Source organism: Zonotrichia leucophrys, unplaced genomic scaffold (assembly GCF_028769735.1).
Source record: "Zonotrichia leucophrys gambelii isolate GWCS_2022_RI unplaced genomic scaffold, RI_Zleu_2.0 Scaffold_36_1286893, whole genome shotgun sequence".
NCBI classification, from domain to species: Eukaryota; Metazoa; Chordata; class Aves; order Passeriformes; family Passerellidae; genus Zonotrichia; species Zonotrichia leucophrys.
Window position 1 is genome coordinate 764,390 of NW_026992241.1, and position 288,358 is coordinate 1,052,747.

At 44.0% G+C, this 288,358-nt stretch overlaps 1 protein-coding gene across 8 annotated transcripts; it reads left to right on the forward strand.

The window, feature by feature from the left end:
* The first annotated feature begins 108,135 nt into the window (after positions 1-108,135).
* On the forward strand, positions 108,136-222,262 carry LOC135460382 (secretory carrier-associated membrane protein 1-like). 8 transcript variants are annotated; one of them, XM_064737186.1, is made up of 9 exons: positions 108,217-108,306; positions 178,253-178,377; positions 179,792-179,890; positions 180,751-180,862; positions 187,921-188,049; positions 195,849-196,008; positions 201,101-201,202; positions 203,662-203,779; positions 210,162-213,099. In XM_064737186.1, exons 3-9 carry the CDS (start codon positions 179,813-179,815, stop codon positions 210,318-210,320), a joined length of 858 nt encoding a protein of 285 aa, XP_064593256.1. In that variant the 5' UTR covers positions 108,217-108,306; positions 178,253-178,377; positions 179,792-179,812; the 3' UTR covers positions 210,321-213,099. The 8 variants fall into 8 exon arrangements, with proteins under 8 accessions (XP_064593261.1, XP_064593254.1, XP_064593258.1 ...); XM_064737185.1 differs by having other exon boundaries at positions 178,253-178,374; XM_064737192.1 differs by lacking the exon at positions 108,217-108,306 and adding an exon at positions 174,966-175,006.
* The last annotated feature ends 66,096 nt before the right edge of the window (positions 222,263-288,358 follow it).

The window sequence follows — 288,358 nt, forward strand, 5'->3', positions numbered from 1 at the left end:
AAGCAAGACAGGGCAAGAAGAAAATAATGAGAACTAACCAGAGTAAAGAAGTTCCACGGGCCAGCCCCTTCGGGTGCATCTTGGCCCACTGGAAAGAAGTCACTAGCCGGGGGGGCTCTGAAAATAAAAAAGATCTAGTATTGCACACGCTGGTGACCCTTATACAAGTTAGAAGACAGAGCAAAGTGGCCACCCACTAGAACCCTAGACTATAATACTTTACTGCAGTTAATGTTGTTTTTAAGATGGGAAGGTAAATGGGATGAGGTCTCGTATGCTGATATGTTTTTTGTTTTAAGAAATCACCAAGAGTGGCAAAGGGACTGTGGGATTAAATCACCCTCAGACCCACTGGTCTTGGCCCTTGAAAAAGATAACAAGGCAAAGAGAGGGCAAATCAAACGCTGTTGTTCAGCATGCAGTATAGGACAACGGTGTATGAGATCAGATAAGGTCTATCGTTCTGAGGAGCAAGAACGGGACACATTTGAGTGGGTGAAATATCCTCCAGCTCCTCCCCGAGGGAGGGAGGTTAGGGAGGTTGAGGCTGAAGCTGAGGATGAGGAGGAAGGGAACTTCCCCAAAACGGAGGAGGACTCAGGTGGGGAAGGCACATCTACTAGAACCCACCCCACCCGTGGGAATCCAGTTGCATCTAGAACTAGGAGGCAAGTAGTGCTACAGGCCCCTCTGCGACAGGCAGTGGGACCAGAAGGGGCCAAATTAATGATTAAAGTGCCATTTACCACCCTTGATTTAGAAGCATGAGAAAAGATTGCGAAAAATTATCATGTTGACCCGATACTCACTGCCAAACGTCTACGATATGTTATCAAACAACACAATCCAGACTGAGCTGACATCCAGCTACTACTAGATGCTTTCACTGAAACAGAGAAACAGCTGATCTTAAAGACAGCAGGGAATTTGGCAGAGGATTACTGTAATGCCACACAGCTGGATGTAAAAGAACATTTCCCCCTCCAAGACCCAGAATGGGATACTAATGTGTCGGCAGAGGTAAAGAAATTAGCAGAGTATCCAGAGTGGATAGCAACAGGGGTAGAAAGAGCTATTCCAAAAACCATAAATTGGTCTGCCTTATATTCCCTTAAGCAGGGGCCTTCTGAGACTCCATCTGAATTTCTAGAGCGTTTAAGGGATACGATGCGTCGTCATACATCATTAGATCTGGAATCTGAGAAAGGGACAAATCAGCTAGTTAATTCATTTTTGAAGCAGTCTGCTGGAGATATCAGGTGTAAACTTCAGAAAATTCAGAGACCAGATGAGAAGAATCTTGAAACCTTGTTAGAGGAAGCCTGGAGAGTATTTAGTAACCGAGAAGAAAAATATAAACAAAGAATGAAAAAGTTGGTAGCAGTGGTACAGGGGGAAAGGCAGAGGAAATACAACCAAGGCCCGCCGAGACAAGGACCACCTCAGCTGAGCAGAGACCAGTGTGCAATCTGCAAAAGAACTGGTCACTAGAAAGGCCAATGCCCAGAATGAAGAAAGAGTGACCAACAGATAGCTGCACACATACAAAACAACTGAGGAGGACTGGGGGATTCTGCCCCAGCCGATCCACTGGTTATAACAATGAGGCTGGGGGAAGAAGGGAAAAGGGTGGAATTTTTGGTTGACACGGGAGCTACGTATTCAGTCTTAAATAAAGCTTTAGTGCCTGTGGAAAATGATTATGTTGTAGTGCAGGGGGCAACTGGCCAGTCTGAAAGGGCATATTTTTGTAAACCTTTGAGGTATAAATTGGGAAAACAATGGGGTATTCATAAATTCTTGTACATGCCTAATTCACCAAGGGCACTTGTAGGGAGAGATTTATGGGAACAATTACAAGCAACCATTACATTCAAAAATGGGGAAATTACTCTGGAGGTGAATGATCAAAAGTACATAGAGGTATTAAGTTTAACTCTGAAAGCTATTGGCATTAAGGAAGAAATTGATGAAGAAATACTAGGTCAGGTATTTACTAGGGTATGGGCCTCTGATGCGCCAGGGAGGGCGAAAAATGCCTCCCCCATAGTAATCAAACTCAAGGAGGGAGCGCAACCAGTGAGAATCAAGCAGTAACCCCTAAAGAAAGAGGAGAGGGAAGGAATCAGCCCAATAATAGAAAATTTTCTGCGGTTAGGATTACTGAAAGAATGCCAATCTGATTTCAATGCTCCCATTTTACCTGTTCGGAAATCTGATGGGTCATACCGGATAGTACAGGATTTGAGGGCTGTCAAAATAACAGAAGATCTGTATCAAGTGGTAGCCAATCCATACACTTTATTAACTTGCCTAACACCTGAGCTAACCTGGTTTACTGTTTTAGATTTAAAGGATGCCTTCTTTTGCCTCCCCATCCATGAAGCCAGCCAAAAAATCTTTCCATTCGAATGGGAAAGACCTAAAAGTGGGCACAAAATCCAGCTCACATGGACCAGACTACCCCAAGGCTGGAAAAATTCCCCCACTTTGTTTGGGGAGCAACTTGCAAAGGATCTGGAGTCCTGGGAAGCTCCACAGGAAGGAGGGAGGCTTGTGCAGTATGTGGATGACCTTCTAGTGGCCACTTAGACGAGGGAAGCATGTGTGGCCTGGACGGTAAGCCTTTTCAATTTCCTAGGACTCCAAGGATACAGAGTATCAAAGAAAAAGGCACAAGTAGTGAAACAGAAAGTTATCTACCTGGGGTACGAGGTGAGTGCTGGGCAACGGACTTTAGGGCAGGCTCGCAAGGAAGCCATATGCCAAACCCCAAAACCCCAGACAATAAAGGAACTCCGAACCTTCTTAGGCATGGCAGGATGGTGCCGGCCGTGGGTTTATAATTATGGACTGCTCGTCAGACCCCTCTATGCTCTTATTGCCAATGGAAGCAGAGATCTCCAGTGGACAAAAGAAGCCACACGGGCCTTTCACCAGCTAAAGGATGCTCTCATGTCAGCTCCAGCTTTGGGACTTCCAGATGTGAGTAAACCATTCTTCCTATTTTCCCATGAGAAACAGGGAATTGCCCTGGGAATACTGTCTCAGGACTTGGGTCCATACCGGAGGGCAGTTGCTTACCTCTCTAAGCAGCTAGATGCAACAGCCAAAGGATGGCCACGTTGCCTCAGAGCTGTAGCAGCAGTTGTGCTGAACATTCAAGAGGCACGCAAGTTTACCCTGGGACAAAAATTGACTGTGCTAGTGTCCCATACAGTGTCCGCAGCACTGGAAGTAAAGGGTGGCCACTGGCTTTCACCGCAGAGGTTTCTGAAATACCAGGCCATCATGGTAGAGCAAGATGATGTCGAGATAGTGGGGACTAATATTGTCAACCCAGCTTCCTTTCTCAGTGGAAATCAAGGAGAGGCAGTACACCACGCTTGCCTGGAGACCACTGAAGCTACCTACACCAGCCGCCCAGACTTAAAGGACACTCCTTTGGACGATGCAGAGACCTGGTTCACTGATGGGAGCAGCTATGTTGCCAATGGGAAGCGACATGCTGGATATGCAGTGACCACCTGCAGAGAGGTAATCGAGTCTGGACCCTTATCAACAGGTACCTCCGCGCAGAAAGCTGAGATAATTGCCCTGACCTGTGCCTTGGAAAGGGCAAAAGGGAGGAGAATAAACATCTACACAGACTCAAGGTATGCATTCGGAGTTGTACATGCTCATGGGGCCATCTGGAAGGAGAGGGGACTGCTGACCTCACAGAGAAAGAACATCAAACATGCACAAGAGATAATCCAGCTGCTGGAAGCAGTTCAGCTGCCTGAAAAGGTAGCAATTATGCACATTAAGGCACACCAAAAAGTGAGCTCAGAATTGGTAGAAGGAAATGAGCTGGCGGATAGAGAGGCAAAAGTAGCAGCAAAGGGTGAGGTAGCTACTGAAGGAGTCCTTATTCCAGATGGACAAATCTCCCTTGAAGGTAAGCCAGAATACAACAAGAGAGATAGGAAATTAATTGAAGATCAAAAAGGGACGTATAACGAAGAAGGGTGGGCTACCATTGAAAAGAAACAGGTAATCCCTTCCCATTTATTGTGGTCACTAGTAAGGGAAGAACACCAGAAAACGCACTGGGGAATAAATGCCCTATACACATACCTGATTCAAAGATCTGTTGCTAGGAATTTATATGCCACTATTACTCAGGTGACCCGACAGTGTGATCTTTGCCTCCAGACTAACCCCAAAAATATCCCCAGGCCGAAACTCAGTCAGACTGGGAGAGGCCATGGGCCTGGACAACAGTTGCAAATTGACTTTTCAGAACTCCCAAGGAAAGGGGGATATCGGTATTTGCTGGTATTGACAGATACATTTTCAGGGTGGCCAGAAGCGTTCCCCACCAGAACTGTCAAAGCTAGAGAAGTGACCAGAGTATTATTACAAGAAATAATACCGCGCTTCAGAGTTCCAGCCACAATATCCTCAAATAGAGGATCACATTCCATTTCCAAAATAGTGCAACAAATTAGTAGCCACCTGAGCATAGACTGAGAACTTCACACTCCATACCGCCCCCAATCAAGCTGCCAAGTAGAGAAAATGAATCATTTGATTAAACAGCAAATCATAAGACTGGGGCAAGAAGCTAATCTACCCTAGCCCCAAGCTCTCCCACTAGCACTATTGCGAATTCAAACGAAACCTCGAGCTAAAGAAAAGTTGAGCCCTTTTAAAATACTCTATAGAAGACCATATAGAATACAAAAGAGAATGTCCACCCACATTAGAGAAGTAACACTAGCCACCTACATAGTGGCCTTAAACAAACAGCTCAACAAAACTGAGAAACATGTAGCTGGAACTCGGAGCCGGGAGTTAGATGGGCCAGTACATAACATACAACCTGGAGATTATGTATATGTTAAGTCTCTTACAGAAAAGACCTTAGGACCACAGTCAGAGGGACCATGCCAAGTGCTTCTCACCACCTTCACTACAATCAAAATCAAAAAGCAGAACGCCTAGATTCATCACTCTCCAGTGAAGAAGGCCCAGAAACCCTTTGAGGAGTGACGCCAGGAGACAATGAACTGAGACTAAAACTTACTCAAGCAAAATGAGTATATTGCAGTCAAGAGTAGCTCATATTTTAGTTTGTAGAATCGTTTTGTGTGTAATCATAACTGAAGTTTTAAAACTTGAAAGTACCTTTATTCAGAGCAATGCTGAATGGCCTTGTTCCAAGCGTTTAATCAGTACACTAGATCCATGCAAAAACCTTCTGAGGTAAAGGATTTAAACCTATCCACTGTGGTAATTCATAGAGATCAGGTATATGAGAAGCAAGAATAGCAAGAACAGAAACTGTGGACACTTCAAGAGATTAGAAAAGAAGAAATCAAAGTAGAGTGCCAAATGATAAATAGGACAGCTTATGAGAGACCAAATGAAATTAGTGTCTCAACCTCTCCTAGTGTATATGAACACCAAAAAATCTGTGATAGCCTGAATGAATCAGACTGCTAGTGTAATTTCACCTTAATACAGCCTGTAGAAATAACTTGCCTTTGAGCACAAGAAGATATCGGGCTTTCATTTAAATTCAAAATAGACACTACACCTTTTACCACAGCAAGACCCTACACAGCCCACACCAAGACTCAAATAGTTCAGACTCAACCCAAACTTGAACCTGAGGTATATGGGATAGGCCCCTATGTAGTAAGGAATGTGGGTGAGCAACAACTATTATTCAATCCAGAATGGTCTCTCAAACGTGTGGAGTAGATAATGCAAATTAACATCTCAAAAATCCAACCAGCCTGCTCCTCCTTCCTAAAAACTTCCTTTGAGGGCTGGACAACATGGTTACAAAAACAGGCATACCTCAGGAGCAGAATGAGAAAGGATCTAACTGGCATATTAGGGACAGGATTAGGAGTTTTGAATGGAATTGATTCAGAAACACTGATGAATAGACTGGCCACTGCAGCAGGTAGCCTAACAAAATCGAGGCAACCCTTACAATTATCTCTATTGGCATTAGGAACTAGCCAGTGGCAGATTTCAAAAGTACTGTCAAAGTGGGAAACAGCCGGGGACCAAGATCACAAGCTAATGGTAGAAGCACTTAGTACAGTTCAGGATAATGTGTCTTTAGCTTTCAGTTGTATACAAGCACAGTTACGGGTGCAGGCAACAGCAGCTCTGATCATACAGGAAGGGAGTGAAGGTAATTTTCCAGCTGAAATTCGGAAGATTGTGTGGGATAATGTAATTGATTTTGAAAGGAAGTTTCAATCTTGGTGGACTATGGTGAATTTCACCTATGATCCTGTTTCTAATGTGGCCACTGCCTTTGTGCTTACCATACGTAATGCCACTGTTTATGTTATCCATCCCATCATTGCCCTAGGATGAAATAATGAAAAAACAATACTCTATCCTTCAGAACATAGAGTGTGGGCACAAAAGATGAATGGAAAGTGGCAGACAGTAAACTTAGTATCCTGCATTACTAGAGAACAGATGGGATTCATTTGTGAAAGCAATACTAATAATGCTCAGGATGTGTGTCTGGACACTGAACAGAGTATTTGTCACTTTGAAATTCATCCAGTCACTGACCAGAAAACTGTGCTCGTATATACTGGAAAAGGGTGTGTGTGTCTGAGGACTGCCTGTGCTGCTGTAAAAATTGATAGCAATGATGTTATTCTGTCTAGTAGAAATCATTCTAAATTCTGTATTTGTAATTTTGTTAAGATTATCGGGTGTGATTTTTCGTATTTGGCCCCAGTGACATCCCACCAGCTGATTAAAGCTAACTACACGATGTATCACAGACTACCACCTATCCCTATTGGGATGAACCTTACATTAGTGAAACAATTAATTAAGCACCAAGGCCTATTGGAAATCCTGAAGGAAATCCAAGAGAGTGGGAAGAAAACCTTAATTACTGTCCAACATGATACAAAGGAGATAACCAGGGTTCTACAAAGAATAAAATAAAATATGGATCATCACTGGTGGGATGTGATCTTTGGGTGGTCACCAACTTCAAATGGAATCTTTAATAAGTTGTGCCACCCCATTGTAGTTTTACTAATATTAGTTGGGATAAGCTAAGGATTATCTATTATATTGTTAATTTTGAACTGTAGAATGCTACAACGAATAGCTGTACTAACCTCTTTGTCAAACGTACATGGTGAAGCGTTAAAAGACATTGTCGTGGAGGTTTTCCATAAGTAAAAGAATTTACTTATTTCCTAGGAAAGGGGGGAATGAGACAGAGTAGGGATCCATCCTGAATTAGGTGAAGTGTCTGGAGAGGTGAGGGGTCTGTGGAGCCAAAGCTGAAGGAGAGGCCGCATTCCAGAGACAACAAGGAGACAGAGAAAGAAAAACAGAAAAGACCACGAGGTCAATTTGCCCCCGACCTAGAAATTCCTTTGATAAAGAAGAACTGGTGCTAAATGTCACGCGGAATGAATATGTATGAACTTATTGTGAAACTGTATGCATATGCATTTGGAAGGGGGATAAAAAGAAGACTCGAAGTCTTCGGAGGTACGCATGCCTTTTGGGGAGGCTTGCGTCCGGCGCGCGTCGTAATAAAAGCATACCAGGCTTTACAACTTTGACAAACTTGTGAGGTTTCTTCTTTTCTCCGCAAATCAATATTGGCTCAGGACTTGGGTCCATAGCGGAGGGCAGTTGCTTACTTCTCCAAGCAACTAGATGCAACAGCCAAAAGTTGGCCAGGTTGCCTCAGAGCTGTAGCAGCAGTCGTGCTGAATATTCAAGAGGCACACAAGTTTACCCTGGGACAAAAATGACTGTGCTAGTGTCCCACAGTTTCCGTAGTACTGGAAGTAAAGGGTGGCCACTGGCTTTCACCGCAGAGGTTTCTGAAATACCAGGCCATCATGGTAGAGCAAGATGATGTAGAGATAGTGGGGACTAATATTGTCAACCTGGCTTCTTTTCTCAGTGGAAATCAAGGAGAAGCAGTACACCACGATTGCCTGGAGAACATTTAAGCCACCTACTCCAGCTGCCAAGACTTAAAGGACACTCCTTTGGTCGATGCAGAGACCTGGTTCACTGACAGGAGTTGCTACGTTGCCAATGGAAAGCGACATGCTGGGTACACAGTGACTACATGCAGAGAGGTAATAGAATCTGTACCCTTACCAACAGGCACCTCTATGCAGAAGGCCCAGATAAATGCACTGACTCATGCCTTGAAAATGGCAAAAGGAAAGAGAATAAACATCTATACAGACTCAAGGTATGTCGCAGAATGAGGCCTTTGGAGGGGTCGAGCCATTTGTCGGTGAGGGGAGACTCAGACACTCAATATGAGTGATAAGCAAATTCCGTTTATTGAAGAGAGCATCAGACACTTATACAGCGAGCAATAAGCTTATGAATATTCTGTAAGCCAAGCAATCTATTGGTTAAACTATGCCATGAACTCTTCCTCATTCCTTAGGGGTTACATCTCTCTTTTCTCATGTCTCTTTCACTGTTTGTTATCCTACCACAGCTAGGCCCAAGGACACGCTATCTTGCAGGTGCAGGACTTGGAATTAGCCACGGTTTTGTACTTTTCCAGTCTTTAGCAGCTAAATTCCCAACATCTCCCCTGTTTTTATTTAAAAAAAAAAAAAGTTCTATGGGCTAACTGTGTTACACCCCTTGCAACACAAAAATAGGCAATTCTAACAATTATTACATTATAAGCAATATTCTCAGCTAGCAAGGTTTCTCTCTTACAAGGGATCTAAGCTAAGGAAACAAACCAAAAAAGCTATCACTAATTATAAGATATGCTATACAACAAATACAAAAAAGAATTCTACGTACTATAAGGCTTAACCAAAGCTCAGGTGTGTTAATATAATTCATAAAAATAAGCTAAAGAAAGTTTGCTTTCTATTCTCAAACAGCAGATATATTCCAAACAAAAACAGCCCCACTCACAAATGCTTCTAATTGTTTCTTTTAACTAGAATCTCTCTAATGTTCACAACAACACTTTGCACAGGTCATAAAATATATGCCTATCATAAAAGTATAAATCTATCTAACATCACTTAAACTAAATAGCACCTAGACCCAAAATACCCAAACTTTTAAATATTTTAACTTAACAGAACTCAAACTCAATCACCTATTAAAATACTTAAAACCTTTTAACTTAACAAAACTTAACTTACTTTAAATTCTATATAACTTAATATAATTTTAATCTTAACAAAAAACTTTTGGTCAACAAAAGTTTGTTTGCCGGCAATCATGATAGAAAGCAAGTGATATCCCAAAATGAACATCAGATGCTGTATGTTTTTGTTAATCACATGCTTTCAAAAACCATGCTTTTATTAACTAAAATTTGAAATTATTAATTATTTCAAATTTTTTATTTCATATTTTTATTATTATTTTATTTTATTATTATTATTCATTTTATTATTTATCATTATTTCATTTTATTATTTATCATTATTTTACCTCACAATTTATCATTATTTTATTTTATTTTATTATTTATTTCATATTTTATTATTATTTATTACTATTATTCATTTATTATTTATTTGCTATTTAATTATTTTTTTTATATCACTATTATGCCTTCTAAAGTGGCTTTGAAGTAGGAAGCACCACTTTTAAAAAACAAACATTTCATTTGGATTCAGAGAAAGGAAACAATTCTTATTTAAAAATAATTATATAGCAATTTTATAAAATGCCTCTTTGAGGAAATACATCAACAGATGTTTTCCTTGTGTAAAATAGACATTTCTCAGCTTAAATCTTTAAAACACATATACTACTTAAAGTTTGTGTTTATGCATTACCTTCTATATCAGTAATTCAATAAAACTTCTAATCTATACCAAAACTATTTTTCTTTATTCAAAATGTGTACCACTCCTAATTTAGCTTTCAGGGAACAGCAAAGCCACATTGCATACCACTGGAGTAAGACACTGTTTAAAATCTTTAAAAGCAGCATTTAGGATCAAATCAAAACTTGATAGAAAGATCTGTCTGCACTTTGAAATACAAAACCTCTTGAAACTATTATTATTGGAGAGTGGATACTTGAAGTGTTCTGAAACTCAAAAAAGGTACCTAAAAGTTAAGAAAAGGAAGCTAAAGCAGCCCAAGCCACTGCAGGCTTCTATTTAAGGCTCAGGATTACCTGCAGCCAAGCACAGACATGGCAAGAACAGAAACTGCACAGACAGGAGAGAGAGAGAGAGAGCCTAGGAGCTTTAGCCCAGTGCACTCCAGCCCTGGGCCCCTCACAACTAAGGCTCTGTTTGTAGCAGCAAGGAAAGGTAAAAGGTGTGCCCACTTTTCTTAGCTTCACCCTAAGCTGGTTACTAACCTGTATCACTGAATTACTAACACTGCTGAAAAGGGGCAGAAGAGAGTGAGTCCTGGTATTTCTTGGTAAACCACAAAACTGCAAATCTAAGTTTTCAAACAACAAGCTAAATCAACCACTTCAGAACAGCAGCAGTCTTCTCTCACCTGGCTTACTACTAGTCTGAGCAGGAGAGGAAAAAAGAAAACCCAAAGCTTATGAAAATTAGTATGAAATACATATAAACTAAGGTAGCAGATTTAAGTAGCTTTAAAAAGTACAGGAATATTCAAGAAAAACCAACAGATATTTGTCCGTTTTAGAGCAGCCACCAAGAGCTTATTTGCTCCCTCGGCGTGAATGTCGGGAGGGGAGCCGAGCCCCCCTGCGGTGGGCTCTTTCTTTACTTGCCGGCAGGTTGACTCTGCTGCAGCTACTGCTGGTCGGGTCGCTTCCCCTGCGCTGCTCGGCTCCCTGCAATGTCAGAGCGGGCGAAAAAACTTCTGGTCTCACGGCGCGGCGGCGGCTTGTTTCGGCTCCCGCCGGGGCCAGGCCCGGCATGCCCGCGGCGCTGCTGGTGCCGGTGCTGCTGGTGCCGGCGCTGCTGGTGCTGGCGCTGCTGGGTGTGGTGCGCGCTCTGTCCGCGCTGCAGCCGAGGCGGCTTCCTCTGCACGGGGCGCGGCGCGGCTGCTCCTGCCGCTCTCGGCTCCCGCGGCTCGGCTCGGTTCTCGGCGCACGGCGCGGCTTCTCCCTGCGGTGCTGGCTCTCCCCCCATAGCTTGCTCAGCGTCTTGACAGGTTTATCGCTCTCCCATAATAAATCAACCAATTCACGCCATCCCGTTAAGTCGTAAACCACATGGAGGATAAGAAAAATCCCTCCAGCATAGCCGTTAGTCCAAAGTCCTGTTAAATCCTTTTGCAAATTCATCCCCTTAATCGATGGTTTTTATAACTATGCTGCTTGCCTTTTTCCTACCCGATTTCCAGCGCTGGTTTGCAGCCTCTTCAAGGCTTCGTGCAGCACGTCTCAGTCGAGCTCGTCTTTACCATCACCCAAGGCACACAACGCGTATATTTTATCCCTCCATCGCGTTTTCTTGCTGCATAGGACCTGAACCTTTTCACTTCGCGTGGTGCATATCATGGTCGGGTGTCACCATTATGTCGAAGTGAGGGAGCGACCACCTTTGTTGATTTTTCGCATCTGACTCCGGTTTATTCATCAATCCAGCACTTTTTATAACCGTGCTAATTAAGTTCATGCATATTGCAAAATCTGAGCTCCTGACAGGCTGTAGAGAAAACTTCAGCTCCTCCTTTTGTTTACAATACCTGAAGTTAGTTTACTGAAACCAAGATCAGTGTTCCCACCATGATATGAGAGTTCTCAAAACCTTCATATCTATTCCCAGACTGGCTGTCTGTTCCCAGTAGCAGCCAAGGACAGAACGGTCTGAGAATCTTGTTATTTATATAAAAGGTGGCTGAGAACCTAATTATTTACAGGATCAAGCCTGGGAAAGGCTGCTTTTTCCCTTTAGCTGAATCCTTTCATGGCCTCTTTCTTTAAGCCATGCTTGAACCAGGCTCACCAGGCTCGCCACAAAGGTATGCATTCAGAGTCATGCATGCACATGAAGCCATCTGGAAAGAGAAGGGGACTGCTGACCTCACAGGGAAAGAACATCAAACATGCACAAGAGATAATCCAGCTGCTGGAAGCAGTTCAGCTGCCTGAAAAAGTAGCAATTATGCATATTAAGGCACGCCAAAGAGTGAGCTCAGAATTGGTAGAAGGAAATGAGCTGGCGGATAGAGAGGCAAAGGAAGCAGTGTAAGGTGAGGTAACTATTGAAGGAGCTCTAATTGCAGATGGACAAATTTCCCTTGAAGGTAAGCCAGAATATAGTAAGAGAGATAGAAAATTAATTGAAGATCAAAGAGGGACGTACAACCAGGAAGGGTGAGCTACCACTGAAAAGAAACAGGTAATCCCTTCTGATTTATTGTGGTCACTAGTAAGGGAAGAACACCAGAAAGCACACTGGGGAATAGATGCCCTATACATCTACTTGATTGAGAGAATCATTGCCAGGAACTTATATGCCACTATTACTCAAGTGACCCAACAGTTTGATCTTTGCCTCCAGACTAACCCCAAAAATATCCCCAGGCCGAAACTCGGTCAGACTGGGAGAGGCCATGGGCCTGGACAGCAGTGGAAAATTGACTTTTCAGAACTCCCAAGGAAAGGAGGGTATCGGTATTTATTAGTATTGACAGATACATTTTCAGGGTGGCCAGAAGCATTCCCCAACAGAACTCTCAAGGCTCAGGAGGTGACCAGGGTATTATTACAAGAAATAATACCATGCTTCAGAGTTCCAGCCACAATATCCTCAGATAGACAATCACATTTCCTTTCCAAAATAGTACAACAGATTAGTAGCCAATTGGGCATAGATTGGGAACTTCACACTCCATACCGCCCCCAATCAAGCGGCCAGGTGGAGAAAATGAAGCATTTGATTAAGCAGCAGATTGTAAGACTGGGGCAGGAAGTTAATCTACCCTGGTCCCAAGCTCTTCCACTGGCACTTTTGCGAATTCCAACTAAACCTCCGGCAAAAGAAAAGCTGAGTCCCTTTGAAATGCTTTATGGAAGACCATATGGAATACAAAAGAGAATGTTCACCCACATTGGAGAGGTAAGACTGGCCACCTATATGGTGGCTTTAAGCAAACAGCTCAGAAAAATTGAGAAACACATGGCTGGAACTCGGAGCAAGGAGCTAGATGGACCAGTACATAACATACAGCCTGAGGATTATGTATATGTTAAGCCTCTTGCAGAAAAGACTTTGGAACCACAGTGGGAAGAACCATTTCAGGTGCTTCTCACCACCTTCACCACAATCAAGATCAAGGAGCAGAATGCCTGGGTCATTATTCGTAATCGAAAGCATTCTTATTTTATTATGCATATTCGTAGCCATTCGTTGCTACCTGGATTCTTTGTTGAAGGCAACGCCTATGTGGATTCCCTTGTGGCTGCCTCAGCAGTAGAAACTGTGCCTAATGTGCTACAGCAAGCTGTTTTATCTCATCAATTTTTTCATCAGGCTGCTCAGGCACTATGGCAGCAATTTAAAGTATCACACAGTGAAGCAAAGTCATTTATTTCTTCTTGCCCTGATTGTCATATGTCTCATGTTTCACAATATTACGGTACTAATACTAGAGGCTTACTCCCTTTGCAAGAATGGCAAACAGATGCTACACAAATGCCTGAATTGGGCCGTCTAAAGTATGTTCACGTCACAATTGACACCTTTTCTCATGCCATGGTTACTTCAGCTATTGGCAGGTGAAACAGCTGGGGATGTTATTCGTCATTTTTGCCACGCCTTTTCCATCTTAGGTGTTCCATCGCATGTAAAGACAGATAATGGCCCGGCATATGTTTCAAAGAAATTGCAAGTGTTTTTTCGTGCCTGGGGTGTTGGTCATTCTACTGGTATCCCTCATGCTTCAGCAGGCCAAGCAATTATTGAACATGATCATGATGTGTTGAAGTGCCAGGTACAAAAACAAAAAGGGGGAATGCAGAGGGTGTCACCTCAAGTGAGATTAGACAAAGCCGTCTATGTCTTAAACTTTTTGTGTCCTTTACCTGACTTACAAGTGTCTGCTATATTCTATCATTGTTCATCTTTGAATTCAAAACAGCCAAACTTTAGGAAAGGAATTAAGATATGGGTAAAAGATTTAGTCATGGGAAAGTGGACTGGCCCATTGGAATTAGTAACATGGGGAAGAGGATATGCATGTGTTTTAACAGAAAATGGCCCTCGATGGGTCTCTGCCTGTTGCATAAACATTATTTGAAGCACATGAAAAAGGACAGTATGGGTGGTTCTACAGTGAGAGCAAAATGAGTAGGTAATTGCACTGGTTATTAGGTGGATGGAAGCATGGACTCTCAAGGAATGTGTGGTAAAGATGGTAATTCAAGACAGAGTAAAGGGAGTTATAAGCTTACGCTGAAAATCCAAAATTTAAGTTAGTGGATATTACTTTTGCTTCTTTTCCTTGAATTCTCTTATAGAGAGGTTGGTAGTACTGAGAAATGTGTCTTGTACCATTTCCTTTTGCAGGGCACCGATGGTCCCAAAACAGGGGAATTTGATGTACCTAAGGGAGAAGTGTTGCTTTTGCATAGGGGTTGAACTAGTAGCTGAAGTCCACACTTTGAGCAACTAGGTTGGTTGCCCATTATGATAGCAGCAACCAGTTGTAAAGTTAAGTGGATGCTACTTGGTTCTAAGTGGTGACTAGGCAGATGACTTGGTCTCTGACTCTGTGTGGGAGAAAGTTATTTGATTAGAAGTGAAGGTGTCATTCTGCTACAAATGTGTCATCTGGAAATTGCAAGGTATGTAACCATATTTGAAGATCTGTTTTTATGTGCTTTGTTTCTATATGAACCTTAAGTTTGTGAGGGTGTGTGGTGTGGAGTTGGTAGAAGTTGGTTATCTGTAAGTGAACGAAGAATGGATCCTCCATCTGCTTGGATTTTTGAAAGGGCCCTGCAGAAGTCCTTAGCAGTTGTATTTGCGGGTCAAATACAAAAAGGGGGAATTGTAGGAAAGACATTTTGTGCTGTTCTTGTGAGCCAGCAAAGGCTTCCTGATGATAAGGAAAGCCCCATATTCCTCCCAAGGAAGACACCAAGGTTGTCACCATGGAGACATGATGAAGGAGAGAAAGTTAAGAGATATGGACTCTAGCTGGCTCACAGAATGACGTGGCTCCCTGATCACCTACTGAGAACTTTGTTTCTTTCTTGTAACCACTGGGCAGTGAATGTGTGTTACAGGGCTTGCAAGGGTCTTTCAGGGTGAAGAGAGAGGCAAGAATCTTGACTCCATGATCAGAAGGCTGGATTTATTAATTTATGATATATTTGTTACATTATGACTATGCTAATAGGAATAGAGAGAAAAGTTCAGAAGCTTGCTATGCTAAGAATAGAAAAAGGAATGAATCAACAAAGGAGCTCTCTCTGATTCTGTCCCAGAGAGCTTGGCCCCTGATTGGCCCTTAATTGTAAACATGCAACATGGGTCAATCACAGGTGCACCTGCTGCATTCCACAGCAGCAGATAACCATTGTTTACATTCTCTTTCTGGGGCCTCAGCCTTCCAGAAGAGGGAAAAATCCTAAAGAAAGGATTTTTCACAAAAGATGTCTCTGACAAATGTGTATGTTAAGTGAATGTAAATATCTTGAAAGAGTATAAAAGCAACATGTTGCTGTAATAAATCTCTCTTGCACCCTTCTGATGGAGTCGTGGTACTTTGTACTGAGTCGTGCTCTCTAACGACAAGGACCAGTGAAAAGGCATCACTGTCATGTCTTTTTCTTCCAGTTGCTGACATTCCAGGGAAATACTTTTTTCTTCTTCATATAAAAATCAGACATCAACACATAAGAATCACTCCTATTCAAATTAAACTAAAATCTGCCTTTTTTCCTTTCAACACTGTATCTTTCATATTTAATGTTTAAATCATACAGTCCTTTTGTCAGCTTCACTTCACATCTGCTATTGCAGCTTTCTGAATATCTCCACCATACCATATTTTCCCAGTAGTGGGATAATCTGTCAGTATTTTCACTAACTGATCCTTAGGTTTTATCTTAGAATTATCTTTTTTTCTTTTTTTTTTTTTTCAATCAGAGATTAGCTTCAGGCTGCAGGTGAATGCCTTCTTAAATTTCCCTCATTATCATAAGTTGTAGTTCCATGTTTGCAGTTGTGCATTGCAAGATTACCTTGGAGTACAGATTTGTGTCAATTCAGAAACAGGCTCTTTTCCAACAGTATTGTTCACTTAACAAGAGGTAACAGTATAGGGGTTTGGATGGCAAGAAGCTTGATGCTCTGACTGCTGTGTTTGAAGCCTTTCATTTGTCCATCCTGTTTCCCTATGGGGCTCTCTGTGGATTGGTCTCTTTGGAAGACCTGGTCTGTTTATAATATGAGACTTTCCTTACATTGCTGTCCAGAAACAATTGCCATCAAAGCACTACTTCACTGCCAAGAAATCATTCAGCACTACAAACGCAATGCATCATTTTTGCTTCTATCTGAGCAGTGACTGCAGCAGAAGCAGTATGGATCCTTGACTGGTGACAGCTGTACATGTCCTGATGCAGCTTTCTTGAGACTCTCTGTGCCAGGAATGAGCCCTCTTGTTCACTAATGGTCACATACAGGAAGATTAGGAACATGTAGAGATGGAATAACAATAGGCCAGGCTGCCGGAAGCCTAAACTACCCACTGCTGATTGTCCAGACTGGCACCAAAGAGGCTGATGAGAGAAGTTCTAGGGCAATCAAAAAGGATTTCAGGGCCCTGGGGAAACTGGTTGAAGGGAGCCAAACACAGGTGGCATTTTTCCTCGACTCCTTTGGTAGCAGGGAAGAATGCCAAAAGAAACAGGAGAACCCATGTAATCAACATGTGGCTTAAAGACTGGTGCCATCGGTGGAGTTTTGGCTTTTTTGATCATGGGGTGGTTAACTCGGCACCAGGCCTGCTGGAGACAGATGGGGTTCGCCTCCCTAAAAGGGGGAAAAGTTTTCTAGTCTGTGAGTTGGCAGGGTTGATTGGGAGGGCTTTAAACTAGGTTTGAAGGGGGAAGGGGATAAGAGCAGGTTCCCTAGAGATGAGCCTGGGGGAAGCAGGACAGAGTTGGGAGTGTTACAATCCACTCTAATCACAGAGGAGCAAAGAGAACTCTGTGAATAAAGTTGTTATAGGTAGATAATGAGATGGTTGGCTCTCACAATTAAGGGATGACTATTGTGTGAATATTAAGAAAAGCTTTAGTGATGCATAGTTAAGTTATTGTAGTTTCGATATCCTCTGTTCTCCCCATAGTTCCCTTCTCACCTCCCCCCCCCAAGAAAGTGTTCACATGTGCCCCTTACTGGGGCAGTGAGGAATGGAAAAGCTTGTTGCTAGAGGGGTGCAGCATGACAACACCTGACCTCCAATCAAGTTACAAGAAAGTCTCCACCAATAAATAGCAAAGAAGATCTGACTAAAAGACTTTGGGAGGGGCCGGGGTTGGCTGACGTAACCCCCAGGGGTATAAAAGACTGATCATCCATCTTGAAGATGAACCAGCCATGTGGTATCCATGAGGGCAGTTCACAGTCCTGCGAATTTTTCCTTATGTAGTCCTTTTGTTGTATTTTTGTTAAGGTTTAATAAACCTTTTAAATTTTCAAAGTGAGCAGTCGTTTCTCACAAAGTGAAAAGAACTTTTGCTGCAAATAATCCCCAAAATGAGATTAAAATTGTGAGAAATGACTGCTCACTTTTAAAATTTCAAAGATTTATTAAACCTTAACAAAAAATGTGACAAAAGGATTAAATAAGGAATAATTACAGTTCTGTGAGCTCCCGTGACTATCAGCCACATGCTAATCTACAAAATGGATGCTCTGCCTTTTATATCCTTAGCCCCTCCCAAACTTTTGTCAGTCAACTCCTTCTCTGCCATCCCGTGGTGGAGATTACCTTCTTACATCTTGATTGGAGGTCAGATGTTGTTACGCTGCACCTCTTGGTAATAAGCCGGCCCTCTCCAATGCCCTGACTACTAAGGTTATTACAAGGGGGAGGGAAAAGAGGTCTATGGGGGGGACATATTACTATAACATTACTATATATCTACATAATATCTATTTCTTCATTGTGAGAGCCAACTATTACATTACTCATCTATAACAAAACCAAACAAGGTTAAATGTTGATACCAGAAAACTGATATATTTTATTTAACAGCAAATGAAAGAAAAGAAAAGAAAAGAAAAGAAAAGAAAAGAAAAGAAAAGAAAAGAAAAGAAAAGAAAAGAAAAGAAAAGAAAAGAAAAGAAAAGAAAAGAAAAGAAAAGAAAAGAAAAGAAAGAGAGAAAGAGAGAGAAAGAGAGAGAGGAAAGAAAGAAAGAAAGAGAGAGAGAGAGAGAGGAAGGAAGGAAGGAAGGAAGGAAGGAAGGAAGGAAGGAAGGAAGGAAGGAAGGAAGGAAGGAAGGAAGGAAGGAAGGAAGGAAGGAAGGAAGGAAGGAAGGAAGGAAGGGAGGGAGGGAGGGGAAGAAAGAAAGAAAGAAAGAAAGAAAAAGAAAGAAAGAAAGAAAGAAAGAAAGAAAGAAAGAAAGAAAGAAAGAAAGAAAGAAAGAAAGAAAGAAAGAAAGAAAGAAAGAAAGAAAGAAAGAAAGAAAGAAAGAAAGAAAGAAAGAAAGAAAGAAAGAAAGAAAGAAAGAAAGAGAAAGAAAGAAAAAGAAAGAAAGAAACATATCAACCCTCCATGGATATTAATGATGTCTTGTTGATCCTCTCTGTCTAGTCTTCTTGGTGGTGTGGGTCCCCCACCAAAAAACATAGAATTCAATGAATTAAAATGAATTAATAGATGATTGGGCCAGGTGGAAATGCTAAGGTGCCTCCCCTGGGGAGAACAAGTTTGACACTGTCTCTTGCAAGACTGGATAAGTTGCATCATTTTGCATCGCGTGCAGTGCTCTGGTGCAAGGGCTAAGGAATGGGTCTGTGGAGGACTCTGGGGGTCTGATGAATTGTGACACCCCCTCAGCTGTCCCTCGTGAATATCCTGTGGATGCAGCTTTCCCAGGGTGGGGAATGTAGTAGCATGGGGTTTAGATGGTGGATGCTGCTACCTATACTTATTCCCCAATAAGCATCTCCTGTGGAAAAGCCACTTGGGTAAGCATTCAAGCAAAACAGTCAAGTCCACACACCACATTCACCACGGCTAGCTCAGCGAAGAGAGGCAGAAGGGCCTTTTGTATGGTCAGTTCCAGCGAGGTTTATTTCAGCAGGCCAAAGGGAAACCAGGGACAAAAGGCAAGACCATGTGGTGTGCACAAGGTTAAGTATGGGATGGCACGGGGGCAGTACAAAGGGCAGGGCAAAGGGCATTAGCCTACAGGGAAGACGGGGCCAGCCATCAGGGATACCACAACCAATGAGGAAACAGGGAAAGGAGAAACCACTAGAATTTGGGACATATGGGGAAAGGAACAGGAGTGGTTGCAAGGCTCCATGGGGGTGTCCTTTCTGTCCACCTAGGTGGGGAAAACTCGATGGTAAATTCTTCCAAGGCAATGCCCTGGGGATTTCCCCTAGGGGGAAGGATTCAGAGGATTCCACAGGGAAGGGGGAGTTTCACAGCTGAGCCAGTTGTGTAATGGAGGGGGGATGTTCACTGCCTCTGACCAGAGGTTGTGCCACACACCCAAGACCCTCCTCCTCCCCCTCCTCCCTTGGTGGGAATGGGGATTCTGCAAACCTGGCAGCAGGAGATCAGCTTGAGGGCTATGACCTGCACCCTGAAGCTAGCAAGGGATGATTTTCAGGACAGTTTCTGGGCTTGGATCTTCCGTGAATGCTCTCCCAGCCTTATCCATTACTTCCCAGACCTCAGATGATTGAACAAAAATGTCATTTTATCTTATCCCAAGTTCTCTTAGGTGGCTTAACTCAGTTCCGTTTCAGTCAGGAGGCCCATTCAGGGTGTTCAGGGTGAGCTTTGGTGGTGGAGCTTTGTTGGTGCAGCTTTGCTATAATGGACAAAAGTCTTTTATGACAATGTTTAAGCCATCAACTATGACATTTCAGTTTCTGATGGGATGAAATCAGAAGCCCAGCTCAAGTGCATTTACACCAATGCAGCAGTGTGGGTAACAAACAGGAGGATCTGGAAGCCATTGTGCAGCAGGAAAGCTATAATGTAGTTGCCATCATAAAAATGTGGTGGGATGACTTGCCCAGCTGGAGTGCTGCAATGGATGGCTATAAGCTCTTCAGAAGGACCAGGTGAGGAAGGAGAGATGGTGGGGTAGCTCTGTTATTAGGGACTATTTTGTCTGTCTAGAGCTCAAGGATAGTGATGATAAGGTCAAGTGCCTATGGGTGAGAATCAGGGGGAAGGCCAACAAGGCAGATCTCCTGATGGGAGTCTGTCATAGACCACTGAACCAGGATGAAGAGGTAGATGAATTATAAGCAGTTAGCTGGTGTTTCACGGTCATCAGCCCTTGTTCTTGTGGGAGACTTTAACTTGCCAGATGTTTGCTGGAAACTCAACACAGCAGAGAGGAGGCAGGTTCTTGGAGCATGGTGAAGAGAACTTCCTGACACAGCTGATGAGTGAGCCTACCAGGGATGGTGCCCCAATAGACCTGCTTTTTACAAACAGAGAAGGGCTGGTGGGAGACGTGGTCAGAGGCTGTCTTGGGCACAGCTGTTGTCCTAAACGCAGACTGGCACAAATTCACACACCAAGGCGAGGTATTTGTGTATTTTATTCTAGTTTGTGCAAAGTAGGAAGCTGGGCTGGCTCCCCAGTCATCAAAACTTTACTCAATTCATATATTTTAGCAAAAGCATCAGCATTCATTGGTTACAAATTACATTACTCTTCTATTAACTAGTATGCAAACCTCTATTTGCTAGTTATCTCTCTCACTTCTCATGCTAGTCTGCAGGCTCAGTTATTACCTCCATTTGAGTCAGGGGTCTATTCTGAGTAGGTGGTCAATGGGTTGGTGGTCACAATCTCCCCTGCCAGAATTCCCTTTCCCCAGGTATTGCTCAGTCCTGCTGATTTCACTCCTGGTGGCTCTCATCCAGACAGCCCATTCATCTTGGGTTTGTCTTCTCTTTTCCTTAAAACAAAAGATTAGCCAAGCATACAATATTCACAATGCAACTGCTTAATCAAAAGGTTCACAATGCAATTGCTTCATCATAACTTTCCAGCTATAGCTACTGATTAGCAACTAAAAAAATGCAAAGTTTGGTTCCAATCTTGAGGAGCTTGATATTACAGCAATCACAAAATTATAGATTCTCAAATCTTGGTAAAATAAGGAAAGGGGTCAACAAAACCTGTACCTTGGACTTCTGAAGGGTGGACTTTGTCCTATTCAGGACACGGATTCAGAAAGTCCCCTGGGAAACAGTTCTTAACAACGAAGGGGTCCAGGAAGGCTGGAAATACTTTAAAAAGGAAACTTTAGAGGTGCAGTAGCAGGCCGTCCCTGTGTGCCAAAAGATGAGCTGGCAGGGAAGAAGACCAGCTTGGCCAAACAGGGAGCTTTCACTGGAACTCAGGGGGAAAAAGAGGGGTTTAAATCTTTGAAAGAAGGAGCAGGCAAATCAGGAAGAGTACAAGGATGTTGTCAGGTCATGTAAAGAGAAAATTAGAAAGGCAAAAGATTGGCTAGAACTCAACATGGCCACTGCTGTAAAAGATAGTAAAAAGAGTTTTTATGAACACATTAACAACAAAAGGAGGGCCAGGGAGAATCCCCATTTCTTATTGAATGTAGGGGGGGAGCATTGTCACCAAGGATGAGGAAAAGGCAAAGGTGCCTTCTTTGCCTCAGTCTTACAGTAAGACCAGTTATCCTCAGAACATCTGTCCCCCTGAGCTGATAGACAAGGATGAGGAGCAGAATAGCCCCCCTGTAATCCAGGAGGAGGTAGTTAGTGAGCTGCTGAGCCACTTAGACACTCACAAGTCTATGGGGTCAGATGGGATTCATCCAAGGGTACTGAGGGAGCTGGCAGAAGAGCTTGCTATGCTGCTCTTCATCATTTGTCACCAGTCCTGGCTAACTGGGGAGGTCCCAGACAACTGGAGGATCCAGGGAAGTACGGGCCTGTCAGCCTGACCTCAGTGCCCAGCAAGGTTATGGAACAGATCATCTTAAGTGCAATCATACAGCACGTACAGGACAACCAAAGGATCAGGCCCAGTCAGCATAGGTTTAGGAAAGGCAGGTCCTCTCTGACCAACTCGAACTCCTTTTATGATCTGGTGTAGTGGGTTGACCTTTGCTGGATGCCAGACACCCACTAAAGCCACTCTATCATTTCCCTCTGCAACTGGACAGGGGAGAGAAAATATCACAGAAGATCCATAAGTTTAGATAAGGACTGGGAGAGATCACTGACCAAATATCATCATGGGCAAACCAGACTCTAATTAGAGTTATTAACTGAATTTATTGCTAACAAAATGAGAGCAGGATAATGAGAAGTAAAATAAATCTTCAAAACACCTTGTCCTCACCCCTCCCTCCTTCCCAACTCTACCTCCTCACCCCAGCAGCACATGGAGATGCAGAATGAGGGTTACAGTCAGTTCATCACATGCTGTTTGTGCTGCTGCTCAGGGAGAAGAGTCTTTCCCCTACTCCAGCATGAGGTCCCTCCCACAGGAGACAGTCCTCCATTGACTTCTCCAAGGTGAGTCCATCCAACGGGCAAGTGTTCTCCACTAACTGCTTCAATGGGGGTTAGTTTTCAACAGAGGGCAGTCCTTCAGGCACAGCTTGCTCCAGCATGAGGCCCCCACAGGGTGACAAGTCCTATTGGGAAATTCTGTTCCTGTGTAGTCACGTCTCTCCATGGGTACACATGTCCCTGCCAGGAGTCTGCTCCAGCATGGGCCTCCCATGGGGTCACAGCCTTCTCTCAGGCATCCCTCTGCTCCAGCATGTGGCTCCTTCATGGGCAGCAAGCAGGTGGATCTCTCAGGATTTCTGCTGGTCTGAGTGACCCCGAGATGAATACAAGTCTCTTTTCCCAGCCCGGCAGTCAAAGAAGGAGCCAGGATTCTTCTGTTCTTGTTCTCAAGGTTGTTTATTATTTCTTATCTATAGCATTCTTTCTCCAACCCACCAAGGTCTGTCTGGCAGGTGGTGTTATCTTTTTATACAAAAAAGTAAGTGTACATTATTTACCATAACTTCCCAATACCTATCACCTATGCAAGACACTGAGTTTCTATCTTAAACAAATCCAAAAGGGCCAACATCACCCAGAGGATGGAGGCTAGGAAGAAGAAGGAAGATAGACAGGGTACCCCCAAATTCCTACATCTTGGGACCTCGAGCCCCCATTCTAAAAACCCCAAAAATCTATTTTTCACCCTGTAACAAACTAACTATTATTCTACTTAAATTCTCTTGACTTGTAATTCTTCATATAAAGGTGATAATTTGCTCCATGGGTCAAAATAAAAGTCACAGGTGTCTTGGGCTCTGTGCCAAGGTCTCTGAGCTCCCTGTCAGAGGCTCGAGCCATCCAGCACAGCCAGAGAGATGTTCTGAGTTCTGACAGATCTCTGCATCCCTGTGGTCCTTCATGGGCTGCAGGCGCACAGCTGCTTCACCATGGGCTGCACCACAGGCTGCAGGGGAATCTCAGCTCCTGTGCCTGGAGCACGTCCTCCCTCTCCTTCTCCACTGATCTTGGTGTCTGCAGAGTTATTCTTCTCATATGTTCTCACCCCACTATTCTCTGGATGCATTATATCTGTTGTTATGGATCGAATAGGAGCTTCAGACAAGCCCTGCCTTAGATTTTTGGCAGCAGCTTAAATTTAGGTGGCCTGCACCTAAAATGTCTCCAGCTCACAGGTTTTAAAAAACTGTCCTGGTTTAGAAGACAGGTGTCTGCCAAGGAAGGTGGGAGCCTTCCTGGAATGGAAAAGATGACCCACTTCCTCCTTAGTATAACAACTTTGAAATTAGGGGGCTTTCAGGCAAAGATATGGGAAAAAGAATAACAGCTCTTTACTGTAATAAATAGATAAAACAAGGCAGATAAACAACAGCAACAATAACAAAATGGGGGGGGGGGGAAACAATAACAGCCTTTAGCCGCCTGTCAAGCTATTTCCTTTTTGGTGTAGTTATGACCATAACTGGCAGGGGGCGCGGTTGTCTGATGTAGAGGCAGAGAGGCTGCAGTGACTCCCCTGGGGCTTCAGGGGGCGCTGTTGGCTCTGACAAGGTGACTGCTGAGGGGACTCTCTGAAAACCAGCAGATGGCGCTAGTGGGCCCTGGTGAGCCAGGTGTGGTGTTTCCCCCTCGGCTGCAGGGGACACTCCAATGTGAGTTTGCCAATCTCTCTGAATGGTAGTGGAGTCTTGGGTGAGGCGGGAAGAGGGGGAAAATTATTCCATCAGTAAACTCATGAGCAGCAATCAGTCTCCACAGCAGGAAGCAAACAGTGAAGGCAGTCAGATTCAATTGGCAGCAGTCAATCTCCATACCAAGCACCGGCAGCCGGCAGAAATGGTGAAAAGAAGGCAGACCTGGGCAGCAAGCTACAACATAGCACTGCCTTAGGAAAAAACAGGCACCTGCTCTCCATAACACACTACTGCTCTGCCCAGTCGCAGGGTTGAAGAACGGAAAAAAGGGCCAGCCCCCACCACCTCTCCAGGTATTACCTGACTTCCAAAACGCCCCCAATCCTCCAGGCATGACTCCCAAATTCTCATTTCCCTTGGTTGAGTCATTACCATGGTGTGTAAGACTGCTTGGCCACGTATTTTGTTTTTAATTACCCCTATTTGTTTCCTGGACAACCCCCTCCCCCCAAAGATGATATTTTTGAATGGGACAGAATTCCCTGAAAAAATTCAAACCCAAAACAGAACAGCAGATCAGGTCTATTATAAAATGAGTTATTGAATAGACAGGAGATAACAGAAAAAGGCCTCAGAGTTGCTTACTACAGAGTATTGAAAGGAATGAGAAGAAGGTGTCTTTAGAAACAAACTGTGGGCCTGATGGTAGATAAGGCCAGATACTGAGACATGAAAAAAGCAATGGGGGAAACCAAAAATTTCATAGGAATTCCACTAATTCACACAGACTGTTACTCACTCAAGACAGTGATAAATCTCTGGATTTAGAGAAAAAGAACAGAGACACGAGGAAGAAGAAAAGAGAGGGGGCACGCATTAGAAGGAAGTCTGTGCTAGGAAATTCGGGAAGTCTGTACCTCTCAAGTACCTCATCCAACTGGGAAATAGAGAAAGGAAATGCGGCCAGGAAATTAGGATAAAAAGGAGGCTGCATCCTCCAAAAATTTGAGAGAGCCCATGGGAAATGCCCATGGCCTCTCCTTTTATTCAAATAAAGTTACAGGACTCCTCTGTCTCCTTTTTGGACATAAACCTCTGATGTTTGTGGGTTAATTTTCCTGACAATTTGGGAGCTCTTGTCCAGGATATTTCTACTATCCAGGGCCTGCAGGCAGTGAGCAGAGTTGAAGACACACCTCACCCATTTTTGGTGATCAGCTCCCCTTGGAGGCGGCTGGCACTGGGTGATAGATTGGGTTCCCAAGACTGTCCAGGAGAGAGATGAGTGGCAGACCAGGGAGGTCCATGAAGAGTCCACAGGGAAGGACCACTGAAAATCTGTGAGTAAAATGGGATCTTAGGGGAGTAAACCTGGGAGGGCACCCATGGAGGGTTGCAAAGGTAAAACACGGCACCCATAGAGGGTTTAAAAGAGAAAGCCTGTGTGAGAAACGACTGCTCACTTTTTAAAATTTTAAAGGTTGTGAAAAATGAGCATTTTATGATTGGCTTTTCGCAAATAATAAAATGAATATTAGATGTGATATGTTAGAAAGTTATGCTGTATTAATTTTCTGAAGTAGTGTATTAAATATAGTTTTAGGTTAGAACATAATGCTAAAATAGTAACTATGTTATGTAAGATACTTTTTAACTAGTTCAAGAAAGGGATGAGATAATAAAGAAATTCTTTGCACTGAGATAACAGCAACAAGACACTAAAATCCCAAAGAGAAGAATTATTGCCCCTTATCGGAAAAGACAAAATTTCTTCCATCTCCTTTTCGTCTTTGAGGTGCCAACAGGATTAAGGAGGAGAAGTTGACAATAACCATAAAACTTCCTTTGTTTGAAAAGAATTTTTGAATCATGTATGAGATGTATGAATATGCAACAGGCTATTGCTTTTAAGAGTTAATCCTTTGTTAGCAAGCTATGCTTTCAAGAGGAGAGCATCCGAACGTTCATAATTCTTTGCTTTTGTTGTCCTTTATTGTCCTAACCCTGATTGTCCAAATTATTATTACTCTATTTTATTACTATTAAACTTTTAAAATTTTAAAAAAAGTGATTGGCATTCTTCACAAGGTTTATTAAACCTTAACAAAAAATACAACAAAAGGACTAAATAAGGAAAAATTACAGCACTGGGAGCCCCCATGACTATCAGCCACATGCTTGTCTTCAAAATGGATGCTCCGCTTTTTATACCTCTAGCCTCTCCTAAGTCTTGTCAGTCAACTCCTTCCTTTCTGTCTAGTGGTGGAGATCACTTTCTGACATTTTCATTGGAGGTCAGGTATTACTATTGTAACAAGCCAACCCTCCCCAAATGCCCAGACTACCAAGGTCATCCAGTGATAACAATGCAAGGGGGGGAGGACATATTACAGTAACATAACTATACATCTACAAAGCTTCTCTTAAACATAATGTTCACCCCTTAATTGTGAGTGCCAACCATCTCATTACTCCTCTATAACACCCAGAAGGGCCCCTGGCAAAAGGAATGATGACCCCAAAATATCTCAGAAGAATCCCTTGGAAGAATGTTGAGTTAGTTTGCACATTCTCCCAGAGGTAATTAGGGACAGAGATGCCCAAAGGGGGCAATAAGGGAAAGTCGAAAAGGGATCTCTTCAATCCACGCCCGGAGGGGGCAATAAGGAGAGTGGAGAAGGAGTCTTGACAACAGGAGAGGACAAATAGTGTTGATATTGTTATAAATGGGTAATGCGATGGTTAGCTCTCACAATTAAGAGATGAATATTATGTGTATGTTAAGAGAAGTTTTATAGATGCACAGTTATGTTATTTTCATATGTTCTCCCCATAGTCCTCTTTCTCTTCCCCCCTTGCATTGTTGTCACTAGTCAGGGCATTTAGGGGACGGCAAGCTTGTTACGAGGAGGTGTGGCATGGCAACACTTGACCTCCAATCAAGTTGTAAGAAAGTGATCTCCACCAATGGATGTCAGAGAAAGAGTTGACTGACGAGACTTTGGGAGGGGTCAAGGGTATAAAAAGCAGAGCATCCATTTTGTAAATGAGCATGTGGCTGCTGGTCACGGAGACTCCCAGTGCTATAATTTTTCCTTATTCAGTTCTTTATTGTGTTTATTTACGGTTTAATAAACCTTTAAAATTTTGAAAGTCAGCGTTGTTTCTCACAATATGTTAAGAAAAGATTAGCTGAAGGGAAATGTAGAGAGATATGGTTGAGGCAAGGAGTGGCAGGACTCGGTGCTAAGGTGCTGGACCGGGAGCATGGGCTGGGGGCCTGTGGAGGCTGTGGGTCAGCCAGGGCTCAGCATCAGGCAGTGCCTGACCCCACCACCCCTGGGGAAGGGGCACTAGTGGCCACTGGCCCCCATGAGGCTGTGGGACGTCCCAGCTGCCTGTGGTGCTGCAGGCCATGCATGCTGGGAGCACCGGGGGGGAGCCATGTTTGGAAATTGAAGCAGGACAAAGACCGGCTCTGGTGTATGCTGTGTGAAATAAACAGGGCCAGGAGACTTCTTCTCCTCTTTAATGCCTTTATTAAAAGTGATCAGCTCAGGATTGGGCGGCTCGGCAGGGCTGCAGTCCCTGTCGCGTCTCCCAGGGCGACTCAGAGGAGGAGGATATGCGCAGCTCTGTCCACTAGGGGCAGAGCCAGGGGATCCAGTCCTCGTGGGAGCCTTTAGGGCGTGATGTCCCCGTCAGATCTTGCTTTCTCAGCATGGTCCCCCTCAGTCTCGGTGCTGGGGACGACTCCCATGGTCAGGGCAAGAGGGACTCCGCATCTCTGCAGGCTCAGCAATCGGCTCCTCATGTCTGGACATCACTTTAGTCTCTCAATTCTTAGGTGGCTCGTTGTTTTTAGGGTTTTCTCGTTGCATTTTGGAGTCAAGGTCTCAAAGCATGCTGGTCTTTGGAGTCACTTTGCATAACCCCTCCCGCCCTCTCAGGTGTCTTCCCTATGTTGGAAGAGAGCACAGCCTCGGGGAAGGGCCATCACCCCACCCAGCCAGGGCTTTTACTAATACAAAAGAGGAGATAAGCTACAATGACCCATGATTACAATAACAAAGCACGAAGAACCCTGGCAGAAACAGAGATCTGGCTGCGTCCCCGTAACTCTTTCTCACAAAAAAAATATTAACCGAATTTTTGTTCATAACACTGTGTGATAGAGTGAGCACAAGGAGGAGGAGGAAGGCTTATCTGGGAAATGCAGATTGTATGTGGAAGGATTAGGATTTTCTTTTAAGGATTTTGTTAGGTTCACTGGAAAAATGAATGGTTTTGAGCTGTGAGAAAATGAGTACCCACAGGTGTAGGAATGTGCCCCCTGTTGACGGAGTGGCAAAGTTATCCTTTGTCTCCTTAAAAAGGAAAAAAGCCCAGAAGTTTCTCTCCTCAATTAGGTAAAAAGACACCTCATAGGACCTTGGGGACTTCCCCTCAAACTTAAGGATAGTCAATTGAACAGAAGCCAAAGAGTCCCACCTAAGCAATTTACTAGAAAAAGAAGACAACAAAGGAACTAATCGTTTTTGTGAGGTGTTTTATCAGGAGCAAGAGCCTCTTGCCCTGGCTCAGTTTTTCTCTGTAAAGAGCTTTGTTATTTTGTCGTTTTATTAAAACTTTTCTGTTTCCAACACTGCACAGAAGCCATCTTGCTGATTTATGCCATCTGAGGTGGCTGAGCTACCTCAGGTGTGATATAGACCTCCAAGAGCTTATAAGACCTGGCTCAAGGAGATCATTATATCACACAGGCAGTAGCAGGGGGAACTAGAGGAAGAACAGAATAAGTCCCTGGATGAACTGGTTAGAAAGATAAAGCAAGTATATGTAAGAAGGGATGAGGAAAAGGCAAAAGCAAAGGTGATAGCAAAGTTTTCACAACCCCAGTGTTGCAGACATCTTTTGTGAAAATCCTTTCTTAGGATTTTTTTCCCTTCTGAGAAACTGAGGCCTCAGAAACAAAAGGTAAACAATGGTTATCTGCTGCTGTGGAATGCATCAGGTGTGTCTGTGATTGGGCCATCTATGAATGTTTACAATTAATGGCCAACCACAGACCAGATAGCTTGGACTCTCTGTCCGAGCCACAGACCTTTGTTATTCATTCTATTCCATTCTTAGCTAGCCTTCTGAGAGAAAACCTTTCCTTCTATTTTTTTTTTTAGTTAGTTATAATGTAATATATATATGATAAAATAATAAATCAAGCCTTCTGAACATGGAGTCAACATTCTCGTCTCTCCCCTCACCTGAAGACCCCTGTGACCACTGCCACACCCCAGAGCTCAGTTTGAACTTAAAATGGTGACTTTTGTAAAGGATAATAAAAAATGGTTTTATCAATATATTAATGGTGAAAGGAAGAGTAAGACCAACCGTTGTTCTTTATTAGATGTGGAAAGGAACTTAGTAACAGCAGATGAGAAGGCAGAGGTGCTTAATGGCTTCTTTGCTTCAGTTTCTAGTGGGAAGAGGACTTGCCTTCTGGATTATTGTCCTCTTGGGCTGGTCAGTGGTATCAGGGACCAGAATGGTCCCCTCGTTATCCAAGAGGAGGCAGTCAGAAAACTGATGAGATGCTTGGATATTCATAAATCCATGGGACCAGATGGAATCCATCCCAGGGTGATGAGAGAGCTGGAAGATGAGCTTGCAAAGCTGCTCTCCATCAACTACCAGCAGTCCTGGCTCACTGGTGAGGTTCCAGATGACTGGAAGCTGGCCAAGGTGAGGCCCATTGTCATGGTTTGAGCCTGGCACAGAGCCAGTGCCCCCCATGAAAATGCCCTCACCCTGGTGTCTGCTGTGAGATGTGACCAGGAATAAGCAAAACAGGCTTTAGCTTGAACATAAAGAACACTTTATCACCTAAACTACAGGAAAATAGGGAAAGACCATAAGGAAAAGAAAAAAAAAAAAATTGAAAACCTTACAAAAACCACTTTCCCCCTCCCCACTACCTGACTTTCCCAATCCGATACATTCTCCCAAATCACCAACTGCCCAGCCTTGGCCGCACACTTTAGTATACTCAAACTGCAGTTCATGAAGAGGAAAGGAGTCCTTCTTGTTCCATAGGCTTCCCCTGGAAACACACTGAAACCTCGTGTGCTTCCCTGTCACTTCGGCACCGCCCGGAAAAAAAAAGTCCTTTTGCCGCTTGTGACATCTTCCTTCCATGCCCAGTGCTCTCACCACTGACGCATGGACCAGAGCTGCTTTTAGGGTTGTCTTTCAAGGATGCCTTGTCTCACTCCAAAAAGGCACAGTCTCTGCTTTGGGACATCTGTCCCCCCCATATTTTTCCAACCCCCTGGGGCCGGGGGGTCCTCACGAAGAACCCTCCTGGTTTTGAGCCACTGCTTCCCCCTAAGTGCAGTCTGTGTCACAGGAACAACTGAGTCCATGGCCACAAGAAAAGTCCAGCCAAAAGGCCACTCCAAATCATCTCTTCCCATTCAATCATCTCCACGTTCTTCGGGCCAGGTCCTTGTCTCATCTCATCTCTTATCTCCCTTCTTATTCAGCTTCGAGGAGGATTAGCATTTTTGCAAGGCCCCAATCATGAAAGAAAGGGGTTAAAACTTTCAGTCTCTGTCTGTCCCGGAACGATGATACTCCCACACGTGCTGCTGCTGCAGCCGGCCGGGCTGCACCCTTCTCCCCCCTTTCTCCTCCTGGGCCGGCTGCTATCACATTCCGTCTCGCCGACTCTCCCTCTCTCTCTCTCCTGGGGGGGGAATGGCTGCCCGAGGGCTGACTCCCTGGGATCTTCCACCCTTCCATCCTCGAAGCCCCCTCACCTCCCATCTCTGTCCAGGCCCAGGGCCTACCACGTGGCTGCCCCTCCCCCGCCCAGCAGCAGCGACTGGACAGGGGAGGGTGATCTGACCTCTTCGCCGCGACGTCCCAAGAGAGCCTCCCAAGGCCAAAGCCCTGCTTTTAACCCCTGTGTATTCTCGGAGGTGTGTCCAAACCCCACTGGCTACACCAGCTGCCAGTCTCAAACTCAAAACCTTCATTGGTTTGACCACAGCTTCCCAGAATTCCCACTTCTTCCTGGTCAAACCACCACACCCATTCACAAAAAGGGTGGGAAGGAGGATCCTGGCAATTATAGGCCAGTTAGCCTGACCTCAGTACCCGATAAGGTTATGGAACAGTTTATACTGAGTCTCATCATACAGAACTTACAGGATGGCCAGGGTATCAGACCCAGCCAGCATGGGTTTAGGAGGGATAAGTTGTGTTTGACCAACCTGATCTCCTTTTATGACCAAGTGACCCGCCTGGTGCATGCAGGAAAGGCTGTTGATGTTGTGTACCCGGACATCAGCAAGGCCTTTGACACTGTCTCCCACAGCACACTCCTGGAAAAGCTGGCAGCCCACGGCTTGGACAGGAGCACTCTTTGCTGGGTTAAGAACTGGCTGGATGGCCAGTCCCAGAGAGTGATGGTGAAGGGTGCTGCATTGTTGGGAATTTAGCTGACTAGAGACTGGAAAAGTACAAGGCCGTGGCTAATTCCAAGTCCTGCACCTGCAAGATAGCGTGTCCTTGGGCCTAGCTGGGTATGATAACAAGTGGACAGAGAGATGTGGGAAATAGAGAATGTAGGCCCAAAGGAATGAGGAAGAGTTGATGGTATAGTTTAACCAATAGATCGCTTGGCTTACAGAATATTCATAAGCTTATTACTTGCTGTATAAGTGTCTGATGCTCTCTTCAATAAACGGAACTTGCTGTTGACTCATATTGAGCCCCGAGTTTTCCCTGCACCCGACAAATGGCTCATCCCTGACAAAGGCCTCATTCTGCCACGCTGCATCCAGCTGGCGGCCAGACACCAGTGGTGTCCCTCAGGGGTCTGTGCTGGGGCCTGTTCTGTTTAATATCTTTATTGATGATATGGATGAGGGTATTGAGTCTTTCATTAGTAAATTTGCAGACAACACTAAGCTGGGAGCGTGTGTCGATGTGTTGGAAGGTAGGAGGGCTCTGCAGAGAGACTTGGAGTTATTGAATGGATGGGCAAAGTCCAATAGAATGAAGTTTAATTAATCCAAGTGCCGAGTCCTGCATTTTGGCCACAATAACCCCCTGCAACATTATAGGCTGGGGACGGTGTGGCTGGACAGTGCCTAGGCGGTAAAGGACCTGGAGGTACGGGTTGACAGGCAGCTGAACATGAGCCAGCAGTGTGCCCAGGTGGCTAAGAAGGCCAATGGCATCTTGGCCTGTATTAGGAATAGTGTGGCCAGCAGGACCAGGGACGTCATTCTTTCCCTATACTCGCCACTGGTGAGGCTGCACCTAGAGTACTGTGTCCAGTTCTGGGCCACTCAGTTTAGGAAGGACACTGAGATGCTTGAGCGCGTCCAGAGGAGGGCAACGAGGCTAGTGAGGGGCTTGGAACACAAGCCCTATGAAGAACGACTAAGGGAGCTGGGGTTGCTTAGCTTGGAGAAAAGGAGACTCAGGGGTGACCTTATCACTCTCTACAACTTCCTGAAAGGTGGTTGCAGTCAAGTGGGGGTTGGTCTCTTTCACCAGGCAACAACTGGCAGAACCAGAGGACGCAGTCTCAAGCTACATCAAGGGAAATATAGGTTGGATATTACCAAAAAGTTTTTCACTGAAAGAGTGATAAAGTTCTGGAATGGCCTGCCCAGGGAGATGGTGGAGTCACCATCCCTGGATGTGTTTAAAAAAAGACTGGATATGGCACTCAGTGCCATGGTTTAGTTGAGGTGTTAGGGCATGGGTTAGACTTGATCTTGAAGGTCTCTTCCAACCTAGTCATTCTGTGAATTCTGTGAATAAACTGCAGGGCCCAAGGTGTCCCCCAGGACAGAAAGGACGTAGTCAGCCACAAGGAAGTGGCAGAAACATTCCCTCCTCACCAGGGGAGAGCCAATCCAAACAGTGGTTGGGGAGGAATCAGTGTGCTATCTGCAGGGCAGAGGGACACCAGAAGCTGGAAGGTCCACAGAGACAGCTGGATCCTCAGGAGGAAGAAATCCAGAGGATAATGGAGATGGATTTTTAGGTGTCGCTATAGAGCGCGACACAGCACAAAGTACCAAGACTCCATCAGAAGGGTGCAAGAGAGGGATTTATTATAGCAACATGTTGCTTTTATAGATTTTCAAGATATTTACATTTACTTAACCGACACATTCACTGTCCATTGGTCATAAGAAAGTAACAAATTTCTCAATAGGTGATCAAGGAGCCACATCATTCTGTGAGCCAACTAGAGTCTGTATCTTTTAACTTTCTCTCCTTCATCTCGTCTCCATGGTGACAACCTTGGTGTCTTCCTTGGGAGAGATACAGGGCTTTCCTTATCATCAGGAGGCCTTTGCTGGCTCACAAGAACAGCACAAAATGCCTTCCCTACAGTTAGGGGTATCACGGGGTCCCATTGTACCAGGGACCCACCACACTGGAGTCATTGATAACTTTAAGGTGAGTCCGGATCAAGAAGAAGTGTGTTTCCTAATTAGACCCAGGGGCCTCTTGATCCACCTTGAATTTTATTGCTAAGTGGGGAAAATTGTCAAAAAGATCCTTGATTATTCAAGGGGTGAGCAGAAAGGATGGGTGAGTGCATTTTGTTCAACTGTTGTTAGTAGATGTGGGGGATAGGTTTGAAATGCATGAATTCCTGTTTGTTCCTAATTGTAATTGCAATTCACTGGGAAGGGATTTGATGGCTAAAGTAGGAATGCAAATTAGTGTTGTGAAAAATGATACAGAATCTAACACTGTGGTAGCTTTGTGCAAAATGTCTGAGCAGACTTATGCTGAAATAAACCCAGAAGTGTGGACAGCACCAGGAAAATACAGAAAAATTAGATATAGGGCCTCTCCAAATTTCTTTGAAGCAACTAGGACAACTGGTGTCTAAAAAGCAATACCGTATTTCAAGGGAGGGAAGGAAGGAAGGGGTCACAGTCTGTCACTGAGTCCCTGCTAAAGGCAGGTCTTTTAGGGCCATGTATGCCTCCCAATAACACTCCTATCCTGCTGGTTAAGAAACCCGATGGAACCTACAGAATGGTGCAGGATCTAAGAATAATAAATGAAGTTGTCAAACCAAGGCATCCCACAGTTCCAGATCCCTATACCATCCTGAATCAAATCCCTTCTTCGCATCAGTGTTATTCAGTACTGGATTTGAAAGATGCTTTCTGGAGGTGTCCAATTACCAATTACCAATTACAGTAAACAGTATTTTGCCTTTGAGTGGGAGCAGGTGGAAGGAGAGAAAATGGTAAAACAACAATTGACGTGGACAGTTCTTCCACAGGGATATACAGAGTCACCGGTTCTGTTTGGGCAAGCCTTGCAGAAAATATTAAGAGAGTTTATTTCACTTTCAGGAGTTAGGTTGTTGCAATATGTGGATGATTTGTTTTTATCAGAGGAACATGTAAATGTGGTTGAAGGGGCTAATGTGAAGATGCTTGATTTTCTTGCTAAAAAGAGATTTAGAGTGAAAAGAAGGTGCAGTTGGTAAAGAAAAAGATTCAATATTTGGGACACATTTTGACTGGAGGGTTACGGTGTATTAATTCAGAAAGAATACAAGGAATTTTACAAGTGCCTCTACCTCAGACAAAAAAGGATGTATGGCAGTTTTTAGGGTTGGTGGGGTACTGCAGAGCATGGATTGAGGATTTTTCTGTTTTAACCAGACCTTTATATGACTTTTTAACCCAAAACAGTCCTAATGTTATGGTATGGACACCAGAAGGAGAGCAAAGCTTTAGAAAAATTAAAGTATAAATTGATTAATGCCCCAGTCTTAGCTCTTCCAGACTCAGAAAATGAATTTGAGTTATATGTGGATGTTAAACAGGGCCATGTTAAAGGAGTTTTGGTACAAGAACACAGGGGAACATGGCTGCCTGTTGCATATTTTTCTAAGCTGTTAGATCCAGTGGCCAGAGGCTGGCCTTATTGTCTGCAGAATTATGCAGAATTTGTAACAGGGTTACAAAGAAAACTGCCAGGGGACAGAGGCCTTGGGGTGTACGTCCCTTCCAAAGATACCAGGTGAATTTTACTGGAATGCCTTGAGTGGCAAAGTTTAAATATCTTCTGGTAATAGTATGTCAGCTAACAGGGTGACCAGAAGCATTTCCAGCTGTTTCAGCAACTACAGGATCAGTTATTAAAGTATTTTTGGAACAAAGAATTCCAAGGTAGGGGATTGTGATCGCAATAGACTCAGATAGGAAAACTCATTTTACAGGAAAAATTATTCAAGGGATTATGACTGCTTAAGGAATAGAATGAAACCTCCATACTCCCTGGCACCCCCAGAGCATGGGCCAGGTTGAAAGAATGAATGGAGAAATAAACACCTTCTGGAGCTGGTGATAGAAACTAAGATGCCATGGGAACGGCTCTTGTCACTGTCTTTAGCAAGAATAAAAGCCAGACCCAGAGAAGATATTAAATTATCTCCCTTTGAATTGATGTTTGATTGTAATTCTCAACCTAGTGGGGGGGGGGGGGGGTGTGGAAATAAGTGATGTATATTTAAAACAATATGTGTCCAGGATACTGTCTCTTGTGAAATCTCGACAGGAAGCTCAGCTGGCACAAACCCTGCCTTTGGACTTTGCTGTTCATAATATCCAATCAGGAGATTGGGTCCTAGTTAAGGAGTGGAAAGAAGGCACCACTAGTGACAAAGTGGTGTGGACCTCTCCAAGCATTACTGGCCACAGAAACTTCCGTCAAGACAGCTGAACACAGGTGGACCCATCACACTTGGGTCAAGGTCTCTGAAGCCCCAGAGATTTGGACACCTCAGCTGGAGGAAAAGGATGGGAGGCCGCAACTGACACTGCAGGAGTCAACTGGAGCAGCAGCCAGGACGTTGGCATCGGGGGAAACCTCATGTGCCTACCCACAGACTGTCTGATGAAATAGTCTGTATGGGCATCCCTCCTTTAGAATCTCTAGTCATTGGGGGCTAATCCTCAACTCTCATTATTTTCTTTATGTTAAGGTGTTTCTGTGCCTTCACTCGTCACAGGTGGTGCAGAAGACAACATGAAAATTATATTAGGAAATTAGATTACACCATTAGAATGTTTTTCTTAATAATCTTACCTTTATATTGTCAGATAGGTTTTAGCCAGAGGTGGGAGAATCTTTTTTTTAGTCCTAGAAGAAGTAGCAAAAGCCTTTAACCTTAGCAATTGTTGGACCTGCAGAAGGCCAGGAAGATCTGACAACAGGCCATGGGTAGCTAACATGCCTATCCCAGGTTACCTCCAAACTGGTCAGGAATGTTATGTAGGTGAGACTGAAATATAGTTTATGACTTAAACATTCTCATTAAGGACTTTTAAAACTGCATTACAAGAGCTACAGAGATGACCACCACATCCTGAATGGGGCTCTGAGGAGCCCTACACCATTCGCTGATGAAGATAAGATAAAGCAACAGCTCAGGACTGGGGACATGTACAAAGCACAAGCTTTATACCTTCGGGAAGGAGACCACAGCCCCAGAGCTATCAACTGCCAGGCTCAAAAAGACCCTCACACCAAAGGGTGGGGGGAGAGAGGCTTTGACTGTGTGTTGGAAAGTCTCTGGTCAGAGGCAATGAATGCCCATACTCTGCTGTGCAGAGGAGCTCAGCTGAGGGGCCCATCACCAGGGGTAAAACTTATCCACAGTGGAGGGGTTGACATGGCCCATAAAAGGCCCCCCCAAAGGCGTCCCCAGACCCTGCACCAGAGCACTGCAGATCATGCAACAGACCCTCAGTGTTGCAAGGGACAGTGTCAAACTGGCCCCCTGCAAGGGAACCACGTGGGCATTCCCACCTGGCCCAAAGCATATATTAATCCACTGAATTCTATACTCTGTGGCATGGTGTCATGGTTTGACACTGGCACAATGCCAGTGCTCTCATGAAAATACTCTCTTTGGTGTCTGCTGTGAGATGTGACTAGGAATAAGCAAAGCAGGCTCTTACTTAGGAATAAAGAAAACTTTATTAACTAAACTACAAGAAAGAAAAACAAACACACAAGGAAAATGAAAACCTTACAAACCATTTCTTCTTCTTCTTACCAAATCTCTAATACAATACATTCTCCAAATCACTAACTCTCGGTTTGGCACTACCCTTTAGAATACTCAATCTTCAGTTCATCAAGAGTGAGGAATCCCTCTTGTGCTATAGGCTTCTTCTGGAAACACTATTGAGACCTCTTGTGTTTCCTGTCGCAGGTGGCACCGCCTGGAGATCTTTTGCTATCGTGACATCTTCCTTCCATGCCCAGTGCTCTCACCACTGCACATGGACTAGAGCTGCTTCTAGGGTTCTTTTAAGGATGCTTTGTTCAGTTCCAACAAAGAGCACAGTGTCTCACTTTTGGGACACCTGTCCCACCCAAATTTCACCCCCTGGGGCCGAGGAGTCTCAAAAACAGAGATCTTCTACTGAAGAGCAAGGGCACCAACCACGCTCTTCACCTGTTGTCTCTGTTCGTGCACTCTTACACATAACATTACTGCGCTCCCTTGGCTCAGAGCTCTTGCCTCCCCCTAAATGCAGTCTCTGTGTCACAGGGAAAAAAAATGGTTCCGTCCATGGCTATACAAGAAAAGTCCAGCTAAAAGGCCACTTTATCATCTCTTCCTACTTAAGAGTATTCTCCACTTCTCTCGTGGCTCTTTCCTCTTATCTCTCTTCTTATTCAGCTCTGGGAGGATCAGCATTTGTAAGGTTTCTAGCATGCAAGAAAAGGGTTAAAAATCTCAGTCTCTGCTTGTCTGGAGCTCCGGAGCTCCCACGCTGCTCTGGGGGCACCTTCTCGCTGAACCCCCCCTTCTCCTTCTCAGCCAGCTGCTACTAAATTCAGACACCAGGTGCTCTCTCTCTCTCTCTCTCTCCTGGGGAGGGGAGGGACTGTCTGATGCCTCTTGGTGTTCTTCCACTCTTCTATCTTCAAGGGGTTCTTCACCTCCCATCTCTGTCCAAGCCCCAGGCCTACCGCATGGCTGCCCCTCCCCCACCCAGCAGCAGCAGCTGGACGGAGGAGGGAGATCCGACCTCTTTCTCACTGAAGTCTCCAGAGAGCTTCCCAGGGGAGCAGCTCTGTTTTTAACCCCTGTGTGTTCTCAGAAGCGTATCCAAATCTCAGTAGTCAAACCAGGTGCTAATATTAAAATCTGAGCACCCGTTGGTGGTGTGACCACAGCGTCTCAGAATTCGTGTCAAACTACGTCACATGGCATGGAGGCAGTGACAGGGGACCCTCACCACCAGAAGACCAGATGGAGAGGAGCAATGAGATGTCGTTGGAACCCTCAGATGGGTGATATGCTTCCACCTAACCCCTGTCACTCTCTCTCCCTGTCCCCCCACCCCACACACACATCTTTCTCTCTCTTTCTTTCTTTCTTTCTTTCTTTCTTTCTTTCTTTCTTTCTTTCGTTACTGTTACTGTTACTGTTACTGTTACTGTTACTGTTACTGTTACTGTTACTGTTAACACTCAGGAACACATAATCACAGAATGATTATATGCAGGTGTTTTTATTGAAGAGCTCTGGGTGTCAGGGGTACAGACCCAAATCTGACTCCAACATGGGTTTGGGATGAACTACTGTGGCAATAAAATGGGGCCCCCTATCTGATGATATCCCTAGGGGTACCCCGAACCTGGGAATGATCTCTTGTAGTAACCACTTAACTGTTTCCTTGGCTTGGTTTGTGAGACAGGGAAGGGCTTCTGACCATCCAGAAAATGTGTCAACCCCCACTAACAGATATTTGTAAGCTGAAGTCCTTGGCAATTCTACAACATCCACCTGCCAATAGTCTCCTGGTTCTATTCCTACCCGAATCCTTCCTAGCTGTGCCTGTCGCCTGGCCACTGGGTTGTTCTTTAAGCAGATTCCACACTTTGACATTACTCATTTTGCCACTGTTAACATCTTCACCGAGATTAAACTTCACTTTAGCAATTTTACCAATGCCTCTGCACCCCAATGACGTTCATTATGTTTAATTTGTAGAACTTCTCTCATTATCAAGGGGGCTAGCACTATTTGTCCTTGTGTAGTTACATACCACCCTTCCGAATTCTTTTGTGCATTTAGCAAATGACCCGATCTCTCATCTTCTACTGAATATTTCGGTTTTGGAGGCAAATTGAATTGAGATACATTAAGCTTTAAAGGTATCAATGCCATTGTTTTTTGCACTTCCCAAGCAATCTGTCGGGCTGTCCAGTCCGCCTTTCGATTTCCCTCACAAATTTTGGAGCTTCCTGATTGGTGTGCTTTACAGTGTATAATTGCCACTTGTTCAGGTTTTTGTACTGCTTTTATCAATTGTAGGACTGCATCTTGATGTTTAATGTGTGTACCTTGAAAAGACATTAGTCCTCTTTCTTTCCACAGTGCTCTGTGTACATGCACCACTCCAAAAGCATATTTTGAGTCAGTCCATATGTTTACCCTTTTCCCTTCACTCAGTTCTAGTGCTCTGGTTAAGGCAACCAGTTCTGCCCTCTGGGCAGATGCATTTGGTAGTAATACTTTTGCCTCCACTACTGTACTGATCGTTGTTACCACATATCCAGTGTATCTGGTTCCGTTCTCCACGAAGCTGTTTCCATCTTTTAATAGCTCCCACTCTGGTTGCTCTAGCCGGATGTCTTTTAGGTCTTGTTTTGCTGAATAGGTGTGCTCTATTACTTCTACACAGTCATGCTCTATTGGGCCTTCTTCAGTTGTGGTACCTAGAAACAAGGCTGGATACAAAAGGTTAGTTGTCTTTAATATGACATCATCCTGCTCAGTCAGGATTACCTGGAATTTTATCATCCTGCTTGGAGATAGCCAATGGCCCCCCTTCTGCTCTAAAACAGTGGTCACCATGTCTGGTACATAGACATCTATGTGCCTTCCCATAGTAAGCTTCCTGGCTTCTTGTATCAGCATCACAGTGGCTGCGACTGCCCACATACATAAGGGCCATCCAGCACTTAGGTTGTCAAGTTGTTTGGAAAAATAGCCCACCAGCCTTTTCCAGCTTCCCAAACATTGGGTCAGGACTCCCAGTGCTAGGTGCAGTCTTTCATGTACAAACAGCTGAAAATCTTTAGACAGATCAGGTAATCCTAATGCTGGAGCAGTTGTCAGTGCTTCCTTTAATTTTAGGAAGGTTTCTTTCTGTGATTTGCCCCAGGTGAATGGCTGCGTCTTCTGGGCTTTGTACAGGGGTTTCACAATTAGTCCATAGTCCATGATCCACAGGCGACACCATCCTGCCATCCCAAGGAAGACTCGCAGCTCATGTATATTCGGGTGCTCTGGAATAGCACAAATAGCTGGAATACAGTTAGCACCTAGTTTTCACTGCCCTTGTGAAATTTCACATCCCAGGTAGATCACAGTCTGTCAGGCAATTTGTGCCTTTTCTCTGGACACTTTATATCCTTCCCATTCCCAGTGAATTTAAAATCTCGATCAGCACCTTCATGCAGGTTGCTTTTTCTTCTGTAGCTATCTGTATATCATCAACATACTGCAACAACAGGTATTGGTCTCTTGGTACTTGCCCATTCTCAGTCCTAATCTCCATCTCCTTCTCCATTTGGTTTCCAAACAGAGTCACTAAGTTCTTGTATCCTTGTGGAAGTCGTGTCCAGGTGAGCTGGGTCTTTCTTCCGTTCCCTGGATTTTCCCATTCAAAGGCAAACAGTTTCCTACTTTCTTTGCCTAGGGGGATGCAGAAAAAGGCATCTTTTAAATCAATTACAGTAAACCATTTATATATCTCTTTTACAGATGTCAACAACGTGTAGGGATTGGCAACCACTGGAAAAATGTCTTTAGTTATTTCATTTATTGCTCTCAAATCCTGCACTAGTCTATACTCACCATTTGGTTTCTTTACTGAAAATATTGGTGTATTATATTCTGATTCACATTCCTCTAGAATTTGATACTTTAAGAATTTATCAATAGTCTTTGCTATTCCTTGCCGTGCTTCTGGTTTTATGGGATACTGTTTGACCTGTACAGCCCTCACCCCTTCTTTTAATTCCACATGTACTGGTTGTGCAAATTTAGATTTTCCTGGTATATCTGTTTCCCATACAGAGGGAATCACTGCATCTTCTACTTACCTAGGGATGGTAGGAACCGGTTTTTCTTTTATCATTAGAATTTGTTCTGTCTTTGACTCGGGTATTTTCATTAAAAGTTCCCCATTCTCAAAGGTTATTACCGCATCAAGTTTTGCCAACAAATCCCTCCCTAACAGTGGAATTGGACACTCAGGCATATATAAGAATTCATGCGTTAAAACCTTGTTCCCAAAACACAAATCTAAGGGTTGCAAGAATGGCCCATTTTCCTCTTTCCCTGTGGCTCCAACTATTGTTGTTGTTTTATCCCCAATTTCCCCTTTCAAATAATTTAGCACCGAATACATGGCCCCCATATCCACCAGGAATTTTACTTCTTTTTCCCCTAATAATATGGTTACCACAGGTTCCTGTACTGATTTTGGGTCCGGTTCTAGTCAGCTGTGATCTTCCCCCAGCAACATCACCTTGTCAATGTCTTCCTGCTGGAACTGATTGCCCTGGTTAAACCAGTCTGGGCACTCTCTCTTCCAATGCCCCTCCTGCTTGCAATACGCACATTGATTTAAGCCTAACCCTTGCATGACTGGCCCTCCGTGACCCCTGCTAAACCCACCTCTACCCAGTCCACGACCACCTCTGCTGTGTCCTCTGAAAACTGTGTTATAAATGATCAATCGAAAGTCAAATTATAAGAAATGCAAAAACATTTCTCTTTTTCCGCAACCAAAATACAGTCCTCAAAACCACCACAGCCAAAGAGACAGCGTCAAGCCCGGTATCGGCGCTGGGTGAACCTGGATCCGACCTCAATCGCACCGAATCCCCTCTCATTCACGAGAGTCGCTTCTAGTGACGAGGTTTTATACAGTTTATTGTGCCCAAGGCGAAGGAGTCCCAGTTTCTTTTGTAACTCTTCGCATTCAGAGTTGGTTCTTTCACTGTGCAGAGCTGGACAAAGGCTGTCTCCTGGTTGATAGCCAGCATTGATCGAGTCCGGGGAAGTCGCGTATTCACATGTATCTTTCTGGCGACTTTGGCTGTCTTGATCGATGTTATCCGCAGGATGATGATCACTCTTAGGCAGTTTCGGATGACTCAAGATACCTGTGATCATTGCGTTGGGTGCATCTATTCTTACACTAAAGTGCTGATCTTTATCTAGCTGTCTCCGGGAATTTTGGAGTTTGAATAGACATCTGTGCCTCAGGCTGCTTGTGGTCAGAGACTCATTCGGATTTTACAATCTTTGTAAAATACATTATTTGATAGCATGAATTATTTCTAATATATATTACAATCCCTCTCCTTTAATATCACCACATTAATTCATGTTCCCTCTATATCCCAAAATCACTAATATCTATTTATTTCCTACTTCTACCCTCCACTTTTTAAGGGTCTCCTACAAAGAGAAAACTATTAGATTCTTATTCCATGTTCTTGTGGGATGCCCTGATAACTGAAATAAACAGGGCCAGGAGACTTCTTCTCCTTTATAATGCCTTTATTAAAAGTGATCAGCTCAGGATTGGGCGGCTCGTCAGGGCTGCAGTCCCCGTCGCGTCTCCCAGGGCGACTCAGAGGAGGAGGATATGCGCAGCTCTGTCCACTAGGGGCAGAGCCGGGGGATCCAGTCCTCGTGGGAGCCTTTAGGGCGTGATGTCCCCGTCAGATGTTGGTTTCCCTGGTTCTGTCCTGCCTGGTCCTGGCGTCGGGACGACTCTCTGCTCAGGGCAAGAGGGGCTCCGCATCTCTGCAGGCTCAGCATTTGGCTCCTCACGTCTGGACATCACTTTAGTCTCTCAACTCTTAGGTGGCTCGTTGTTTTTAGGGTTTTCTCGTTGCATTTTGGAGTCGAGGTTCCAAAGCATGCTGGTCTTGGAGTCACTTTGCATAACCCCCCCCACCCTCTCAGGTGTCTTCCCTATACTGGAAGAGAGCACAGCCTCCGGGAAGGGCTATCACCCCACCCCAGCCAGGGCTTTTACTAATACAAAAGGGGAGATAAGCTACAATGACCCGTGATTACAATAACAAAGCACGCAGAAACCTGGCAGGGACAGAGATCTGGCTGCCTTATTGCCACTTTTTCTCACAAAAAATATTAACCGAATTTTTGTTCATAACAATAACCAGTATAATTGTTCGTATTCTTTTTGACCCGTTTTTCAAATTTTGCCAGGATTTCGGCAGCAGTGCTTGCTCACTTTCTCTCTCCTAAGCTCATGATCTTGGATGTGTTGTTTCCCGAAGCCATCTCCGGGTCCACAGGTACTATAGCTATCTGCATACCCTGTATCACAGAATGAATCAGTCTAATAAAACAAGGAATTAGACATGCGAGAAATAGGATTCTTGCTACTGAACACAGCACAAAGAATATTATTTCATTCCACCAAGCCCCGTTAAATAATCTGTCCCACCAGGATGATTGTAAAATCGAATTCCATTTTTGAACTGGGACATGGGCCACCTTCTTAATTTCAGCAGCCAATCCTCTTATGGTTTCCCCATAATGATCAGTTTCGATACAACATTCTGATTAATTGAATTTTCCACACATTCCCCCTTCTTCGGCTAGAAAATAGTCTAAAGCTATTTGATTCTGGTACACAAATGCTCACACCTGGGTGTGCTGCTGACTTAGTAAATCCCGGGCCTCTCAAGTGTGATTTGACACAATTTCCACCACTGCCTGGAACCTGATCATCCGGTTCAGTAGATAAATTGGAGCCCTATATCCATAGCTTCCGTCCTGAGCCCATGTGGCTAGCCCAAAATAATCAATTATTCTTGCTGCTCGCCGCTCTTCTTCCCCCCAAGTTTGCCTGCCACTTATGACAGGTGTCGCTTTCTTCAGGCTTCTTCTCTCCCTCCTCAGGGTCTCATACAAAGGAGCCCCTAATAAGTTACTTTTTGTTCGGGGGAGAGTGAAGAAGACTGGCCGGATCATGCCCAAAGTGCATGATCCTTTCCACCTTGGAGGCAACTCACTGTATGCTTTCCACAAATTCAATAAATTCCATCTGGAGCTTTCCATCTAATGTCAGTTTTCCCTGAGTCTCCCCAATATTCTCTCAGACCTGCCAAGGATTGGTAAGGATTGGCTCCAGGACTTTTGACCCAGCAAAGTCCTATTTGTCTGTTCCATTCACAATTTGTTTCATTTTTCTTGCTCCAGCACCCTGTAGGACTCTCCAGGTGCCAGACTTTGCCCTTGTTGTTTGAATTTACCATCAGAGTAGTTAGACACGGAGTTTATGCTACCATTTTGGTATATTCTTTCCCCTCTCAAGTGATGCAAATCATTCCAATTACCCTTTGATCCAACATCCATCCCTCAGGTCTCTGTGACAATTTTGAGACCCTTGGGTTGTCCCATTTCAAAAGCTGTTCCGGAGCCAAACCTTCACCCTTCTAAGGCAATTTCTCTGCCAATTTCAGCCCCCCGCAAATCCAACAATTTGACAATCCCAATTCTGTGGCAATTTCCTGCATTAAATCAATGAACAAGTTACGCTCTGGGGAAGGTAGTTCCCCATCAGCGTATTGTTTCTTGAGCAATTTGTACTGCTCTCCCAGAGTTTTCAATCTTTCTTGCTCCAGTCTTTTCCTCCTAAGTTCTGACTCTGTCCTTTTCAGTTCCTGAGTAATTTCCTTCATCTTTCCCTCAGTATCAGTTCCATCTTTGTTTCTCGCAAAACAGACAATCCTATCATATTGCAGGCAGACTCTATCATCGTTTGCCGGTGCTAAGTCAAATATGATGGGCTCTCTGTTCAGGGTGAATTTGCTATCCAATTTCCTATTTCTTCCTACCCAGTACATCTTTCCGTTCATCACTGTGACAGTCTGTCAGAATTTTCCTTCATCTGCCTCACGATCGTCCTTGGGAGACCACTGAAGAGAAGACCCCCCCGTCTACATCTGGCTCTGAAGGAGAAAAGTCACACGCCACAGGCCCTGAGACCTGAAAGCTCAGTGTTAAGCTATTGTTTTCACAAGTGTGTTTGCTGTATGCTAAGAAGAGGGCACCATGCCCCGTTTGCAACAATAGCTTTGGAAGCTGTCCCACCTCTCGGCCTGGCTGGACTTCTCCTGAGTTCCAGGTGGTCTCCCACAGAGGACCCTCATCTGTTTTACAACCACCGTGACAGACAGACGGAGATGTGAGAAGCTTTTCCATCAAGGACTGAGACATGAAACTCCTAAAAGGCCCCTCTGCTCCTTCCAAGGACTGGGACTGAAACCCCCAGCCCGGGGGAGGTGTGTGGGGGAGGCAAGCGAGATGTTTGCCTGCAGGTTGTGACCGCTGAACCAAGAAAACAATGGCTCTCATTTACTGCTGAGAACATAGACTACCTGTTACATCTATCAAGCTCATTTACTGCTGAGAACATGGACTACCTGTTACATCTGTTCCCTATTGTATCTGTTTCCCCTTCCTCACAATTTTCAGTAATAAAAACCTCTGAGTTAGCTAGAGCCTTTGAGATCTCCCCAGTGTAGCAGGCGGACCCTTGACTGGACTGCACCAAAGGACTTCGTCTCTGTGTTGGTAGCTATATCCCCTCTCTCTCTCTCTCTCTCTTTCTCTCTCTTTTTCTCTCCTTTAATCCCTCTATCGCATTTTTGCTGTAGCTATTTCAATAAAACTGCATTTGTTTTGATTATCACTGCAAACCCCCTTGTACCGTGTTAGTGTTTTGCACTCTGAGATCACTCCTACGAACCATCAGGTCATCTGTCCACTAGGACGGACCCTGACAATCACACACATCTCCAGTTTCGAATTGTCATAACACAATGGATTCACCTGGTGATATGCTACAAAAATTGACTCTGTCTTTCCCCCAACCCACATTGTCCGATTACATTGATGGCAAATGGGGATTGACATTAGTTCTACATTCCTTTTCCATATCTGATATTGGTGCTTGTCTGACTGTTCCACTTCTCTGCCTCCGGATCTATATATAAGATCTCTTTGCCTGATTTGCATAATCTGACCCGAGTGCCATTTATCAAACAGTACCTGCCAGACTCCCTGATGCACTCCTCCAGGGCTTGGGATGCTGAGGTTCCCCTGTCCCTTTGTTCAATTGGAACTATCTTGTCACCCTGATTTTTTAAGATTTTCTAAGCCTTCTGATGTTGACATTCTTGTAGTGAACTTTCTCACACACTTTCTGTAAATAACTCATTGTTTTGCATTCCTTTATGGAGGAGGAGAAAGTTAATGGACTTTTGGTTTGACCAGTGTCATTGGAGAGGTGTCACTGTCACCTTCCAATCCGCTGTCACTTTTGTAAAACTATAAATATTGGAGTCAGAAAATAAACTTCCCTTTTTTCCTTCACCTTGAGAACGGTGGTGTGCTTGTGTTCTTTTGTGTCCTATAGCGACACTATCTGAGTGCACTTATTGCACTCGTCCATGGAGCTCTCATTTCTGTCATGGATCAGGGTCTCAATGTGCAGACTCTGCATCCCACACATGGCTAGGCTCTGGCCAATCAGGATTCTCACCAGGCATACTCCTCTTCCTTTGCCTCTGCCCCCTGGGGTCCCACCAGTGGCGAGGAAGACCATCTTCGCAGCAGCAGGAGTATTCTTCAGGGAATACATTCTCAGACCTTGCCGCATACCTCCTCTTAAAGCTTCCCCATCTTGAGATCTTGACAGCATCTGAGCTGCACGGTACTTTATTTCCAACACTCCACATCCAAAGTCTCTGCTTTAGATTTATGTTTTCCACGCACCCCCTTCTGAAAAATGTGGAACCACTCCTGTGAGTCTAATTCAGTCATTCCTAAATTTGTGGCTAGGGCTAGAATACGGTCAGTCAGTTCAAGCTCCTCTTCCAGACACTGAGTGCACAATCCCTTTGGCCTCTGCCCCCTTCTGCAATGTATAACAAAAGTTCCCTGACAGTATTCACACTTGAAGTGTACAAATGGATAGCATACACAGTCTGACAGTATACAACGTATCCGTTCACCATCGGTCATTTATGAGGACGTTGGAGTTTGATTTTCAGGTCACCTGGGGAAGAAGTGACCCTCCAATCGGGTGCTTCTTCCTGGTGTTTGACCTTCTTCACTCTGGACGTGTGTGTCCAACCTTTCTCCACGTCTGAATGTCCGTGTCTGTTGTCAGAAGGACAAGAAAGGGACCTTCCCAGTGAGGGGAGAGGGATACATCTTTCCACACTTTCACAAGCACTCTGTCACCTGGTTGAATTTTGTGGATAGCAAATCCCAGAGGGGCGCTCTGAGATACTATCCCTTGTTTTCTCAGTTCCTGTAAATTTCTGTTTATCGCTACAAAATATGGTTGAATCTATCTGTCCTCCAATCTGGGGTGTCCCATCGGCATCCCGTGCTTGTATGGCATCCCATATAGCATCTCGAAGGGTGAGAGCCCTGTCCCTGAATGAGGCATTGTCCTGATATTAAGCAAGGTCAGAGGGAGGCATTTCAGCCAGAACATCCGAGTTTCTAAAATTAATTTAGACAACTGCGCTTTCAAGGTCTGATTCATCCTTTCAACCTGTCCTGAGCTCTGGGGATGCCACGGAGTGTGGTATTCCCACCGAATGCCCAGTGCCTCTGCCATCTGCTTAATAATTTTAGAGGTAAAATGAGTCCCTTGATCCAAGTCAATGTAATTCACCACCCCATATCGGGGCACAATTTCTTCCAGCAATTTCCTGGACACTGTCTGAGCCATTGCCCTTGGACTGGGGAAAGCTTCCACCCAATGGGTCAATTTGTCTACGATTACAAGCACAAATTTGAACCTTCCCACCTTGGGCAATTCAGTAAAATTGACTTGAATTCTTTAAAAATGTCGGTACGCAATGGGACGACTCCCCAAGATTGCCTGTCTTGCCTTAGTTTTGTTCATTTTCTGGCAGATCAGGCAGCCTTGAACCTTTGTTTGGCCAATTCTTAAATTCCTCTGCACCCGAAAAATTTCAAAAATTGTTCAGCTAGGGCCTGGGCCCCCCAATGTGTTCGCTGGTGCAGTTTCCTCAAAAATCCTCCTAGTAAAACCTTTAAGACTAGTTCTCTCCCATCCAGTAGTTTCCACTTACCTTCCTCCAATTTTCCCCCAATCTTCTCATAACTTTCAATCTGCTTTGGGGAGGGTTGAGGAGGGTCATCGGGAACCTCGATCACTTCGATCTCTGGAGTACTTACTGTCATCAGTGCTGCAGTCTTGGCCTCCTGGTCTGCAAAGTTGTTTTCCCGGGTGCGGAACTGCATCCCTGCCTGGTGTCCCTTCACATGGACAACTGAAATTTCTTCCGGCTCCCTTATCGCTTCCAGAATTTGCCGGATCAATTCCCCGCTCATCAGTCCCCATCTCCATGTTGTGATCAACCCCCTTTCTTCCCAAATTTTCCCAAAGGTGTGAACCACTCCAAAGGCATACCAAAATCTGTAAAACTTGTTCCCTTCTTTCCCTTCAGTCCTTTCAAGGCTCTCAGAACTGCATGCAGTTCGCAATCCTGTGCCGACCAACCCGCGTTTAGGGGGCCAGCTTCTATAACTTTTCCTGTTCGCCTGTCCACGACTGCATATCCTGACTTTCTTTTTCCATCAATCACCCTGCTTGAACCATCTACAAACCATTTTTCCCCTTCATCTAATTCCTTTTTCCAAATCCTCCCTAATCTTTGCCTGCAATTCGACCGCTTCCACACAATCGTGAATGAGTTCCTCCGAAGCTTCCCCAAACAAGAATTGAGCTGGATTTTACACGGTTGTTGTCTGCAATTCCAAATCCTGTGAATGAATCAAAATGGCTTCATACCTCAGCAATTTAGCATCCATGAGCCGTTTATCTGCTTTCTCTTGTAGTATGCCCTGCACATAGTGTGGTGCAAATACTACCAAAGGTGCTCCAAAAGTTACTTTCTTAGCTTCCTCCAACAACAATGCTACAGCGACAATCTCTTGCAAGCACATGGGCCAGTCCCTGCTGACCGGGTCCAAAAGCCTAGACAAGTAACCCACTGGTTTCCTGACCCCTGCCCAGTCCTGTGTCAGCGTGCCATTTACTGTGTGATTGCTCACATCCACGAACAACTGGAATGGCCGTCTCACATTGGGGAGGCTCAGCACTGGTGCCACCGTGAGTGCTTCCTTGACTCCCCTGAATTCATCCTCATCCGCCTTTGTCCATTTGATCCTGTTCATGGTGAGTTTTTCATACAAAAACTTCACCTTCTCACTGTATCCCTCAATCCACTGCCAGCAATATCCCAACAGCCCCAGAAGTTGCCTAACTTCTCTTTTTGTCTGTGGGGGTGGTAAGGCAATAATCCCTGCCACCCTTTCAGGATCCAACTTCTTTTTCCCTCTGGTTAACCAATGTCCCAAGTACCTGACCTCAGGCTCTGTGATTTGCAACTTCGACTTCGACACCTTCAATCCTTTTTCCCCTAAAAAGTTCAAAAGTTCAAAGGTACTCATCCTCAAATCCTCCTCCCTTGGACCTGCAATCAACAAATCATCTACATATTGTAGCAATTTTGTTCCCTCCATTGGTACAAAGTCACTCAGCACCTGTTCGAGTGCTTGCCCAAAAAGGTTTGGGGAATCAACGAAGCCCTGAGGCAACAATGTCCATCTGAGCTGCTGCTTTCTGTTCATCTCTGGGTCTTCCCACTGAAATGCAAAGTAATCTCTGCTGTCCTCTGCTAAAGGACAGGTCCAAAAAGCATCCTTAAGATCAATCACACTGTACCACGTGTCCTTGGGACAGATGTTATTCAGCAGGGTGTAAGGATTCGAGACCGTGGGGAACAGTGTCTTAGTCCTTTGATTCACAGCCCTTAAATCTTGCACTAGCCTGTAGCTACTGTCTGTCTTTTTCACTCCCAAAATTGGAGTAGTGTGCAGGGACATGCACAGCTCCAACGTTCCTTTCTTTATTAATTCATCAATCACTGGTTTCAGTCCCTTCCTCCCTTCCATAGGGATGGGCTACTGTTTGACCCAAATGGGGTCTCCTGGCCTTTCAATTTCAATCTGGATTGTCTCGATGTCCAGCCTCCCGGCCTCCCCTCGGACATACCAAACCTTTGGATCAATTTTCTCCTCATCCTGGGTGGTGAGTTTATACAACCTCACCTTAAGCTGGGAATCTTGCACTGCTAAACCAATTTCCAATGCCACCATCAAGTCCCGTCCCAGCAAGTTTAAGTTTGCATCCTTTATTAATAACATATTTCTTATATACTTTTTAGTTTCTGTCTCTATTTTGACATCCTTTATAATCGGAACCTTAAAAGGTTGCCCCTTTGCTCCAATTACCATCATTGTATCATCGCTCAGAGAGCACCCTCGCGGTAACTGGTGCACTGTGGTCTGTTCTGCCCCGGAATCTACTAAAAACCAAATTTCCTGCCTGTGGGGTCCCATTCTCAATTTTATCAAGGGCTCCCTCGGTGTTCCGGACCCCAAACTGAAAAGCCCCTGACATCCCTAATCTTCCTGAAACATAGTTTGATCCTTGACCTTGTTTGGACAATTCTTCCGAATCTGTCCCTTTTGCTTGCAGTAGTAGCACTCAATGTCCTTTTTCTGGTTGCCTTCGCTTGAATCTTCTGCTTTTCTTCATCTCTCCTCATGTAGACCTTCTGGGCTTCCTGGAGCAACTCCTGCAGTTCCCTATCTTGCCATCCATCTATCTTTTCTAATTTATTCCTTATGTCTTCCCATGATTTCGCCATGAACTGAGTTTTCAGCAAAACCACCCCAATCGGAGAATTGGGGTCCGTCCTGGAATACATTTTCAGGCTCTTTTGGAGCCTTTCCAGCCATTCTGTGGAGGTTTCGTCTTTTCCCTGACATTCCCTGAGTACTTTACTCATATTTTGTCCCTTCGACACTGCCTCCCTGATACCTTGTATTATCATATTTCTCAAATTTATCATTTTCTGCCTCCCTTTTTCCATCTGGGCTCTCCAAGACGGCTTTTGGTTCTGCCACCTCTGGTCTCCCTGCTCCCCCTGTGGATTTCTGTTCTCCCAATCCCTGATCTCAGCTTGTCAGATCATTTCTCTCTCCTCATTATTGAACAGTGACCTCAGGATCACATTGAGATCCTCATAAGTGTAGGTGATGGTTCCTAGAAATTCATCTAGTCTTTCTGCCACCCCCAAAGAATCATCCATCAATTTCCCCATTTCTTTCTTGAAAGCCCTCATGTCCCCGGTGTTGATTGGCGCATGTACGAAGCTGATAGTTCCCGGAGCCGTCGACACTTCCCGTAAAGAGACCGGTCTTTTCCTCCTCGTCATCACTGTCTCCAGTGGTCACCCTCCTCGTTCTCCATCTCGTTCAATGGGCCAGAGGAGAGCTGGCTTTCTTGGGGAAAATTACCTGTTTTTCTTCGGTCTTGGGGAGGGTTGGTGGCTGGGACTGCTCGCATGGGAGCAAAGGCACCATTGCCTGCCCACGTGGGAGAGAAGGCACCGCCGCCAGCTCCGATGGGAGCGGCGGTGTCAAAGCCTGTCCCTGCAGGATCGATGCCTTGGGAGGCAATGCGGGCACCGGAGGTACCTGGGCTGGTGTGGGCTGGGGTGGATGGACAAGGTAGGGAGCTGGAAGATTGTCCAGCAGTTCTCATTCCTTGCCCCAGTTTGCTGAGTGTCTGAGAGCTCTGATCGGGTATAACCCTGAACAAGTGTATCTCTACATCTCAGCATATTCAATTTCCTCAAAGACCTGCGGGCAGCGATCAACTACATGGTTGTACAGGGATTTGCATGTCCACATCTTGAAAGTTCCGAACACCGGCCAAACCACATATTTTGCGATCTCCTCTCCCCCCCACTTTTCCATGCAAAACTGTATCATCTTTTCCTTGGACTTTCCCATTCTCCTGGGGCTGTCGTCCCAATGTTCTAACATCCACCCTAACGGGCTCTCCCTCGGGATTTCAGGCAGAACCTTCCTGGGATCTTGGGGAAGTTTTTCTTGGGGCTTTTTCTGGAACCTACTTTTTCCCAACCCCATTTTCCCAAAAAACCCGTTTGCGAATTTTCTCACCTTGTCTCATCCCAGCTGGGATGCTCAATGCGAGTCCTGAGTCTCTGTCCAATGTCGATTTCCTGAGTTTGCAAAACGCCACCAGTCTATTCAGCCACACGGAGAACCGTTCCCTGGGTCTTTCAACTGGTTTCGAGTTTTCTTACCTGTTTCTCCGGGTCAGAAGGCAGACTGTCTCCCAAAATATTTCGGGAATGTCTTTTCCCCTTCCCAATCAAACCGTGATAGATTCCCTGAGCTCCTTACGAGTCCCAGGTCCCACGTGTGTTAAGAAAAAGCGCTGGCTTTCCCCTTGACCAACCACGTCCCTCGCGGGAAAGTGGAACTGTGATCATGGGGTCCACATTCGCTTTGTGATAGAATCACATCTAACACATACACACTTGATCACACCCCACTCAACCACACGATACTCACGGTTCCTTTCCTGTATGGATTCTTCGTGCATGCCGAATTTCCTAGTGGAAAAGGAAAAGCACCTCGGCCTCGGAAATCCTTCTTCGGATCGTTCCGAGTTTCCGAGAGCTGAGCCCGTTTTTATCCCTCATTGGCTGTGGTTCTGGCTTCGGTTCAGTGTTTGATTGGTTTCGTGAACTCCCAATCCCATCAGACTGCTGAAATCAGCAGGGCGCCTCCTGACTGGAAAGGGGTCCCAGAACCCCAAATTCAAATCACTTCAGGGTCACTAGAATTGTTATAAATGATCAATTGAAAGCCAAATTATAAAAAATGTGAAAAGATTTCTCTTTTTCCGCAACCAAAATACGGTCCTCAAAACCACCACAGCCAAAGAGACAGCGTTGAGCCTGGGATCGGCGCTGGATGAACCTGGATCTGACCTCTATCGCACCGAATCCCCTCTCATTCACGAGAGTCGCTTCTAGTGACGAGGTTTTATACAGTTTATTGTGCCCGAGGTGAAGGTGTCCCAGTTTCTTTTGTAACTCTTCACATTAATAGTTGGTTCTTTCACTGTGCAGAGCTGGACAAAGGCTGTCTCCTGGTTGATAGCCAGCATTGATCGAGTCCGGGGAAGTCATGTATTCACATGTATCTTTCTGGCAACTCTGGCTATCTTGATTGATGTTATCCGCAGGACGATGACCGCTCTTAGGCGGTTTCTGATGACTCGAGATACCTGTGATCATTGCGTTGGGTGCATCTATTCTTACACTAAAGTGCTGATCTTTATCTAGCCGTCTCCGGGAATTTTGGAATTTGAATAGACATCTGTGCCTCAGGCTGCTTGTGGTCAGAGACTCATTTGGGTTTCACAATCTTTGTAAAATACATTTTTTGATAGCATGAAATATATCTAGCATATATTACACCTGTATTCCCTTTTTCTTGTACTACTGCCAAAAGACTTTGCTGCTGCCTTTCACCAGCTTCCTTTTCCCTAGTATTGTATACCTTCCAGGCTACCTCAAGTAGTTTATCCAAATTCCTCAATTCTCCCCCTCCTAACTCTTGCAATTTTCTCCTAATATCATCCTGTGACTGCCCCAGGAAAATGAGGGCAAGCTAAACCTTTGCTTGCTCTGTGTCTATTTGGAGATCTGTATATTTTCTCACTGCTTCATTAAGCCTTTCCAAAAACACAGTAGGGGATTCTTTCTTTTCCTGTCTGACCTCATACAATTTAGACCAATTCATAGTCTTAGGTATAGCGTTCTGAACCCCTATCTGGACCCACTCCTGATATTTCTTTAGCCTCTGCGTACCCCCAAGTGTATTAGGATCCCACCCTGGATCCTCGGTTGGAAAATTATCATCTAGAGTCCCTGTCACCAGTCTATTTCTATTATCTTCTCTTGCTCTTTCCTTGGCTGCCCTAAGCACCATCTCTTTCTCAGTAGAATCTGTTTAAGTATCTAGTATTACTTGTATATCATCCCAGTCTGGATTCTGAGTTTTCATGATCATTTTTACCACCCTTGCCACTTTCTCCAGATTTTCCCTTTAAGTCCCAGCTGATTGTTTCCAAATTACCAAGTCCGCAGGAGAGAAAGGTACTTTTACAAATACCGGCCCCTCCTCTCCTACTCCTTGTCTCAAGGGGGCAATCACAGTCTGCTTTTGTCTGCCCAAGTCTTCTCCTGCTTTAGACAGGATCAGGGCGAGCTTTGACTGAGTCTGATGAGATACCGGTGTCACTGATTCATCCCCACTATTGCTATCTTCCTCACTCACATTTCTCCCGCTTCCTTGTATCACAGTTAGATTTTGATCATCTCCCAGGGAAGAAGGATCAGATGAAGGCAGGAGAGGGGGTTAGAGAGGGAAGGGTGAAATAGTGTTAGGTGAAGTAGGGTTGGGTGGAGTAGGGGCAGGCGGAATAGAGCCAGGTGCTCTTAATCCTGCTGGAACCATTTGTGAATCAACATCCATATCGTTCCCCCCGACACAAACTTTCTTTCAATGCCAGGTGTTCTAAACAACACTTCCCTTTTACACAGACCTCACACTCATCACTCGCAAATGCCTTGACCACCATCAATCCACACTCAGTCTGCCATTCTGTCTTATCTCACAAATGGAAAAACAAATCAACATATGGAACCTCATCCCATTTTCCCTCTTGCTTACAAAACAACATCAACTGTAAAATGGTGTTATATTGCAAAACTCCGTTCCTCGGCAACTTTTTCCCATTCTCCAGGACATATTCTGGCCACCATGTATTACAATAACCTATCAACTGAGCCTTCCGCAACTCTTCCCCAAAGTTACGGTTCCCAATGCGCAAATAAGCACCCCAAAGGAGAAGTATGTGGTATGGGGGCATTGCCACCCAAAATCCCTTTAAGCTTCTCCATATTACAGCTACAATACACCACAGATGCCGATCCTGCAATGCTTTTGTGATTGCCTAATGGACGACGCCTAGGCAATACCAGGAATTCCTTAGCCCAGCCACGCATAGCTTTCGCTGTGACTTATTGGCAGGCAAACAGACCAGACTGAAAAGCACCTTACCTTTCCAGGGGATTTTGTGAGCGGCACAGGGGTCACGGTGCCGATGGGCTCCCCAAGAATCCCTCACTGCTGGCTGGAGTGTAATCGGGTAGCAGGGTCCTCAGCAACGCCCAGAAGATTACCATCTGGGTTGCCAAAAATGTTAGCATTCAGAAACACATATTCACAGAATGATTATATGCAGGTGCTTTTATTGAAAAGCTCTGGGTGTCAGGGGTACACAGACCCAAATCTGACCCGACATGGGTTCGGGACGAACATGTTTTTATACCCTTATCATTATATAACTACATATTAATTATTAAACTTCTATTGTTCTATTGTATACATTGATTTCATCCAAGCATGGATTTTTGTAATTTCCATAAAACCCCCCCAACGTAATTTCTCATGATTCTTGTTACAATTAAACAATAATTATATCCAATTACCAAACAATCATCCCACCTAACAATCATATCATTTATCATAGTCATTAAATGATTATACAGGTGCAGCCTAACATTTTCCCAGGGCCTACCTTAACATCTTTCCAGGGCCTACTAAGCCTATCCTTCCTTTCTAACTCCCCTGAATATTCCAAGATTTTAGAAACATTTTATCCCTGTACTATATCATTTCCATAAAATTAAATATATCAATTTTTTGGCACCAACATCTAACCTCATTTGGTTTTAATCTCATTTTTGAATATATTTTGAACTTTCTAAATTCTTTCTGGTTTATACAGAGAGACTTTCTTTGCTTTTTTGGGTTTAAACTGGATCGTAATAATAGGGTATATTAGACCATTGTTCTTTTTGCTGCCACAACTTCAGGAAAATCTGTTAGGAATCAAGGTATATGATGATCTAATTAGGGAAAAGTTGTCAATTGATGCATCCCTGGCTGAAGGGAGCACCCAAAAGTCGGGAAAAGATGAATGGCCACCTGAGCAAACCATACAACACTATGGACCAGCCACTTGGTGTTGCAGTAAGGTAGAAAAATCATAAAGGCTTTATGAAATCAAGCCTGCTCTCCTAAAATCAGTGGCTGGCCTTTGTCCGGTCAGCTGTCTGTCTCTGCTCAGACACGCGTAGGATGGCTTGGGGACAGCCCGCGCTTCAAAGGACGAGTCTGGACTATTCAGATTTTCAGTCTTCAGATTGTTTATTATTTCTTATCTACAGAATTTTCTTTCTGCCCAGAAGAGGTCTGACCAGCAAGGCAGCCAAGGGCACTCTGACCTCCCACGGGGCGGTCATGTTTTTTTATACTAAAAACTACGTACATCATATTTACCTTTATTTCCCAATACTTTTCACCCATATTAGCAAGTGCACCTTCACCATGGACCAATCCTAAAGTGCCAACATCACCACAGAAAATGGATGACAAGAAGAAGAAAGAAGAAGGACAAGACATGCCCTGATCCCTCCATCGTCTCCATAACCCCCCTGTACCAAAACTTTAAAATCTATATTTTACCCTGTAAATACCTCATTCCTGCACCATTCGCTCCCAAGTGACTCTCATGTCTTCAAACAGGTGGCACATCCCTAGAGAAATCGAAGTCAAGCCACCAGGTGCTCCTGGCAACATTTCAAGATTTCCGAGCCCCCCAAGGGTTCTCTCGGTAACTCTGGACATCTGGAGTGATGTGCTGAGTTCCCACATGCCTTGTCAAGCTAGCACTTTGCAAGTTCCCATGTGAAAGCAATCCTGGTGTTAAAAATAGGTTAGAAACTGTTGTAAAATAGTTGATAGATCTTTAAGCATGTACTGTTTGGTTATTGTAAAAGGGGTTAAAAGGGTAGTTATAGGAAATACGGTACTCAATGTACCATATTACACCTAAGTAAAGTGCACCACCCCCAAGCAAAATGAGCCAGCCTGGACAGAACTGTAATGGGCCAATCTAGTGCCTTAAACCTTCATGCAAATGAAGGATCCAAAAAGAAACCAATCCAAAGGGAAAAAAAACAGAATAAAAAGGGGCTTCTGACCTACTGAATCCATGCTGCTCCATTGGGGACATCGGTACATCACTGTTGAGAAGACCCAGTGCCGGCGTTGCAGCATCCTCGACGGGAACATGCCTGCTCGGCCTTTGGGCTCCCCTGCTTTAGGCCTTTCGTTTTCTTATAATAAATGTTGAAACCACTTTAGTACAGGGACCATGCTCTCCTTTTTAACACTGGTGTGAGCAGTTCATTAACATAACACTCTATTCCTGGTTTAAAAAACAACTAGTCACCTGTATAAATTGTTTTTACACCATTTGATAGAAAAATGAAAACTATCTCTCACAAACCACTTTTCCTGCACATACACACCAGGGGTTTGAGTGACCAATCAATACAGGGCAACAACTTGTTACTAACCAATAAAATAATTGGCAAGAAAGCTACTAACCAACTGGAGTCACACATGAGGTCTGTAAAACTGTATAAAAGGAGTTAAGTGAATAAAGAAGAGTCTTTTTCCACCATGAAAAAAGTGGAGTCCGTATGATTTATTCCCATAACTTGGAATCGTAATGAATTAATATGAGGTGTCAGAGAACCTATTTATAATTTGAATTGGATAATTAGGTCACAAGCTGTTACTGAAATATTAACCCACCAGACAGCTACACCTGTTGACCTTGCTGACCAATCCACTCAGATGAGGAATGCAATATTTCAACATCAGATAGTATTAGATTATCTATTACCAGAAGAAAGAAGAGTGTGTAGAAAATTAAGTGACTCTAACTGCTGTTTGCAAATAGATGACAGTGGAAAAGTAGTGAAACAAATAACAAAGAGAATAAGAAAGTTAGCTCATGTACTGGTCCAAATGTGGAAAGGATGGGAATGGCACATGTTTTCGTGGTTACCTGGTGGACTATAGGGAAAATTAATGCTTTTTTCCTCTTGTATGCTATAGCAACCCTGATCTTTTTACCATGCATGATCCCTTGCTTAGTGCAACTTATTCAACATGTGATCAAGGAGACGCAGGTAGTAGCCATGCCTACTGATCCAGAAATGGCTACAAAAAGACAAAAAATTATGTCACTGCAAATAATTGCAAAACCAAAAAGAACCCAGGAACAAAAAGGTAAGTCAATAATAACTAAGGTTTGTAAAGATAATTATTGAAAAAATAAGAAGAGGTGGGATTGAAAGGAATGACAAAGAGGCGTCTTTACAAACAAATTATGGGCCTGATGGTGGATAAGGTCAGACATGGAGAGGTGAAAAAAGCAATAGGGGAAATCATAAATTCCATAGGAATTCCACTAATTGACAGACTATTACTCACTCAAGACTGTGATAAATCTCTGCATTTAGAGAAAACAGAGACACAAGGAAAATGAAAAAGAAAAAGTAGGGTGTACATATTAGAAGGCGGTCTTCGGTATTAGGTGTTTTGGGACATCCGTACCTCTCAAGTACCTTAGCCAATTGGGAAAGAGAGAAGGAAAAGCTGCTGGGAAATTAGACTAAAAAGAAGGCTGCATCTTCTAAAAATTTGAGGGATCCCATGGAAAATGCCCATGACTTCTTCCTTTATTCAAATAAAGTTACAGGACTCCTCTGTCTCCTTTTTGGATGTAAACCTCTGGTGTTTGTGGATTAATTTTCCCAACAGTATAAACCAAAAAGAACTACTAGATTATATAAACGAGTGCACAATATCAAGATACCTATAGTAAAGCTAGCAAAATAAATAGTATTTATTAGGAGTCAAATGTGACTTACCACCAAAATGATGATAATGTACACAGAGTCCTTTCACTCAACCTCAAGAGAAGTAACCACAAAGCAGGTGTCCTAAACTCTGGGGGAGACAGCCTCACACTTTTCCGGGGAATGTGCAGAAGATTTCTGCTTTGCGAAAGTTTGGCGTAGCTTTTATAGTTTGTAAAGTGAAGTGTCTGTCAGTCAGAAATTCCAGATCTCACTTCCACAGCAAGATGTTTACTGTCAGCTGAAAGCATTACTTCCATGGTGCCGAAATAACTCCCTACAAGACAAGCTGTCCCAATTGAGTTATTTCACTGAAGCTCATGTGAAGCTCATGTGAGGGACAAGATGCCCTGAGTTATTTCACCAGTTAACAAGCAACAGATAATCTCTTGTGGGGGCGAGATGCCCTGTTACATCTGTGCAATAATATTTTTTTTCTTCTTAAATATATTATCACAGTCATTACCACCATTTCTGATTGGCCCAGACTTGGCATAGTTGGAGGCACCTGGTCCAGAAAAGACTGATAAGGAAATCAAGGAGTGAGAACCTAATTAACATCAGAAGCTAAGAAATCTGGGTCCGATAGGAAACCAAATACTAAGAACTATGCAACTTTGAAGCAATGAACATTGAACCAATGGATTTCTATGAGTTTTTGACTGTATAAAGTTTGGGAAAAATCTAGTAAAACCTATGTGTGTATGGAATATTTTCCAGGGCACATCCTGGCCAGAAATAAAGTAATGCCTGATTCTCTATCACTTCAAATATTGTGTTAGAGGGTTTTTGCTTTTCCTGCAGTTTTGGTGACACTAGCATCTTCTCACAGAAACCACCCCTGTAACTCCCCCCCCACAACCAAAACCTGGCCATGCAAACCCAATACATCAGGTGACGTCTATTGGATGAGGGAAAGGCTGTGAATGTTGGCATTCAGTCACTAGTGGGGTTCCCCAGGGCTCAGTTTTGGGTCCAGTCCTGTTTAATATCTTTATTGATGATCTGGACAAGGGGATCATGTGTACCCTTAGTAAATTCACAGATTACACCAAGTTGGGTGGGAGTGTTGATCTTCTGGAGGGTAGGAAGGTTCTTGAGAGGGATCTGGACAAGTTAGATTAATCAGCCTAGGCCAACAGTATGAAAATCAAAAATCAAAGTGCCAGGTCTTACATTTCAGCCACAACAACACCCTGTAGCACTACAGGCTGAGGGAAGAGTGGCTGAAAAGCAGCTAAGGAGAAAAGGACCTGCGGGTGTCACCAAAATTGTGGGAAAAACAAAATCTGTCCAACATGTCTAGCATTAGAGAATTGAAAGGAATGAGAATGATTTGTCTTTACAAAAAAACTGTGGGTCTGTGTGAAAAATGATTCTCACTTTTGAAATTTCAAAGGTTTATCGAACTTTTACAAAATACAACAAATGACTAAATAAGGAAAAATTACAATGCTGGGAGCATGGAACTAAACCGCCATGTGCTCAACTTCAAAATGTCTGCTCCACCTTTTTATACACCTGGTGTTGCATCCGGTAACCTTAACCCCTCCTAAAGTCTATCAGTCAACTCTTCTTTGCCATCTATTGGTGGAGATTACTTTCTTGCAATTTGATTGGAGGTCAGGTGTTGCCATGTCATGCCTCCTAGTAACAAGCCTGCCTTTCCCCCTAATGCCCCAACTACTAAGGCCAGTCTAGTGACAATACGAGGGGGAAGGGAAAGAGGACTATAGGGAGAACATATTGCAATAACATAACTATACAGTAATAAAACTTTTATTATCATACACATAATATTCATCCTTTAATTGTGAGAGCCAACCATCACATTATTCATCTAAAACAAACCCCTTTTCCTTTTCTGTAATTTATTTGCCTAGAACAATTAATTCTTATTTTTGATTTCAATGATCTACTTCTACTTCTTTTGAGCTAAAATTTAATTTTGGATGAGTCATACTAGCCTCTGTTGATGTGGGTGAGTATTGAAGTCGGAGGAAGAAGACCCATCTTTCCTTTGATCAGCATCTGACTTCGTTTATTCACTCAGTCACTTTTTATAACCGTGTTAATTAAGTTCATGCATATTGCAAACCCGAGCTCACAATAGGTCAGAGATAACACACCAACCCCTCCTTATGTTTCCAATACCAAGATTTGGGTTCTCAAAACTTATTTTTGCTTTCCCAAAACAGCCAAAGATAGAATACCTACTTGTTATGAGAAAGCTGCCTGAGAACTCTGGTATGCAAGGTTCTCAAGGCCTTCATGTTTGTCACTTTTACTTGTAATTAAAAACAACCTGAGAACTTCTGCTGTTTACAAAAACAGGCTGTGAGAATTTTACTCCTCACAGCTGCCTTCTAAGACATTTCTGAAAAAATCTCTAACAATTCCTGGTTTTTTCTTTTTTGCACAAGGAGGTTGGTATGCTGGGTTTTTCTATCATTCCACTGACCATATCTTGAATACCACCAAGAATACAAAGCAAAACAAACAAAGCATTCAAAAGTACACTCAGTATCTCTATAAGGTCCCCCAGCCATGGTCCGAGCAATGGCTTTTACCCCAAAGGGTTAAAAGGCTGTCAGCTGTCCTCCCTCATGTGCACCTGGGGAGGAGACGGACAGCGAGTCTGAAAAATGATCTTTTCTTTCCTTGAAGTTTTCACATCCACCTTTTTCTTGGGTTTCTCAGAAAAGTTCAAAATCAGTTTTACAGACTGTAATCCTTTAGTCATTTGGCTCAAATGGCCTCAGCTGGGTTATTTCTCAGTCCTTGGTTGATTTGGAGTAGTGAAAAATTAGCATGCATTTAAAACACTTAAAATATTTAAACTTAACAGACTTATTTTAAGATCAACAAAACTTATATGTAAAATCAATTAACTCTAATAAAACTTAAACAAGAATCAGAAAAGCTCTACTCATAAATGCTTCTGATTGTCTCTTTTAACTAGTCTCTGTAATGTTCACAACAACACTTTGCACACAGGTCATAAAATAAACGCCTATCATAAAAGCATAAATCTATCTAACATTACTTAAACTTAATAGCACCTAGACTTAATATTTTAAACTTAAAATATTAAACTTAACAGAAATTAAAACCCTAACAGCATTCAACATTTAACAGAATTTAACATTACTTAAACTTAAAAAATCAGCTGATTTTAAATTCTACATAACCTAAACTCAATATAACCTAAATACTTAATAGACAATTCAATTCAAGTCACTTAGTAACAAACAAAACTCACTATAGAAATAGAATATGGCATTTATTATAACTTACTTATAGGCCTGATTCTAAAATACTAAACTAAAACAACTTTCTTTACATTTTTGCTGCAGCATTTTTATCTTTGAATACTCATAAACCTAAGGACCCTACTCAAGATTAGTGGAAAAATCATTTTAAATTCAGTGCCTGCTTTTATATTTATCACATCTAAACAAAGCTTAAAAAATACAAAAAACTACACTCACTACATCTTACTTATACAATCTTTAAAACACATTTCCAACACTTCTAAATTTTTCAAAACACAATTTCAGTCTGATGCTCCACCGACTGGGCCATCTGGGCCTCTGATGTGCATAAACTGTATTTTGTTTCCACCATTATAACACTTTGCTGTTTCAAAGTTCTTAATCTTGAAAGAAATCAAATGCTAGGTGGAATATATAATTTTCAATCTCCTTATACTGAAGCAGTCTGAAAAAGAAAGTAATTTGTATTATAAGTATAGTCTGTATGTTGAAATATGTGCAGCATTCTTTTACATGTTTGAAATTTTTCTCTTATGTTTTATGTTCATTCCAAACACTGCTGGCTCTAGTCTTTGCTGAACACACCAGCAATCCCAATCCTGTTAAAATTTCTTTTTCCAAAGCAATTCCAACAAAGCAGCAGCCAAGGAACTTGAAGCAATCAGTTCATAATCTTCTGGTTACGTTATTATGAAGCAAATAATTTTTCAAGTCAAAGCATAGTGTTGTACCATCAACTTTTTGCTCAAACTAAGTGTCCTGATGCTATGAATCTTGCTATTAATTGCTTAGTGTGCTGGAAAGGCTGTCCCCTCCGCCGAGCACCAGCCGGCAGTCTGTTAAGGTACAGCCTATTAAAGGTTGCCGGGTCTAAACGAAAGCTTCGCCGGCTGCAGGAGGAGGGAAGAAGCATTCGCGCTGACAAAAAACGCTCCAGTCCCGCACCACCGTCCTCATCGCAGCGGGACGGCCCCCTCCATGCTGGGCTTTTTTTTTTTTGCGAGACGCTAGGCTGACTCACTGGGCGCTCTCTGTCCGTACTGCAGCCATGGCAACGCAGTTACTCCTCCCGCAGCGGCTCCGCTGTCCCCGCGGCGGCTCCCTGCGGTGTCGGGTTGGAGACAGGAGAGGGTACTGATGCTGCAGCGATGACTTCTGTTGCTGCTTGGTCACTGTAGTCCATACTCCCGGGGAAGCCTCCCGACTTCCGTCTGCAAGCGTTCGTGTTATGAGGGTCCGACCGGCATTTCCAGCACCACAGTCCTGCAGCCTGGCATTCCCGGCGCCTATGGTCTATGCTTCCGCACCGGTAACATTTAATGTGGCCTCTTCTATTTGCTGGTGCCGATGCAACTGGGACTTGAAGAGATGCAAAAGTGGCTAACCTTAATTGTGCTACGTATTCCTGTACAAGCTTTCGCCAATGAGCATTAGATAACAATTGCTGGGGCTGGGACAGGATCGATTTAGTTATCTCATGGCAATCTTTTTTCAGAAGAAGATTGGCCTCAAAGATAGAGTCTAACGTTTGTTCGGCTGACTCACCCCTCACTTCAAACTGACTAACAGTAGCTTTCGAATCAAAATCTGTAGCCTGCATGCTGCCTCCCCACTGCGCCGCGGATGTAACAGGACAAGCCAGCTGGGCAGCAGCGCCGATAAGCTCACCCTCCCAACCATTCACAGCCTGGCAAGCGCAGCACCTCGGGCCAGCCTCCGCCACAACAGCCCGCGCCAGGTCGCCCTCCAACCCAGGGACCGGCTGGTTAATTTTCGGGAGCTGATCGTGCGTTTCTGGCCATGGCTGCTGCGATACAGCAGGTACGGGAGGCTCAAAAGTGCCCTGTATAGGCTGCGGCAGAGCAGATAACAAAGTATTCTGCACAGCTGGGCTTGTTAAGGGGGGCGGCGAGGGCTGCAATAAAGCATTCTGCGCAGCTAGCAGTTCGCGGTTTACGACACGCCATAATTTACCCCACTTCTTGGCAGTTTTATCACCATCTAAAGTAGCCTCCCACAATAAGTCACCAAATTTACGCCACTCTGACAACTCGTAAACTGTGTGGGGGTTAAGGAAAATTCCCTTTTCCTAACCATAACCTAAAAGTCCCGGTAATTCCTTCTGTAACTCTATCCCCTTCACCTGTCTCTTTTGTAAAAAAGCAATAAAAAGATCATATGTGGCTTGCCTTTCCATTACCTCTAAATCGAAAGCGCGCTTTTGCAGCTCTCTCAAGGTCGCGGCCACACGTTTCGGCCAGGCTCATCTGTTACGGTCACCTGGAGCACGGCGTGTCTCGGCGTCTTTTCTTCCGCTTTTTTTTCTCTGCACGCTTCTGCTGTTCCGGCTGCTCTTGTCCCGGCTGCTGCTTCTGACGCGGAAACCTGACCCTTTACTCCAACTTCTCGTGGTGTTCCAATATCACGTCGAGGAGGTCACCATATATTGAAGTCGGAGGGAGAAGACCCATCTTTCCTTTGATCAGCATCTGACTCCGTTTATTCACTCAATCAGTCACTTTTTATAACCGTGTTAATTAAGTTCATGCATATTGCAAACCCGAGCTCACAATAGGTCAGAGATAACACACCAACCCCTCCTTATGTTTCCAATACCAAGATTTGGGTTCTCAAAACTTATTTTTGCTTTCCCAAAACAGCCAAAGATAGAATATCTACTTGCTATGAGAAAGCTGCCTGAGAACTCTGGTATGCAAGGTTCTCAAGGCCTTCATGTTTGTCACTTTTTCTTGTAATTAAAAACAACCTGAGAACTTCTGCTGTTTACAGAAAAAGGCTGTGAGAATTTTACTCCTCACAGCTGCCTTCTAAGCCATTTCTGAAAAAATCTCCAACAGGTGAGGACAGTGGGAAGAGAAAAAAACCTTCAGGTTTTAAAAACAATGATTGGTGAAATTGGTGACATAAATTGGTTGAGGCAGACAAAAGGGAATCACAGAGGTCTGGTATGGTTTTTTACTCCTATCTACTATGCCTATGGGGTTGCTATCCATAGCATGTGTATCTTGGTAGCAAGTACAGAGGTCAACTTGGTCCTGCCCTCTAGTCTGTTGTATTCTACTTTGTCAATTGTACCCGTATTAGATTTTGGAGGGAAAAGACAATTGAGGAATGATAGAGGTTTGGTATGGCTTTTTCTGGCCTAAATTACCATGCTTATGGGGTTGCTGCCCACAACAGGGTTATATAATCTTCTTGGTGGCAAACACTGGGGCCAACCTGGTCTTGCTCTCTAGTTTTTGTTTTGCTCTACTTGCTAATTGTTAAACAAACTACCTTAACACTTTTTATTGTTCTCTGTATACTTCTTTTCAACAGACACTCGCAATCTCTATTTATTAAAACAGGACAATTACATCAAAAACTGATATGGTTAAAATTTCTCACTTAGTGTGTTATTTAAAATAGTCCTTGAGCTGGCTGGTGGAAGCTTGACTTTACTTTTTGGACATCTTGATGATTTTCTGGTTACATCTCGGTCTTTGCTTGAGTCAATTTTGTCTCACTTGGTATGGATGTTATGGTTTATTTTTTTGGTTCTTTCACTGGGTTTCTTAATTTTGTCTTAGAGAGTATTCTGAAGAGGAGAAGCAGCAGAGGTCAGCAAATCTTCTTGTCAGCTTGGCTAGAACTGCAAGGCTGGCTTATGAACTATTGTTGGCAGGTGTCTCTTGGCCATTACACCTGGCAGAGACACTGCAGTTATCTTAGTTGAGCTTACATGGAAAAGAAAGCTATTAGCAGCTAATAAACAGGTGGATTTATCTAGGCTCTGATTTCTTGTAGCAGCAATGCTCACTAGCTTGCACCCCTTGTGGTAGTCTGTTATTTTAGAGCTTGTTCTTCTGTAGTAGGTTTTAAATATTCCTTGTTATAAGTCTGTAACGGTTCATTTCATGTACCCCATTTTGCTTCCCTGATGATTCAGTCCTGAGTTCTTTACCCCAAGATTTTCCCACCAAGTGTATGTCAATCCCCCTGTCTATCAAAGATAGCACACCCTTTTTGTTCTGGAATATTCCCTGTCCTTCATCCCTTCCTTAAAGCAAGATTGGATTGCAAGGTTTGCTCCTTCCCCTTGTTGGCTTCTATTGGATAGCCCTTACCCTGCACTCCTTCCTTAATGCCTTCCTATTGGTAAAAGGTTGTGTCCTCCCTGTAGTCCCTCCCCTCCTTAAAAAGTAGATTTTTGCCCTCAGTTATTGTCACTTGTCCCTGACTCCTCTGGGGAAATAAACCCTCCTTGGAACTCAAACAAGTGATCCGTCTTTATTCCTTCGCCTTGGTCCCTCATAATGGGTTGCTGCCATGTCACCCACACCACAGTCGTCTGCTGCAGGGAGCTGTGAGCCCCTGTAAGCCCAGTCACCTGGGAAGGTCTCCGTAGAGATCTGGGAGCAGACTCTCTCGTGACTGCCCATCGGTCTCAGGGATTGAGCTGGCCGGAGAACATATTCCCTGTGACCCCAGCCTGCAGTTACAACCCCCCCAAAATCTTTGGTTCTCAGGATCTTTAGGATACTCCAGGCTTGTCTGCACTGGCAAGACCTCCTGGATGTCTACCATTCTAGGCTGTGGAGATGTGTCAGTGGCATGGGAGTCTCTTGGGACAAGAGGAAATGCTGTGGTTTTGTGCTGGCAAGTGAAAGGCACAAGCAGCAGTTGTCACTGATTTGGTTTTTGCTGCCACCGATGTGGGACACTGCCACATTTACACTGTGGGCTTCACGTAGGATGGAAGAGGGTGACTTTGAGAGAAAAGTGACAAATGGGACTTGCAACTACCGAAAAAGGCAAAAAGAGGTCTCTCCCTTGGTTAAGATAGAGCTTACCCAACAGCACAAGGGCACTGACTAGAGGAAGGCAACATTACATTAGAATTTGATATCAGCATTCCTTAACACCTTCTGTGTGGATGGGACAGTGTGGTCGGAGACAGAAAGCCAGATAAACTTTCCCAGGAATTGTTCTGGGGAGTTTTGAGAAGGTTGAGAGAAAGAATTAAAGCAATCTTGCAGCTGGTGTTTTGAACAGTTGTTTTCTCATAAGATGTTTGCCAAAGAGTGTCTTCTTAATTAGCCAATGATGTAACGGTGTGTTGATTAAATGACCAATTGGGTCCACCTGTAATAGAATGATGTATAAAAAGAATGGGTTTCTAATAAAACTCGAATTAGCCTGCTGAAGAGAGTTAATGTGTCACCTCAGTCCCGTTCTTGACTCAATGGGGACACCTTCTGGGTTTAGCAAAAGCTTTTTGCCTACAGCTGCTTGGTCTTCTTGTATATAGTTGTGTCTTCAGCTGCACAAGGCTATCTAGCTCCTGGGATCTTGGAAAGGATAGTTTTCCCAGAGAAAAGGGACAAAGGGACTGGCCACGCCCATGGCACCTCCCCTTTTTCCTAGGGCAGGCAGCTTCTCTTTGCTTTAAAAGTTACAAAAGGGAAACAGAGGTAAATTTTTTCTTCTATGAGAACAGAGTGCACACAGAGAACCAGGGGCAACTTAGCTAGCAGAGCCTAGCAGTGATGCACACACACAGACACACACACAAACGCACACACATATGTCTGCCCTTCCTAGGTGGGACAGCAACTGGACGCAGTGCTGTGTATCTAGAACCATGCCCCTGGAGCCACGTCTCTGGGCGTGCCCAGCTCACATGTGCACCCAGGTACACCTGGAGAGCTAGTGGACACACAGGCACTTGCTCACTTGCACAGAGCCCTGGTGTACAGCGGTACTTGTTAGCAGCACACACTTGCACACACACATGGAATCGTGCACACTAATGCGTAGTGTTATATACATCAATACACATATCTTACACAGGGCTATGCTTATATGTGCAGAGTTTGTGCACACTCACAAGCACAAAGCTGTGTGCAAACTTACACTTGAGAGGTTATTTAACATACATGCACACAGCAGTGTACACATATCATGCACATATTATAAGAGGAATACTACAGAGGATCTGCAGCCAGCCCCCACAGAGAAAAAGAAACAATTTCCTTTGGCAGGAGCTAAGCTAGAGTCATCTATGTGCCTAGTGCTGTGCATACTAGCACTCTTGTAGCTGTACAAAGTGGGATGTGTACACTTATATCTGGGCATTCTAGAAAACACACATGTACGCAGCTTCACACACTGACACACGTGTACACCCCAGTGCTTGTGTGCGCACATGGAGCTGTGCACACTGGCACACACAGGCATAGCATGTGCAGACTCACGCACCTTAGCATGCATGTGCAGAGTCACACACACTGATACATACATGCACAGAACTTTTCAGAGCTTTTCTGGAAAAGAGAGTAGTTGGACATCCACTGCCTATTACCCTCTTTTAGGCAACATTTTACCCTCTGTGCATTTGAAATGAGAACAGACAGTGCTGTCTCAAAGGAAAGGTCAAAGAGAGACTGTGCTGGATTCTTGCCTCCTGCCTTTTACTCTACAATGACAGGAGGGCACAAAACAGAGCACTTTTTTTTGTCGTCTTCCCCAGGGGCTTGACTAGCACGAAGGAGAGGATTCACTCTTTGTGCATAGCACATGTGGCATTCCTCACTTCTCACATTAGGAGAGGAAGGGAAGAGGAAGTATAGGTGACCGTAGATAAACTGTTGTGTTTTTCCAAGGGGCACCTCTTGCCCCTTAACTGAAGGGGGGAGTACTTGTGGTTTCTATTTCTGTGGAGGGTAGCTCACAGTTTCTTGGAGATCAGGCACACACAGTAAGGAAATCTCTAGGCCTCTCCAGAGGTCACAGTGACTCACTGCATCAAATCTTAGAATGCAAAGAAAAATATTTAAGCTTTTGACACTCAAGCTTTTCCCTTAACTTGAAAGGGGAGTAGCAATTGTGAATGTTAACAACTGTTTTGTGTTACACTTGATTAAATTTAGTGTTCACAGAGAAGGAGAGACCGGTAGTAGGGGCAAATGGAAGGGGAAAAATAAAGCATACCTTGAGCTAGTGGGTTTTTTTCGAATCTAAGATTTTTTGTTTGGACAGTGTGGGGTGCAGAGTAGCTTTCTTTTATAAATCAGGATTGAGAGGCTAGAGCTAGAAGGGTTGTTCAGTAAGAAGCCTCTCTGATCTGCACTGGGGTTGTTCTTTAATTTTTATATGGATATTTAAAACTTGACACATCTATTCTTCTTCTGACTTACACTACTGCTAGTGCACCTGGTTGGACTCAATTTCCCTTTTAGTTTATGTTATTTCACAATACTGCATAACCTTATTTTTGCTTTTGTTGTTCAGGTTGCATCTCTACTGGATTTGTCTACTTCCCAGGGAGTTGTTTAGGGGTATACTTGCTGATATCACTTCTTTTTTTCCTTGGGGATTCTCTACTTGCTCCTAGTCCTATTTCGACAGCCAATCACAGGTCTCCCAACAAATAGATAGAAGGAAATATGTAAGTGTTGAAGGTCTGGGCAAGTGCAAGATGGAGCTTTGAGTGAGTAAAGTGAAAGGGGGGAATCCTGCAGCTCTGTGGTATAGGGCCTGGATTCAGTGGTCCAGTGTAGAGATGTGATGAGGGCATGATGGGCATTGCTTGTAAATTTTGGGGGAACATATGGAAATTTTGTGTGAATACATGCGTGATGTGTGGTAGTATGTTGATGATATGGGGATAAGGGGTGGAATGTCCTAGGGTGACGTTATGATGCTTGTATCCCCATTCATGTGTTCCGTTTATGTTGGATATTATGTTCTGTGCCTTTAAGACTGGCTCTGAACAGTGAAAGTTTTGTTTGGGTTTTTCTTATCAGCCTGGCGGGACACAGAGAGCTGCTTTTGCTTTTTTTTTGCTTTTGATTTTCGCTTTGCTCTTGCTTCTGCTTCGCTTCTGCTTGCTTTTTGCTTCTGCTCTTTAGCTAGTTTAGCTAAACAGTCCAAATTTCTTCCTGGACTGTTTCTCCTCTCCTTTTTCCGACCATCTTGAACCTGCTCTGGACTGGGACCTGGAAACACCGAGAGTTTGCACCTTGTGGCTGCAGCAGCTGCCCCAGCACCGGAGGGACTGAGAACAGAACGACCACCCCCAAGAGAGACTTTCTGAATTTGTCATCTTTTTCCAGAGTGGTGTCATCCGGTATTGTTCATTTTGTGGGCTGGGGGGTGCTGTGCCTGTTAAATAAACAGGTTCTTTCCACTTCTGTCTGAGGAATTCTTCCTGAACCGGTTGGGGGGAGGGGCCCTGTGGGTTTGCTTTCTGGAGGGGCCCTCCTTTGGAGATTCTCTACCAAATTTGCCCTAAACCAGGACAACCTGCCTTCCCAACTAGCCAACTATAGGGCCTCCTGAAAAGGCTCGCCTTCCTAACTAGCTAACTACAGGCCTTCTTGACAAAGCTCACTTTCCTAACCAGCTGTGGTGGGTTCAGTGCTGGCCAAATGCCTATGTATCCTCTAGAATTATTTACTCATTTCCTGCTGTGAGATAGGATTAGGAGGAAGGCAAGGCAGGCTCAAAACTTTTAAAGGGTATAAAGAAAACTTTATTAACAGAACTAAAAAATTAATAATAAGAATCAGAATTAAACCTTTAGAATGCTTCTTCTCCCCCACAACCTTTTTTTCTTTTCCATTGACAATGTAAAGAGACAAAACCTGGGATTTTCAGTCAGTTTATCACTTCTAGAATAGTCTTTCTTCAGTTCACTTAGGGAAAGGAGTTTCCTTTGCCATGCCATGGAGACTTCTCCACAAGAAACAGTTCTCTTGTGGCTTCAATTTTCATGAATAGCAGCCGCCAGGGAATCTGCATTCGTGAAATCCCTCCTATCTTTCACAGCCTTTCTACAGCTGTGTTTCTAGCCCATGTCAATTTATTGGGGTGCCATTTTTAAGGATGAGCTGTTCAAAAGCAAAGATTCTCTTCATCTATCACTGAAATCATCTTCATCTCTGAGAACAGAAGTTTTCTTCTTTCCTGGGAGCAAAGGGTCTTCATCACTTTTGTCTCTCTCTGTTCAAGCCTCTCATCAGGATCACAGCTACTTCAACATCTGTTCACTTCAGCACTGGTGCTTCTGTTCATGGCTGTAGTTAAAACACTACATCCTCCCAAAGGCATTTTAATGAGTTACAGGGAAAAAGAGTGATATATCAATTACATTCTTCTTCATAGTCTTAGAAGAGGACTTCAGCCCAAGACTAAGGCATTTCCTCATTCTCTTTCCATCTGGGACTTGACTCCTTTACTGGCCTTGGTGTATTCATGTTGTTACTCTATGTGAAATAAACAGGGCCAGGAGACTTCTTCTCCTTTTTAATGCCTTTATTAAAAGTGATCAGCTCAGGATTGGGCGGTTCGGCAGGGCTGCAGTCCCCGTCGCGTCTCCCAGGGCGACTCAGAGGAGGAGGATATGCGCAGCTCTGTCCGCTAGGGGCAGAGCCGGGGGATCCAGTCCTCGTGGGAGCCTCTAGGGCGTGATGTCCCCGTCAGGTGTTGCTTCTCAGCCTCGGTGGCCCTCCTGGTGCTGGCGTTGGGACGACTCTCTGCTCAGGGCGAGAGGGACTCCGCATCTCTGCAGGCTCAGCACTTGGCTCCTCATGTCCAGACATCACTTTAGTCTCTCAATTCTTATTTGGCTCGTTGTTTTTGGGGTTTTCTCGTTGCATTTCGAATCGTGGTCCCACAAAGCATTCTGGACTTTGGAGTCACTTTGCATAACCCCCCCCACCCTCTCAGGTGTCTTCCCTATGTTGGAAGAAAGCACAGCCTCGGGGAAGGGCCATCCATCCCACCCAGCCAGGCCTTTTACTAATACAAAAGAGGAGATAAGCCTCAACGACCCGGTATTACAATAACAAAGCACTAAGAATCCTGGCAGAGACAGATCTGGCTGCGTCCCTGTAACTCTTTCTCACAAAAAAAATATTAACTGAATTTTTGTTCATAACATATGTATCTTTACTCTGTCCTTTTCTCTCACTCGAGAGAGGATTGAAGGTCTGCAAGTCTTATCTGTGCACTGCAAGAGTTGATCTTACCCAGGCCTTGCATCAGGAACTGGCCTCTCACTGTTGGCCATATGATTTCTGCCGGGCAGTGGCCAGAGCAGTTACAGTGTAGTATTTCAGGCCACACTGAGGGGCCATGCCAGGATCGGGAAGGAGAGGGGGAAGGGGGAGGGGGAGGGGCACGAACCGGGCCAGAACAGCAGCACATCACTGGCTGATGGCTTCCCCTCCCCCTGCCTGGCAGCCACTGGGGCCTGGCCCAGATGGGGCCTGGCGGGCTCCCCAGAAAGGAGCCCAGCCCTGCGGAAGGGCCCACTCGGGCTGGCCAGGATGGGAGGCCAGGCTGGCTTTGTTACCTGTTCCCAGGCCAGAAGAAAGAGAGCTTTTCCTGAGCTTGTTCATCTTAAAATGTGAATCTCACAGAGGCATATTTAGCTCTTTAATTGGTTTAACAGGTTGTCAGTATTCAAACTAGCCACTGATTGGTTTTGTCAAGACACAGAGGAAGCTATTAGCAGCTTCTCTCAGACAATCACTTTTGTGGATGATTTTTTCCCTCTTCACCACAAATCAATTAATGCAAAAGTAGTGTGAAAAATGCCAATCACTTGTTTTAAAATTTTTAAAGTTTATAAAGAATAAAATGGTTATAAAAATAATAAATTAGAGCAATAAGAATTTGGACAATCAGAGTTAGGACAATAAAGGACAATAAATAGTAAAGAATTATGAACATTCGTATGCTTTCTTTAAAAAAGCATGGCTTGCTAACAAAGGATTAACTCTTAAAAGCAATGGCCTGTTGCATATTCATACATCTCATACATGATTCAAAAATTCTTTTGAAACAAAATATGTTTTCTGATTATTGTCAGTTCCCCCCCCTTCATCTTGTAAATCAATCGTCTTGGTCCCTCAAAGTCTGGTTTCTTCCAATAAGGAGGTAATAATTCTTCTTTTGAGAAATTTTTGTGTCTCGTTGCTCTTATCTCTGTGCGAAGAATTTCTTGAGCTAGTAAGAAAAAGTATCTTACCTCACATAGTTTCTGTAGACTAAAACTATTTTCACCACACTGATAGTGGAGCCCTGGAAAAAGTTAAAGATAGAATCTAAAATGTTAGGCTTTGTGCTTTCCCAGATCAACTGCACCTGCGTAGGCAATATGATAAATTATACAATTGTTGGATGTGATGATTGTTTAGTAATTAAATGTAATTATTATATAACCATAAGAAGAATAATGAGAAACTATGTTGGAAATTCAGAGAGGGGCTAAATTTATGTATACAATAGAACAATATAAGTTTAATAATTAACATGAAAGTTATATAACGATAGAGTATAAAAACATGATCATTTCGGATGTATGGTCAGAATCAGATTTGGGTAATACCCCGATTCCCAGATGTTATGAACAAAAATTCGGTTAATATTTTTTTTGTGAGAAAGAGTTACAGGGACGCAGCCAGATCTGTCTCTGCCAGGGTTCTTAGTGCTTTGTTATTGTAATACCGGGTCGTTGAGGCTTATCCCCTCTTTTGTATTAGTAAAAGGCCTGGCTGGGTGGGATGGATGGCCCTTCCCCGAGGCTGTGCTTTCTTCCAACATAGGGAAGACACCTGAGAGGGTGGGGGGGGTTATGCAAAGTGACTCCAAGACCAGCATGCTTTGAGACCTCGACTCCAATGAGAAAACCCCAAAAACAACGAGCCAAATAAGAATTGAGAGACTAAAGTGATGTCTGGACATGAGGAGCCGATTGCTGAGCCTGTGGAGATGCGGAGTCCCTCTCGCCCTGAGTAGAGAGTCGTCCCAACGCCGGGACCAGGAGGGCCACCGAGGCTGAGAGGACCAACATCTGACGGGGACATCACGCCCTAAAGGCTCCCACAAGGACTGGATCCCCCAGCTCTGCCCCTAGTGGACAGAGCTGCGCATATCCTCCTCCTCTGAGTCGCCCTGGGAGACGCGACGTGGACTGCAGCCCTGCCGAGCCGCCCAATCCTGAGCTGATCACTTTTAATAAAGGCATTAAAAAGGAGAAGAAGTCTCCTGGCCCTGTTTATTTCACCAGAGCTCTTTAATAAAAAGCACCACATATAATCCCTACGTGATTATGTGTTTTTGAACGCTAACAACACTACTTAAAAAGATTAGTACAGCATGAAAAGGAAAAAAGGATTAATACAACAAAACTTTCTAACAAAACACATATAGTATTCATTTTAATATTTGCAAAAAGCCAATCATATAATATGCATTTTTCACAGCCAGCACACCAGCCAGCCACAGGCTCTCCTGACAAGGCCTGCCTTCCCAAGTAGCTAGAAGGAAAAAGAAAGAAAAAGAAAAAGGGGAAAGAAAGGAAAGAAAGGAAAAAAACCCCATACCTTTTTCTCAGAAAACTAAAGGAAATGAACAACCCTCCTGTAATCTGGGGACTCCCATACTACCAGGGCAACTTCGCTACTCTTTCACTGCCCCATTCCGGTTCCCCTCCCGCCACCTTCTGTCACACTAGACTGGACAGCCGCCGAGAGCTGCTCATGTGGCCTCCCGGTGCCACAGCCCTACACCGGCAAATACCACATGGAAGCCGGCAGAGCCCAGTGCTCCAGTGCTCTCTGGAGCAGCATGGGGCAGCCACCAAAAGCCACGGATGCATGTACCTATTGAAGGCCTTCAATAAATACCCACTTTTATTTTCTTAATTTTGTCTATCCTCTGTTTTAGGTAGCCACTCCAAGGTATCACTATGAGGAGCGGCTAAGGAAGTAGGGGTGTTTGGTCTAGAGAAAAGGAGCGTCAGGGGAGACCATATTGAAATAAACAAGGCCAGGAGACTTCTTCTCCTTTTTAATGCCTTTATTAAAAGTGATCAGCTCAGGATTGGGCGGCTCGGCAGGGCTGCAGTCCCCGTCGCGTCTCCCAGGGCGACTCAGAGGAGGAGGATATGCGCAGCTCTGTCCACTAGGGGCAGAGCCGGGGATCCAGTCCTTGTGGGAGCCTTTAGGGCGTGATGTCCCCGTCAGATGTTGGTCCTCAGCCTCGGTGGCCACCTGGTCCCAGCGTTGGGACGACTCTCTACTCAGGGCGAGAAGGACTCTGCATCTCCGCAGGCTCAGCAATCGGCTCCTCATGTCCAGACACCACTTTAGTCTCTCAATTCTTATTTGGCTCGTTGTTTTTGGGGTTTTCTCGTTGGAGTCGAGGTCTCAAAGCATGCTGGTCTTGGAGTCACTTTGCATAACCCCCCCCACCCTCTCAGGTGTCTTCACTATGCTGGGAAGAGAACACCTTAGCCTCGGGAAGGGCCATTACCTCACCCTAGCCAGGGCTTTTACTAATACAAAAGGGGAGATAAGCTACAACGACCCGTGATTACAATAACAAAGCACGCAGAACCCTGGCAGGGACAGAGATCCAGCTGCCTCCCTGTAACTCTTTCTCACAAAAAAAATATTAACCGAATTTTTGTTCATAACAATATCACTCTTCAACTACCTGAAAGGAGGTTGTAGCAAGGTGAGGGTTGGTCTCTTCTCCCAGGCAACTAGTGACAGCGTGAGAGGTCCTAGCCTCAAGTTGAACCACATGAGGTTCAGGCCAGACATCAGGAGCAATTTCTTCACAGAAAGGGTTGTTAAACATTGGAATTAACTGCCCAGGGAGGTGGAGTCCACTTAGTGTCATGGTCTAGTTGACAAGATGGTGATCAAAGGTTGGAGTCTATCTTGGAGGTCTTTTTAAACCTAAATGATTCTGTAAAAATTCTCAATATATTTTTGATATTTGTGTTAAGATTAGTAACTTGCATCTGTTCATGAGACTCATAAGAGTCCAACTGAGGGATGCCCTCTGAGCTATTTTATGCAAAATTTCATATTTGTTCTGCAAGACTTTATAGTTGAATTTAAACCAAGAATCCATGATTTCTCACTCCTTTTGTTTTCCCTGTTTTTTCCTTCCCTTATTTGTTCCAGATCAGAATTCTTGACATTTGTAGACCACTATTTTGAATCACTGACTTCCTTAATGTATACAGATTTCTCCCTGAATTGTTTTCCAGATCCCAGAATTGCAATGCAATTGCTTTATTACTGAAATCTAATAGCTTAATAATTGCAAGTTAATAATTGCTCAATGAAAAAAATAGGAGTGCTTAAAAAGCAATGCAGAACAATGCAATCAAAATGCTGACAACTATTTATGTTCAACAATTTACATACAGTTTTAAAGTGAAAGGGATGAAAAATGCTGAGAAGTTACTAGCCAGAATCATTTGGTTGGAAGGGGTCATAGAACAAGTCCTGCTACTGTCTAGATAATGCCCACTCAAGTTCACCAGTGTACATCTTCTTGAGGGGTCAGGATACAACAACAGCTTGAGGAGGTATAAGAAAAAGGCTGCAGAAGCCATACATCTGTGGTATAATACAGCAAGAGTTAATACAACAGGAGAAAGACAGGTGAGACTGAGATCTGTTCACTCCCTGAAGTAGCACTTTTATCACTTACCTTAGCTTCTGCTGTTCTTCCCACTCTTGAGTTGGTACAGGAACATATGCATGCAGCATATATAGACTGCTAGTGCTGCTTGGATTTACACCACAGTTGTCTGGAACACTCTCCCCACTCCCAAGTAGTATGTGTTCATTTTGTCATATCTTCCCTCATGACTAGCTTCCTATTCATTGCTCCCATGGTAGATTAACCACGCTATTAAGAGCAGCATTTGTTGCAGTGTGTGGCTGCATCCATAGGTGCCACAACTCTTTAGACAAGAGTGTGCTCATACTTATCATTGTTCTCTGTAGGATGGGAAACAAGTGGACAGTTCATTTTGGGAGAAAACTGAAGACAGCTTGCTGGTGATAGCTATGTTGTACCTGCACATTTCTAAGATACAGGCATCCCCAGCTGTGGGAGAAGTAAGGGCTCTACTCCTTGGCTGAGAACCAGGAACTAGCCCACAGGGAAAAGCAGCAGAGGGAACAATGGTTTGCTGATTATCTGCTCTTTCTGGAGTCCCAGAAGAGATGGAGCGGAATAGGACTATAGGAAATATGAAAAGCAGCAGAAACTGATGACTAAGCCCTGGTCAGCTTTTACTTTTCATATCTAATCTTCATTTTGAGTGATATGACTTTGAACAATAGCATTCTTGGTCAGCAAAAATGAGTCTTTGCTCAAGCCAAGAATGGCTCAATTTTGTTAGCACACAGCATACCCTTAAAGCATCTGGACACTGGAAAAATCAGTTACTTAAGTAACAATATGAGATTTTGATTCTCTGTTGTGAACTAAAGTTCAGTTCTAATGCCCCTATGGCAATGCATAAGGAACAGTGGCTGGATGGACATGTCCTTGTCAGTGCAGGTCTGGGGTAAAGCATAGAGGCACATACAGTCAGAGTAACGGAGTGGGATAGAGCATGGAGATGCAGGGCACAGGATCACTGGCAGTACTAGACTCCCCTTTGACAAAATGATCACAACCCAGCTGTGCATCAGTTACCTGTTTCCTGCTTTGATTCAGCGATTATCATTGAATGCCTTAGTTGGAGGGGACCCACAAGGATCATCGAAATGAAACTCCTGGCCCTGCACAAGACAACTCCAAGAATCACACCATGTGCCCAAGAGGAGTCTCCAAACACTTTTTGAACTCTGGCAGGCTTGATGCTGTGACCAGTTCCCTAGGGAGACTGTTCCAGTGCCCAATCAGTGCTCAACATTAGAAAAAGACTTTTCACCCAACCTAAACCTCCCCTGACACAACTTCATAACATTCCCTTGGGTCCTGTCACTAGTCTTTAGAGAATTCAGAGCCTGCCTCTCCTCTTCCCCTTGAGAGGAAGTTGTGGACTGCAATGAGGTCTCCCCTCAGTCTCCTCCAGGCTGAACTAACCAAGTGACCTTGGTTGCTCCTCATAAGTTTTCCCCTCAAGGCCCTTCACCACCTTCATAGCCCTCCTTTGAATGCTCTCTAATAGCTTCATATCGTTCTTATATCACGGCACCCAAAACTGCACACAGTACTCAAAGTGAGGCTGCAGCAGTGCAGACCATAATGGGTGAGATGTTGCCACATATCACAGTACAAGCTGGTTAGTACTAGGCAAATTAACCAGCCCCTGGGTTGACTGACAGGGGCTTTGCCCTATCACATCTTTCCTAAGGCTGCAGGCATTTCACTGGTCCAGAACCTGAGGGGAGTGAAAGATCAAACCAATGAAAATATCCAGACTGGGTTTTTCAAATGCCCTTTATAAAGAAGGGCTTGAGAATAAATGCTCTCTGTTGCCACATGAACATTGGGGTGAGTGGTCTCTCTGTCTCCACCCACTCCCCCATGCACTCACAGGGACAATCCCCTCCCTTGCCTGGCTGGCAATGCTGGGCCTGATTCCTCCCAGGACATGGTTCGCCCTCCTTGCTGCCAAGGCACTGCTGTCTCATATTCAACCTGTCACTGACAAGAACCCCCAGGTCTCTTTCCACGGTACTGGTCTTCAGCCTCTCATTCCCCACTCTGTCCAAACATCCAGGGTTGCCCCATCCCAGGTGCAGAATTCAGCACTTGTCTTTGATAAATTTCATATGGGTAGTGATTGCCCAGCCCTCTAATTTGTTGAGGTCTCTCTGCAGGGCACTCTGCCTTTGAAGGAGTCAACAACTTCTCCAAATTTAGCATCCAAGTAATTTATGAAGATGTTGAAGAGCACAGGGCCTAAGATGGAGCCCTGTGGAACCCCACTAGTGACAGGTCACTGGTCTGATGTCACCCCATTCACTATAACCTTTTGCACCTGACTTTTGAGCCAGTTGCTCATCCATCACATGATGCTTTTATCAAGCTGTACACTGGGCAGTTTGTCCAGAACGATCCTGAGAGAGACAGTATCAGAAGCTTTATTGAAATTCAAAAAGACGACATCAAATGGTTTCCCTTGATCAAGTAGGTGGGTTACCTTGTCATAAAAGGAAATTTTTTTCAAGCAGGACTTCCCCCTCATGAAGCTGTGCTGGTTATGACCAATGACTGCATTGTCCTCCATGGGTTTTTCAGTAAGTCACAGAATAATCTTCTCTATAACCTTACCAGGCACTGAAATGAGACTGACAGGCCTGTAGTTCCCAGGATCCTCCTTCTTGCTCTTCTTGAAAATTGGGACATTTGCCAGCTTCCAGTCAATTTGGACCTGTCTGGATTCCCAAGACTGTCCCAGCCTCCTGCTGGGCTAATTTGCCCCCGAGCAGGCAACACGAGCTGGATAGCTCAATCCTCTTTCAGGGACAGAGTGTCCAAGCACCCAGGCCGCTCTTAGCCACAGGCAACCTTAGCAAGCTTAAGGGATATCAGCTCTTTAGTGATTTATCAGCTATCTTATGATTGCAGCTCTTTGCTTGCTCAGGTGCCAATGCAGGCCGACTGAAAAGCAGATGCGAGAGAGGAGAAGAGACCTGGAGTTCCACAGCAATGTCTTTATTGGGGGTCTGTGAAGGGTTCCAGTGATGGCTCTTCCAGCCAGAATGGGCTAAAACAGCCCTTTATAGAGGGTATGGGGGGATCCAAACTTTTTCAATAGCAGGGGTTAAGGGAAAGTGACCTATGGGGTTTCAGAGAGGTAAGCAGGGGTCTCAAAGGCGGAAGACAGGGGCTTCTTTGCTATTTGACCATGACTTAGCATTTCCTGTCTTTAAGCCTCTGCTCTCCATGGGGCCCTAGCGGACTCAGAGCCTGCTACACAAGACCATTCCACAAAATCATTGAGAGAGGTCTCACAATGGCATCAGCTAGATCTTTGAGGATTCTCGGATGAATCCCATCAGGCCCCATAGACTTACAGGGATCCAGCAGGAGCAGCAGATCCCACATAAGTTCAGGGCTGACTGGAAGTTTATCATTCTCACAGCCATGGTCCTCTGGCTCAGGGCACTGGGACCCCCAGAGCCCATCATCAGTGTTGAAGGGAGAAGCAAAGAATGCATTAAACCTCTCTGCTACGTCTCTGTCCTTGTTTGTGAGGTGACCATCCTCATCAAGTAATGGGCCATTGTAATTTCTGCACTGCCTTTTCCTACTGACATATTTTTAAAAAGCCCTCTTTTATTGTCCCCCACAGTTCTGCCCAGCATCAATTCCAATTGAGCTTTGGCCACACAAATTTTCTCCCTACAGTAGTGAGCAACATCTCTGTATTCTTCCCATGTAACCTGACCTTGCTTCTACTAGCCATACACCTTCCTTTTTTGCCTTATTTCCAAGACAAGATTCCTGTTAATCCAAGGCAGTCTTCTGCCTCATCTGCTTAATTTCCAACATTTGGGAATTGTCTGCTCCTGTGCTCTTAGGAGGTGATGCTTTAGAAGTGACCAGCACTGATGGACCCCAGCACCTTCAAAAGTTTTTTCCTAGGGGACCGTACTGTTATGAATGGAGATGAGCTTAGACAAGTCCTGCCTTTGACTCAGATTTCTGGCAGTAGCTCTGTTTGAGGCAGCCTGCACCCCCAAATGGTTCTCACTCACAAGTTCTTAATAATGGCCAATTAGGTCTATTACAAAATGGATTATTTATTGAATAGACACAAGATTAAAACACATAAGACTTTAAATAAACTATTTACTACACAGGATAACACTAAAAGAACTACTAGTAGAGAAAAAATATACTGCATGATAAAAGGTACCTATATTACAACTAGCAAATAAATGGCATAGATTTGAATTCAGTGTATCTTATCATCAAATTGATGATGGAGTACACATAGAGTCCTTTCCCTCAATTTCCAGAAAAGTAACTGTGAAATTTGAGTCCAAACTTAGGGGAAAAAACCCCACACATTTCCAGGGTGTGTGTAGGAGACTTCAGCCTCAGTGAAAGTGTGTTGATTTTATAGTTTGTAAAGTGAAGTGTCTGTCAGTCAGAAATTCCAGCTTGTCCCCACATCTTGTTCTCAAGGCAAGCTGTTCCTTGTCATCAGGTGTGAAGGCTAACAGCTGGCCTGAAGGCCTCATGGACATAAGTAACCTTGACCTTGACTTGATCAGCCTGTACCTGTGAGAAAAGGAAGTAAACATCTTTAAGGAAGAAAGCACTGAAAAGCTTAAGAACTTGACTGCAAGGAACAGATGCTGGCCAATCTTTGGCGAGCATGTACACAGGCAGCTATTGGCCCGTGAACTGGGTGGCAAGAAGTTACTAGCCAATTGGGATTGAACACACAGTTTTTGAAAACCATGTAAATATGAGCTGTGAACAATAAAGATAGCTATTGCCACTTGAACCTTGGAGTGTTGTGTCTGTCTCTACTGTGGCAAGCAGGGGCTTCGATAGTGGAGCCCTAGAAAAAGTTAAAGATAGAATCTAAAATGTTAGGCTTTGTGCTTTCCCAGATCAACTGCACCTGCGTAAGCAGTATGATAAATTATATAATTGTTAGATGTGATGATTGTTTAGTAATTAAATGTAATTATTTTATAACCATAAGAAGAATAGTGAGAAACTATGTTGGAAAATTCAGAGAGGGGCTAAATTTATGTATACAATAGAACAATGTAACTTTAATAATTAACATGAAAGTTATGTAATGATAGAGTATAAAACATGATCATTTCGGATGTATGGTCGGAGTCAGATTTGGGTTGAATATACCCCGATTCCCAGAGCTCTTAATAAAAAGCACCGCATATAATCCCCCGTGATTATGTGTTTTTGAACGCTAACAGCTTCACCCCTCTGGAGACAGAGATAACTCCTTTACCAGACACATACCCAGCCTGGGTTAACTCATCCATCCATTCATGTGAGGGTGAGAATGCCTGAAACTATCGCACCAGCTGATGGACAGATAAGCTCTTTGTGGTAGGGGGAATGTTCTGCCACATTTACTAATTCCCTGAGCAGCCTGAAATGAGCTCTCCTCATGTCCAGAGCTGAGGTTTTGCTGAACCTTTTCTTCCTGTCACCAGAGATTTTTAAACTCAATTGCTTCATGGTCACTGCAACCAAGATGGCCACCAATCACCACTTCACTCACAAGACCCTCTCCACTAACAAGAAACAAATCAAAGAGCAGCCTTTCCTAGTCAGCTCCTTTAGTGCCTGTACCACAAAGTTATCATCCAGGTGTTTTAGGAATCTTCTGGATCTGTTTGTGCCAGCTGTGTGGTGTTCCCACTTAACATCTGGTAAGTTTGAGTCCCCCATAAGCACAAAGGCAGTTGTTTTGTAGGTGCCCCTTTGTTCCTTGAAGTAATGCCTTGAGAAGGCTGACCTAGAACAGTAGCTAGACAGAGTTAAAGAATAAAATAGGTATTTATTAAAAGGTCTTAATGGGTACACTTTGGGCAGTACAAGAGCTTGGCCAGGGCTACACTCAAGATGAACCCAAAATGGGCACAAAATGGATGACTGGTCACAAGGTCTCTGTCAAGATCTGCTCGTGCAGGCGGGGGGTCCTGATGGTTTGTTAACTGATCTCAGAGTGCAAAAACAACACGGAGGGGATTTCAGTATTGATCAAAAACAAATACACCTTTTATTGAATGACCACAGCAAATGCGATAGAAGGATTAGAAAAGAGATAAAAGATAAAGAGAGAGAGAGAGAGAGAGAGAAAGGGGGTATAGCTACCAAATGTAGAGACGAAATCCTCATGATCCAGGTCAATGGAAATTCGCCTTGTGACATCGGGGAGAATCTCAAAATCCTGGTTAACTCAGGGGTCTATTAGAGTCCTTCGCCAAGGGGGGAACAGGTAAAAGACAATAAAGAATAAGTCTCTTGAAATTGCTGAGGTGGAACAGGTATTGAAAATGGGTACAGACAGTCCATGTTCTCAGCAGTGAACGAGAGTCATTGTTTTCTTGGTCCAACAACCACACCTGGGCAAACATATCAGGCAAGTTCCCCCCTCCCCACCCCGTTAGGATTATAGGGGTCTCAGTCTGAGTCCTTGGGAGGAGGCTTCAATCTCTGTCCGTCACAGTGGTTGTGAGGCAGATGAAGGATTTTCTGTGGGGGACCACCAAAGTTACCCCAGAAAGTTCATTTGGCCGAGAGGTTGGGAAATTCATGGGCCATTGTTGTGAAGCAGGTGCAAGCATATAGGGCAAGTCACTCCTTGGCAGACCCTGCTAGAAGCAGTAAACCATGGTGGCACTGTAAACACAGCTGCGAACAATTACTTGGCGAGCATCCACCTCAACCAGGCCAGAACTCCAATCAGGGTCCTCAGTGGTCCCGGTCTCTGTCCTTGCGACGGTCATGAGGCAAAAATGAGGGAAACTTTGGATGCTCTCTTACAGGTCTCACACTTTTATAAGTTTTGGTGCATTTGCATATTGGGGTTAATTGTCCAATTACAGCTTCAGATTATGAAGCCCCATCCGTCTTGTTTTCTCTCTTCAGTCCACTGCTGTTTATGCTCTTGAGCCTGAAACTTGCATCAGTTGTCCTTGGTCCCAAGCTAGAAAAGGAATTGTTTTGCCTACCTACTCAGTGAAAAGAGCTTACTAACAATAAATATGAAGCTGAGAACTACACACTAAAGCAGCACAGAATCTGAAAAATATAAAAGCTAAAACTTAAGGCATCAGAAGAATAATTCAATGGCATCATCATCCTGGCTAGGTGGCTGTCCTGGTTCAGGGCAAATTTGGGAGAGAACCCCCAAAGGGGTTCCGCTAGAAAAGCAGATTCAATTGGCCCCTCCCCCCAACTGGTTCGGGAGATAATACCTCCTTGGAGAAAAGTGGAAAAAACTGTTTATTAAACAATAAAACCTCTTGCTGCTCCAAAAGAGAGGACAAACTCAGAAAAGTTCCCTCCCCGAGTTGCAGCTTGGCTCACTCAGTCTCTTATCAGTCCCTCTGGTGCTGGAAATGTCACGGCCCAGGCCTGGCCCGGTGAGCCACAGGTGCGAGCTGCCAGTGCTCTTCTGGATGGTCAGTCCAGAGCAGATTTAATCAGGTCCAAAAATAAAAGGGAAAAAAAACCAAACCACAGTTCAGGGAACTTTTTTGCCTCAGCTAGCTAAAACTAACTAAAACAAAGGAAAGCTCTGTGTCGCTGCCTGTCCATCCGCAGACAACACAGTCCAGGAGCAGGAATGTGGAGGAGTGTGTCCAGTGTCTGAAAACAAACTGCACACTTCTTCTCTCCCCCCTTCACTCTCTGGAACAAGTCTTAAAGGCGCAAAACTAATTATTCAGCATAAACAGAACAAGACAATTGTGGATAAAAGCATCATATAGTCAACCCAGGACAGCGGTCTATAGTAGACTCCCACAATGACACCCGCATTGTTTGTTCCCTAATCCTTACCCAGAGGCCCTCAACTGTGGCATCGCCAACTGCAAGCTCCATACATTCTAGCCCCTCCATTGCATACAATTCCATCGTCCTTCCCTCTCTCTCTCCCTCTCTCCCTCCCTCCCTCCCTCCCTCCCACCTGTGGCAAGACCTTTCACCTCCTGCTACGGCAGAAACATATCTCCCTGCCATATATGGCTAAGTCAGACCAGAATGATTTGCCATGTGATAAATTGTCAAAGCTGAAAACCTCCTTAGCCAGCAATACACATCCTGTCTTGGTGTGAGAAAGGAAAACCTAAAAATAGTGACTGCAGAATACAAGCACTTCTGCAACTATAGAAGACCACTAGGATTTTCATTAAATCAGAAATCCCTTATACAGTGTCTGAGTGTGTAGAGAGTTCTCCTCGACATGAAGATGTTCATGTTGAGTTACTTCCCAAAGATTGAAAGGAATTAAGGAGATTCTCTGCACACCACTATCATTCATTGTTAAGTGACCTTGACTCCTAATCTATACTATTTCTTCGCTAGCTGTTACATAGCGTAAAGGTTTAGGGCAAATTTGTTAAAGAATCTGCAAAGGAGGGCCCCTCCAGAAAGCAAAACCCACACGGCCCCTCCCCCCAACCGGTTCGGGAAAAAATTCCTCAGAGAGAGGTGGAAAGAACCTGTTTATTTGACAGACACAGCACCCCCCCCAGCACACAAAATGAACAATACCAGATGACACCGCTTTGAGAAGGATGACAAAATCAGAAAGTCTCTTTCAGGGGTGGTTGCTCTGTTCTCAGTCCCTCCGGCGCTGGGGCAACTGCTGCAGCCAAACCTTCGGTGTTCCTGGGTCCCAGTCCGGAGCAGGTTCGAGAGGGTCACAGAAACAGGAGAGGAGAAACAGTCCAGGATGGAATGTGGACTGTTTGGCTAAACTAACTAATAAGCAGAGGCAAAGCAGAGCAGAAGCAGAAGCAAGAGCAGAAAAGCAAGCCAGCCAAGCAGCAAGCTAAGCAAGAAGAGAAAAAAACAGCCTGATGTACGCTCTCTCTGTGTCCCCGATAAGAGAAACCCAAACAAAACTTCCACTCTTCAGAGCCAGTCTTAAAGGCACAGAACAGAGGAATGGGGATACAAACATCATAATGTCACCCCAGGACACATAGGTACCTTTATCATGCACTGTATGTCATCCACTAGCAGTGTTTCTTTTGTTTTTCCTGTGTAGTAAGTCTGTTTAAGTCTTATGTTTGTTTCCTTGGCCTATTCGAATAAATAATTCATGTTGTAATAGGCCTGATTGGACATTTTTAAGAATTTGCCAGTGAGAATGGGTTTTGGGCTGCTGGCCACCTCAATAAAGCTGCTGTCTACTGCCAGAAACGCAGGGCAAAGGCAGGGACTTGTCTAAGCTCTCCCCTCTCCATTTGTAACACCACCTCACCTGCCTTGCCTATCCCTCCTGAAAAGCCTGTAAGCATCCAACAGAGCACTCCAGCCACAGGACTCATCCCACCAGGTTTCACTTATGTCAGTGATATATTTCTGGGACTGGACCAAGGCTTCAAGCTCCTTTTGTATGTCCCTCATGCTGCATGTGTTGGTATAGAAACATTTCAAGTGTGGTTTGTTGTAGCTGACACCCTGTGGAGCAGATTGAGGGATGTCACTAGCACTCAGTTCCTCAAGTTTTGGCCTGACATTCCATTGCTCATCACTGGCAAGCCTGGTTTTGTCTCTTTCTCCCTTCCAATCTAGTTTAAAATTCTCCCAATTAGCCCTGCTAACTCCTGAGCTAAGATCCGTGTTCTCCTTTGAGACAAGTGAACCCTGTTTGTTGCCAGCAGTCTCACTCTTGTCTAAATGGACCCATGGTCAAAAAGCCCCAAAATTTTGCTAGTAAAACCAATCTCTGCATGATCTTCTGATGCAAACACTGGAGTCCTTAGCTAGCTCTTTTACAATACCAGCACCCATGCCAAGGTGCATAGAACAACTCTAGGATAAATTCACCAATAGCAGAACTTCAGAGCTGCGGCTCTACAGTGGGATTAGCTTTACCAGCATCAGGGAGAAAAGTAAAAGAGTCGACAGATCCTCTCTGCCCAATATTCCAGGAAGTCTTTAATCCAGAGATTCAGAAGCGAAAGAGCTCAGCTCTGCAGTGGTTTATATACAGGCCAAAACTGGTGGGTGGGTACAAACAGCCAGCCAATGGGATAACTTAAGGGGAGGAATAAGGGGAGTGGTTTACAGACAATGAGAGCAAAGGGGAGGGGTTTACATCAGGGGTGGATACAACTTAGGGAGAAACCAACTTGGAACAACATAGGGAGGTGTGGAAGTCCATCCAAAAATCCTTGATTTTTTGCCTCACAATTGTCATGAGAAAAGGACCACCGAAGGGTTAAAAACTGTTGAGCCAGTTGGGAAAGAAAGTCTCATGCTTATTTAGTGTGTTCACAGGTGGTGTTTGCAGAACATACCATGCTGTACCCGAAGGGGGCATGCTGCCCTTTTCTGAATAATGGAACTGGACTTTCTTCCAAACTTCAGGCCTGGCTGGACTGAGCTCTGGGGTGGCTCCCCCCCCTCCAAGAGAAGACCCCTCTTGCCTGTCTTCAACCACTGTGACGGACCAACAGAGAGGCAAATCCCCTCATCAAAGAACCAAGAACCTCTCTGGCACCCTATTGGCACCCCCCTGGCAACCTCCTTCCAGAGACTGGGACTGTACTCCCTCCCAGCTCAGAGAAGGGGGAAAACCTGCCCAGAGTAAACGTACCTGTGAGCATTCGGCCATGAAAACAATGGAACAGCCTCTCCCCCTCCTCCTGTTCCTATTCTTCTCCACTCCATGGAAACCTAATTTTGGCCACCCTTCCCCCAGCCAAGAACAGTATATCTTGGGGTTTGGTTCGACTGCCTCTCTGAGATCTCCCCAAGGCGTGTACCAGCGAGTTTCAGCGGTGGGACCCCGAAGACATCACGTTTTGGTAGCTATACCCCATTCCCTAACCTTCTTTCCTCCCTTTTTCCCTTGTCCTACCCTTCTCTTCCCCGGATCCCCTAACCAAACGCATATTTAGCTGTGGTTATCATCAATAAAATTGCATCTTGTTGATTTGTTACTACAAAACCCCTGTGCCTATGTTGGTTATTTTTGCACCCAAAAATCATTCGTCACCTGTTCATTTTGGGCAGACCTTCACATAATTGGTGTCAGGACAGGATTCCAGTAGCCAGTGAGATTTTGCAGGTTTTTTGTAATCTGTAACCTCTCGCAGACTGCACACGCCAAAGCCAAATCTCACGCTCGATTGAGCACACAGGCTCCGGAATTGACACAAAAGATTTTTTCGGTGCAAAAGCAGGGGAAATTGTTACTGTCACTTCTGTTACGGATCTTACCGGCACGGACACCAACACTGATACTTCTCCCGATCCTGATATTGATGCTGTTACTGATATTGATATTGATATTGATACTGCTGTTGTTGTTGTATTTGAGTTGAATCTGAACCTGTTACTGTTGTATTTGAGCTAAATTTCAACCTGTTACTGTTTTTTACTGCTGAATTTTTTTGTGTACCTGGACTGTCTAAAAAGGGAAGGGGCAGACTTGAAGTAATTAAGCAGTGCCTTTTAGACATATATTGTCCCTTCACCTACACAGGGAGCGAGGGGCGGCCCAGCAAAAGCTGAGTGGCTTTTTCCCTGTTCTAGGTTTCTGGTCCTCTCACAAAGAAAACATTTGTGTGTGTGTTTGAGTGTGTGTATCTGGACTGTCTGGAAAGGAAGGGACAATCTGAAGCAATTAAAACAGTGCCTTCCAGACAGATTTGGTTTCTTCAGCTATCTAGGGAGACGGAGTGGAACAAAAAGTCTGTATGATTGTGTAACTTGAGTTTGCAAATCAGCTCCCTGGTATAGTCCTAGTCCCTTCACACAAAATGAGTGAAAATCTCAATCCTAAAGCAAAAGCTGATTTTTACACGTTGCTTGCTAAACACAATGCCAAACCGTCATCTGGCGGAGAAACTTGGGCAGAGAACAATTGGTTTAATTTGGAAAATATCATTGATAGAATATGTTCCCTGCAACATGAATCAAAATTCAAAATGGGTAAAAATAAAAACATTCTTTGCTCAGTCCTTGGAGCATGTCTCACTGCAGCCATAGAAAACCGCTGTAAACGGAGAACTGAAGAAATGGTAATTAAGGATTCCCTTCAAAATTTGGTTGAAATTTTGCAAAAACAGTTAAATGAGGACAGAAATTAAATTTACATGCTGTGAGCTGCCCTTAGGGAAGAACACACCAAAACCATACACAAAATCAACTCCTCTACAGAGGAGGAAGAAAAGGTAACACCTTGCATTAAAAAGATTTACCCTTACAAAGAAATTGAGGCAGCAAAACAAAACTATTCTTACAAAGAATGTGAAACAGTTAAAAATTGTGGGGAAAATTGTTGTCCTCATTTGAGACCTTTTATTAAAACGGAATATAATTATATTAATAATGAAGACCTGAATCCCCACATAACAACCAAACAAACACCATTCAGTGCTACTGAATTAGCTAAATTGAAAAAAGGAATTTGGTCACCTCCCCCATGAATCAGAAACGGAATATGTGTTCCGTGTGTCCCTCACTGGCGGAGACCAGATTAAGTTAACTGAACAAGAAGCCAGTGGATACTGGGGATGTGGTGTTTTCCTAACAACAGGAGATAAGCGTGACTCCTGGTCTCTAACACAACATGCAGCCTATTGGGCCAGGGGAATAAATCCCCTGGAAAGGGGTGAACCCCTAGCAATTGCCACTACCCCTGACCAAATCCTAGAAAGTGTACAAAAAGCTGCATGTTTGCAAATGATTCATGAGAAAAAATTAATTCCTGGTTTTGAATCCCCAATGCAATTGCCTGTGAAGTCTGAAATTTTGACCCCTTTAATTCGTGGGCTTCCAGAAACATTGAAATCAACAGCAATCACTATTCAAAAAACAGTTAAGGCTCTAAGCCCAATAGATAGACTAGAAAGACTTCTTAACAACTCCACTGATCAGTCTGAGTCCACTGACACTGCACCTTCACCCTATACACCAACACAGACCCCCACAACACCATCTGACACATCTAGCAGCAGCCGCAAGACTTAGACATGGGGTGAGGTAGCAGTTGATTTAATAAACTATTGAAGACAGTATGGGCCTCTAAAAACCCTGGAAGAAAAATCAGAAAAAACAAAAGGTGTCCGGTTTATGGGAACCACTAACACTGAAAACACAGAACCAGGAAAACAAAATTCCAACAGACAATTCTGGTGGATGCTGGGAATAAAGAAAGGGGTTCCCTGGGACATAATGGATGGTTTACCACTTGAAAAACTGCAGAAAATCATAACTAACTGGAATTTTAGAAGAACAAATACCCAGCCCAGTGCCCCGATCCCCCTCCCTCACCAGAAACTAACAAATACTCCTACCAATACACAGTTCAGTACACACAGTACATCACAGTCTTTCACAAAGAACACAGGCAATGAGCCAAAGTTAACCCTTCCCCAGTTTCTCCCCCGGAATCTGGGCAGTGAGGCTGCACCTCAGCTTCTCCCTCAGAACACAACCAGTGAGCCAAAATTAACTCTTTCTCAGCTTCTTTCACAGAACTTGGACAGTGAAACCCTGGCTGCGTGTCTCCTGAAAAGCACCAGCAGTAAGCCGGAAGTAACTCTTTCGCAACTTCTTTCACAGAGCCTAAGCAACATAACTGCCCACCCGCCCGTGCCCCAAAACACAAACAGTGAATCTTCACCAACAGAGCTTTCGGGAAACTAGTATCTCCACCGCTTACAGGTGAGCGAAGAGGTGGAGGTTGGGTTTACTTACGAATGCTCACAAAAAATAAATCAGGAGACATGTTAATTACAGCAATCATGGGCCCTAAAAAAGTTCTGGTAACCTACATTGTTGATACGGGAGCCCAGATTTCTGCACTAACACATAGAGATGCCCAGAAGTGTGGAGTTGTTCCAACAAAAAGGCAATGCTGTGTTCTTAATGCTTTAGGAACCATAGAACCCATGAATGTTGCTTTAGTCAAAGTAACACTCCCTGGAGAAGAAAATCAATTGGTTGTCAAAATGGTAATTGGGGACATACTGAATAATCTGCTAGGGATGGATGTCCTCTCAGGAAGACAGTGGGAAGACACCGAGGGTTTCCTGTGGTCTTTTGGCACTCCGCCACTTAACATTAGACTGCTTCAGACCGCACCCGCACTGCCTTACAGTAAAACAATCAATGTGAAACAGTATCCCTTGCCTTCTGGAGCTAGAGAAGGCATCAAACCAGTTATTCAGGAATTGCGTGATCAAGGAATAATTATTAACACACACTCCCCATACAATTCACCCGTGTGGCCAGTCCGAAAGCCTAACGGGAAGTGGAGGCTTACGGTTGATTACCGTAGGCTGAATGCCAACACTGACCCTCTGACTGCAGCAGTGCCAAATTTAGCTGAACTAATAACATCAATACAAGAAAAAGCTCACACAATCATGGCAACCATAGATGTCAAAGACATGTTCTTCATGATTCCTATACAGCCAGAAGACATGGATCGCTTTGCATTCACATGGGAGGGACAACAGTACACATTTACCAGACTCCCTCAGGGATACAAACACTCTCCAACACTAGCACACCATGCTTTAGCTAAGGAATTAGAAAAAATACCTAAACCTGACACTGTAGCTGTGTACCAATACATTGATGACATTTTGGTAGGAGGAGAGGAAATTGAAGAGGTGGGGGATCTCCAGCAGAATATAATCTCTCATCTGGAGAGCCTTGATTTAAAGATTCCCTCAGAGAAAATTCAAAAGCCTTCTCAGGAAGTAAAATTCCTGGGAATTTGGTGGCAATCTGGCAGCACATGCATCCCACCTGACACTTTAACTTCTCTAGAGCAGATGAAAATGCCTGAAAACAAAAAAGACCTCCAGCAAGCCTTAGGACTGTTAGTATTCTGGACGAAACACATCCCAGATTTCTCAGTCATTGCTAGGCCCCTTTACAATTTACTGAGAAAAGGAATCAAATAAGATTGGACTCCTTCTCAGGAGGAAGCACTCCAATTACTGATTTTTGAAGCCACTGCACATCAGGCATTGGGGCCCATTCACCCTAAAGACCCTTTCCAAGTGGAATGGGGATTTGCCTCCTCAGGACTATCAATACACATCTGGCAGCGAGGTCCTGAGGGTCCAACAAGGCCTGTCAGCTTCTTTTCCCGTGGTTTTAAAGATGCTGAGAAAAGATACACTACCTGGGAAAAATGATTGTTTGTTGTTAGCTTAGCTCTCATTGAAGTAGAGAAGATCACACGGCAGCAAGCTATCATCTTGAGAGGTCCCTTCAAAGTAATTAAAGCTGTCACGAACTGGACCCCTCCACCCGACGGCATAGCCCAAAAGTCATCAGTCAGGAAATGGTATGCTCAAATAGAGCATTACTGCAATAGCTTTTCTGTCACAGAAGATGCTGCAAAATTCTTGGCAATACAAGACACTGAGAGCCTGGATAGTAGCCAAGAAAAACCTGCTTCTGTAATAAAAATAGCACCACCATTCTCACCTGAAATAGCAGCAAACTGTTGGTTTACAGATGCTTCCTCAAAGCGGGAAGGAAAAATTTGGAAATATAAGGCGGCTGCCATACATATTTCATCTGGTGAAAAGATTATCACAGAAGGGGAGGGCAGCACTCAGGTAGGAGAACTCATAGCCCTCTGGAGTGTTTTCCAGCGGGAGGCACAAAACACTTCTCCTGTTTACATCTATACTGATTCATATGCGGTATACAAAGGCTGCACTGAGTGGCTCCCTTTCTGGCAACAGAATGGATGGGAAGTCGACAGAATCCCAGTGTGGCAGAAAGATAAATGGAAAGAAATCCTAGAAATCGCCAGTAAAGGAAACTTTCTGGTCGGTTGGGTAGCTTCTCATCAAACTGATGGGAATCAAGCAGGTGAATGGAACAACAGAGTTGATGAACTAGCAAGGCTTAGCCCCCTGAAAAAAGAAACTATTTCAGAGGATTGGAATCAACTGTTAGAATAGTTACATGTAAAAAGGCAGCACACAGGTGCCAAAGATCTGTATCAGGAAGCACACGCCCGTGGCTGGCCAGTCACCAGGGAAATGTGTAAAACATGCATATCGGCCTGCGAACAGTGTCGCAAGCGACTGGAAAGACATCCTTTAGAGGATGATCCTCTGCATTTGAGGAAAGGTAAAGGTTTGTGGGATGCGTGGCAGATAGATTATATTGGTCCTTTTAAGAAATCAGGAGGTAAACATTTTGTGTTGGTAGGAGTGGAAATTGTATCTGGGTTGGTACAAGCTTAAATGAGCCTTGCTTGGTCTTATCCTATGCAAGCTGTTACAGCTCCAGAGCTCAGTCCCCAAGGGGACTGGGTGCTAGAAGCCAGCTCGCTCTCAGACCAAGGCCGCGGGTTAGCCCCTAGCAAGCAGGGAGATATTCAGCTCTTAGTGATTAGGCAGCTCTTGTGATTTCAGCTTTGCTTGCTAGGTAACTTTTCCCTTGGCCTAAGGCTCCAGCAGACGGTAGAGAGAGGAGAAGCAGAAGACGCTGGCTGTTCCACGAGTATGGCTTTATTGAGGGGTCCGTGAAGGGTCTCAGCTCTTCTTCTTCCGAGTTAGTAGGGGTACAGCATGCTACTTTTATACCCTTGGCCTGGATCCAATTCTGACCAATGGCAAAGGTGTTAGAGTGACCATAAGTGACCAATAGTAGGGTTAACAAGATATTGCCTTACATGGCTATAGGGATAAGGTACAAGGCGGATGTCCCTGGAGACAGGAAACTTCTTTGCCGCTGTGTCAGCATTCTATTCTCCAAGGGGCCCTGGCTAAACCTGAGGGGTTTACTACAACTCCACATTCTGTTTTTACAAAAAATGCATTCGCGAGAGTTCTTTTGAAACAGTGAACAAGACACAAGAACATAGCTAACACCGTAAAAATTACAAGGAGAATCAACAACAATCCCTTAACTAAAGATGCAGCCCATCCTGTTAGTCCCCATTGCCCGAAAATTTCATTGACCCAATCTGGGATTCTTTCTACTTTCAAGTCCTTCACGAGATCTTTCAGTTTCTGGATGTTCGCATGGATGGATTCCGAACGCGAAGAGAGGTTGAAGCAGCACATTCCTTCGAAGTCCTCACATCCATGTCCGTGGGCAAGCAGCAGGAAGTTGATTGCTGCTCGGTTTTGGAGTGAAGCTTGTCTTGTGGTTTCTTCTTCTTTTAAGAGATCACTCAGGGCTGCTGATGTGGCGTTAGCTTGTTTACTGAGCCAGCACCCAAGGTGACTGATTTCACCGAGGGCTTTAGCTGCAGCTACCCAGGGTAAAAACAGAGAGACAGCAATCTTTTTTGGTCTGTTCCAATCGTATAATCTCGGATCACAATTTTCATCGAATTCAGTGTAGGACCTTTTTTCACATTTTGATTCTCTTTCTTTTTTCCAATTATGTAACAGGGTGATGTTTGGAGTAAGGGTAGAAAGTTTTCCCAGAGTACAGGGACCTCCCTGGAGTCGGGAGGGGATCCCTGCCCATACTCTGTCACCACAGATGAGAAACATTCCCTTGGGTAATACTTTGGGATGGAGAGAGGACACAGAAATTACACGTGCAGTGTAATTGCACCAATCATGAGGGTTATAGGCTTTGTTCACTGGTGATACATCTTTTCGATATGTGTTTTTGTGTTGGTCAATTTCTGGCCAATCGTTTTTTGGACGCCTAAAGTAAAATTTGACACAATATGTGGCCTTGGAGGATCCCAATAGATCCAATTCTTGGGGTTCCTCTCGAGCATCTGGCAGAATTTTTGTCCACTCATCCCAAGTATCAGCCCCATTGGGTCTCTTACCTGTGGTGCGGAGAACCTCTGAGTTCTGGACAGGCCAATCGTCTGCTATAAAGGGAATTCCTACTAAACATGAAAAAAGTGGATTATCTATGCTTACAGCATTCTAGCATTTGCTCTATAGTAGGGTCTGTATCCACAGGTAAAGACCTCAAAATGGCCTTACATTTCTCATTTGAGTTGCTGAAAGCAAGCTTACATAAGAGTTCCTTTCTTGCCTCAGTACTCTCTATTTGTTTCTCCAAAGCATCTCTAAGTCTGTCCACAAATTTTATAAAGCTTTCTTCAATGCCTTGTTTTATAGTAGAAAAATGCATTGTTGGCATTGACTCATCCTGCATAAGAAGCAAGGAGGTTTTTGCTGCAATTGCTACATCCTGCAGCGCTTCTTTATTCAGAGTTTCCATTTGTTCTGCTGGCTTTTGAAAGTCTCCTTCACTAGCCAATTGTTCTACTGTGAAGTTGGTCTTAGTAGCATCGGCAGTATATGAATCTGATAACGTTTTTAAGTGTTTCTTCCAATGCCTATCCCATAACAAATATTCTGCCGGTGACAGAAGGCATTGTGAAATATTTTTTACATCGTGAGGAAGCAAGACGTGCAGAGAACATGGCTTCTAGGAAATTTCTAAAGATATGTGAACTACGTCCATGTTCCTTGGCTATATTTCTCAATTGTACCAGTTCCTTATTAGAAATTGGTTTCCATGTCTTGATATTAGATTCCCCACCATTCCTTCCTTGCCTGTACTCGACCGGAAAGGCTGTGATTTTCTGTGCTAGGTCCCAGTTCCCAGACTTTGTAGCTTCTATCTTAATAAGAGCCCATGGGTCTATATTAATCGCATCAAAATCAGATTCATCAGAAGAGCTCTCATTGTCTGAGGAACACTGTGAGGGACATGCTACCCGTGAATTCCTTTTCTTTCGTTTAGAAGCATTCTTCGCCGTTTTCAATGACTGGCCCGAAGTTAGCGCTGTTGGGTGAGAACAGCAGGGACCGGATTGGGTTGGGGGGGGAACACCACAGGTGGTCTCTGATCCGTTCGGGTGGCAGGAGGGTTGGGTCAGGGGTTGGAGGGACGGGTGGGTATGGGGGCTGTGGATGCACGCCTGGGGGGTTAGGGGGTACGCAAGCAATGCCACTGGTTTGGAATACGACAGGTATAGGGTGAGCTGATGTTATTGCACATGTGTGCGGCTCTGCGCAGGAGGACAGGTTGTGGGCATGGCTCGGGAATGTGGCGGAAGGGGCCGGGAGGGCCGGGGCGGTCTCGGGGGGGGCGGGAGCGGGGGCGGTGACGGAGGGGAGGGCGGTCGCGGGGGTGGGGGATAGCAGCGCAGGGTTGGGGGGGGCGGCGGCGATAACGGGACCGGGGAACGCGGCGGGCGCGGCGGGGGGAGCGGGGGGCAGGGCGGGGACAGCAGCGGGAGCGGGAGGTACCGCGACGGAGCAAGCAGGGGCGGGGAACGGCGGCGCGGGGGTAGGCAACGGCAGCACGGGCGCGGGGGGAGGGAGGAGGGGGTAGAGCGGCGCAGGGGGAGGGGTGGTCGCAGCGGAGGGTACAGCGGCAGGGACAGGGAACGGGGCCCCCGAGGCCAGACGCGGGAAGGAAGCGGGGCCGGGGAGATGGGGGGCTGCAGGAAACGGGAAGTTGGGCAGCACGGGTCCCGCGAGGGGGGGGGGAATGTGGGGGGGGCCTGCTTGGCTTCTGCCTGCGAGGTGGTTTCTGCAGGAAGCACCGCAGAGCCCAGTGGCTCTCTGGCCTGGAAGGCACATTCCTCTGTTATCTTATCAGCGCAATTAGCATATGAAGAGGAAAGATCTGTTAGTTTGGAACTTTTTTCAGAGTTCGATTTTTCAATCGTTTTTGTTATTATATGAAATAAAGGTAAGAAGTTAGTAACAGAAAAGTCCTGTTTTGTTTGAGACATATAAATGGTGTTTCCAACTGTATCCCAAAAGGAATTTTCAGTAATTGTGATCTTATCAGTTTCAGGGAAATTCAGCACAATCCAAGATACAAATTTTTTAAGAGTCTTTTTTGACAGACTACCTTTAGAAAAAATGAAGTTGTTAACAGATAAGGTTTCTGAAATAAACAGGGCCAGGAGACGACTTCTCCTTTATAATGCCTTTATTAAAAGTGATCAGCTCAGGATTGGGCGGCTCGGCAGGGCTGCAGTCCCCATCGCGTCTCCCAGGGCAACTCAGAGGAGGAGGATATGCGCAGCTCCGTCCACTAGGGGCAGAGCCGGGGATCCAGTCCTTGTGGGAGCCTTTAGGGCGTGATGTCCCCGTGAGATGTTGTTCTCTCTGCCCCGGCGGCCGTCTGGTCCCGGCGTTGGGACGACTCCCATGGTCAGGGCGAGAGGGACTCCGCATCTCTGCAGGCTCAGCACTTGGCTCCTCATGTCCAGACATCATTTTAGTCTCTCAATTCTTATTTGGCTCGTTGTTTTTGGGATTTTCTCGTTGCATTTCGAGTCGTGGTCCCACAAAGCATTCTGGACTTTGGAGTCACTTTGCATAACCCCCCCTACCCTCTCAGGTGTCTTCCCTATGCTGTAAGAGAGCACTGCCTCGGGGAAGGGCCATCCACCCCACCCAGCCAGGGCTTTTACTAATACAAAAGAGGAGATAAGCCTCAACAACCCGGTATTAAAATAACAAAGCACTAAGAATCCCGGCAGAGACAGATCTGGCTGTGTCCCTGTAACTCTTTCTCACAAAAAAAATATTAACCGAATTTTTGTTCATAACAGTTTCTACAATGGTTAAATATAACTCTCTCTCACGTGTTGTTAGTCTTAGAGTGCTTAAACAAGTACCCATGATTTTCAAGCCCTTTCCACAGAAAAACAAGAAAAAAAGAAAAAAAAACGAAAAAGGTTTTCAGAGCACCCAAAGGTATGCGCGCAATCTTAATACTTACGTCGTTTGGGGTCAGGGATCTGTGGAAGGGAGTCTGCTCCTCAATTCTCCTCAGACTTTATCTCGTCCAGATGTATTGTTGAGGGTCAAATTGAGCCTTCCACAGAGAAGATTTTCTAAAACGAAAAGTCCTTTCGCAGAAGGAGAGGCTTCCCAAACCGGCAATAAGTGGAGGCCCTGAAAGGCTCTGATGCTCTGGTGACGCTTGTCTCCTGGGGGCCAGGGTCCGACAACACGTTTGGGCGCCACTTAAATGAGCCTTGCTTGGTCTTATCCTATGCAAGCTGTTACAGCTCCAGAGCTCAGTCCCCAAGGGGACTGGGTGCTAGAAGCCAGCTCGCTCTCAGACCAAGGCCGCGGGTTAGCCCCTAGCAAGCAGGGAGATATTCAGCTCTTAGTGATTAGGCAGCTCTTGTGATTTCAGCTTTGCTTGCTAGGTAGCTTTTCCCTTGGCCTAAGGCTCCGGCAGACGGTAGAGAGAGGAGAAGCAGAAGACGCTGGCTGTTCCACGAGTATGGCTTTATTGAGGGGTCCATGAAGGGTCTCAGCTCTTCTTCTTCCGAGTTAGTAGGGGTACAGCATGCTACTTTTATACCCTTGGCCTGGATCCAATCCTGACCAATGGCAAATGTGTTAGAGTGACCATAAGTGACCAATAGTAGGGTTAACAAGATATTGCCTTACATGGCTATAGGGATAAGGTACAAGGCGGATGTCCCTGGAGACAGGAAACTTCTTTGCCGCTGTGTCAGCATTCTATTCTCCAAGGGGCCCTGGCTAAACCTGAGGGGTTTGCTACACAAGCTGATGCTTTTAAAAGGGCCGCAGGTGACAATACAGCTAAAGCTTTGCAGGGGTGGTTTGGAACTTTTCCAAAGCCTCAAGAAATTCAGTCTGACAACGGGTCTCACTTTACTGCCAAGGTGGTTCCGGATTGGGCCAGAGCCGAAGGCATAAAGTGGACCTTTCATACTCCTTACTACCCTCAGGCTAACAGGATTGTGGAAAGGACAAATGGCCTTTTAAAGCGGTTCCTTAAGCCCCAGAAAGCAAGCTGGGACTGTCGGCTGTGGGAGGCTGTTAAAGGGGTAAATAGCAGGTGGGGAGTGAATGGCTGCCCCAAAGTCACTGCTTTTTACCCCACACCTCCAAGAATCATCCCTTCACTGGAAGGTCCCGACGATGCAACCAATCCATCACATTACCCTGGACAACCTGTCTTAGTGGACCTCCCCACGGTGGGCGAGGTACCACTTGTGCTGAAAACCCCTCTGAATAAATATGCATGGGTAGCCTCTGACGCTCTTGGAAAAGAGCACCGCATACACACACGCTGGATAATCCCCTCATTTTAAACTCCTTTCTGCCTCTCAGTGGCAGGATTTTTTGTTGTTCTTGCTTTTACAGGTGAACCCCCAGGGACATGGGAATCGTCTGAAAACATGATAACCTTGCTAATACTTTTCTGCATTTTACCACAATTTCATGGACAACCCCCTGGTGAGCAGCTGTGGCCTGAAGCCATCGTTCAGCACACCAGTGCCCTTGGAACCTATCCCAAGGGCCGTTACCCGAGCCTGGCAACCCTAGTGCAGCATGACTCCAAGGTGTACCGCCCGAATGAGTGGAGGTGGGATCAGAATGACTTGATGAGAACCCTGACGGGAACGGTTGGTGAGTCAATTGTGGTAACATGCAGAAAGGTGGAAGGAACCCTCCATGAAAAAGCCACCTCCATCATTATTGCTGGAAATTGTGTCCCACAAAGAAATGGGGGTGTTCCAAAATAGAAAGTCCCCTTACTCTGTGTTGCCACCAGGAACATGTTGGTAGTTATGTTTCTAGTACCAAAACCACCAATGTTGCAATTACAAAAGATTGTAATGATGAATCACTTGATTGCTGGTACAGTTTTGTTTTGATCAAACCCACTTATGTGACATGTCGTTGGGAGAATGACACAGCTAGTCCGTTAGGACTAAGAGGCTTGGTTTACACATTTAAGATAAACACTGTACCAAAACCCACACCGAGTGCTGTAATTACACTCTCTCAGACCCAAAGTGTGAACCTTTTTTGTAACGTCACACCCCAATTGGCAGAGGCAGCAGGGAACTCCCTCGAGTGGCCCTGGTCTCAAGCCTTCCTGCAATCCACCGGATCTATGGGAGATGTTACGGGTCTGAACTTGCTAACAGTAGTTACGCCTGAGGATAAGTTGTACACCAGACAAGAATGAGAAAGACGCAAAACCTGGCAGCTTCAAGGAATAGTGGGTGAACTAATTAGTGTTGGGTGTCGAATGGTTAATGGGTCTAATTACAGCAAAGCAATGTCAATCAGTGCTTCCACAGATTGGGAAAACAAACAGAAGCAAATCTGTATGCACCCAAGCGTACGGGACTGCTGGTAGGCTTCACATTAACTGACACTACAGAGGTAATTTGTCTCTGGGCCAAGGATACTCAAGGCCTTTCTTTTAAATTTGTAATTAATGCTGAAACCACTGTTACCACTTCACCCATACCACCGGCCATGCTCATCCCAATAATTTTCGAGATTGGACCTTATGTGATCAGGAAAACTGGCCAACAACAAATATTGTTCAATCCGGCATGGTCTCTCAAACAGGTAAAATTGCTAATGCAGAGCAATGTTTCAGATATTCAGCCAGCCTGTTCTCCGTTCCTGCAAACTTCTTTTGAAGGCTGGACCACTTGGCTTCGGAAACGAAGCTCTTTTAAAACTAGAACACCAAGGGATGTAACCGGTGTTGTGGGTACAGGATTGGGAATTCTGAATAGCATTGATTCTGAAGTACTAATGAACAAATTGGCTGCTACAACTATGATCACAAATTGGTAATTTGTTGGAGATTTTTTCAGAAATGGCTTAGAAGGCAGCTGTGAGGAGTAAAATTCTCACAGCCGGTTTCTGTAAACAGCAGAAGTTCTCAGGTTGTTTTTAATTACAAGTAAAAGCAACAAACATGAAGACCTTGAGAACCTTGCATACCAGAGTTCTCAGGCAGCTTTCTCATAACAAGTAGATATTCTATCTTTGGCTGTTTTGGGAAAGCAAAAATAATTTTGAGAACCCAAATCTTGGTATTGGAAACATAAGGAGGAGTTGGTATATTATCTCTGACCTATTGTGAGCTCAGGTTTGCAATATGCATGAACTTAATTAACACGGTTATAAAAAGTGATTGATGGAGTGACTAAACGGAGTCAGATGCTGAACAAGGAAGTTGAGTCTCTCCCTCCATCTTCAATAGTAATTGATGCACTTAGTGCTACACAGAACAATGTTTCCTTAGCCCTCAGCTGTATCCAGGCCCAATTGTGGATGAAATCAGTCTCTGCTGCAATTATAAGAGAGGGCGAGGAAGGCACCTTCCCCACAGAAATTCAGAAAATAATCTGGGACAGTGCCACTGAATTTGAAAGAGAATTCCAATCCTGGTGGAACCTGGTGAACTTTACCTATGACCCCATTTCAAACACAGCCACTGCTTTTGTCTTAACCATACGCAATGCCTCTGTACATTTGGTCTTCCCTGTTATTGCATTAGGATTAAACCATGAAGGAGCTGTTCTCTATCCTACTGAATATAGGGGATGGGCCCGTCAGGTCGATGACAAATGGCAAACTGTTAATCTGGAAACTTGTATTGTCCGAGAACAGCAAGGGTTCATCTGTGAAAGCAATGCAATTGTAGCTCAGGATATCTGTTTGGACACACAGCAAAACATCTGTCATTTTGAGATTCGTCCACATGAGGATACCCAGACAGTTCTTATATACATAGGCAATGGCTGTGCATGCTTTAGAACGACATGTGATTCTGTTTTTGTAGATGATGTTGTGGTAGATACAAAGAATCATTCAAACTTTTGTGCTTGTAACTTTACTAAGATTGTAGGATGTGATTTCTCTTACGAAGCTCCAGTTACTTCTCACTACCTATTGCGATCCAACTACACACTGATCCAGAAGCTGATGCCCACTCCTATCGGAATGGACCTCACCCTCGTGAGGCAGCTGTTGCTCCATCAGGACCTGGTTGACATCCTCGAGAAAATCAAGGAGAACGGACGGAAGACTCTGGTGACTGTTCATCACAACGTGAGATAAATACACCGGGTTATGGAGAGGGTAAAGCAGGATGCTGAGCATAGGTGGTGGGATACTCTCTTTGAGTAGTCACCCACTGCCACAGGTATCCTGAACAGTGTGTGCCATCCAATTGTTGTTCTTTTGATCCTAGTTACGCTTGGCTTTATTTTGTCAGCAGCCCTATTCATTCTGAATTGGAACATGATGAAAAAGCTTAAGAGACTGTCAACTGTAGTCAATGCACACCGCTTAGCTGATGTACTCTATACAATAGATGTCCCCAAAACACTTGATACGAAACAGTTAGGAATCAAGCATATGTGCTTTAGAACAACTTCTTAATTATCAAAAATGATTTACAGAAAGTTACTTTAATTTTTAGAAAATAATTTTAAAAGACAATGATTATACTATGATTTGCTTGTTGCTTTGATTATTTGTGATTTGTTTTAATCATTTTGAAATTGTTAAACAAATGATATTGCTTTAATTAATATTTTTGAAATTGTTGAAATTAATCATTTTTTGAAATTGTTATAAAAAATAACCACGTGCGAAATTGTTATGATGATCAATATTAATCATGTTTATGTTTATTGGTTCCCCTTACCCCTCTCTCTTTCTTTTCCTTCTCTTCCCCTTTTATCCCCTTTCACCTGTCATCCCTACTTTTCCGGGGTTATGCTACCGACGTGCAACGAGTTTCGAAGACACTCTAGAGCTCTGCTGATGAAGATTCGTCAAGACAATCGTGAGTCATGGGGTCGTGAGGAAGTCCATCCAAAAAATCCTTCATTTTTTGCCTCACAATTGTCATGAGAAAAGGACCACCGAAGGGTTAAAAACTGTTGAGCCAGTTGGGAAAGAAAGTCTCATGCTTATTTAGTGTGTTCACAGGTGGTGTTTGCAGAACATGCCATGCTGTACCCGAAGGGGGCATGCTGCCCTTTTCTGAATAATGGAACTGGACTTTCTTCCAAACTTCAGGCCTGGCTGGACTGAGCTCTGGGGTGGCTCCCCTCCTCTCCAAGAGAAGACCCCTCTTGCCTGTCTTCAACCACCGTGACGGACCAACAGAGAGGCAAATCCCCTCATCAAAGAACCAAGAACCTCTCTGGCACCCTATTGGCACCCCCCTGGCAACCTCCTTCCAGAGACTGGGACTGTACTCCCTCCCAACTCAGAAAAGGGGGAAAACCTGCCCAGAGTAAACGTACCTGTGAGCATTCGGCCATGAAAACAATGGAACAGCCTCTCCCCCTCCTCCTGTTCCTATTCTTCTCCACTCCATGGAAACCTAATTTTGGCCACCCTTCCCCCAGCCAAGAACAGTATATCTTGGGGTTTGGTTCGACTGCCTCTCTGAGATCTCCCCAAGGCGTGTACCAGCGAGTTTCAGCGGTGGGACCCCGAAGACATCACGTTTTGGTAGCTATACCCCATTCCCTAACCTTCTTTCCTCCCTTTTTCCCTTGTCCTACCCTTCTCTTCCCCGGATCCCCTAACCAAACGCATATTTAGCTGTGGTTATCATCAATAAAATTGCATCTTGTTGATTTGTTACTGCAAAACCCCTGTGCCTATGTTGGTTATTTTTGCACCCAAAAATCATTCGTCACCCGTTCATTTCGGGCGGACCTTCACAGGAGGGTTTTGGAAGCAACCATTATCAGAGAACCTGGATCACAAAACTGAAAACTGGGGTAACACAAACACTAACTGCAACAATCTTCCTGTTTCTTCTCCCATCATTCCCTGCAACTGGAAGGACACAAGAGAAAACTTGTGCTCCAGATCCTTTGACCAGTTGAACCAAGGCCCTGATTGTTTGCAGCCTTTTTGTTGGGACTTCATTGGTACTCACCTGGAAAATCAGTTGAGGGTAATAATCAGTGAGCCATACCAAGCTGAGAAGTTTCTTTGTGATGTCCCTTACCTGGGTCCTTGGGAGGCAACACACCTCCTTATGAGTTGGGTCTGGTCAGCATATTGGGCTCTCCATTCGTCTCAAAAGGGAGTCACAAATGACTACTAGACTTCTTTTATTCTTAACTGAGGAGGTCATGATGCAGGTGCTAGGCTGCTCTGCCCTGGGTGTGAAAAACACCAATCACTTGTTTTAAAATTTTCAAAGTTTTATAGTAATAAAATAGTTATAAAATCAGTAATAAAAATTAGAGCATTAAGAATTTGGACAATCAGAGTTAGGACAATAAAGGACAATAAAAACAAAGAACTACGGACGTCCGGATGCTTCTTGGGCACTAAGCCCCAAAAAGCATGGCTCGCTAACAAAGGATGAACCTTTAAAAGCAATAGCCTGTTGCATAATCATATATTTCGTACATAATTCAAAAATTCTTTTCAAATAAAGGGTGTTTTCTGCTTAACTTCAGCTTCCTCCCTCATCTTGTAAATCAGTCTTCTCTGGTTCCTCCAAGTCTGGGCCTTCCCGATAAGGAGGCAATAATTATTTTCTTGGAATCTTGTTGTATCTCCATCCAGAGAGGATAATGAGAAGAATTTCTTGGTCATCTTTTCCATTCCTTGGATCAGTTACAAAAAGTATCTTACATCAGATAGTTTCTATTTTAATATTATGCTATAGCCTAAAAACTATATTTACTGTACTACTTAAAAGAAATTAATACAACATAACTTTCCAACATAACACATATAGTATTGATTTTAATATTTGCAAAGAGCCAATCATATAATATGCATTTTTCACACTGGGTGACACTTATATCCCAGAAGAACCTTCATTCATGTTTCCCTGGTCCTCAGATTCCAGGGCTTCATACATATCATATAAGGGTACCTTGGGAAAGTGAGGTAGATTGCGAGTAGATTTGCCTGCCACCCCAAGCAGAAACCTGTTTCCATTCCCCTTCAGCTCTAAGGTCCCCTCCTTCCACCTGGTGGTGAGAGGGTAGGGGGATCCATTGCTTCCTGTGAAGTGGACAGCAGGTCCCTTTTTCTAAGGCATGGTAGAGTGCAGCTCCACCAGTCAATCTCCTTCTCAGAGTTCCTGATACTTTAGTCTTTCTACTTCATCTCTCATCTCTGCCACCAGGCTGACCAAATCGTCCACCTAAACACACCTCACACTGCTGTTCTCCTTGCTGTCCTCTGAGAGCAGCACCAGGCTCTGGCACTCCCTGAAGACTGAGACCTGGACCTCTGCATGCTTTCGTGGGTGGGTCACCATGTCCTTTCTGGTGCGCACAGAGGAAGCAACTTTTATCCAAGTGGACACCATATCTGAGCTTCCTCAGCAAGGGTGATGACTACCAGCTGAGCTAACTACTTGAGATGCAGCACCCTACCATGCCTTTGTTGGCCTGCTACATTCACATTCCAAGCCACTCATGATCCCTGGGGGAGGGTTTTGTACGGGTGGGGGTGAGCACTGTCCCTGCTGACACTGCCCACACTGAGTCACAGTCACTTCTGAGTCACGGCTCCACCGCTTTCCCCTCGGGACAGGGGCTGGGGGGCCTTTCTCTGCTCTGGTATCAAGGTATTGTAGAGTAGGAAAGCTCTCCTCGCTCCCTCAGCGTGATCCTTAGCTCTAAAGCACCTCTGTTCGTGCAGTTCATCTTGGAGTCTTCGCTGAAATGGCTCTGGGAATCTTTCTCCTACCTCTGAAAAGGTAAACTGTCCACAGGGAAGAATTCAAAATATCCCACTACAGTTCTGGAACAAAATAGGAAAATCTAAGTGTTCAGCTTCAGAAAGTGGTCAGGGTTCACATAAAAATGGCAAGACACTCACCAGCCTGTGAGCACTCACTGTTGCACCCATTAGGCAACCCCAGAGTTTTGGCTTGGTTACGCATCTCTGTTTGTGAGCTGGCTACGCTGGTTCACCCTTCGGAAAAGGGTGCAAGAGCAAAACAGCAGAACTGATAAAGCTGCCTTGCTCCTAGGATAATACTAAAGCTACCTCTTCAGACTACTTTAAACAAGTTTATATTGGCTCAACACTTTGTATGATTGTCCTGGTTTTGTCTGGGATAGAGGTAATTTTCTTCTCAGTAGCTGCTACGGTGCTGTGTTTTGGAATTCAGTATGAGAATAATGTTGATAACACACTGATGTTTTACTTGTTGCTAAGTAGTGCTCAACTTAAGTCAAGGACTTTTCAGTGACTCATGCTCTGCCAGTGAGGAGGTTTCCAAAAAGCTGGAAGGCAACATGGCCAGGACAGCCGACCCAAACTGGCCAAACAGATATTCCATACCATAGAACGTCGTGTTCAGTATATAAACTGGGGGGAGTTGATAGGGAGTTGCCAGTCACTGCTCAGGGATGGGCTGGGCATTGGTCTAGTGGGTAGTGAGCAACTGTATTGTGCATCACTTGCTTGTCTTGGGTTTTATTCCTCTCTCCTTTTCATTGCAATTATTATTGTTGTTATTATAATTGGCATTATTAGTATTATTATTGTAGATTACTTTGTTTCAAATATTAAACTGTTCTTATCTCAACCCACAAGTTTTAATTTTTTTCTGATTCTCCTCCCCACCGGGGTGGAGGGAAGGAGCATCTGCATTGTACTTAGTTGCCAGATGGAGTTAAAGCACAATAATGATGGAAACAAGAGATTGAGATTCAGCAATCAGCACACTGAAACTGGATTTATTATCTTGCAAAACCAGGACTTCATTGATTGTAAGAAAGAGAAAGAAAGATTAAATAGGAGCCTGCACATAGCAGATTTTGAGAGTTCTGAATGCTGCTGTTATTTCTGCCATTTCTCCTATCTTCTCCACGCTTTTTTTCTTTTAAATTAAAGCAAAAAAAAAAGATATTGGGGAATATTGTGGTTCACGACCTTTAAGTATTATATGGAAATGCCTGATTATCACACTTCTCTTTTTTCTCTCCTAAGTTAAAATATTTTCAACATTTTTCAAGTAAATCTGTCTGCTGTAGAACCTAGAAAAAAATGTTCTAACTATTTTAAATTCTTCCAAGACCTGTTGTCAAATAACTCTTCAGGTAGTTTTACCCAACAGACTAAGTGCCTTCTCCCTAAACTTTCAGCAAGACTTTAAATCCAGTATCTGCATATAATCTAATTTGAAGTTGTACCTTGCACTTACACTACCATGGAGATTTCGTGCATCTTTCTTCTACGTGACTTTCTAGCAACTGGTCAATCTTCCATGCCATTCATTTTGCGTCACTTCTGTAACAGAGCCTTAGATAAGTGCTCACATAGCAACATTGCACATTGACATTCTCCATCCCTCTTTATTCTAACAAGTATGCTTGCATTTGATACTGCATAGACTTCTCCATTTTAATGAAAGGAAACGTTTTTTCAGAAGTTATTTGTTACAGCTTGGTTTTATTTTTTGAAGGTACATCCTCTGTAAAACTGAGATTTACTTGATTGGGACAGAGATATGTTCAAGACATCACTTGGTTGCCTACTCAGCATTCAAGCATTTTGGATTGAGAAAAACCTGATGGATTTTCACAGAATCACTAGGTTGGAAGAGACCTTTAAGATCATTGAGTCCATTTCCTCTCAGTTGATGTGAACACTCCTTACCACCACCTGAGGTTGGCATAAACATTGTAAATTCCACAAGTGATAGAAAATTGAGAGAACCAGGATTTGGCTTAAGTTTCCTCACACAAGATTTTTTATACACAAGCATACAAATACAGTACTTGCACAAGCACTTGAAATCTACTGTTTGTTGAAGTTTAAACTCTTCTTTCTGAGAAAATGCCCAATTCAGATTAAGACAATTTTGTTTGCTAAGAAGGCAATTATTTCCGAATTATTGAAAATCACTGAATGAAGCCAATTCTGTGAGGCTGGGTATTTTTTATTTAAACTCACCCATTCAATAGTGGAACTTATTTTTCAATGAATTTATTAGCATATTAAAAATCAAATGGATGTATTTATGAGCTATATCTTGTACAAAAATTAGAAATTATTAATTGCAAGTAGGAAGTTCTTACCTAGCCCAAAAAAAGAAATTCTACTCTTTGGAAAGCAAGGTGTAGAAAGAACTTGTTGAGAGGAGACAGCCTGGGCTAATCATGCATCTTTTCTAATTGTGAAACTCCTCCTCAGGAGTTGGGCACCTGAATTGCTCCCACTGAAGTCACCGGATTACTTGAGTCACTAGAGCTACGTATATAAAAGAGCTAAAACTCTCCCAACCTCTACTCTATCTTGCTCGCCCTGGGAGTGGGATCTTTTTTCTCTTCCAGGGCGCTTCCGCTCCGCAATCTCTTTTCCGGTGCAGCCATTTTGTTCTTTGGCTTGTTGGGGTTGGACTTCGGTCGCAGCAGTTGGTGATAGCGGCTCCCCAGTTATTTTAGCGACCCGCTTGCGCCTGCCATGTCGGACTTCGACAACAATCCTTTTGCAGACCCGGACCTCAGTAATCCTTTCAAGGTGAAGCAGCGGGGGACAGGGATGCCGTGAGCCTTCCTCAGTGCTGCGGCGGGAGCAGAACAAGCTGCGTGAAGCTACGGGTGTCCTAGAGGGGAGTGTTTTCGGCTCTGCTGTGTGCTGGGAGGTCGCTCTCAGCCGCGGTGGGTCGGGAAGGCGCAGCGCTGTGGGGTAGTGCTGGCCTCGGGAGGGGGGAACAGTTTTATATAATGAGATTATTTCTTTTCTTTACCTTTGAAGCTGCTTCGTGTGCTTGTGTAAAATCACAGATGGTGTGCAAAAAATTCATGTCGCTAGAGGTTAGTGTCCACAATCTCCCAGCAGATTGACACAATACGTTTGTAAAGACAGATTCATCTTATTCCTGGCATTAGTATGGCAGGGAAAGGAGAGGGGAGCATCATGTGGAAGAGTTATTGCCAAGATCTAAAGATAGATGCAGTTTTTTTGTTTAATATTTTAGTTTTACTTATTTTTTGTGATCTACTTTGTGAGATTTCCCGTGTCTATTCTCATGCCTTTTAATAAAAAGATTACAGCAGATATTCTTACTTGATGTTGAATCAAAAAATATGTTCTCTGGGAAGATAAAGCTTAAGCAGAAACCTCTAGTTTGCTCAGTATTTTGGGTAGTTAATTCTTTTGGAAGCTTAAAAGGAAATTATTTTTCAGTTTTGGTATCTTCTGAAAGTAAAAAAAAATTAGTTGATAAAACAGAATTTCTTTTTTCAAGTATTTGCTGGCTTGGATTGATCATAAAATATTGTTGGTTTTGAGTCAGTGGCTATTTAATTTATCTCTTTTTTAACAATTATTATTATTCAGATGTGATACTTTTCACCACAGGCTGCAGGGGAATCTCAGCTCCGGCGCCTGGAACACCTCCTCCCCTTCCTTTTTCACTGACCTTGGTGTCTGCAGTCTCTCACATGTTCTCACTTATGGCTGCCCTTGCACAGCAGTTTGCCTCCCAGGCCCCCTTCTTAAATATGTTATCCCAGAGGCACTACCACCATTACTGATTGGGTTAGCCTTGGACAGCAGCGGGTCCGTCTGCACTAGCATAGGAGACATTTTTAATAGTTCTATATGTTTGAGATATATGTGCTGTGGTTTTCTCGTTTTCTTTTGTTTGGTTTTGGGGTTTTTTTCTGACTTTTCTTTTTTGATGTAAACACTGGGGTGCTGCTTGTACCCGACGCCTCATTATACCAAGTGTGATACTAATATTTGCTTTTGAGATTGACATTATGGGGAAGGGACTGCAAGGAGCAAATAAAATTAAAGATTAGATGGAAAATAATTAATTCGGTTGTGCTGATTTGTTAAAATTCCGGTCTCCTGAACTAATTCAGATCCTTAAAATGTCATCTGAAATGACTGTATGTGACTTCAGTGCACCAATAGCTGCAATATCTGGTTATGAAAAATGGCCTATACTTAAATTATGCTCTGATTGGTAGGACTAATAATTAAATTAAAAGACCAGAAACTCAAGGTGCTGAATTGGCAGAAGCTTAGGAGAGATAAGACTGGAGAAGGACTTGTGAACTGGAAGGAGTGAACAAGAAGTTGAGTGAGCAAGATGATAATTAGTGGGATCAACACTCTTAAGGAGCAGGGACTGGAAATGGCTAGGTGGCTGAAGACAACCAGGTTGTGGCAAGGAGTTAGTGCAAGGGCAGGTCCATTTCGGGTAGAAGTACTGGTCCACTAGGACATAGCATTCTCAGTCTGAGATTGGACAAGGCATTTTACAGTTGTTGCATTCAGCAGCTGACATCAGATATTTAAAATCTTTCTTAGAAATTCCCTATTTTCTGTATTTGCAGAGGGTAGCTGAATTTTTAATCACTTAAATCATGCAGCGGGTTGAGGTCTCTGGATATTTGGTGGTTCCAGCAATGCTGCAGCTTTGTGTTGGTGTCTGTATATTATCACCTATTGGAACTTGTATTTGTGGCATTTTTCTCTTTCTTTATATTCAAAAAAGCCCTAAAAAAAGAATGCATTTTAACTTTATTATCTAGGTGAAATATCAAATATGGAAAAATAAGTTATGCCAATGTAGACTTAATTATTCCAATAGAATATCATAGTTATCACTTTTTTAACCACTAGGATACATGCCATGACATACAAATTTGATAGCATTCATTTAAATGCCACTTTTTCTTTGAGCATGTGGTCCTGCACAGCATTTGTTCTACATGTTCATTACTCACATCCTGATTAACTTCTAAATTCAGCGTTTTATTATTCTGCAGCAATAAGTAGGAGTGCTTTGTAGTTATTCTTGCTGCATTTAGATGAGTTTGCATTGGCTCCGTTTTTAAAGTGAGATGCAATGAGTGTAAGGTGAATGGTTCACAGTAATTCTGTGTATTCCTTGGGATATCAGGTCTAATTTTTTAGAAATATTTTAAGTAGTTTTGAATTATGAAGTGCAGTTCCTGTTGGCATCAGTTGTTCGCTGATGTGTTCAGAACAATTCCAAGTCCAGCAGCCTACACCTGGACAGCCAGGTAGTCTATCCATTCTTATGTTCTGAAGATGCTAACACCTTAAATTAAGCCACAGAAACAATGTAGTGAAACCAGGCATCACGTGAAATAAGTACAATTTTTCTTCTTAGAAAGTTAGTGTGGTCTATGATAGTGGGTACTTTGGCTCTTCTGCAGAATCAAGCCAGCCTCTCTCTAGCACAGAAAAATATTTAATTCTTGAAGTTGTTTTCTCAAGCTAAACCTTAAGCATTTTTTTTTATTTTACTGTAGAGTTCATTGGAGGAAAAAATTACATCTTTTTGTTAATATTACCAGTTCAGGTAGAAGCTGAAGCAGAGGTGCTTTTGATATTATGGGACACTGTTTCCTCAGCTTCATTTTTCTGAAATCCTTTTCCTATTGCTGAAGGTGTTGGAGGTACTTCTGGGTAGGGAAACTAAGAGTTTACAGAATTTTTTTTTTTTTGCTGTGTTCTTTGGATGTACAATTGTGGAGTCCAATGGTCAACACAGAAAGACAGTTGTCTTCCCTTATTTGTTGAGAGCATTTTCCCCTTAAAAATCAAATGTATGACATGGTGTTTCTTTTAGACTGTGTTAATCTAGTTTTATAAGAATCATAGAGTCATTAAAATTGGAAAATCATTTTGTCCAACCTTTGACCAAATACCACCATACCCACTAAACCATAAAGTGAAGTGCCATGTCTATTCATTTTTTGAACACTTCCAGGGATGGTGTTGGGGATTAAAATAAGTTTACTTATAGAATATTAGAAATTAATTATGTAGGTTTAAGATGAATTGTGACTTGCTTACAGCTTAGCATGAGCATGCTCTACTCAAAAGTTAGCATAGGTGAACTCTAAATGAACTCTGTCAGCATGAGTGGCTAAGCAGGGGGGGAAACAGAGAAAGACTGGATACCTTCAAATAAGGGTTGGGACCCTGGAGGGCCTCAAGGCTGGCCCAAGCTGGAAGATAACAGCAGTTAATGGTCTGCCCACACGGACATGGAGGAAGAATCCAGTGAGGTGTTAGAAGACCGGAGACCTGAAATCGCTATCGGACCAAGAGATGCATGCAGAGCGTGTGAAGATAGGGTGCACGGACTTTAAGGGCATAAAAGCCCAGGGATTTCTTTGTTCTGTTGCCCAGAAATAGAACAAACCTTCCCAAACAATGTTAGAATGATAATATAAAAGCAAACCTTTGCTTAAAAGCCTTCACATAGACAATATGGCAAAACCCACATGAGATACAGTATTTCTACAACTTTTATAAGGTTAGTTGATTAGTAAACCTATCATATATTGTCCAATTAGAAGTTTAGTATGTTTGGTAATATTTCCCTGGGTACTACCCCAATGAAATTGCTTCAGGGGCTTCTTTACTCCACTTTGTTATGTCTTCCCAGATTCTGGTTGGAAAATAGAATGCCTTTGCACTTGGTTCTCTTCTTCAAAATAAGACAAAACAGTATTTTAGGAATGTGTTAGAAGGTTAGCTTATTGTTCCAAAATGTAAGGAAAAAGCGTAGGAAAAGTCCTAGGAGCTACAACCATGCATTAGCAATCTACAAAGCTACAAATATATAATAAATATTAAAAAACTAAAAATCTTTGGATATCAGTTTAGGGTCCCTCTCTGAAGGCACCCAGCTCGAGCTGTAATAAACTGACTCTGCCTCAGAACCTAGGGTTCCAACTATTCCTTAACAGGTGGTGACTCTACTACTTCCCTGGGGAGCCTGTTTCAATGCTTTAACATTCTTTTAGTGAAGAAATTATTCCTAATATCCAACCTGAACCTCCCCTGGCACAACTTTAGGTCATTTTCCCTTTTCCCATTGCTAGTTGCCTGGGAGAAGAGGCCGACCTCCACTGTGCCACAGCCTCGTTTCAGGTAGTTGTTGAGTGATTATGTTTCCACTGAGCCTCCTTTTCTCCAGGTTAAACAACCCCAGCTACTTCAGCTGCTCCTTCTAGTACTTACGTTCCAGACCCTTCATCAGCTTTGTTGCCCTTCTTTGGACATGCTCCAGCACCTCAATGCCCTCCCTGTAGAGTGAGGTGTTGCCTTCTGATACAAGGCAGGCGGCCTGGTTCTGAGGAGACGGCACGGCGACCCACTCTTTCCAGGGTTGCTCGGGCCAAAGAGCACGCAGACACCAATGTGGCGGATGGTCAAAGGCCTTTATTATCTCTTCTCGTGGGGTTTTATAGTCTAAGGGGTTTCTACGTCAGGCGGGGGTCTGTGTTTACCATCTATGGTTAGTAAGGGATGGAAACTTACTGGGTAAATGGAAAATTACTGGCATGTGGTTTAGGGGGCTGCATTCCTATGTTAATTTTCTTATCTAAGGGAACAGGGGCCCTGTCTTCCTGTAACATCGCGAGATCTTCCGAACGCCTGGCCCCATCTGCTACAGTGAGGGGCCCAGAACTGGACACAGTGTTCAAGGTGTGGCCTTACCTATATTGAGGACAGGGGAGCAATCACTTCCCTAGCCCTGCTGGTCACACTATTTCTGATACAAGCCAGGATGCCATTGGCCTTATTGGCTACCTGGGCACATGCTGGCTCACGTTCTGCTGGCCGTTGACCAGCACACCCAGGTCCTTCACTGGGCAGCTTTCCAGCCACTCTTCCCCAAGCCTGTAGCACTGCAGGGGGTTGTTGTGACCCAAGTGCAGAACCCAGCACTTGGCCTTGTTGAACTTCATACAATTGGTCTGGGCTCATTGATCCAACCTGTCTAGATCCTTCTGCCAGAGCCTTCCTACCCTCAAGCAGATCAGTATCCAACTTGGTGATGTCTGCAAACTTACTTAGGGTAAGCTCAATCCCCTCATTCAGATTATGGATAAAGGTATTTAAGAAGCTCAGGATGATGAAGTTTTGGAGACAGAGATGGATTTTTTTTTTTTTTGTGAAAATAAACTTTTTTTAGAGTTTTATACGATATGATGATATCTGTTGACTTGTTGCTTGTATACATATGCATACATTTACAGAACTGTTTTCCCTTCTAAGATCCTTCTGTTAACCAAGTGACAAGAAATGTTCCACCAGGACTAGATGAGTACAATCCTTTCTCTGATTCAAGTACAGTAAGCACATTTATTTATTAATAATACCATTTATCTTTTTAGGTAAGATTTGTAGGATATTGTTTTAAGTGTTTGGGACTGATGTAAAACATCAAAACTGGGGGAAGAGAGGCCCTGTGGAAAGAGATCTGTAAGTTTGGATTGATGGCAAGTTGATTATGAGTCAACCATGTGCCCTGGCAACCAAAAGGGACAAGCGTGTCCTGAGGTGTATCAAGCACTGCATTTCTGTCTGGTTGAGGGAGATGATTGTCCCCCTTTACACTGCACTGGTGCAACTTCACCTTGAGTACTGTGTGCATTTTGGGGCACTTCAATATTAAGAAGGACATCAAACTATTAGACTGCATCCAGAAAAGGGCACCAAGATGGTAAGAGGTCTTGAGGGCAAGACTTATGAGGAACAGCTGAGGTCACTTGGTTTGTTCAGCTTGGAGAACAGAAGGCAGATGACCTTGTTGCAGTCTACAACTTCCTCAAGGTCAGGTAGCAAGGAAGAGGTGATCTCCTCTCTGGTGACCAGTGATAGGATGCCTGGAAATGGAATGCATCTGTATGACAGGAAGTTCAGATTGGGCCTTAGGAAAAGGTTCTTCACCGAGGGGCTGGTTGATCCCTGGAACAGGCTCCCCAGGGAAGTGGTCACAGCACCAAGCCTGCCAGAGTTCAAGGAGCATCTCACAATGCCCTCAAGTCATATGGTTTGGTTTTAGGTAGTCCTGTGAGGAGCAGAGAGTTGGACTTAATGATCCTTATGGATCCCTTCCAATTTGAGATAGTCTATGTTAAGAGCTACCTAGAGGTAATGGAAAATGTGTAAGGATAGATAGTCCCATCAAGTATTTTGAGGATTCAGTGGATAGGTTGATTTAAATGATCTTTGACCCTTACAGGAAAGGTGACTTGCTGAAAGGGGCCCAAAACAGAATTGAGGTTGTCTTGTTGTGAATGGAATGATGCACTTCACTTATAAGAGAGAAGCAACAATAGTTTTATTTATTGATATAAAACACTGAGTTAACGAGATTTAATGGTAAATGTGACTGGTTTGACAAGATTTGATGGCAAGGTACACTTGATTATTTACTGCATAGAGGACACAGTCAGATAAAGTGGTTGAGAAGACCCTTCCATTGAGTCATGAGTTTCAGAAAGGACTCCTTTGCTTTCTGAACTCCTCAGAGAGGAGTCTAGCTTCAGTGGAATCCAATCCTAGTCTCAGACTTGATCAACAGTTTATGTCTAAAGGATTATATGTGCAGAATCAGTCTTTTGTATCACTTAGCTAAGATTTCAAAGTTTAGCATGCTATTAATCACCAAGCATCTATTGTGGTAAGCTGTGGAAATCACATATCCTCTAAACAGAGAGAGACATAGCTTTCTCCCAGGGTTTTCCTGGGAAGCTGTGAAAAGATCAGAGAAAAGAATGAGAAACAATTCTTATCTTCACTTGCTGCACCTGTTGTTGTGCACATGTGGAATGTGTTATTGAGATTTGTTTACCAAAGGGTGATTTCTTAATTGGACACTGGTGATGGTATTTGGATTTGATTGACCAATCTGGTAGAAGTCTGTATCGGACTGTCTGCAAGGGTGATGGTTTTTTTAATAGTATAGTAGAATAAAGCAATTTATCAGCTTTCTGTAATCATGGAGTCAATGCTCATTATTCCCAATTCAGGGGCTCGCTGCTACAATACTAAGGAATCTTTCAACCTCAAGGAGTAACCTTGAAAGGTGTCCCTACTTAAGGGGAGATCCAGGTGTGCAGCCTGTTGCCATGCAGGAGAGCTCAATGGGCCATGGGCTGTCCACTATTAAGTAAGATGATGGACTTATATGAAAGCACACTGTCACTGTGTGAGTTAATGCAGGCAGGCAGCTGGAACAACCACAAAACCACAGCTCATATGCAAAGAGTAATTTTATTTCATTACCTCGCTAGCTGGAGGAGACACACAAGCAGGAATGCAGGCAACTGTTAGACTCGTTCCATGCTAGTGGGTGGCGGGGCTGCTGTTTGCACCCATTTATCAGGGGCCCACGCACATGTAGTTTTACCACCATGCTGTGATCTGTGCTTTGATCTCTCTCCCAAGACAGAGCTCAGGCATGTCCATGAGAGAGCTTCCGAGTCTCTCCAAACACCTATGTTATCCCTACACAGAGATTCTACTTCTCATAGCAGATATAGGATAAACAGCAGTAGGCATAATATATGGCGTTTCCTAGCTATTATTCTCCAGGGTTTAGCATTCCCAGCTGCAAGGTCACTTGATTGAATCTACTGTCCTCTGCCATCCTTCTTGCCATTCTTCCACTTTTAACCCTTTCCTCCCAACAGTCATACTCCAACCCATGACTATAGTCAATTCATCTTGCCTTCACAGAATGGTCTTGCCTCTGTGCCATAAATTGTATATTGATGGTTGTGGCAGCAGCTCTCTGGCCACAGAGAGCAACACACAACTTTCCCAGGCAATGTCCTGGGAAAGGCTGTGAGAAGATCAGAGAAAAGAATGAGAAACAATTCTTATCTTAACTTGCTGCACCTGATATTGTGAACATGTAGAATGTGTTATGGAGATTTGTTTACCAAAGAGTGGTTTCTTAATTAGCCAATGGTGATGGGTTTTGATTGAAGGACCAATCAATTCCACCTGTGTTGTAACTGTCTATAAAAGCAATGGGTTTCTTGATCAAGATGGTTTGATCAGCCTTCTGTGAATTGTGGAGTCAATGCTAATTATTACCCGTTCGGGGAGGCCATGCAACGACAGATGGTTTGTGTGGTGATAGATCCATGGTAAGTAGATAGTGAAGCACTGTTATTTGTTATTCATTGATTTGTATGTTTTGGGTGGTTGAAGTTGTGTTATTTGTTTTATCATGTACTAAAGCTTTATATGCAATATAATTATAAGCAATATACATATCAGAGTTGGAGTCAGCAAAATCACAACTGAGTGAAGTATAAGATTAAACATTCCTGTTGCTGTTGGTGACCATCCAAGAAGAGTTTCCCAACAAGGTGTTTTTCATCCTTCTTCACTCTTTCTAAAACATGGTGTATCCCTTCCATATCATGATAAGCCATGATTAGAGTTTTGTGTCCATCGTTTTGGAAATGTTCTAGCAGTTGACACGGGTCATCATGCTGTAGTAGTTTCTTCACCAATGTAAGATTCATTCTGATGGGAGTAGGCAATAAATCTTCGCTCAACATATAATTAGATTGTAACAATTGATAAGAACTAACAGGAGATGAGTCACATCCAATAACTTAACTAAAGTTACAAACGTGAGTCATTTGAGTGATTGTTTACATCTACAGTAATGTTATCTACAAAAATGAAATCACAAAGGGTTTTCATACAAACACATCCTTATCCAACATATATGAGTACAGTTTCAAGGGTTTCATCAGGATGTATTTCAAAATGACAAACGTCTTGGGCTTTGGTGTTACTCTCACAAATAAATCCTTGTTGTCTGCATATAATGCATGCATTAACATCATTAGTTTGCCATTTATTTCTGTTTTGTTAGGCCCATGCTCTATGTTCTAATGGCTAGAACAGCTTCATGGTGATTTAATACTAGCACAATGATCAGGTATATGGTATATGCTAAAACATTGTGTATGGTTAAGACAAATGCTGTGGCCTTATTGTTGATGGGGTCATAAGTGAAATTTACTAAATACTACCAGAATTAGAATTCCCTTTCAGGTTCAGCTGCATTATCCCAGATTTTCTTTCAAATTTCAGTGAGTAAGGTGCTTGCTTTAGCTTTTCTTAAAATTGGTGGTACCATAGATTGCATCCACAGTTGAGCTTGGATTCAACTAAGAGCTAGCATTCACTTAGATGGTGATCCTTTTTGTCAATCCTCTCCTGTTGAGGTAATATATCTGATAAGAGCCATTGGGTAGTTCCTAATGCTAGTAAGGAAGATCGTAATAGATGTTCCAATTGGTACAAATCACTCGTTACTGAGTTTATTTTGTTTGCTAGGACTTCAGCATCCATGCTATTACTCCTAATCCTGTCCTCAGGATACTGGTCACATCTCTCCTGGATCGTTTTGCAGAGGTGAGGGTCCATCCATGCAGCCATGCTGACCACCCTGCATAGGATGTAGAGAGGAGTGGTGAGCAGGCAGGTTTAATTGCAGAGATATTGATCTGTATTGACATTTCTACTCATTTGAGGGACCATGAAGGATTAAATAGCACTTATTGCTGGCCTGTATATTTGATGGCATAGGGTCCCATTTTAGAAATCTGTGGGGATAAGGTTTCGGTAGTCTTATTGAGGGTCTCAGAGGTAGCAAAATGCATTGTGGAGGCTAAGTTAGTTTTTGTTGTGCCGATATACATTATCCCAACTACAGTTGTGGCTATATCGCCACATGTGTACTACTTCCTTTTCTATATTCTGTTTTAATATAACACTTACTGAACAGTTACTGGCCTTGCAACATCTGTTCCATTTTTTGAACGAGGTATTGAGAGGGACCAATCTGATTTTTGTTTATGCCTCAACATATGTTACACATGAAGTGGGAGATTCCTATAGGGACTGTGCATGTACTGGCAGTCCTGTACCCAGGGAGACTTTGCCTGGCAGCCAATCAGGGCAGAGAAAGCCTCCAGGATCGGACTGCGAGTGACCCCCTTACTTGCTGACAGGGAGAATGCCCGGATGCCCATGAAGAATGCATGCAAAAAGTGCCCACAAAAAATGCTCGAGAAGTTGGGCTATGGGAGGAGCCTTAGCACATAAAAGCAGCTAGCTGCAACACAACAGGAGCCATTTTTCTTTGGGTACCTTGGAGGGAGCAGGGGCTCACCTGTAGGGTCTGCAGGGTCTGCTTGCCCTCCCTTGCTTTTTCCTCCCTGTGGTCCTGCTTTCCTGCCTGTACCTGCTTTGCCCTGCTTCACTCTTCCTGCAAACCAGCTTGTCATCGCAACGACCTCATGCTCCTCTGTCTCCCCAACAGAGTGGGTGCCACTGCAGCCAGCCACCTCTGCTGCATTTCCCGTGCACAGCCGCTGCCACTGTGTTTCCTGCGCTGCCTGCCGCACCAACCTGCTGTAGCAGTAACCCGTAGCAACCAATTTGTCACTGCTGCTTGCACTCAGCTGTGCCTGCAGCCGCAGTGCCTCGACCCTGAGAACACACCGCTGCTCCAGGAGTGCACCCATGGCCACAGCAGCCTGTTCTCCCTGACGGAAGGAACACACAGCCTGCTGCTGTTTGGAAATAGCATCCAGCTTGCCATGGGAGCTATGCAGACATACCGCGGTTCACAGCACACACGTTCTGTCTGCCAAGCCAACACTGACAGAGGGCCAGGGTTCTTGTGGTAGTGCTGTCCCTGTCTTCTGTTTCTTTCTCCCTCTCTCTTTTTCCCCTTTCTGCTCCTTTTCCTATCCCCCTTTGTAGGAACACTTACTCTTTTTTATCAATAAACAGTTCTCAGATATAATATTGCCGCATTTGCGCTTTATTTTTGTCAGAGAAACCTATGAAAAGAAATCCTCCCTGATCCCCTTTTATAGCAGAATGAGACAGATATATTGAAAACTGAGCAAGTGTATTTTCCCATTGTTGGTTGGTGTCCAGGTTTAGAGCAAATTTGGGGAAGAATCCCCCAAAGGAGCTCCGGTGGGAAAAGCAGATCCAATCGTCCCCTCCCCAGAACTTGTCCGGGAGGAAAAAATACCTCCTTGGAGAAAGGTGGAAAAAACCTTTTTATTAAACAATAAAACCAAAACAATATCAAACAATGAGACCCCTTGCCACTCTAAAAGAGATGACAAACTGAGAAAAAACCCGGGTTGAAGCTCACCTCACTCAGTCTCTGATCAGTCCCTCCGGTGCTGGAATTGTCGCAGGCCAGGCCTGGCCCGGTGGGCCACAGGTGCAGCTGCCGGTGCTCTCCTGGTTGTTTAGTCCAGAGCAGTTTCAAGAGGTCCAAAGAAAAAGAAAAAAAAACATACAGGGAACTTCTTTGCCTCAGCTAGCTAAACTAACTAAAAGCAAAGGAGAGCTCTGTCCCGCTGTCTGTTCATCCACAGACAACACAGTCCAGGAGCAGGAATGTGGAGGAGTGAGTGCAGTGTCTGAAAACAAAACTGTGCGCTTCTTCTCTCCCCCCCTTCACTCTCTGGAACACTCTTAAAGGTACAAAACTTATTATTCAACATAAACAGAATGAGACAATTGGGGATAAAAGCATCATATAGTCAACCCAGGACAGTTGGAGATTGTGTTTAGCATAATATGTGTTGCAGACATCTTTTCATGATAAATCCTTTCCTTAGGATTTTTCCTCCTGAGAAGCTGTGAGGCCTCAGGAACAAAATGTAAGCAATGGTTATCTGCTGCTGTGGAATGCAACAGGTGGATCTTTGATCGGCCCATCTTGGATGCTTATGATTAATGGCCTATCACAGCCCAGCTGGCTCGGAGAGAGAGTCTGAGACAGCTGCCTTTGTTATCATTCTTTTCTATTCTTAACCTAGCCTTCTGATGAAACCCTTTCTTCTATTCTTTTAGCAGAGTTTTAATGTAATAAATATAATAAAATAATAAATCAAGCCTTCTGAAACATGGAGTGAGATCTACGTCTCTTCCCTCATCCTAAGACCCCTGTGAACACCGTCACAATTATGGTTGTATTTCCTTCTGCGAAATTAATGTCATTAGGTGGGGCTCCTAAGTTTGTGCAATTATAGCTTGTTTCATAAGCAAGTATCACTGAAATGCATTTGGGCTTAAGTGTGGTTATGACCATTACCATAGTGATTTCTTTGCAGATAAAAGAAGTGAGGGTCTCCCATCTGTTGGGTTGAGCTTTTTGATGTGTATGCCAAATTTGTTTCATGTTGGTGCTGATTACTCTTGCATAAAGGATAAGCAGTCCTTCAGTGGTTAACTTAATCTTCAGTGGATGCATGCTGGCATCATTCCGGGTATTGTTCCTGAAAGGTAAAACCATGCATGTCTTGGCCGGGTTTGTCTGGATTACCCCATTAAAAAGATGGGAAAATCCTCTGTGCACTAATTCTGTGCAGTGCACAACTGCTGTCAGTAGCTTCCCAAACAAGTGGTCCACTGTAAAAGCATGGTAATATGGATGATGTTTTACTGCTACCTTTCCCGAAAGTGTCTTCTGAGAAAGCTGCTCAGACAAGTACAGACAGTCACTCAATCCACACTCTCACCACAGCTAGGTCAGCGAAGAAAGATGGAAAGGGTCTCTCTATAGAGTTCCAGCAAGGTTTATTGTAGAATTACACTGAAGGAATCCAGGGACAAAAATGAGCAAACAGTGCAGGGCCCTGGGTAAAGTATGGGGACTGGAGCCAATTATTTAGGGGCACAGGGGTAGTACAAGGGCCAGGGCAAAGGGCAGTGACATATGAGGAAAGGGCAGATTAACATAATGCTGCAGGGCATCATGGGAGAAGCCCCTTTTGACTCTCCCTGAGGAGTGAGATATTGTCAAAGCCTCTGGTAAATTCTTCCAAGGCAACATCCTAGAAGTTTCCCTAATAGGCTCAAAGGCCTCCACAGTCCACAAGGTTTAGTTAGTCATAGGCACAGTTCCAATCTGGTAAACTCACCATAAGTGATTGTCCTTGTTGTAGTGGTATTGGGGGTTTTCTATTGTTGGCTGGTGGAACATGAAGTTCCACTTTTGCTAAGAACATGCATCTCACAAGACTCCCAATTGGCCCATCTGTTATTTAATTGATGAAGTATTTTGGAAAGTTGAGCAGCCCACTAGGCCTCATGTGGTTTAAGGCTTCCTTTCAATAAGGCATTCGCCCTTTTCACTATTTCATTTGATTTGGGCTAATATGGAGTGTGGAATATCCATGGAATTTCTTCCTTTTTAGCCCATTCTTTCACTTCCTTACAGGAGAAATATGCACCATTATCACTTTGGATGGTATTTGGGGTAGTCAAGCTTGAAAGCCGAGACAACGGCCTCCATACTGCATTTCATCCAAATGCCTTTTTTTTGGCCTTATGGCACTTAGTTGCCATATGTATGCTGGAGACCACTTTCACTCCTGTGAGGATGTATTGATATCCTGCAGATGGTTTGAATGGCCAGATAGAATCAATTTGCCAGGTAGACCACCTTTACTTTGTTCAGCAAAGTAAATTGCTTCTCTACCAAGTGTGACCTAATTTCTGATGCAGTCATTCTCCCAATTGATACCACTCAGAATTTAAGTGGTCCTCTTTTTATCTCACTGATATTAGTCAGTTCATCCACCTTTTGATTCCAATGTGTGACTGGTTTATCATTCTTGGCATAAACTTTCACCTATCCCATCTTGAATGGTGTTTTTCTGCCTATATATAGCACTAATTTCCAATCTTGAGTTCTTCAAACCAGAAATCTGTTTACTTCCCAGTTCAGTGATTCCCATTGACAGAGTCACTGTGTGGTGCCAGCCCAAACAGCATAGGAGTCTACATACATCAGTTTTTCTCCTTTCTCAGCTGCAAGAAGAACTATTTCTATTTCTCCTACTTGTGCATGTTGCAGAAAAGGATCTGTTTGTCGGGGATGAGCTATTTGTTGGTGAGGGGAGACTCGGACACTCAATATGAGTGATAAGCAAGTTCTTTTTATTGAAGAGAGCATTAGACACTTATACAGCAAACAATAAGCTTATGAATATTCTGTAAGCTAAGCGATTTATTGGTTAACTATACTATCAACTCTTCTTCATTCTTTTGGGCTTACATACTCTATTTCTCACGTCTCTCTGTCTACTCATTATTATACTCAGCTAGGCTTAAGGATACGCTATCTTGCAGGTGCAAAAACTCAAACTAGTTGTGTTCGGTACTTTCTCAGCTCCTGGTCGGCTAACAAGTGAATGTCTATGTGACTTCTGTCATGTAGCTATTTCTCTTCATGTGCACTACCTTCACCTTCTTCTGTTACTTGTTTGCCTGTGTTAATGTTTAATGCAGTAGCCTTGTATTGGCATTTACCATTTATCCTACTTGCTGAGGCACCAGCAGCAGATATCTCCTGCCAGTGTTTGTTAAAGGGAGGTGCATTTAAAATTGGTGAGGATTTGAAAGGTTGGTGTAATGCTAATGGGTCTGCATTTATAAGCATTTGAAACCTGGTTGTTTTAGCTTGTACTTCAGTTGACTCTATTCCCTCTGCAATCCCTGTCAAGTAGGCATACTATTTCCTGCATGTAGATTTTTGTGCAATTCCTTCTAGGGGAGGACTACCCTTTAGGATTACTTCCAGCAAGTTAAAGGGTCCTCTGGTTTGCACAGGTTGTTCCTGATGAATTTTTTTCAGCTTGTATTACTGCTCAGACTAAAGATAAAAGCCCCTTTTCCCGCTTGGAATATCTCTGTTCTGTTTCTTTAAAAGTAGTCAAACTGAACATTAAAGATCTCTTGGGTCTATCTGGGCCGCTTTAAAACACGTTACAGTAGGTACAATGCTCAACAAAATCCCAATCTTCTATAATGGGGTCCCAGAAATGTACTGGTCACAGCAACTGATAGATTCTTAATTCCTGTATTAGGGTTTTAACCACCTCCTCATGTTCTGTATTCCACATCTACGGTTTTCCCTTTTGTAAAGGTGAATGGGGGGGGTCACAATGATAAAAAATCCAGGTACATTCTTGTATTGGGTTTGCATGGCCTGGTTTTAGGTAGCAGGGGGACTACAGGGGTGGCTCTTGTGAGGAACTGCTAGAAGCTTCCTCAGTGTCCAGCAGAGACAACCCCTGGTGGCTCCAAAGATGGACAGGCTGCTGGCCAAGGCTGGGCCAATTAGAAGTGGTGGTAATGCCTCTGTGATAACGAATTTAAGAAGAAATCAAAACAAAAAGTTGGGGCGCAGTTTTAATTACGGCCAGAGAACAGCGGAGTGAGAACATGTGAGAAGAGCAACTCTGCAGACACCAAGGTCAGTGAAGAAGGAGGGGGAGGAGGTGCTCCAGGCACCAGAGTTGATTTCTTTGCAGGCTGTGGTGGGGACCATGGTGAAGCAGCTGTCTCCCTGCAACCCAAGGAGGGCCACAGGAATGCAGAGATCCACTGGGATGCAGCTTGTGGAGGAACCTCATGCCGAAGCAAGTGAATGCCTGGAGGAGGCTGTGAGCCCATGGGAGACCCATGGAGAGAGGGTTCCTACTCCCATTCTGGAGCAGCCTGTCCTTGAAGGACTGCACCCCGTGGAAGAGTGACCCATGCCACAGCAGTTTGGAGAGAACTGCTGCCTGTGGGATGGACTCACATTGCAGCAGGTTGCAGAGAGCTGCTGCTCTTGAGATGGAGCCTCATCCGAGAAGTGCGTGTAGAACTGTCTCCTGTGGGAGGGACCCCATGGTACAACAGGGGAACGACTCCTCTCCCTGAGCAGCAGGAGAAACCATGGTTGATGAACTGACCATAACCCCCATTCCCTGTTGTCACAGTTTGACATGGGAGGAATTCAGGGAAGTAAAGCAAAAACTTTTTGTGTAACTGACAATCTGTTAAACCACTAAGAAGCTGAACATGCTTCTGTGAAAGACACATGTTAAAGATGAAAAACCTGGGAACTTCTCTCTTTCTTTTCCAGTCAGCAAAGAGGTAACAGGCCCAGGCCCTAGCCCCACCCGTCTCAGCCAGGCCAGGCTGGGCAGCCCTGCCCTGGGCCGGGCCCCTTTCCCTGGGCTGCCCGCTGCCCCATCCCCCCCCCGTTGGCCCCCGTTCTGGCCGGGCCGGGCTCTCAGCAGCTTCCAGGCAGGAAGGGGTGGGAGGCTGCAGAGCCCTAGCCAGAACAGGGCTTAATGCGGCCTTCACTGGGTTTTGGGGAATTCTCATCTGGCCGTCGCTGCTCCGGATAGCGCAGCCTTGTTCAGCACAGCTTGCCTGGGCTCCCAGGCAGTTCCCAGCCGCAGGCTACCTTAGCAAGCTTAGGTGATATCAGTTCTTTTGTGATTATCAGCTCATTTAATGATTTCAGCCCTTTAGCTTGCTAAGTGCCTTTGGCAGATGCAGGGAGATAGAGGAGAACCGCTGCATGTGGTTCCACAAGAATGTCTTTATTGGCAGCCTCTGCGAAGGTCTCAGGGACAGTCTTCTGCTGAACTAGGCAAAAGTAGCTCTTTATATAGAGTATAGGAGTTTTAGAAATTGTCCAATAGTAAGGGTCAAAAGGAAAGTGACCTATAGTCTTACAGAGAGAGAAGCAAGGGTCTGAAGGCAGAAAAGGGGCTTCTTAGGTCCAGTCATCATGACAAGGCATTTCCTATCTTAGGCTGCTGATCACCAGGGGAGCCTTGCAGGCCCTGTGCCTGCTACAACTCCACTTTCTGTATTTAGAAAAAAGGCGTTCCCTGTAGTTCTTTTGAAACAATGAACAAGGCATGAGAACATAGCTAATACAATAACAACTACAAGGAGAATCCACAGCATTCCCTTAACCAAAGATTCAACCCATCCTGTTAATCCCCATTGACTGAAAAGGTCATTGATCCAGTCTGGGTTGTTTTCTACTTTTAAGTCCTTCACAAGTTCCTTCAATTTCTGGATGTTTGCGTGGATGGATTCCAAGTGTGAAGAGAGATCGAAGCAGCACATCCCTTCAAAGTCTTGGCAGCTGTGTCCATGGGCAAGCAGCAGGAAGTCAGTTGGTGCTTGATTTTGAACTGATGCGTGTCTTGTGGTTTCTTCTTCCTTTAAGAGATCGCTCAGGGCAACCGATGTAGCGTTAGCTTGCTTACTGAGCCAGCACCCGAGGTGATTTATTTCACCAAGGGCTTTAACTGCAGCTACCCATGGTTAGAACAGGGAGACAGCAATCTTTATTGGTTTGTTCCAATCGTATAATTTGGGATCACAATTTTCATCAAATTCAGTGTAGGATTGTTTGTGGCGTTTTAATTCACGTTCTTTTTTCCAGTTATGTAACAGGGTGATATTTGGAGTGAGGGTAGAAAGTTTTCCAAGGGTACAGGGACCTCCCTGGAGCTGTGGGGGAAACCTAGCCCATACTCTGTCACCACAGATGAGAAACGTTCCCTTGGGTAATACTTTGGGGTGGAGAGAGGACACAGAGATCACACGAGCCATGTAATTACATCAATCAGGATAGTTATAGGCTTTGTTAATGGGCGATATGTCTTTTTGGTATGTATTTTTTGTCTGGTCAATTTCTGGCCAATTATTTTTCGGACGTCTAAAGTAAAATTTGATGCAGTACGTAGCCTTGGAGGACCCCAACAGGTCCAATTCTTGGGGTTCCTCTAGAGCACTGGGCAACATTTTTGTCCACTTGTCCCAAGTATCTACCAGGTTGGGTCTCTTACCTGTGGTGTGAAGGAGCTCTGAGTTATAGACAGGCCAGTCATCTGATACGAAGGGAATTCCTACTAGACATGTGGAAAGTGGGTTATCAGTGCTTCCCATGGACACGCACATGTTATCCTGCTTTAATGTTTTTGCTAAGGTTACTCAAACATTATGGCTAGGCTGAGGGCTAATCCAGCTGAAGGCATGTGGTACGGTGAAGAACATCCAGGTAGCAGTGAGGACAGCACCAATGGAGATATTTTTCATCTTTGGACAGGAATGGGGCTTCTGATAGGGAATATAAGCAAAGCTTGTTATCTTTATGATGGAAGGGGAGGGTTAGGTTTTTCTGCCTTGCTGCCTTGTTCCTTTCCTCCGTTCCTTCCCCCCCCCCCCCCCCCCCGAATCTCTGCTGGTCTGAGTGACTCTGAGATACATACAAGACTATTTTTCCCAGCCCGGCAGTCGAAGGAGTCAGGATTTTTCTGTTCTCGTTCTCAAGTTTGTTTATTATTTCTTATCTATAACATTCTTTCTCCGACCCGCTGCAGGTCTGTCTGGCAGGTCGGGTTGAGGCACACTGGCTGCCCTCAGGGCGATGTTATCTTTTTATACTAAAAACTACGTGTACATTATTTACCATAACTTCCCAATACCTATCACCTATGTTAGACAGTGAGTTTCGACCTTCTTAAACCAATCCATAAGGGCCAGCATCACCCGGAACATGGAGGCTAGGAAGAAGAAAGAAGAAGGACAGGGCACGCCCAAATTCCTCCATCTTGGAACTCCGACCCCCGATTCTAAAAACCCCAAAAATCTATTTTTCACCCCGTGACAAACGAACCATTACTCTACTTAAATTCTCTTGACTTGTAATTCTTCATATAAAGGTGGTGATTTGCTCCATGGGTCAAAGTAAAAGTCACCAGTGTCTTGGACTCTGTGCCAAGGTCTCTGAGCCCCCTGGCAGGGTCTTGAGCCATCCAGGACAGCCAGAGGCATGTCCTGGGTTACGACACCCCTCCCTTTTTTATTTTCTAAGCTGAGGATGGGGGAGTGGGTATAAGGTTATGGGTTTTTGGTAAGAGTTGAGAAAGGGGAATAATACGTTTTTTTAGGGTAAAAAAGGGGTAATAAGATATAATTCAGAAAACAGTTTTGTGTTCCGGATGTGTCTGGCTTATGGCTTGATGCAGCAGTATGTTGTTCAGCTTTCTATTTTGTCTGCTGTTGTGTGATGGGATGGTCTTTTCTGCATGTGGACATTCAGCGACCTCTTTGTCTCCAGGCAGAACTGGTTTGGTTTTGAGGAGGTCTTGTGTTTGACTCAGGGGAATTTTTGTCAGTGTTTGTAGGAGTAGTGTTTGCAGTGCCTGGGTATGGTTTTATGTTTTCTTCTGGGTACCATCTTGGACCAGATGGTAGTAGAACACATGCATACCCTCTTCCCCAAGTAATCAATTGGAAAGGCCCAGAAATTTGGTGTGTTTCTGGGTCCTTTACTAGCCCAGGTGGTTTCTCAGTGAGCTTTGCTTGGGTGGTATTTGCGAAGCGGCGAAGTATTGGGGGGTCAAGCTCTGATGTTGTACAATTAAGGAAGTTGATGACATAGAGAGCCTTGCAAAGTCTTACAACTGGAGATATGGTTCTTGTTTCTCTGTGCTGCTGATTGGGGACTCTTTTGAGGGTTTGATGTGTCCTTTCTACGATGGATTGTCCTGTAGGATTTGCAGGTATGCCTGTCTTGTGTTCTATTCCCCACTCACTGAGGAACTCTTAACTTACGGGAGGTATAGGCAGGTCCATTATCTGTTTTGATCTCCTTTGGTACTCCTAGGGTAGTAAAGGCAAGGAGGAAGTGTTTAATGGTGTGCTGTGTAGTTTCTCTTGGATGTGATGATGCAAATACTGCTCCTGAAAATGTGTTGACTGATACGTGCACATATTTTGACCTCCCAAGAGGGTGGGAAGTGAGTCACATCTGTCTGCCACGGCTGGCAGCTGTTCAGATCTCAGGGATTGACTCCCATCCCCATAGATGGCATCTGGTAGATTTGACAGGTTGGACCTGTGGTGACAATAGCTTTTGCTTGATCTTTTGAGAGCTTGAACATTCTGATAAGGGCAGGCACATTTTGATGAAAAAATGTGTGTGACAACTTTGCCTGGGCAAAGATGTTAGGAACATTAGCAGTTTCTACTGCCATGGCTAATGCATCCGCTTTCCTGTTCCCTTCTGTGATGATACCTGGGAGGGTAGTGTGTGACCTCATATGCATTATATGGTAAGGTTGCTTTCTTTGGGAGATTAGGTGTATTAATTTAGAAATCAATTGGTATAACTTTGGATTGGAAACCTCTTTGAAAAGAGCATGTTCTGCTCTCATAGCTATACCAGCAACATAAGCTGAATCTGTGACCAGATTAAAGGGTTCGTCTTTGAATTTCCCAAAGGCTCTGACAACAGCTGCTAACTCTGCAATCTGTGGCGATCTCTCCACTATTTGGATGTCAGATTCCCATTTTTGGGTCTTAGGGTCTTTCCATGTCATTATAGACTTGTGGGAAGACCCTGAGCCATCTGTAAAGATGGTTAGAGCTTTGAGAGCTGTTTTACTTTGGACTACTTTTGGGGACAGATGAAAGGTTACATCAGGATTAAAAAGTTTGTGTTGTGGGATATGAATTGAAATTTGGCCTGTATAGCTATCTAGGGCAAACTGGAGATTTTCATTGGTCTGGAGCAAATGCTCCAGGTCCCTAGTGGTCAGTGGCAAGTATATGCATGTGAACTCACACCCTGCAAGAGAGCAGGGGCAAATTCTAGCCTTTTTTATTAGATGTGCCAGGATTTCCTGGAAGGTGGTAATTGTCTTTGAAGGTTGGTTGTTTGTAAAGATCCATTCCAGTATTAGTAAAGGGTCTCAAAGTTGAGCGTCCCATTGGAAAATCAGTCCATAGGATCGAGGTGCTTTTCCCAGAATGACGAACTGGAAAGGCAGGCTGGGCTCAAAGCGATGGGCTTTGCGTGAAGACAGGGCTTCTTGGACCTTGGTGATGGCATCTCGGGCTTCTGCTGTGAGAGTGCATGGAGAGTCCAGGTCTTCGTTGCCATGGAGAAGGTTGAACAGGGGAGCAAGGTCCTCTGTTGTAATTCCTAGCAGTGGACGTAGCCCGTTGATGGATCTGCACAGACTTTGTAAGTCTCTCAGCGTTTTTGGGTCATCTCAGATGGCGAGCTGCTGGGGTACAATGGTCCTTTCCCGGATCTGGACTCCAAGGTAAGTCCATGGGTTGGTGTACTGTATTTTGTCCTCACGGATCTTGAATCCTGCCTTTTCTATGGTTTCAATGGTTTTTTTAAGCGCTTTGTCTAAGTAAGCTTTTTCTGATGCACAAACAGAATATCATCCATATAGTGGTGGATGATTGCATCTGGGAATAGGTTCCGAACAGGAGACAGGATGTGAGCAACGTAACACTGGTCTATAGTGGGACTGTTCTTTAGTCCTTGGGGAAGAAAATGCCAATGATATCTTTTGAGTGGAGCCTCTCTGCTTAGAGTGGGAACAGAGAAAGCAAACTGTGGAGCGTCCTGGGGGTGCAGTGGAATGCTGAAGAAGCAGTCCTTAATATCTATGATAGCAAGTGTCCAGTCTCTAGGCAGCATCGATGGTGCAGGTAGGCCAGGCTGGAGGGGGCCTGTGTCCTCGATGACCTCGTTGATTTTGCGAAGGTCATGGAGGAGCCTTCACCTGTTCATTCCAGGTTTTTGCAGTACAAAGACTGGAGAGTTCCAAGGGCTGGTGGTCTTGACGATGTGGCCTTTGGCAAACTGTTCTTCCACAAGGGCTTGTAGTACCTGCAGTTTGACTTTAGAGAGAGGCCACTGTTCGATCCAGATCAGGTCATGGTATTTCCAGGTGAGCTGAGGGGTATCTGGCAGTGCGCGCTTCTCAGTGGCCCCGATTAGAAATCCCAACTGGGAATACGTAGGGAAGCTCCCCATTGGGATAGAATGTCCCTGCCCCAAAGGCTGATGGGGGCTCTTACCAGGAATGGGCGGATGGTTGCCAACTTGCCTTCAGGCCCTTCGACGAGGATGTTCTTGCTTTGCACGGATACTGTATCTCCACCAATCCCAGAAATCATGCCTGCTACAGGTTGTAGTTCCCAGTGTGCTGGCCATTCTGAGCGGGCGATGATGGGTCACGTCAGCACCCGTGTCCAGCATCCCTGGTAGGTGGATCTTCTCTCCTCTGCAGGTAAGACCACACTCGATGGTAGGCTTGCTTGGTCGCACATCTCATGCCCACATTGCTGTAGGGTTGAGAGGAATCTGTTCCCTGTGATTCTTTGGGAGTAGAAAGGCTGGTGCAATTGGAGTTCCCCTTGAAAGAAAAAATGGTAAGTCCGTGCAGTACATCTGGACAGAGATTTCTTGTCCCGAGTGCACTGTTTGTACTTCTGGAACAACGAAGATTTCCTTTGGGCTATGGAGAGTGTCACCTATAATTAAGATGTCAGAAGGACCACCTTTTGGCCCATATTTGCCTGTGGGAACACGAAAAACATTCTCATTATAAAGTCAATGGACAGAGCAGTTACCAGCTGGTACTGGGTTCCCATCTGTATCGCTCTGTGTCTTGGATCCTCTTCATGTGGTCCGGAATCTCCTGGGATGATGTATGGTTGGATCGGGACGGCTTTTGATTTTTTGTCTTTGCGCGGGGCCTCACCGTGCTCCACTGGAAGTTTCCTGAATGCTGCTGGTAGCGCTGCTGATTCTGGGGTCTTTGATAGGTGTTACAGGGGTTTTGGGTAGGTGACCTGTCTTGACAGTCCTTTATAAAATCTCCAAAGTGTCCACAGTGAAAGCAGTGGATCTGGTCTTTAAAAGCCACTACTGCATATGCACCAGAAACTCCTTCAGCAATACCCTTAGCAACTGCTTGGGCCACTGTATTTTCAGTGGACAAATGACATGTGCAGCTTTCCAGCATTTTCTCTATGGTAGGTTCTGTATCCTAGGGTAGGGCCCTCAGAATTATTTTACATTGTTCGTTCGAGTTACTCATGGCAAGTTTGCACAACAGTTCTTTTTTGCCTCTGTGCTCTCTACCTGTTTTTCCAGAGCATGCTTAGTTCTGTCCACAAATTTGATAAATCTTTCATCTACTCCTTGTTTAATATAAGAAATGTGTTGGGCAGGAATAGAGTCATCTGGGATAAGAAGTAAGGAGGTTTTTGCTGCAATAGCCAAGTCTTGTAGTGCTGCCTTAGGTAAGGTGTTCGCTTGGTCAGGGTGTTTCTGTAAATCCCCTTTCCCAGCCAGCTGTTCGACTGTAAAATCTGGCCTCTGTAGCATAGGTGTCTGATAATGTTTCTAATTGTCTTTTCCAATGCCTTTCCCATAACGTATATTCTGCTGGGGAAAGAAGGCTGTGGGCAATATTTTTAATATCGTGGGATACTAAAACATGTGCTGAGAACATAGTTTCTAGGAAATTTCTAAAAATATGTGAACTTCCACCGTGTTCTTTGGCTATATTTCATTGTTGTATAAGTTCTTTATTTGTGTTAGGTTCCCATGTCTTTCTAGTAGTGGCCCCACCTCTTTTTCCCTTTATATAAGTTACTGGGAAGGCTGAAATTTTCTGAGCCATTTCCCAATCCCCTGCCTGAGTTGCTTCCATTTTTATTAGAGCCCATGGATCAATGTCCTCTGTATCAGAATCAGAGTCACTGTCACTGCTGTCCTTTGAGGAGAACTGGGAGTGACCAGGCAGTGCTGTATGCTCTTTATGGCATGTTGGAGCGAGATTTTGCAGGGGTGTATGGGACTGGTGGGAATTTGAAGAAGCACATGGCGGGGCTTGGCTAGAGGGAGGCAGCAGTGGAGCTGGAATGGCAGCACCACAAGTGGCACAGCATGCACAGGACTGGAGCATGTGGGGAAGTGGGTGCCACCATGGGGACCCTTGGGGCTTCTGTTCGGGGGACACTGTGGGTGGATGGGTGGCTGCAGAGCCTGGGGATGGGGGCAAGAGAGAAGCGAGGGAGAGGAGGAGGTATTTTTAAGGGCTTATTTTAGTTCTCATTATCCTACTCTGATTTTGTTAGTAATAAATTCACTTCATATCTCTAATTAGAGCCTGTTTTGCACGTAATGCTATTCAATGAGCGATCTCTCCCAGTCCTTATCTCAACTAATGAACTCTTCATTAAATTTTCTCTCCTCCATCCAGCTGCAGAGGGGAGTGAGTGAGTAACTGTTTGGGTGCCTGGAATCCAGGTAGCATCAACCCACAACAGTGCTTTCTCCAGTATCCTAATGTTTCCACTAACTGTTGTAATTTCTTCCTATATCGGGGCATCTGTAGCTGTTCTAATTTTTGTGTCTGGAGGAATCACTGCACTTCCTGCTATCCACCCAAAGACTTTATACTACTTTACTTGGCCCTTGATATTTCTCAGGGGTAACTCAACTCCTATTTCTTGAAGTGCTTGCTGTACTGCTGTTGCACCTTTCCCTACTTTTTCAGGGGTGTCTCCTCCAAATAGAATGTCATCTATATTTTGATATTGATATAATTTTATGTCTGGAGGAAGTGAGACTGCCTGTAAAAGTTTTGCAAGTGCAAACATGAGCAATCATGGGTGAATGGACTCCTTCTGAGGGAGTCTGTTAAAGGTGTACTGTACACCTTTCCAAGTAAAAGCAAATTTCTTTCTATCCGTTTCCTGTAAAGGAATTATAAAGAACTCATCTTTTAGATCTAGTGTTGCCATCCATTAGTGTGCAGCTGCTTGTATTGTGGCTATTAGGTTTTCGTTATTGGGTACTGCAGCTGTTAGTCAGGTTGTGTTGGTATTTAAATGGTGGTGATCAACTGTTAATTGCCACCTCATGTCTGGTTTTTGGACTGGCCAAAACAATGAGTTATATGGTGTGGTGGTTTTAGTTTTAAACTGGGTGGAAATACTAATTTTGTGTAGTGATTTTGGTTTGTTAATTGGAGATTTTAAAACCTCTTGCACTTCTGAAGAGATGACAAACTCAGAAAGTTCATGTCGTGGGATGTAGCTTGGCTCGCTCAGTCTCTTATCAGTTCTTCTCGCGCTGGAAAATGCCGCGTTCCAGGCCCCAGTGGGCCACAGGTGTGAGCTACTGGTGTTTTTCTGAGTTTTCAGTCCAGAGCAGATTTGAACAGTTCCAAGAAGAAGAAAAGCCACCATCTAGAGAACTTCTCTGCCTCAGCTAGCTAAAAACTAACTAAAAAGCAAAGGAAAGCTCTCTCCCACTGTCCGTGCTGCAGACAACACAGTCTGTGTGAAGAGAAAAATGCAGGGGAACAAATGCAGTTTCTGAAAACAAATTCTGTGCTTTTCTGTGTCTTGGTTTGAAAAGACAGGTGTCTTTCAAGAAAGGCAGGAACCTTCCTAGAAATGGAAAATGTAAACCCCCTCCTATCATTTTTAAATTAAGGGGCTCTTAGGTAAAGATATGAGAATAGGAATAACAGTTCATTACTAGGAAAATTGAAAATACAAATGCAATAGTACAAAAAAAAAACAAAAAAAAGAAAACAAACCACTGGCAGAGTCAGAATATGACCTGCCACCCTGTTGGTCAGGGTGTTGGTAACAATCCAATTAAATGGTGGCTGCAGTCCTCCTGGAGTGACAGATGTGGTTCTGTTGAAGCAGTGATCTTGTAAAAGGGTGTAGTTTCCTTCTGAAGATCCAGTGGTGGTGTAGATGGGCTTGGTCTTCCTCTGGGAATCTAGTGGAGAAAACAGCTGCTCCTCTGGGAATCTAGTGGGGAAAGGCTGCCGTGGTGTTCTAAATATCAGATTATAGCCAGGTAGGGATGTTTGGCTCCTCCCCCTGGGTGGAGCATCTCACAATGGGATGATGTAATTTTATCAGTCATGCAGTGAGATTCCATGGCTTATTAACAGAAGATATCTCCCTGGAGGGAGGATTGGTTTGTGAAAGAGATAAAGAAAACTGTCTAATTAACAGAAGATAACTGCCCCACCTCCAACAGATAGGAATAGAATACACACCCCCATTTCCAACCTAAGACAATACCCCAATTCCCTAAGTCACCAATAGCACTTGGACAGCCAACCAACACCCCATGGACAGACAGGTATGACAAAATGAGTGCCAAGTAATAGGTTGCAAGGGATCTCTGCAGGTTGTCTTTTTCAGTCCTTCCCTATTCAGAGTTGGTCACTAAGTCACATTGCTCAGCATCTTGTCCTAGTGAATTTTGAATATACCCAGGGATGGACATCCTGTGACCTCACTGGGCTACCTGTTTGTGTTTGGCCATTCTTGCAGTGATTTTTTTTCCTCCTAATATCTAATTAGCTTGCTGTATTCCAACAAGAATCATGCTGTGTAAGAAAAACAGCAGCATCGTGTCCCACCAATCCCATATGAATACTGATCAATAAGGGACTCAAAATGTACCCGTTTTATTTCTTATGCAAGGTAAATTATGTATAATTAGGGTAGAATTCTACAGCATTACCCTGATATGTGGATAAGACAGACTGTGCTTCAGTAAGTATGAGGTTAGAAAATGAAAGAATTCTTACAGGGTGACTGTGACATTTTTCTTGGGTAAAAAACATTGATCTAGTCTTGTTTTAAAAATTTAATTATGCCTGATCATGGAATCATTAAGGTTGGAAAATGCCTCCAAGATCATCAAGTCCAACTTTCAACCTAATACCACCAATGCCCACTAAACCATATGGCGAAGTGCCACAGCCATATGTTTTTTTGAACACTTCCAGGGATGGTGACTCCACCACTTTCCTGGGGAGCCTGTTCCAATGTTTAACCACTCTTTAAGTGAAGAAATTATTCCTAATATCCAACCTGAATCTCCCCTGATGTAACTTGAGGCCATTTCCTCTTGTGCTATTGCTGATTGCCTGGGAGAAGAAGCCAACCCCCACCTTGCCACAGTGTCGTTTCAAGTTGTTGTAGAAGGCAATAAAGTCTTCCCTGAGCCTCTTTTTCTCCAGATTAAACAACCGCAGCTCCCTTAGCTGCTCCTCATATGGCTTACTCTCTAGACCCTTCACCAGCTTCCTTGCCCTTCTCTTGAATACTCTCCAGCAGCTCAATGTCTTTCTTGTCATGAGGGGCCCAAAACTGGACACAGGATTTGAAGTGCAGCCTCACCAGTGCTGAATATTGAGGGACCATTACTTCCCTGGTCCTGCTGGCCACACTATTCCTCATACAAGCCAGGATGCCATTGGCCTTCTTAGCCACCTGGGCACATGCTGGCTCATGTTCAGCCAGCTGTCAACCAGCATGCTGTTACGAATGGAGATGAGAGCTTAGACAAGTCCTGCCTTCGACTCAGATTTCTGACAGTAGCTCTGTTTGGGGCAGCCTGAACCCCAAATGTCTCTCATTTGCAAGTTCTTAATAATGGCCAATTAGGTCTATTACAAAATGGATTATTTATTGAATGGACACAAGGTAAAACAGACATAAGACTTTAACAGGCTTACCTTACTACAAAGGATAAACAAAAGAAACACTACTAGAAGGTTTATAAGATGGTGCACAATAATAAAGGTACCTATGTTACAGCTAGCAAAGAAATAGTATAGATTAGGAGCCAATGTCACTTACCAACAAATGATAGTGTTGTACAGAAGTCTCCTTTCACTCAACTTCCAGAAGAGTAACTCAATACCAACATCTCCACTGTTGCCACATTTCTCCTCACAGAGAAAAGCAAGGCACAATTCTTCCCAAGAATATTTCTGGGTTTCACATTCTCTGAACCTCAGAGAAAGGAAAAACAATTCTTATCATTTGCTGTGCCTGTGTTTGTGTCAAAGTAGAATGCAATATGGAGATTGTTTACCCAAGGTGATGGTGTTTTGTTTCCTTGGCCTATCAGGGCCAAGTGAGTGTGTGTCAGGACTGTCGGCTGACAGTCATGAAGTTCTGTGCAGTTGTGTGCAGAGTTGAGTGCTTGGCAGATTCAGTTTAGATGTAATCTAATATAGTGTAATGTAATATAGTATAGGATAATATAGTATAATAAAGTAATTAGCCTTCTGATAAGATGGAGTCCTCCTCATCATTCTCCCCCTCGTCAGGGGTCGTCCTGCAAATTCTATACTCCACTTCGAGGAGAACCCCCCACACACTCTGTGTGTAAGAGATTTCTGATTTTATGAAAATTATAGTGGTCTTTTATAGTTTGCAAAAGCGCTGTGTCTGTCAGTCACTGATTTTTGCTTATCCTTTCCCATGCATTCAGGACAGGATGTTTATTGCTGGCTAAGGATGTTTTTCAGCCATTGTTGGGAAAGCTGAAAGTTTGACAAGAAAGTTTCACAGATATATATGCTTGACAGAAAGATTTCTGAATGTAGAATGTGAGAACAGAATAGAGATGGAAGCAAGTTTTGATATAGAAGAACAATAGATATATAAATTGACAATTGCTGAGCCAGACATTACTGGACAACTAAGAAAGCAAAGGTTAAGTCGAGTTGGAAGGAGGCTTTATGACTAGAACAAAGAATATGTTGACCACAATCAAAAAGATGCTTTTACCAAGCAGAAATAGGTCTTAGGAAAAGCAGAAAGATACCATAGGCAAACAAGCATGCCACTGTGGAAGTAAAATATGTCTAAGAATTTTCCACTGCAAGAAAACTGAAAAACAACTTTAAGCTTAAACCGTAACATACTAACTCATGTGATTGGATAGTATTGACCATAATATGGTAATGATAGTAGTTATGATAGGCTATAGGTAATAGTAAAGGTGTTGATTGGTTGTTACGTATTAAGATGCTCAGCAAAGAAAATATATAATGCAATGTAACCAAAACTAAAGCATCCTCAGGCTAGTCTATAGCTGCAGCTGACTGCTGTAGGCGTGGCTCTGTCACCCACGACCCAAGACTGCTATAAAATCTACTCTACAATAAACAGCATTTTGAAGAGCTGCCTGGAGTCCCGCTCTTACTAGCCATGATAATTCACCACAAGGCAAACTATCCCAACTTGACTGAGCCATGGGGGTAAAACTAATAAGCTTTTGCTGTGTCAGGGGTGAAAGGTCTTGTCACACACACCCAGGTCCTTTTCTGCTGGGAGTTTTCCAGCCACTCTGTGTGGGGCCAAGTCTTCTGTGTTCCAGAAAAATGGATTGAATTGTTAAATTTGAGGGGAGAAAGAAGAGTGTTGACTTCTGCTGCCCTAAAGACACCTTAGAAGCTTATGTCTACCCATCTACTTCTGAGACTGAAGAAGGCGCAGTAGTTTTTGGGATGCTGTGGTATAAACTGCATAAGAAATTCATCAAGATAAAGGAGTTACCTGACAAATGTCAGTCACTGTTTTATTTCAGAACTGTGTCAGGATTTTTACTTTCTAGAAATCCTATGTGTTGCAGAATGAGGCCTTTGTCGGGGATGAGCCATTTGTCGGTGAGGGGAGACTCGGACACTCAATATGAGTGATAAGCAAGTTCCGTTTATTGAAGAGAGCATCAGACACTTATACAGCAAATAATAAGCTTATGAATATTCTGTAAGCCAAGCGATCTATTGGTTAAACTATACCATCAACTCTTCCTCATTCCTTTGGGCCTACATTCTCTATTTCCCACGTCTCTCTGTCCACTTGTTATCATACCCAGCTAAGCCCAAGGACACGGTATCTTGCAGGTGCAAAAACTCAAACTAGCTGTGTTCAGTACTTTCTCAGCTCCTGGTCGGCTAACAAGCGAATGTCTACATGACCTCTGTCATGTAGCCATTTCTCCACACCTATGTAAATAAACAACAGAGACACAAAAGTATACCAAACAATGTGAATTTCTGTTCAAAATATTTACTAGTTATGTATCTGTGTCTTTATGAAATGTCCATTACATCTCAAAACTAGTTCCTGTAGTTACCTAATTTGATACTTCCAGGATCTTAGAAGTTATTGACCAAGTGTCTCTATTTCACTTGCATCTTTTATGCTGGTAAAATATTTGACGTGACCTTAGAAAGTGGATGTTTACTTTTGTTTGTAAATAGCAAATAGGTCCTATAACTAGCAGTAATCTGACCACTTGGTAATAGTCTTTCCTCAATAACATTTATACTTACTATATAGAATTTTTGTCTGTTTTAAATTTATTTCCCTTGCCAACCTCTTTAAAACAAATCTAAGCTATTGCTTTCCATAATGGTTTTAAAATACCTCAAATTTTAGACTTCTTGCATCTTGTAGAACAGCACTTATGTAATTTCACACAATTTTTCAATACAGCAGCTTGCAAATACTTTTCCATTTCAGATTGTAAAGAACCTACTATATGCTAACTAACATGCCAGTAAGGATTTATTTTTGTGATTGTTTTGGAGTTTTTTATAAAATTATCTTAGTTCTTAATAATGGAGTTAGCTAAATTCCTAATTTACTTACTTGCTGGCTGGAATACCTTTGCAAATTCCGTCAGCTTTATCTGGATCCTGGCTCAGAAGCCTATACACAAGTGCACATAGTATGGCGAAGAAATGAGGATTTAGAGACATGCACATACCTGCATGAATATGATATTAATAGCATCACAGACATGGTGAGATAGCTCCTATGACTGGAGCCTTGGAATGGAAGGTTATAGGCTTTTTAGGAATTACACACTAGGGAGATGAGGAGGGAGTGTAGCCAGCTGGCACAGGCTTGGTGATGTCCTCCGGCTAGCCCTCACCTCCTGGCCCGTGCCAAGAGTAGCTGCTCCCTATCTGCCCCTCGGGCCAGTCTGGGTGTGAGTAGAGCAGGGCTGCCTAACTCCCAGAGGCAGCAAAGCTGCTCTGTGCAGCTGCTGATAGGAATCCCGGGTCAAGGAAGCCAGAACAAAGGAGACAAGAGAAACCACTTGTATAAGTTCCCAAGAAAGTTTAATCTCCTAGAGGGTCCAGGGACAAGTGACAGCTCCAACAGGGTAACAGCAACTTAGGAACAGGGGAGGGTACTAGGGGAGGATACAAATCTTAACCAATAGTAGAACAGCAGGGGAGGAACATAGGGAGGGAATCAGATTCTAGGTAACCAATAGGGGATAACGTGGGAGGGGATCAGGCCTGGCAGACCAATGGAACTTTGAGGGAAGGGTGATAGACAAGGAAGGTTCTAGAGAAAGGGGTGCGATGGGGTTACATTTGATGAATAAGGGAAGAGGGCAGTGAAATAAACAGGGCCAGGAGACTTCTTCTCCTTTTTAATGCCTTTATTAAAAGTGATCAGCTCAGGATTGGGCGGCTCGGCAGGGCTGCAGTCCCCGTCGCGTCTCCCAGGGCGACTCAGAGGAGGAGGATATGCGCAGCTCTGTCCACTAGGGGCAGAGCCGAGGGATCCAGTCCTCGTGGGAGCATTTAGGGGGTAGTGTCCCCGTCAGATCTTGCCCCTCCTCGCTTATTCAGCTTGGTCTCTCCGCCGGGGACGACTCTCATGGTCAGGGCGAGAGGGACTCCGGATCTCTGCAGGCTCAGCACTTGGCTCCTCACGTCCGGACATCACTTTAGTCTCTCAACTCTTAGGTGGCTCGTTGTTTTTAGGGTTTTCTCATTGCATTTTGGAGTCGGGGTCCCAAAAAGCATGCTGGTCCTGGAGTCACTTTGCATAACCCCCCCACCCTCTCAGGTGTCTTCACTATGGTAGGAAAAGAGAACACCTTAGCCTCGGGGAAGGGCCATCACCCCACCCCAGCCAGAGCCTTTACTAATACAAAAGGGGCGATAAGCTACAATGACCCGTGATTACAATAACAAAGCACGCAGAAACCTGGCATGGACAGAGATCTGGCTACCTTTTTGTAACTCTTTCTCACAAAAAAATATTAACTGAATTTTTGTTCATAACAGTTCCCCCTCATTTTCTTTGATCGAGCTTAAATTCTTAAGCTCGCATCAATTCACAATTTTTTTGTTTTGAATCTACTATAAATCTCTTGTGCACTTTGGTAATCATGGTTACTTAACCTTGTTACTTTTCTTGGTTTCTTCAGGTTGGTCTGTACAGCAAATACTGTTTTACTAAAACAGATAAATAAGCATAGTAAAAAGAGCAATCCTCCAAGTACACACACAGCGAGAAAAACTACCCTTTCCCATATATCTCTTCTGAAAATCTCCAAGTTCTCCCACCCACTGGGATCAAGTGTAGGAGTTTGATCTTGATCATTTACACATGCTAATCTTTTTATTTCGTTTGAAATGTCCCTAATAATTGAATTCTTTATTTTTAATACTGCCTGGAGCCGGATGACTTTGTTCAACGCAGATATTGGGATCTGAATTTGGCATTTACAATTTTGGATTTTCTCAATTTCTATTTCACTTTCCCAGTTTTGTTTAATTTCTCCCAAACCATTATATATAGGAACTCCCAAACTTGATCCAGTTTCTTTGGGTAATAAGAAAATTGGTTTTATCACTCTAGCAATGCAGTTGCCAGATGAGATCAAACTTAGGGGTTTAGAGCTCCCCTGAAATGTGTTCCAAAAGGGGTTTATCTCTTTTCCAGTACACTCATATAAATACTTGTAACAAACAATTTTTCTTACCATTTTCACCATTTCTTTGCTTTTTACTAGATCTGCTGAGCTTGTTTCAGCAGCATCGCATTCAAAGCACAGCAAGGCTTCCCCTATAGGGCACTCTCCTAGGAGTGGCTGCCTAAAAGTGGCAGTATTCTGGGCTATCCAATACACTCTCTTATTTTTCTGATAAAGGACCAATTGGGAGGGGTTAACACAATCAGGGTTAGAACTGATGTGGACTTTCGACAAGGAGCTCACTTTCTCCTCATAGTGGGGTTGGTAGCATTCACTGCACAGCTCAGCTGGGCTTCCCAGAGCACCACCAGCAATTAGAGCTATCAGTACTACCCTTCCCAAGAGTCCGGTATGGGTCATCTTGCACAGCCGGCCCACCCGGCCTTGCCTCTTGGGGAATTTTACTGAGGAGAAGCTTCCAAGCTCTTTTGAGTCCCTTCTACCCACTTCTCTGGTTAAACCTCTCTTGGTCTGTTCCCTACCAATTTTGGTTTTCCCCCCTAGGGGGGTGTTCTGTAGAGGATTAACCTGGAGTCTTTAGAATTAAATTGGGGGACTTCAACCAGAATTACTTATTTACAGCCTTAAACTTTTTACCAACATAGTTTACACAGAACAGTTTTGAAGCATTTTAAGCAATGTTAGAACTCTGATACCAATTTTTCCCATACAGTTCAGTCTTTTTGACTCTTCCTCCTGAGAGTCAACTTTAAATCCCAGTATACTCAGGTGAATTAACTTGTGATGTGGATGAATCCTTATCCAGTGCCCGGAGGTGAGTGGTGTGGACTCTGGCCCAATGCCAGAAGGAGAAAGGGGTGGAGTCCGGTCCAATGCCAGAGGGAGAATGGGGTGGAGTCCGGTCTAATGCCAGAGGGAGAATGGGGTGCAGTCCAGTCCAATGCCAGAGGGAGAATGGGGTGCAGTCCAGTCCAATGCCAGAATGCCAGAGGAAAAAAAACTGGTGTTGAATCTTAGTCCAATGCCAGAGGGTGAGAGTGATGTGAGTACAACTGTCTTAGTAATGAAGAATACCTGAAACGGGCTTTCAAACACAGGCATTAATGGTCTGCTATTTAATGGTTTTATCAAAACTCATTTTCTATGTTTAATGTTATTGCTAATTTCTCTTTTTCCATAGCTTTTATGTTTCTCTCGTCAACTTCTACATACTCTGTATTTTGAGAGGAGTTGTATTTCTCAGCTAACTTAACTCCCAAAGTACTCCTATTCTCTTATTTTTCTGCGTATTTAATTCACTGGTTTTCTGTTCTGTTTTTCAAGATCTTATTTATTTATCTCTTGCTTCTGTTTCTTACTTTCACTTAGAGCTTATATACTTCTTTCAACAACTTACACTTAATTTTTTTATTTTTTTTTTCCTTACACCATTCTTCTACACAATACACTTCTCTAAGGAGATGTGGTAAAACTTTTAATGTACAGTCTACATTACTTCTATTCTAACTCATCTTTATTCACTCTCATTTCTCATTCACTTTCACACATTCCTCCACACCTTTAAGACACAAATTTATTGCTAGAAAATCATGGGTCCCTAAAGCCTCCCCTCACCTTGGGGTTGGCCCACAGGTCTCAGTATCTCTGGGCCTCTTGGAAGGGCCCTGACTCTGGTTGCCTCTGGTGCACATTCACCTGTGAGGCTGCCTGCGTATCACTCACGCTCTTAGAGCTACGGCTCCCTCACACATCTGGGGAGCACTAGTCTGGTTTGCAGGTCACACACACACACCCACGTTGGTCACAGCCCCCACCCGCCCGGGGGACACAAGCCTGGTTTGCAGGTCACACACACACTTCCACTGCCCCCTTCCCACCTGCCCAGGAAGTTGAGGCTGACTTATCTTGTGACTCACTCTCACACACACACCAAGACAACAATAAGGTACCTTTTACTTTCACACCCCTTATTACAAGTTAAGTATTACTGGCCAGTTTTGGTTCTATTGGTTATCTTTTCTGCCTAGCTGGTATTGTCTAACTTCAGATGTTACTTTGTTGAGACAGGACTTATCTGCTCCTGTATCAACTATAAATTCAAATTCTTCATTTAGGGGTCTCACCTCAAAGTTTACCAAGGGCTCTTCCAGATGTTGCATCAGGTCCCCTAAACTGTAAAGCCCCTTACCCTCTACTCGTCACCTCTAAGGATCTTTCCTAAATTGTCTTGTTCCTTGGCTATTGCCGCATTGAGACTGAGCTTTCTACAAAACTTCCTACGTGTCCTGGCTCTCCACAGTAATAGCAATGTCGTTCTCTCAAAGGGACTTGAGGTGTCTCTATCCCTCTTGCACCTGACAGTACAAGAGGCCTATCCTTGCCTCCTCCTGGTGGTGGACCCGCCCACCCTGCACTTTCTCTAGCTACAGCAACCATGATCTTAGCCTTGGCCTTTGCTTTATCTTCCTCCCTCCTTAAATACACCTTCAATGCCTCTCTTAATAACTCATTAATGTCCTTCTCTTGCCAATCTTCCATCTTTTCCAGTTTTCTCCTTATATCAGGCCAAGATTTGGTAACAAATTGGACTTTTAGTAGCATTTGACCTTCTAGCGTGTCTGGGTCTATTCTAGAGTACAACTGGAAGTTCCGCTTTAGGCGATTAAGCCAGGCAGCAGGAGCTTCCTCTTTCTCCTGTGTTCCCTCAAATGCCAATTGGGTGTTAGTTCCTTTGGGAACTGACTCTTTGATCCCCCGTATTATCAAAGATCTATATTCCATCATGGCCTTCCTCCCCTCCTCCTGGTTAGGGTTCCAGCTGGGATCCGTTAGTGGCAATTTCTATTCACCTGATGGCACCTGGAGTCCTGGACGGTTGTCTTTCTCCCAAATTCTTATGCCAGCCACCCTAATCATCTGGACCTCTTCTGGGGAAAATAATATACTCAGGATGGAATCCATGTCTCCCCAAGTGTAGATATTTGGACTTAGGAATTGAACCACTTGGTTGGCTATGCACACTGGGTCCTCAGATAAACTTCCCAACTCTTTCTTGAATCCTCTCACCTCAGAAGCAGTTAGGGGAGCATTCACAAAGCCAACATCTCCCGCTACTCCTCCCATAGGAACTTCTCTGAGGGGAAAGAGTCTCTCTGCCTTGGAGGTCTTGGATCTGGTGGTACAGTACGGCCCATCTTCAGTTGCCAAACTGCTTTGAGGGATATCTGGGTTACCCTGAACTTTTTGCCCATCAGCTGGTATATTTGCTGATGGCTGTTTCCTAGGTGAGGAGGCATTTGTGTCCCAGCCAGGAGGAGGTAAAGGGACAGAAATAGGAGGGGGAGAAGAGCCTGAGTGGATATTAAGTGCAGCTGGAGAAGGGGTGGAGAATGCAGCAGGTGGAGTAGGCACTTGTGGTGGTGCAGAAGGAACTGGAGGGGCTGAAGGGGGTTGTGAGGGAGTGGTTACTGGAGGGGATACTGGGTTTATCATAGCCGAAGCTGAAGAGGTAGAAGGAGGAGTCTGAGCAGGTGGTAATGAGATGGCAGCTGGGGGAAGAACCGGACCTGCCCTTTGAGGTGCTTGAAGAAGAGGATTATAAGGTGGAGGGGCAGAAGGAGGCAAATAATCCAGGGGATCCCATCTTTTACTAGTCCTATCATCCCCTCCTTCATTCCCCTCTTTCTTCCTCTGTACCTTACAAATTCGCACCCCTTCATCCCCAACAGCGCTCTTTAACCAGCAAGCTACATACAATAATTGCTCAGGATCAGTATCCCCTCGAGCTGTCAGATAATTATTTAATTGTTGGCACATCCACTTATCCTTTGTCCCACACCAAGGCCATCCTCCTTGTAACTCTAATTCTGGCCACACTTCCATACAATAATGGATCATTTTCACTTTATCTAATCCCTCCGTGGCCTCTATAGAATCCCATTTTACTAACAGTTCTCCTAAGGGACTATTGGGATGTATATCCCTCAGTCTCTTGCTGGTCTTTCTACTATTACACCCTCCCATTTTACACGTCTTAACAGTAAAAAATCCCAAAGGTGCCTTTACTGACCGGTAATTTCAAAAAGAACCTTTTTTGAGAAGCTTCAGCCTCCTCCACTGAACTTCAAATTTCTGCCTGATGCTCAGGACTTTATACTGAAACAACTGCCCGATCTCTTAATTGCCCAACTTTCCCCATGTCAGGTCTTACATCTATCGGCACTTGAACACACGAAGCCTCGACCTTAAGAATCCGGGTCGTGCCTGACTCCCTCAGTCAGGAAAAACAACTGCCTGATTTTAGTTTGCCTAACCCGCCAATTTTTAGGCTTCACCACATCAGGACTTAAAAGCAAACCACAGCCTCCTTCGCTGGGGTTTGTGCCTGACTCCTGTGTCAGGACTTACTTTTGCCTGCAGGGCTTGTGAGCTACCCGAATCCTTCTCGGGACTGACAAAATCTTACGCGAATCCTTCTCTAGACTTACAAATGCTACCCGAATCCTTCTCGGGACTGACAAATCTGCCTGACTTCCCTCTGTCAGGACCTATTTTGGGTGCGTGCCACTCATACAAATATTCCCTCCGCACGCCCGGAGGGGGGGGCCCTTTATTCCCCCCTGAGAGACGGCTCAGTCACGCTAATAACACTCGCTTTCCCCTGTTTCCGGCCGACTTTCTCGGGAAAGCTCGGAAACGTGGTACTGAGGGTTCCACTCTCACTTCGAAGGTCCGGCTGCCGGCCTTCGTCTCATTCACACACACACACGCGCATGTCCCGCTCCCACCACTGGCTTTCTCACCAATCCGGTGCTCCGGTGCTCCTCTGTGTCGCTGGTCCTGAGCCGATCTCTCTGGTCCTGGTAGCCAGCTGTCCTGAAGTTCCAAGATGGCCAGTCTTGAGTCTTCTTGCGGCGTGGCTATCACGGACGAGCGCCCCCAGCTGAAATAAACAGGGCCAGGAGACTTCTTCTCCTTTATAATGCCTTTATTAAAAGTGATCAGCTCAGGATTGGGCGGCTCGGCAGGGCTGCAGTCCCCGTCGCGTCTCCCAGGGTGACTCAGAGGAGGAGGATATGCACAGCTCTGTCCACTAGGGGCAGAGCTGGGGGATCCAGTCCTGGAGTCACTTTGCATAACCCCCCCCACCCTCGCAGGTGTCTTCACTATGGTAGGAAAAGAGAACACCTTAGCCTCGGGGAAGGGCCATCACCCCACCCCAGCCAGGGCCTTTACTAATACAAAAGGGGCAATAAGCTACAATGACCCGTGATTACAATAACAAAGCACGCAGAACCCTGGCAGGGACAGAGATCTGGCTACCTTTTTCTAACTTTTTCTCACAAAAAAAAATTAACTGAATTTTTGTTCATAACAGGCAGTACTTCCAGGATTGGCAGGGAAGGGTCTCGAAATCAGGGAAGTGCAAGGGAGATTGACATGGGGACTGACATAAAATTAGGTGGGAAAATAGCAGTAAACAGCTTCAGGGCAAAACCATTGGGGAAAGTGAACAGGGTATATGGAACAAACCACTATAAACTCATAATAAGGAACACCTTAAGATTACAACAGAAAAACAGTCTAACACAGCCCTCTATGTCAATGACCATTTGGAATATATAGGAACGCTGCCTGGGGATGGATGAGGAGCTGACTGGTAGCTTGTGGGTCAAAATTAAAGGGAGGACAGGGACAGGGGATGTTATAGTGGAGGTCTGCTACAGGCCACACAATTAGGAGGTTAGAGTGGATGAAGCCCTATATAGACAGATTGGAGCAGCCTCGTGCTTGCAAGCCCTAGTCCTCATGGGGCATTCCAACTACCCCGATGTCTGTTGGAGGGACAACACGGTAGGGCACAAGCAATCCAGAAAGTTCCTCAAATGTGTTGATGACAACTTCTTCCTCCAAGTGATAGAAGAGCCAACAAGAAGAAGTGCCATGCTGGACCTTGTGCTCACCAACAGGGAGGAACTGGTGGGTGTGTCAGTTTTGCACAGCCTGGTTCTTGGTAGCAGGGGGCCACAGAGGTGGCTTCTGTGAGAAGCTGCTGGAAGCTTCCATCATGTCCAGCAGAGCCAATCCCTGATGGGTCTCAGAATGGACATGCCACCGGTCAAGACTGGAGCAATTAGAGATGGTGGTAATTATTGGAATAAATCACATGAGACTCCATTTTCTTCATGGTGGAAAAAGCCCATTCTTTATTCACGTAACTTGTTTTTATACAGTTTTACAGACCTCGTGTGTGACTTCAATTGATAAGTAGCTTTCTTGACAAATACTTTATTGGTTAGTAAAAGGTATGTGACTTGTCTATCAAATCTCTCTACTCTTCAATTGTTTACATATTTTCTTCACTGGTTCTCTAGGATAGATTTAATGTTTATTCAGGTGCTAGTTGTTTTTCACCCAGGAATAGATTGTTATGTTAATGAACTGCTCACAACAGGATTGCTTTCACATGGGAACTTACAAAGTGCTAGCTTGACAAGGCCAGCCATCTATCTAACAGAGCAGGCCTGATTTTATGAGTCCTTTCTTTTATAATTTTTCTACCTTACTGCAACAGGTAATGCCTCTGTGATAACATATTGTCATGGGTTAGCACTGGCACAGTGCCAGTGCACCCACGAAAATATGTTTTTCTCAAATGGCTGCTGTGAGATGAGACCAGAAACAGAGCAGAGCAGGCTCAAGCTTAGAAATAAATAAAAAAAATGTATTAACCTACACTATAAATAACAGGAACACACAAAATTTGGAATGAAAGCCTTCCAAAACATTCCTCCTCCCCCCACCCAATTTCCACCAAAGCACAGTGAGATAAAACCTTGGCTTCTCAGTGAAGTTACCACCTCTCAGATAATAAATTCTCAGTTCATCCAGGGAGAGAGGAGTCTCTCTTGTGCCATAGTCTTCCACAGGAAACACAATTGAAACCTCTTATGTTTCCATGTCACACATGGCACCACTCAGAGAAAATCTGCCATCGTGACATCCTCCTTCCATGTACAGTGCTCTCACCACCATCCATGGACCAAAACTGCTCATAGGGCTCCTTTTAAGGATGCTTTGCCAAGTACCAAAAACAACAGTTGCTCATTTTGGGACAACAGTCCCTCTCATTTTCACCTCCCCTGGGGCCAAGGGTCTTGAGAACAGAGATCTTCCCTGAAGACAGAGGGCACCAGCACACCCTCCTCATCTTTCTCTGTTCACTCCTGCACATGGCGTCACTGCGGCATGTCACTCTCTCTCCTGCATGGGCAATCACTACAGCAGTAGTCTCTTGGCTCAAACCACTGCATCCCCCTAAATGCAGTCTCTGTATTACAGGAAAATTGGTTCAGTCTATGGCTATTCAAGAAAAAGTCCAGCCAAAGGCCACTCCATCCTCTCTTCCCACCTAGTATTCTTTCCCATCTTTTTCTGACATCTCAGGTCCCAGGCTGTCTCTCTTCTCTTTCAGATCAAGGAGGATTAGTGTTTTGCAAAGTTTTCTTTGTCTAAGAAAGGGTTAAAATCTCATGCTCTGCTGCCTGGGACTCCCACGGCTGGGCACCTTCCCTCCCCTTCTCTTTCTCCTCTGCCTGTGTGCTGCCAGCACACGATTTCAAATTTTAAGGTGGCACAGGCTCTCTCTCCCTAGGAGGGGGGGGGGGGGGGGGGCGGGCTGCCTGGGACATCCCAGTGTTTCTCCACCCCTCCATCCTGCAGGGGCCAGCCCAGTTCCATTCCCTTCACCCCCCTTTTCTGTCCGGGGCTTCTGGCCTACCTCAGCCTAGGCCACATGGCTTCCCCTCCCCCACCCAGCCTGTGGCTGGGCAGGTTAGGTCTGAACTCTTCACTGGAACAAAAAGAGAAAGTTCCTCTGGGAGTTCTCTGCTTTTAACCCCCTGTGTTCTCAGAGGCATATCCATGTCTTCAGTGGTTACACCAGGTGTCAATATTCAAATCTGACCACTGACTGGTTTGGCTATAACTTCCCGAGAAAACTCACTTCCTTGTCAACCTACGACACATATTTAAGAAGAAATCAAAACAAAGTTTGGGGAGCAGTTTTAATTCCAGATAGAACAGCTAGAAAAGAGGAGGAGGTGAGAACATGTGAGGGAAACAACATGGAGACACCAAGGTCTGTGGAGAAGGAAGGGGAGGAGGTGCTCCAGGCGTTGGAGCCGAGATTCCTCTGCAGGCCATGGTGATGACCATGGTGAAGCAGGTTGACCCCCTGCAGCCCATGGGATCCACAGGGGATGCAGAGATCCACTCAGCTCATGGGGGAGGTACCCACGCTGGAGTGGGTGGATGCCTGGAGGAGGCTGTGGACCAGTGGGAGACCTGTGGAGAGAGGGCGCCCTGCTCCCAGGCTGGGGCAGCCTGTCCTTAGAGGACTGCACCCTGTGGAAGAGTGACCCACACCACAGTAGTTTTGGGAGGACAGCTGCCCGTGTGAGATTGGTGCCATGTCAGAAAGGTTAGTGGAGAACTGTCGCCCATGGGAGGGACCCCCTCCCACAGTGCAGCAGGGGAACGACTCCTCTCCCTGAGCAGTAGAAGGAAACCTTAGATGACGAACTGACCAAAGCCCTGTCTCCCGTTGCTGTGGGTGGGAAGGAGGGAGGGGTTGGGGGAAAAAGAGGTATTTTTAAGGCCTTATTTTACTTCTCATTATCCTCCTCTGATTTTGTTAGTAATAAATTCACTTAATATCTCTAAGAGCCTGTTTTGCCCTTGATGGTAATTGATGAGTGTTTTCTCCCAGTCCTTAACTCATGAACCCTTCATTAAATTTTCTTTTTTCTGTGCAGTTGCAGAGGAGGGTGAGTGAGCAGCTTTCATAGGTGCCTGGTGTCCACCCAGTGCCAAATCACAACATGCTATATAGTGATCCAAGGCAGGCTTGTCTGAAGTGGTCATGAGATGGTGGAATTTGAGATCCTCAGGGCAGTGAGGAGGGCACTGTCCTGGTTTAGGGCAAACTTGGGAGAAAACCTCCGAAAGGGGGCCTCTCCAAAAAGCAAACCCACACGGCCCCTCCCCCCAACCGGTTCGGGAAAGATTCCTCAGAGAGAAGTGGAAAAAACCTGTTTATTTAACAGGCAAAACACCCCCCAGCACACAAAATGAACAATACCAGATGACAGCACTCTTGCGCTGCTCTGAAAAAGATGACAAGTTCAGAAAGTCTCTATTGGGAGTGGTTGCTCTGTTATCAGTCCCTCCGGCACTGGGGGTAGCTGCTGCAGCCACAAGGTGCAAACTCTTGGTGTTTCCCAGGTCCCAGTCCAGAGCAGGTTCGAGGAGATCCAAAAAAGGGAAAGAAAAACAGTCCAGGGAAAAATTTGGACTGCTTAGCTAAACTAACTAATGAGCAGAAGCAAAAAGAAAGAGCAAAGCAGGAGCAGAGCAGAAGCAAGCACAAGAGCAAAGCAAAAAGCCAAGCAAAAAGCAAAAGCCGCACTATGTACTGCCCCGTCTCTGTGTCCCGCCAGCCGTGGGGGAGCAGGCTGATAACAAAACCAAAACAAAACTTTCGCTCTTCAGAGCCAGTCGTGAAGGCACAGAACATAATATCCAGCATAAACAGAACACACAAGTGGGGATACAAGCATCATAACGTCACCCTAGGAGAGGCACGCAGCAAACTCACTGCCTTGGACTTCAGGAAAGCAGACTTTGACTTCTTCGAGGACCTACTCAGTAGAGTCCCATGGGATAGAGCCCTGGAGGGCAGAGGGGCTGAAGAATTCTGGCTGATATTTGAGGATCACTTCCTCCAGGCTCAGGAGTGACATATTCTAACAAGGAGCAAATCAGGCAAAAAGGCCAGGAGTCCTCCATGGATGAATAAGGAACTACTGTGAGTAAACTCAGAGCAAAAAAAGATTTCAGAAGGTAGAAATGAGGACAGGTAGCCTGGGAGGAATACAGGGAAATTGTATGGGAAGCTAGGGATAAAGTCAGGGAAACAAGGCCCAGTTAGAGTTTAATCTGGCCAGGGATCTCAAGGATAACAGGAAGAGGTTTTAGAGGTATGATGCAAACAAAAAAAAAAATTGGGGTAATGTGGGCCCTCTCCAGAAGGAAATGGGAGGCCTGGCTGCCTTGGATAAAGAGAAGGCTGAGGTTCTCAATGACTTCTGTGCCTGTCTTCAGTGGCAAATGCTCCAGTCATGCTGCCCAAGTCATGAAAGGCAAATGCAGGGACTGGGAGAAGGAAGACCATAAGCCAACTGGAGAATCAGGTTCAAGACCATCTAGGGAACCTGAATGTGCACAAGTCCATGGAACCTGATGAGATTCATCCACAGGTCCTGAGGGAACTGGCAGATGAAGTTGATAAACCACTATTCATCATACTTGAGAAGTCATGACTGTCAGGTGAAGTTCCCAATGACTGGAAAATGGGAAATATAACCCCCATTTTTAAAAAAGGGGAAATGGAAGACCTGGGGAACTACAGACCAGTCAGTGTCACCTCTGTGCCAGGTAAGATCATGGAGCACAATCTCCTGGAGACTGTGCTAAAGCACATGGAAAACAAAGAGGTAATTGGTGGTAACCAACATGGCTTCACTAACAAATGCCTAACAAATTTGGTGGCCGCCTATGATGGGGCTACAGCATTGGTGGATAAGTCAAGCAACTGACATCATCTACCTGGACTTGTGCAAAGCATTTGATGCTGTCCTGCATGACATCCTTGTCTCTAAATTGGAGAGACATGGATTTGATGGATGGACCACTCAGTGGATAAAGAACTGTCTGGATGGCCACATGCTAAGAGTTCTGGTCAATGGCTCATTGTCCACATGGACACCAGTGATGAGTGGTGTCCCTCAGGGGTCAATGCTGGGGCTGATACTGTTCAACATCTTTGTCAGGGCCATGGACAGTGGGATCGAGTGCACTCTCAAATAGTTCACTAATTACACCAGGCTGTGTGGTGCAATCAACACACTGCAGGGAAGGAATGCCATCCGGAGGGACCTGGACAAGCTTGAGAGGTGGGTCTGTGGAAACCTCATGAAGTACAACAAAGCAAAGTTCAAGTTCCTACACCTGGGTCATGGCAATCCCAAGCACAGAATCACAGAATGGGTCAGGTTGGAAGGGACCAGTGGGCCATCTGGTCTGACCTCCCTCCTCAAGCATGGTCATCCTAGAGTACGTGGCACAGGATTGCGTCCAGATGGCTCTTGAATATCTCCGGTGAGGGAGACTAGAACCTCTCTGGGCAATCTATCCCTGTGCTCGGTCACCTGCACAGTAAAGAAGTTTTTCTTATGTTCAGGTGGATCTTCCTGTGTTCCAGTTTCTGTTCATTGCCTCTTGTCCTATTTGTTGGCACCTCCAAGAAGAGCCTGGCTCCATCCTCTTGACATCCTCCCTTCAGATACTTATAGACATTGATGAGGTCCCCTCTCAGTCCTTCCTTCTTGAGGCTAAACAGGTCCAGCTCCCTCAGTCTTTTGTCATAAGAGAGGACCTCCATGTCTCTTTTGTACTGAGGAGACTAGAAATGGACACAGCACTCCAGATTAGGCCTCACCAGGGCTGAGTAGAGGGGCAAGATCACCTCCCTTGACCTGTTGGCAATGCTCTTCCTAATGCACCCCAGGATTCTGTTGGCCTTCTTGGCCACACTGTCATGGGTCATGGACAGTTTGCTGTCCACTAGGACCCCCAGGTCCTTCTCCACAGAACTGCTTTCCAGCAGGTTGGCCCCCACCCTGTACTGGTACCCAGGCTTGTTCCTCCCCATGTGCAGGACCCTGCACTTGCCTTTGTTGAATTTCAGACAGTTCATTTCTGCCCATGTCTCCAAACTGTCAAAGTCCTTCTGAAGGGCTGCACAGCACACTGGGGTATTGACCACTCCTCCTAGTTTTGTATCATCAGTGAACTTGCTGTCTGAAACAAAACATCGAAATACAAAAATAGGCTGTATACTTGGCATAACACATGCTAAGGGTGCATGTTAAAAGTAACAGCAGGAAACAAAAAAAATATTTTTTTCATCTACTGTATCAATAACATTCTTGTGAATTTTTTCTACATTAAATTTTTAGAAACATCTTAATTTCACTGACATGGTTGCAAGAATCTATTAAGCTAAGTTATGACTGAACCCCCTTTCCTCCAAATTATTATCACTTTGAAATTACAGGGCTTTCAGGCAAATATATGGGAAAAGAAATAACAGTTCTTTACATATATATGTATAATAAGGCAAATAAACAATAACAACAGTAGCAACAACAAACAGAAAAGAAACCCAGAGACCCAATAACAGCTGTCTCTCAGCTGCCAAGCACTTTCCCCTCTGGTATAGTTATGGCCACAGCTGTCAGGGGCTCTGGTGGCTTCCAGCTGGGAAGGGCAGGTGCGATGATTCCCTCATGGCTGCAGAGGACGCTGTGGCACAAACTCAGCCACCTCTCTGCACGTGGGTAATGGAGGCTCAGTCAGCCGAAGAGACAGAAAAGGGGCTTCCCTTACAAACTCTCAGGGGCAATCAATCCCAGTGCCCCTCCGGATGGCAGAATGGGCTGTAGTAGGAACCTCGGAGCAGCAGGCACCTCAGACCAGCAGGCTGGAACAGCAGAGGCAGGCACAACTGGGGTGGCAGACAAAATGTAGCAGAAACTCTGCAGCCGCAGCAGGAGCTGCGGGGGTCGGGCAGGCAGGGAGTGTTGGGTTAAAGTGTAGTGAGGAACCAAAAGCAGCGGCAGAAAAACAGAGGGGCTGGGCAGTGGAAGCCGGGCTCCTGGAGCCAGGCTCCTGCAAACAGCTGGGAGATGTGCACTCAGAGTGGGGAGGGGGTTGGGGACCCAGGTTTTCCCCTGAGTAGATGTTGAGTGTTATAGATGGGTAATGCGGTGGTTGGCTCTCACAATTAAGGGATGAATATTATGTTATGAACAAAAATTCGGTTAATAATTTTTTTGTGAGAAAGAGTTACAGAGACGCAGCCCGATCTGTCTCTGCCAGTGTTCTTAGTGCTTTGTTATTGTAATCACAGGTCATTGAAGCTTATCTCCTCTGTTGTATGAGTAAAAGGCCTGGCTGGGTGGGGTGATGGCCCTTCCCCAAGGCAATGCGCTCTTCCAACATAGGGAAGACACCTGAGAGGGTGGGGGGGGTTATGCAAAGTGACTCCAGGACCAGCAGGCTTTGAGACCTCGACTCCAAAATGCAACGAGAAAACCCCAAAAACAACGAGCCAAATAAGAATTGAGAGACTAAAGTGGTGTTGGGACATGAGGAGCCGATTGCTGAGCCTGCAGAGATGCGGAGTCCCTCTCGCCCTGAGCAGAGAGTCGTCCCAACGCCAGGACCAGGCGGCCGACGAGGCGGAGAGGACGAAGATCTGACGGGGACATCACGCCCTAAAGGCTCCCACGAGGACTGGATCCCCCGGCTCTGCCCCTAGTGGACAGAGCTGCGCATATCCTCCTCCTCTGAGTCGCCCTGGGAGACGCGACGGGGACTGAAGCCCTGCCGAGCCGCCCAATCCTGAGCTGATCACTTTTAATAAAAGCATTAAAAAGGAGAAGAAGTCTCCTGGCCCTGTTTATTTCAGCTGGGGGCACTCGTCCAGAATAGCCACGCCGAGAGAGGACTCAGGACTGGCCAACTTGGAACTCCAGGACAGCTGGCTACCAGGACCAGAGAGATCGGCTCAGAACCAGCGACACAGAGGGGCACCGGAGCACCGGATTGGTGAGAAAGCCGGTGGCGGGAGCGGGAGATGTGCGCATGTGTGTGTGAATGAGACGGAGGCCGGTAGCCGGACCTTCGAAGTGATAGTGGGCCCCTCAATACCGCGGTTCCGTGCTTTCGCGAGAAAGCCGGCCGGAAACAGGGGGCGGTGCTTGGAATTAGCGTGAGTGAGTCTCCAGAGGGGGAATAAAGGCCCCCCCCCCTCCGGGGGAGGGAATATTTGTATGAGTGGCACGCACCCAAAATAGACCCTGACAGTAGGAAGTCAGGCAGATTTGTCAGTTCCGAGAAGGATTCGGGTAGCTCACAAGCCCTGCAGGCAAAAGGAAGTCCTGACACAGGAGTCAGGCACAAACCCCAGCGAAGGAGGCTGTGATTTGCTTTTAAGTCCTGATACGGTGAAGCCTAAAAATTGGCGGGTTAGGTAACCTAAAAAAAAGGGAGTTGTTTTTCCTGACTGAGGGAGTCAGGCACGACCCGGATTCTTAGGCCGAGGCTTTGCGTTGCCAGGTCCCGATAGATGTAAGACCTGACATGGGGAACATTAGGCAATCTAGAGATCGGGCAGTTGTTTCAGTATAAAGTCCTGAGCATCAGGCAGAAATTTGAAGTTTCAGAGGAGGAGGCTGAAGCTCCTCAAAGAAGGTTCTTTTTGAAATTACCGGTCAGTAAAGGCACCTTTGGGGCTTTTTTACTGTTAAGACGTGTAAAATGGGAGGGTGTAATAGTAGAAAGACCAGCAAGAGACTGAGGGATATACATCCCAATAGTCCCTTAGGAGAACTGTTAGTAAAATGGGATTCTATAGAGGCCACGGAGGGATTAGATAAAGTGAAAATGATCCATTATTGTATGGAAGTGTGGCCAGAATTAGAGTTACAAGGAGGATGGCCTTGGTGTGGGACAAAGGATAAGTGGATGTGCCAACAATTAAATAATTATCTGACAGCTCGAGGGGATACTGATCCTGAGCAATTATTGTATGTAGCTTGCTGGTTAAAGAGCGCTGTTGGGGATGAAGGGGTGCGAATTTGTAGGGTACAGAGGAAGAAAGAGGGGAATGAAGGAGGGGATGATAGGACTAGTAAAAGATGGGATCCCCTGGATTATTTGCCTCCTTCTGCCCCTCCACCTTATAATCCTCTTCTTCAAGCACCTCAAAGGGCAGGTCCGGTTCTTCCCCCAGCTGCCATCTCATTACCACCTGCTCAGACTCCTCCTTCTACCTCTTCAGCTTCGGCTATGATAAACCCAGTATCCCCTCCAGTTCCTTCTGCACCACCACAAGTGCCTACTCCACCTGCTGCATTCTCCACCCCTTCTCCAGCTGCACTTAATATCCACTCAGGCTCTTCTCCCCCTCCTATTTCTGTCCCTTTACCTCCTCCTGGCTGGGACACAAATGCCTCCTCACCTAGGAAACAGCCATCAGCAAATATACCAGCTGATGGGCAAAAAGTTCAGGGTAACCCAGATATCCCTCAAAGCAGTTTGGCAACTGAAGATGGGCCGTACCATAGCACCAGATCCAAGACCTCCAAGGCAGAGAGACTCTTTCCCCTCAGAGAGGTTCCTATGGGAGGAGTAGCGGGAGGTGTTGGCTTTGTGAATGCTCCCCTAACTGCTTCTGAGGTGAGAGGATTCAAGAAAGAGTTGGGAAGTTTATCTGAGGACCCAGTGTGCATAGCCAACCAAGTGGATCAATTCCTAAGTCCAAATATCTACACTTGGGGAGACATGGATTCCATCCTGAGTATATTATTTTCCCCAGAAGAGGTCCAGATGATTAGGGTGGCTGGCATAAGAATTTGGGAGAAAGACAACCGTCCAGGACTCCAGGTGCCATCAGGTGAATAGAAATTGCCACTAACGGATCCCAGCTGGAACCCTAACCAGGAGGAGGGGAGGAAGGCCATGATGGAATATAGATCTTTGATAATACGGGGGATCAAAGAGTCAGTTCCCAAAGGAACTAACACCCAATTGGCATTTGAGGGAACACAGGAGAAAGAGGAAGCTCCTGCTGCCTGGCTTAATCGCCTAAAGCGGAACTTCCAGTTGTACTCTAGAATAGACCCAGACACGCTAGAAGGTCAAATGCTACTAAAAGTCCAATTTGTTACCAAATCTTGGCCTGATATAAGGAGAAAACTGGAAAAGATGGAAGATTGGCAAGAGAAGGACATAAATAAGTTATTAAGAGAGGCATTGAAGGTGTATTTAAGGAGGGAGGAAGATAAAGCAAAGGCCAAGGCTAAGATCATGGTTGCTGTAGCTAGAGAAAGTGCAGGGTGGGCAGGTCCACCACCAGGAGGAGGCAAGGATAGGCCTCTTGTACTGTCAGATGCAAGAGGGATAGAGACACCTCAAGTTCCTTTGAGAGGATGATATTGCTATTACTGAGGAGAGGCAGGACACACCGGGATGTTTTGTAAAAAGCTCAGTCTCGATGTGGCAATAGCCAAGGAACAAGACAATTTAGGAAAGATCCTTAGAGGTGACGATTAGAGGGTCAGGGGCTTTACACTATAGGGGACCCGATGCAACATCTAGACGAGCCCTTGGTAAAATTTGAGGTGGGACCCCTAAATGAAGAATTTTAATTTATAGTTGATACAGGAGCAGATAAGTCCTGTCTCAACAAAGTAACATCTGAAGTTAGACAATACCAGCTAGGCAGAAAAGATAACCAATAGAACCAAAACTGGCCAGTAATACTTAACTTGTAATAAGGGGTGTGAAAGTAAAAGGTACCTTATTGTTGTCTTGGTGTGTGTGTGAGAGTGAGTCACAAGATAAGTCAGCCTCAACTTCCTGGGCAGGTGGGAAGGGGGCAGTGGAAGTGTGTGTGTGACCTGCAAACCAGACTAGTGCTCCCCAGATGTGTGAGGGAGCCGTAGCTGTAAGAGCGTGAGTGACATGTAGACAGACTCACAGGTGAATGTGCACCAGAGGCAACCAGAGTCAGGGCACTTCCAAGAGGCCCAGAGATACTGAGACCTGTGGGCCAACCCCAAGGACTAAGAGGGTTGGACTCACATCACTCTCACCCCCTGGCATTGGACCAGGATTCAACACCAGTCTTTTCCCTCTCGCATTCTGGCATTGGACCGGACTGCACCCCATTCACCCCCTGGCATTGGACCAGGATTCAACACTAGGTTTTTCCCTCTGGCATTTTGGCATTGAACTGGACTGCACCCCATTCTCCTCCTGGCATTGGACCAGGATTCAACATCAAGTTTCTCCCTCTGGCACTGGACCGGACTCCACCCCTTTCTCCTTCTGGCATTGGGCCAGTCTCCCAGTTTTTCCCTCTGGCATTGGGCCAGGGTCCACACCACTCACCTCCGGGCACTGGATATGGATTCATCCACATCACAAGTTAATTCACCTGAGTATACTGGGATTTAAAGTTGACTCTCAGGAGGAAGAGTCAAAAAGACTGAACTGTATAGAAAAAATTGGTATCAGAGTTCGAATATTGCTTAAAATGTTTCAAAACTGTTCTGTGTAAATTATGTTGGTAAAAAGTTTAAGGCTGTAAATAAGTAATTCTGGTTAAGTGCCCCAATATACTTCTAAAGATTCCAGGTTAATCCTCTAAAGAACACTCCCCTGGGGGGGGAAACTAAAATTTGTAGGGAACAGACCAAGAGAGGCTTAACCAGAGAAGCGGGCAGAAGGGACTCTAAAGAGCTTGGAAGCTTCTCCTCAGTAAAATTCCCCAAGAGGCAAGGCCGGGTGGGCAGGCTGTGCAAGATGACCCATACCGGACTCTTGGGAAGGGTAGTACTGATAGCTCTAATTGCTGGTGGTGCTCTGGGAAGCCCAGCTGAGCTGTGCAGTGAATACTACCAACCCCGCTATGAGGAGGAAGTGAGCTCCTTCTCGAAAGTCCACATCAGTTCTAACCCTGATTGTGTTAACCCCTCCCAACTGGTCCTTTATCAGAAAAATAAGAGAGTGTATTGGATAGCATACAATACTGCCACTTTTAGGCAGCCACTCCTGGGAGAGTGCCCTATAGAGGTAGCCTGGTTGTGCTTTGAATGTGATGCTGCTGAAACAAGCTCAGCAGATCTAGTAAAAAGCAAAGAAATGGTGAAAATAGTAAGGAAAATTGTTTGCTACAAGTATTTATATGAGTGTACTAGAAAAGAGATAAACCCCTTTTGGAACACATTTCAGGGGAGCTCTAAACCCCTAGGTTTGATCTCATCTGGCAACTGCATTGCTAGGGTGATAAAACCAATTTTCTTATTACCCAAAGAAACTGGATCAAGTTTGAGAGTTCCTATATATAATGATTTGGGAGAAATTAAACAAAACCGGGAAAGTGAAATAGAAATTGAGAAAATCTAAAATTGTAAAAGCCAAATTCGGATCCCAAAATCTGTGTTGAACAAAGTCATCCGGCTCCAGGCAGTATTAAAAATAAAGAATTCAATTATTAGGGACATTTCAAATGAAATAAAAAGATTAGCATGTGCAAATGATCAAACTCCTACACTTGATCCCAGTGGGTGGGAGAACTTGGAGATTTTCAGAAGAGATATATGGGAAAGGGTAGTTTTTCTCGCTGTGTGTGTACTTGGAGGATTGCTCTTTTTACTGTGCTTATTTATCTGTTTTAGTAAAATAGTATTAGCTGTACAGACCAACATGAAGAAACCAAGAAAAGTAACAAGGTTAAGTAACCATGATTACCAAAGTGCACAAGAGATTTATAGTAGATTCAAAACAAAAAAATTGTGAGTTGATGCGAGCTTAAGAATTTAAGCGCGATCAAAGAAAAAGAGGGGGGACTGTTATGAACAAAAATTCAGTTAATATTTTTTTGTGAGAAAGGGTTACAAAAAGGTAGCCAGATCTCTGTCCATGCCAGGTTTCTGCGTGCTTTGTTATTGTAATCACGGGTCATTGTAGCTTATCGCCCCTTTTGTATTAGTAAAGGCCCTGGCTGGGGTGGGGTGATGGCCCTTCCCCAAGGCAGTGCGCTCTTCCAACATAGGGAAGACACCTGAGAGGGTGGGGGGGGTTATGCAAAGTGACTCCAGGACCAGCAGGCTTTGAGACCTCGACTCCAAAATGCAACGAGAAAACCCCAAAAACAATGAGCCAAATAAGAATTGAGAGACTAAAGTGGTGTTGGGACATGAGGAGCCGATTGCTGTGCCTGCAGAGATGCGGAGTCCCTCTCGCCCTGAGCAGAGAGTCGTCCCAACGCCGGGACCAGGCGGCCGACGAGGCGGAGAGGACGAAGATCTGACGGGGACACCACGCCCTAAAGGCTCCCACGAGGACTGGATCCCCCGGCTCTGCCCCTAGTGGACAGAGCTGCGCATATCCTCCTCCTCTGAGTCGCCCTGGGAGACGTGACGGGGACTGCAGCCCTGCCGAGCTGCCCAATCCTGAGCTGATCACTTTTAATAAAAGCATTAAAAAGGAGAAGATGTCTCCTGGCCCTGTTTATTTCATATTACATGTATGTTAAGAGGTTTTTTTGATGTATACTGATGTTATTGTGATTTGTTGTTTGGAAGTCCTCTGTTCTCCCCATAGTCCCCTTTCTCCCCCCTGTATGGTTGCCAAGGAAAAGACTTGGTAGTCGGGACACGTGGTGGGAGGGCGTGTATCTGTGCCACTTGCATGGGGCATTTGGGAGGAGGGAAGGCTTGTTACTAGAAGTTGTGGCATGATGACATCTGACCTCCAAGTTGCAACAAAGTAGTGTCCACGAATGGATGGCAAGGAAGAGTTGACTGGCAGACATTATGAGGGGCCAGGGTTACCTAATACAACCCCAGGGGTATAAAAGGTGGAACAGCCATTTTGTGCATGAGCACATGGGGTTTAGTTTCACGCTACCAGCGCTGCTCCTCTATTTCCTTATTAAGTCCTCTGTTGTATTTTGTTAAGGTTTAATAAACCTTTGAAATTTTTTAAGTGAGCAGTCATTTCTCATAGTGAGGGTCCTTCCCGGTGAGATCGGGTGTTGATAAGGTCCCAGTGCAATGGCCGCTCTTACAAGCAAAGCCTCACTCATGGTAGGAGAAGCAGTAAAAGACAGAACTCCATGGTGGCAGCGAATTCTTCCCACAGTAACCGCAACCGACCGTCTCCCCTCCTACCTGAGAGAGAGAGCTAGCCTGCATGTGCGCAAAGAGATGAGCCTAGCCCCTCACCCCCCAGCCAAAATTTCTCAGTATCTCTGCACTTTGCTAGAGAAAGCCTCAGAGCTAAGACTGCAGCCAGCTGTGCTCTTCTCCCTCTTTCTCCTCTCAGCCACATCTTTTGTCTCTCTTAAGTATCATCATTATCATCTCTTAGGCAACAAATGTGAGAAAACTCCCTGAGGTAAAGAAAAAAAAGGAAAAAATCATAACCTCCAACACTGGTACAGCTATGGTTTGGATTTAGTATGAGAATAATGTTAATATCACACTGACGTTTTGATTGTTGATAAGTAGTGCTTACCCTAAATTTTTCAGTGTCTCATGCTCTGCCAGTGGGCAGGTGCACAAGAAACTTTGAGGGAACATGGCCAGGACAGCTGACCTGAACTGGACAAATGGATATTCTCTTCTATAGAATGTCATACTCAGTATATAAACTGGGTGGAACTGGCCAGTGTAATGGGTTAAAACTTTAAGTTTGTTCATCAAAGCTGACAAAGTTATTCCAGTAAGACTGTTGCACCACCTCTAGTTTGTTTAAGTAAATTTCCAGACTTAAAAGGATAAGGAAGGTGAAACCAAAAGACAATAGGTTTCACAAACATTTCTTTATCTGTTTAGTAAACTGTTAATATGGGTGGGGGGTTTGCTATGATTGATAACACAGTATCAGCTTATCTGCTCAGTAAACCTAGGATTCCAGGAACTCAGCAGATTGAGCCGAAAAATTCCAGGAATCAGACTAAAGGAAAATTACCAACCTTCATCTTCAGACCCCGGGAGGTGGACTATGACCACCTAAACACAAAAGAAGAATACGCAGAGTACTACACATCAGCCCAGAAGCAGGACTGTATAAGAACTCCACGGAAAATCAGAAGAGTGCGGCAGTGTTAGAGCGGAGACTCTCCTGTCGCCCAGCGCGCCCAGGGCGCTGACTTTGCCTATTATCTCTTGCTCTATCAATTAATAAATTTCATTTTATTTGGACTTATTAGTCGGTGATTCATTCCCCACTGCAACTAACCTATAACAGCCAGAAGCCACGAATCTTTACTCAGAGACAGGATGGGCATTGATCAGTAGGTGGTGAGCAACTGTTTTGCATCACTTGTTTTCCTTGGGTTTTATTTCTCTTTTCCTTGCCGTTACTCGTATTATCATTATTATAATTATTATAATATTTTATTTAAATTATTAAACTGCTCTTATCTCTGCCCATGAGGTTTAGGTTTTTGTCTGATTCTCCTCTCCACCCAGAGGAGTGTTGGGGGAGGTTAGATTGAGTGAGTAGGGGTGTGATACTTAGTTGCCAGATGGGCTTTAACCATGACAACAGGCTCTTACCTAGGCATGTGTATCATGGACAGCAATTCTATCAGCGTATAGGTTGCCAGCTAGCATATAGTGGAATTTCAGCAGAATTGTGAATCCCGATAATCTTGTACATAATGCGTTAGTTATATTAATCTCATCTATCATATATGCTGTTGGCTAGCATGTTTCATTATGTATCTCTAATGAGATTTCTGATGGGTTCCTTTATTCTTAAGCATACATGCATGTTCCACTCATTAGCAGCACTGTAGGCTATTTGGACAAAGTGTCTTTCAAGGATAGGTATATCTTAATACATTGTTCAAATATTTTCTAGCCTGCCAATCCACCTTTAAATACTATTACAGGTGTCTGTGAAGGGCTACTGGAGTCCTTACTGGAGACCGTGGGTGTGAAAAATGTGTATTATATGATTGGCTTTTTGCAAATATTAAAATGGATATTATATGTGTTTTGTTAGAAAGTTATGCTGTATTAATTTTCTTAAGTAGTATGTTAAATATAGTTTTAGGTTATAACATAATGTTAAACTAGAAACTATGCTATTCAAGATAGTTTTTTTAAAGAGAGGACTCCCACCGAGATAGCAGCCACAGGACACCTAAATCTTTCAGAGAAAAAGAATTTATTGCTCTCCTATCAGAAGAAACTAACTTCTTCCCACCTTGCTCAGCCCTGAAGATGCTGTCAGGATTAAGAGGAAAAAGTTGACACTGACCAGACAGAATCCTGTGTTTGAATGGAATTTATGCACCATGTATGAGGTGTATGAATATGCAACAGACTATTGTTTTTAAGGGTTAATCCTCTGTTAACGTGTGTCATTTTTCGGGCTTATTTTGTCCAGAAAAAGGTACCCAGACTGTCCGTAACTCTTTCTTTTTATTGTCTCGTATTGTCCTAAATCCTAATTGTCCAAATTTTTGTTACTCTAATTATATTACTATTTTTATAACCATTTCATTACTATAAACTTTTAAAATTTTAAAACAAGTGATTGGCATTTTTCACAGTGGGCAATATTGTTTATTAGTCTAGCAGGCAGCTGTAAGACCCCAAAACTCACTCAATAAAAAGGTTGTCGCAGTCGAGGCGGTCACGACACAAAGCAGAGACCACAAGCAGTCTCAGTTGGCAACACTTTATTAATGAACATGGCTGTTCTTTTATACACTTTCCGGTTGTTTACCCTTCTTCTACCTTAACTATTGGCCACAATAAGTCAATACCATGCTATTGGTGAAAAGTTATAGTGACTCCACCTAACTTTCTAAAAATGCTTCGTCCAGCTGCAAAGTGCTCTTATCTTTCTTCTCTCGATCTCCTTGGTTACAGCCTTGGAGAAAGCTCCTTATCAGCTTCTTCTTGCTTCTTCTCGCTCCTTTAGCTAACAGGCCTGCTGTTAGCCCCTTCCACAAAGGTTTATGGTTTTTGATGTACCCTGAGTTAGACACGCAGAAGAAATACCAACAAGATAGTCTCAAGAGATGAAGACAAAAAAACCCGTTAGTGGCAACTTCAGAAAATCAGAGAACTTTGGCAAAAGTTTAGAGCAGCATTCATTCAACGCAAAACATTTCACAAAGCATTAACTAAGCCCATTCAACTTAGCAAACTCCAAGCCTATCCAATTTTATGTTACTCAGAACTCCACAAAGAGGGAATTAGAAGAAGGTGAAAGAGAGAAACGATGTCAAAAAGAACAAATATACCTACCACTCCTAGTTTCCAGTGGTGTCTCAGCTGATATAAAATCCAAGGAAAGGTAGGATCAAGACATTCTTGCCTCGTGTTCTTGATTAAGTACCCTTTGACTTTCCTGGCCCTTCCCCCAGGTGAGAATTCTGGTCATCTGGTCACTCAGAAGGTGGGTTAGGGGCTCCAGAGGCAGGGTATAGAGCATTGCCTCCTGTGTGCCAGTGATTGGCAGCCACTGGGGGGGTGGTGTATGCAAGGCAGGGCATTGCCTTCCCAGGGCAAGGCCCTACCTGCACATTCCCCCACACACATGCCCAAAATGTTTTGAGCCAGCAATCCTTCCAGTCTCTCACAGCAGCTTCTTAGCAATTATGCATTCAAAGTTACTTTTACCTTAGCCATAGAGCTACAGGGGGGCTTTTGCAGCATTGTTCTAGCCTACAATGCATAATGCATTTTTATTCAGTAGCTATTACTTTGGTACAGGGTTTGTATTTCATGTTTAAATCAGATGATAAGACTCTTGATGGTTGTCTAGTTTTTATAGGAGTTGTCATACAAGAGACCTTTGTCCTCATCACAGAACGCTCCAACATAACGAATAGCAATACTGACAGTCTTTAACCGACTTTGTGTGTCTTTGTCTGGGTTTGAAAGACAGGTCTCTGCTAAGGAAAGCAGGACTCTCCCTAGGAATGGAAAATATGACCCCTTTCCCTCTGAATTATTATAACTTTGAAATTATGGGGTTTTCAGGCAAAGATATGGGAAAAGGAATAACAGTTCTTTACTAGTGTGTGTATGTATAACAAGGCAAATAAACAACAATGGCAACAACAACAAACAGAACCAGAAACCCAGTAACAGCCTTCTCTCAGCTGTCAAGCACTTTCTGCTTTGGTGTAGGGATGGTCACAGCTGGCAGGGGTGCTGGTGGCTCCCAGCTGGGCAGGGTAGGTGCAATGATTCCCTCGCGGCTGTATGGGGCGCTGTGGCATGAATTCAGTTATCTCACGTGGTAATGGCGGACGTGCCAGTGAAACGGATGGAAAAGGGGCTTCCTTTACAAACTTCCAGGGGCAATCAATCCCGGTGCCCCCTCTGGGTAGTGAAAGGAGCTGTAGCAGGAACCTCAGAAACAGCAAGCTGGAATGGCAGGGACGAGCAAAACCTCAGAGAAGTAGGCGAGATGTATCAGAAACTGGGCAGCTGTAGCTGGAACCATAGGGTGTCCTGGCAGGCAGGGGGTGTGGGGCCTACAGTGTAGCAAAAAAAAAAACCCCAAACCCAGAGCAGTGGCAGAGGAACAGCAGGGGCAGTGCAGCAGCAGCCCAGCTGCCAAACACAACAGAGAGAGGCTCCCTGGGAGGGGGAAAGGGTTCAGGATCCTGGGGTTTCCCCTGAGTAACCTGAGCAGATGGTGAAAGTCCCTTTTTTACTGAGGTAGGGTGTTAATAAGGTCCAAGTTCAGTGGCTGCTCTCACAAGCAAAGGCTCACCCACAGCAGAAGAAGCAGGACAGGGCTGAAATAAACAGGGCCAGGAGACTACTTCTCCTTTTTAATGCCTTTATTAAAAGTGATCACCTCAGGATTGGGCAGCTCGGAAGGGCTGCAGTCCCCGTCGCGTCTCCCAGGGCGACTCAGAGGAGGAGGATATGCGCAGCTCTGTCCACTAGGGGCAGAGCTCGGGGATCTGGTCCTCGGTGGGAGCCTTTAGGGCGTGGTGTCCCTGTCAGATGTTGTCCCTCCTGGCCCAGTCGGCTCGGTCTCACCGCCGGGGATAACTCCTATGGTCAGGGCGAGAGGGACTCCGGATCTCTGCAGGCTCAGCACTCGGCTCCTCACGTCCAGACATCACTCCAGTCTCTCAACTCTTAATTGGCTCGTTGTTTTAGGGGTTTTCTCTGTGCGTTTGGAGTCGGGGTCCCAAAAAGCATGCTGGTCCTGGAGTCACTTTGCATAAGCGCCCCCCACCCTCTCAGGTGTCTTCACTATTCTGGGAAAAGTACATCTTAGACTCGGGGAAGGGCCATTACCTCACCCTAGCCAGGGCTTTTACTAATACAAAAACAACCATTAACTACAACGACCCGTAATTACAATAACAAAACACGTAGAACCTTGGCAGGGACAGTGATCTGGCTGCCTTTTTGTAACTTTTTCTCACAAAAAAATATTAACTGAATTTTTGTTCATAACAAGGGCTACGCTCTGGCAGCAGCGGCGAATTCCCCTCCCAATTAGCAGCAACTCCGCTATCTCCCCTGAAACCTAGAGAGCAGGAGAAAGCTTGGAGATGCACCCAACCCCTTCCCCCAGGCCAAATCTTGCAATATCTCTGCTCTTCCCAGAGAAACCCCCAGGTAAAGAGAGACCAGCCAGCTGCACCCGTCCCCTGAGCTGTGGCAACTTCTTTTGTCTCTCTTAAATACCTAGTTGTTATTGTTCCTTAGCAACAAAATGGGAGAAAATTCCCTGAGAGAAAGAATCAAAAGGAAAAATTCCTAAAACCCAAGAGTCTTCATCCTAGAATAATGAGTAATCCTTTTTTATGATGAAAAGCTTAAATCACGAAATATTTTTGAGGAATGAGACTTCTCTGATATTTCAGTATTCTGTTAGGAGTTGATATGAAAGATGGAAAGATGATTTTGAAATGTTGCACTATTATACACAGATGTGATAGATGAATAATGTGATGGTTGACTCTCACAATTAAAAGGCAAATATCATGTACATATGTTAAGAGAAGTTTTATAGACTTATGTTTTGCCCCCCCCCCCCGCATTGTTATCAGGGGGTGGACTGGGTTTGGGACATGTGGGAGGGCCAGCTTGTTACTTGTAATATATGTTAGAAATAATTCATGCTATAAAATAATGTATTTTATAAAGATTGTGAAATCCAAACGAGTCTCTGACCACAAGCAGCCTGAGAGGCGGATGTCTATTCAGACTCCAAAATTCCTGGAGTTGGGGCTAGATAATGATCAGCATTTAGCCCAAGAATAGACGTACCCAGCGCGATGATCACCGCGATGATCACCGTTATCCTGAGTCATCCAAAGATGCCTAAGAGCAATCATTGCCCTGTGGATAACATCTATCAAGATAGCCGATGCCAGGAAGATACATGTGAATACGCAACTTCCCGGGATTCGATCAACGCTGGCTATCAACCAGGAGACAGTCTTTGTCCAGCTCTGCACACTGAAAGAACCAACTATGAATGTGAAGAGTTACAAAAGAAACTGGGACTCCTTCATCTCGGGCACAATAAACTGTATAAAACCTCGTCACTAGAAGCGACTCTCATGAATGAGAGGGGATTCAATGCAATAGAGGTCAGATCCAGGTTCACCCAGCGCTGATCTCAGGCTCGACGCTGTCTCTTTGGCTGTGGGGGTTTTGAGGACCATATTTTGGTCACAGAAAAAGATAAATATTTTCACATTTTTGATAATTTGGCTTTTGATTGATCATTTATAACATTACTGAAGCGAAACGTGGAATTAATAGACTCCACAACCTGGTGTAGTTAGGAAGTAGTGATTTGCGGAGAAAAGAAGAAACCTCACAACTTTGTAAAAGTTGTAAAGCCCGGTATGCTTTTATTACGACGCGCCGGACGCAAGCCTCCCCAAAAGGCATGCGTACCTCCGAAGACTTCGAGTCCTCTTTTTATCCCCCTTCCAAATGCATATGCATACAGTTTCACAATAAGTTCATACATATTCATTCCGCGTGACATTTAGCACCAGTTCTTCTTTATCAAAGGAATTTCTAGGTCGGGGGCAAATTGACCTCGTGGTCTTTTCTGTTTTTCTTTCTCTGTCTCCTTGTTGTCTCTGGAATGCGGCCTCTCCTTCAGCTTTGGCTCCACAGACCCTTCACCTCTTCCAGGCACTTCACCTAGTTCAGGATGGATCCCTACTCTGTCTCATTCCCCCCTTTCCTAGGAAATAAGTAAATTCTTTTACTTATGGAAAACCTCCATGACAATAAGTGTCTTTTAACGCTTCACCATGTACGTTTGACAAAGAGGTTAGTACAGCTATTCGTTGTAGCATTCTACAGTTCCAAATTAACAATATAATAGGTAATCCTAAGCCCATCTCAACTAATATTAGTAAAACTACAATGGGGTGGCACAACTTATTAAAGATTCCATTTGAAGTTGGTGACCACCCAAAGATCGCATCCCACCAGTGATGATACATATTTTGTTTTATTCTTTGTAGAACTCTGGTTATCTCCTTTGTATCATGTTGGACAGTAATTAAGGTTTTCTTTCCACTTTCTTGGATTTCTTTCAGGATTTCCAATAGGCCTTGGTGCTTAATTAATTGTTTCACTAATGTAAGGTTCATCCCAATAGGGGTAGGTAGTAGTCTGTGATAAATCGTGTAATTAGCTTGAATCAGCTGGTGGGATGTCACCCCGATAATCTTAACAAAATTACAAATACAGAAGTTAGAATGATTTCTACTAGACAGAACAACATCATTGCTATCAATTTTTACTGCAGCACAGGCAGTCTTCAGACACACACACACACCTTTTTCTAGTATATACGAGCACAGTTTTCTGGTCAGTGACTGGATGAATTTCAAAGTGATAAATACTCTGTTCAGTGTCTAGACACACATTTTGAGCATTAATAGTATTGCTTTCACAAATGAATTCCATCTGTTCTCTAGTAATGCAGGATTCTATGTTTACTGTCTGCCACTTTCCATTCATCTTTCGTGCCCACACTCTATGTTCTGAAGGATAGAGTATTGTTTTTTCATGGTTTAACCCTAGGGCAATGATGGGATGGATAACATAAACAGTGGCATTATGTATGGTAAGCACAAAGGCAGTTACTACATTAGAAACAGGATCATAGGTGAAATTCACCATAGTCCACCAGGATTGAAACTTCTTTTCAAATTCAATTGCATTATCTTACACAATCTTCTGAATTTCAGCTGGAAAATTACCTTCACTCCCTTCCCGTATGATTAGAGCTGTTGTTGCTTGCACCCATAACTGTGCTTGTATACAACTGAAAGTTAAAGACACATTATTTTGAACTGTACTAAGTGCTTCTACTATTAGCTTGTGGTCTTGGTCCCCGGCTGTTTCCCACTTTGGCAGTACTTTTGAAATCTGCCACTGGCTAGTTCCTAATGCCAATAGAGATGACTGTAAAGGCTGCGTCAATTTTGTTAGGCTACCTGCTGCAGTGGCCAGTTTATTCATCAGTATCTCTGAATCAATTCCATTCAAAACTCCTAATCCTGTCCCTAATATGCCAGTTAGATCCTTTCTCATTCTGCTCCTGAGCTATGCCTGTTTTTGTAACCATGTTGTCCAGCCCTCAAAGGAAGTTTTTAGGAAGGAGGAGCAGGCTGGTTGGATTTTTGAGATGTTAATTTGCATTATCAACTCCACACGTTTGAGAGACCATTCTGGATTGAATAATAGTTGTTGCTCACCCCACATTCTTTACTACATAGGGGCCTATTCCGTACACCTCAGGTTCAAGTTTGGGTTGAGTCTGAACTATTTGAGTCTTGGTGTGGGCTGTGTAGGGTCTTGCTGTGGTAAAAGGTGTAGTGTCTATTTTGAATTTAAATGAAAGCCCGATATCTTCTTGTGCTCAAAGGCAAGTTATTTCTACAGGCTGTATTAAGGTGAAATTACACTAGCAGTCTGATTCATTCAGGCTATCACAGATTTTTTGGTGTTCATATACACTAGGAGAGGTTGAGACACTAATTTCATTTGGTCTCTCATAAGCTGTCCTATTTATCATTTGGCACTCTACTTTGATTTCTTCTTTTCTAATCTCTTGAAGTGTCCACAGTTTCTGTTCTTGCTATTCTTGCTTCTCATATACCTGATCTCTATGAATTACCACAGTGGATAGGTTTAAATCCTTTACCTCAGAAGGTTTTTGCATGGATCTAGTGTACTGATTAAACGCTTGGAACAAGGCCATTCAGCATTGCTCTGAAAAAAGGTACTCTCAAGTTCTAAAACTTCAGTTATGATTACACACAAAACGATTCTACAAACTAAAATATGAGCTACTCCCGACCACAATATACTCATTTTGCCCGACTAAGTTTTAGTCTCAGTTCATTGTCTCCTGGAGTCACTCCTCAAAGGATTTCTGGGCCTTCTTCACCCGAGAGTGATGAATCCAGGCGTTCTGCTCCTTGATTTTGATTGCAGTGAAGGTGGTGAGAAGCACTTGGAACAGTCCCTCCCACTGTGGTTCCAAGGTCTTTTCTGTAAGAGACTTAACATATACATAATCTCCAGGTTGTATGTTATGTACTGGCCCATCTAACTCCCGGCTCCGAGTTCCTGCCACATGTTTCTCAATTTCTCTGAGCTGTTTGTTTACGGCCACCATGTAGGTGGCTAATGTTACCTCTCCAATGTGGGTGGACATTCCCTTTTGTATTCCATATGGTCTTCCATAGAGTATTTCAAAAGGGCTCAACTTTAGTTCGAGGTTTCGTTCGAATTCGCAATAGTGCTAGTGGAAGAGCTTGGGGCCAGGGTAGATTAGCTTCCTGCCCCAGTCTTATGATTTGCTGTTTAATCAAATGATTCATTTTCTCCACCTGGCCGCTTGATTGGGGGCGGTATGGGGTGTGAAGTTCCCAGTCTATGCCCAGGTGGCTACTAATCTGTTGCACTATTTGGAAATGAAATGTGATCCTCTATCTGAGGATATTGTGGCTGGAACTCCAAAGCGCGGTATTATTTCTTGTAATAATACTCTGGTCACTTCTCTAGCTTTGACAGTTCTGGTGGGGAACGCTTCTGGCCACCCTGAAAATGTATCTGTCAATACCAGCAAATATCGATACCCCCCTTTCCTTGGGAGTTCTGAAAAGTCAATTTGCCACTGTTGTCCAGGCCCATGGCCTCTCCCAATCTGACCGAGTTTTGGCCTGGGGATATTTTGGGGGTTAGTCTGGAGGCAAAGATGACACTGTCGGGTCACCTGAGTAATAGTGGCATATAAATTCCTAGCAACAATTCTTTCAATCAGGTATGTGTATAGGGCATTTATTCCCCAGTGCGTTTTCTGGTGTTCTTCCCTTACTAGTGACCACAATAAATCAGAAGGGATTACCAGTTTCTTTTCAATGGTAGCCCACCCTTCTTGGTTATACGTCCCTTTTTGATCTTCAATTAATTTCCTATTTCTCTTGTTGTATTCTGGCTTACCTTCAAGGGAGATTTGTCCATCTGGAATAAGGACTCCTTCAGTAGCTACCTCACCCTTTGCTGCTTCTTTTGCCTCTCTATCCGCCAGCTCATTTCCTTCTTCCAATTCTGAGCTCACTTTTTGGTGTGCCTTAATGTGCATAATTGCTACCTTTTCAGGCAGCTGAACTGCTTCCAGCAGCTGGATTATCTCTTGTGCATGTTTGATGTTCTTTCCCTGTGAGGTCAGCAGTCACCTCTCCTTCCAGATGGCCCCATGTGCATGTACAACTCCGAATGCATACCTTGAGTCTGTGTAGATGTTTATTCTCCTCCCTTTTGCCCTTTCCAAGGCACAGGTCTGGGCAATTATCTCAGCCTTCTGCGCGGAGGTACCTGTTGATAAGGGTCCAGACTTGATTACCTCTCTGCAGGTGGTCACTGCATACCCAGCATGTCGCTTCCCATTGGCAACATAGCTGCTCCCATCAGTGAACCAGGTCTCTGCATTGTCCAAAGGAGTGTCCTTTAAGTCTGGGCGGCTGGAGTAGGTAGCTTCAATGGTCTCCAGGCAATCGTGGTGTACTGCCTCTCCTTGATTTCCACTGAGAAAGGAAGCTGGGTTGACAATATTAGTCACCACGATCTCTACATCATCTTGCTCTACCATGATGGCCTGGTATTTCAGAAACCTCTGCGGTGAAAGCCAGTGGCCACCCTTTACTTCCAGTGCTGCGGACACTGTATGGGACACTAGCACAGTCAATTTTTGTCCCAGGGTAAACTTGCGTGCCTCTTGAATGTTCAGCACAACTGCTGCTACAGCTCTGAGGCAACCTGGCCATCCTTTGGCTGTTGCATCTAGCTGCTTAGAGAGGTAAGCAACTGCCCTTCGGTATGGACCCAAGTCCTGAGACAGTATTCCCAGGGCAATTCCCTGTTTCTCATGGGAAAATAGGAAGAATGGTTTACTCACATCTGGAAGTCCCAAAGCTGGAGCTGACATGAGAGCATCCTTTAGCTGGTGAGAGGCCCGTGTTGCTTCTTTGGTCCACTGGAGATCTCTGCTTCCATTGGCAATAAGAGCATAGAGGGGTCTGACGAGCAGTCCATAATTATAAACCCACAGCCGGCACCATCCTGCCATGCCTAAGAAGGTTCGGAGTTCCTTTATTGTCTGGGGTTTTGGGGTTTGGCATATGGCTTCCTTGCGAGCCTGCCCTCAAGTCCATTGCCCAGCACTCACCTCATACCCCAGGTAGATAACTTTCTGTTTCACTACTTGTGCCTTTTTCTTTGATACTCTGTATCCTTGGAGTTCTAGGAAATTCAAAAGGCTTACCGTCCAGGCCACACATGCTTCCCTCGTCTGAGTGGCCACTAGAAGGTCATCCACATACTGCAAAAGCCTCCCTCCTTCCTGTGGAGCTTCCCAGGACTCCAGATCCTTTGCAAGTTGCTCCCCAAATAGAGTGGGGGAATTTTTCCAGCCTTGGGGTAGTCTGGTCCATGTGAGCTGGATTTTGCGCCCACTTTTAGGGCTTTCCCATTCAAATGCAAAGATTTTTTGGCTGGCTTCATGGATGGGGAGGCAAAAGAAGGCATCCTTTAAATCTAGAACAGTAAACCAGGTTAGCTCAGGTGTTAGGCAAGTTAATAAAGTGTATGGATTGGCTACCACCGGATACAGATCTTCTGTTATTTTATTGACAGCCCTCAAATCCTTTACTATCCGGTATGACCTATCAGATTTCCGAACAGGCAAGATGGGAGTATTGAAATCAGATTGGCATTCTTTCAGTAATCCTAACTGCAGAAAATTTTCGATTATTGGGCTGATTGCTTCCCTATCCTCTTTCTTTAGGGGGTACTGCTTGATTCTTACTGGATGCACTCCCTCCTTGAGTTTGATTACTATGGGGGAGGCGTTTTTTGCCCTTCCTGGCACATCAGAGGCCCACACCCCAGGAAATACCTGACCTAGTATTTCCTCATCAATTTCTTCCTTAATGCCAATAGCAGTCAGAGTTAAACTTAATACCTCTATGTACTTTTGATCATTCACCTCCAGAGTAATTTCCCCATTTTTGAATGTAATGGTTGCTTGTAATTGTTCCCATAAATCTCTCCCTAAAAGTGCCCTTGGTGAATTAGGCATGTACAAGAATTTATGAATACCCCATTGTTTTCCCAATTTATACCTCAAAGGTTTACAAAAATATGCCCTTTCAGACTGGCCAGTTGCCCCCTGCACTACAACATAATCATTTTCCACAGGCACTAAAGCTTTATTTAAGACTGAATATGTAGCTCCCGTGTCCTTCTTTTCACAGGACTTCACAGTAGCTTCCCAGTCCTCCTCCCACACACTCCAAGTGGCAGGTATCAGATGCGATTTCCCACACACAAGTTTTAAGATCTTAGACTCTGAATCAGCTTGATCAGAAACCTCTAATCTACACTTGGGGCACGTGCTCCGTCGCCTGTTAGAACACCAATACCAACGTTTCCCACAAACTACGCACTGTAATAATACCCACGCAGCGTGCCAGCCTCTTGATGCGCCAAAGGCTACTCGAAATTTCCCGCAAAAGCAAGCTATTCCATTAATTACAGGGAGCTCTAAATCTTCTACGGCAAGCTGTTCCCAGTCCAGACTTACAAGAGTGCCAGCTGAAGTCCGGTAGAGACCCTCTAAATGAACTCGTTCATCTCTCCTATCTATCCAATAATTCACGGGATTCACAAATTCCCAAGGGTCGAGTCCAAACCACTGAGGCAGAGGAACCCCTCGGGTTCGTCTAGCCACGGTGAAAGCATGCACAACCTACACCACAATTTACCACCTTTACTCAATAAACGCCCTCACCCATGCGTTTCCACAGTTTACTCTGTTTTCTCTGTCGGGCGCTCCCCGCCCCCACAGCCTGCCTCGGCTGGCGTTTACTCAGCCTCCCAAGCGGCGGGCAGAACCTTCACCCCCCCGTGCAGCCTGCTTCGGCCGGCGTTTACTCAGCCTCCCAAGCGGCGGGCAGAACTTTCGCCCCCCCGCGCAGTAGAGCACTATGGATCTACTCTCTTCTATACACCATACACTTTATACGCTTGCACAATTACAAATACAGCGTGCTGATCACACAATGCAACATACAGCAACACAGTGTCCGGACACCACTCACACACACACAAACAAAGAAAACATATGCAGGTTCAGCTCTGCCCTATCAGAACATGAACCCCAATACACTCATACACGGGTTCACCAGCTCACCCCAGAGCCGCTGGCGGTCCTGCTCTATCAGGACGACGAAACGACGAACCCCATCTCTAATACAGCTGCTCTATCAGCTGATCCCAGATGCCTCTGGGTGGTTAATTCCCTTGCTCTCCTTCCTCCCCCCCCCCCGGGGCCCCTCAGTACATACCGTATCTTCCTCCGCAGGCCAGCAGGTCCTTGTCTGTCCCAGCAGGAGGCAAGTCGAGACGAGCGGAGCTTCCTCCAGGAAAATCCTGGGGCACGCCTAGGAGTCCATAGGTCCCCCCCCCGCCCCTGCGGGGACAGAGATGGAGACGGAAAATATCTCTTTCTCCTGCCTGGCTCGCCAAGAATGATTTGCGGAGAAAAGAAGAAACCTCACAACTTTGTAAAAGTTTTAAAGCCCGGTATGCTTTTATTATGACGCGCCGGATGCAGGCCTCCCCAAAAGGCATGCGTACCTCTGAAGACTTTGAGTCTTCTTTTTATCCCCCTTCCAAATGCATATAGTTTCACAATAAGTTCATACATATTCATTCCGCGTGACATTTAGCACCAGTTCTTCTTTATCAAAGGAATTTCTAGGTCGGGGGGAAATTGACCTCGTGGTCTTTTCTGTTTTTCTTTCTCTGTCTCCTTGTTGTCTCTGGAATGCGGCCTCTCCTTCAGCTTTGGCTCCACAGACCCTTCACCTCTTCCAGGCACTTCACCTAGTTCAGGATGGATCCCTACTCTGTCTCAGTAATTATGTCAGCACTTGGCACAAGCGAGATAGCTCTCATGAAAATTTGGTCCCCGAGCCCTGGTCTGACCCTCATCTTTATTCACAAAGATGTTCCATATGCATTACTTTGCACAACTTTCAATGCATGTTCAGCCCCTGGCCCCGCCTGTCCTAGCCTTGCATGGTAATTAGATCCACTCCCTTCTGAGCATGCATTGTTTGCTGTGGTGTTCACACAGGGGGGTCTTTGGTGGTCTCTGAGGCCAAAGGCTGTGGTCTTCATGGTTGAACTTTTGAACTTTTCTCCTTTGTGCACGCGCTTTGGTCCCTTGGTGCTTATCTGAGTACGTCTGTCGGTCTTGATGAGCTTGGAGACAGAGGAGCCTTTTTCTCTATATTTCTTGCATTCCTTGGTCTTCTCCCGGTTTTGTTCTTTATCGCAAGAAGCTTCAGAAATGTTTCATTTTTCTATGCCCTTTGTACCATGGCAGAGATTTCTTAAGTAAAAGGCTAAAATTCAACACACAAGTCTACAAGCTATAATTTAAATGCGTAAATCATATTGCTAACTTGAGTGAACCACCAAAACCTCCATTTCATTACTATGACAACATCTGACCTCCAATCAAGATTTAAGGACATACACCCCACCACTGGACAGCAAAGAAGGAGTCGATGGACAGAACTTTGGGAGGGGCTAAAGGGTTAAAAGGCCAAATCGCCATTGTGTGGATGAGCACATGGTGGGAAAAAATCCTTTGCTCCCAGCCCAGTAATATTTTCTCTATTTAGTCATATATTATATTTTTGCTAAGGTTTTAATAAACCTTTTAAATTTTTGAAAGTGAGTATCATTTCTCGCACAGATGTGGAGTTTGTTCAGGCATGATGCTTTCTCCTCTGTGCATTCCAAAAGATGGTTGGTGTATTGGCTTTCCACTACAAGGTTTTGGTATCTGGGGAGTACCAGGGTGGCTTCTGTGAAAAGCTGCCAGATGTCAGAGCCAATACCAGACGACTTCCAGACAGACCCACCACTGGCCAAGGCCAGGCCAATCAGCAATGGTGGTGTGACTTCCCACTCTTAAGGGGAAGGGACCACCCAAGATTCATAGATGCTCGCGGTTGAAAGGAATGATGAAAGCCAGAGGGTCTGCAAAAGCTTGCATCATTTTATTAGTTAATTACATACTTAGCATGGAATAGGTATGTTAGTCCCTGACCTACTATGTAAACACATGGCAGTGGGTTTTGGATAAAGTGGTAGAAAATACAGAAGGAGAGGAAGGAGAGGAAGGAGAGGAAGGAAGTTAGTTGTCTTATATAGCATGAGTTCTATTACCAATATAGTGCATGGATTTCATAGCCTCAGATTTTCATACCTCCTCAATGTTTCTCATAGGCAGCTCCTCTGAGCACTGCCTATTCCTGACCCTTGCAGCAGCTACCTAACTCCTTCAACTCCCCTTCCCATCAGTCCACTCTTTTATACCACTAGTTCTTATTTGCTGCAGGTGTTGCCTGTTATCATCTGGCCTGCTCCTAATGTTTAGTAATAGGGTCCAGCTGCAACTTGTTGGGAGATAAGATTACATTCTACATTACCCATATGGTGTCCCACAGGGAGGGAACATCACATCACCAGTCCTGGCTATTAATGTTTGAGACACGCACAGTAGCCCCCTTATCTTCCAAGCTTCTACAGATGGTAGTGCCTCTGGGATAGCATCTTTGGGGGGGGATTGCTGCACAAGAGCAGCTGTGAGAGGAGTGCGAATATGTGAGAGAAACAACTGCTGACACCAAGGTCCGTGGAGAAGGGAGGGGAGGAGGTGCTCCAGGCACTAGAGCAGATTCCCCTGCAGCCTGTGATGAAGACCATTGTGGGGCAAGTTTTCTCCATGTACCCCATGGAAATTAATGGTGGAGCAGCCTGTGGAGGACCCCGTACTAGAGCAAGTGGATGTGCCCAGAAGAGGTTGTGACCCTGTGGGAAGCCCATGCTGGAGCAGGCTCCTAACAGGACCTGTGCCCCTGTGGTGGACAGTAGTGTTTTGACCTTGGCTGGGTGCCAGGTGCCCTGTAAGCCAGGGCATCCACCTGCTCTGGCATGGAGCTCCTCCACAGGCTGTAGGTGGATCTCTGCATCCCTGTGGATCTCCATGGGCTGCCAGGGCACATCTTCTTCACCATGAGCTGCAGAGGAATCTCAGCTCTGGGGCCTGGAGCACCTCCCCCTCCTCTTTTTTCACTGATCTTGGTATCTGCAGAGCTGTTCTTCTCAGATGTTCTCACTCTGGTCTTCTCTGGCTGCAATTACAACTGCACAACAACTTTTCTTTCTTCTTAATGATGTTATCACAGATGCTTTCCTACCATTGCTAATTGGCCCAGCCTTGACCAGCTGCACATCCATCTTTGGAGCCACCTGGGATTGGCTCTGCCAGACATGAAGGAAGCTTCTAGTAGCTTCTCACAGAAGCCACCCCTGTAGCCCCCCTGCTACCAAAAATCAGGTCCTGCAAACCCAATACAGCCACAAGGGCTTATTGCTGACTCATGGACGGTTTGTTGTACACCAGTACCCCCAGGTCCTTTTCTGCAGTGCTACTTTCCAGCAGGTCACCCCTCGCTTGTACTGGTGCCTGGGGTTATTCCTACCCAGGTGCAAGACCCTGCATTTTCCTTTGTAGACTTTCAGAAGCTTTTTCTGTCCATCTCTCCAACCTGTTGAGATCTTTCTAAATGTCAGCACAGCACTCTGGGGTATTGGCCACTCCTCCCAGCTTTGTATCATCAGTGGACTTGCTGAGGAGGCATCTACCCCTTCATCCAAGTCTTTGATGAACAAGTTAAACAATACTGAGCCCAGCATTGAATCTTGGGGCGCAGCACTAGTGACAGGCCTCCAACTAGACTGCAACTGATCACAACACTCTTGACCTAGGGTGGCATTATGATGCTTGCATTCCCATTCATGTGTTCTGTTAATGTTAGATATTATGTTCTGTACCTTTAAGACTGGCTCGGAACAGTGAAAGTTTTGTTTTGGGTTTCTTATCAGCCTGGCGGGACACAGAGACTGCAGCTTTTGCTTTTTCTGCTTTTGCTTTTCGCTTTGCTCTCTCTCTCACTTTTGCTTGCTTTGCTTCTGCTTGCTTTTGCTTTTGCTCATTAGCTAGTTTAGCTAAACACTCTAAATTTCTTCCTGAACTGTTTCTCCTTTCTTTTTTTTTGACCATTTCGAACCTGCTCTGGACTAGGACCTGGGAAAACCAAGAGTTTGCACCTTGTAGCCTGCAGCAGCTGCCCCAGCGCTGGAGGGACTGAGAACAGAGCGACCACCCCCAAGAGAGACTTTCTGAATTTGTCATCTTTTTTCAGAGTGGTGTCATCCAGTATTGTTCATTTTGTGTACTGGGGGGTGCTGTGCCTGTTAAATAAACAGGTTCTTTCCACTTCTCTCTGAGGAATTCTTCCTAAACCAGTTGGGTGAGGGGCCCTGTGGGTTTGCTTTCTGGAGGGGCCCTCCTTTGGAGATTCTCTACCAAATTTGCCCTAAACCAGGACAAAATCTTGGCACCCAACGTGGGGTGAGAGAGAGAGTGGAAAAACCCTGTTTTGAGCACATTTTGGTTGCCATTACTCTCTGTTTGTTTAAAGCAGTTAATAGCCATGCTTTCTGAATTCATAATGTCTGTTGGGGTGAAGGCTTGCATGTATTTCTGGTCCCTAGGGTTTTTTGAGATCTTAATACCTCTGTGGTCCGTAGGTTTATTTTCTTACCCAGAAATAGTTCTAGTATTGTCCTTAATACATATTTTTTTATAGCAGAGGGGCAGTGACCAGAATAGCTATCCTGCTGGGCTTGGTGGCAATGATTTGTAAGAAGTTTATAAACATGCTGGGGTCTGCTTCGTGTATGAATGGTTCCTGGCTATGGTTATGCATTCAATTTGTTAGAGGAGGAGCAGCAGGGAATGCTGCCTTTCAGATAGTTTTCAATCTACCTCTCTGTCCACTCATCCAACCCACACTTCCTGAGTTTGCCTATGAGGATGCTGTGAGAAAATGCCAAAAGCCTTGCTGAAGTCCAGGTAGACAGTATACACTGCTGTCCCCTCATCTGTCCAGGTAGTTGTCTTGTCATAGAAGGCAATAAGCTTGGTTAAGGATAATTTCTCTTCAGTGAATCCATGCTGACTATTGATCACCTTCTTGTCATCCATGGGGATAGACATGGCCTCCAGAGTGAGGTGCTCCATCACTTTTCCAGGGATTCAGGTGTTGCTGAGTGGTCTGTAGTTCCCTGGGTCCCCTTTCTTGCCCTTTTTGAATACGGGCACATTGCTTCTCTGGTTAACCTTTGTGAAGTAGATAGCTCTGGAAGACATTATTAATAAATTGTATCATGTTTGAGAATAGGAGCAGATCACTGTTAAATGCTGCTATTCTTTTAAATAATAACTGTCCTTATTGGTATTCATGTCTGAACAAAATTTAAATTCTTTTTACTTTCTGTTAATCTATAAAATTCCATGTTGTGTTTATGGAAAATAGTGCAGTGTAAAAACAAACAAGTGAAACACTGCATCACAGAGTATATGTTATAACCTAAAAATTATAAGTATTGCACAGAGCATATCAGATTTTCAGTTCCTGGAAAGGAGTTAAGGGGGAATGCACCATCACAATCAGTAAAAGTTCCTTTAAAACAACTGGATTCATTCTTTCAGATTTAATGAAAAGATGCTTATTAGAATAGGAGATTGTTCCCCTATAACTGTATCTTGTTTTCTTAGCCTCCTCCAGGAAATGTGAGAATGACTCATGTACCCAGTACCCAGCCAGCAATAATGAAACCAACAGAAGAATCACCTGCTTACACACAAATTTCAAAGGTTTGTTTATAACTTTCAGGCACTATTGGAATATGGATCCCAATATTACCAGTTAGATGGTGCCTGGGCCAGTCTGACCTCGCTGCTGAGCCAAAGGCGGCTTCTGTGGTGCTTTACCCCAGAGATACCTCGGCTGCTGGAGATTGCAGCAGGACACTGAACGAGTCCAGGCTTGTCAGGAACTCCGTTTACCTCAGGAGAGAGAGCTTCTGGCGATGGTGAAGAGAGAAAAGGAGAGGATTCTGCTGGAGGGTTATATCCAGATGTTTATTCCATGGTTACAGAGGTCTGAACCGGGGCAACTGCTCCAACCAGAATGGAGGCCGCATGGTCTGATTAACCTTTTAAGCTCGGGGACAGGGGAAGGGGAGGGGACAGGTGAGCTACCAACCAGGTGAAAGGGGCAGGGTCTCAAGGGACTAGGGACACCTATACGGGCCAATGTCCCCCAGGCCTGAGGAGCATCCTTTGAAATCGACCAACCACACGACGCCTTGCTGGTATGTTAGCCTGATTGACAGGGCACACTCAGCAAGGGGAGAGGGGGAAGGGAGAAGGGAATATTGGCACACCTGAGAAAGGGACCCGGAAGCTAAAAACACACCACAACAAGGCACTAGGTTCCCTTCAATTATAGTAATATAAATACACTTCTGAAGTTGTATATGTTATAAATAAACATTGTTTTCCTAATAATTTATGAAAATGAATACTGCCTTTAAGTAATCAGTTACTGCATGAATTTGTGTAATATTAGGTTGATCTTCATAACTGAAGATGTTAAATTTTGGAAAATAGACTTGGAATATTAATTTTGTGTTTGTATGTTTTTAATTGCTAATAATGCTTATTTTGTTCAGGAACATGCCTTGGCCCAGGCAGAACTGCTAAAGCGTCAAGAAGAAGTGGAAAGAAAAGCAGCTGAATTAGATCGCAAAGAAAGGGAAATGCAGAGTGTAAATCAGCAGGGGGGTATGCATAAAAATGTTTTTTTTTTAATTACAGAAATTTCACTTTTTCTTAGAAACTGTTTTAGTTTTACAGTGTTACTGTAGTGAAACAGATCAAAGGGGATTTTATAACCTCCTCAGGAAAAGAAAATTTATTTCCTTTGGAACAATGCAGTGAATAAAAACTGGCCTGTGCAGATTCTCACAGCAAAAATTTTAAATGAGGCCTATGTTACATGTTACTCTCTGCTATCAGCTATTTTTATTCTAGGTTAATATCCAAGTAATACTGTTGAATAGAAATGGAGCAGTTTGAGAAGTAACTTCATAAGTAAGATCTCTTTGATTTCTCTTCTGTCAGTATTTATAGTTGTAGGAGAATTTTGCTCTTTTGAAACATTTTTTTATCTTTTGGCTATGTTTCAGACATTATTATATGCTAATTGCAGAAAGATTTATTTTATTACTAATATTCTATTAATTTTTCATATGTTGCTTTGTAACCCATAGTTAAGATCTGTATCTCATTTTGCCACAACATTTAAGTAACCTTCAGTTTTTATACTGCAATTTCACATATGGAATTTACATCCTCTTAACTGAAGATACTTTGCTAGAATTAGATCTACTGGAAAAATTTTAGACTGAAATTAAAAAACCTCAAACAAACCAAAACACCATGCAAGGTTGATGTTGCATGTTCTTTTCACTTGTATCTAGAAATCTGACTGTTGTATTTCCACATGTGCTGAGATGTTTTTGCTGCTGTGGCTATTGGAATATACAGCAGCACAATTCCAGATTGCAAGACCACTTAGTAATTCAAATTCTTAGAAACTTTATGTCACTCATCTGCTAGGATCTGGGAATAAGGAATAGCTATTCTTCTAAGGAAAAGAATCATGATGATATTGTCCCTACATTAAACAATTTTTATTTTCTCAGTATTTATTCTTTTCAATGTCTATATTAAATCTCTGTACCTCTTCTCCCAGATAATTTTTTGCTTGCTTGCTTGCTTTTTATTATTCTTCTCCATATATTGCTCTTCATCTAATTTCACTGACTTATATTGATGATCTATATTGATCACTTGTCTCTTTCAGGCTTCAGGGACAGTCTTGTTCATCTATATCATAGGAAACAACTCTGATACTGCATGCATGTTTCATGATATTTCTAAAATGGATATTTAGTGTTTTATTATGTTGCAGTTGTCTCCTAGTTTTGGCCAGAACAGAGTTAATTTTTCTTTTCTGCAGTAATGTGGCTGTGGGAGTGTCTAGGAGGTTATTCCATACTACCTTATGTCATTTGCCAGGGGTGGGGGAAAAGGACTTTCTCTCTTGCTTCTGAGAAGAAGGGTGCTCCTTCCACGGGGAAAAAGCATGGCCGGTAAAATGGTTGATATTGCCACAGACTTTCTGTGTAAATAGTTTCTTTGTCTTATACCTTTTTTTATTACTATTGTTGCTGTTACTGTTCATTTTCTTATCTCATTGCTGTTTCCAGTAAATTGTTTTTCTCAACCTGTCATCTTTGCCTTTTGTGCTTACTAGAGGGGGAAGGGAAGTGAGTGCTGTCATGGTTACAGTGGGAGCACTGAACTGGGGAATATCATTTCTAAACCATGACAAGTTGTTCACATCCAAGTGCTTGGAGAGTCCATGAAGAATCTAAAGGATTCTTTGGGAAGGTTTAATAGGGAAGAGAGAGCTCTGAAAGCTTGAAAGAGAATATTGGAGTTTTGCCAAATGACTGCATAAAAGGTACTGCACATGAGAAATTGTATGTTATGAATGAGGAGAACAATATTCCTTTCCTTCTGATTTTTTTCTTGTCACACTCATGCAAACTCCTTTGGAAACATTTTAGAGATACTTTGATTGGACAACAAAGTCTTTTGCAATAGTACTCCAGCTATTTGCATTCAAGATGCTGGCTGCACATTTAGGACACTTGTCATATGCAACTGACAAAAATTAAAAGATCTTCAAGCTGGTAGGTCTGCTCAGCAATAGGTCTAGGGAGGTGATTCTCCCCCTCTACTCTGCTCTTGTAAGACCCCACTTGGAGTACTGCACCCAGCCCTGGGGCCCCCAACATAAGAAGGATGGGGACCTGGTGCTGTTGGAGCAAGTCTAGAGGAGGCCACGAAGATGCTCAGAGGGCTGAAGCACCTCTGCTATGGAGACAGGCTGAGAGTTGGGGCTGTTTAGCCTGGAGAAGAGAAGGGTCCATGAAGATCTTTTAGCAGCTTTCCAGTACCTAAAGGGGGCCAACAAGAGAACTGGAGAGGGACCCTTCACAAGGGTATGTTGTAAGTGGACAAGGGGAAATGGCTTTAAACTGAAGGAGGGTAGGTTTAGATTAGATAGTAAAAAGAATTTTTTTACCAAAAGGGGGGTCAGGCACTGGGACAGTTGCCCAGAGAAGTTGTAGATGAGTGTAGTGAGTTGACCTTGGCCAGGTGCCCGGTGCCCACTAACCCACTGTATCACTCCCTTTCCCAGTGGAACAGGGGAGACAATAAGATGGAGAACAAACAGTGGGTGAGATAAGGGAGTTTTATTACCATGAAAGAAAGAAAGAAGTGAGTCTGTGTGCACATAAGTGAAGGGAAAAGTCCATCTCTACTTCCCATCAGCAGCGATGATCGGACACTTCCTGGGAAGCAGGGCTTCAGCACTTGTGATTGTTCCTCCAGGAAGGCAAACATTGAAAACTCACAAATACCCCTCCTTCCTCCTCCCTCCCTTAGCTTTATATATCTGAGCTGACGTTATATGGTTGTGTCCCCTCCCAGGATTTTGCCCACTCATCCCTTTGATGGGGGAAGGAATGTCAGAGGGACAGCCTTACCCAGCAGTAGCCAAAACACTGGTCTGTTAACACCTGTCAGCTACTAATGCAAAGCACAGCACTGTGAGGGCTGTGAACTTTATCTCAATCAGACCCAATACAACACCCCATCCCTGGAGACATTCAAGGCCAGGTTGGAAGGGGCTTTGAGCAACCTGGTCTAGTGGAAGGCATCACTGCTCATTTCAGGGGGCTGGAGCTAAATGATCTTGAAGGTCTCTTCCAACCCAAACAATTCTATGATGTCCTCAGTTTTCTCTTTTCAGTTTCTACGCAGTATTGCACTTGAGTTTATGTAAGGACCTGATAAGAAAAATGCCTCCAAAATTGCTTAGTCATTGTGTCTACTTATCATAATCTCTTTTAACACCTGAAGACTATGTGTGGGATGGACTGTGAGCTGCCTTGAGGTCCAGAAAAAGAAGGGCAAAAACTGTGCTAAATCAGGAGGCGAGAGAGAGAGGTGTCGCCACCATATTTTCTGAAAAATCCCTTCCTGGGAAGCTGAGAAACCCCAGAGAAAAATGAAAACAATAATTATCTGATCTTCTTCTGTGTTTTGCTGCACCCCCAGTCCTACTTTCTTTCCCACCGACAGCACAGGGAGACAAAAACATGGTCTTTTTAGTCCTTTTGTCACTTCTAAAAATCTTTCTTCAATTCACTTGAAGAGAAGAGTCTCTTCTGCTATGCCATGGGGTACTTCCCATGGGAGACAGTTCTCTGTGAACTTTTCTATTGTGGTTCTAATTTGCACAAGTAGCAGTCCCGCCCAAATCTGCTGCAATATGAAATCCTTCCCACGGGCAAAGCAGTCTTCCCACAACTGCTTTTTTTCATGGGCCATTTAGTTAATGGGGTTTTGTTTTTAAGGATGAGCTATTCTAGTATAAAAGCAAGGGTCTTCATCTTCTGTCTCTGGAAGCAAGGGTTCTCTCTCTGTACAAGCCTCTCTCCAGATCACAGCTTCTCAGCATCCACACGCTCCAGCATGAAAACCTTTTTCTCGTGGGCTGCAGGTGAATTCTGCATCCCTCCATGCACTTCATGAATTACAGGGAAACTGTTGTATTATAGTCCTCACTATGGCTTGCAGAAAAATCTCAGCTCTGATGCTTGGAGCACCTCCTTCTCCCCCTCCCTCTATTGCACCGACCTTAGTGTCACCATGTTGTTTTTCTCATATGTCTTCATTTTTTTCTTTTCTCTGATTTGGGAGAGAATTGGTCTTTGTCTGGTCTCAAGTTCTATCAATTGAAAAGTTTTTATAGAGTTCTGCAGCACTGAAAAGCTGATTCTGTCCAGGCTCTGCATTGGGGAATTGCTTGTCATGTCTCTCATTGCTCATCACGTGGTCCTCACCGGCATTGTACTAGCTGTGCAGGCTGCTGGCTCCACTCCACACTTTTCCTCATGTGGGGCACTGAATAAATAAAAGCAAACAAATTCATTGCGAGCCATGCCGAGGTAGCCGCGGCTGCGTGGTGCTGCCCTGGCTGCCCCGATCTTGGCAACGAATTCCCGGCCACGTAGCCCCAGCCATGTGGTCGCTCCTGGCGCTAGTTTTGGCCGCATGGCTGTTCACAGTGCCAGTATGGTCCCTGGCGGCATGGCCTAGCGGCGCCGCCAAGAAAGGGACCAGCTGGCTCTGCAGGGAAGGGGCCCGGCTGGCCCCCTCACCACTCCTTGGAGGCGAGGGGAAAAGAGAGCTTCCTGTGGTTTTGTCTTTCTTAAATATGTTATCATAGAGGTGTTACCAGCTTCTCTACTTGGGTTAGCAGCATGCCTATTCTCATGAAGCAATATGCAGAATAAATAGACTCCACAACCTGATGTAGTTATGAAGTAGGTATGTATGTCAGTGCCCGGCACAGGCGAGATAGCTCTCATGAAAGCTTGTGCCCCGAGTCCTGGTCTGACCCACATCTTTATTCACGAAGATGTTCCATATGCATTACATTACACAACCTTTTCATACATATTCAACCCCTGGCCCCGCCTGTCCTTTCCTCGCATGGTAATAAGATCCACACCATTGTGGGCATGCTTGCTTGCTGTGGTGGTCACATGGGGGTCTTTGGCAGTCTCTGAGGCCGAAGATTGTGGTCTTCCTCATGATTGAACTTTTGAACTTTTCTCCCATTGTGCGTGCGTGTGTGCGTTGTGGTCCCTTGGTGCTTATCTGAGTACGTCTGTCGCTCTTGATGAGCTTGGAGACAGAGGAGCCTCTTTATCTGGGTTTCTTGCATTCCTTGGTCTTCTCCTGGTTTTGTTCTTTATGCAAGAAGCTTCAGAAATGTTTCATTTTCCTATGCCCTTTGTACTATGGCAGAGATTTCTTAAGTAAAAGGCTAAAATTCAACACATAATTCTACAACCTAAAATTTAAATGCTTAATTCATATTGCTAACTCAAGTGAACTCCAAGAACCTCCATTTCACTCAGAGCCAGACAGCGACGAGTTCTGTCAGACATGGAGGAAGTCCCCAGCAGCTTCTCACAGAAAATCACTTCCATGGCTGGCTTCCTCCCTCCTCACCAAAAAACAAGCCATATAGAACCACCACAAATGGTCAGTGGAAGTGGCAGAAAATTTAACAGATAATTAGTGCCTTGTACCTGTTTGGACAGAACTACCAGCTTCATCTTTTCTGAATGGCAAAAGAAATAATGCAAGTGTGTAATTTTTGCAAGTTTTCTGTTCTTATGTGGTGGGTTGACCTTGGCTGGCTGCCAGGTGCCCACCAAGCTGCTCTACCACTCCCCTTCCCAACTGGATAGAGGAGAGAAAATAAGATGGAAAACAACTTGTACATTGAAATAAGTATTTTTACTAAAGCAAAAGCACAAGTTTGCATGTGCACAAGCAAAGTGAAAAAAAAAAAAGAGGTTAATTCTCTACTTCCCATCAGTGAACAATGTTCAGCCACTTCCCAGGAAGCAGGACTTCAGCATGCATAGCAGTTGCTCCAGAAGGCAAACACTACAAACAACAAATACCCCATCTTCCTCTTCCTTTCCTTAGGTTTTATATCTGAGCTGATATCATATGGTATGGAATATCCCTTTGGTTATTTTGGATCAGCTGGCCTGGATGTTTCCCCGCCCAGGATCTTGCCCATCCCCCAGCCTACTGACTGGGGGGAAGAATATTGGAGAGACAGCGCTGATGCTGTGCCAGTAGTAGCCAAAACACAAGTGTGTTCTCAACACATTTCCAGTTCCCAATGCAAAGCACAGCACTGGGAGGACTGCTATGGGAAAATGAACTCCAGCTCTGCCCCACCCAATACAGATAAACTGTTAGTAAAGGCATGGTTGAAGATAGCAATTGCAAGCAAAACCTTGTCAGAATTTCAAATAAAGTTTTCTTTAGGTTAGTCACTATTTCAGCTCCACTTTTCTAATATGGTAATTAATGTATCTCTTGCATACAGAATTTGAAATGCTATGGTAAAGGTTTTTTGTAGTTATCTCAGTTGAATCTCTGAGTCTATGCTTGCATTTACTTGTGTTCTGCAGAATGTATACTCTTATCTGTGAGCAGATTAGCATACAGGAAATCCAAGTGTCTGATACTGTGCTGACCTTTGTGGTATCCTCACTTTGTCACACAACTATATCAAAATATATTGATACTGTAGGGAATCTTCTTGTAACAAAAAGAAGTAGTTTACACCATTTAAATAGCTGCTTTTCTTCAGGCTTACGGGCTTTTAGGTAAAGCTTTGACTGTAAAGTGTATTAGAAACTGGTTCAAAGTGTTAGAGATATCCAGGTATTACAAATATCAGCATTCTGAGAATGAAGAATGTTTTTCAGTCCCCAGTCTTTGTGTTCTACAAAGTATGAGAGTATGGTGGGGCTTAGAGAAATGCACATTTAAAACTCAAGGAACCTGAGAAATTGTTTTGTGAAGAATTCTCTTTTCTCATGACTTTATAGGAACTGTCAGATGCCTGATTAGTCTTTTACATAGATAAAATATTGTACTTTCCTTGATCTGTCTTGTACTTCGTTGTATTTTATTTCTGAAGTTTATTTTTATTATTGTGTGAGGATTGCTAATAAAACTTTGGGGTTTTGGTAGCCCAAGTTATCTATACACTTGTGAAATTTATGTATAAAACAATTTGAACAAGTCCAAATGCATCTCTTTCTGGCATACAGAGATTAAACTGTATTATAAATCACCTTTTTTTTCTTTCTGATTTGCAGGTAGAAAAAATAACTGGCCACCTCTTCCTGATAATTTTCCAGTAGGTCCGTGTTTCTACCAGGACTTTTCTGTAGACATTCCTGTAGAATTCCAGAAGACAGTAAAGGTTATGTACTATTTGTGGATGTGTAAGTATTTTCATTTAAAGAAAAGGCAAAGCGCATATTTGAACTTGATGATACATACTTGCTACTCTTGCTTTTGCAATATCTGTAATGAGATTTTTTTTTAAATTCAGAAGTCAAATGTTGAAATGAAATCTTTTTGTTAGCTTCAGTTTTAAATGTATTGGATTATTTAATAGAAATTTCCACAGGAAAAAAGGAAGAGGATTACCCAATGCAGATTAGTTGTGGTATAGTGCAGTTTTTTGTTTTTATTATCCCTGTTTTTGTAAAATGAGCTTTGACCATTTATTAATCTAGAAATAATTTTATTGTTTTTAAAATCAGCTTATATATTAAAAAGTATAATTTGCAATCGGTGTTAATAGACTGAGTTTAAGAAGTGTAATATCCATTTGCTTTATAATAACAGTTTTATATGGTTTAAAATATTTTTAGTTTATAGTGGAGACAATATAATTTTAGTCTGTTTTAAAAAAATAGTGTAAATTAAATTAGCTGAAAAATCAGTCCATATTACAACTGTCCTTTGTACACCAAAAATTCTCTACAGTCTTTGTAGGGTTCATTATGCTCTCATTCAGGTGCTATGTTTTGACTGGAGAAATGCTGAATAAACCAAATGTACAAATGCCATGACATTTGTCTCTTCTGCCTTGTCCAGTGTGATGAGCACCTAATAAATACCCTGAGACTGATGAAATTCCAAAGATTTAGGTGCTTTGATGACATTAACATATTTTTATGATAATTAAGGGGATGTAAATTTTAGAACTCTTCTGTATTTTTTTTCAAATCTGCATACTTTTGCCTGGTAATCTGGTAATCTTATTACTGCGACTGAACCATGTCACTGAAAAACATAAAATGAGCAGTCAGCATTGAAACAAGTGAATTCCACTTCATAGTAATCCACAGCTTTTTATAGTCATTGTTGGATTATTAATCTTTAAACAACTGGATTCACTGTAGAAGGTGGGACTAATCACTCATAAATCTCACAGATATTTAAGTTTTATATGAAATCTAAGATCAAGTACTCCAAAATTCTAGGATAGTTACTAATTCTGGCCATTTGCCTGACTGAATTCTAAAAAGTGCCATATGTTTCAAACATGAGGTGAAGTTGGGCAGCGAGAATTGGAATATTAATACTGTTTTTCTTTTTGCTACTTATGTCAATCAATAAAGGAAGCAGTGATATTATAGTATTTCAAAATGTATATGAGGTGTGCTCTTATACTAAGATGACAGATTTTCTTCCAGGTAGACTGAGATTTTTAACTGAGTCCTCTTGTTCTTTTCCTTCTTTACCTTTTGTGCTCTCTGACTTAGGGATTTCTCAGGAAGGAAAGATGGAAAAGGGCATAATAAAGAAAAAGAAAGACAAAATCCATTTCAGGATTAAAAAAATAAAAAGACTGAGTATAGAACTTTGTGCCTTAGGGCTGGATGTTGACTCAATCTTTGTGATTTTTATTTCTATGGGATTTGGATCATATATCATTAGAGTGGCTTTGCTTCCTCAGTGGAGGCACTCATTACCATAGCAAACCAACCTGCTTCTCCTTGTTGCTCTACCCTACATTTTATTTCCTCTTCCAAAACTTCCTAGATTTTGTAAGGTCTAGGGGTCAGTGAACATAATCACGTTTGGATAAATCTGCCTGATCAACACTTTGTAAAGTAGGTTAGTTTTCCTCTTCCTTTTTTAGCAGCCCTAAGAACACACCTTTTTATTGAATTTTCATTTTTTGGGTGTTGCTTTTGTTGGTAGTAATTGTTATATCTTTAGTCTTGGTCTGTATGCATCTGAGGAAACTTGCCTGCTTCAGATCTAAATGCTCTTTATCTCTGCTTCTATCCCTATTCTGTGAATTCATCCATCTTTTCTCTATTTGTATCTGAAATCAGAGTTTTCAGATTCCTTGATGTGATTTTGTCTTTACACAATTTTTTTTTCCCTGGGGAGAGCTTTTCTTTTTTTAACTGGCTGACTGCTCCCATGTTTTTATGAACTACAGCAAACAATTAACAATGGCTTCTGTCAGCTGCCAGTGGAGCTTTTCTATACTATCTTGTTTTTGCAGCTATTGCTGTTCTAGTTGCTTGCAGATAGAACAGCAGTTTGCCTGGCTCTGTACATCAAGCACTACTTTTTTGATCTTTTTTTGCTGTTACTACAGAAATGTCTCTTGACTGCTATCTGGCACCAAATATTTTTTTGTCTGAAAAGCCTGTTTTCCAGCTATTTTCTGTCTAAGGATACAATCAGTAGTACATATAACAGTCTGTTGATGTTTGTTTTGCCTGTTCCTGAGAACCTCCAAAAGGATGGACACTTCATAAACTCCCCCCAAGCCTGTTCTAGTATGTTGTCATCTTTATCCTTAGAAAGTGTTTCCATTATATAATTTAATTTTTCCCTTCCTATGGTTTATATTCCCTGTTCTGTCCACTGTTGTTATAGAGATAGATTTATGCCCATTTGCCACCATCATTTGTCAAAGTTAGCATAGTTCTCTCAGCCTTTCTTTGTACATCATGTTTGCTAGAGATCTGTTTTTTGTTGCTGTCTTACAGATTTGACACTTGGTCTACTCCATATTATTATGGGATTTTTAATGTGTATCATCAAGAACTGGAGAATGTGGGCTATGTCAAATATTTTAGCTGAAGTCCTAATGTACCATGTAGAGTTAAAAAAAATACTTCCACATTTTTGGTAGTATGTTCTTGTGTTCTGTGCTGATCTAAGCTTGTTTCAGAATATATTTTTTTCTGATGAGAAATACTTGTGTCACTTGTAAGGTGTGTTTGCAAATGTCTTTCCCTCTCCACAAAGATCAGGACAGACAAGGAATAAAAGGTTAAACTACATTTGAAACCACTCTGATGTGCTTCAAGGTTGTGTACAATCAGATTTCGCTAGCTTTATCCTCACTTGCCAGTTTCCATGTGTCTTCAAAGCCCTCCATTTTGCAGGTATCCCATTCCCCTTGAGGCATTCCATTACAGGGTGATAGTCCAGCTGGTTCCTGGAAAGAAGCATTCTTTTGTTGTGTACCCAGTGAGGACTTTGGTTTCCCAGGAATACCATCAATAAAATATTACTGAAATGAAACTTATTACAAAAATCTATTTTCATACAGTCCCAAATGAGACTACAAAATAATCATCTTAATAATGTAGATGCCTAATAGCATAAGTGCAACTTGTGATCTTTATCTACAATTAACTTTCAACTGTTAATGGATTATAAAGTGCAATTAATTAAGACAGGAAATGTATATGTAAGTAGAGTTCTTCTATACAAGGAAGCTTACACTAAGAAAAATGTTCATAGAATCATGGAATCCTAGAATGGTTTGAATTGAATGGGAGCTTAAAGATAATCTAGTTCTAACTCCCCTGCCATGGGCAGGGACACCTATTAGACCAGGTTGTCCAGATCTCCATCCACCTCTAGGGATGGGAAAGTCTACAATCTCTCTGGGCAAACTGTTCCAGTGTCTCACCACCCTCACAGCAAACAATTTCTTTCTAATATCTAATTTAAACCTACCCTCCTTCAGTTTAAAGCCATTCACCCTTGTCCTGTCATTACATGCCTTTGTGAAAAGTCCCTCTCCAGCCTCCTTCTAAGTCCCCTGTAGGTACTGGAAGGCTGCTCTAAGGTCTCCTTAAAGCCTTCTCTTTTCCAGGCTGAACAATCCCAATTCTCTCAGCCTTTCTTCATAGAAGTGCTCCATCCCTCTCATTATCTTGGTGGCCCTCCTCTGGACTTGCTCCCCCAGGCCAATGTCCTTCCTGTTTTGGTGGGTGTGGGAGACCCCTCTGGGGCCCCCTGCATGAGAGACCCCTTAATAAATGTTCTATGCCAGGACTGAGAGATGAACTGGACTTTTTTCGGTCTTCAGGTTGCTGTTTATTTTTCTCTTATCAGAAGTTCTGCACGCCGTCTGCACCATACTTAACACACACAGAGGAGACAGCCAAAAAGGTCACAAGATGCATAGTTTCAAGGTCTTTTAAAGCTGTTTCATCCAATTAACTCCTAAAATGTACTTTATTTCTACTTTTCTACCAATATCTAATTATTTGTCTGCTACATAGCACCTGCATTGTAGCTCTTTCTAACCAATCACTCTGTGCTACCAACACTTCTTCATGAAGGAGCCTATTTCACACTCTCTTAGATTCTGATTCATCCCAAAGTCTTGGAAGCCCTCTCCATGGACGAAGGTTAAAAGCAGTGTTTTCCTGGGAATCAGGACCTGTCAGGACAATCAGGGAAATATTCCCCATGCCCTGAGTTCCAACAGAGGGGCTCAGAGCTGGACACAGTACTCCAGGTGGGGCCTCACAAGAGTGGAGTAGACAGGCAGAATCACCTCTCTGATCCCACTGCTCTGGATGCAGCCCAGGATACGATTGGCTTTCTGAGTTGCAAGTGCACATTGAGAGCTCATGTCCAGCCTCTCATCTACCGGCACTCACCTCCAAGTCCTTCTCAGCAGGGCTGCTCTCAACCTGTTCGTTTCTCAGCCTGTATTGATACTGGGGGTTGCCCTGACCCGGGTGCAGCACCTTGTACTTGATCTTGTTGAACCTCATGAGATCCCCATGGGCCACTTCTTGAGCTTGTCCAGGTCCCTCTAGAGCAACTCATGAGTGACTTTTTTTATTGACCTCACCTGCTTCCACAGCTGAATTAGAATCAGGCTTTCTTAGATCATTTCAGTGAGTGCTGTATTGGTATAGCTGTGAAATTATTGTCATGTAGACATTGCATGATGCAAACTTCTGCTAAAGCCTTAGGCCATTTCAGCTCTCAGGTGGTCATTATCTCTAATAACATGTATCACTGTTAAATTTGAAGAGAGAAGTAGTTGGAAGGTATTTAAACCATTACCCTGAACATGAAAACACCTGTGTATTCATACAACCACAAAGCTTATCTAGGTGACTTGATGGCATTGGCTTGCAGCAGGTATAGAGAAGAGTGAATAGATTGAAGGGAGACTTGTCAGTGAATTCCTGTCTTAGTCTGTAGCTTGCTAATACTCAATTTTTATGACTGAGATTCTGTGACAGTAGTGAAGTAGACCCCTGTGTTGCCAGGGTTATGTGCTAGTATCAGTAGTGGGTGAGACGTTTCTTCAACCCTCTTCTGCAGTGATGGTATTCTTTTAAAACTTGTCCTGTTTTTGTAACTGCAGTTACAAAAAAAAAGTAATAATTTTGGAAAGGTCAAACTCCTTCAGAATGGGGACTTTTCTATTAATCTTGGGCATCTCCCTATTTTCCAGTATTGACTAGAAAAAGTGAGAATACCCCTTTGTAAATTTTTTTCATATTCATCAAAAGAAGGTAGGAATTTGGATTTATATCCATTCTTGGGCTTTATGCAGCAGGCACATACAAATTCTAAAATGAGTTGCTTTCCTAACCTCTTGGAGCAGTACCAAGTTGTAGATACATTAAATGTTCTTTGTTTAAAAATATGCAGTTTTCTGTTTCTGGTGACTTGTTGGTTATGGAGAGAGATGGGGAAGACTGATTCAGTGATCAGAATCCGATTTTATTGTGGGATAAAAATGCTTATATACTATTTCAGGGAGACTAGTAATGTGTACTACAATGATTAGGTTAAAATCACATACACAAACTTATGCCTATTACAACATCTCTTGCTTGCAGAGTTTAATGAGATTTTCTTTTTCCAGTAAACCTGCTGGATTTAATCTTCTTGCAATCTAGATCTAATTTTCAAAGTTCCTTTTGCTTTTGCCAAGGCATCCTGTTATCGCATCTCTTATGTTAACCAGGTCCAAAGTCCATCATCTGTCTTGTGTCTCCCAGCATTCCAACAGAAAATAGGTGGAGGGACAGAAAGAGAGTGACAGAGACAGAATAAGGAAAATATCACCTCCTGTGAATCCTAACAATGTTCCATTGATCCTCTCCAGCTGGTCTTCTTAGTGGTGAAGGGACCCCCAAAAAGCATAGAATCCCATGGGTTAATATATGCTCAGACTAGGTAGGAAAACCCAGGCACCTCGGGGGGGGGGGGGGGGGGGTGGGTGGGAATTTGCCATTGTCTCTTACTATGGATTCTGGGTTTGTTGCATCATGTGCAGTACTGTGGTGCAAGGCTTCAGGAATTACTCTAGGGGGAACTTCGGGGGGGGGGTCTTTAATGGATCTGTGGGGTTGGGGGTTCCACAGCTCAGCCAGTTTGTGTAAGGGAGGACAGGTGCTCACTGCCTCTGACCAGAGGTTGCACCCGAAACCTCCTCCCCGCCACCTCATTTCAGGGTGGAGTCTGTGTAAACCTGGCTTCTGGGGGCTGTGGTCTCTCCCACCCCAAACTCAGCCAGGGAAGAATTTCTGCTATGTTTGGCTTTCATGTGGATGCATTCTTCTCCCTCAGGCTTTTTTGCTTTTCCCTAGACCTGAGGTGATTAAACAATAGTGTGTGCTCTTTATCTTATCTAGGCAGCTTAATTCACAGTCCAGAGTTCCTTCCTCGGGGAGGCTTCTGTGGTTGTAGCCTCTTTATACAGTTTTTGCTATAGTGAGCTGTTGCAGAAAGAGGCCTTTGTCGGGGATGAGCCATTTATCGGTGAGGGGAGACTCGGACACTCAATATGAGTGATAAGCAAGTTCCGTTTATTGAAGAGAGCATCAGACACTTATACAGCGAGTAATAAGCTCATGAATATTCTGTAAGTTACACTGTCCATTGGCCACACCACAACATCAGCTCTTCCCCATTCCTTAGGGGTTACATCTCTCTTTTCTCATGTCTCTTTCACTATTTGTTATCATACTACAGCTATGCCCAAGGACACACTATCTTGCAGGTGCAGGACTTGGAATTAGCCACAGCTTTGTAATTTTCCATTCTCTAGCAGCTAAATTCCCAACAGTGAGCAACACTTCATAACAATGTTTAAGGCATGAACCATTTCAGTTCCTGACAGTGCCAGATAGCATGAAAGCAGTATCTGTAATGTTGCTTACTACTGTTGTATCTTTTTTGTTCCAAGAGGTAAATATATTTGAAATAACCTGTGAGGTTTTAATATCAATGCATTTTCTTTAGTAGAAATTCAGTAGTTAACCTGTAACTAGATCTGCCAATGCAAAAATGTCGGTATTAAGAGCTGAGAACCAAAAAAAGCAGATGTTTAGGACCAATATTATAAGAAATATTTGAGTATTCAACATGTATTAAAGGATCTAGAATAGGTTCTTGCAGATCTTTTACTGAGAAGCATTTTTCCTTAGCTGACTTTTTTTTTCTATTACATGTAAAACAAAGAGCTTCTCATTAAAAGGGGGGGAGGGTTGGAAAATTTTCCTTTTGTATTTAATATTAAGGCTGACAGTCCTGCACTCATTTAGTTGCCTGATTGTAAGAGAAAAAAAATAACTAGCATGTTAAAAAAGTACAAATATCTAGTAATTACTGTAGAAGTAGCAGTTATTGCAACTGTAGAAGCCTCTTTTTTCATAATTTTAGGTTTGAAAATATTTGATGACTGATTTTTTTCCTTGCTACATGCCTGATATTACTTGAATTTTATTGTTCACTACTTTCAGCTGTGAATATTTAGCCTTAAGCTTAAAAAACTATAAAAATCAGCATAATGCTGAGAGAGGATATTGGTTTATTGTCAGCCTGCTTATGTTTTGTTTAAAAATGCACAGTTTAAGTATTACTTTAACAATTGTAATAATTTATTTTATTAACATAATTTAACTAAGATTTTTCTTTGCTTATGCTTCTACAGTCCATACAGTGACACTGTTTCTTAATATCTTTGGATGTTTGGCCTGGTTTTACATTGATGCTACACGAGGGGTTGATTTTGTATTGAGCATCCTCTGGTTCTTGCTTTTTACCCCTTGTTCTTTTGTCTGCTGGTACAGACCACTTTATGGAGCTTTCAGGTAAGAACTTCAGCTTGAATTAAGATCTTTAAAAAAAATACTTCACTTGTTGAAATGCATTAACATTCCAGAATTTGTTTATCATTAAGATAATCCTTCAATGTAATTTCATTAGAAACAAGTAGAACAATTACCATTAATTCAGTTGCTGTATCTGAAATGCTGATGGCAATAGTTAGGAATATTATAGAATATATTTTAAAATATTTAAAAACCATTCGCTCCTGAGAGCACTGAAGGTCCAGGAATGCATCTGAAATGTTTGTACATCAATTCACATAGTTTGAGAAACAAGCAAGGTTAACTGGAAGCATCAGCTCCCAGAGCTATGATATCACTGGTATTAGTGGGAATTGGTGGAATGAGTCTGAAGACTGGATTGCCGAAATTGAGAGCTACAGGCTGTTCAGGAGGAATAAGCAGAGCAGGCCAGGTGAAGGAGTTGCATTGTATGTAAGGAAGAGGTTTGATTGTACAGACCTTAGTGTTAGGGATGATGTGGTTGAGAGCCTCTGGGTGAGAATGAGGAGGATGAAAAACAGATGTATTGGGTGTCTATTACTGATCACCCAGCCAGGATGTAAGCCGTGATGACTTATTCTATAGGCAATTAGGAGAAATCTCTGGATTGGTAGCCCTTGTCCTTATGAGGAGATTTCAACTTCCCAGATATCAGCTGGGAATACCATATTGCTGTGACAAGCAACCATGGGAAATTCCTGAAGTTCGTGAAAGAGCTTTTTAACACAAGGCCTCAGGGAGCCCTCTAGGAAAGATGCCCTCCTAGACTTGTTTGTGAATACAGAAGGACTTATGGGAGATGTGATGATTGGTGATTGTCTTGGCAACATTGACCATGAAATGGTTGAGTTTAAAATTTTCAATGTAGCAAGAAACCATATCAGCAGAGTTCTAAGCTATTCAGGGAGCTACCTAGCAGAGTACCCTGATTTTGAAGGCTTATGAGTCCACGAGTGTTGGTCAGTTTTTGAGAACCACCTTTTAAAAGTGCAGGAGCAGGCAATTCCACTGCATCAAAAGCCAAGCAAGTGAGGCAAAAGAACATGAGCTCCTTGTGGAACTCAAGAGGAAAAAGAAATTGTATGATTTCTGGAAGAAAGGTCAGGCTTAGCAGCAAAATTACCCAGCCATGGTTCCCATATGCAGCAAGAGGACATGAAATGCCAAAGCTGAGCTAGAATTTAAACTGGGAAGTGTTTTATCAGACAAGAAGGGCTTTTCAAAGTATGCCAATAGCAAGAGGAGGGCTAAAGAAAATATTGGACTGCTACTTGATGATGATGGTCACTTGAATAATAGGGATAAAGTAAAAGGAGAGGCATAAAATGTTTTTATTGTCTTATTCTTTAATAAGACTGAGTCAGAGGACTGTGAGTGTGGTAACAGTCACTTTCCATTTGTGGACACTGAAATTGTGAGGGACCAGCTGTATCAGTTGAATGTTCACAAGTCTGTGGGGCCTTAGAGGGTCTGTGGGGCTCTGATACAGGGTATTGAAGGAGCTAGCAGATGTTATGGCAGGATCCCTCTCAATAATCTACCAAAGATCTTTGGAGTCTGGGGGGTCCCTGCTGACTGGAAGCTAGGCAATGCTATTCCAATTTACAGAAAAGGCATGAGAGAAGACCCAGGGAACTATAGATGTGTTGTTAGTCTAGCCTCAGTACCTGGAAAAATTATGGAGATTACACTGGGTGCTATTGAAAAGCATTTAGAAAACAATGCAATCATCAGGCACAATGTGGGTTCACAAAGAAAAAATCCTGTTTAACTAATTTGATATCTTTCTATGATAAATGTCACTTGCTGTCACTCTTGCGCCGAGAATGACACAGGAACAGGTGAGAGGCAGTATTGTAGAAAGAGCAAAAGAAGGTTTTATTCAAGAGAACTGCACGGTTTATATAGAGTGATACAATACATTCTATTTGATTGGCTAGTTAACAAAACACCATTCTCATACACCATCCTTGAGAAGAACAGAAAGACGAAGTAGAAAAACACCACCTGCAGATTGTTTATACTAACAAGTTATCACATTCTTACAACTCCCTGAAAATTCTCACAAGCCGCTGTGAGAAACACTTGCCGTTTCTCTCTCTCTGTCCCATGGCATCCACAACTTGCCTAGTGGATGAAAAGAAGGCAGTGGATGTAGTTTTTTCTCAATTTTAGGAAGGCCATTGATACTGTCCCTCACAGTATCCTTCTGGACAAGTTGTCCAACTGTGGGATGAGCAGGTTCATGGTGTGCTGGGTGAAGAACTGATGTAAGGGCAGCGCTCAAAGGTTTGTAGTGAATGGAGCTACATCTGCCTGGTGACTATTCACTAGTGGTATCCCTCAGGGTTCAATTTTAAAGCCAGTCAGTCCTGTTCAATATTTTTATCAATTATCTGGATGCAGGAGTTGAATGCACCATTATCAAGTTTGCTGATGATACCAAACTGAGAGGGGCTGTTGGCTCTCCTGAGGGACAATAGGCCTTGCAGAGGGATCTAAATAGGTTGGAGCATTGGGCAACCATCAGTGGCATGAAATTTAACAAGTCCAAGTGCCAGATCCTGTACCTGGGATAGAGTAATGCTGGGCACAAGTATAGATTGGGAGAGGAATGTGTGAAAAGCAGCCCTGCAGGAAGGGATCTGGGGGCTCTGGTCAGCAGCAGGCTCAGTATAAGTCAGCAGTGAACCCTGGCAGCCAAGAGAGCAAACTCCATCCTGGGGGGCATCAAACACAGTAGAACCAGTTGGTCAAAAGAGGCGATGATCCTGCTGTATTCACTGCTGATGTGGCCTCACCCTGAGTACTGTGTGCAGTTGTGGGCCCCACAACTTAAGAAGGATGTGAAAGTCCTTGAATGTATTCAGAGAAGGGCAACCAAGCTGGTGAAAGGGCTGGAAGAAATGTGCTGTGTGGAGCAGCTGAGGACATTGGGTTTGTCTAGTTTGGAGAAAAAGAAGCTGAGGGGTGACCTCATGGCTCTCTACAGCTTCCTGGGGAGGGGAAGTGGAGAGGGAGGTGCTGAGCTCTTCTCCCTAAGATCCAGTGACAGGACACATGGGAGTGGTTCAAAGCTGAGGCAGGGGAGGTTCAGAGCTGACAGTAGGAAGCATTTCTTTACTGAGAGGGTGGTCAGACACTGGAACAGGCTTCCTAGAGAGGTGGTCGATGCCCCAAGCCTGTCAGTGTTCAAGAGGCATTTGGACAATGCCCTTAATAACATGCTTTAACTTTTGGTCAGCCCTGAAGTGGTCAAGCAGTTGGACTGAATGATCATTGTAGGTCGCTTCCAACTGAAAATATTCTGTTTGATTCTATTTATAGCTTTTACCATTGACATAGTATTTGTAGGAAATATTTAATTTTGTATTGAGCTGATAACAGTTTTAAGGAAAATTTTCATTAAATCTGTATCCCTTCATGGGCAGGTTAATAGTTAACGATGTCTTTAATATTTGGCTTCCTGAATGAACTTCATAAAACCATAGACTTAAAAAATCTTATGTTGCTAAGTGACCTGTAGTGTCTGTAATTGAAGGAGGCTGATAGTCTTAAAAATGAGTAGATCAGGTACGTATTGATTAAATTCTAATATTTTCCTAGTTTTTAGCAGTCTGAATTTTGAAAACCTTGACAAGCTTGACAGGTGGTATCTTAGTCTTGAAAAATTGAATGGTTGGTTTGACTGCAAAATTGAACTCTTTTTTTGGTGAAAATCAGCATGTAGAGATTCTAAATTCCCATACTCTCAGAGTATTTTTTTTAATTTCCTTTTCAGATTGAAAAGAATCTGGATGTTCTAAGTTTAAATGCACTAATTTTTTTTAGAGATAGACTGATAGCCATAAATTGCAGTTGAGCATTGAGCATAACTTTTAGACTGAGATGTTTATTTTTGCTAGCCAAGAAGATATTGCTGTACCTACACATCTTTGAGGAATCGTATAGTCTAACTTGCATTTATTTGTACACTAAATTCTTACATTCTTAAGGCTAAAAATGAGAAGAGTATTTTTAATTTTGGTCTAACTTTTGTTGATGACTGGTTACAATGTGGGTAGAAATTGAGATAAATTAAAAATACAGAGAGTTGCCAGTATTTTAAAATTATACTATTTCATTTTCATCATAAATATTGCATGTTCTCTCTTAGTAGTGTTCTTTTATATGAAATTATTATTCCTGATGTGGTGGAATTCAGTGTCATGTTATTTTTCAGGGTTTTAGATTTAGTATATCCTTAGCATTTCTTAGTGACTATTTATTGTTTGGAAAAGGAAAACTACTACTTGCATATTTAATTTTCAATCATCTGTTCAGCTGAAATAGGGTGAACTTGTTGAATAAATAGAAAATAACAAATTCCCTTCTGCAGAATGACCTATTACTGGCAAATTCTTGTTCAGTGACTTTAGTGATCTTTAGTTCCTTTAGAAATTTGGTAGAAAGCATATAATGCAGGTATTAGTTTTCATAGTAATACATTGAGGTCTTTGAGATTCTGCCTGCATGTTTATATTTGGGGATTTTTTACAAGCTATTTGTCAGGCTAACATTTTAGTAATTTAAACAGAAAACATATCTTGTATATTTTGTTTTTAAACAACAACTGCTTCAGTATTCTGATCCACATTGTGTTTCAGCGATTCCATATTAGTTTTTATTGCTTCTTACAAGTAAAATATTTTCTTCCCATCATGCCAGCACTGTGAACTTCAGTTTAAAAGTGGACTTCTGTTCTTTATGCATTGTAGCAGAAGTTGTATGTTTAGTCTGAGGCCCTGCTGTGTGCTGAACAAAACACTAAAGAATAGTATCTTGCTGTTATTCTCACCTCTGTGAGAAGTGCAAATGGCAAAAGTACTATATTAAAGAAGTAGCAATAGCTCGTATATAAACACTCTACAAAACCACAGAATTACTGGAACTTCAAGTCACTATCAATAAAATATAAAAGCACTTTTTCTTTAGTTAATGCAGAAAAAAAATGTAGATTGGTACTACAATATTTGTAAAAAGTAATACATTTCCTGGCTGCTTTAATTTCCCCCCCCCCCCTCTCTTTCAGGAGTGACAGTTCATTCAGGTTCTTTGTGTTCTTCTTTGTATATATCTGTCAGTTTGCTGTACATGTACTTCAAGCTGCAGGATTTCAAAGATGGGGAAACTGGTGAGCATTCTGTTTTCTGTAGCATTGTATTGTCTGTAAGACAAACTAATATTTGATATAGCAGCTGCAAACCAGTCCATGGTTTCAAAAGAAAAAATAATCTTGTGTTCACTGGAATTCTTACATTTAGCAGTCAAAAAAGCATTTTTGGAGTGCTCTTAGCTAGAAAAAGTATGTGAAACATATCCCAAGAGTATGAGATACTTCTGTTATTAGACTGGTCAAAATTCTATCTTTCAGTGTAAGCCACAGTCATGGTTTAACCCCAACCAGCCCTCAAGGCCCCCACAGCTGCTTGCTCACTCCCCCACCAGTGGGATCAGGAAGAGAATCAGAAAGGTAAAAGCTATAAAACTCCTGGGTTTAGATAAAGACAGTTTAACAGGCAAAACAAAAGCCACACACACAAGCAAAGCAAACCAAGGAATTAATGTACTGCCTCTCATACACCGGCAGGTATCCAGCCATCTCCAGGAGAGCAGGGCCCCATCACACATAATGGTTACTTGGGAAGACAAATGCCATCACTGAAAACTTCCTCCCACTTCATATACTGAGCATGATATCACAGGGTCTGGACTATCCCTTTGGTCAGTTGGAGTCATCTGCCCCAGCTGTGTCTCCTCCCACGCACCCCCAGCCTCCTTGACAGCTTGGCAGTATGAAAAGCAGCAAAGTCCTTGCCTCTGTGCAAGCCTTGCTCAGCAATAAGAAAAACATCCTTATATTATCAACACTGTGTTCAGCACAAATCCAAAACACAGTCCCATACCAGCCACTGGGAAGAAAATTAATTCTACCCCAGCCAAAACCAGCTCAGCCACTTTATACTGCTCTTTTATTTATTACCTCTCCTCTTTTAGTGGTGTGTGGAGAACTTATTTGCTCTATATTTAGGATAAAGAAATAAGCAAAACTTAAAAAAATGTAAATAATTTAGGCTATAATAATTTACTGTTTGAATATTATTTTGTATAATTTGTTATTTCTAATGATGTTAATATACTTACTAATAAAATTTATTGCTAAAATTGGAAGAATTAATCAACAATGTATTTCAGTGAATATAGTGCTATATCTTTGATATTATTTGAAAAGCTGATTTGTCCAAGTCAGCTTTTTATTCAGTAATAGTTGATTTTCATTTTGATGCTTATAAATATATAAGCTTTTACTTGAACTTTTTATGTAGATATAGCTTTGTTTATATAGATATAGCTTTATTTGAAGCTACAAGGTCTAATATTAGGATTTTACAAGGAAAAGCTATTGGGAATCACTCACCCTTCTTGGGGAAAAAAAAAAAAAAACAAAACAAAAGGACAAACTTGAATTAACAAAAAGCATGGTTGTAGTAGCCAGCTATAACTGGCAATAATGTAGCTGGGTAATGACATTTCTGTGTATCAGCAGTTTTCTGTTAACCTCCAAATGTACATAAGGCAAAAATAAACATCACTGCTTTAGAACTGGAGTAAAAGGAAAAATCCTGGTTTATTATTTTCACTCTCAAAGCCACTATTTGGCTTTTTCCTAGATAACTTGATTGACATGAACAAAGTGAAAAAGTGATTTTAGAAAACCAACTCTCCAAGTATGGCATGTGTACTTTTAAGGATACCTGGGGAAGTGGCATGAAAAATAGCCAGATCATCATCAAACGCTAATTGCAATTTTGATTTTGGAGTTCTGTGCTAGAGTCTAATTGAACATAGGGGACATCATAGCAATTTAAAACAAGTAGAAGAAAGTTTTAAGGTTGTTTCAGTTTACATAAATGTTTTGCTCTTTTTGGTGAAAGAATCTTCTCTATCTTAATGTGTTATTTTTATTAGGGCAACCTGCTCTTTTGTGACTTCAAGTTTATGTTGATGTTTCAAATTTGAAGAAAGGGGAAATATTTGAAGTAATATTGATGTAGCAATCTGCTCTCTTAATTAATCTGACACTACCTACTTAAAAAAAATATATTAATCACAGTTGAGAAGGCATCACTGTGTGGTTACAGTAAAATTAATTTTCCCACATAAAAGCTCTGTGTGCGCCATATTTTTGGTTTTCTTTTGTAAAAAGTTAGAAGCTATCTTTTTAGGGATGTTTTTTCTACCACAAAATCATGTAGTCTTAAATTATTCTCAAATTACAGTATGACAAAAAAAAAAACCCAAAAAGTGATGAGCAACTCTAATGTCTCAATTTCCTCACAGCTCTCCTGAAGGATAATCATATTTGCTAAAATTTTTCTTATAGTTTCACTGCATGAATTGGGAAAAATGGCAACTAAGCTGTAAAAGCTTATAGAACAGAAATATGCTCATATATAATTTTCATGAGGTTTTCTTCAAAAATATTCAGTTGATCAGAACCAGGGTGTTATAAAGCTTCCCTTGATGTGGATAACTGTGGTTGAACGGTTCATGTGCTGTGCTAGTCAAGTTTGTATTTTCTTTTTCCTTCAGTGGGTGGATTTCGTCTCTTACTAGTCTTAATAAGAGTATCCCTGTTGGCATTATGATGACAATCATAGCTGCACTTTTCACAGCATCTGCTGTTATTTCATTAATTATGTTTAAAAAGGTAAGTTACTTATTATTCCCCTCTACTGTTTTCTATGTTCTGGAGTTTGCTTTCCTGCTTGAGAGGCAATCTCTCTCAAAGTAATGGGGATTAAATTATATTCTTGTGCATGTGCTTGTGCCTTACCTTTTAACAACTGTGCTTCAGTAGTATTTTTTTGCTTATACTGTCATGGAGTTATGAAATGCTGTTTTTACAGTGCACTTATTTCTGCAAATTAAATGGGGAAGGATAGCTTTGAATAAGAGAAGCTGGGAGGTGAGCCCACAATTAAAGGGTAGGTGAATGCACTGGACACTAAGGTAGGACTTGTAGATGCAAGGTTGCAATTTCCAAATCTGTGGTGATTCATCAGGCTGAGTGAAGCATGATTCAAATGATTACTAAGTTTCAGCTCTTATAAAAATTATTCCTCATTAAAATCAATAGAAGTGTGAGATGCATAGCACCTTGGAAAATTATTTTTATTTCTCTGCTTGGATTATTTTAACATTTTGCTGTCAATTAATGATTGCATAGCATAAAACCTCAAAGATGCTGTTCTCCCTTGGTTTCTTTTTGTGAATTTCCATCCGGAAAGCCTAAGTTTAGATAATAACGTGCTAGTAAGCCTTTTATGTTGTTTCAATTAAATGTAACTGATAATTCTGCTGCTGATATGCTGGTAATTCTAATAATTCAACTGCAGTTACAGTTCCACTTAAAGGTCTTCATGTACCCAAACTCTACTGGCCTATTTATAGTAAGGTAGAAACTTCCTTTCTCCTTATTTGTTTTTTGCATAAATACTCAGGTATAGGAGAAAGAAACAAATGAAAAATATGTATGGTGAGCATTTTTTACACTCTTTCTACCACATGAATCTGAATTCTTTTCAAAAAACATGTATACTCATATATGATCTGGTGACATTTATAACAAAAAAAAGTTACATGAATTCTCCTGCTATGCTTATAGAATCATAGAATTGTTAAAGTTGGAAAAAACCTCTAAGATCATCAAGTCCAACCATCAACCCAGCACCACCACCATGTTCACCACTAAACCATGTCTTCAAGTATCCACATGGTTTTTGAACACTTTCAGGGATAGTGACTTTACCACTTGCCTGGGCAGGCATTTCCATTAAGAAATTTTTCCTAATATCTAATCTAAACCTCTCCTGGCACAACTTGATGTCATTTCCTCTTGTCCTATCCCTTGTTACTTGAGAGAAGAGATCAACTCCCACCTTGCTACAGCCTCCTTTCAGGTAGCTGTAGAAAGCAATAAGATCTCCCCATAGCCTCCTTTTCTCCAGGCCAAACACCCCCAGCCCCCTCATCTGCTCCTCATAAGACTTGTGATCCAGCCCCTTCTCCAGCTACATTACCCTTCTGTGGACACACTCCAGCACCTCAACATCTTTTTTGTAGTGAGGGGCCCAAACCTGAACACAGGATTCAAGGTATGGCCTCACCAGTGCCGAGTACAGGGGGACGATTGCTTCCCTGGTCCTGCTTCCCGCACTATTTCTGACACAAGCCAGGATGCCATTGGCCTTCTTGGCCACCTGGGCACACGCTGGCTCACATTCAGCTGGCTACCAACCAGCAGCCCCAGGGCCTTTTCTGCTGGGCAGCTTTCCAGCCACTCTTCCCCAAGCCTGTAGTGCTGCGAGGGGTTGTTGTGGACCCAAGTACAGGTTCTAATGCCTGGCCTTGTTGAATCTCATATATTTGGCCTCAGCCCGTCAATCCAGCCTATCCAGATCCCTCTGTAGACCCTTCCTATCCTCCAGCAGATCAACACTCCCACCCAACTTGGTGTTTTCTGCAAACTTGCTTCAGGTGCACTCAATCACCTCATCCAGATCATCAATAAAGATATTAAACAGGACTGGTCCCAATACTGAGCCCCAGGGAACACCACTCATGACTGGCCACCAGCTGAATGTAACTCCATTTACCACTGTTGTAGTCTTGTTGTTGTATTTCTAAAGTCCCATATTGTCATAATTGTATTTCTAAAGTCTCGTACCTTCTTGGGGGCAGTTCTTCACAGCTCTGACTTCTTCTCCTGCTTGTTATCAGCTCAGCTCAACTAGCCAAGCCCAGCCCCTTTTATCCTAGTTATCTTCACTAGCTACAGCTGCAGCCCAATTAAGGACATTGCAGCTGCAGCCCATCAAAACAACCAGGGCTTATCAGGGCAAGGCCTATATACAGATATTCAATATACAATACAGATATTTTACTAAGACTCCTACTATATACCACCACTCTGGGCCTGGCCATCCAGCCAGTTTTTTACTCAGTGAAGAGTGCATCCCATCCGCACTTTGGGAAATCAGTTTCTGCAGGAGAATGCTGTGAGAAACAGTGTCAAAGGCTTTACTGAAGTCTAGGTAGATGACATCCGCAGGCTTTCCGTCATTCACTAAGTGGGTCACCTTGTCCTAAAAGGAGGTCAGGTTCTTCAAGCAGGACCCGCCTTTCCTAAACCCATGCTGGCTGGGCCTGATCCCCTGGCTGTCTTGCACTTGTTGCATGATGACACTCAGGATGATCTGCTCCATGACCTTCCCTGGCATCAAGGTCAGGCTGACAGGCCTAGTAACTTGCTGGGTCCTCCTTCTGACCCTTCTTTTAGATGGGCATCACATTTGCTCACTTCCAGTCATCTGTGATCTCCCCGGTTGATCAGGACTGCTGGTAAATTATTGAAAAGGACTTAGTGAGTTCTTCCACCAGCTTTCTCAGTACCTTTGGGTGGATCCCATCAGGTCCTATTGGCTTGTGCAGGTCTAAGTGGCATAGCATGTTGCTGACCATTCCCTCCTGGTTAACGGGGGTTTCATTTTGCACCCTGTCTGTTTTTCAGCTCAGGGGGCTAGATACCCTGAGGACAACTGGTCTTGTTATTGGAGACTGAGGCAAAGAAGACATTACATACCTCAAACCTTTCCTCATCCTTTTTTGCTGTTTCTCATCATATCCAACAAAGGATGGAGATTCTCCTTAGCCCTTCTTTTGTTGCTGGTGTACTTGTAGAAACACTTTTTGTTGTCTATAGTAGTATAGTAGGAGTCCCTGTAAAATCTATGTACTTTATAAGTGGCCTTGCCCCAGTCCTAGGTATTCTAAATATGCTACAGCTGTGATACCCTTAATTGAGTGGCAGCTGTGGCCAATGAAGGCAACTAGGATAAAAGGAGGGGGGTTGATTGGTTGATTGATTGAGGGCCCTGGGGGAGCCCTGGAGAAGCCACAAGGAGTGGGGCTGCTAAGAAGAGCTGCATGGTAGAAAACCAGCTAGGATTTTAGAAATAATATAACAACAGTATGGTTACAACAATTGTCTTTTACAGCAGCAACCACATTAAGTTCTAGCTGGGCTTTAGGCCTTCTAATTTTCACAACATCCTTATAGTCTTCTCAAGCTACCTGCCCCTTTTTCCAGAGATGGTAAACTCTCTTTTTGTCCTGATTTCCAGCCAAAGCTCTCTGTTCAGACTGGCCAGTCTCCTTCCCTGACAGCTTATCTTTTGGCACATGGGGACAACCTGTTCCTGCACCTTTAATTTTTCCTCCTTAAAGCTCATCCAATCTTCCTGGACTCCTTTGCCTTTCAGGACTGCCTCCCAAGGGACTCTCTCAACCAGTCTCCCAAACAGGCCAAAGTCTGCCCTCTGGAAGTCCAAGGTGGCAGTTTTCCTGCCCCCCCCCCCATCCTTACTTCCTTGAGAACTGAAAATTCTGTCATTTTGTGATTGCTGTGCCCAAGATGGTCTCCAACCATCACATCACATCACCAACACATCTTTCTCTGTTCAAAAACAGCACATCCAGCAGGGCTTCTTCCCTTTTTGGCTCCCTTACCAGCTGTGTCAGGAGGTTCTCTTCCACACACTTCAGGAACCTCCTGGACTGTTTCCTCTTTACTGCATTGTATTTCCAGCAGACATGTGGTAAGTTTAAGTCCCCCATGAGAACAAGGGCTAATGATTGTGAAACTTCTCCCAGCTGCTTGCAGAATATTTCATCTGCATCTTCATTCTGGTTGGGTGGTCTATAACAAACTCCCACCAGGATATCTGCCTTGTTGTCCTTCCCCCTAATTCTTGTCCATAAACACTCAACCCTATCATCACTACCATTAAATTCTAGACAATCAAAACACTCCTTAATATACAGGGCTACCACACCTTCCTTGCCTGTTACTTCTGAAGTGTCTATAGCCATTCATTGCAACACTCCAGCTGAGAGTCATCCCATTGTGTCCGTGATGGCAACTATATTATAGGTTTTCTGCTGCACAATGGCTTCCAGTTCCTCCTGTTTGTTGCCTGTTCTGTATGCATTGGTGTAGATGCACTTCAGTTGTGCTAATCACCCTGATGCCTTTTTTGCATGGAGATGCCCTAATTCCTGCATGACTATTCACAGGTGCTTCTGGGATTTTTAACATCAATAATCCCTGCATACTTGCTGCCATATGGATCTTCATCCCCTGCCTCCACTGATATGGCAGACCGAAGGACCTTGCTAGCTCACTGTCCCCTCAAGCAGTGGTGTGTCACCCCCAGGCTTATCTCTCTCCAGTCTGGCTTTATCCCTGTCCTTCTTCCAATCTAGTTTAAAGCTCTCAAGTAGCCCTGCTCACTGCTGAGCCAAGATTCTTTTTCCCCTTTGACACAGGTAGGCCCCATCTGTTCTCAGCAGGCTCAGGGTAATGTAAACCAACCCATGATCAAAACCCACAAAATTCTGCTGGTAACACCAGTCTCAAAGCCAGATATTCATCTGCATGATCTTCCTGTTTCTTGCCCCATCATTCCCCGCAACTGGCAGGACAGAAGAGAACACAACTTGTGCTCCAGATCTCTCAACCAGTCATCTCAAGGCCCTCAGGTCCCCCTTGATTGTCCACAGACTTCTTGTTGGACTTCATTGCTGACCACCTGGAAAGCCAATAGTGGGCCATACCAAGTTGGGAAATTTCTTAATCATGTCCCTTACCTATGGGTTGGGTCCAGTTGGCATATCCATCCCTCTGTTCTTCTCAGAAGGGATTCACCAATGACAACTACCCTTTATTTCTTAACTGAGGTGGTTGTGATGCAGGGGGTAGGCTGCTCTGCCTTAGGTGAACCCTTCAACCTGGAAGAACCTTCATTCACATTTTCATTTCCCTGGTCCTCAAGTTGCAGCGGGACCAAACATGCGACTAGCACGTCTTGACCCTACCTCCTCTTGGAATTTCTATCTGAACACTGCTGGAACCCAGGTGTTGGTAGCTATGTTTGTTCTTTTTTATATCTTTTCTGTCTCTCTTCTTCTTCTAATTCCTTCTTCTCAGAATTTTTGAGTAACTTAAAATCAAATGGGCTTGGAGTTTGCTAAGTTGAATGGGCAAAGGTAATGCTTTGGGAAGTGTTTCATATTGATTGAATGCTGCTCTAAACCTTTTGCCAAAGTTCTTTGATTTTCTACAGTTGCCAGTAGGTTGTACTTTTGGGGTTTTTTTTTGACCTCTTGAGAACATCTTGTTAGTATTTCTCCCATGCCTCTAACTCAGAGTACATGAACCACCGCAAGCCCTTTTAAAAGTCTCGTTGAGCAAGGTTTTTTGGGCCTTATATCCCCACAATTTATATACTGGGCGTATGTTCCATGGTATGGAATATCCCTTTGACCAGTTCAGGTCACCTGTCCTGGCTATGCTCCCTCCGAGCTTCTTGTGCATCTCCTCCCTGGCAGAGCATGAGACATTGAAGACATTGAAAAGTGCTTGACTCAGAGCAAGCACTGCTCAGTGACAACCAAAACACTAGTGTATTATCTGCATTATTCTCATAATGAATCCTAAACACAACACTGTAGCAGCTACTGAGAAGAAAACTAACTCTCCCAGCAGAAACCAGGACAAATGTTCAGTCATAACTTAATAGGCACTTGCAACCATGTCAATCAGTAAAATTAAGATTGTATTATGTAAAAAAGTTCACTGAAATGTTATTGACACAGTAGATTCAAAAATATTTTTTTCTTTTTGTTTCTTGCTGTTACTTTTAACAAGCACCCTTAGCATATGTTATGCTAAGGATACAGCCTATTTGTGTATTTGGATGTGTTGTTTCAGACAGTAGATAGCACACACGTAAACTTGGAAAAAGGTACAGGCATCCTACGGTCAAACTGCACGCACAGCAGGGCAATCAGAAGTTGTAGAATTTGTGGGGGGAAAAATTTCTGTTTATTCATTTTCAGATTATCCCAAACATATGAACAAACCAGATTTTTCTACCACACGGCTCTACTTCATGTTTGAGACGTTGCTATTACTCTACCAAGAAATTGAAGCTTCAGCATGCTTTTTTACTGCTTTTCCACCTCCCTAGGTGCATGGTCTCTACCACATTACTGGCGCTAGTTTTGAGAAAGCACAGCAGGAGTTTGCAACAGGAGTGATGTCCAACAAAACTGTACAAACTGCTGCAGCCAATGCTGCATCAACAGCAGCAACCAGTGCAGCTCAGAATGTGTTCAAGGGTAACTGAATGTAGAGAAATATAAAAAATCATGACAGTTGTCTTCCATTGTACTTTATTTTCCAGTCACTTATTATATTCCCTAAAAACATATATCAGGATACACACAGCATATTTGTTTCTTCTGCAGCAGTGCATAGGTAAAATGGGAAATGTTTGTTTATTTTATAATTTGTTTATTTTTAAAAGATAACCATTCTCTGTGCTTATTTGAGATGTTGCATTTTGGAATAATAAACTTTCCTTATTTAGGGAGGATAAGTGATTTCAACAACTGAATGAGAATGAATTGTTGTATACAATGATCAAATATATTAAGAATTTGGAGAGTTTTTTAGTGGTTCATCTTGGTGGGTTTTTTTAACTTCAGGAAAGAACTTTGGCTAAATTGTTTTTCTTTGTAAAAACTGTTTTCCCTATTTCTGCTATAAATGGGGTAGACTGAGAGATGTAAAAAGTTAGGTTTGGCTATGCTTTTGCAATTTCAGCAGCTGCTGGAGGACAAATACAATTAGAATAGATATAAATTATTTTCTTGGGTTGTTTTTAGGATAAGTCTTTTGATAGAAACCTGTAATTTTGCATGAATACTGTCATCTGTACTTGTTTAAATAGTGTTTTGGTCCAGAATTTGCCTGCAGAAAGTTATATCATTTGTTTCTATCTATTTTCATGGAGTGTTCTCTACCTGTGAGAAATTACTATGATGCAGAAACATTCTCTGTAATAGAATGTACAATGCACTATATAGTTTAAGGAAGTTAACTGATGGTTTCAATCACAGATCTAAATTATTATATATTTTCTATTTTTAATTTCAGTATTCATGTCTTGGGGCAGTCATTTTGTTGGAAAAGAAACAAATATTGACTTCTAGAACACTAGTTTCATGCCACACTTCCCTCTTACATGCAGTGGTATTTTTGTTGTGTTTGGGATGTGTAGATTTGTATTTAACAGTGGTAGTAAATCTCCCGCCTTATCAGTCACAATGTTTACTGCTTGTCCAAAAATCTAAATATACAGTATTTAATTTCCTAAAATCATGCTTTTTAAGCAATGGCATTTAACAGATACATGCTTTCATTTTAATTTAACTCAGCTATTTCTGTGATTTCATTTAAGATGGAAGGAAAAACAGCTTTTAAACTTTTGAATTAGAAAAGTGAGAAATTTTCATCTTTCACAAAGCTAATTTTAGCTCATTGAACTGGAGGCCTAAGAGGTTAAATTGGTGCTGTGGAACTGAACAGTCCATAATGGTGCATACTACCAAAATATTCTAGAATTGAATCAGATCTTTCTATTAAGTGCCGTTTCTCTCCTTTGATGGCTATTTGATATTCTTGGATTGCCTCATTAGTCTTATGCACAATACTTGGGCTTTTTTTAAAACTCTGTTTTAGAAAATTAAAAGAGGAAGGGACCCCATCCCATAACCTGTATAAGTACACACTGTAGATGAAATTAATTCAGCTCTTAAAGGTGTATTACCTTTAGTAAAAGGTAAAATTTCTGAGGCCCCTCCATGTTCTGAATGTGAACAGACTTTGATAGATTTTTTTTTTCACTGCAGTGTATTTATAATAGCATAATAGTATTACAAAAAAAAATCTGTTGCTTAATCCCCTGATCAGGACTGTACTGTTAGCATGAAGTCCCTACTAGTATCCTTTCTTTTACCAGTTTCATTAAATCCATCTTGAATTTGGACTAATGCAGTAGTTTCACCTATGCTGAAGTTTATATTACTGAATATACTTATTTCTAAATATTCTCTGCATCATTAAGGTAAAATTAATTTAAATATTCTGTGTAATAGGGGCTCTACAATTCTATGCTAACACTAAACCTAAATTGGGGTGGAATGTTATTAAACACTTTCCAGACAGAAGTCACAATTTTCTGTTGAGATCAGGCATCACACCTCTAGCAGCTGTATCTCAAAATCGTTCTTTTCATAATCTTTTTTATTTAACTTGAGGGTTGTATCTAGGAACTCTACTATGGTTACTTTTGAGTTGAATTTAAGAAGTTCTCTTGGATATCTTTTGGATATGAATCCCAGGGACATCATCCTTGCAATTTAATTTAAGTTCTAAGATTGCATAATAGCATACATTACCAAAATATATTATGAAAGAAACATTAGGAATAAAACCTGAATTTGACAGTTAGATTCCTCCCTCCCCCTCAAAGTTTAACTGTTCATTGAGAAAACATATTTAATGTTTGTTTTTTTTAATATATATATATATGGATTGTTGATTTGCAATGTCATGGGTTGAATGTACAGATTTTAACCTCCTAAGTGAAATTCAAGGTTCAATTACATGTGAATTATTCAAACCAGAAATCTCTGATGTTTTGCAGCCCTAAAGGGAGGGAGGTGGTGTTTGAGTTTACCTTTGACAACAGAAGGTTGATATTTGTTAGAATATTTTGTACCTAACTAAAACTAGATTTTACACTTATTAGTTAATCAGAGTATGGTGCCCACTTAAGTTGTCATTTTGTAGTATTGTAGCAAATTGAGTTCACAGCATGAAGTTTAAACACTGGAGTGTCTGTAGTCATTGATTTGTAATTTAGGAGTTGATTTTATTTATCTGGGGGATGTTTGTATATTTTGTAAATTACTAATAATGCTCTGCCATCCTGATGAATGTCACAGTTCTCTACAAATGCACTTCTGTCCTTCTGTTGCATGTCTGAGTAGTTCAGAAGCTTTGTATACTTATTGTATTAACCCAGTGTCATAGAATAAAAAAAGATTTCTTTTTCTGAATGTTTGATCTGTATAGTTTTGAACAATATAGGGATTTTTCTTTTGAAAGTCAGGATAACATGCAGGGCAGATTATCTACTTACAAGTGCTCTCAGGCACATGGTGTGATTCCGGGGTGTTTTGTGCAAGGCCGGAAGCTGGACTCGATGATCCTCATGGGTCCCTTCCAACTCAAGATATTCTCTGAATTGTAAAAACCAAGTGAATAGAACATGCAGTAAGAACAGAACAGGACCTGTAAATTTATTTTATATGTATACCCACAAAACAATAGTTATAATTTCTGGAACACTACTGATCATGTAAAACAGAGTTAAAAGGCTCAACAGTTTATAGTTAATACAGGGATAATTTATTCCCTATATATTGTATAGAGACATGATAACACTGCAGTTTCTGTGGGAGATGTTTGAAAAAGTTTTTCTGAAGTCTTGGTTTATCATGCCTCATTGTCTACGTGCAATCTGTGTCATTAGGGAAATGTGACTATGACATGAGAATAAAATTACTGCCTCTGGCTACAACAAACTCAGCATTCTATGTCAGAGAAGCTCAAACAGTAGTTTGAATTGCTAGAGTCAACCTGCATACATGCAAGCACATCTGCTTTCAGTGAAGGTACAGTGTTGTGTCCCTTGCTTTTCTCTACTAGTACAGTATTTAATTCCTAATTGCAGCTTTGGGTAACCACACTGACTAAACACAGCAGTCACAAAGAACTATCCAGGAACATTGATTCTAGCAGAGCTACAGGTCAAAAAGTCTCTGGAATTTGCCTGAAGTATCAGGATCAAATTTCAGGTTGACCACCTTTACACATTCATAGTGCAGGAAGTATTCTTCTTTCTGCAGCATTAAAATAGGCCACTGACCCAAACTAAAAGGACCATCTCTTTATGCTTCTGGTGTCCTGTAGTTTGTTCTTCTGTTCTCCCCCATGAAAAATCATTAATGAACACTAGTCAGGAAATGAGAAGATGAAAAAAGAATATACAAATATTTTACAAATGCTTTATGATATTTCCATAACAAACTATTTATTCCAATGGTTAGTGCACTTTAAATACCATTTTTGCATTCCTAGATGAATCCTTGGAATTTATGTGAATAAGGATGGTGACATAGGTAGGCAAATGAAATATAATCTAAGACACATGAATAAAGACATTGATACACCAAACTGTCAGATATGTGAACAGCAGACTCTTGAATGGGTCTAAATTTGGAGGAAAAGAACAGCAGTATAAATAAAGTATCAGCCCGAATCTTATTAAAACCCAGGCAAATAGTTTTTATCACTAGAATACACTGTTAGTATTATCAAGCTCACAGCAGTTTGCATGACACAGTCAAAAAACCTAAACCACTCTTTTTTCCTTAGAATCATTGTTATAGCTAGGTAATGTGATGGATTGGCTCTCACAAATAAAGAATGAAAATTGTATATATGTTAAAAGAAGTTTTATTGATATGTAGATATGTTATCATAGTCTTGTTGTTTAGACATCCTCTGTTCTCCCCATAGTCCCCTTTCCCCCTCGGTATCATTGCCACCAGACAGCCTTGGTTGTGAAAAACTTGTGAAGGGAGGGCGTGTACATGTGCCTCTTGCATGAGATGGTGTCCTGGTTTAGAGCAAATTTGGGAGAGAATCCCCAAAGGGGGTCCGGTAGGAAAGCAAATTCAATCGGCCTCTCCCCTCAATCAGTCTGTGAGAAAATACCTCCTTGGAGAAAAGTGGAAAAAAACTGTTTATTAAACAATATTAAACAATAAAACCCCTTGCTGCTCCAAAAGACAACAAACTGAGAAAACCCTGTCCCCGGGTTGCAGCTCAGCTCACTCAGTCTCTTATCAGTCACTCCAGTGCTGGAAATGTTGCAGGCCAGGCCAGGCCAGGCCCGGCCCGGTGGGCCACAGGTGCAGCTGCCAGTGCTCCCCTGGGTGTTCAGTCCAGAGCAGGTTTCAAGAGGTCCAAAGAAAAAAGGAAAAAACCACAGTCCAGGAACTTCTTTGCCTCAGCTAGCTAAACTAACTAAAACCAAAAAAGAGCTCTGTCCCGCTGTCTGTCCATCCACAGACAACACAGTCCAGGAGCAGGAATGTGTAGGAGTGAGAGCAGTGTCTGAAAAAAAGCAATGTGCTTCTTCTCTCCCCCTTCTTTCTCTGCAACAAGTCTTAAAGGTGAAGCAAAGTGAAAATTTTCCAGGATAGAAATCCATTTTAATTTAGGTGAAATGTACATTTTTGAGTTGAGTCTGGGGTTAGAAATTGTAGTTATTTAGCCAGACTGCAAGGCCTAAGCTCAGTGAAGTTACTTCAGCGAAGGACAGAGAGAAAGGGGAGGAGACAGAAGATGATAGAGAGAGACAGGGACTGCTGTAAGGGCAAGTCAGCCTGACCTCGGAATTCTTTCTGATAAGAAAGGAACTAGTGGTAAAAGTCACACGAAACCCATAAAAATGAATATGTATGAACTTATTGTGAAACTGTATGGATATGTATTTGAGAGGGGGATAAAAGGAGATCTGAAGTTCTCAGAGGTACGCATGCCTTTTAAGGAGAGCATTCTCCGCATGTGTCCGGCGCCGTAATAAACATACCGAGCTTTACAACTTTTATAAAGTTGTGAGGTTTCTTCTTTTCTCTGCAAAACAAAGGTGCAAAACTTATTATTCAGCATAAACAAAACGAGATGATTTGAAATAAAAGCATCATATAGTCAACCCAGGACAGATGGGAAAAGCTTGTTGCTGGGGGCGTGGCATGGCAACACCTCACCTCCAATCAAGTTGCACTAAAGTAGTCTCCACCAATGGACGGCAAGGAAGAGTTGACAGACTTTGGGAGGGGCCAGGGTTGGCTGACGCAACCCCAGGGATATAAAAGGCATTTTGTAGACGAGCACATGGCAGTTTGGTTCCATGCTCCCAGCACTGCAATTTGTTCTTATTCAGTCTTTTGTTTTACTTTTGTCAAGGTTTAATAAACCTTTGGAATTTTAAAAGTGATTGTCATTTCTCACAACTGGGGACTCATCCAGGATAAACACCTTATCTCTGTGGCCCTAGGAGATTTCAAAAGAAAAGTGCACCCAGCTGAAAGTTTGGCGGCTCAATTGACTTCTCCTGGGACCATTGGTGGTTGCAGGTCAACACCCCAGAAAGCAGGAGGACAGCAAAATGGTGGGATGCAAGTAAAAGGGGCAGAGAAACTGTGGGTAGGACACGAAGAAAAAGGGAGGTGGGAGACCCATGGCTGGCGGGACACGAAAGAAAGAGGGGTAGCAAAAGCTGCAGGCGGGGTTGCTGGGATGCTGACTGGAAGGTAGCCATCTTGGCTACCAAAAGCCCAAAACAACAGGCTGTGCTGGTCAGCTGAAAAACCGGCTCTTCTGCCAAGAGGCAAACTTCTTCCGAGGAAGAGAGTTAGGGTTCATCTGAGTTTGAGGATGAGCCTGAAGACCCCTGGCAGAAGATACAGAAGGCAGCAGTCAAGGAGGGGGATTTGGAGCTGGTATCAAAAATCCAAGTGGCACCAGTGCGGTATCGCAGGTGAGCTAACCTGCGATGGGAATCCATCTCCCACGGAGAAATGAAGGACCTTTGTAAGGCTGCAAAAGACCATAGGAGGAACTCATCCTATTTTAACAACCTACTAAATGCTGTGTTTGCGGCCCATGTTATGGTGCCCCATGACTTAAGACACTTTATGCACATCCTACTCTCCCCCACTGAATTCATCCTGTCGGGGGCAGTATGGAAGAAACAACTACAGCAACTATTAAAAGACTATGCTCAAGAAGATGGGTGGGCACATTTAACATTATACCATTTAGCCGGGGAGGGAGATTTCACAAAGCCAGGAGATCAGTCAATAGACCTCCCTCGAGCCGTGTTAGAAGACATAAAAGGTGCCGCAAAAACAGCATTCTTACAAACACTGGACAGGACAACCGCAGACATTGACTTTACTGACATTCGTCAGGGACTGGATGAGACTTTCATATAATTTGTTGACCATCTTACACAGGCAATAAACAAACAAATAGAGCGTCCAAAAGCTCGGCAAGAGCTACTTCTACACCTAGCTGAAGCCAATGTAAACACCAAGTGCAGAGATATTCTACGTTCTCTTCCCCTCAACCCCAAGCCAACCATCTCTCAGATGGTCAAGGCTTGCACCATCAGAGCGAAGGCAGACCAAGATGTCACCTTAGTCAAAGCTGCCTGTGAGGGAACCATAGAAGCACTCATGCTGCACAAATAATCCCCCACAGACCCAATAACAACAGGAAAAAGGGACCATGCTTTAACTGTGGGGAAATGGGACACTATGAAGGTAACTGTTATAATAAAGGTAATAATCAATCCTGATCCTAGGGGTGCCCTAAGTGTCAGTGTCCTCAATGTTGCGAATGTCAAAGTGCTTACCACCACCCACAAAATCACCAGCCCTCAGGAAACTCCTTGCAGAGCACAGGGCAGCCTCATGCGATGACACCAAATGCACGGCTGCTTCATTCCACTCTCCCAACCATCGTGGAGAATCAGGTGTGCTGAGCTTCTCCAGTCCATCACAACAGCTCCATCACCGCAGAGGAGCTCAACATGCGACAAAAACCCAGAGGCCACTGGTAAGTGCTCTTTCCATTCAAACTGAAGACACTTTTGTACACCACCTTCCAACAGGCAAATATAGGCCTGAAGATTGACCTAGGGATGTTTTAGTAATTTGTGACACCAGAGAGGGGATGGAAGGACTCATTGTCCTACCTGAAGTTTTAACAGTAACATGCCTACAAGAAATCCTGGTCCAAGTACTGTGCTTAAACCCCCCTCTTTTCATCCCTAAAGGGACAGTTATTGCCCAAGCTTATTTATTACCAAACTTTACCACAACACCTGATGACCCATTAGTAATGTGGGCCCAAATTCTAGGCTGCAACAGACCTGTGATAGAGTGTGTGCTGTCCCAGAAAGGAAAAAAGATCCACCTTTCAGGACTGTTCGACACTGGAGCGGATGTCACCATCATTTCCCGCTCTGAGTGGCCAAGAGATTGGCCCCTTGTCTCAGCAGCTGGGGTCATCTCAGGCATCGGGGGAGCCACAACCAGTTTCAGAAGCCAAAATTACATATGCTTTGAGGGATGTGAAGGCAGAATTGCCATGGCAAGACCTTTTATAACTCAGGCACAAGTGACACTCTGGGGCAGGGAGCTTTTGTCTCAATGGGGACGAGACTAGAAATCCTAACACCACAGGATTTCTAGTCAGAGCCACTGAGCAGCGTGCCACCCTCCAGCTGACTTGGAAGACTGATAACCCCATATGGGTGGATCAGTCATCCCTTCCAGAGAAGAAATTAAAGGCGCTGCAGTCCCCCGTGCAAGACCAGCTATCCAAGGGTCATATAGTACTATCCACTAGCCCTTGGAACACACCTGTCTTTGTCATTCAAAAACAAGGCAAAGAGAGGTGGCAGGTCTTGCAAGACCTCAGAAAGATCAATGAGGTCATTGAAGACATGGGTCCCCTCCAGCCTGGCTTACCCTTAGCTTCAATGTTGCCTCGAGACTGGCAGATGGTGATTGTCGACCTTAAAGACTGCTTTTTTAATATTCCACTACATCCGGAAGATGCTCCCTGTTTCTTTCTCAGTGCCATCCCTAAACCAACAGGCACCTCTATAGAGATGCCATTGGACAGTTATACCTCAGGTCATGAAGAACTCATCCACCATCTGCCAATGATTCACGGCCCAAATTCTCTCACCAATCTGACAGAGACACCAAAATGCCATCATTTTTCACTACATGGATGACATTCTTATTTGTGCGGAAACCCAAATTGGTTTAGACGGTGCAGTTTGAGATGTTATTGATGCTGTACAAAGCCAAGGATTCGAAATCGCAGAGGAGAAGATCCATCAGACTGCTCCTTGGAAGTACCTTGGCCTCAAAATCGTGGAAAGGACCATCACAACCCAGCCTCTGCAGTTTAAGGATAACCCCAGGATCCTGCGGGAATTACAACTCTTTGGAAGCATCAACTGGATTTGTTCACTGCTGGGGATTACCACCGAGGACTTCGTGACATTGTTCCACCTTCTGGAGGACAACAAGGAACTCGACACTCTGTGATCATTAACACCGGAGGCCAGGTTGGCAATATAAAAGGTAGCTCAAGCAATACAAGAAAAATAGGCACACAGGTACCACCCTAGCATACCTTCTTCTTTAACCATCCTGGGTACAAGTCCAAGGTATCATGCATTGCTTTTCCAGTGGGATCAAAAATCTTCAGATCCCTTGATAATCATTCAATGGGTTTTTAGAACCCACCAGCCCAACAAGACAATCACTACACCACAGGAAGTATTGGTTCACCTAATCATGAAGGCTAGAGTGTGTCTGTATTCCCTCACAGGAATAAACCTTGCCAATATATATTTGCCCCTTACTACCGAACAACTTTAATTGGCTGTTACAAACATCTGAGGCACTGCAGTACGCCTTAGACAGTTACCCCGGACAAATTTCTATTTACCAAAGCATAAATTATTCAATTTGGCCCCCAAACCCTTAAAAATCCAATTCCATTGAAAGCTCTGAACGTCTTTACAGACGGATCTGGGAGTTCCCATAAATCAGTTGTTACTTGGAAAAACCCAACTACCCAGCAATGGGAGTCAGGCATTGACATCGTCCATGGGTCCCCGCAGATTGCCGAATTGGCTGAAGTAGTCAGAGCTTTTTCTAAATTCAAGGAACCAATTAATTTAATTGCAGATTCAGCCTATGTCTATGGCATAGTGCAGTGAGTTGAAAATTCAATACTAAAAGATATCCCTAACCTCCAGTTATTTGATTTACTCTCTCGTTTGATTTGTATTCTATCCCACAGAGAACATCCCTACTAAATTATGCACACAAGGTCCCATACCACCCTTCTTGATTTTATCACAGAGGGAAATAGGAGAGCAGATGCTCTAGCCATGGTAGTCCAAAACACCCTTCCCAGTATTTTCAAACAGGCTAAGATTAGCCATCAGTTTTTCCATCAAAATGTCCCTGCTTTGGTTGGGATGTTTAAAATCACTACGGACCAAGCAAGATCTATTATAGTAACATGCCCTGATTGTCAATCTTATGCCCTTCCCTCTGTTGGAGCAGGAGTCAATCCAAGAGAATTGCAGAGTCTCCAGCTCTGGCAGACAGAAGTGACACATTGCGCCCCCTTTGGGTGGTTGGAATATATCCACGTGTCCATTGACACTTTCTCTGGTGCCGTCTTTGCTTCTGCACACACTGGGGAAAAGACAAAAGATGTCATCAAACATTATTTACTAGCATTTTCCACCTTGGGCATTCCACAGAAGATAAAAACAGATAACGACCCTGCTTACACCTCACTCCAGTTCCATCAGTTTTTAAATCAGTGGGGTGTACGACATTACACAGGCATACCACACAACCCTACAGGGCAGTCCATTGTTGAAAGGGCCCACCGTTCCATCAAGAGGGTCCTTGACCAACAGAGAGGGGGACTCCAGACCTTTTCTCCTATTGAAAGGCTGGCAAAGGCTCTTTATGTTTTCCCTTTTTTGAACAATTCATTTAGGGAGCCTACTCCCCCGATCATCAGGCATTTCACCAATTCGACCAACCCACAACTAAAAGAAAAACCACCTGTGTTCATCAAAGGCCCAGAGACCAAACAAATTAGGGGCCCCTTTTCATTAATAACCTGGGGGAGAGGGTATGCTTGTGTTTCCACAGTGGCCGGCCCAAAGTGGATCCCAGCAAAGAACATAAAGCCATTCTTAGAAGCAGCAAAACCAACATTGGAACGACCAGAAAAAGATCAGAACAGACCAACAGAAAGAATGGCAGAAGCTTGGAAAAATGGAAAAAGAAGCCTGAAGGAGACCACCCAGACAATCTTGACAATACCAGTCAGGACCCGATTTTGGACTTATGAGTATCGTGCCAGCATCACCACCCTCATAAAATATATTTAATGTTTTGAGACTGTTAAACAAGTTTTATTCCTTCATTTATTATTTATTCATTTTCATAATTTATTATTTATTTACTTTCAGGCCACCTAAGCCCCACAACGGCCAAAGCCAACCATGGTCAAAGGACTGTCAATTGTCATCACATTTGGATGCTCCTTGCTATGCCACATGCCTTGTGATGGGTGATCCCTCAACCTGCCCACAACATTTGGGTCACTCTAGCCAGAACCTTGAAGCAAGACAACATGTGCCTGTCTGTGGGAAGCCCCAATGACCCACTCTCTACATATTTAGTGGGGATGCCCATCAATGAGTGGCTGATAACTGTGGATGCCATGAATGGAAAGCAAGGTAGCTCCCCCTGAACATCTCTAAGGAATACAACTCGGCAGACAACTGGGACCACTGGACTTTAAGGCTGGAATATGCATTTGAAGAGCCCCAAGAATTAGATCTATTGGGGACTTCAGAAATGAATTATTGCATGAGATTCTATTTTAAGCCTAAGGTGGGAGAGTGGGGAATTTTAAGTCCAGGAAAAGAAAAAGCTATCCCTAGGAAGGATGTTACCCCCCACTGTGCCATCTATAAAAATCCAGAAAATTGGTTCAAATACACCTTGCTCATTGTATCAGTGTCTGGCACACATCCCAAGAAGTTGTTGAAGGGTATATCCCTTATATGTGGGGATCGAGCATGGAATGGGATCCCAACATTCCTAAAAGGGGGTCCCTGTAGCATTGAACGGCTTGCTATTCTCAGTCCCAATATTACCATAATTCATTACTGGAAAGATAAATCAGGCCACCAAAAGAAATCACTCAATAAATTCAGCTAAAATTGTGATGACCAAATTAAGAATTTGAGTTATGGAAAGAGAGTCGCAGCCTCCATTTTTCTACTCTGGGTGGCTACAGAAAAGGCTCTCAGAGAATTAACCCATTTAGAGTGCTGGATTAGCAAGCAGTCCAATGCTATATCCATCACTTTAACCAATTTGCTTGAGGACAAAGAAACAATTTGACGTGCTACCTTGCAAAACAGAGCAGCCATTGATTACCTGCTGCTTGCACACAGACATGGCTGTCAGGAGTTTGAAGGCATGTGTTGCTTCAACCCGTGAGATCACAGCGAGTCGATACACCAAAGCATCTAATTCTTAAAAGACCAAGTAAACAAAATTCAGAAGGCAACAATGACTGGCTCTCCAAGTTATTCAAAGACTGGCGGCTCAAGGGATGGCTTTCATCTTTAGTTAAAACTATTTTATGGACCTTGTTTGTCATTGTTGTTGTGTTGATTGTGATGTTGCATTTTGTTAAGTGCTTGCAGAGGTCTATAGCGGAGGCCTTTTTAGTAAACAAAACAAGGGGAGTTGTGGAGGCTCCAAGGCCTAACACTCAGGCTATAGCACTTCAACTCTGGAGGGGCAGAAACAAGCTAGGAGAAACATCCCTCTAAGGTTAGGGTGAGAAAAGTCTCCCTCCCATGGGCCTCTGCAGGCACATGTTTATGTTTCAAGTTTCATTGGTTCTCCCAGATGTTCCACCCCTGTTCAGCCCCCGATTACCATATATGTATATCCCCTAGAATGTTCTCCCCTTTCTCAATCCCTATTGGCCCCAGTTTGCTGCAGTGTTCCACCCCTGTTATCCCATTGGTTCCCCTAGCTTGCTGCCTCTCCCCTGCACCACTTTTCCCTGTTCCCATTGGTCCTTGACCCTCAGATCCACTCCTTTTGTCCCATATTTAACCCTGTGCCCTCCACCCTGCTGGGTCTTTGTTCCTGGACCCTCTTTGAAGCAATGAACAGCCTTCAGATCTCCAAACAAAGACCTGTCCTTTACCTTTCATTGTTAGCTCCTTTTTGCAAACGTGCTCCAGGCCCTGAAAGTGCAGGTCACTTTCAGGGACTTGTTGAAGCGCACTGCTTCAAAAAGATTCACAATAAAGTTACCTTATTAAAGCTATGGGATATAAAGGCTAGCAAACAGGCAAAGCTAGCACAATTCTGTCTGATTTTACACTGGAGTTTTGTGCTCTAATTATATCTAATTCTCGAATAGCTGCTGCAGATAAGGCTCAGGGTTTGCCTTCAAGTGAGCAAAGGAATGCCTAATTTATGACCCAGCTAATTGCTCCCAGTAACTGCTATGAATCATGCATTGTGCTGACACCAGGCTTGAAAGTTAATCGCTGTTCCCTTAATATCCACCCAAAAGATGCCTGAGCCATGCAGGACTCATGGTAATCTAAAAACCAAATCATATATTGTGTCATAGTTAAGACTGTAATAAGTAACAATATATTTGTTCATTAATAGCTAGATGATGATTTAAATTATAAAACAATAGCTAAATAGCTTTTGTTTAAGTAGGGTATCTATAGGGCTGTATGGGAAACTTTTAAGAAGTTGCTTGGGTTACAAACCCCCCCCTCTGGTAACCAGATACAGCTACATCTGGTAATAATTACTAACCTTGTAGAATTGCTTGCTCTGCAAAAATTCTACCCCATAGATATAGGAGACTTTCTGAAACACATATGGTAACAATTATTAACCTTGCAAGAATGCTGAGCTTGGAAAAAATTAGACTTATAGATATGCCTTATAAGGAAAGCGGCCAAAGAGGAAGACTTGGGGCCTTCATCCCACGACCACCAGAAGGCAGAAAAAAGACCCCTAGCAACAGGAGGAGCACGCGCAGAAAACAGACCACGTCATCCAAGAATCCAGAGAAAAAGGACAATAAAAAGCGAACTTGAAAGGGGGGAGGTGCGCGCCTAAGAGAGCAAGTCTCCTGGCCGCCCAGTGCTGAATCTTGCTTATTCTTGCTTGCATAATAATAAAGATTATTGTACAGTTCTCAAATTTGGTTGATTCGTTTATCACAGGTGGCTGTCAGCTTTTCTCCGGCTCCATGAGGACTGACAGTGGGCGTGGGGACCCCCCGCGGAACCTATCTCTTTCCTAGAGATTATGTTCTGCTGAAATATCATCATCCCTATGACTCTGTGAGGCCAACGTATCCTCCTCCGGCAAAACTGGCACTGTCGAGTACAATAGCCACGTCCTGGACACACCCGGGGGACAGTCTCTCCTTGTTTGTGCCACTTTCGGCCTCTCTAGCACGACTGGCAGTGCCAGAACTGTAGCCACCACGCCCAGCGGATCGGCTTTTCCCCTGCCTCTCAAAGAATGGCTGGCGTGCTGCTGCGACAACTGGCCCCACTACAGCTGCCGATGATGCCCGTCTCTGCTCCCAGGGAAGCAGTGGACATGTCTGTGTTTCGGCCAGCCTTGCCCCGCACAGCGGGACAGCCTTGCGCTGCCCCGCAAACTACTTGGCCTAGCCTGCCAGCCCCGCCTTCCTCCCCCCCTGCAAGCTGGGGACTGACTCTTTCATGGCCGGCAGGAGCTGCTACTCCCGACTCAGATCCCCCCCCCCGCCGCACTGTGGGTGAGGGCGGAACCACCTCCGTCATCAACAGTCGCCACAGCCGTACCGGTCACTCTGTCAAGTCCCTTGTCATCAGCTATGGAGCCTGCACAGCTGTACTGGCCACACCCATCATCGGCGCCTTCCAGTGAGCATTTGATCCAGCCAACATCACACCCCCCCTCAACTTCACCCCCCTTCTCCATGGGGCCTGCGCAGACGACAGCAACAGTGACTGCCGCACCAGCAGCATCTCTCCAATCGCCATGTGTCCCCAGGACTGGGCAGTGGACTCATGGGAATGGTGGCTTTGAATAAATGGAACTGCCACAAGTCTTCTGGTCTGCAGATATTTCTGCTCAGCAACCCCAGATGGCTTGTACCTTGACCCTACCGGGTGCCTGCCTGCCAGAGACCTGGCTTCAAGGTTTGATTGACACAGGGGCGGATGTGACAGTCATGTCCTTCTCTGCATGGCCTGCTACATGGCCTTTGGCTTCCATAGGGTCGGCGATCCAAGGATTGGGGGGGTGCAGCGCAGACCTTTGTAAGCCAACGGTCTGTGCTGGTCAAAAACATGGATGGGCAGACAGCTGCAGTTCGGCCCTATGTCACTACAGCTCTGATCAGTCTTTGGGGGCCAGATGTGTTGGCAGCCTGGGGGGTACGAATTGGGACATATTTTTAATTGGGCCCACTGCACTAAAGGGTGAAAAATATCGTATGCTGCCTTTATGGTGGCTGGTGGACAAACCCATTTGGGTACACCAGTTGCCCCTGACAAAAGAAAAATTGGTCACCCTTTGTGAATTGATTCAGGAACTGTCGCTGTCGAGGCGGTCACGACACAAAGCAGAGACCACAAGCAGTCTCAGATGGCAACTCTTTATTATTGAACATGGCTGACCTTTTATACACTTTTCAATTGTTTATGCTTCTTCTACCCTAACTATTGGCCACAATAAGTCAACATAACACTATTGGAGAAAAGTTACAGTGACTTCAACTAACTTTCTAAAAATGCTTCATCCAGCTGCAAAGTTCTCTTATCTTTCTTCTCTCGGTCTCCTTGGTTGCAGCCTTGGAGAGAGCTCCTTATCAGCTTCTTCTTGCTTCTCAGCTTCTTCTTACTCCTTTAGCTAACAGGCCCGCTGTTAGCCCCTTCCACAAGGAACAACTTCAACAGGGACACATTGATCCTTTTACTAGTCCTTGGAATACTCTTGTCTTTGTGATAAAGAAAAAATCTGAGAAATGGAGGCTCTTACAGGACCTCCAAAAATTAATGCAGTGATGGAAAGCATGGGGGCACTGCAGCATTGTCTGCCCTCACCCACCATGCTCCTCGTGGGATGGGAAATCTTGATTATTGATTTGAAGGATTGTTTTTTCACAATTCCTTTGCATCCTGATGACCAACCAAAGTTTGTCTTCACAGTGCCTTCAATCAGCAATGCCAAACTTGTGCAGAGGTATCAATGGAAAGTTTTGCCACTGGGCTGTCACAATAGCCCAACTATCTGTCAGTAGTATGTGGCTCAGGCCTTGTTCGGAGTCCACAAGCAGTTTCCTGATGCATGTTGTTATCATTACATGGACGACATCCTGGTGGCAGCACCCACCCAGGATGAGTTGCTAAGCATACAGCCGCAGCTGTTTGCTGATCTGTATTTTTATGGGCTGCAGGGGGCTCTGGAGAAGATTCAACAGCACCCTCCTTGGAAATATCTGGGAGTCAAAATTCTTGACTGAACCATTCAGCATCAGGAGGTGCAATTCTTGGATGCTATTAAGACCTTGAACAATGCCCAGAAATTGATGGGTGTCATCAATTGGTTGAGTCCTTACTTGGGACTCACCAAGAAACAACTGTCCCCGCTGTATGATACTCTAAAGGGGGACCCTGACCTGAGATCACCTCGAAAATTGACTCCTGAGGTGCGACAAGCACTGGAGGAGGTCCAAAAGGCTGTTTCTGCTTGTCAGGTTCATCGAGTAGACCTTTCCATTGATATCACTGCCTTCATTACCAATCCAGATTTTTATCCTATGGGTATCATTGGCCAATGGAGTGACAAATGGTTTGATCCTTTGCACATTTTGGAATGAGTCTTCTTGCCCCATCAACCAAAAAAGCACCCACGTTGTTTGAATTAATTGTTCATTTGATAATCAAATGCCATCAACAGTGTTTGCAACTAATGGCAACTGATCCCTCAAAAATTATTCTTCTAATAGAGCGGGAAGTCTTTGAATGGAGCTTTGCTAACAGTGCTCCTTTGCAAAGTGCACTGCAAAACTTTTCAGGGCAGATTGCCTATCATATGCCCAGTCACAAGTTATTGCAGTTGGCAAAAACAACCAATCTGTCGTTGCGGCCAAAAAGCAGCTGAGTGTCAGTGCAAGGACCCACTGTCTTCAGTGATGGTTCCGGAAAAACAGGGAAAGCCATTGTTACTTGGAAGGATGAATCTGGATGGCAAATGTTGGAGGGCCATGAGTCAGGCTTGGCCCAACTGGTTGAGTTAAAGGCTGTTGCCATGGCATTCCATAAATTTTCTCAGGTGCCTCTTAACTTGGTCACTGATTCTGCCTATGTTGCAGACATAACCAAACGTTTGGATTGTTCGCTTCTGAAGGAAGTCAATAACACAATTTTGTTTCAGTTATTGAGAACCTTGTGGAGTGCAATTCAGGCCCGAGTTCATTTGTATTATATCTTGAACATTCAGAGTCACACCAATTTGCCAGGTTTCATAGCAGAAGGTAATGCCAGGGCAGACAGGTTAGCTAACCCTGCATGGGCAGCGCCTTAGCCTGACAAGATTGCACAAGCCAAAGCGTCACAAGATTTTTTCCATCAAAGTGTACATACCCTGCAGAAACAATTTCACTTAACGCCAACTGAGGCTTGTGACACTGTCAGTTCTTGCACTGTCATGGACTTGCTGCACCTTTACCAGCGGGGGTCAACCCTAGAGGCCTAAAGGCCTTGCAGCTTTGGCAAACAGATGTCACTCACATAGCTAAATTTGGCCGACTTAAGTATGTGCCAGTGTCTATTGACACCTTCTCCTCTGCCATGTGTGCCTCTGCTCACACTGGAGAAAAGGGTTGTGATGTGATTGCCCATTGGAGGATGGCTTTTGCAATCTTGGGAATACCTTCTTGTGTGAAAACTGACAATGGCCCCACCTATGTCTCGCAGAAGACACGGCAGTTTTTACACTTATGGGGAGTGTCACACAAACTTGGTATCCTTCACTCTCCAACAGGCCAGGCCATTGTTGAATGTGCTCATGGTACCTTAAAGTTTCTTCTGGACATATAAAAAAGGGGAATGCCTGGAGAAACCCCATACAGTCAATTGTAAAAAGCTCTACATTCAATCAATCATCCTACAGTGCCACAGAATTCAGTGAATCCTGTCAGTCTAAATCATTTTCTCTTGTTGCACCCTTCAGGTGAGATGCACCTGTCTTGAGTGAAAGTCTGGATACGGAACCTAGCCACTAATAAGTGGGAGGGCCTGTACAACCTTATCACTTGGGGCCATGGGTATGCATGTGTTTCCACAGGTACTGGAGTATGATGGGTAGCTGTGAGGTGTGTCTGCCCTGATTTGCAACACCAAAAACAGGTTGTGGCCGAGAGGCAACCTCTGAACAATGATCAAGATGCTGTCCATCAATCAGATGACCCCTCCATGAGTAGGGAATGAACATTCTACCCTTTCCTTGTTTCTAGAAAAGGACTATTGACAAGACTGCCAGTTCTTTGAACAAACCAGCGATAAGTTGTTACTATATTAGAATTAGTATTGATATTGTATTAGAATAGGTAACTGATTTTAAGATTAATAGTGTATTTCTTGTAAGAGGGAATCACAAGATTTGATCTTTCGGATCATTTCAAAATGGCATCTGATTGAGGTTCTAATTGATAACTAGCAACTGCTAGAGGAACCAATGGAGCTTTGTTTGTTCTCCTTTCTGCAAGGGGTCCCACGGAGGATTACAAACACTGCCTCCTCCTTTAAAGCAAAAGGGGGACCTGTGGATGTGACAGCCTGGTCAGAGAGCAAGAAAACTAGATAAGTTTTCCCAGAATCAGCTTGTGAGACTTTAGGGAGCTGAAGATAAACAATGAGAGCTTATTATTATAAACAACTTACAGGTGGTGTTTTCCTACTCTCTGTTTTCTTGTTTTTCTCAAAGATTGTTTATAAGAACGGTGTCTTGTTAATTAGCCAATCAGGTAAAATGTATTAACTAAATGACCAATCAAATCTACCTGGCCTGGAACAGCTTACAAAAGGAGCATTTCCAAGTATACGGCACATTATTGTGGGAACTCAGCACATCACTCCTGATGTGCAGAGTCACCGAGACAACTCTTGGGGGGCTCGGAAGTCCTGGAATGTTGCCAGAAGTGTTTGGTGGCTAGACTTTGATCCTGCACAGGACACAACACCTGTATGAGGATGGGAGGATCACACGGGGATAAGTGGTGAAGGGATAGATTAATTATAGTGTGAAAACACAGGTTTTGGAATCTCGGTACAGGGGGGTTCTAGGAGACAAGATGGAGGAATTAGGGCGTGTCCTGTCCTTCTTCTTCTTCTTGTCATCCATCTTCGATGGTGATGGTGGCACTTTGAGATTGGTTCTTACTGAATGTGCACTTGTCAATAAGGGTGAAAGGTATTGGGGAGAAAAGGTAAATATCTTACATGTAGTTTTTGGTATGAAAATAAGTGACCGCCCTGAGGGCAGTCAGTGTGCTCATGGCTGGCTTGCTGTGCGGACCTCTGTCAGGCTGGGAGAAAATATTGTAGATAAGAATTAATAAACAACACTGAAGACCGAAAAACCTGAAGACTCCTTTTGTCCTTTGGAGCACGGGCTGCCCCAAGGCCATCCCGAGCCTTTCTAGGCCATTCGAACAGCCAAGGAACGGGACAACTGGCGTCTGCTGCGTGGGCTACTCCCACCAAAGGGGGGGTATCAGCCCTGAAGAGCCGAGAGGGCAGCTCCTGACTTGGACGAATTCCCAGGAGAGCACTGATAACTCCTTGGGAGAGAAGCCAAAAAACCAAAAAAACGGCCGAGACAGTCTGAAGAAAACAGCAGTCACTGAGAATTACACCTCTCAGCTTCTGTCGAAGAAGGATCGTAGCACAACAGCCCGGATCGGAACCAGAAAGGCGCCTCTGGATCCATCTCCTGTGACCTGCTGGACGGAGATCGGGAGCCTTCGGACTGCTCTGACGACAGAGATTCAGTGAGAAGGTGAAAAATTAAGAACATGGAGGGCACACTCTCCCAAGAACAGCTGGGAATTTTGTCCGCCTTACAAGGCATGGCAGAAACATACACAGCCGGGATTACAAAGAAAGAGCTCAAAGAACTTCTGTTTTGAGTGAGACTTAATTACCCGTTTTCAGAGATGCGTCTGTTGTTTGAAGTGGGGTTTTGGCAAGAAATTAATAGGCACCTCGATCTTTTAGCCACGAAAAAAGACGAGACAGCCTTAAAATTGCTGTCTCCGGCAAGAATTATGTTAGAAGGTATCTCAGTGCAGTCAAAACAACTGGAAAGGCAACAAGCTGTTGCAGGTCCCTCAGAGGCAGTGGGAGAAGAGCAAGGCTCGAGACAGAGATTGCCTCTGGCCCCAGCTAGCCAGGGGGAAAAAGCTCTCGAGGAACGGGAGCAGGGAGCAATGTCATTGCTTCCAATCCCACCACCCACAAATCCCAAGAGATCCCTAAAACGCCCTGAAACCCCAGAGAGTACGGGGACTTCAGGCTCCGACTCGGGCTCAGAAGATATCATCTTACTCCCAGAAGAGTTGAGGTTTTCTTCTCATGAGCCAGAGGGAGTAGGGACGGGAAAAGCGGTGGAGTCGGAAGGGGGGGTCCGAGGGGGAGAGAAGGGGGGGGGTGGAAGTGTTAGCGTTCAAAAACACATAATCACGGGGGATTATATGCGGTGCTTTTTATTAAGAGCTCTGGGAATCGGGGTATATTCAACCCAAATCTGACTCCGACCATACATCCGAAATGATCATGTTTTATACTCTATCGTTACATAACTTTCATGTTAATTATTAAACTTATATTGTTCTTTTGTATACATAAATTTAGCCCCTCTCTGAATTTCTAACATAGTTTCTCACTATTCTTCTTATGGTTATATAATAATTACATTTAATTACTAAACAATCATCACATCTAACAATTATATAATTTATCATACTGCTTACGCAGGTGCAGTTGATCTGGGAAAGCACAAAGTCTAACATTTTAGATTCTATCTTTAACTTTTTCCAGGGTTCCACTATCATTCTCCCCCCTTTGAAAGCATTTTCACTTCACTATAGGTGTAAATGTTTTAACTTGATACAGTCCTTTATTCCTCAGATCATACTTGGTTCTTCAAATCCTGGGTTGATGTAAACGTTGTCGTGGATGCTGTTACGAACTGGAGAACCAGAAGATGGTGGGCGTGGATCTCGTGTTAGTGCCTTTATTATCCTCTGGTTCCAGGATGTTTTCTTCTGTATCTCTCCCTTTAAGGTGCTGTAAACTAACCAAATTGCTAAGAATACAATTAGTAAGATTATCACACTCTCAATGACAGATTTAATCCATGAAGTCACATTCCACCCTAATCCTTTAAAGATTTTTCCTAACCAGCTTGTAGCCAAATCCTTTTACGCTTCTTGTGCTTCATGATCTATTTGTTTCAACTGATTGATGTCATATTCTACATCTGCAGTTACATTTGGGATATGAAAGCAGCAATGATCAACTTGTCCCTTTAAAAATCCACATAATCTATGCTCTTTCAGGACTAACATATCTAGGGCAAATCAATTTTGTAAAGTCATTTTTGTGGTGGCTTGTAATTGTATATTTAATTCTTTAAATCCTTCCCGGGTGACTCTTGCCAGTCTACCTACCTGACCTGTGTCATGGTTTGAGCTTGGCACAGAGCCAGTGCTCTTATGAAAATGCTCTCACTTTGGTGTCTGCTGTGAGATGTGACCAGGAATAAGCAAAACAGGCTCTAGCTTAACCATAAAGAACACTTTATTACTTAAACTACAGGAAAATAGGAAAAAACTATAAGGAAAAAGAAAAAAAAATTGAAAATTTTACAAAAAACACTTTCCTCCTCCCCAACACCAGAATTTTCTAATCACATACATTCTCTCAAATCACTAACTGCCTAGCCTGGCACTACTCTTTAGTATACTCAAACTTCAGTTCATGGAAGAGGAGAGGAGTCTTTCTTGTTCCATAGGCTTCCCCTGGAAACACGCTGAAACTTCGTGTGCTTCTAATGTCACTCGGCACCGCCCGGAAAAAGTCCTTTTGCCGCTTGTGAGATCTTCCTTCCATGCTCAGTGCTCTCACCACTGTGCATGGACCAGAGCTGCTTTTAGGGCTGTCTTTTAAGGATGCCTTGTCTCACTCCAAAAAGGCACAGTCTCTGCTTTGGGACATCTGTCCCCCCCATATTTTTTTAACTCTCTGGGGCCGAGGGGTCTCTACGATGAACTCTCTTGGTTCTGAGGCACTGCCTCTCTCTAAGTGCAGTCTTTGTGTCACAGGAACAAACTGAGTCTATGGCTACAAGAAAAGTCTAGCCAAAAGGCCGCTCTAATCATCTATCCACTCAGTCGTCTCTACAATCTTTCGGGCCAGGTCTTTGTCTCATCTCATCTCTTATCTCTCTTCTCATTCAACTCCGAGGAGGATCAGTATTTTTGCAAGGCTCCAATCATGTAAGAAAGGGTTAAAAATTTCAGTCTCTGTCTGTCTCGGAATGCCGGTACTCTCACAGGTGCTGCTGCTCCGGCCGGCCAGGCTGCACTCTTCCCCCCCCTTTCTCTTCTTGGGTTGGCTGCTATCACATTCAGACGCTGGCTCTCCTCTCTCTCTCCCTCCTGGGGGGGGGAATGGCTGCCCGAGGGCTGTCTCTTGGGGCTGCTCTTCTACTCTTCTATCCTTGAAGGCCTTCTCACCTTCATCTCTGTCCAGGCCCCGGCCTACCGAATGGCTGCCCCTCCCCCGCCCAGCAGCAGCGGCTGGACAGGGGAGGGAGATCTGACCTCTTCGCCTTGATGTCTCAAGAGGCTTTTCAGGGCCGAAGCTCTGCTTTTTAACTCTTGTGTATTCTCGGAGGTGTGTCCAAACTGCACTGGTCACACCAGGTGCTAATATCAAACTCCGAGCATCCATTGGTTTGACCACAGCCTCTCAGAATTCCCACTTCTTCCTGGTCAAACCACCACAACCTGTAAGTTTGTACAGCATCTCACTGCTCTTATAGTTTGCTATAGGACCAAGCAATGACTCTAGGGCCCATCCAAATTTCACTCCACTAGAGGGTTCTTGCCAAGTGTCATCTGGATTTTCATTGTCTAGAACTTCTCGTCTTGCTCTTATCTGCAGAAGTTCATGTTTTCCATTAAATGGGGACTTTTTCCAAATTGGACATAAGGTTGGGAGGCTTAAAGTAATCTCTTTTACTTTCTCGTCTACAGGCAGATGTGTTGTCCAGGTACCATCACTTGCTGCCCATACAAATTGTCCTGGACCTCGGATTGTAATCCTGGTACACCCAATAATTACTTTAAAATTCACTCTGCCTTGTTTATGTTTGATCCCTCTGCAAGCACAACCAATTTGTAGGGCTATTGCCAGGGGTGGCATCTGTTTTATCTCTTCATCATCTGAAGTGCAGTCGTAAGTTTTATTACATGCCCACCAACTTACTTTGTCTGCCCTCGTTCTGCTACTAGTGTCAGTGTTCATTATTGCTGGATCTGTTTCATTCTCGGGGCCCTCCCACTTAATACACCAAGGGGTGTTTGCCATATATTGGAATCTTTGAAGAATACTCACAGACGACGCACTGTCCCAAGGTTCTATCTGATCTTTCTTATCCTTGGCCTCACATTCCCATACCAGAGTTGTTTCTGTAACTTGCCTTGATTCGAGTACCAGTTTACATGTAATTGTTTTTTTCTTTTGTATTTCAGGTAGTTTTGACGTTATGAGTCCCCAATTTACTGGGTCTCCTGCTGCCTTTGGTATTGGCAGACAGGCAGTTATTCAGCTGGTGTTTTGCATTTTGGCAAAATCTTTGACTAATCCAATCATTACATTCTCAGCCCGAACTGCATTAGAAACCTTTATCACCTGTGTTTCTGTTTGTACCTCTCTCTTCATTCCAGAATGAAGAGTGGTTAGTTGATCATTTTGCATTCCACATCCCAAAGATATTAATAACCATAACGTTAGCACAATTACTGATAGCATTCTGAAAGCAATTAAACACGTCTTATCTGCAGCCTTTGTTCATTCCAGAGTTTATACAGTCTGTGATGCAGGATGAACTTTCTTCACTCGGGTATAGTGAATCCAGGGGTCCACGCTGGCTACTTTGACTGCTGTAAAGGTGGTCAGTAGTACTTGATGGGGTCCACTCTACTTTTCTTTCAGCGGTTGCTCGTTCCAGTTCTTGATGTACACCTCGTCTCCTGGATGTATGTTATGGACTGGGTTCTTGAGAGTCAGTGGTCTATTCCACACAAGGATACTCCGGAGCCGAGCTAAAGTTTTCCCAAGAGACAGAACATAATTATATACTTCCTGCTTTCCTGTGACGTGTACATTAGGGTTAGGCTCAGGAGATTCATATAGTTTCCCATACAATATCTCATAAGGACTGACTGACATCCCACTCCTAGGCTTTATCCGAATCCTCAACAGTGCTATTGGCAAAGCCTGGGGCCACTGCAATTTGGCTTCTTGGCATATTTTACTGATTTGCCTTTTTAGTGTCTGATTCATCCTCTCTACCTGTCCACTTGACTGGGGTCTCCACGGTGTGTGGAGGTCCCAAGTTATCCCCAGCAATCTACTTACCTCTCTTACTACTGTAGCTATGAAATGGGGTCCCCTATCTGATGATACCCCTAGGGGTACCCCAAAGCTGGGAATAATCTCCTGTAGTAACCATTTAACTGTTTCCTTTTCTTGGTTCATGAGACAGGGAAGGGCTTCTGGCCACCCAGAGAATGTGTCAACCCCCACTAACAGGTATTTGTATCCTCGAGTTCTTGGTAGCTCTACAAAATCTACCTGCCAATAGTCTCCTGGCTCTATTCCTATCCAAATTCTTCCTAACTGTGCCTGTCGCCTGGCCACTGGGTTGTTTTTCAAGCAGATATTACATTTTGACATTACTGATTTTGCCATTGTTAACATCCGTACTGAAATTAAACTCTGCTTTAATAATTTTACCAATGCCTCTGCTCCCCAGTGACATTCGTTATGTTTAATTTGTAGAACTTCTGTCATTATTAAGGGGGGTACCACTATTTGTCCTTGTGCAGTTACATACCATCCCTCTGAATTCCTTTGTGCATTTAGCAAACGTGCCAGTCTCCCATCTTCTACTGAATATTTTGGTTTTGGAGGCAAATTGAATTGGGATACATTAAGCTTCAAAGGTATCAATGCCATTGTTGTTTGTACCTCTCGAGCAACCTGTCGGGCTGCCCAGTCTGCCTTTCGATTTCCCTCACAGATTTTGGAGTTTCCTGATTGGTGTGCTTTGCAGTGTATGATTGCCACTTGTTCAGGTTTTTGTACTGCCTTTATCAATTGCAGGACTGCATCTTGATGTTTAATGTGCGTACCCCAAGAAGATAACAGTCCTCTTTCTTTCCACAGTGCTCCGTGTACATGCACCACTCCAAAAGCATATTTTGAGTCAGTCCAGATATTTACCTTTTTCCCTTCACTTAATTCTAGTGCCCTGGTTAAAGCAACCAGTTCTGCCTTCTGGGCAGATGTATTTGGTGGTAATGCCTTTGCCTCCACTACTGTATTGACTGTTGTTACCGCATATCCAGCGTATCTGGTTCCGTTTTCCACGAAGCTGCTCCCATCTGTAAACAGCTCCCACTCCGGCTGCTCTAGTGGGACGTCTTTCAGGTCTTCTCTTGCTGAATAGGTGTACTCTATTACTTCTACACAGTTGTGTTCTAATGGGCCTTCTTCAGTTGTGGTACCTAGGAACAAAGCTGGATTCAAAAGGTTGGTTGTTTTTAATGTGACATCATCCTGTTCAGTCAGGACTACCTGGAATTTCATCATCCTGCTTGGAGATAGCCAATGGCCCCCCTTTTGTTCTAAGACAGTGGTTACCATGTGTGGTACATAGACATCTATGTGCCTTCCCATAGTAAGTTTCCTGGCTTCTTGTATCAGGATTACAGTAGCTGAGACTGCCCGCAGAAATGGGGGCCACCCAGCACTTATGTTGCCCAGTTGTTTGGAAAAGTAGCCCACCGGCCTTTTCCAGCTTCCCAGACGTTGTGTCAGGACTCCTAGTGCTAGGCGTAGCCTTTCATGTACAAACAGCTGAAAATCTTTAGACAGATCAGGTAACCCTAGTGCTGGAGCAGTTGTCAGTGCTTCCTTTAATTTTAGGAAGGCTTCTTTCTGTGGTTTGCCCCAGGTGAATGGCTGCATCTTCTGAGCTTCATACAGGGGTTTCGCAATCAGTCCATAGTCCATGATCCACAAGCGACACCATCCTGCCATCCCGAGGAAGACTCGCAGCTCATGTAAATTCTGGAGCTCTGGAATAGCACAAATAGCTTGGATACGGTTAGTACCTAGTTTTCGTTGCCCTTGTGAAATTTCACATCCCAGGTAAATCACAGTCTGTTGTGCGATTTGTGCCTTTCCTCTGGACACTTTATAGCCTCCCATTCCCAGTGAATTTAAAATCTCAATGGTTACCTTTATACAGGTTGCTCTTTTGCTCTTTCTTCTGTAGCTATTAGAATATCATCAACATACTGCAACAATAAGTATTGGTCTCTTGGTACTTGCCCATTTTCATTCCAAATCTCCAGTTCCTTTGCCAGTTGGTTTCCGAATAGGGTCGGCGAGTTCTTGTAGCCTTGTGGGAGTTGTGTCCAGGTGAGCTGGGTCTTTCTTCCGTTCCCTGGGTTTTCCCACTCAAAGGCAAACAGTTTCCTACTTTCTTTGTCAAGGGGGATGCAGAAAAAGGCATCTTTAAAATTAATTACGGTAAACCATTTATATATCTCCTTTACGGATGTTAGTAATGTATAAGGATTTGTTACCACTGGATAAATGTCCTTTGTTATTTTATTTATTGCTCTCAAATCCTGCACTAATCTATATTCACCATTTGGCTTCTTTACTGGAAATATTGGTGTATTAAATACTGATTCACATTCTTCTAAAATTCAGTATTTCAAAAATTTCTCAATAATCTTTACTATTCCTTGCCGTGCTTCTGGTTTTATGGGATATTGTTTGACTTGTAGAGCCCTTGCCCCTTCTTTTAACTCTACATGCACTGGTTGTGCCAATTTAGATTTCCCTGGTATATCTGTCTCCCATACAGAGGGAATCACTGCATCTTCTGCCTCCCTAGGGATAGAGGGGACAGGTTTTTCTTTGATCATTAATATCTGTCCCGTCTTTGATTCAGGTATTTTCATTATAAGCTCTCCATTTTCAAAGGTTATTACCGCATCAAGTTTTGCTAGCAAATCTCTCCCTAAAAGCGGAATTGGACACTCAGGTACATATAAAAATTCGTGTGCTATAACCTTGTTTCCAAAACACAAATCTAGGGGTTGCAGGAATGGCCGTTTTTCCTCTTTCCCTGTAGTGCCGACTATTGTCGTTTTGAAGCCCTAAAGCAGATAGCCTTCCAGAAGTAATGGGTTAAAACATGGAATGAGAAGCATGTAAAGAAGGGCCTAGCACTAGAACACACGGAGAAGGCACAGCACTAGGAAAACAGAGCAATAAATTAGATAAAAGGTAGAGCATCATGACAGGGGAAGAGGTAGGTATAGGAGAAACTAATAAGCTAAGCAGGTTTAGAGCCAGCAATGTCAAAACGACCCTAAGGGTTTTGCCAAGCCACGGGATCTAAGCCAAGTACACCGGGAATTGACCAAATTAGGAAAAGAGTTCAAAAGTTTAAAGAGGAAGACTCATCGGAAAGACCCCGTCTATGATGAAGGCAACAGGAACGACCACCTGAAAATTCCCCAAAAGAGATGTCTCCACCTACGCTCCGCCCACGCTCCGCCTACACCACACCCCATATGAATATGCATGATTATGTATCTGATCTGATGTAATCCTATACCCAAAATTGTATATAAGGCTTGCTTTTGCTATGTGAACTCAGAAATCCATTTTGTGATTTCTCCGACGCGTCGCTAATAAAAATACCTCCTGCTTAATTGACTTAAGCTGAGTCTGATTAGGCAGTCACTCTGCCTGTTTGGGGCAAAATTTGGCATCATTTTCTGGCGACCCAGATGGGACAACCAGACGGGAGAGCAGACCCTTGAGCGTCCTCCGGAGCTGGGTCCGGGGCCGGGACCCTCGGCGCCCCTGACAGATTTTTGTCAGAAGAGACTCCCCCCCGGACCAGCGCTCTTCGGTGGACGAGGGGTTTCCTGCATCTCCTGCTCCAATTAAGAGGTATTTTAATTGTTTATTGCATATTGAATTTGGAACAAAGCGCTTTAATTGGGGAAACGGGGACTAGACGTAGTCGCCCGACGGGAGCCATAGGGACGCCTTGGCATAATCCCATTTGGTATTGGGGTTTGAGTCCCCATTTGGTATTGGATTTGGTATTGGGGTTTGAGTCCCCATTTGGTATTGGGGTTTGAGTCCCCATTTGGTATTGGGGTTTGAATCCCCATTTGGTATTGGGGTTTGAGTCCCCATTTGGTATTGGATTTGGTATTGGGGTTTGAGTCCCCATTTGGTATTGGGGTTCGAGTCCCCGCTTGGTATCGGAGTTTAAATCCCCATTTGGAATCAGAGTATTTGTTAAAAGAGTGAAAAGAAAAAAAAAAAAAAAAAAAAAAAAAAAAAAAAGAGGAAGAGGAAAAAAAAAAAAAAAAAGGAAAGGAAAAGAGTATTTGTTAAAAGGGTATATGTTTTTCTTTAATGTTGTTGTCTTGTCTGAATTTTTAAAAGCATTGTTGCTTTGTTTGAATTTCTAAACTACGCCTGGGAACGTATCCAGCCAGGTCCGGGACCTTGTCCAATTTTTCCCTTTCCCTGATAAGGTTTTGAGGAGATACATTTGTGCTACACCTTTGTTTAACTGTTATGTTGTTTGCAAGAATCTCGTAAAGGATTCGGTATTTTGTGTTAACTGTAACCTTTTGTGTGTAAGAATTTATTGTGATATCATCTGCAAACTGTACCTTGGTTTACAGCTGTTTTACGGGTGTGTAATAGCCCGAAGTTGACCAGTATCGGTACTATACGGTTTGCCAGCGACATCTCGAGGTAAAGCGGTGTACTCTGATAAACCGGAAAGGTAGGACGTTTTGAATAAATGAGTGTGGGTATGAGTGAGAGTGAATGAGACGCAGCATCGCTGCGAAGCGAGAGGGGAGTCCCGCTCCGCATTTCCTGTTCTTCGCGAGAAGCCAGGTCGGAAAAGGACAAAGCGATTGGAAATTGTGTGTATGAAGTGTTAAAATAAACTGATATATAGTGCCTGCGAGAAAGAGACTAAGCCGAAAATACAGACGCAGGGAATAGCCATGGGAGGCCAACAGAGTAAGGACGTAAACATGAAAACCCCCTTAGGATGTATCCTAAAGCATTGGAAGGACTTGGGAGGAATTCCGGGGGGAAACATAAGTAAAAAGGCACTCCTTAAATATTGTACACAGTGGTGGCCATTATACAAGTTAGATGATAATGAGAAATGGCCGCCGGAGGGAACCACTAATTATAACACTATTTTACAACTGATGCTTTTCCTCCGCCGACTCAATAAATGGGATGAGGTAATATACGCAGACATGTTTTTCACCCTAAGGAATAAACCTGAGTGGCAAAAGGAATGTGGAATTAATGTAGCTCCTCAGGACCCCTAGTATTGGCTTTGGAAAGAGATAAGAAAGGTCCGAAGTCAAAGGACCGTTGCTGTGATGCATGCAGTATTGGACAGCAGTGTCTCAAGTTAACAAGGAGGGATAGTGGAAAGGAGAGCGAAATAAGCTTGTGGGAATACCATCCATTCGCTCCAGGGCGGGAAGGACCCCTTCCCAGACCAAAAGAAGAACAAGGGGATCCTAGCCCATTAAAGGAATTGGAGCAGTGGTGGAAATCTAAGTTTGGATGCAGTCCTCAGAAACTAGACAACGGCTGGGAGGAGGGTAGCCCATCAAAATCGGGGATCAGTGAGGGAAAGGGCAGCCCTCAGGAACTAGGTAGCCCACAGGGGTCGGGGAGCTATGTTGACAGCCCACCCAGACTGGAACTCGAAAGGGAAGAAGGCAGTCCGTCGGGAGTAGAGAGCCGGGGGGAGACACGCAGCCCGCCCGAGCTTAGTCCATACGGGGATAGTAACACATCCAGAAATGGGGGTGACTGTAGAATGGAAACTAGCACACCAAGGACTGGTGTTTGCAGAATGGAAACCAGCACACCAAAGGCTGGGGACAAGAGCGACTCATTGGGGGGCAACGTCCCTGAATCAAAATATAGTAAGGGGAGTGGTAATGTGACATGTGAAAAGGAGACAGAGAACAACTCGCAGAGATTGAGTATAATAATACAGATAGAGGATAAAAGAGATGGGAAAGCAGCAGAGGATGAGAGGGGTAGTAGCCCGGGGCAGGATAAGGGTCGACAGATATTAGGGAGACGACAGACCCAGGACGGGAGTCGGACGGACTGTGTAATAGAGATGGGAGGTGAAAATGAGGAACTGGACATAGAGGCACAGGAAGAGGACCCCGGGGCAAGGACCAGTCACTCGTATTATACCAGATCTGTGGCACGGAGGGAAACAAAGCAAAGAGAGGAGGGGAATCATACGATAGCTCCTCTCCGACAAATTATGCCAATGGTAGGGGAAAAGACTAGAGTAAAGGTGCCGTTCTCGACAAGTGATTTGAACAATTGGAGGGATGAAGCAAAAAATTTTAGGAGAAATCCAGAGGGAGTAGCAAAGAGATTTGAACTAATGGCGAAGAATTTAGATATTGATTGGGAGGATATAGAAGTGATGCTGTCGGAGCTGACAGATACAGAAAGGGAGCTTGTGTTGGAGACAGGGAGACAACATGCTCAAGTGTTACCGGGGAGAATAGAAGATAATTTTCCCAGCAGTAAACCAGAATGGGACCCAGGTAACGCAGATCATTATCAACGGTTAGTGCAGTATAGGAAACTGATAGCGATGGGCTTGCGTAATGCAATCCCTAAGGCTATCAACTGGTCAGTGCTATATAACATCAGGCAGGGAAAGGATGAGACCCCATCGGAGTTCTTGGACAGACTCAGGGCGGCAATGAGACAATACACACCCCTAGACCCGGCAACGGAAGAAGGGAAACAGCACTTGCTAGGGTTAATGATGGGACAGAGTAACCCAGACATCAGGAAGAAGTTACAAAAGCTTGAGCACCCAGCAAACAAAAATCTAGAGATACTGCTGAATGAGGCATGGAAGGTATACAATAATAGAGAAGTTGAGGAGAAGAAAAAGGAGGACAGGAGGATAGCTCGAGTAGTGGCTGTAGCAGTGGCAGCTCAGAGGACAGGTCACTCGGAACCTGGAACTAGGGGAAGAGGTAGAGGCAACCCAATAGGAGGCAGGGGGAGGTTCCAACCCCACCCAACTAGAGTAGGGCCAAATCAGTGTGCTTACTGCCTACAGATGGGACACTGGAAGCAAGAATGCCCCCGACTAAGGGAAAGGGTGATGGCCACCACTACTACCACACATCAGGATAGTGAATGAGGGGGACCGGTGGGCCGTACCCTAGCAGACCCACTGGTTAAAATGGAGCTAGGGGAAGGTAAAAGGGAATTGAACTTTTTGATTGACACGGGAGCAACCTTTTCGGTTTTAAATCAGGAATTGGTACCTAAAAGTGATGAATTTGTACAAGTTGTGGGAGCAACGGGCCAACCAGAAAAGGCTTACTTTTTGAAACCTATTAAATATAAAATTGGGAAACAAATGGGAATTCACCAGTTCCTGTATTTACCAAATTCGCCAAAGCCCTTATTGGGAAGAGACCTATTGGAAAACCTGGGAGCCATAATAAAGTTCAACAAGGACAAATTGGAATTTCAAGTAAACGATGAACAACTGATTACAGCCCTAAGCCTAACAATCAGTTGTGTAGAACCCAAACCTGAGAACCACAATTTCGAGCGAATCCTGAGCAAGACTTATCCATTGGTATGGGCTACGGATATACCTGGAAAATCAAAACGAGCGACACCGATTGTTGTCGAACTTAAGGTCGGGGCAAGACCGGTGGTGAGAAAACAATACCCTCTGAGGATAGAAGACAGAAAGGGAATTGAGCCCATAATCAAAAGGTTTTTAGAACTGGGGTTATTGGTAGAATGTGAATCGGATTTTAATACACCGATCTTGCCAGTAAAGAAACCTAATGGAACGTATAGGCTCGTTCAGGATCTGAGGGCAGTAAACGAAATAACCAAGACATTGCACCCGGTGGTTGCTAATCCATATACGCTTTTAACTAGGCTAAAGGATAGCCTGGCCTGGTTCACCGTATTAGATTTGAAAGACGCATTCTTCTGCCTTCCCTTAGCCCCCGAGAGTCAAAGGATTTTTGCCTTTGAGTGGGAATCAGTAGATAGGGGGAGAAAGACCCAACTTACCTGGACACGGTTGCCTCAAGGCTGGTCTAACTCGCCCACGATCTTTGGGAATCAGTTAGCCAAAGAATTAGAACAATGGGAAGGGCCGCCGGGAGATGGCGCTCTCCTGCAGTACGTAGATGACCTCCTAATAGCGACAGAAACGGAGGAAGAATGCATTGAATGGACTATTTCCTTGTTGAATTTCCTGGGTTTAAGTGGATATCGAGTCTCTCAACGGAAAGCACAACTGGTGCAAAAGGAAGTGGTGTACCTGGGATACGAAATCTCCAGAGGACAGCGATCCCTAGGAGCAGCCAGGAAAGAGGCCATCTGCCAGATGCCCAAACCAGAGACGGTGAGAGACCTGCGCGCCTTTCTGGGGATGACAGGTTGGTGCCGGCTATGGATCTACCAGTATGGGATACTCGCTAAACCATTGTATGATTTGCTAAAAGAAACCAAGAATGTCCTAGTTTGGACTCCCGAGGCAGAAGGGGCCTTTAAGAGGCTGAAGCGGGAGCTGATGAGAGCACCAGCCTTAGGTCTCCCAGATGTGTCAAAACCATTCTGGCTATTTTCCCATGAGCGGCAAGGGATGGCCCTAGGAGTACTAGCACAGCAGTTGGGACCATACAAGAGAGCTGTGGCCTACTTCTCCAAGCGATTGGATGAAGTAAGTCAAGGATGGCCAAGCTGTCTGAGGGCAGTGGCCGCAGTGATAATTAACATTGAAGAGGCCAGGAAGTTTACGCTGGGCCAAAAGGTGACTGTGTTAGTATCCCACACTGTGTCAGCTGTGCTGGAACAGAAAGGCAACCATTGGTTGTCGCCTTCCAGATTTTTAAAGTACCAGGCCATCCTGGCTGAATCAGATGATGTAACCATTCAGTAACTAATATTGTGAACCCAGCTTCATTCTTAGAAGGAAGAGTTCCAGCAGAACCCATCGAACATGACTGCCTGGAAACAATTGAAGCCGTCTACTCCAGTCGCCCAGATCTCAAGGAAGAGCCGTTCGGAGACGCGGACAACTGGTTTTCAGATGGCAGCAGCTTCGTGAGGCAAGGAGTAAGAATGGCTGGCTATGCAGTCACCACTACAGAGAGGGTAATTGAGTCAAACCCCCTGCCTGCAGGGACTTCATCTCAAAAAGCAGAGCTGATAGCCCTGACCCGAGCCCTGGAATTAGCAGAGAACATGCAAATTAATATATGGACAGACTCTAAATATGCCTTTTCTGTCGTACATGCTCATGGAGCCATCTGGAAAGAAAGAGGACTGTTGACTACACAAGGAAAAACAGTCAAACATGCAGAAGAGGTTCTGCGACTGCTGGAGGCGGTCCAACTCCCAACACAGGTGGCCATAATGCATTGCAAGGGGCACTTGAAAGGCAATACTATTCCAGAAATAGGGAACAGGAAGGCAGATACAGAAGCTAAATTGGCGGCCATAAGAAATAGGGAAGCGGAAATAGCGGCCCTAATACCAGGGGAGCTGGATATCAATATCCAGCCAGATTACCAGGAATCAGATCATAGGTGGATTCAAAGAAATAAGGGCAAAATACTAGAAAATGGTTGGGGTCGATTAGAAACAGGACAGTTAGTGATACCAGGAAACGTGATGTGGCAGTTTGTGAAGGCAGAACATGAAAAGGCCCATTGGGGCCTAGATTCGCTTTACCAATATTTGCAGACCAGAATAGCAGGACCAAAATTATTTACTACTATAAAACACGTTACGTCCCAGTGTGAACGGTGTCTGAGGAACAACCCAAACACAGGAACCAAAGTACACCTAGGAGCTATAAACCGAGGTAAATTCCCAGGTGAGATATGGCAAATTGATTTTTCTGAACTCCCAAGAAAAGGGGGGTTTCGGTACCTGTTGGTATTAACTGACACATTTTCTGGGTGGCCTGAAGCATTCCCCTGTAGGACAAATAAGGAAAGAGAGGTAACTAGAGTACTGTTGAATGAAATTATTCCACGGTTTGGGGTACCGAAGAGCATTTCTTCGGATAGAGGTACACATTTCTGTGCAAAAGTAGTGAAAGCAATAAGCAAAGCATTACAAATCAATTGGCAATTGCACACGCCCTACCGTCCACAGGCCAGTGGGCAAGTGGAAAAGATGAATCATCTTATCAAACAGCAAATTGCTAAAATATGCCAAGAGACTAATTTGCAGTGGTATCAAGCTTTGCCTATTGCTCTGCTGAGATTAAGAGTCAAGCCAAGATCGAAGGAAAAGTTAAGTCCTTTTGAAATTCTATATGGTAGACCTTATGCTATGCAAGCTGTAAATGGAGATGTCATAGACCAGATTGGCAATCAATACATTTACGATTATGTAATTGCGGTGGGGAAACAGTTTGATAAGAATGCTGCTGTGATGATAGAGCACCAACCTAAGCAACCGGATTGCAAATTGCATCCGTTTAACCCCGGTGATTGGGTGTATGTTAAGAATCTTTTAGGAAAACCCCTACAAGAAAAGTGGGAGGGACCTTTCCAAGTGCTGCTGACTACCTTCACCGCGGTTCGGATCAAGGAACGACCTACGTGGATCCACTATTCACGGGTCAAGAGAGCTCCGGAAAACAAACAAGAGGAGATTAAACCTGCCCTAGATGTACAGACTTCTGAGACTTCTGAGTCAGCTGTCTCCGCAGGATCACGTGAGAATCCAACATAAACTAACATTGACTTTGCCAAAACCTTTATCTCTCATAGCAGAATTTAATGCCGAAGCTAGAGCTGCATTGCGTAGCACACCAATACAGTGGACAGGGTGGGTTGAAACATATAGTCAACAAGGACCTGACCCACAGGACCCTATTCACGATCAGCCGTGTTTTGGGTGTGGGGAAAGAAATTGTGAGGGACTAATTGGATTTCTTTGTGGAGGTTGCGATAGAAAATTTTGGAACGTACAAAGTCGTTTACTGGACCTCCAATGTTATGAGTGTAGCTGCAAAGAAGCAAGGGAAAATGACGCCTATTTGGCCTTAGAGAAATTCGCCAATAGGCCCATTTTAGAGGCTAGGGAATTGTTTGAAGCTCCCGAACAAATTGTATTAGGGTGGTGCCATTGGAGAGTACACCGCTGGTTACAATATTGTTTGAAACTTAGTGGTTCTAAGGTTTTATCGACCCGTTGCTATTCTTCTGTCCCACGACATCCACTAACAAGTGACCAAATAGGACCCTTTAAAAAACAAAGAGATTTAGACACTGAACTAGAAAAAGTTATTTTACGAGTAAAACAAATTCACATCAAGCAACGAGAACGCCAAAAGAAACAAAATTGACAGCCAGACATTATGACCCCGACTCCACCCCAAACCTTTACAACTCTGATCATTGGACTCTCGATAAGTATAGCTCTTCCCCAAGACTCTTCCCCAATAGACCCATGGTCTCATGCACATCAGTGTATCCACCCGGAATTAGGAATGAGCGGACCCTATTTCGAGGTTTATGCCTTACGTAACAATCAGCCATATGCAAGGGAAGTATGGGATCAGCCCTCCATGATAGCATACAAGGGAGACCAAATCCAAATTGGGTGTCGAGAACTTGACCCAGCAGGAGAAAGAGAAGGAAAAACAAGGCGGCTGGTATTAACAATTCAACCCTTGATGCCAGCCTCTAAACAAAATCTAATTACCTTTAGTCTAGTGAAAATGGGCAAGCCTATTGCCTGGACTCAACAAAAGGGCCCAATTTCATGTCAGTGGAGCGACTTCAGGGAAGATCCACCTGGGTCACAACCCCGAAACTCGGTGATTTATAGAGAAGATTCACTTGGGGAGCTACACCCTCAAAACATAACCTATGACCCTCACCCCCTTCTCCATTCTCCGGGAGAAATTGTAGCATCTAGTGGTCCTGAGGGAGGAAAAGCACTGTGTGAGATGGCATTTAGATTGGATCAGTCAATGACGTTCACATGTGAAAGGGAGTTGAAAACACTGGGACAGGGTTTTAGCTCCCTCGGGCGTGCTCTCGGGCGTGCTGTCGAATATAAGATACAATTACCAGGAGACGTGATCCCATTGTATCCAGATCTAGACTTGCCTCAAGAAACCACCCTACCAGTAGAGTGTAAAGCAGTACACAACCTAACCTTTATAGGGCCTCAGGTGATAAGAAAATCTAACGAACTAAAATTATTGTTAGACCCCACTTATTCCCTGAAAAAGGTGCAAATGAACATTCACACCGATATTACTTATTTGCAAAAGGATTGCCGACCATTTATACAGCAAAGCCTTAAGGGATGGAATGCATGGCTAGCGACAAGGTCTCATCACAGAAAAACAAAAAGAGATTTAAGTGGGTGGATTGGCACCGGATTTGGCATAGTAAACACAATAGATCAAGAGGTATTAGTAAACAAATTAAGTACCGTCACATCGAGCTTAGGAAAGCTTAAGGTGCCTCTCAGTACATCCATGCTTACATTAGCTGAAACACAATCGCTAGTGGTGAAATTACTAACCATGGTAGCAAACCATACTGCAGAGGATTTTGTAAAGCTCACTGACTACACAGGGGAACTCAGCAGAGACGTTGCACTCGCTATCCAATGCTCTCAGACGCAACAATGGGTACAATCAGTAGCGGCAGGAATAATGAGAGAAGGAACGTCAGGTATATTACCTCAAGAAATAAGGGAAACAATATTAAAGGACAATCACACTACACAATTTGAGAGGGACCACCAGGCTTGGTGGCAACTAGTGAACTTCACCTATGAGCCTCAACAAGAACACATTGAAGCTTATGTCCTCACCATTAGTGCGGCAGAAGAAAGAGCTATTTTTCCCATCCTCACTCTAGGGACAACACACCAAGAAGTCGTTGTTAGGCCAATAAACCATAACGTCTGGGCCAGTTATGATTACACCAAAAATAGGTGGCAATCGGTTAGCACAGAAGCGTGCATCCCTAGAGGACAATTAGGCTATGTTTGCGAAAATGCTGTGGTAGAAGCCGAAGATTTATGCTTAGATGCTGAAAATAGTGTATGTACCTTAGAAATGCTTCCACATGATAGAACCCAATCACAAGTTTACTATATAGGAAATGGGTGTGCTTGCGTAAGGACAGCTTGTGACAACGTCACTATAGATAATTGCCTAGAAGAGACTAACAATACTAACTTTTGTGTATGCAACTTTACCAAGATCATAGGTTGTGATTTTCATTACACTGTCCCAATAACTACCCAACAGCTAATTAACGCAAATTTCAACCTATATCAAGAGATACCGAAATTACAAATAGGGATGGACGTCAAAATTCTCAAAGCAATGCTTGCACACCCTGAAGTAAAGAAATTGGTGCAAAAGGTGAATCAAACAACTAGACGAACGGTATGGCAAGTAGAACACAATTCAGAAAAGATAAAGAATGTCCTGACCGAAGTAGAACAAGTAGGCCAGCATCACTGGTGGGACATCTTTACAGGATACTCCCCAACAGCTACACAGGTCTTCCATTACCTGGTGCACCCAATGCTAGTAGTAATTGTAGCTTTGTTATTACTAACTCTTACAAACATTTGTTTGTGGTGGAGATTAAGGGGCATAATGAAGAGGACCCAAATGATTTGGGCAATGGTACGAACCTATCAGCGTCCTGTAGGACCAGAACTTGACGAAAGAATTCGTAAGTTACAAGAAAAAGGGGGGAAATGAAGCCCTAAAGCAGATAGCCTTCCAGAAGTAATGGGTTAAAACATGGAATGAGAAGCATGTAAAGAAGGGCCTAGCACTAGAACACACGGAGAAGGCACAGCACTAGGAAAACAGAGCAATAAATTAGATAAAAGGTAGAGCATCATGACAGGGGAAGAGGTAGGTATAGGAGAAACTAATAAGCTAAGCAGGTTTAGAGCCAGCAATGTCAAAACGACCCTAAGGGTTTTGCCAAGCCACGGGATCTAAGCCAAGTACACCGGGAATTGACCAAATTAGGAAAAGAGTTCAAAAGTTTAAAGAGGAAGACTCATCGGAAAGACCCCGTCTATGATGAAGGCAACAGGAACGACCACCTGAAAATTCCCCAAAAGAGATGTCTCCACCTACGCTCCGCCCACGCTCCGCCTACACCACACCCCATATGAATATGCATGATTATGTATCTGATCTGATGTAATCCTATACCCAAAATTGTATATAAGGCTTGCTTTTGCTATGTGAACTCAGAAATCCATTTTGTGATTTCTCCGACGCGTCGCTAATAAAAATACCTCCTGCTTAATTGACTTAAGCTGAGTCTGATTAGGCAGTCACTCTGCCTGTTTGGGGCAAAATTTGGCATCAGTTTCCTTGTTCCCAATTTGTCCTTACAAATCATTCAAAACAGAAAAAGTAGCTCCCGTATCTTTTAGAAATCTGACCTCTTTATGCCCTAACTGTATATTTACAACAGGTTCCTTAACTTGTTCTCCCGGTTCTACGTCTAGTCAACTGGTATACTCCCCCAGGACCATCTCCTTGGTAGCCTGCTGGAACTGATTGCCCTGGTCAAACTGGTTATTCAAACTTGGGCAATTTCGCTTCCAATGCCCCTCCTGCTTACAATATGCACACTGATTCAGGCTTAACCCTTGGGTAACTGGTCTACCCCGACCATTCTTGTTATGCCCCCTGAAATTTGGGTTCCCTCTCCCCTGTATTACTGCCAAAAGATTCTGCTGCTGCCTTTTACTAGCTTCTTTTTCCCGATTGTTATATACCTTCCAAGAAACCTCGAGTAACTTATCCAAATTCCTTAATTCTTCCCGTTCTAATTTTTGCAATTTTCTACGAATGTCATCCTGTGATTGACCCAAGAATATGAGAGTGAGCTGAACCTTTGCTTGCTCTGTATCCATTTGGAGGTCTGTATATTTCCTCGCTACCTCCTTAAGCCTCTCCAAAAACGCAGTGGGAGATTCCTTCTTTCCCTGTCGAACCTCATATAGTTTGGACCAATTTATAGTTTTGGGCACAGCATTCTGAACTCTTATTTGGATCCACTCTTGATATTTCCGTAATCTCCTCATATCGCACAATAAATTAGGGTCCCAATTCGGATCCTCAATTGGGAAATTCACATCTAAATTCCCTGTTACCAGCCCATTTCTAATATCTTCTCTTGCCCTCTCTTTGGCTGCCTTAAGTACTATTTCTTTTTCAGTAGAATCCATCAGAGTATCTAATATTACTTGTATGTCATCCCAGTCAGGATTTTGAGTTTTCATAACCATTTTTACTACGCGTGCCACTTTATCAGGATTTTCTCTATAAGTTCCGGCTGACTGTTTCCAAATGACTAAGTCTGCCAGGGAAAAAGGCACTTTTACAAATACTGGCCCTTCCACTCCGACACCTTGTCGCAAGGGGGCAATCACAGTCCGTTTTTGTTTGCTTATGCCATCTCTATGCACAACTGGAGCAAGCTTTGCCCGACTCCGGGTTCTATGGGCTATTGGGGTCACTGATTCATTACCATTGCTATCTTTTTCACTCGCATACCTCTTTCTCCTTTCTATCACAGTTAGGTTTTGTTCATCTTCCAAGGAAGAGGGATCGGGTGATGATGGGAGAGGAGGATAAAGAGGGAAAGGTGTACTAAACGAGACGCGCTCAGGAGTAGGTGGGTGAGGAGCAGGTAGTGGGATAGGGACAGATGAAACAGGTGGGATAGGGTTAGGTTCTCTTGTTCCTATTGGAGCTACTTGTAAATCAATATCTGTATAATTTTCCCTACTCAAGCTTTCTCTTAAAGCCAAGTGTTCTAAACAACGTTCCTCACAAACCCCACACTTTGCAGATGTTTTAACCATTAATAATCCACATTCATTCTGCCATTCTGGCTTTCCCCGTAAGTAGAAAAACAGATCAACATATGGGACTTCATCCCATTTTCCTTCTTGTTTACAAAACGACATTAACTGCGAAATAGTGTTATATTGCAGAGTACCGTATTTTGGCCATTTTTCACCATTCTCCAAGGCATATTCTGGCCACCATGAATTACAATAATCAATCAACTTAGTTTTACGTAATTCTTCCCCAAAGTTACCTTGTTTCCAATGTGCTAATAAGCACCCCAAAGGAGAATTTTGCGGGATAGGGGTGTTACTGCCCAAAATCCCTTTAAGTTTCTCTATTTCAAAAATACCACAAATGCTGAACCCGCAACGCTTTCGCGATTGTCTTACGGAACGGCGCCTAGGCTTACACCAACAGGAATTCCTTTAGCCCAACCAAGCATAGCTTTTGCTGCGTCTTATTGGCAGGCATCCAAACCAAAGTAAAAAGCACCTTACCTTTCTCCCGGTGACGTTTGTGAGCAGTGGAAGCGGTCGCGGCCGATGGGCTCCCCGAGAATCCCTTGGTGCCGGCTGGAGCGTGATCGAGTTGCGAACTCACTCAGCAGCACTCACAAGGGTCCCATCTGCAGGTCGCCAAAATGTTAGCGTTCAAAAACACATAATCACGGGGGATTATATGCGGTGCTTTTTATTAAGAGCTCTGGGAATCGGGGTATATTCAACCCAAATCTGACTCCGACCATACATCCGAAATGATCATGTTTTATACTCTATCGTTACATAACATTCATGTTAATTATTAAACTTATATTGTTCTTTTGTATACATAAATTTAGCCCCTCTCTGAATTTCTAACATAGTTTCTCACTATTCTTCTCATGGTTATATAATAATTACATTTAATTACTAAACAATCATCACATCTAACAATTATATAATTTATCATACTGCTTACGCAGGTGCAGTTGATCTGGGAAAGCACAAAGCCTAACATTTTAGATTGTATCTTTAACTTTTTCCAGGGTTGCACTATCAGAAGCACTTTCCCGCGGCGAGCACGGCGGCGGGGCAGCGGCGGTGCAGGCTGGTGGGGGGGCGCGCGTGAGGAGGTGATGGGAGACACGGGTTCTGGTGCGGCTTTTGCGAGCGCAGCGCCGAGAGCGGCGGCTGTCTCAGCCGGCACGGTGGTAAACACGCGCGCGAAGGGCAAGGCTCGCGGAACCTCTGGGGAAGGGTCTCAGACCGGCGCGACAGCGTCAGACACGGGCAACGAATTGGGAGAGGCTGCACAGCCCAAATCGGCCACCGTAGGGAGACGCAGAAGGCGCGCGGTTTTGACATTTGACCCGGAAGTTGGGACGCGCAATTCGGCTCGTATCGCTGAGCGTGCCCGGGTGCCGGCGGGGGGCGGGCTACGTGCACCGGTGGGAGGAGTGGATACAGCGTCAGAGGAGGAGGAGAGAGAGTCAGGGACAGATCAAAGGGAAGGGATTTCAGAGGCGGAACGGGAGGGAGAGAGTGACGTCAGCTCGGGAGAGACGGGGGGCGGCTCCGAAAGCACACATGCGCAGAAAGCAGAGCGCGGGCGGAGGCGGGCCTGGTCCCCTGTGACGTCTCGGGCGAGGAGAGGCCATGCTCGGGGTTCCACATCCCGGGGCTCCACCCTCTCTCCAGTCCCGCTGCCTTCAGTCCAAACCCTTGGGGTCCAAGCCTCTTCCCTCCAAGGGGGACGTTCACGTATTCAAGCTCCATTGTCAGCTGAATTAAAAGCCATGCAGACTCGGTCTCAAACAAAATCGCAGACATGGCAGTCGGCCGAATGAGGGGCAGTCGAGTTCATGCCATCCTCAAGGCTGTCCAGTCCGGTGACAGCACCACCTGGTGGGGGGATGACCGAAGTGCCCGACATGCCGGATCTGTTCGGTGGAGCCACAGCACCATCTCGTGGCGAGACTGCAACAATGCAGCGATTTTTTCCAACAACATATAAAAAGAAAAGTACATCTAAGAAAACAATGACAACGCAACAAATGGATTATCCTTCGACTTCGGGATTTCGCGAAGACAAAGAAAATTTAGATGAAGCACAGCAACAAGGAGAGGACATCAAACGAATTACAGCATCAGAAGGTGTTCCGGTGTGGATGCTGTCAGCAGCGGAAGCAGCAAAAAGCTTCTTCCATTCTTTTGATACAGCCAAAAAGAGATATCAACAGGATCCTCAAGTTTCCTTTTCGGATTTAGGAGTGAGGCCAAAAACCTCAAAGCAAAGAATGAGGTACAACGAATCACTGATGACCTCCACAACTCCACTGTTCATGCAGATACCGATGGAGTTTCCAGAGGAGGAATTTCAACAGCCGGTGAAGACGATGGACTAGAAGCGCATCAGAAAACTGTTGGCAAAAGACAAGCATTTATTTCTGGGTTCAGGAGATTTGACAATGCTGGTGACATATGATGCCCAGGGACATAACCCGAGATGGGAAAGGATGGGTCACGAAACACTCAGAGACTTAGGGAAGGCGGCTCAAACTTTTGGGCTGGATTCACAATATTTCAAACAATTATTAAGTGGGACATTTACTATGTACGACCTTACGCCATATGATATTCGAAGCATTGTGGCAATGATTCTCACTGACACACAGAGTCTCGTCTGGAAAAAAAGATGGAGAAAGTATCTTTCAGAGTTGCGAAATAGATATCAAGATGGGCCAAACGCGAATCTCACAGAAGCACAGTTGGCAGGAGATCCTCCGGATGACAACCCAGGGGAACAAGCAGTGCGGCTTCCATGAAGAGTGTTAAATGATATCAAAGAGGCAGCGCAAATGGCAATCATGCAGATTACGCCAGCAGGAACTCAGGATGTTCCGTTCTCTTGCATCAGGCAAGGTCCCACAGAACCATTCATGTCGTTCATCAATCGACTCACGCAAGCCGTGAATCAACAGGTGATGATTGAAGAAGCGAAGAGGCCTCTCTTGGAGAGCTTAGCTTTCGGCAATGCCAACCCAGATTGTCAACGGGTCATTAGTGCCATGCCAGGACGGCGATCCTTGGCAGAGATGGTGGAGGCATGCAGCAAGGTGGGGACACCTCAGCATGTCGCATCGATTGTGAAGAACGAATTAAGAGAGGAATGGGAAGAACAGATAAAGGGACACTCAGAGAGGCAATCGGAAGACAATGCATTGGAAAATATGCTGGAAAAAATACTTCATCAACAGAACGAGAACACAAAGTTCTTGCAACAATGCAGAAGAAGAGCAATCCCCCAGGAGGACAGTGTTACAGATGTGGGACATTTGGACACATGAGAAAGAATTGTCCACAGACACACACACCGGAGCCAGCGCAAAAAGCGGAAAGGCCAATTTGTGTGCGGTGCGGAAGAGGAAGACACTCTGTGAAAAAATGCTACTCTCAGACGGACATGGAAGGAAATCCTTTACCGTATCCGGGAAACGGAGGAAGGAGCGCGCTCAGACACAAGTGATGGCGGTGACACAAGAGCAGACAGAACAAACATCAGTGAGCGACAAGCAGACGCCCTCAGCAAAACCCTCAGTCGATTCCATAGCAACCCAGACCTGCTCCCACCAGGGGCACAGTGTGCATTGGCAGCTTCTAAATTAGTATGCTTCCTAGATGAAAATCATGCAGAGATACCAACGGGTATCCGCGGAGATTCATACAAAAAGCAAGATTTCTTGATAGTTGGACAAGACAAATGCAGCATCCTTGGACTCATTGTTTATCCTACAGTTGTTTCTGCAGACAAGAATACAGAGTTGACGGTTCTGTCAAGAGCGCTTCGTCCGCCATTGACTGTGCCGGAAAACACTGTGGTTGCGAGAGCTTTCGCCTTGCCGCCACACGCCATTGGAGAAGTCATGTCAATCTTCGACGAGGAAGGGTTTCCTATGAATGAGCATGTTGAGGTACATACTACATGGGTAAAGCACATAGGTTTGAGATCGACCCACACTCACGTGCCAATTGACATGTGGAGACAGGACGATAGTAATCAGGGGCATGCTCAACAAAGGGGCGGATGTCACAGTAATATCGTACATCTTTTGGCCACGCAATTGGAGCCTGGTCTCACCCTTGGGTTCTCTCTCAGGCATAGGGGGAGTTTCTCTGTGCCTGCAGAGCGAGAATTCCATCGTTGTCACGGGACCAGGAGACAAGACTGCAATCATTCGTCCTTTTGTCGTCCAGAAGCCGATCACAGTCTGGGGTCGAGACCTTTTGGCACAATGGGGCGCGAAGATCGAAGTGGATTTTTCGTAGGGGTCACTGCGGCACTCGCCACATTGAAGATGACATGGAAAAGAGACGATCCAGTTTGGGTGGATCAGTGGCCCCTTGAGTGGAAAAAGTTGAGTGCTTTGAAAAACCTGGTCCAAGAAGAATTGCAGAAGGGACACATCAAGCCAATAGACAGTCCTTGGAAGTCTCCAGTGTTTGTCATCAAGAAAAAGCTATCAGGCAAATGAAGGCTGTTACATGATCTCAGGAAGATCAATGAAGTCATAGAAGACATGGGACCGCTTCAGCTGGGACTTCCATCTGTCTCGATGATTCCCAGAGATTGGCCGCTTGTGGTCATTGACCTCAAGGATTGTTTCCTCAGTATTCCGCTCCATCCAGATGACGCTCTGAGATTTGCCTTTTCAGTTCCGAGTATCAACAAGGAAATGCCTCTGCAGCGGTACCATTCGGTGGTCCTTCCACAAGGACTAAAAAATTCTCCGACAATCTGTCAATGGTACGTGGCACGAGCTTTGGCACCAGCGCGGAAGAAGTTTCCGAAGGTGAAAATCATTCATTATATGGATGATTTGCTCATTGCAGCATCAACACAACAGGAGCTGCAAGAAGCTTGTGACTGCGTGATCGCAGAAGTGAAAAAGGCAGGTCTGGAAATCAGCATTTCAAAGATTCAAGAGGTTGCGCCTTGGAAATATCTAGGGTGGAAGATTTCAGAGAGAACAGTAAAACCTCAGAAAATGGAGGTCTGCACAGAGATCAGCAATTTACATGATTTACAACAGCTTTTGGGAGAGATCAACTGGATGAGGCTGGTTTTTGGAATCACAAACAGCGATATTCCAGCGTTGCTCGATCTTTTGAGAGGAGACACAGACATTCGATCTCCCAGGACACTCATGCAAGAAGCGAAGAAAGAGTTGGAGAAAGTCACAGACGCGATACAGAAAAGGCAGGCACATCGATTTGTTCCAACGTTGCCTTTTCAGTTGGCAGTGCTGGGGAAGAAAACACAGTTCCATGGTTTGATCTTCCAATGGGATGAATCACAAAAAGACACTCTAATAATCATAGAGTGGGTTTTTCTACCATACAGGCCTTCAAAGACGATTCTCACAGATGTAGAGATGGCAGCACAGATCATCATAAAGGCGAGAACGAGGTTGCTGACAATGGCAGGATGGGAATTCTCAATCTTCAGATTACCCATGAAGAAAGACTATTTCGATTGGGCGATGCAACAATCGAAAGACTTGTTAATCGCGTTTTTAGCTTTTCCAGGAATTTGCACAATCCGTTTTCCACAGCATAGAATACTGCAATCACAAATATGTTACAGAGAGAAACCAAGAATAAGTGAAGAACCTTTGGACGGGATCACAGTGTTCACTGATGGCTCAGGGAAGACACACAAGTCGGTGATCACGTGGAGAAACTCAACGACAGGGGATTGGGATTCAGATGTAAAGACGGTCCAGGGCTCTCCACAAATCGTGGAGTTGGCAGCCGTTGTCCGAGCGTTTCAGTTGTTTGAACAACCTCTCAATCTGGTCACAGATTCCACATATGTTGCAGGTGTGGTCAAGCGATTGGAAGGTTCGCTCTTGAAAGAAGTCAGTTATGAGGTTTTATACCCATATCTGGCTAGCTTGAAAACGTTGCTAGAGAGCAGGGAAAGAGAATATTTTATCACGCACATTAGAGCGCACACAACACTTCCGGGGTTTTTAGCGGAAGGGAATGCTCGGGCAGACAGGTTGACAATGCCCATTTCGCAAACACTTCCGGACATTTTTGAGCAGGCAAGATTGAGTCACGCGTTCTTTCAACAGAATGTACAGGCGGTGATGGAATCGTTTCGTCTCACAAAGAGTCAGGCGCGGGAGATCATTAGTGCTTGTCCAGACTGTCAGCTTGTGCAGCCACCTTCTTCTACAGGTGGCAGTCAATCTGCAGCCACTGCAAAGTCTTCAATTGTGGCAAGCTGACGTCACGAAGTATCCATCCTTTGGGAGGCTCAAAAATGTTCATGTTTCAGTAGATAGATTCTCAGGTGCAGTCTTTGCCTCAGCACATGCAGGGGAAACAGCAGACCATGCTTGTCGACATTTTCTGCAAGTATTCGCATCATTAGGTGTGCCTCAGGAGATAAAAACAGGCAACGGTCCAACATATACAGGCAGGGTGCTTGACAGATTCCTGAAAAGATGGGGTGTCAAACATACATTTGGTATTCCACATTTGCCCACAGGTCAGGCAATCATTGAAAAAACACATCACACCCTGAAATCCCTTCCGGACAGACAAAGAAGGGGTGAGCCAGAGGCAACACCTTACATGAAATTAAATAAGGTGTTGTATATGTTGAATTTCCTAAATAGTTCATCCTCAGAACCTAATCCGCCAATCGTGAGGCATTTTTTAAACAGCACACAGGCAAAGCTAAGGGAAAATCCTTTAGTTTTGATCAGAAACCCAGAGACAGGACAAATAGAGGGCCCTTTCAAACTAATCACTTGGGGCAAGGGTTTCGCTTGTGTTTCCACAGATCGAGGTCTGAAGTGGGTGTCAGCGCGACACGTGAAGCCATTTCGAACGTGAGAGCAGGAGAACGCTGATCCGAGAAACAGAGAAACAAGTACCCAGACAGAAGTCGAGGCTCAGATTGCAAAAGACCACTCAGAAGAGAAAAAAAAATAATTAAAGACTTTGGGGATTTTTCCTTTGGGGTCTTGAGTGAAAACATAATGATTTCGCACGAAAGTGAAGTCATGAGCTTCGCGATACTCATGTGCATCATTCTTTCATTCATTGCAATAAGCAATGGGGCAAATTTACCCATTGATCAACCAAAACAAAATGTATGGGAAGCTTTAGCTCAAGCAGCGAATTTGGATAGCATTTGTCTGACACATTCGAGGCCAGGGAGACCATTTTCAGCATGCATGGTTGGATTGCCAGTGGACGAATGGCCAATTCCAGGGCACTCCGCAGTTAACATCTCACAGGTCATTAAAGATCCTGTGAAGGAGTGGTGTGCTTGGACACATCTTCCTATGGCTTCTACTGAACCTCAGGAATTGGAGATTTTTGGGTCCATGACAATGGAACTCTGCATGCAGTTTGAAACTCCAAATGTCACAAAGACAAACAAAACTATCGATGTAACTCCCAATCATGAATTCTATAAAAATGTATCAGCTTGGTGTAGATACACAGAGAAAACTGCCAAAGGATCAATCCAAGTCCCAGTGCAATTGCCACGGGGTTTGTTTCTAATTTGCGGGGACAGAATTTGGCACGGCATTCCTGCTAACGCCAGGGGAGGTCCATGCAGCATTGGGAAAATTTCAATGTTGTCGCCAGATTTGAAATCGCTAAGAGAGAAAAAGAACAAAGAAAAAAGATCATTGGAACATTATGCAGCAGATTGCAATGATGAAATATTTACTTGGGACAAGGCAAAGAGAGTTGCTACAGCAATCTTCTCACCTCAAGCAGCATCGGGGGTGGCCTTGACTCAACTCGACCGCATGGGTTGTTGGTTGAGCAAACATGCTCAATCTGTGTCTGTCGCGTTGAGTGACGTGTTAAAAGACATCAGTGGCGTGAGACAGGCGACTCTTCAAAACAGAGCGGCGATCGATTATCTATTGATCGCACATGGACATGGGTGTGAAGAATTTGAGGGGATGTGCTGCATGAATCTCTCAGACCATTCAAGATCAATTCATGAAAGCATTCAGAAAATAAAAGACAGCATAAATAAACTTGGCGAGATCACAGGATCCTGGATTGATGATCTGGTAGGATTTTTTGATATCTCTCCCATATGGGGAGAAATTTTAAAGATAGCATTATATGTCTTAATAATTCTCTTAGTCCTCATACTTGTTATCCCATGCATCTTTTTATGTATAAGGCGTGTCATGAGTCAGGTAGCAAAAGAAGTGTTTTTAGTGCAAACAGAAAGGGGAGATGTGGGAACTCAGCACATCATTCCTGATGTGCAGAGTCACCGAGACAACCCTTGGGGGGCTCGGAAGTCTTGGAACATTGCCAGAAGTACTTGGTGGCTAGACTTTGATCCTGCACAGGATGCAACACCTGTATGAGGATGGGAGGATCACACGGGGATAAGTGGTAAAGGGATAGATTAATTATAGAGTGAAAACACAGGTTTTAGAATCTTGGTACAGGGGGGTTCTAGGAGACAAGATGGAGGAATTAGGGCGTGTCCTGTCCTTCTTTGTCGGTTTTTCGGCTGTTTGAAGGGCCTGGAAAGGCCCGGAGTGGCCTTGGGGCAGCCCGCGTATCGAAGGACGAGAAGAGGCTTCAGTTCTTCTTTCTGTCTTTATGTTTATTAATTGTTTATCTAAAAGATTTTCTTTCGGCCCCACAGAGGTCTGCTCAGCAGTCAGCCATGAGCACACTGTACTGTCCTCCGGACAGCCACCTATCTTTATACCCATTGTTACGTGTACAATATTTATCATTTTTCCCCAATACCATTTATTCTTATTGCCCGGTGCACTTTTAGTAATGGCCAATCCTAAAGTGCCACCATCACCAAAGAAGATGGAGGAGAAGAAGAAGAAGAAGAAGGACAGGACACGCCCCAATTCCTCCATCTTACTTCTCTAAACCCCCCTGTACATAAATCCTAAACCCTGTGTCTCACTCTCTAATTAACTAATCCCTTCACCATTCACCCCGGTGAAGTCCTCCTATCCTCATACAGGTGTTGTCTCCCGTGTAGGGTCAAAGTCCAGCCACCAGACACTTCTGGCAACATTCCAGGACTCCCGAGCCCCCCAAGGGTGGTCTCGGTGGCTCGGCACCTCAGGACTGAGATGCTGAGATCCCACACTTCTTCTTCTTCTTGTCATCCATCTTCGATGGTGATGGTGGCACTTTGAGATTGGTTCTTACTGAATGTGCACTTGTCAATAAGGGTGAATGGTATTGGGGAGAAAAGGTAAATATCTTACACGTAGTTTTTGGTATGAAAATAAGCGACCGCCCCGAGGGCAGTCAGTGTGCTCATGGCTGGCTTGCTGTGCGGACCTCTGTCAGGCCGGGAAAAAATATTGTGGGTAAGAATTAATAAACAACACTGAAGAACTGAAAAACCTGAAGACTCCTTTCGTACTTTGGAGCGCGGGCTGCCTCAAGGCCATCCAGAGCCTTACCAGGCCATTAGAACAGCTGAGACGGGACACATTATTATGCCAACCAGCCTTCTGATGAGTCATTTACTCAATAGCGACACACCTGTCACCCCAGAAATAGAGATTCTGCCCCTACATGTCTAGATGGCATCAGGGTACATTGTGTGCAAGTGTCAGCTAAAGCCTTATCTTCTCATGCAGTGCATCTGTGTTGGAGGTTAGGATTTTTTCCTTTATTTTTTCTTTCTTTCAGAGATTTTTTCTCCCATTTGTTGCCCAAAAGATGGGAATGACAGGTACTTAAGAGAGACAAAAGATGTGGCCAAGATGGGGAGGAAGGGGAAGGGGGTGCAGTTTGCTACAGTCTCTTAGCTGGGGGTTTTTCTTTTGGGAAATGCAAATACCATGAGACTGGGCTGGGGGCCAGGGGGCTGGGCTCAGTCCTCTCTCACTCTCACTCTCACTCTCACGGGATCAGAAGGGAGACAGGTGTGTTTTTGGTGCCAGACTGCTGCTACCCAGAAGATTCGCTGCCACTGTGGAGTTTTTCCCTTTATTGCTTCTCCTTATCATGGGTTAGCTTCTGCTCACAAGAGTGGTACTGAGACTGGCTCCTTCCCATGAATTTTGCAAAAGGGAGTGACCTCCCCTCTCCCCTATTGCCTGAGTTGCCATTGCCAGTGGAGAGGCAGCTGAGCTCATGCCACAGCGCCCCCTGCATCTGCAGGGGAATAATTGCACTGGCTCTGCCTGGCTGGGAGCCAACAGTGCCCCTGCCAGCTTTGGTTATAACTACACAAAAGGGGAAAGTGCTTGATGGCCGAGAGAAGGCTGTTATTTGGTTTCTGTTTTCTTTGTTGTTGTTGCCATTGTTGTTGTTTGTCTTGTTATACATATACATATTAGTAAAGAACTGTTATTCTTTTTCCCATATCTTTGCCTGAAAGCCCCGTAATTTCAAAGTTATAATAATTTGGAGGGAAGGGGGTCATATTTTCCATCCCAGGAAGGTTCCCACCTTCCTTGGCAGACAGCTGTCTTTTAAACCAAGATAGTCTGATGTACCAGACCATCAGATCCACATAGTCCAATAGACTTGATTGTCCCTTTCCTTCTTCCTGGCTGGAGTCAGGACCACTCTAGTTCTGGTCACGGTACTCAGTCACTTCTTGTAAATATGACTTGCAGGTCCCTTCAAGAGGATCAGATACAACATCATCCCTTCCATTCTGCCTAGGGACTTGCCCACAATAGACCAGAGCAGCATTTGTTCTTGACAAGTTTCCTGTGGTAGTCGTTCCTCCTTTCAACTCACGTAGCCATGCTGCTAGGGCAGAGGTGGGTTGTCCATCCCACCTCCACGTTTTCTCCATGGTCATGCAGGTAAAACTAGAGATTACCTCATGGAGTGGACCCTCTCTCCATTGGTGGGGGGTGCCTGCTCCTAATAGCAGAGACTCTTGTCTGTACTGGTGGGGCATGGAAAATTTCCTCTCTAAGCTCCTCTCTTAAGTTTTTGGTATCCCTCTTAAACTTTCTTCTTTTAATTTCCAGAAATCCTCAAGCAGTTTCTCCTATGGACTACATGTGGGCCCACAACACGATGGTGATAGTTTCTTTGTATATCAGGAGTTTGCCAGCCAAAGTTCCCACTTAGTCTTCTCCCTCCTTCCATGCCATCATAGTTTATTGGCTGGCATATGATGTTGATGCATTCTGTACAAATTTTAGCCACATCTGTGATGTACATTGGACACCATCTGGATTAGCAGGGAACTGCTTGTCATCTGAATAAATTGTCTCCAGCATGGCTAATTCTCTCAGACACTGGATACATTGCTCCATGGTGTCCTACTAGCCTTGCCACACTGAAAGGTCTTCCTTGCAAAGGAATCTTTCCTTCACACTTGACAGGAGTCACCTACAGAGGTTTAGAGGTCCTGGTCTTCTCCCAACGCCCTCATCAATACCCATATCCTGGGACAGGGATCCCAGTTGCTTGATGTCACTACCAACGAGGTTTATATTTTTGGCCACAGCATCCCAGAATCAGAGCAGCCAGGTCAATAAGGACTCACTTGTCTAGTGGCTGAAATCTTTCTGCATACTGTGCAATTCACACAAGGATAGGGATTGGGTGATTATCTCTGGCCCTTTCTCTTCCACTGGTTGTGAGGGTCCTGCATCCTCTTCATCCCTCACTATGCAAACTGATTTGGTCTTGGATTTCCTCTTCTGAATAGAGGCAACTACTACTGGCTTGGACTGTCCCTCTGGTTCAGCTGCAGTTTGAGTGGCCACAGTGCTTGTTGATCTGGTTTCCTTACCCTCTCCTGAAGGTGCTGTACCATAACAAGTAGTGTCTGGTAGGCAGTGGTCAGGGCCCAGCACGTTGCATAACTTCACACCTCTGAAATTGCCACAGCATTTTTCCTTCACACGTTTTATCACTTTAACAGGGTCCTGTTGTTGTTCAGGAGTAAACTTCAAAACCTCTGGAGAAGTCCTCCAAATACTGGCTTGTGTACTCTCACATTCCATGCCACTCATGACTATCCACCCCCCAGGGCAGGCCTCTGGACAACCTCCCTGCAAATCTTTGTCCTGTCTCTAAACATGGTGTAGACCATACAGAGGAGACATAGCAGAACTAACAACAAGATTATGCTGTCCTTAAAATCCAGAGGGAATTCAACATTCTCAAAAACTGTTGTAGCAGACCTGAAGGAGGAGAAGGACATGGGAGGCTGGGAGAAATAATCCTCTCCTGTTCCCCCAACAGGCTGGGTACAATTATTAATGAATCCCCAGAAATAGCAGCCAAGGCCAGTACAGGCAAACAACACTAAGTACACATCCCAAATAGCCCTTATTGCCCTTGATGTTATCATGTCATAAATCAACATCACACAGTACATTACCAGAGCAATCCTGATCCCTCTCCCTATGTTGACAAATGTTATCATGAAGAGCACATATGGGAATATATACAGGATTAGGAGCAACACCCATATGAACAGACCAAGAAACACGGTAACCAGGGAGTTCTGGACTTAATACACAAATGCTTTGACCACAATTGTTATTTTACCTTCTCTCTCATGCCCCACATTGACATGCTAATTGATGTGCTGGTTTTGAGAACCAACAGGGAAACTAAACTCTAAAAAAGTCACTCCCCTTTCCCCCACCCCCTCTGACAATGAAGGGACAATATGGAGAGATTATAAATTAAAATACCAATTTACTAAAATCGCAAATAGCAACACTGACATTGATAGCAAAAAATACACAAAAAGAAGATGCCCTACCCAGAAAGAGGAATGTACCACTGGGAACAAAGAAGAACACTCTTCAAAGACAGCACTTGACATGATCTCCAAACAAAGGGAAAATGGCAACCAATCCCATGGCAGTAGTGACTGCAGCTTGGCCTCCACATGGCTTGGCTGGGCTCCACTGAGGCTTGGGCTTCACAAGGGTCAGCTGGGCTCTGCTATGGGCCACTGGCACTCTCTCACTGTTTCTTTTTCTCGGAGCCCAGTCTTGGGCTCACCATCACTGTCCTTCAGCACCAAACCACAAAAGCCATAGCTCGGAGGAATGGGAAAAGGACCACTAATGCCTAAGAGGAGCTAGGTCTGCTAAACTGTCCCCAATACCTTCTCCCCGAAGACTACAAGGCAAGATGGCCCCCTTCAGGCTTCTGGCCCCAAACCTTTCCTACTGAAACCACACACCCCAGAAGTGATGTGAAAGGTATCAAATATTCAAAACCAATGCTCCAGTCCCTGGCTTTGTAACCATATCAGGGCTCAAGACTTGCAAAAGACTGGTAAAATTTCTTCCTTCCTATACTCTCTGCTGCTCCCTTCTGCATGTAATATTCCTTACTAAGAGTCAGAACAGTGACATAACAATCACCAACCTAACACCATCAAAATACCAGGGATTTACAAAGCAGCAAAAAATCAAATATATTTGCAATGAAAACATGAGAAAAAACATTAGTTGCCATCTGGACTTAAACCGCAATAACCACTAAGTGACACTTTTTAAAAATTACTCTGATGAACAATATATTTTGCTTAATTAACAGTAGTTTCTATCAGAGTTTTATAGATTTGAGAACTAAGTATATTGGGGTTTTTTAAACACAAGATTTCTGACCAAAATCCACACCTTTCTTTGCAGCAATCTCCACAAAACTGGAGTTCCCTAACTTACTACATATTATCCACATACAGTGATTACAAAGACTAACAATCAAAACACACTATTGCTAACCAGTGTAGCATGTATATCTACATTTGTTTTATCAGTTCCCAAAGCATTCTGATGTACTGGTAACATACCATGAAGATCTGAGTAAATTAATTTTCACTGATTTGAAAATCTGTCTTTGGAATCTGTTAAACATTTAAACTGAAATGAATATATGCATTGACAGATTGTTCTGATCAATAAGTTTAATTTTTTTTATGACACTTATAGACAACTGGTGCAAAAAAATGTTTGAAAGACTTCTGTAGAAAAGCCAACAATCCCTATTCAGTTCCTAGTTGAGCACAGCAGTTTCTTAAACATTTAAGGTGGTAAATGCACAAAAGACAGTTCACATACAAAATATTACTGGTATTTAAAGAAAAAAAACCCACCATAACAAACAAACAAAAAAAAAAAAACAACAAAAAAACCACTGCAGGGGAATCATATTATTATATGTTAACTTCTTTAAAAAGATAATTTCTTCATGCTTTAACAAGACTAGAACAAAGATACCTACATTTCAGCAGATATTCTGTCCCCCTGGCAATTTGTCAACATAGAATGAATTTTGTGACAGACAATCTGCTCCTTCAGGAGACATATCTGAACCTCCTAGAAAGCAGTAACTGCCAAGTGAGGAAGTCTTCCCCATTTACAGTAGCGGAATAGCTGGACAAAAGTCACTAAAGAACCAAAGATGCAATTGTCTCTCATTTCTTTTAGTACTAACCCATTAACAAACAATCAAAAATCAAAAATTTGAAAGACCACAGTTAAAAACTGAATTGGTATTGATTAATTGAACATAGCCAAAGGGGAAATCTTCTGCTCCTTCTAGGGATATCCAGGGGTTTTTTTTCAGAGTTCATTCAGACATGTCCTTTGTGCCCTAAGCAGTTGGTACATCCAAATATACTCAAGTATCTTTCCCCTCTCTGTCTTTTATGCTACTCCCTTAAAATAAAGCAAATATTTTGGTTATTCTTCTGAAAACTCTAGCAATGCTAACTGACAGGCTGACAACTGTATATAATATTTGACAGTACTCCAACTTTTTGGAATTATCATCACCAACTCAGATGTCTCTCCTTTACCTAGCCAAAAATTTTCAATTTTCACTCTCCTATTCCTCCATATCTGAATAAAACTGGCCAATATGTTCAGAAGGAATGGAAGGGGAGACATGAAATTGCAAATATGTGCAAGTTTAATTTTCATAGGTGTCGTGGTTTGACACTGGCCAAAATCCAGTCACCCACTAATGTCACTCACTCACCCTCCCCTGCCACAGCTGGACAAAGGAGAGAAAAAAGTAATGAATGGTTCATGAGGTGAGATAAGGACTGGAAGAAAACATTCCAAGACACCTTTTCTTTCCACAATCCCTCCCTCCTTCCCCCCAACAGTGCAGGAAACAGGGCATGGGGGTTTTGGTCAGTTTGTCACCCGAGGTTTTCTTCTGCTGCTCTGGGACACGAGTCCTTCCACTGCTATGCTGTGGAGTCCCTTCCCAGGGGACACAGTTCTCCGTGAACTTCTCCAGCATGGTTCCAATCTCATGAGCAGCAGTCCTCCCAAAACTGCTGTGATATGGGTCACTCTTCCATGGGGTGCAGTCCCCCAAGGACAGGCTGCTCCAGCTTGGAAGCAGGGGCCCCCTCTCTCCACCAGGTCTTCCACTGGATTACAGCCTCCTCCAGGCATCTACCCACTCTGATGTAGGCACCTCCTCCATGGTCTGCAGGTGGACCTCTGTATCCCCTGTTGTCCTAGGGTGACTTTATGATGCTTGTACCGCAATCATCTGTTCTGCTTATGCCGGATATTGAATTTATATTAAGGAGGCTTTGGTGCCATGGGTATTGAAACTAGTGATGGTGAAGTTGAATGCCTATGGGTGAGAATTAAGGGGAAGGCCAGCAATGCTGATATCCTACTGGGAGTCTGTTATCAACCACCCAACCAGGAAGAAGAAGTGGACAACTTATTCTACAAGCAGCTGGAGAATGTTTCAGGATCACTAGCCCTTGTTCTTGTAGGTGATTTTAACCTACCAGACATCTACTAGGAACTTAATACAGCAGAAAAGAGGCAGTCCAGGAAGTTTTAAGAGTGTGTGGAGGACAACTTTTTGTTGCAGCTGGTGAGGGAGCCCACCAGGGGAAGGACTATGTTAGACCTGTTGTTTGCTGTTTGCAAATAGAGATGGGCTGGTGGGACATGTGGTAGTTGAAGGCTGCTTGGGGCATAGTGATCATGACATTATAGTTCTTGATATTTGTTGAAATTAGGAGGAACACCAATAAGACTTTTACATTTTGTAGAAAGCGAAGGGAGACGACCCATCCTCTGATCAGCATCGAACTCCAATTTATTGATCCACCAGGCACATTTTATAACAGTGTTAATTAAGCTCATACATGTTGCAAAACACGAGCTCATCATAGGTTACAGATTACACATTAATCCCTCCTTTTGTTTTCAATACCTGTGGTTTGTTATTGAAACCAAGATTTGTGTTCTCACCCTGATATGAATGGTTCTCAAGGCCTCCATGTTTGTCTCTTTTGCTTTCCCAAAACAGCCAAGGACAGAATGTTTATCTGTTATGAAAAAACAGCCTGAGAACTCTGCTGTTTATAGAAATGTGCCTGAGAACCTCATTATTTACAGAAACAGGCTTGAGAATTAGCTGCTTACAGCTGCCTTTTACTTTTCCATCAGCTGTATATTTTCATGGCCTTTTTTCCTTCAAGCCATGTCTGAGCAAAATTTTCCAACAACATTTGACTTCCAGAGGGCAGACTTTGGCCTATTTAGGAGACTTATTCAGAGAGTTCCTTGGGAAGCAGCCCTTAAAAACAAAGGAGCCCAGTAGGTGGGTGTGCTTCAAAACAGAGATCTTGAGGGCACAGGAACAGACTGTCCCTGTGTGCCAAAAGATGAATTGGTGAGGCAAACATCCAGCCTGGATGGGCAACAAGGTTTTGAAGGAACTTAGGAATACAAAGAGTATGTATTGTCTTTGGAAGGAGGGTCAGGTCTCTAAGGAATTATTTAAGGGGGTTGCTAGGGCATGTAGGCAAAAAAATTAGAAAGGCCAAAGCTCAGTTAGAATTTATTTGGTAGCTTTTGTAAAGGATAATAAAAATGTTTTTAGAAATATATTAATAGTAAAAAGAAGGGTAAGACCAACCTTTGTTCTCTATTGGATGTGGGAGGGAACTTAGTAACTGCAGATGAGAAGGCGGAAGTGCTTAATGCCTTCTTTGCCTCTGTCTTTAGTGGGAAGACAGCTTGTCCTCAGGACAACTGTCCTCTTGGGTTGGTTGATGGTGTTAGGAAGCAGAATGGTCCCTCTGTTATCCAGGAGGAGGCAGTCAGAGAACTGCTGAGCCACTTGGATGTTCATAACTCTATGGGACCAGATGGGATCCATCCCAGGATGATGAAGGAGCTGGAAGATGAGCTTGTGAAGACGCTCTCCATCATTTGCCAACAGTCCTGGCTCACTGGTGAGGTTCTAGATGACTGGAAGCTGGCCAATGTGGCACCCATTCACAAAAAGACTGGGAAGGAGGATCCTGGTAACTATAGGCCAGTTAGCCTGACCTCAGTACCTGGTAAGGTAATAGAGCAGTTTATATTGAGTGTCATTATGCAGCACTTACAGGATGGCCAGGGTATTAGACCCAGCCAACATGGGTTTAGGAGGGGTAGGTTGTGTTTGACCAACCTAGTCTCCTTTTATGACCAGGTGACCCGCCTGGCGGATGTGGGAAAGGCTGTGGATGTTGTCTATTTGGACTTCAGCAAGGCCTTTGACACTGTCTCCCACAGCACACTCCTGGAAAAGCTTGGACAGGTGCACTCTTTGCTGGATTAAGAACTGGCTGGATGGCCAGGCCCAGAGGGTGGTGGTGAACGGTGCTGCATCCACTTGGTGGCCAGTCAGCGGTGGTGTCCCTCAGGGGTCTGTGCTGGGGCCAGTTCTGTTCAAGATTTTTATTGATGATATGGATGAGGGTATTGAGTCTTTCATTAGTAAATTTGCTGACGACACTAAACTGGGAGCATGTGTTGATCTGTTGGAAGGTAGGAGGGCTCTGCAAAGAGACCTGGAACGGTTGGATGGATAGGCAGAATCCAATAAGATGGCATTTAATAAGTCCAAGTTCCTAGTCCTGCATTTTGGCCACAATAATCCCCTGCAATGCTATCAGTTGAGGATGGTGTGGCTGGACAGTGCCCAGGTAGAAAGGGACCTGGGGGTACTGGTCAGCAGCTGGCTGAACATGAGCCAGCAGTGTGCCCTGGTGGCCAAGAAGGCCAATGGCATCTTGGCCTGTATCAGGAATAGTGTGGCCTGCAGGACCAGGGAAGTAAATTTGATGCCTTAAGTTTTAGATTTCATGTTTTTCAGATTCTGTGCTGCTTTGGTGTGTAGCTCTGGGCTTCATGTTGGGTGTTGGCAAGTTCTTTTCACAGGGTAGGTGGACAAAACAATGCTTTTCCACCTTGACCAAGGACAACCGTTACAAGCTCCAGGCCCAAAAAGTATAAACAACGGTGAATTGAAGAAAGAAAAACAAGGAGGATGGAACTTCATAACCTAAAGCGGTAATTGGACAATTAACTCCAATATGCAAATGGACCAAAACTTATAGGGGTCATCCATTTTTGTGACCATTTTGGATTCATCTTGGGTGTAGATCTGAACAGGCTCTTGTACTGCTCAAGGTGTATCCATTAAGGTCTTTGAATAAATATCTACTTTATTCTTTAACTCTGTCTAGCCTCTGTTCTAGGTCAGCCTTCTCAAGGCATCACTTCTTCCCTTGTACTTGGCACTGGTGGGGCTGCACCTTGAGTACTGTGTCCAGTTCTGGGCCCCTCAGTTTAGGAAGAGTGTTGAGACACTTGAGCATGTCCAGAGGAGGGCAACAAGGCAGGTGAGGGGCTTGGAACACAAGCCCTATGAGGAACGACTGAGGGAGCTGGGGTTGTTTACCCTGGAGAAAAGGAGACTCAGAGGTGACCTTATCACTCTCTACAACTTCCTGAAAGATGGTTGTAGTCAGGTGAGGGTTGATGCCTTTCTCCAGGCAGCAACTGACAGAACGAGAGGACACAGTCTTGAACTGCATCAAAAGAAATATAGGTTGGATATTAGGAAAAAGATTTTACAGAAAGTGTGATAAAGTATTGGAATGGTTTTCCCAGGGAGGTGGTGGAGTCACCATCCCTGGATGTGTTTAAAAAAAGACTGGATGTAGCAATCAGGGCCATGGTTTAGTTGAAGTGGTGTTAGGGCATAGGTTGGATTTGATCTTGAAGGTCTCTTCCAACCTAGTGAAGCTGTGATTCTTTGCCTTCAAGACTGGTTTTGAGAGCGAAGGGAGAAGTTTGTCTGCAGAAACTGCACTTGCTCTCCCACATTCTTTCTCACGGACTGCGTTGTCTGCAGCATAGACAGCAGGAGTAAGCTCTTTTGCTTTTTGTTAGTTTTTTTAGCTAGTGAGGGAGAGAAGTTTCCCAGACTGTGGCTTTTCTTTTTCTTGGAACTGTTCAGTCCTGCTTTGGACCGAAAACCCAGAAAAACACCAGGAGCTCACACCTGTGGCCCACCAGGGCCCAGGATACGGCATTTTCCAGCACAGGAGGGACTGATAAGAGACTGAGCTTGCTGAGCTACACCCCACAAAAAGAACTCTCTCTGAATTTGCCATCTCTTCAGAACGAGAGGTTCGATTGTTTAATATTATTCATTTTCTCATGTTTATGAATACTCTGCTTGTTAAATAAACAGTTTTTTCCACTTTTCTTGAAGGAGGTTTATCTCCCAAACAGGTGGGGGGAAGGGTCACTAAATTTTGCCCTTTAGGGAATCATCCCTTTGGAAGTTCCCTTCCAAATTTGTCCCAAACCTGGATCCCCATGTGCTGCAGGGGGACAACCTGCTTTACCATGATCCTCACCACAGCCTGCAGAGGAATCTTGGCTCCAGCACCTGGAGCACGTCTTCCTCCTTCTCCACTGACTTTGGTGTCTCCATGTTGTTTCCCTCACATGTTCTCACCTCCTTCTCTTCTCCAGGTGGAATTAACAGTGCCCTTCTTTGTTTTGATTTTCTTCTTAAATATGTTATCATAGAGGCATTACCAACATCTCTAACTGGCCCAGCCTTGGCCCGCAGCATGTCCATCTTCAGAGCCATCAGGGATTGGCTCTGCCAGACACAGTGGAAGCTTCTAGTAGCTTCTCACAGAAGTCACCTCTGTGGGCCCCCTGCTATTAAAAACCAGGCTGTGCAAATCCAACACAATAGGGAACAGCTCAGAAAATGATGTTTAAGTAGTGCATAAAAACACTACATCTAGGAGGTTCCTAATGTATCTTGTTCATCTACTTACACATTTCTAACAGAAAAGAGTACTGCACAATAATATTCAGATTACAGGAGGTGAACAGATAATTGTCAGCAACATCATTTCTTTGCAATAAACAAAGATGCAAAACAATACAGTCAAGACAATGAGACTGTTGCAAAACACTGTTGAAGTACTGCCCAATACAAACTCTGAGATCAAGAATTTGACCCACATGAATAAATGTGTGCTACTGAACCATATTTATTTCCTGGGAAATAAGACTGACATACTGCAGTAACCTCACAGTGGTCAAGGAAGATATGCCTAGATATGGACATTCAAATATTTTTACTAAAGAAAGGACACCAAATATTTAAAGTCCATCTATTTCTTTGAAACTACAAACTATATGCCACAAGGTGTCACTAGCTTAGACTAAGATTGATCAGCAATGTATCCTTAACTTGAAAAGAAGCATCTATTTGGCATTCAATTTATTTTTTTTTAATGGCAGCCTGGCATACCTAATGGATAAATAAAGCAGAGCTGAATAAGATGCAATAGAACAGATATTATAGATATCATGTTTAATATCTCATACCGAGAGGATCACTGGAAAGGTCTGAAGTTATTGCTGCAGGTCTATATCACAGATATTTTCTAATTCCAGGGCATGTTGTTCTTAAGGAAGTATACTGAGGCCTTATCAAATAAATTAACATTTAGTGCTAAGATTCTAGTGAATCTCAGTGTGGTAATTAGAACTAAATTCTTTCACATATTTTACAAAAAATGCTGTAGATAAGATGGTTGCACATCTCTGGCATGTCCTGATCTATTCACAACAAGAGAAACTACATTTCTTGATCTCAGAAACTTCAGCTAAAACATTTTTAATATGTGGAGAAAGGTCCAAATATTTATTAATTGTAAAGGCGCGTCTCATTTAAAATTGCATTTGAAGAAACTGATAGAATGAAAAATAAACTAGAATGCCACATTCTTTTTACTGGTAATTTTGTGCAGAATGAACTGTCAAGTTTTAGTTGTGTCACCATAATAAAGAATCCAAGACAGACAGCATCGAGTTATTTTTCTCCATTTACATAAGATCTTTAACCTTAGGATCAATATGAATAAAATGAAGCATGCCCAAAGAATACAACTTAATGGAGATAATAAGAGTGAGCAAGCAAACTTCTGATCTAAATGCGGAGATGAATCAAAACACAACCGATATAAAACTAATAAAATTACAAGTGCCCAGGTGATGTACAGCTTAGGTCTATGACTTATTACTATGTATATATAAAAAGACTGATTACAAGAATTAAAGCAGGTCTCAAAGGAAAGATCCAGGCATATATAAAGATAATATAAGGCAAACTTTTTTTTAACAGTCAATATTAAAAGCAGTTTAGAAAAAAAATTACAATTTTTTACAGCTCATGAAGCCCTAAACATTTCATACTAAGCATCAACAGCATGATATCCCTCCACTAAATACAGATACCTGTCTGGCTTCATAACGTGTTCTCTGGAATCAGGGATTTGTGAAACAACATTCCTTAGTTTGTGCAGTCCTTCCAACAGGAGACTGCCCATCACATGGACTCTGGAATCTACCTGTTTCACTTAGTGGAAAAATTTTTGTCATTGTCTCCATTTCAACTTACTTAGAAACCACGCAAATGTCAGTGTCACTGAGTACCTGTCAGATTGATGATGGTTACAATTTGTGGAAATTTTAAAATAAATTCTTCATTGAAGTCTATTTTGGGCTAAAACTAAAGTTTTGATGGAAAATTTCAGAAAACAAAGGCTGGTTGTCTTGACAGCTTTTACTGCAAGAAACCTTCACTGAAACAGGTTCTCAATTAGTCTCTTGCATACTTTTTCCATGTATTATCTGGTATCGGTAACCAAGTGTCCTGGTTCAGGGTAAATTTGGGAGAGAACCCCCAAAGGAGTTCCTCTAGAAAGCGGATTCAATTGGCCCCTCCTCCAACCAATTTGGGAAAAAATATCTCCTTGGAGAAAAGTGGAAAAAAACTGTTTCTTAAACAGTAAAACCTAAACAATATTAAACAATACAACCTCTTGCTGCTCCAAATGAGAGACAAACTCACAAAGTCCCCTCCGTGGGCTGTAGATCGGTTCACTCAGTCTCTTATCAGTCCCTCTGGCACTGGAAATGCCGTGGTCCAGGCCCGGCTCGGTGGGTCACAGGTGCAAGCTGCCGGTGCTCTTCTGGGTGTTCAGTCCAGAGCAGGTTTACACAGGTCCAAAGAAAGGGGAAAAAAGTCCCCAGGAACTTCTTTGCCTCAACTAGCTAAAACTAACTAAAAGCAAAGGAGAGCTCTGTCCCGCTGTCTATCCATCCACAGACAACACAGTCCAGGAGCAGGAATGTGGAGGAGTGAGTGCAGTTTTCTGAAAACAAAACTCTGCACTTCTTCTCTCCCCACTTCACTCTTGGAACAAGTCTTAAAGGTGCAAAACTTATTATTCAGCATAAACAGAACAGATGATTGGGGATACAAGCATCATATAGTCAACCCAGGACACTGAGTAAGACAGAATTCTGAAGCAGACATATAATTCATTTCATCCAGAACAGACATTCTTATGTTCAAAGTAGCAGCAGGAGTCATCTTCAATGAAGAAGATCTGTTTACCAAGTTGTCACATTTTCAGATTTCAGTTCTGTCCTATTCATCCCATGAAGAACAACCTGGGTTATTTTCTGCAAATTATTTTCTTTTCCATAGGTATCACTCCCTTTTCTTTAACCAACCTAGTTTCTCAAAACCTTAATCAAAAAGTATAAGTTTTAAAGATCATTCTAAAACTTGATAATACCCTAATTCTACATCAACAGTCATTTTTTTCTACTTAAATCATTGCTTTTCTTCCAAACATGATGAAAAATACTGATTAATTTAAATAAACTAATGGACACCTACTGTGATATTTCTTGCTTTTTACTCATCTTTTAATTCAAACCTAAAAATTAGAAGCTTGTTATTAGAAGTTACTAATCAGTGACTTAGAAATCATTCAGTTCTAAGTGAATGGAGTAAACCTAATGTTCTTGTCAGATATGAGATTTCAAAATGCTCACTGCTTTTTATGTTTTGCGTGTTACTGTATGTCCTGGGGTGACGTTATGATGCTTGTATATCCCCATTCATCTGTTCTGTGCCTTTAAGACCGGCTCTGAAGAGTGGAAGTTTTGTTTGGGTTTCTCTTATCAGGGACACAGAGACGAGCAGTACATAGGGCTGTTTTTCACTTCTTACTTCAGCTTGCTGCTTTTGCCTGCTCTCTTTTTCTGCTCTTGCTTCTGCTCTGCTTTCTGCCTCTGCTTATTAGCTAGTTCTAGCTAAACAGTCCACATTGCTTCCTGGACTGTTTCTCCTCTCCTGTTTCTGTGACCACCTCGAACCTGCTCTGGACTGGGACCCGGGAACACCGAAGGTTCGGCTGCAGCAGCTGGCCCAGCGCCGGAGGGACTGAGAACAGAGCAACCACCCCCAAAAGAGACTTTCTGATTTTGCCATCTTTCTCAGAGCGGTGTCATTGGGTATTGTTCAATTTGTGTGCTGGGAGGTGCGGGGCCAGTCAAACAAACAGGTTCTTTCCACCTCTCTCCAAGGAATTTTTTCCCGAACCGGTTGGAGGGAGGGGCCGTGTGGGTTTTGCTTTCTGGAGGGGCCCTCCTTTGCAGATTCTTTAACAAATTTGCCCTAAACCAGGACACTGTAATACATAATGATCAACTTAAATAAAAACACAAACTGTATATTAAAGAGACAGGATTAGCAAGGATAAATACTTACCTTTCTCGTATAAAGTCTTCCAACTCTTTTGTTGACAAATGTCCATCTTTCATGTTGTGATAGAGGACATCAAAGCCACTGTTCCTTTCCCGCTAAAGATTAATAACAAAAAGAAAGTAGAACTGTGAATCACAAGCTAAAACAACTACAGAAAGTATACAAATATGCATTTTAATAATATAAATATGCATTTTAATAATTTATCAAGTTTCATGAAATCAATTGTTTCTAATGCTTCAGCTTTTTACCAATTGCTGTTAGTTGCCTTCAATCCCTTATATGGTGGTTGGACCGGAAATGGGATTTCTGGGATGCTGTGGTCACTCCCATCAGGCCAATGGATTTTCAGATTGTAGGACCACCTCTGAGAAAAACACAGGGGTTAAAACCCAGAGCCGCGCCCCAGGAGTCTCTTGGGACTTCCGTCGGGAGAGGCTTTGGATCTCCCCCTGTCTCAGCTGCTGGCTGGGCGGGGGGAGGGGAAAAGCCATGCATCCATGAGGTAGACCCAGCCCAAGGGTGGAAGAGACCAAGAGACATCAGGCAGCCCCCCCACCCCCGCAGGGAAGAGAGAGAGAGAGAGAGAGAGAGACAGCGTCTGAATTCGATAGCGGCCGCTGGCCCAGGAGGAGAAGGGGGGGAGTGCGAGGGCAGCGCGGGAGTTCCAGAGCTGTGGGACAGGCAGAGACTGAAATTTTTAACCCTTTTCTTGCAAGATTGAGACCTTGCAAAATGCTGATCCTCCTGGAGCTGAATGAGAAGAGACATAAGAGGTGAGAGGGAATGGGCCACGAGGGAAGTGCAGAAGACTCTTGAGTGGGGGAGACATGACGGAGTGGTCTTTTGGCCGGACTTTTCTTCTGTAGCCATAGACAGAACCATTTTTTTTCCTGTGACACAGAGACTGCATTTAGGGAGAGGCAGTGCCTCATGTTATGAACAAAAATTCGGTTAATGATTTTTTTTTGTGAGAAAAAGTTACAAAAAGTCAACCAGACCTCTGTCCCTGCCAGGTTTCTGCGTGCTTTGTTATTGTAATCATGGGTCATTGTAGCTTATCTCCGCTTTTGTATTAGTAAAAGCCCTGGCTGGGGTGGGGTGATGGCCCTTCCCCGAGGCTGTGCTCTCTTCCAGCATAGGGAAGACACCTGAGAGGATGGGGGGGGTTATGCAAAGTGACTCCAAGACCAGCATGTTTTGAGACCTCGACTCCAAAATGAAACGAGAAAACCCTAAAAAACAACGAACCACCTAAGAGTTGAGAGACTAAAGTGATGTCCAGACGTGAGGAGCCAAGTGCTGAGACTGCAGAGATGCGGAGTCCCTCTCGCCCTGACCATGGGAGTAGTCCCCAGCGCCGGGACTGAGCGGGACAGCACTGAGAAAGTAAAATCTGACGGGGACATCACGCCCTAAAGGGTCCCACGAGGACTGGATCCCCTGTCTCTGCCCCTAGTGGACAGAGCTGCGCATATCCTCCTCCTCTGAGTCGCCCTGGGAGACACGACGGGGACTGCAGCCCTGCCGAGCCACCCAATCCTGAGCTGATCACTTTTAATAAAGGCATTATAAAGGAGAAGTCGTCTCCAGGCCCTGTTTATTTCAGCTGGGGCGCTCGTCTGGGATAGCCAGCCCGCAAGAAGACTCAAGACTGGCCATCTTGGACTTCAGGACAGCTGGCTACCAGGACCAGAGGGAACGGCTCAGGACCAGGGACGGCAGAGGAGCACAGGAGCAATGGACTGGTGAGAGAAGTCGGTGGCGGGAGTGGGAGACGTGCGCATGTGTGTGTGAGTGAGACAAGGCCGGCAGCCGGACCCTCGACCTGAGAGTGGACCCCTCAGTACCGCGGTTCCAAGCTTTCGCGAGAAAGCTGGCTGGAAACAGGGGGAAGCACGTGGAATTAGCGTGAGTGAGTCTCCCAAGGGGGAATAAAGGCCCCCCCCCCCTCCGGGCGTGCAGAGGGAATATTTGTATGAGTGGCACGCACCCAAAATAGGTCCTGACAGAGGGAAGTCAGGCAGATTTGTCAGTCCCGAGAAGGATTCGGGTAGCATTTGTAAGTCTAGAGAAGGATTCGCGTAAGATTTTGTCAGTCCCGAGAAGGATTCGGGTAGCTCACAAGCCCTGCAGGCATAAGTAAGTCCTGACCCAGGAGTCAGGCATAAACCCCAGCGAAGGAGGCTGTGGTTTGCTTTTAAGTCCTGATACGGTGAAGCCTAAAAATTGGCGGGTTAGGCAAACTAAACATCAGGCAGTTGTTTTTCCTGACAGAGGGAGTCAGGCACGACCCGGATTCTTTGGCCGAGGGTTCCTGTGTTCAAATCCCGATAGATGTAAGACCTGACGTGGGGAAAGTTGGGCAATTAAGAGATCGGGCAGTTGTTTCAGTATAAAGTCCTGAGCATCAGGCAGAAATTTTAAGTTTCAGTGGAGAAGGCTGAAGCTCCTCAAAGAAGGTTCTTTTTGAAATTACCGGTCAGTAAAGGCACCTTTGGGATTTTTTACTGTTGAGACCTGTAAAATGGGAGGGTGTAATAGTAAAAAGACCGGCAAGAGACTGAGGGACATACCTCCCAATAGTCCCTTTGGAGAACTGTTAGTAAAATGGGATTCTATAGAGGCCACGGAGGGATTAGATAAAGCGAAAATGATCCATTATTGTATGGAAGTGTGGCCAGAATTAGAGTTACAAGGAGGATGGCCTTGGTGTGGGACAAAGGATAAGTGGATGTGCCAACAATTAAATAATTATCTGACAGCTCGAGGGGATACTGATCCTGAGCAATTATTGTATGTAGCTTGCTGGTTAAAGAGCGCTGTTGGGGATGAAGGGGTGCGAATTTGTAAGGTACAGAGGAAGAAAGAGGGGAATGAAGGAGGGGATGATAGGACTAGTAAAAGATGGGATCCCCTGGATTATTTGCCTCCTTCTGCCCCTCCACCTTATAATCCTCTTTTTCAAGCACCTCAAATGGCAGGTCCGGTTCTTCCCCCGGCTGCCATCTCATTACCACCTGCTCAGACTCCTCCTTCTACCTCTTCAGCTTCCGCTATGATAAACCCAGTATCCCCTCCAGTTCCTTCTGCACCACCACCAATGCCTACTCCACCTGCTGCATTCTCCACTCCTCCAGCTGCACTTAATATTCACTCAAGCTCTTCTCCCCCTCCTATTGCTGTCCCTTTACCTCCTCCTAGTTGGGGCACAAATGTCTCCTCGCCCGATAAACAGCTATCAGCAAATACACCTACTGATGGGCAGAAAGTTCAGGGTAACCCAGATATCCCTCAAAGCAGTTTGGCATCTGAAGATGGGCCGTACCATAGCACCAGATCCAAGACCTCCAAGGCAGAGAGACTCTTTCCCATCAGAGAGGTTCCTATGGGAGGAGTAGCGGGAGGTGTAGTCTTTGTGAATGCTCCCCTAACTGCTTCTGAGGTGAGAGGATTCAAGAAAGAGTTGGGGCATTTAGTTGAGGACCCAGTGGGCATAGCCAACCAAGTGGATCAATTTCTAGGTCCAAATATCTACACGTGGGGGGAGATGAATTCCATCCTGAATATATTATTTTCCCCAGAAGAGGTCCAGATGATTAGGGTGGCTGGCATAAGAATTTGGGAGAAAGATAACCATCCAGGACCCCAGGTGCCATCAGGCGAACAGAAATTGCCACTAACGGATCCCAGCTGGAACCCTAACCAGGAGGAGGGGAGGAAGGCCATGATGGAATATAGGTCTTTGATAATACGGGGGATCAAGGAGTCAGTTCCCAAAGGAACTAACACCCAATTGGCATTTGAGGGCATGCAGGAGAAAGATGAAACTCCTGCTGCCTGGCTTAATCGCCTAAGGCGGAACTTCCAGTTGTACTCTAGAATAGACCCAGACACCCCAGAAGGTCAAATGCTACTAAAAATCCAATTTGTTACCAAATCTTGGCCTGATATAAGGAGGAAACTGGAAAAGATGGAAGAGTGGCAAGCGAAGGACATAAATGAGTTATTAAGAGAGGCATTGAAGGTGTATTTAAGGAGGGAGGAAGAAAAAGCAAAAGCCAAGGCTAAGATCATGGTCGCTGTAGCTAGAGAAAGTGTAGGGGGGGTGGGTCCACCACCACAAGGAGGAGGCAGAGACAGGCCAGTACTGGCAGGTGCACGAAGGATTGAGAGACCTCAAATCCCTTTGAGAGGACGACATTGCTATTACTGTGGGGAGGCAGGACACATCAGGAGGTTTTGTAGAAAGCTCAGTCTCGATGAGGCAATAGCCAGGGAACAAAATAATTTAGGAAGGATTCTTAAGGGGGCGGACTAGGGGTGCCAGGGGCTTTTTAATATAGGGGACCCGATGCAACATCTAGAAGAGCCCTTGGTAAACTTTGAAGTGGGACCCCTAAATGAGGAATTTGAATTTTTGGTTGATACAGGGGCAGATAAGTCCTGTCTCAACAAAATACCAAAAGGTATGGAAATTGGGAGAAAATTTTGTGAAGTATTGGGTGCGGAGGGGAGACCATTTAGAGCATCAGTGATTGAAGAAGTGAAAATAATTGGGAACTCAAGGCAATGTAAAGCTAATTTTCGTTATCTACCTAACTTAGAAAAAAGTTTGTTAGGACGGGATCTGCAAGTTCATTTGGGGGTTGGGATTGTCCCAAGGGAAGGGAGGATGGTAGTACAAGTGATGAAGTTATCTCAAGGAGATGTTGCAGAGATAAACCCTGAGGTATGGGCTGAAGGGGGAAAGAGAGGCTTATTAGACATACCACCGATAACAATAAAAATGCAGGATGATACCTCACCCATACGGGTTAAACAGTATCCGATTTCCCTAGATGGAAAGAAGGGGCTTGCTATAGTCATTGAACAACTGTTGCAAGAGGGAATTTTAGAACCCTGCATGTCACCACATAATACCCCTATACTGGCAGTTAAGAAAGCTGAAGGGAAATATAGGCTGGTACAAGATTTAAGGGAAGTCAACAAAAGAACCATTGCCAGACATCCAGTTGTGCCCAACCCGTATAGTCTCCTAAGCAGAATTCCAAGAGAACATGCTTGGTTCACTGTTATAGATTTGAAGGATGCTTTCTGGGCGTGTCCTCTGGCAACAGAATGTAGGGATTGGTTTGCCTTTGAATTGGGAGGACCCGAGTATAAAGAGGAGACAACAGCTAAGGTGGACCCGATTACCGCAGGGGTTCACTGAATCCCCCAATCTCTTTGGACAAGCTTTAGAGAGTTTGTTGGAACAATTTGTCCCTGATAAAGAAGTGCAGATCCTGCAGTATGTTGATGACCTGATGGTATCAGGAAAAGAAAAAGATCAGGTCAGACAAACTAGTATTAAGCTTTTGAATTTTCTGGGGGAGAAAGGACTAAAAGTTTCCCAAGGGAAACTACAATTTGTGCAATCAGAAGTAACATACTTGGGGCACATAATAGGGGGAGGGTATAAGAAACTAAGCCCTGACAGAATTTCAGGTATTTTACCTCTCCCGGCCCCGAAAACGTAAAGAGATGTGAGAAAACTTCTGGGCTTGTTTGGGTATTGTAAGTTATGGTTAGATCAATACACACAGAGTGTGAAATTTCTGTACAATAAGCTAGTGGATCCAGAACCCCTAATTTGGACAGCTGAAGATGATCAACAATTGGAAAACTTAAAAAACAAACTGTCTTCTGCCCTGGTCCTAAGCTTACCAGACCTGAGGAAGGGCTTTGACCTGTTTGTGAGTGCCGAAGGAGGTATAGCCTATGGAGTATTAACTCAAGAGTGGGGAGGGTGCAGGAAACCTGTGGCATACATATCCAAGTTGTTAGATCCAGTGGCTAGAGGCTGGCCAGTTTGTATACAAGCAGTAGCAGCAACCGCAATCCTGATAGAAGAGACTGAAAAATTGACCTTACAAGGAAAAATAAAGTGCATACTCCTCATGATCTTAAGGCAGTACTGAGACAGAGGGCTCAGCAGTGGTTAACCAATGCTAGAATATTAAAATATGAGATAATACTAATGAACACAGAAGACTTAGAATTTATCACAACAAATGCCCTCAATCCAGCACAATTCCTAATGGGAGAGCCTATAGAGAATTTAGAACATGATTGTCTTGAATTGGTTTATCTCCAAACAAAAGTAAGAGAAGATTTGGAAGATCAGCCTCTAGCAACTGGAAAAAGCTTATTCATAGATGGCTCTTCAAGGGTAGTAAATGGAAAAAGAGCTTCAGGTTATGCCATTATAGATGGAGAAACTTTACAAATTGCAGAAAAAGGGAAACTATCCCCAAACTGGTCAGCCCAAAGTTGCGAAATCTATGCCCTGAAAAGGGGAGTGGATTAACTGGAGGGGGACCGGGGAACCATTTATACGGATTCCCAATATGCGTATGGGACGGTTCACACATTTGGGAAAATATGGGAAGAACGTGGATATTTAAGTTCGAAGGGAAAAAGCTTAGCCCATGAGAACCTAGTTAGATCAGTATTAGAAGCTCTACAGAAACCTACAGAAATAGCAGTGGTCCATATAAAGGGGCACCAGAGAGGAGACAGTTTTGAAGTTAGAGGAAACCGACTGGCTGATCAGATAGCCAAAGAAGCAGCTTTAGAACCAGGAGATCCAGTAAAAATTTTAAAGGCAAAAATGACACCCGAAGAAGGGGAAAAAAGGGAAGAACCTGTATTCAGGGAAGAAGAATTAGAAGCTATAAAGGATTTAAGGTTACATCAAAGACAACAAGGAGAGTGGTTAACCTCAGACGGACGGGTGTTTTTGAATAAAGCACTGGCTCCGACAGCGCTAACAGAATTACACAAATTAACTCACTGGGGAGTCCAAGGACTATGTGATCATTTCTTAAGGAATAACCTATGCATTGGTGTATATAGCCTGGCTAAAGCTGTTACAAGAGGGTGTGTCATTTGTCAAAAAGTGAACCAGAAAGTTATGAGAAAAGTAGCACCCGGAGGAAGGGAATTAGCCTTGATACCCTTCCAAAGCATACAGATAGATTTCACTGAGATGCCCCCAGTGCAAGGGTACAGATATTTACTGGTTATGGTTGATCATCTCACACACTGGGTAGAAGCCTTCCCGACCAGAAGGGAAACAGCTCAAGTTGTAGCAAAGGCAATCCTAGAGAACATTATCCCCAGATATGGAATGGTGAACACCATAGACTCAGACCGAGGTCCACATTTTGTGTCCCAAACATTACAAAATATAGTTGGGGCTTTAGGAATGAAATGGAGGCTGCATACTCGGTGGCATCCCCAGAGTTCTGGGAGGGTGGAGCGAATGAACAAAACCCTCAAAAATGTGTTAACTAAATTGATTGAAGAAACAAAAATGAATTGGCTGAAATGTTTGCCCCTAGCGCTATTGCGCATCAGAACAAGACCTCGGTCTGACATAAGAATTTCACCTATTGAAATGATGTTTGGGCTGCCATTCTTGCTAACACCTTATAGCACAGGAGACTATCTGGAAGGGGAAGAAGCTACCAGAAAGTATTTAGAAATAATTGGAAGAACTCTGGAAGGACTTAGAAAGAAAGGATACCTTCCTCAAACTTCCCCTCTTGACACAAAAGTTCACAACATTAGCCCAGGAGATTGGGTTTTGATAAAATCATGGAATACGGGAACACTAATGCCTAAATTTGAAGGCCCCTTCCAGGTGCTCCTGATCACTAATTCAGCTGTGCGGACCAAAGAAAAAGGTTGGACTCATATCACAAGAATAAAACGGCCAGTCTCACCCCCAGGTACGGGACCAGAAACAACATCAGCCTTTCCCTCTGGCATTGGACCCGAGTCCACACCACTCTCACTCCCCAGCGCTGGACAAGATTCATCTGCTACACAAACTAAATCACCTGAGTATACTGTGATAAAAGGACCAAAGGATTTAAAGTTGACTCATAAAAGGAAGAGTCAAAAAGACTGAACTGTATGGGAAGACATCAGTAAAATGTTTCAAGACTGCTTTGTGTAAACTATGTTGGTCACTCTCACCCCCTGGCATTGGACCAGGATTCAACAACAGGTTTTTTTTCCCTCTGGCATTCTGGCATTGGGCCAGACTCTCAGTTTTTCCCTCTGGCATTGGGCCAGAGTCCACACCACTCACCTCCGGGCACTGGATAAGGATTCATCCACATCACAAGTTAATTCACCTGAGTATACTGGGATTTAAAGTTGACTCTCAGGAAGAAGAGTCAAAAAGACTGAACTGTATGGAAAAACATTGGTATCAGAGTTCTAATATTGCTTAAAATGTTTCAAGACTGTTTTTTGTAAACTATGTTGGTAAAAAGTTTAAGACTGTAAATAAGTAATTCTGACTTAAGTTCCCCAATATATCTTTCTAAAGACTCCAGGTTAATCCTCTACAGAACACTCCCCTGGGGGGGGAAACTAAAATTTGTAGGGAACAGACCAAGAGAGGCTTAACCAGAGAAGCGGGTAGAAGGGACTCTAAAGAGCTTGGAAGCTTCTCCTCAGTAAAATTCCCCAAGAGGCAAGGCCGGGTGGGCAGGCTGTGCAAGATGACCCATACCGGACTCTTGGGAAGGGTAGTACTGATAGCTCTAATTGCTGGTGGTGCTCTGGGAAGCCCAGCTGAGCTGTGCAATGAATGCTACCAACCCCGCTATGAGGACGAAGTGAGCTCCTTGTCGAGAGTCCACATCAGTTCTAACCCTGATTGTGTTAACCTCTCCCACTTGGTCCTTTATCAGAAAAATAAGAGAGTGTATTGGATAGCCCAGAATACTGCCACTTTTAGGCAGCCACTCCTAGGAGAGTGCCCTAGAGAGGAAGCCTGATTTTGCTTTGAATGTGATGCTGCTGAAACAAGCTCAGCAGATCTAGTAAAAAGCAAAGAAATGGTGAAAATAGTAAGAAAAAATTGTTTGTTACAAGTATTTAGATGAGTGTACTGGAAAAGAGATAAACCCCTTTTGGAACACATTTCAGGGGAGCTCTAAACCCCTAGGTTTGATCTCATCTGGCAACTGCATTGCTAGAGTGATAAAACAAATTTTCTTATTACCCAAAGAAACTGGATCAAGTTTGGGAGTTCCTATATATAATGATTTGGGAGAAATTAAACAAAACCGGGAAAGTGAAATAGAAATTGAGAAAATCCAAGATTGTAAAAGCCAAGTTCGGATCCCAAAATCTGTGTTGAACAAAGTCATCCGGCTCCAGGCAGTATTAAAAATAAATAATTCAATTATTAGGGACATATCAAACGAAATAAAAAGATTAGCATGTGTAAATAATCAAGATCAAACTCCTACACTTGATCCCAGTGGGTGGGAGAACTTGGACATTTTCAGAAGAAATGTATGGGAAAAGGTGATTTTTCTCGCTGTGTGTGTACTTGGAGGATTGCTCTTTTTACTATGCTTATTTATCTGTTTTAGTAAAACAGTATTTGCTGTGCAGACCAACCTGAAGAAACCAAGAAAAGTAACAAGGTTAAGTAACCATGATTACCAAAGTATACAAGAGATTTATAGTAGATTCAAAACAAAAAATTGTGAGTTCATGCGAGCTTAAGAATTTCAGGTCGATCAAAGAAAAAGAGGGGGGACTGTTATGAACAAAAATTTGGTTAATTTTTTTTTTTTGTGAGAAAAAGTTACAAAAAGGCAGCCAGACCTCTGTCCCTGCCAGGTTTCTGCGTGCTTTGTTATTGCAATCACGGGTCATTGTAGCTTATCTCTGTTTTTGTATTAGTAAAAGCCCTGGCTGGGGTGGGGTGATGGACCTTCCCCGAGGCTGTGCTCTCTTCCAACATAGGGAAGACACCTGAGAGGGTGGGGGGGGTTTTGCAAAGTGACTCCAAAGTCCGGAATGCTTTGTGGGACCCCGACTCGAAAGGCAACGAGAAAACCCTAAAAACAACGAGCCAAATAAGAGTTGAGAGACTAAAGTGATGTCTGGACGTGAGGAGCCGAGTGCTGAGCTGTCGGATCTCAAGATCTCAGTCCTGAGATGCTGAGCCACCGAGACCACCTTGGGGGGCTCGGGAGTCCTGGAATGTTGCCAGAAGTGTCTGGTAGCTGGACTTTAACCCTACACAGGAGACGACAAGGATGAGGGCTTCACCAGGGTGAATGGTGAAGGGATTAGTTAATTAGAGGGTGAAAAACATGGTTTAGGATTTATGTACAGGGGGGTTTAGAGGAGTAAGATGGAGGAATTGGGGTGTGTCCTGTCCTTCTTCTTCTTCCTCTTCTCCTCCATCTTCTTTGGCCATGGTGGCACTCTTGGATTGGTTATTACTGAGAGTGCACCGAGTTATAAGAATAAATGGTATTGGGGAAAAATGATAAATATTGTACACGTAACAATGGGTATAAAGATACGTGGCTGCCCGGGAGGGCAGACAGTGTGCTCATGGCTGACTGCTGAGCAGATCTCTGTTCGGCTGAAAGAACATCTTTTAGATAAACAATTAATAAACATAAAAACCGAAAGAAGAACTGAAGCCTCTTCTTGTCCTTCGATACGCGGGCTGCCCCAAGGCCACTCCGGGCCTTTCCAGGCCCCTCAAACAGCCGAGATAGACCGGACACTGAGCCTGCAGAGATGCTGAACACCTTCGGAGCCCCTCTCGCCCTCAGCAGGGAGTGGTCCCAACACCGGGACCAGACAGCCGCCGGGGCAGAGAGAACAACATCTGATGGGAACATCATGCCCTAGAGGCTCCCACAAGGACTGGATCCCCCGGCTCTGCCCCTAGTGGACAGAGCTGCGCATATCCTCCTCCTCTGAGTCGCCCTGGGAGACACGACGGGGACTGCAGCCCTGCCGAGCCGCCCAATCCTGAGCTGATCACTTTTAATAAAGGCATTAAAAAGGAGAAGAAGTCTCCGGGCCCTGTTTATTTCACCTCAGAACCAGGAGGGTTCAGTGTGGGTACCCCTCGGCCCCAGGGGGTGAAAAATTGGGGGGGACAGATGTCCCGAAGGAGAGACTGTGCTTTTTTTTTGAGTGAGACAAGGCATCCTTGAAAGACAACCCTAGAAGCAGCTCCGGTCCATGCACAGCAGTGAGAGCACTGGGCATGGGAGGAAGGTGTCACGACGGCAAAGGACTTTCCAGGCGGTGCTGAGTGACATGGAAGCACACGAGGTTTCAACGTGTTTCCAGGGGAAGCCTATGGTGCAAGAAGGACTCTCCTCTTCATGAACTGAAGATTGACTGTTCTAAAGGGTGGTGCCGGACTGAGAGTTGGTGATTTGGGGGAATGTATTGCATCGAGAAATTTGGTGGAGGGGAGGAGGAAAGTGCTTTTGTAAGGTTTTTCATTTTTTCCCTTATTTTTTTTTTTCTTTCTTCTTTTCTTGTAGTTTAGTTAATAAAGTTTTCTTTATTTCTAAGCAGCAGCCTTCTTTGCTTATTCCTGGTCACATCTCACAGCAGACACCAGGGAGAGGGTATTCTCATGGGGGCACTGGCTCTGTGCCAGGGCTAAACCATGACACCTTATATGTAAAACAAACTAAAATCATCTTAGCAGTCACTACCACCCTGTGAATGACAACTCTTCGCTTACATATTTATAGGCTATATTTAAAGCCATTTATTTTCTAAATTACTACAGGTCTTCTATTCTTTCACTTTCCATCTCATTAAACACATTCTTAATACTGCATTCCCTCATATTTTTCCTTCTTTCCATGAACTAAAATTCCCACCTCCTCAGTTCTGCATATTTCATGGATATTTCTGTTTTTCAAAAAACTGGTAAAGATCATTAACTTCTTCCTTCTCATAGGGAACTTCCCTTTGTCTATTCTTAACTTTACTTTCAAAACATAAAACACTTTCCGATCAGTAAGGCATATCTTACAATTAAAATTAAGACACTGCCCAAAATACTGATTAATAAATTCAGCCAGCTTATCATCTCTGGCCCCATGGTGACCTTCCCCCTGAAAAGTAGAAAGCAACTATAAATGAAAGTGAGGCAAGGCACACCATAACACTGCTACTATAAGAGTTTTCCTGTCAAACTATCCATTCCCCTCCTGCCTTCCAAAATCTTCAGATGCATAACACTGTTGCTACTAGACCCAGAAGCACACCCTTGAAAATTGCATGCATGTTCATGTTGGAAGGGAAAAAAGGATGAGAAACAGAATCTTGGACTTTTCACAATGGCAGCTCTACATCTCCAGTGAAAGATTTGGTCAGGCACAACTCAATTTCTGTCCTTTTTATTCTGGAAAAAATTGTTTGTGCAGCCATAAGGCACACCTGATCAGGGAAATTATACAGCTGAAAAATAAAGCTGGTAAATAAAGACCAACAATCCAGATCACTGCATGACGTGGTTTGAGAGGAAGTAAGTTTTCTGGGATATTAAGTGGTCAGGCCAATGGGTGCTCAGATTTTAATATTGGCACCTGGTTTGGCCACCGGGATTTGGATATGCCTCTGTGAACACAGGGGTTAAAAACAGAGCTCTCCTCTGGGAAGCTCTCTTGGGATTTCGGCGCGGGAAGCAGGTCTGACCTCCCCTGCCCAGCTGTCCGCTGCTGGGCGGGGGAGGGGAAAGACATGCAGCCAGGGAGAGGTAGGCCGGGCCTGGGACAGAGATGGGAGGCAGGCCTGGCCCAAGGGTGGAAGAGAGAGACACCGGGAGCTATTGGGCAGTCCCCCGCCTCCCTTCGGGAGACGGAGAGAGCCGGTGCCTGGGACTGTTACCTTGAAATTTGATATCGTGTGCTGCCAGCATTGCCTGGCCTCTGGAGAAAGGGGGGGTTTGCACCGAGAAGGAGTCCGGCCGCTTGTAGGAGCTTTTAACCCTTTTTCGGACAATGAAAATTTTGCAGAGCATTGACCTTTCCTGGAGGGGAGATGGAGTGGAGGATGAAGAGGGAACTGAGCAAGTGTTGAAGGTCTGAGCAAGGGAGAGATATGAAAAGAATAGAGAAGAACTCGGGTGGAAGAGATGATGGAGTGGCTGCTTTGCTGGACTCTTTTTGTATAGCCATGGACAGAACCATGTTTCCTTGTGATACAGAGATTGCATTCCAGGGCGAGGCAATGCCTCAGAACCAAGAGGGTTCAGTGTTGGTACCCCTCGGCCCCAGGGGGTGAAAAAATTTGGGGGGGACAGGTGTCCCAAAGGAGAGACTGCGCCCTTTTTGGAATAGGACAAGGCATCCTTAAAAGATGACCCTAGAAGCAGCTCTGGTCCATGTTCAGTGGTGAGAGCACTGGATATGAAAGGAAGAGGTCACCATGGCACAAGAAGGATTCCTTTCCTCTTGATGAACTGAGGACTGATTGTTTGAAGGGTGGTGCCGGACCAAGAGTGGGTGATTTGGGGGATGTATTGTATTGGAGGTTTGGTGGGGGGAGGAGGAAATGTATTTGTAGAGTTTTATTTTCCTTGTGTGTTTCTTTTTTCTTGTAGTGTAGTTAATAAAGTTTTGTTTTCTTTATTTCTAAGTAGGAGCCTGCTTTGCTTATTCCTGGTCACATCTCACAGCAGACACCAGGGAGAGAGTATTTTCATGGGGGCACTGGCATTGTGCCAGCGTCAAACCATGACACTGCAGCACCATGACCTGTATTGACTACTAGAATGTGTGAAGTGATAGACACAAAGCTCTAATCACAGTTCATCATGATAGAGAACAAATATACCATGTCCATATCAACAGGTCAGCTTGGGCCTGAAGATCGGCCCTGTGAACTGGTAATTTTGGCAAAGTGCAGATCAAGGACCGAGGGATTTTTTTGTGTTACCCTCTGTGCTATCAGTAATATCCTAACAAGAAATCACTGTATTAGCCATGTGCCCTAACCCACCTTGCTTTATCCCCCAGGGACTTGTAATTGCTCAAGCGATCTTGCTCCCGAAACAGGACTCTAACAACACACCAGAGTCCTTAGTAATGTGGACTAAGATAATAAGCCTTCATCGACTTCAACTAACCTGCACATTAGGACTTAACACCAAAAAGATTGTTTTCTCAGGACTCGTTGACACAGGTGCGGATATGACGGTCATCTCACAGTCCAAGTGGCCTCCTGACTGGACTCTTATACCTGCTCCAGGAACACTAGCGGGGATTGGAGGTACCAGTGACAGTCTGAGGAGTATGCAGCTGGTTAAATTCAAGGGACCTGAAGGCGGCATCGTTGCCACCAGACCATTCGTGGTAAGAGCTCCCATAATTTTGTGGGGAAGAGACATTTTGTCCCAGTGGGGAATGCGCCCAGAAACAAATTTTTGATTGGGG

Bases quoted from the DNA above. Each gene is read 5' to 3' on its own strand.
- LOC135460382 (XM_064737184.1), top strand. From the start codon at position 108,250: ATGTCGGACTTCGACAACAATCCTTTTGCAGACCCGGACCTCAGTAAT. The intron at 108,307-179,791 runs GTGAAGCAGCGG...TTGTTTTCTTAG, and splicing joins ACCTCAGTAATCCTTTCAAG to CCTCCTCCAGGAAATGTGAG. The intron at 196,009-201,100 runs GTAAGAACTTCA...CCTCTCTTTCAG, and splicing joins CCACTTTATGGAGCTTTCAG to GAGTGACAGTTCATTCAGGT.